The sequence below is a fragment of the Peromyscus leucopus genome, chromosome 2 (assembly GCF_004664715.2).
Source record: "Peromyscus leucopus breed LL Stock chromosome 2, UCI_PerLeu_2.1, whole genome shotgun sequence".
Classification (NCBI taxonomy): Eukaryota; Metazoa; Chordata; class Mammalia; order Rodentia; family Cricetidae; genus Peromyscus; species Peromyscus leucopus.
The window spans coordinates 125,239,682-125,521,254 of record NC_051064.1 but is presented as its reverse complement, the minus strand read 5'-3'; the positions used below and the strand labels follow the sequence as shown (position 1 = coordinate 125,521,254).

Sequence of the window (281,573 nt, the reverse complement as noted above, 5' to 3'; positions counted from 1 at the left end):
ACTCAAACTGCATTTGTAGTGTGTTCAGTTTCAGCAGAGGATGGGATGACGGGGGCGGGGGGAGGGGTGAGTAATGAAGACAGGCTGTGGGATCTCCTTAAGAGGAGGAGGGAGCCCTGACTGTTGAGCCAAGGGCACAGGGTCGCTGGTAGTGACGGGAGGTGGTGGTGGTGGCGGCGGCAAGGGTTGAAAGGCCCCTGGGGTGTTCCGATGGCCAGGGAGCAGCAGGGTAGCTAGCCAGAGGAAGTGAAGCTGCTGGCTATCCGATGCACAGTGTCTGGGCTCACGCTCAGAAGCCTCCCCAAGTCTGTAGGAGCTGGTCCAGGGCCCTCCAGCCCCCTCCAGAGGCCCTCCCCGCTCCGCTGCCCCAGCCTCTTCTGGGTCCGATCAGCCCTTGGCCACGCTCTGCACCTAATCAAACAGCCCTAAATGCCGAAAACGCACTGTTTATTTTATTTTATTTTTTTACACACTTGCATAACTCCCTGACCAGCCACGCCAGGCGTTGGGCTTTTGTTTGGTTTTATTTTGTTGCAGAGAGAGAGAGAGAGAGAGAGAGAGAGAGAGAGAGAGAGAGAGAGAGAGAGAGAGAGAGAGAGAGCCCTAGAAGGCGAAGCTGTCAGTGCTGGGCATCGGCTCAGGTTTCTCGCCTGAGGAAGTCTATGGGAGTTGAGCAGCTCTGTGGCTCAGGAATGGGTGAGAAAGGGGAAAGGCCTCTGGGCAGAGATAGGGGTTAGAGCAGGTGACCCAACGAGGCATAGGGAAGAACTTTTCCTGTACATTTAACATAGTCCAAGTGCTGATTTGCAAATGTACAGTCTATGGCTTAATTTCCCAACTACCTGACTCTCTTTTCTCTCCTCCCTTGCCCCTTCTTTACATTATCTATCTATCTATCTATCTATCTATCTATCTATCTATCTATCTAGTGTGTGGAGGGGATGCACACAGGCACATGGAGGTCAGAGGACAACTTGTGGAAGTGAGCTTTCATGGGGGACCTGGGGATTGAACTCAGGTAGTCAGGCTTGGTAGCAAGCCCCTTTACCTGCAGAGCCATCTTGCCGGCTCCTCCTGCCCCTTGCTTATTGGTGTGAATGCAGAGCCTCTGAGATAGCAGGTAAATTGCTCAGAGATGCAGAGCCTATAAAGCAACTGGCCTAGAAAGTGATTAGAGTTTCCCCCCACACACACAAGATTCTGCTGCCTCAACACTTACAGCTGTGGATTCTTCTGGACACCTCTTCCCCTACACTTCTCAGCTTCAAAATGTCAGTCACATATGAGGAACATCACCCATCCTGGTCGGCCCTTGGCTGGACCTGAGCTCCAAATGGATAGGGCTTGTATCTCACACATCCTTCAGACCCCAGCACCACGGACAGACTCAGTGGCTCTTTGCCGGCCAGGGTTGTCATGGTAGTCAGAATGGTCCATGCCTCTGTGGTTCTGCAGGCGTACTCAGGAGATGCTCGGGCTGTATGGCTCCTTCTTCAAGCTCAAGTCATTCTCATCAGAGTCTGTGGATTGCTACATATCAGCAAATGTCCCTGTGCTTCATGTCACTTTCCCCCTAGCAGGGACTTCCTCAGCACCTTCATTGACTCAAGGAGGCTTAGGAATAGAGAGATTTCTTATCTCTCCCATCAAGAAGAGCTGATGTAAAAATGGTTTAGAAGCTCAACAATGCTGTCTGTTCTTTTCTCTCTCCCTCAGCCTCCCTTGACAAAAGCCACTGTGGCCTCTCCTGGAGGCTCTGTGCCTCCATGAACACTTCTCCTCTGAGTCTCTACCTTTGCCAGCAGAGGCTGGAAAACCTATTCACTTTTCCTGCCCCAGGGTGTACCTCAGCTCTCCTTCCTGCCTCCCTCTCTTTGGTGACATTCCTGCATCCCCTGTCCTGCTCAGGGAACATGGAGACATCTTTCTGAAAGAGCTTTTTGTGGCAGGCTCAAGTATCCTCTTACCCACCCATCCTCCACTTTCTACCCCTTGACTCTTCGGGAACATTCTAGACAATGTGGACATAGTTGACCTTGCCTCTCTGCCTCCCTTCCCACAGCCATGGCCACCCCTCTTGGCCTCACTCAAAGGGTTCCTTTCCTGAACTCACAGACTGTGAGACCCTCTTCCCACCTCCTCTATTCTTAGTGCTCACATTGTCCTTGATTGATGGTTCTCTACCTTTGTTTTGGGGACTGGATCTCTCACTGAACCTGGAAGTCACCAGTTGGCTGGACTCTCTGGCCAGTGAGCCCCAAGGACCTGCTGTCTCCACTCTCCCAGAGCTGGGGTTACAGGCACCTACTATCACACCTAGCTTTTTAATGGGTGCTGGGGATCCAGGTCAGGTCATCATTCTTATACATAAAGCACATTGCCTACTGGGCTATCTTCCAGGTCTTCTTTTGGTTTCTTTTTGAGGCAGAGGCTCACTATCTATCTCAGGCTGGCCTTGAACTCATGGCTATCCTTCTGCCTCAGCTTCCCAAGTGCCGGGATGACAGAAATAGATGGTTTCACCTGCCTAATTCTCCTTACTCCTGGGTGCTGACTTCTATGTGGGCCTCATCTCCGCATCTCAGCTGCCTGCAGCCCCCAGCCAGCCTGAGCAGTGCTCACGGTGCTGAGGGGTGGAAGGATCCACCACAAGCTTCCCCTCTTGGGCCTCTCAACACTTGGGGCTCCTGGGGACAACAAGACAGGTCAGAGGCTCAGGGGCTGACACACAGTAGGTAAGGGCTCTACCACAGAGCTATTATCCATCTACCATCCAAACTACCAATAATTTTCCAGCCCATTTTAGAATCTTCCTGTGGTATTGTATTCCCCCAAATATTGTGCATGCTAATAAACTTATCTGGGGTCAGAGACAGAGCAGCCACAATATTAAACATAAAGGATAGGCAGTGGTAGCACACGCCTTTAATCCTAGCATTCCAGAGGCAGAAATCCATGTGTTCAAGGATACAGACAGGCATGGTGATTCATCACGCCTTTGATCCCAGAAAGCAAGCCTTTAATCCCAGGGAGTGGTGGTAGAAAGCAGAAAGGTATATAAGGCGTGAGGACCAGAAACTAGAAGCATTTGCCTGGTTAAGCATTCAGGCTTTTGAGCAGCAATTCAGCTGAGGCCCATTCTGGATGAGGACTCAGAGGCCTCCAGTCTGAGGAAACAGGATCAGCTTGTGGCTTGTTCTGATTCTCTGACCTTCCAGCATTCACCCCAATAACTGGCTCAGGTTTGATTTTGTTAATAAGAACTTCTAAGATTACTGCTACATCCTCCTGTCTCAGTCTCCAGAGTCATGGCATATGCCATCTCACCCAGCCTAGGTAGATCTGTTTTCCTGCTGTTTGCTGCTCACTAGAGGCTGCCTGCAGCCCTTGGCTTGTGGTCCCTTCCCTGCACCACTTCTGCCCTGGCTTCTGTCATCACACATCTTGTCTGAATGGGACGCTTGAGCCTTGGTTTTGTAAGAACTCCTGTGATGACTCGGGGCCCACCTGGACGATCTAAGACAAACTTCCCATCAGCGAGATCCTTGATGACAGCTATGAGATTCTCTTGCCATGTGAAGGAACACGCTTGCAGACTTTGGGGATTAGGACCGAGACGTCTGTGTAGCGCTGCCTCCCACAGCATGCTCAGATCCTTCCAGCTGATCTGGCTGCACTTGGAATTGAAGCCAAACTTCCCATGTGACTCACAAAACTTTGGGGCCTGCCCCTGCTTGCCCACCCTGTCCTCCCTGGCTATCCCTTGACCACACCAGAGCCAGTGCTGCCTCCTCTTCCTCCCTCTCCCCTTTCCTTTACAACATAGCCCAGGCTGGCCTGGAACGCTATGAAGCCAAAGATAACTTTGAGTTTCTGATCCTCCTGCCTCCACCTCCCGAGAACCCTGCTTCTGTCTGCTGGGAATGGATGTTCATGTGTGCTCAGCAACCACTCTACCAACTGAATCCTGTTCCCAGCCAATCAAGGCTTTCTTCTACTTTGAGGTTTCTCCCAAGTTTGTACACAGCCCACTCCTTAACATCTGGGTCTGTGACACCCACCCACCCCCATATTCCTCCATCTACAATAGCTCTTGTGGGTTGTTTTGTGTTCCTTTCCTGAGAGTACTTCATCTCAACCTGATATTCTCTGTTTTGTTTAGTTGGGCAACACTGGGGACCCTAGAGCTTTGCTACATGTTAAGCAAGCACTTGGCCACTGATGGACACGCTCTAGCATTTGCATTATGTTTTCTGAGTTGTCTGCCTCCCCTTTAAGAATGTGAGCATCGTCAGAGTGGAGCTGGCCTGAGAGAGACTCCAGCACTGGAACTCAGGGTTTGCTCCGTAAGTCAACATGTCAATGAGCCTTTGTCCAGTGGCTGTAACGCGATGCCCTCTGTCTCATAAGGTTACTTTGAGAACAGGGAGATAACAATGGCTGCAATTATTACCTACATAAAAGGAGTCCACTATTGTACCCGGAATTTTATCCTTAAGACGTGTTGCTCGTGTTTTGGTTCAAGGCCTTTGTGTGGCAAAGCACATACACACTCTGAGGCTAGGTCAAGGTGAAGGAAGTCTGTTGGAAGACTATGGTGGGTAAAGCACCCGAGGGGCTGCTGGGGCAGTGGTGGCCTGTGCCTTTAATTCCAGCACTTGGGAGGCAGAGGCAGGCAGATTTCTGTGAGTTTGAGGCCAGCCTGATCTACAAAGTGAGTTTCAGGGCAGCTAGGACTGCTACACAAAGAAACCCTATCATGAAAAACCCTCCCCCGCCAAACACCCGAGGTGGGTGAAGTATGGGGGGTGGCATATGCTTCCCTGCATCATAAAGCTGTTCACTCTCCATCTGTCCCCTAAAGGGGTGCACAGTCCCTAGTCCTCTTCTCTCCTTGCACCTGCTCTTTCTCTATGAAGACTGGCTCCTTCTATTTGCACATGGCCACTCAGAGCCCCCAAATAGCCTTGACACTCTATGACCAGGGGCAGGGCTACCTGAGATCTGCTGTCATAAGAGATCATAAGACTTATTCCAGAAAGGGAGTGATCCAGGCCCTAAGCGGCCTGTCCTGTTCATCTCTGATAAAATCACCTGGATCATAAGGTGTAGATGGCTATCTGGGCATAGTAATATCGACAATTCCAGAACGATGGAGCTAACAGTTCACCTAAGCACATTCTCTATCTCCTCCCCTAGGACTTCACTGTGCATGCGCTTCCCCCTCAGACACATTAGCATGTCTCTGGTGTGTTTTGTCTCACTGTCTAGCTCTGGCTGGCCTGGAACTCACTATAAGAACGACACCGGCCTTGAACACAGAGGTCCACCCACCTCTGTCTTTTGAGTGCTCGGATTAAAGGTGTGTGCCACCATGCCCAGTTTCAGTGTGGTTCTTATCGTCACAGTCAGAACTTCAGGTTGTATGCATGTATTTCTAAATGTGCACCTGGCATGTCTACAACTCAGTCTAGGAAAGCAGGATCAGCCAGGTGCAGGGCATTGCTTTCGAGCTGACAGAGAGAGCAAGCTCACGACATATTTTCCTCTGTGATCAAACTCTGTGGATGATTAGGCTCCAGCAGCGTCCCAGGAAAATATAGATGAGTAAGGCATAGCTCCTGGTTTTAAGAACCCAAATTTCCATGACAGGCCTGGGTCACTCCTTATAACAGACTTTCAAATAAATTATTAAATGATGCTAGGACCAGTGAGATGGCTCGGTGGTTAAGAACACTTGCCATGCCAGCACAGAGACCATATAAAAAGGCATGACTGTATACCTGTAACCCCCACACTGTGAGGGTGGAGACAGGAGGGGTTGCTGGCACCATTCTGCTGAAAACGGTGAGTTCCGGATTCACTGAGAGACCCTGTCTCAAGGGAATAAGGCAGGGACAGTGATGGAGCAGGACACTGACATCCTCTTTGGCCTCCACAGGCACATGGGTGTGGCCACCTGCACACATCTGTATGTATCATGCACATGTTCATATGTCATATACATATGTCATATACACATATGCACACATAAAATTATTATTATTTGTTGAGTGGATTTTCTTAAGGATCTCTTTTTTCTTTGTTTCTTTGTTTCTTTCTTTCTTTCTTTTTTGGTTTTTGTTTTTTTGAGATGGGATCTCACTTTGCAGTTCTGGCTGGCCTGTAACTTGCTATATAGACCAGGCTGGCCTCAAACTCAGAGATTCTCATGCTTCTGCCCCCTGATTACTGGAATTAAAGGTGTGTGCTGTCACACTCAGCTCAGAGGAGTCTATTTCTATTCACTCCAGATAGAGAAGACCACAGCAAACAAAAGAAAATTCCATCCAACTCCCTTACGGGGCATGGGTGACTCAGGCAGCTGTGTCGCTGGGAAGCCCACCCCAGCATGGGTGATGGAGGTTGCATCCCAGGAGTCCTCTGCACAGCTTGTAGGCGCATCCACCAGAGAAGCCTCCTCACCTTCAACAGTGTTTGCCGCTTATGGAGCCTAGGTGGTGGCAACTCTGGGTCTCTGAGTCTTGTGTGTTTTTAATGAGTTCCATGAGCCTCCTGTGTCTCCCTCTCCACGACAAATGCCTCAGTCTCGAGGAAACAGCTCGAAGACAATATTGTGATTGTACATTTATGGGATCCAATGTGATTATTTGATACGTATATAAAACATGTAAAGATCTCAATAACTTTTTAAAAAATCTCTTGCCTGGTAACTTCCCCTCTGGCAATACACAATTATAATTAATGGTTAATTATATCTTGTAACATTAACTACATTCTACACAATTATGTAATTATATGTAACTAGTTTCCAATTACAAGGGCAATTTATGAGTGTCTAGCAAACACAAAGGAGGGTTAGCATCCCCTTTGGCTCCCTGCTGTGGAAGAATCATCCCTCCTAGACCGGCTCTTGTCAGCAACCGTCGCACACCGGCGTGGTCTGTCTCCAATGCTATTTTACACGTGTTCCGCGATGCCATTTCAGATCCTCGGTTTGCAGTACCAATGGCTTTCCCGGGTGAGGTGCTGGAAGGTGTCGGTGTTGACACTTATTTCCAGGCTCCCCATTGGTAGAGGTGTGCGTGGCTTTTCCCCCAGGGAGGAACAGTGCCTGGAGAACATGGTGATTCAGAGCAGGCTGTATGGCACCTGCTTCAGCCCTGGCTTTTTATGCCAGCCCTTTCCCTTCTGCCCATGCTGACATTGCGGCCTGGTTATTATTCTCCTTATGTAGACAAGGAGACCCAGGAGATCAGCCCAGCAGCTCCCCTGAGGGGGCATGGTCCCCAATTACAGGCTTTGGGGACTTCTTGCATTGCAGCCACTTTTTTTTTTTTTTTTTTTTTTTTTTTTTTTTTTTTTTTTTTTTTTTTTTTGGCTTTATCAAGATAGGGTTTCTCTGTGTAGCTTTGCGCCTTTCCTGGGACTCACTTGGTAGCCCAGGCTGGCCTCGAACTCACAGAGATCCACCTGGCTCTGCCTCCCAAGTGCTGGATAATAAATGGGTGCCGTACACAGGAGCACATGGCACCGGCGTCAGCACTACCGACAGACTCAATCTTGAGAGGAGGTGTGTGCACAGGTGGCAGGTCACGATACAGACTACGTGCTATGGAGAATTTCAGATGTGGTATCTCATTAGAACCTGTGGTAGAAACAAGTGCTTTCCACTCATCATACAGCTGTGCAAAGCTGGCGAGCTGGGGGTGTGTGTGGGCTTGATAGGTGGCTGGATGCGTGAGTTTTTGATAAGTGGCTGAGCTAACCCCCGCATCATTCTTTTCGCTTCTCCTGTGGATTTTGTAATTAACCTACTGGGCTCTGTGAGGTTCTCCCGACTTAAGTGGTGTACCAGTGTTACAGGGAAAGAATGTTAATTATTTGCTGGGCATACTCATGTCTACTGGCTCCCCCACCTGTTATTTTCTGTGTGTCTCAGACTACATCATTTGCCCATTCATTGCCCTGGGTAACCGTGAGTCTCAGAGCAGGCAGATTTTTGCTGTCTTTCAGATCCCTGACAGGGACCCAAGCATGCATAGGTTTCCAGTTAATGTCTTTAGGGTCACACAACAGATAATGTGCTTCATATGTGCATTCTCTTCTTCCTTCTTAAAATAAGCTTATTTCATTTATTATTATCATGTATGTATCTGTATGCAGGGGCCGTGGAGTCAGACACTAACTCTGTGGAGCTGGTTCTCTCCTACTTTTATGTGGGCTTGGAGTCTGCAGGCTTGCCCAGCACGTTACCTGCCGAGCCTCCTTATCCAGTGTCTGCAGCTGGTATTTCCTCAGTCCGGCAGTGCTGGAAAGCTGTCTGTCTCTAACTCTTCTCACGGGGTTAGTCTCACAGCCTTGGCTGAACTGCACTCTTCCCTAGTGTCTGGGAGAGAGAGATAGACAGACAGACAGACACACGGAGAGAGAGAGAGAGAGAGGGAGAGAGAGAGAGAGAGAGAGAGAGAGAGAGAGAGACAGACAGACAGACACACGGAGGGAGGGAGGGAGGGAGAGAGAGGGAGGGAGAGAGAGAGAGAGAGAGAGATAGACAGACAGACACACGGAGGGAGGGAGGGAGGGAGGAGAGAGGGAGAGAGAGAGAGAGAGAGAGAGGGAGAGAGAGAGAGAGAGAGAGAGGAGAGAGGCAGAGAAGAGAGACAGAGACAGACTTGCACGGAGGTGGGAAGATAAAACAGGGAGGCAGGCAGGCGTGGGACTGACGGCACTGCTGAGGCCTTGTATGCCAAGCCAGAGAGTCAGACTCCATTCTGCAAAGGGAAGCACGTTTAGCTTCCCCACTGAATCTTTGTTCCTCTCAGGAACTAAGGACCAAGTGTTCTCACCTGTAAGGTTCATGACGAGGACACCAAGACTGTGGGCACAGGAAGTGGCTAAGATACAGGGACCTCTGGGAGCGCCCAGACCAGCTCTTGTTCACCTCTCAGAGAACCAGGCCGTAAGGCGAGCTGACTTTCCCACGGTTACATGCCACACAGCGCTGCAAACCCAGCACTGAGCAGCGTAGGGTGGTGTACTTCTGTAAGCCAGCATTGAAGAGGTGGAGGGAGGCAGGAGGATCAGGAGTTCAAGGTCATCCTCAACTATGTAGCAAAGTTGGATACCAGTCTGGGCTATATGGAGACCTTGTCTCAAAATATTTATATATAATAAAATATATAAATATAATATATAATTTATATACTAAAATATATTGTATAAAATACATTGTATATTAAATGCATTATTTATAATAAAAATATATATTTATATATAAAAATCCAAGCTCGTGTCCAGTTCTCCGCTGCAGCCCCCACCTCCTCATGGCCCCTTGTGACTATGATGAGCCCGGGCTAAAGCTGTCATTCATTTGCCCACTCCCATGACTTGTCCAATTGTGTTTTGTTCACTTATTTGTCCAACTCGTGTTTATTCAGTGATTGTCATGCTGTTGGCCCTCTGTAGTCATGAATTCTGTCCATCCACGGATTAAAGAAAATCACAGATTGTGTCTGTACTGATTCTGTATGTACTTTTTCCTTCTTCTAGTGCCTAAAAACTATAATATACATCATGTTTAGCATTATAAATAATCTGAAGGGTGGCGGCTGCTTCTTCTTCCCTCCCTACTCCTCCTCTTCTTCATTTTTAATTATTTATTTTTTTATACAAAGCCTTAGGTATTCAGGCTGGCTTAAACCTGCTGTGTAACAGAGGATGGTCTCGAACTCCTGACTCTCCCACCTCCACCTCCTAAGTGCTAGGATGATATACATATGTCACTATGCCTACCTGGTAGCCTAGAGATAACTTTTATTTTCTGAGACAGTCTAGTTATGTACTACAAGCTAGCTTCAAACTCAAAATTCTCCTGCACCAGCTTGCAGAGTGCAGGCTTACAGGCTTGAGCAACTGTACTTGATTTAAGGATCTGAAGTAGGTGGGACTGGGCTGGGGATGGAGTTCTGTTGCCAGAGAAGAGGAAATGTCTACCTAGCCTTCAAGAGGCCCTGGGTTCATCCCCAGCATCATATAAACTGGGTGTGGTGAGGCAAGAGGGTCAGAAGTCCAGGGTCATTCTCAGCTACATACTGAGTTTGAAGCCAGATGAGACCTTGTCTTTTCTAAAAAGGCTGTGCATGAGCAGTATGAAGTAGTTTCACCAGTAACTCCAGTACTTGAGGCTGAGACAGAAAGACTGCTAGCCAGCCTGAGATGCAGAGTGAGAGAGAAAGAAAAGCGGAAGGGAGGAGGGAGAGGGGAGGAAGCAAGGGAGAGAGAGGACATCCGCTGCTTACATATGCAATCTTACGTCTTGCTTTGTAAGGGGCTGCTGTATCTACAGATTTGGGGGTGTGATGTGCTGGAACCAGTCCCCATAAGTACAAAACTGTGTATCAGATTGAAAACTAGGGAGTGGGGAGATGGCTGAGTAAGAGGACTTGTGTTCAAACCCCAGCACCCACATAAAGGCACATACACCTGCAATCCCAGCAGGGCCTGACAGAGACAGGTAGATGCCAGGAGCTGGCTGGCCAACCAGACAAAGGGCATCAGGTTCAGTGAGAGATGCTGTCTTAAAAAATAAGGTGGAGAGCAATACCCCTCAATGATGCACGTCGACTCCACACGTAGGGTGGTGACCACTGTCTCTACCTCACGATGTCTCCGTCCTTTTCTCACTGTTCTCTCGATATGGGCAGATCTCGTCCTCTGATCATTCTCTCCTCTCTGAGCAGTCCGCGTCGATCTCATCACAGACGCATCGGGGAGCAGGGAGACGCACCACAACACACACATGCAGGCGACGCTGCATTATCCTCGACGACAACACACGAACAACTCTGTGCCGTACAGGCTGACACAAAGCAACACCAGCATACGAAGAGCTAAAACTAATGGCAGAGATTGGTCTCTGCTGGTGGCCCCCAGGGCACGGAGGCAAGTAGCAATTGGCAGCTGTAAACTGTGGTGAGGAGGATGTAACCCCATTTGGGGGAGGAATTTCGAATAAGGTACAGCCTGAGCCAGTGAGGTGGGCCAGGTTTACAAAACATTTTCCAGGAATGACTGTCGTCTGGACAAAGACATGAACCGAGGGCAGCGGGAAGGACAAGTGAGAGGACTGCAGTCTGGAGGCAAGACAGTAGTGGGAAGGAGTCCGGGAGCACAGAAAGTATCCAATGGAGACCCGCAAAGAAAAGCGACGAGAAGGAACACGAGGAAAGGATGAAGGGGCCGGCAGAGGGGGGCAGGGTGAGAAACGAGAGGGGGCAGGGAGAGAATAGGGGGAAGGAGAAGAAGTGGATGGGAGACCAGAGAAAAGACAGAGAAATGTGGAGTATTCGCCAAAAAAGTTGAGATGCGGGGGCGAGGGCAGCCCGAATAGAGTGATGTACAGAAAAGAACAGGTGGCCATAGGGGGCCATGGCAAGATAGCTTAGGGAGCGTCAGTTACCAATGCCCAGCCGGCCAGAGTCTTGGCATGGATGTGGATCTCTCTCTGAGAGGCACAGGTCCTTGTACTGTTTGGAAGGGCACGAGATGGCGCCTAGGGGACAAGTGATGACAGCATAACTTGCCAAGATGAAGTGATGTGGAGAACTGGTTCCGTCTTGCTGGAAGACAGCAACTCATAGCATGGGCTCAATGACTGGGGTGCTAGCCAGAAGGTCCGTGCTTTCATCTGCCAGCCTGGCCGCACCTCCTGGATCTCGCCCGTAGCGTGCTGCCCAGACTAGAAGATGTCAGACGGTGTGTGTGTGTGGAGGGCAAGGGGGGGGGGGGGGGTGGACAGTTAGAATGAGGATCTCAGGTTGCTAGTCCTCCAGGGGAATACTACAGTGCAGGAGAAATATTTAGGGGTGATAGGAAAGTAGAAGGTGATCCCCACACTCCACAGCCCGCGAGGCCGCAGGCGCAGGGAGCAGCGCTCGCGGCGCGGAGCAAGACCCCGGTCGCTGGTTTAGAGGGTCAGAATCTTTTTTCTTAGGGTAGCAGTGTCAGCGGAAGAGAGGTCAGGTTCAAAAGGACAGGTATGCGGGGATAGATGATAGGAGAAGGGTAGGCCTGCAGAGGTGGTAGGAGTCAGGAATGGGCCCAGGAGGAGACTTACAGCAGCAGCTCATATAACGTGTCTGTGTTTGCACTGTAATAGCATAGAGAGCTCATGTGGTTGGTAGGCTTAGCACATGCGTGCAATTGCTTGGTGTGCAGTGTGTGTGCGTGCGTGATGCGTGGTGCGTTAGGTGACGTGCGTGTGTGTGTGTGTGGTGTTGTGTGTGTGTGTGTTTGTGTGATCTCGTAGCGAAGTGCGGTGGTCGGAATAGAGTCAGCAGACACAGCTGTGAGTGGTGAACACACATGGACAGACGGGGGTCCAGGAAAGAGACAATCGCGTCTGCCTTTCGTGAATGGGACACGCTCTGATTTAGATTCCTCATTTAATGCTCTAGTATGCTGTACCAACCTCTTAAGGGCTAGGATTTGTTCTGAGACCTCGTAAGAACACTGACTCCAACGCAGTCAACGCGGTGGAACATCAGCACGCTCAGACTGTCCACATGTGAACCGCTTATTAAACTGGAGATCAGAGGAGCAATCATAACGCGGAGAGAAACCACCCACAAGTTGTTAACTGAATGTAGATGCATGCATCTAGTGTTTCTTTTTTGTTAACTTATTTTCAATGTAAGAATATACCATTGGGGAGGTCACCGATATATACACAGGCAGCGTTGGTGCTTTTAGGCGAAGATGGTGGCTTTATGGAAGTTCGTTGATTGTTGCAGGGACTTGAGATAAGGTGCAGTGAGAGGGGAGATGGAATAGGCTTAAAGGAGTAATTAGTCCATGACTGAGGACCAGTACAGGTATTGTCGATTATTCTTCCCGTGCCTTCCCGGGGCCTGGGGCTGTTTGGGTGGAAAGCGGCAGCCCGAGTTTGACAGCAAGAGCCGTGACCCGCACTGAGTTCATGTCCACACCACCGCAATGCAACTCTCCCTTGTTTTGTCACACTGCATTGAGCCTCATGGCACTCTTAAGACACCCCGGCGTAACTCGACAGTGCCTGTAGGCGTGTCACCACCGGGCGAGAAATGATGTTCACGCAGAGGGTGATGAAGCCCAGGGATACGGGGAAGGGTACTTGTGTGCGCCAATCCCCCCTAGTATGCACGATGGTTGCTAGTCAGCAGTCATGGGTCTTGCTGTGGGGCAGCCTCCCCACATACACGCCTCGGCGTTTCCATTGGTCTGATGCTGGCCCGAGTTGACTTACGCGCCTGTGGTTACAGCAAGTACGGAGCTAACGGGAGTGCGACTCATGGGGCTTTGTTCGGTACCGGGTACTGGCTGAGGCGGTTTGTTATATCGTGTGAAACCTGGAGGAGTACTCCTGAGAGTAGTTCGTATCACAGTTGCCCGGACCTGGAGTCCTGTTGTTGCATCTTTCCCATATACGCACTTGTTATGCTAGGGTTCGGGCTTGGATGGGGGTCCAGGACTTTGTTCAGACTGCCCTGTCCAGTCCCCCTCTTATGGTGGTGTGTCGCGTCAAAGTAGAGAACTTGAGAGTTTGGGCGGATCCAGGCGGAGACAAAGGGAGCTTCTAGAATTCATGACGTTCGTCTACGCGAGGAAGGTTTTATATTCGCGTGAGAGAGGAGAGAGCGTGAAAACTTAGAAATAATGAGGAGGCAGCACCTGACGAACCAACAGTCCAGGGAGGAATTGCCTGTGGGTGGTATCAATGTTTGGAATACGAGCAATAGTCAAAGGCCGGCGCCTACGCACACACGTGAATAGCGACCTGTAGGCTTCTGTCGCGCACACCACCCAGTATCAGGCTCCCTCAGGATGGACGACCATTAGAGAGAGGAGGAAGGATTACTACAGCAGCTCGCGCACGCTCATGTTATATTAGTAGTGGGCAACACAGCCGGCTGTACTGCCACTGCTAGGGGGGGAGCTTCCCGTGCGACACCTAGTCTAAATGGTTTTATCATATAAGCGTTATTTACTTCTACTCTCCACGGAACGCATGAAACGTATGAGAGAACACTTGCATATTCGCCATCTAGCCTCTACCATAATACCGCTCTCTCCGTACTACACATCACATCCAAGGTTTATGAATGGGTATATCACACCCTACACGCATCGGAGGACCCGACGCCAGTTCTCTCCATACGAGCAACTACAACACGACTCGACGTAAACCGTTGATCGGACTTCTGATTCTGTCGCACGAAGGGCACTAGCTCGACGAGCGAGAGGAGAGAGCGCATCATATAGGACAATATAAGACTCAGGACGCACGACCGATCTGAGCGCTCCAGCGAGGTGTCGTGTAGGATAGACACGGCGCTCTTCTTCTGCCACGAGTTGGTCGGAGGGAGAGCCAGCTATCAGCACACTCACCAGTCGCGCGTAAGAGCCGTCGAGGTCGATGACCGCCGATAAGCGCGACAAGAGCCTACCTGCGAGCCTGGCCCACGATAGAGACTGTACCGTCCCAGGGGCGGGCAGCTGGAGACACGCTTCTCCGGGAGCGCTTCCGCGCAGGACCCTTGACGTCAACAGCACGACGTCGTAGGTACACGTTACACACTATCCAGGGTCCCTCCCTGCTTCTTGGATGCAGGGCTTCCTCACTGTATCCGTAGCGTTGGCGCAACGGGCCAGAGCGTATATTGGTCCATAACGGATTTCTTAGTCTCGGTTAGGTGCGGCGCGCGCGCACGATCGTCTCGGGCTTCGGCCTCGAGGCTCGCTCACCGCACACTCTCCCTGGGGCGTGCATCTCAGAATTGTGAGAGGCTTCGGGACGTGCAGAGTAAGTGAAGAAGAGAGGTACGCTGCACAATTAGCCATGCGGTGACATCGCTGACAATCCACACGAGAGAGATATCATAGAGTAACGGCCCTTCGCGCTGCGAGCGCAAGTAAAGGAGGGAGAGAGAGCGGGACTTGTGCATGTCTGCCGCATGCCGTTAAACGCGGAAGCATGCGTAGAGTGGGCCAATAAAGTGACGTGGCGGGTGTGCACCTACGTGGGCAAGCTATTTGGGCCGGTCCTGGCAGGCGTTCGCACACGGGAAGGCCCTGGCAAGGATGTGCCGCACACGCTCACCGGCTACTACGCCTCTACAGAACGCTGGGAGGCCCCGGGCCAGGGGCTGCACTGCGCGGGCGTGGCCAGACATCTACCTACGGGGGTCCCACGCCTGCATGGCATGGGGGCGAGCCACATCACCATGTGCTGCGTACTTCCCCGGCTTAGGTATTGGGGTTGGGGCAGCCTCCAAGCCCGTGAGGAGCAAACAGCACGGCGTGAGATGCAGTCTGCTGCCTGCTTCAGAACGCAAGTTGGCATCTCTCACGCTATGACCCTGTGGCATGACTACACATAGCCTTAGTGTGGCCCAAGGCGACCGGTGTGAAGGACAGTTAGCTGAACGCACCTGGAGCCCCACTGCGTGGCAAAGGTCCTAACCGTGGGCATGAACTGCGCCCACTGTGGAATCTGCCTGTATTGTGGGCGGCAGGAGGTGGGGGTCATGCCTGAATGCTGCTGTATTTCCAACGCCTGTCCAGACAAATCTGACGACCGAGGGATTGGGTAACAAAGAAAAGTCACCAATCAAAAGTAAGAACTCTCTGGGGCAGTAGGAGTCACCTCCAACTCCCCCAGGGGCCTCTCCTTTTTGGCCCAGAGCTTGTTTAGGAGCCCATGTAAGCTTTCTTCAGATACGAGGGTGAAAGAATACAGACAGCCAGGTATTGCGATAACTGCAGCAAAGCTTGTCGCATCCTAGCCTGAGCTGCTGGAGCTTAGGGTGGTGAATGCATCTGGCTCCCTTCCATTCAGGGGGTCTGTGTTCCAGGGGCTGCACCTCTCGCAGGCTTTCAAAGCCAGGCCTTCCGTGCAAAGGTGTGGATAAGCAGATGGCACAGAGCAAACTGGTGTCAATGTGGCGTAAGTCGTGAGCACGTGGGGGGGGGGGGGAGGTGCTGCACCAAGAGTGCATGCTGTTGGGTGATGACGTTGCTCTCTGAGATGAGAGGCTATATCATGAGAGACATCAGGGGACCGATCTACATCAGACGTGTCGTAGTGTTCTGCGTACGGCGGGTGAAGTAAGCAATGTCCCAGGGCCTTTTACCTGGCATCATCCAGTCACGCTCCACAGATAAAGTGTAGCAAGATTGTTGATTGGTAGTGCATACTGTGTAACAGGTGATGAATGAAATGGAGCACAACCCTAGGAGTCGTCATGCTAGTGCTACAAGAAGCAGACAGGAGGCAGGACTAATTACCTACCAATGCGCACAACACCAGGTTTAAGTAGTGCCACCAGCTCCATGAAAGTAGTGAGGGTAGGTGAAGTGCCGTAGGCAGAGATTGTAGTGCCTAAGGTCTGAAATCTAGACACAAGATGGGCCAGACAGTAGTCGCTCAGTCACTAGGTAAGAACCCATTCTGTGACCTGGAGGGAGAGGAGGAGGAGAAGTTTTGGGAGTTCGTTCGATAGGAGTCTCGGGGGGGGGACAGATGTAGGGCTGCATGGACCTTTGGGGTGTGGGGTTTAAGAAGGACGATGATGAGGTTAGAGCCTCTGTGGGTGGGCTATAAAGAACACGGGAGTGGGTGTAGGTGGACTGGAACTGAGGGCACAGTGCGCCTGCAGTCCAATGAGGAAAGAGGGGGAGGGGGTGTTTAAGGAGTCGGTGCGATGTGGAGAGGCTGTGTGAAGGCAAGAGATTTTTTTCGGATGTGTATCTTTGTCATGACGTCAGCGAGGAACAGGGAGTGTGGCGAGGACGATTAGGGAGTGGTGAAGTGAAAGACCGAGAGTGTGGAGAACAATTGGAGAGGTGTGTAGGCTCTAAGCGGAGCTGCAAAGGTGAAATTGAAAAAAGAGGAAAGCGTATACTCATAGACATTCTCAACTGGTAAGGGGGGGTTGGTGCATGCTGGGGGGACAGGCCAGGGGAGATAAAACTGGACAGGTTTGGACGGGGGACAGGTAGGCGTGAGGATGGGGGGGTGAAGTGAAAGAATAAGAGAGCCAGGAAGACTGGGACCTTCGATGGTAGGAAGACAGAGTGGTTCCTGGCTTCTCCCAGCCAACACAGACCTCAGTTTTCCTGTCTGTGCAGTGGGCTTGGCACTCATCCGAGGTCTGAGACTGAACCCCTGAGGAAGAGGCAGTTTTTCACCTGACACAGTTTGCCAGACCATGGGACTCAGAATAAACCATGCCCCTGCCCCTGGGCCATGCCTCTTCCTGGGCCAGGCCTCAGCACTCCATGTAATGGTCTCCAGAGGTCTTAGCCCCTGGAGTTGACATGCATCAAGTTTTCTGAAGACAGGCACACTGTCCTTGCAGCTACGATGCTGGGTAGGTGGGAGCTGGTAGGGACCTGGAGACCGGAGTTCACCAGTGTGAACACGGGTGTCCTGGGAGCCTAGCCCCACATTTCATCCCTGCCTATCCCAGACACTCGGCAGCTGCCAATACACAAATGGCCAGCGGGGATCCAGAGACCTGGCAGCAGTCTGATACAGCGCCCAGGAGCCCTAAGAAGGAGGGGACGTGGAGCAGAGAACTCAGTGAGCTGAGTCTTCCATGACAGGCTCTCCAGAGGCTAGATGTGAGAGGTAATCACCCCCGTCCCAAAGACTCAGAAGGTCTTTCATAAATTTGGGGTGCAGAGATTTTTATCTCCCAGACTGCAGGAGCTGCACCTTGAAGGGTTAGAGTTCGGGAGGTCTGCCCCAGCCTACTGGCTCTGCCTGGGTCTTTGTTTGATGCAGAAAAGGCACAGTCCCCTGCTGGTCCCTGGAGCCTGAGAAGGGACAAAGATTCCTGTTTGCCACTGACCAATAGCTGTGTGACCTGGGTCACCTAAGCAAGCTGCTGTGGTTCAGTGGCTCTGAGAAATGGGTGTAGGTTGCCCACCCACCCTGGCCTCCCAACATTGCTACAAAGATGCCGTGTGTGTGTGTGTGTGTGTGTGTGTGTGTGTGTGTGTGTGTGTGTGTTGAGTAGCTGTCGGTAAAGTGCCTGCCATGGAAAGTGTGAAGACCTGGGTTAGTATTTCCAGAACCCACATAAAAGCCAGGCTCAGTAGCACAGATCTATAACCCTAGTGCTGAGAGGGTAGGGATGGAGGGTCCTTGGAAGTTACGGCCAGCTAGTCCAGCCAAAATGGCAGTTAGCTCCAGGTCAGTGAGAGATCCTGGTGCAAAAACTAAGAGATAGCAACTGAGGAAGATAATCAGCGTCAGTCTCTATATGCACACTCACTTACACACACACACACACACACACACACACACACGTTCACATGCACACACAGCAATGCCATGCCTGGGAGGGAATTCAAGTTGAACAGACTAGTAAGTAAGAAACACTTGATTCTACAGATGTAACCAAGACCTCAGTCGGCCCCACCCGGGCCTGACACTGAATCCATCCCAGGGGCCCCCAGGCCTCTGTCCTTGCTGTTCTTCTGGCTGGAATGTTCCCTTCCCCATCTTCACCTGGCTGTTCCTGCACACCCTCGGGTTCCTGTCTTCTGAGGCCCTGCCCTAAGCCACTGCCCAGGCTTGGATCCCCTGCTTGGGCTCCCCTAAACACCCCCAAGCCCTACCTTTCCCCCTTACAAAAGTCATCGCATGCTTTGGTGGCCACCCCATTGTGGATATAACACCCACTCCGCTGAAGGCTTCCAAGACTCTGAACTCGCTGAGGGCAGATGCGTCTTCCTCTTCTCTGGCCATGGCTGACACACCTGTCTCTGTCTGGTGTGGGCCTCTTACTCTTTTAAGCTAACATGTGGCATTTGTTTGTGCAAGGTGTGTTCTGTGAGCTTTACACTTCATAACTCAATCAGCTCTAACCACCATTCAAGGAAGAGCCTGTCAGCCATATTTGAAAAAGGATAAATAATGGCTGAATGAATGGCTGGATGGATGAATCTCACTGCCTAGCGAAGGTGATGACAGGTCTTTGTTACTGTGGAGACATGCTGCTCCTCAGCTGCCTCAGGAGCCGGAGAAAGCTCTGCTTTGGAAGGAATGAAGGGCAGGTTAATGGGGCCCTTGGAACCTAGAGCCAGGCCTCAGACTCCTGTAAAGGCAGGGCCTGTTCTCTTCATTTTCAGTTGATTGCTCTGGACCACAGGTTCTGGATCGGAGCCTCAGGACTGAGCCTCTCTCCTGCCGTCCGTCCCTTGATTCCCTCTTTCTTCTATCCTTCAAATCCCAGGACAGGCCCCATGCAGATGCCATTCTAGCCTAGAGGCTCAGATCAGCCTTTCTGGGGGTTCTTTGGACCCCTCTTTCTGCTGAGGGCATCATGGGGACAAAAGCACTTGGGCCCCATGTCTCACCTTCTTTTGTTTAAGCAAACAAATAGACCAAATGTTCCCGGCTTGGACGGGATGAGGTGTCCTCCGTATCCAAAGCAATGTGTCTCTCTGGCAAGAAGCCCCAGTGGCTCTCTTGACTCTCTCCACTCTCCACAGGCCATCTCATTGACAGGCCCAGGCTCCGGCGTTTGTCTTTGGAGTCCCAGTGGTGATGCCCAAAGATCAGATCCACAAGGTTCACCTGAGGGAGCCAGATGTCATGAGGGTTCATAGACTGGAGAACAGGTCCAGACTCCATCTGTTCAGGGAGATGAGTGATGTTCACAGCAGCTGTGGGGGTTGGGGGGGTAACAACAACCTTTAAGGTCCCTTTTTGGGAGTGAACTCCAAGGTTCTCCACGTGTGACCCTGCTCTGGAATGAGAACACACCAAAGACTGTCTGCAGCATGGTGGCTGGCCACCAGACAGGAATCAGTGTGTATGAGTGCACATATCAACTTGCAAAGGGTGCCTGTACCTGGTTTGTGCATATGTGTGCTCAACAGGAACATAGAAATCTGCATGTCTGGGGAAGTTTGTTTGTTTGTTTGTTGTTTGTTTGTTTAGAGACAAGGTATCGTGTAACCTAGGCTGGCCTTGCACTACTGATCCTCTTTACTCCTGAGAGCAGGGATTACAGGCTTGCACTACCGCACTCAGCTTGGGGGAGTACATTTGTGAGTGAGTGTGTGAGAGTGTGTGTGTGTGTGTGTGTGTGTGTGTGTGTGTGTGTGTGTAATCGATGCCAGGGGCTCACGTGGGTCTCTGTGTGTCCGCATAGCTATGGCAGGCATACTTGTGGGGAGCAGGAAGTGATGGGGAGCTCTCGAGACCTGACATTCACACCCTGACCAGCTTGGGCTGCCTCTGCCTCACGGGGAGGGGGGGGGAGCTGGCTGAGACTTTCAGAGAGGCTCTGAGAAGGCGGCATCCAGGCCCTTCGCAATCACCCAGACAGACCCACTGGGTGGGGAGGAAACTGGAGCTTTCGGAGGCTCCTGTGGACCTAACTCAGTTACATGCTCATTACGCAGCTTCTCTGCTGTGAGCCTGTGGCTGCTGGGTTGGGCGGGGTGCAGCCTGTGCCCCTCAACCCCAGGCTCTCAGTGCCTGTGGTTTTCTCCTGTTGGGTGTGTCCCATGCCGAGGCTCTCCGATCCCCAGGAGCCTCAAGTGTGAGCAAAGACTCACCCTGCCTTCAGGGAGTCCTCATCAGACAGAGGCACCCTGGGGAGTCTAAGAATAGGTAGTTGGTCTGTCCCGGGAAGCCGGTAAAGACAGCAGGGCCTGTGGCACACTGCGCTGCCCTTTCCTCTGCCGAACTGTCGCCGGAAGCCTGGTCCCTAAAGTTCCACTCGAAGCTGGCAGTGGATGAGGGCTGGGGGCACAGTCGCCCGCAGTGTGCCAAGAGCCACCCCGGGGAGGGGTTGGCTGATCTTCCCCCAGTGTGAGATGCGCAGTTACTCACCCCCCCCCATCCCAACTTCACAATTAGACTTGCGGTTTGCAAAATCCAACGCCAGTTTAATGAGAAGCATATTGTCTCCCAGGAGAAGCTGGAGGGGGGCAGAGGGCACCACGCCTCCCTAGGGAGGGGCTCTGAGCCCATTGGAGCCTGGGGAAGAAGGCCAGCAGCCCCTCTGCCCTCCCCACCCCCAGCCTCCCGGCTCCCTTCTCTACAACAGGGTCCCCAGGCTTTGCCTTCCCTCCTGGGAGGGGGGGGGTCATTTGGGAGCCAGATGTGGAACTCCAGCCTCTGGAAGGGAGGGGGGCTGAGGGAGAAAGAGGAAGAGTGGCCTTCGGAATCCAACAGATGGAGATACCGGAATGTGGGCTCTGCCATTTGCACTCAAATCTTGAGGTCTTGGACAAGTTACTGAACCTTTCTGGGCATCATCACCCCCACGCCCTAAGGTTCCCAGAGAAGTATGGTAGGGCACGCAGGCCAGCGCTGTGCATGGGAAGTACTCCACATGAGGAGGCTCTGGGATGCCATGAAAGGAAAATGCACTGGAGTTTCTGAGCTAATGTCAAGACGGGACAGCAGATACAGCATTGTCCCACAGCCCTAGCCAGAGCTGGCGCTGGGAGAAGGAAGCCCATGAGACTCAGTTTCCCCCCTCATGCTCCCTAAAACTCAGGACAGGCCATTGTAAAAGCATCCCCTTCTCTCCTCCTCTGAGGCCAAGTTCTGGGCTTCCCTCCTGACCCACGTTCCCTGGGTGTGAGCTCCACAGGCCAAACCTCCTGCATGCCCTCCTCATGCCCTTTGCAGGATCCGCAGAGGAGGTAACGATGGCTGGCAGCATTACAGTGTGAGCAGTCTATGGCTGCAAAACACTTCCAACTATGCCAGGCACGTGTATGGCCGCAAAGAAATTCTCCCTCCTCAATCTGTTTAAGATGGTCGGCTACTCACTAATCTTACCACTTTCACTTTGCATCATATTTAACCCGTTTACTGGCTTCGAGGAACCGAACTCGGGACCTTGTGCTTGCTAGGCGAGAGCGCCACCACTGAGCCACACATGCATCCCCTTATTTAAACCTTTAAGCACTGTGAGAACAACCCAAAGGTCCACTGGCTGGTGAAGAGCGTCACTTGGTGCATCTACCTAGTGGATCAAGACCACGGTGCTAAGGGTTGAGGTTTGCTGACCCTCCAGACATCACGCTTGGGGACAGAAGCCAGACCTAGATGAGTGAGTGGCAGCTACCTGGGATTATGGTGGGAATAGGGACTGATTGCCAATGGATGAAGGATATATTTCAGCCTTGACACTGAATGTTTCAAATCATACCATGATAATGGTGGTATACCTCTGCGGATTCACTAAAAACCAGTGACTTATACACACTGAGAGGTTTCATGAGTCAATTTTATTTCTTAAAAAAGCTATTCAAGCCAGGCATGGTGGCGCACACCTTTAATCTCGGCACCAGGGAGGCAGAGGCAGGTGGATCTCAGTGAATTTGATGCCAGCCTCATCTACATAGTGTTTCGGGCCAGCTAGGACTACATAGTGAGACCCGACTCTGTAACCCAAGCTGGCCTGGAACTCAAGGTGGTCCTCCTGCCTCAGCATCTCAGGTGCTGAGATTACAGGCATAAGCCACCATCACCCCCAGCCTACCCACACTTTAAAGATAAGAAACTACAGTGCAGAGCCATCCACAGAAGTGGTCTGTCTGTGGCTCGTTGGGGTTTGTGGCTGTTTGCTTTTCCCGACTCAGTTGTCAAGAACTGGTCCACAAAAGTGAGGTGATGAGAAAGGGAGCTGAGCCTTAGAAATAGTTATTCCACGAGACGGGGCCCTAACACCTTGTCCTGCCCCTGCTCAGGGCAAGTGGGCATCACCAGGGACCCCAAGTTCTCTTGCCCAGCATGTTTCCTGTCTCTCTCTGTGGCTGCCTGACTCCCAGGTGTATCATCTGGAGGTGTTTTGCATGTAACATCAACAAAGCCAAGCCTCAGCATCCATTCAGTGTCAACCTCGCACCCGGCACCAGTCCAAGGTTACTAACCACTGTGCTTCACAGTGGTACTACGAAAGAATCCGAGGCGATTCTGTTTTGTAGGTGACTGGTGCTCACATGGATGATGGGGGATGCCCAAGGCCATACTCCTTACCAGGTATGGCTTTCAAGGCAAGTTTCAAAGCTCCAGCCCTACCCCAGGCCGTCTGCTTCCTTCATGTCTCCACATCTGCCTCCTCTGGCCCCTTCTTCCCAGCTCCCTCTTCTGCCTTTCTTTGTATCCTTGCTTGCCTCTCTCTCTCCCTGTGTGTCTCTGTCTCTCTCATTTATTTTTAATAACCACAATAATGAGAAAAGCTCCTTCCAGACCCTCCTGGGGAGGGGAACAAAAGGAGGGGAGCTCAGGGACAAGGGGGAGGGATAACCTCCCCTCTAGCTCCTGAGAAATTTAATAAAGGGCCTGAGAAAGTGCTGGGCTCCAAGGCCGGCCAGTACCCTGGGAAAGGGGGCGGCCCCCTCCCCCACCACAGACAGGGCTCTGTGTGGGCCTAAGGTCAGGGGAGGGAATGTCTCGGTGCCGGGCCCCCCTTCTCCAGCTTCCAGCCTTTATCTCTCCCTTCCCTGCTGGTGGGAGCAATTCCCCTGGCTAATCCGCCCCTGAATATAGGCCCTGCAAACCCCTCCCCTTACCCAGACCTGAGGCTTTCCCAGGAGAGCAACTCTGAAGGGAGAATCAATCACGGGGACTGCAGCCTCTGGACTCACAAGAGGTCAGGGAGCGCTGCCCCCCTCCCCACTCCAGCTGTGTCCAAGCCAGTCCCCCAGGAGGCCCTTCATGGAGAAGGCTAGGCCCCGACCACCCCCATCCTGGCCCTCAGAGCACCTGTTGCTAAGGTGCTCCGTTGGTCCCTAGCAGAGAGAACCCAGCTCGTGCACAGAGCTTGACCGTCCCTGACACTGGCTCTTGGAGACTACAGGTTACGCAGCCTCTCTTGATAGTCTCCAGTTTCAGCTTCCAAAGGCGGCTCACTCAGAGAGTGAGGTAGGTCAGAGTGGAAGACCGCTCTGCTCCAACCCCCTCCCTCATGTGACTTTTGGGGGAAACCAAGGAGAGCAGAGCCACTAGTGAGAGATGGGGGCTCCCCCGGGCCAGGGCAAAGAAGTCCATTTGTCTGGAAACTCTACTCTGGCCACGCCCACAGCTCTCTCACCTGGTGAGGAGCAGGAGGGGCTGAGAGCTGGGTCTAGGACCGAGCATACACATACCTGCTCTGGGGCCTTTGGTGCTGAGTTCCAGGGATCGAGGGAGAGTAATTATAACAACTTATTGTTTGCAGAACTTGCCAAATTCTGGGTTAATGTATTATCTGCTAAGCCCTTGGAAGGATAGGACATGCTTCCTACACTTTAAAAGATATGAAACCTAGAAGATCAGAGAAGTTAGGCTGCCTGTCTGAGGTTGCCCAGACAATCTGTAAGATAGCACAGTCTAGTGGTATTGGATGGAGTGTCACTGACCCCTTGACTCAGAGAGAAACTCCCAGACAAGACAAAGGGAGGCAGGTTGAGGTCCTGGGGAGAGGGCAGGAAGAAAAATGGTAGCTAGAGACCAAGGGTTCCAGCGATGACCTGAGATAGGATTTAACACTTTCATGAGAAATGGGAATGCAGAAGGTGACCTCAGAGGGTGACCTTACAGGCAGCCTGACTGACCCCAGCACTGCCCAGGCTCTACTGGCTAACACAGAGGCCTCCCTACCTGCCCACCCAAGTCAGTGCTGTCCAGGGAGCAGCTGAAATGCCCCCCTACTCCGCACACCTGGACCTACCCTTCTTTGGGCCCCTTTTCTCTAGAGCTACAGGCAGATGAAGAAAGAGGGGGGCCAAAAGATGCAACAGGGAGGCAAACACCTTCTCAGCATCCCAGCACATTCTGCTAGATGCCAGGCCCTGCACCGGACACTGTCATAGCCACAGCCAGACAGCAGGGCCAATGGGCTGACATCTCGGACCTTCTCAGATAGCGGTGACTTATGCCAAGAGGAAGGCACTGTCGCCAGAGGGGAGGCAGGCTGGCCACTTCTGGCTGTAGAACGACACAGTGGAGGAAGGCCTAGCTAGCTACTTCCTTCTCTAGTTCTGCAGGGCAGATGGATACAGAGACCAGCAAAGTGAAGACCCCACTCCTCACTCCACTGGCAAAATACTCCGTGCCATTTATGACCCTTTCTTGTTCTCATAGATTATTTCAGTCCTCTAAACTCTTCAAGAAAAGAATAATAATGTCATTATTATTATTATTATTATTATTATTAATATTATTATTATATTATAGCACTCGAGACTCAGCATAGCAAAGGACTTTGCCTGAAGACACACAGGCAGGCAGAAGCAGCACAAAGCAGCCACATTTCCCAGCTTCTTTTACAGCACGTGGAGACCCCCAGATCCTGCCACAGTTGGCAAACTTTGGGATCTGAGCTGGTTCTGAGCCCCCTCCCACCAGTGGGGAGCTGCAAATGGATAGGCCACTCTTGCCTTGAGTGCAGCCCAGCCGAGTGGGGGCAAGGCGGGGGGCTCTTCAGGACACGTGTTTCCACTTTCATTGGAGTGGAGCACTAATAGCAGAAAAACCTGGGAAGCTGCTAATGGGATAATGGAGAAAGTATTTATTTATTTTTCAAAGGCGGCCTGTGAGGATCTGGGGGAGGCTGGAGGTCAGCTTGCTGTTAACAGGGATTAGGCTCCACAGTGGAATGAGGGGGTTTCCGGAGCAGAGGCTGGGGGCCAGGCTGGCCAGGTCTGGAAACCCTCCCCCCAACACGTTTGTTCCCCATGGAGAAAGCCAGGCTGGGCTTGAAGATTTGAGTCACCTCCAGGTAGGGGACTTCCTTCCTGGAGCATCTCTCCACCTCCAGGCAACCTTCCTCCTAAGGCAATACATGCTTCCAAAGACACTGTTCCTCAGGTGCTACTTACAGTGAGAGAAGTGACTCTTCGGACTCTTCCCGAGTAAGGTTCAGAAGGGACTTTTACCACAGTCACGCGAAGCCAGAACTTGACTTCAGTCTTCTCTCCTCTCCAGAGCAACCAGAGAGGCCACAAGGGCTCTCCAAGGGGGAAAAGAAGGGTTTGGACTGGTGTCCTCTGGTCACTTGGGAGGTGTTTCGTCTTTTGGGGACCAGTGTGAGATCCACATGGAAGAGGTAAACGGCCCTAGATTGGGGTGGGGTAGTGGGGACAGCAGTATCCCACCTGCAGTTGGGTCTGCCTTTGCCTGTGTGAGAGTCCTGCTTTCTGCCCTGCCCAGGGGCCAGTCCTAGGCCCCCATTCCAGGACCAAATCTGCCAGTGTGGCCAAGGTCTCCTCTCAAAGCCAGGAAGGTGGTGATTCGATCACACACACACACACACACACACACACACACACACACACACACACTCTGCATCTTCTACCACACCAGCAGATACGCCAGGATTCTGAATGGCTTACACCTGCACCCGGCAGCGGCCATGCTGGGGAGTCCTGGCTGCCTGTGGCTGGAGGACTCTATGATTCGGGTCAGATGCAGAACAGCCTGGCCAAGTTGGGCTCGCCACAACGACATTCCATTTCCTGAAGAACATGAGCCTGACATTCATCAGTTCCATTCCCACCTCACCCTCTGTGCTTCCCTGTTCTCGGCCCTCAAACAGCCTTTCCCTGGGGCAGTCTGTCTGTCTACCTCTATGCTGCCTGTCCTCACTCCTTGGACCTTGCCCACCTTCCAGACACTGACTCCAGAGCAAGCTACCCCAACTCCTCACCCACAACCACAACCACAAACCTCCTGTTCGACTGTTGAAGCCATTGGTCAGAAAGTTCTTCCCCATGGGGTGAGGTCCAAGGAGAAGTTAGGCACTTTTTTAGAGGCCCATTAATAAATAGCCTGGCCCCAGGCCCAAAGTCTATGGTTCACCTGTTTGAGACATATCTAGAGGGTTTTACTCTGTGCCCAGTGTCCTGTAGGTCCTGTGGGAGGGCAGGGAGCCATACAGACCCAGTGCCCATCCATTCTCAGTCACGAAAAAGGAAGTCCAACCCTCATAGCAGTAAGAAGAATCCCTTCAGGCCGCCTGACCCAGACCAGAGGGCAGTTGTTGAAGGCTTCCCGTCAGCTGACCTTGGAAAAAAGCAAGGAGATGGTGACCAGAGGAAGAGCCGGACTCTGAGGTTCTAGAACAAAGTATCAGCCAGGGTTTTTTGTCCCATTTGCATATACCCAGAAGCTCACCAGATGGCATCAACAAGACTTCGCTGGCATTTTTTTTTTTTTTTTTTTTTTTTGAGATAGAGTCTCTCTACTATGTCACTCTGGCTGCCCTGGAACTTGCTATGTAGATCAGATTGGCCTTAAAACTCATGGGAATTCACCTGCCTCTGCCTTCCAAGTGCTAAGATTAAAGGTGTTCACCACTATGCCTGGACATTGGCAAATTCTTAAAACAAAAAGCGTAGGTTAGCTAGGCATGGTGGCATACGCCTCTCATCCCAGCTACTCTTGGGGCTACATAAGGAAGATGGCAAGTTCAAGGCCAGCCTGAGTAACTTAGGCCTTGTCTCAAATTTTCAAGTGTTTTTTTTAATTGACTGGGTCTATAGTTTAATGGTAAAGCAATTGCCTAGCATGCCCTTAGTTCAATTCCCAGCAACACACACACACACACACACACACACACACACACACACACACACACACACACACACGATGATGAGCCAATGAAGAGAAAAATAAAGCCAACAGGACACATCAATGACCAGGAATGTAATAGGTATCCCTAACAGCTCTCCAGTTTTAGCCTATTGCCCAGCACAGAGTAGGACCTCAGTGTTCTGTCATATAAACCAGTGTTCACCGCAGGGCGGCCTGTCCTCCAGTAACACGTGCCTACTCCACTTAGTCCGCCCTATGGCCACGTGCGATGGGTACAGCCCTGAGCTCATCTGGCAGGAAACTGAAGCAGAGAGAAGCTGTGTTCCTCACCCAAGGGCACACAGCCCGACTGCAGGTGGCGGGGAGAGGCTCCTCCTGGGTACCTGTGGAGGTGTGGAGTGCAGCTGGGGCCTTCCATCTGTACATCAACAGAAGCCAAAGCGGGGACCACAGACCTCTCCGAAGTGAGACGATCCACCGCTCAGAGCGAAGCCGCTTGCCTGGCCTGGAAGCTGGCCCCTTGCACTTTAACTCCTAATACTACGCTCTCTCTCCCCTACACCTCATCAGTTCCCTGGAACCTTTCCTGGGCTGGGGTTCAGACAGCTGCCCCCTGGCAAGCTTTGGGAAGGAAGCAGTTCCAGGAGGAGAGCTGGCCCAGTGACTCCGCAGCAGGATTTATGTCCTGTCCAGGGCGGACAGTTTGGCTGCTGTTCTGAAAGGCTGAATAGGGTGCGAGGATGGAACTTATTCCCTGTGAATGACTTCAAATGTCAGGCAGCACAGCCCGGAGCTCTCTGCGCACGCACCCAGCTGCTGGAGGCCAGGCATCCATAGCGAGCATGCCCGCTGACCTCATGGCTACTCCAAATGCCATCAGAGCTTGTTAGGAGACAGAAGGTTCTGGCGAAGAGCTGGAGCAACATGCTCTGCAGGGAACGCAGGGGCCCCTCCCGCCTGAGATGGCACAGAGACAGAGGGTGTTGTTCTGATCTGAATAAGATCCACTCCAGTGCAGATGGAGCAAGAAATTACCTGCAGATGTGACTAGGCATCACCACTGTGACTCGCAGGGGCTGTCACGAAGGCCGGGGAGCCAGGGGCCTCTTAGAGAAGGCTTTATTCCACACAGCACTCCATACAAACCTCCAGGAAGCACCGACTTATGCCAGCCTGGGCCAAAGGATGACTGGGCCTGGCTTGTCCAGAGAGTCAACTGATGAATGAGTCTTCAGGGGTTCTGGCTTATGGCTTCAGGAAGGGCTTCTGCATGGGCACCCAGGAAGCAAGCTGTCACTGGTCCTCTGGGTACATGCCACACAGGGACCAAGTCTTCCAGGAGTGCTGCAGAGCCTTCCTTTGTGGGTTGTATACAACAAGACAGCATGCTCTTTAAAGTAGACAGTTACAGCGGTGGTTCACACATTGAAAATAAGGGACTGGGCTGGCAAGATGCTCAGTCATTAAGAGCACTGGCTGCTTTTCCAGAAGACCAGAGTTCTGTTCCCACATGGTGGCTCACAGTCATCTGTAACTCCAGTTCCAGGGGATTGGACACCCTCTTCTGGCCTCTGCAAGCACCAGGCACAAAAGTGGGACACAGATGTATGTGCAGGCAAAACATATAAAATAAACTAAAAATGCAAAAGAAAACAGGACTCTAGTGGATTGTGATGAAGGTATGGATGCTAGATGGATGGATGGGTCAATGGGCAGATTCATTAATTTACTCACTCTCATTAATTAATCCATTCCAGTGTCTAAAAGGCTCCAAACTCGGTTCCTGGCAGAGATACACAGAGAATCAAACCCAGATCCTGTCCTGAAGAAGTGTACATCAGGGAAAGGAGATGGATGTAAAGGTGGCCAGCTCCCACAAATTAGATAGGCTGTTATACGAGGTACATGGTAGAAGGGAAAACAGACGAGGACAGTGACTTGGCATGAGTTGTCATGGAAGACTATATAGAGAAGGCAATATAGAAACTGATCCATGAAAGGTGACCAGGGGGGTCAAGGGAATGTCACAGTCTATGAAGTACCTGCTTTGTAAACATGAGGACCATGGTTTGATTCCCAGAACACACATAAAAAACTCTGGGCTTGGTGGCATACATTCAGCACAGGGGAAACAAAGGTGAATCTTCGGGGCTTGCTGGCCAGCCAGCCTAACCCATTTGGTGGAGTCTGGACCAGTGAGAAATCCTGTCTCTAAAAAACAAGGTGGATGGCATTCCAAGCAGCAGACCCAAAGTGGGCTCTTACTTCCATAGGCATGTGCACACCCACAAACAGATGCACACACACACACACACACACACACACACACACACACACACACACACCCAACACACATACACCCAACACACATACAGATGCATCATACATACACCCCACACACATACACCCAACACACATACAGATGCATCACACACACACACACACACACACACACACACACACACACACCACAACCTCCCTGGATATTCCTCAGACCTCCTAACAGATGTTCTCTGGGACAAAGGTTAGAAGCAGAGGAGAGAGATTTGTGCCTGTCAAAAAAAGAGAGGACCTGAGACATGTCAGGAGATGAAGTGGAATCAGTGACCTGGGAGGGGCCTAGAATGCCATGCCAAGGACTTTTTGCAGTCCCTGGGACCTTTGGGAGACTTCAGAGATAAGAGCCCTGTGGGACTGTTGGAGTAGAGCCATCTACTTGGCCAAGAGTGAGTTGAGAAGACAAAGACTGGAGCCAGAGGCCAGTCACTGCCAGATAGCAAGTGTGGAATAAAAAGACACACTGGAGAGGCTGTAAGTACTGTCCTCTAGGGGACAAGTGTGCTTGGGAGAAGAAACTGCAGAAGAGCAAGCAGAACGAAGACAATAAGCCTGCATAGACAGAGAAAGAGAGGCAGCCTGTGTGGGCAAGGAAGGGAACAGCCTATGAAGGAATGGCCATCCAGCAGTCAGTCTAGGCTTAGTTCTGGCTGCCTTAAATCTCCAAATAGTCTCCTGTCAGTATCCATCCCACATGATGGTAGGATGCTCATCCCCTCCCACGCTTCCATGTGTATCTTCCCACTATGAGGAAGACACTGGGAATGGGGAGGAGGGCTCTTGAAACACTACTGAAGTCGGTGTGTTTGGTGTTTCCTGAATTCACAATAGAGAACAGAAAAGCCTCAAGCCCAGGCTTTCCTGGTGGCACCCTGTCATCCTGCTGGCCTTTCCTGGCGGCACCCTGTCATCCTGCTAGTCTTTTTGTTTCTCGTAGTCATTCTTCAAGCCTCTATGTTGTCCTGGTCTCTGAGCAAATGGCCTTGCCTCCAACCTCTCCTCCCCTGAACTTGCTGTAGCTGTCTGTCCTGCCTTCCTCTCTTTCTGAGCATCTGGACCACCAACCATCATTTCTCCCATCAGCAGTCTCTGGCTCCTCTGCCTCCAGGACATGTTCCTGACTTCTCCATCCTGAAATGCCACTTGTGTGTACTGTCACCTTCGTTTGGCTCTCGACGACTTTCCACACTCGTCCCTTTTACTTCTTCATCTCCGTCCGCCCTCAGCCCACTCCAGAGCAGCTTGCACTTCCCTGTGGAGATCACACCTGGACTCCAGACCCTCACCTCCTTCCTGAAACCCTCTCCTTCCCTGGCTCCCCACTGCCTTCTGCTTCCCCGGAACCTTTTCCCTGACTTTGGACCACACCTGAAAGCTCAGGCCCCTCATCAAGCTCCATGGCTGTCTTTTCTATCTGCACAACCTCTCTCCAAGTTCATTCTCACACTAGCCCTGACTTCTCTTGTGACCTCCAAACCCATGCATTCAGAAGCCAGCTGAATATCCTCTGCCTGGGACATGGCCAGGACTCATACTCCATCTCCTCCTACCTACCCTAAAGTTCATTATCTCCTGTGCTTCCGACCTTGACCCCAATAGATCCAGAGCCATTTTTTGTTACCCACCCTTCATGTACTGCATCACTGGGTCGGTGCATTGGACCTTCTAGAGAGTCAGCTGTCCCGATTCTCTACTGGCCTCATCCTGGGTGTCTCGTCTTATAGGCTGTCCAGCTATGAAATGAGTCTCTTCCTCCCTCCTATGCCCTCCCTAAGGGATTTTATCTCATTACTACTCTTAAATGCTTTTGTTATTGTTTGAGAGAATCTTCCTATGGAGCTCAGGTTAACCTGGAACTCCGGATCCTCCTGCCTCAGTTTCTCCAGTGCTATGATTAAAGATGTGTGCCACCCATGAACAACTGCTGCGTTTTGTTCGTTGTTTTTGACTTGTTTTAATGTGTGTGTATGGTGTGCATACTCACCAGAGTTGGTTCTCGCCCTCCACCTCTTTGAGACAAGGTCTCTTGTTTCTGCCATGCTTCTTATTCCTGCCTAGTTGCTCACAAGTTTCTAGGCGATTTCTTTGTCTCTACCTCCTATCCTGCCATAGGCACCGTGGGATTACAGACGTGGCCCACTACATCCAGATTTTTGTGGGTTCCAGGGAACTGAACTCAGTTTACCAAGCTGGTATGACCATCACTTTTACATGCTAAGCCATCTCTCTAACCCACTTCTGTGTTCTTTTTTTAATTTATTTATTTATTTATATTTATTTTTGTCTTTTTTTTTTTTTTTTCAGAGCTGAGGACCAAACCGAGGGCCTTGCGCTTGCTAGGCAAGTGCTCTACCACTGAGCTAAATCCCCAACCGTGAAAATTTATTTTATGTGCATTAGTATTTTGCCTACCTGTATGTATGTGCACCACCTTTGTGCCTGGCGCCCATGGAGGTCAGAAGAAGGTGTCAGATCCCCTGGAACTGGAGTTATGGATGGTTGCGAACCACCATGTGGATGCTGGGAACTGAACTTTGGTCCTCTGCAAGAACAACAAATTCTCTTAATCACTGAGCCATCTCTCCAGCCCCTGCTTCTGTGTTCTTTATCAAACTTATTACCCTCTGAAGGGAGCCTCCCCCACCTCCCCCACCTCCCCACCTCCACCCCTTGCTTATTTTCTCTCCTCTCACTAGAACCCAGGCTGTTCCCCAGCTGGACACAGTCCTGCCTCACGCTCCTGTTTCCTGCGCTCTGCCTCACCTGACTCCTCACCGCTGTGTTCTTTCCTCTTCACTTTCCTTCCTACTGATGAACCTACCCACCAAGTTGATGGTAGACCCTTCCAGGAGGCTCTCCTCTCAGGGGGGCTCTTTTTAATCTTGATTCCCTTACACTTTTTTAAAATTAATTTTTTTCTTTCCTCTTACATACCAACCCCTGTTCCGTCTTCCTTCCCTTCTCCTGCTCCGCCCCACCTATCCCCATCCCACCCCTATCCCCTCCTCATAGAGGGTAAGGCCTCCCTTGGGTAGTCAACACAGGCTGGCATACCAAGTTGGAGCTGAACCTAGCTCTCCTCCTTGCATGAAAGCTGACTAAGGCATTGTACCATAGGGAATGGGGCTCTAAAAAGCCAGTACTTGTACCCAGGATAAGTCCTGGTCCCATTGCCAGGGGACCCACAAACACATTCATTACACTCTTAAAAGCTGAATGCTCCAAAGAGTTTGTGTGTGTTCCTGTGGAAATCTTCACTCCTGTTTACAAAGTTTTGTAAAATACACAAGGGCATATCCCACAATGATGTCATCACATACCACAAGACATCGGAAAACTCTTGTATACTCATGAGACAACAAGAGTGGAAAAGGCAAGCGTGGTCTCTGTGTTACCAGAAGTTTCCCCTTGCAGGTCCCCTGACAGCATCTTGGAGAGCCCAGGCAACACTTGGATACCTCTGCTCCAGACAGCTGCACATCCCACTCACGCACTCCCTTCAGATCTCAGCACAAATGGTAGCCCTCGGAGAGCTTCCTGCTGCTTCTTCTGCCCTCCCGAATCATTCTACCCCATTACTACTGCCATGTTCCTTCTCTCTCTCTCTCTCTCTCTCTCTCTCTCTCTCTCTCTCTCTCTGTGTGTGTGTAATTTTTTTGTTTTTGTTTTTGAGACAGGGTTTCTCTGTGTAGCTCTGTAGACCCCAGGCTGGCCTCGAACTCACAAAGATCCTCCTGGCTCGGCCTTCCAAGTGCTGGGGTTAAAGGTGTGCGTGCCGCCGCGCCGCCGCCGCCGCCACCACCACCACCGCCACCTGGCTGTAATTTATTTATTTTTTTTTATTTTATGTGCATTGGTGTTTTGCCTGCATGTATGTCTGCCATGTGGGTTCTGGGATTTGAACCCTGGTCCTCTAGAAGAGCAGTTAGTGCTCTTAACTGCTGAGCCATCTCTCCAGGCCCTAGATAGGGTCCCCCCCTCCCAGGCTGGCCTCAGATTTGCTATGTAGGGGACAATGGCCTTGAACCTCTGATCCTTCCGTTTTTACTTCAAGTGTTGGGATTCACGGCGTGTGCCGCCACATCCAGCTCCTTCCATGTTTTATATCTCGCTTACCACCCTCTGACATAATTGGTTATTTTTTGAACTTTATTTTTCTCCACTACAACACAAGCTCCCTAAAGGCAAGCACTGAGACTCAGAATCTGGCGTGTATTCCCTGACTGACCCAGCAGACCCTCAGGAGGAATGGTTAGTGAGTGTATTCCACTAAGGCAGCTGTTCTCAGCCACGACTGCATTTCAAGTCACTTGCGGGGAGGGTCAAATTCCTGTACCCCAGCCTACTATACCAGAATCTTGAAGGTGAACTCGCATCTACTCAGTGTCAGCTTTATAAAGTCTCCCAGATGAGTCCAATGTGCAGCCAAAAACCAAAACCATCAGTCAGGGTTGTTCCAGTCTTTCTGATGGAGAGACTGTTTGTGTCTCACTGGGCCAGAGTTCCACAGGATACAGATGGCGCCTTTTGCCTGCCTCCTTTTGGACAAGACAGCAAGGCTGGAGGGCAGCTAGACACAGGAAGCCATTGGGCTGGCCTGGGTGGGAACAACCCTCCTGAGTCCTAGGCACAGTTCAAAGGTCAGGACTGGCAGCCGGCATGAGCAGTGATGGTTGCTATCATAGACTCGTCAGCAGGGCTTGTTGCCCTGGGGATACTTCTCTGTGCTGTGATGCCCAATTCAGGTGCCTTGGCAACTACTGAAGAATGATGACGATCTGTGTTCAGAGAAAAACTCTAGACCATCTCCAGGTGGTCCTGGGCAGAGGGGCGGCTCATGCTGCTAGGCTCACCTTGGGCACGTAGCCAGAAAATGACACATCTGTGTTCTTGCTTCCTAAATGAATAGTTCCCGAGAGCTTTTGCCTGCTGCAGACTCCTCTGGCCAGAGCTGGGAACGGAGAAGGCCAGAGCAAGCCACCGTCCAGCTCAGAGCTGCTTCTGAGGCTGGGGACCACCTAACAGAGGCTGATGGCTCTGAGCCAAGGAATGTGCTGGGCACTTCTTCATCCCAGTGATTCTCCAGGCAGTGGGGGAATGACTAAAGCATGGCTGACCCTCCCATCAGCATCCTTATCTCTAAGCTGGGGGAAATCATAGTGCTAGCAACGTTGCTGTATAAAGGCACACTAGGCACAAAGTATGAACCAGAGAAAACATGATAAATGGCAGATGTGGTCTTCTTCAAAGCTCCCAGATCTTTCTTCGAGCACACCCTACTGCTCCTCAGAAGAAAACCAGCGAGGACTGAAGTTGTTCAGTGCGTTGGCTCATTTCCTCTTTTGGAGCGGCCCATAATGGCAACACTTTTGCCTGCCTACCAGCCAGCCTCTTCGGGTTTGCTAGCCTTTTGGTGAAGAACCTGGGTCTGAGACGGTCTGGACCTGAGCTTCAGCTCCCACAAGGCTGACTGGCAGAACCAGGCCAGGAGCCCAGGACTTTCTCTACCACACAGCAGTGACCACAGAGGGCTATGGTCTAGCCAGCCTCAAGAGAAGTTCCACCTCTCTTCTCTGGGAAGAAGGGAAGCCAGTAAGCTTGAGGCAGGAGGGGTGCTGAGAGGAGGGTGGACTTAGTCCTTGATGTGGTAGCTGGGCCCAGTCAGGGTTGTAGCCACAGTGTTGGGGTTTGGTTGGGACAGCAGCCACCACTTCCTGTGGCAATGCTGGGTCGATCTGGGTCTGCCGGTGGGTGTGTGGGGTTGGTGTAGGGAGGATGCTCGGCGAAGCCTGGCAGGAGGCTCTTGGCTATGAAGATGAATGGAGATCCTCTGCTGCTATCTGTTTCATGTCTGTCATCCGGTCAGCCTCTAAGTCATAGGTAGCCAGGGACTATGTCCAAAGCTCAGCAGGTTGCTGAGAGGAGGAAGCAGGTCTCAGCCTCAGTCCTCCTCTAGGGAAAGATGAAATGTCTAATTAATTAAGAACCTATTGGGTGCTGGGTCTCACGCCCCTCCTCTGAATGCTTTAGCTCATTTGATTTTCATACTGACCTAATGAGTCAGGTGTTGCTATCCTGGTTTATAGATGGGAGGCAACGCTCAAGGCCACAGCCATGGGGAGGAGAGCTGAGAAAATATGGAAGCTCATGGTCCTCCCAGGACATGATTGTGTTCCTGGAGGTCACGGTAGCTGGCCAGCTTTGCCGAGGCCCACCTCCATCCCTACCAAGTAGAGCAAGGCCTCCTCACACCAGGCCACACAAGGGGCTCTGTGCCATTCCACCACTTGGTCCGATTCAAAGATGGGCTGAGCCCTTCAGTGAGCTGGTCAGGAAGTAAGGATACATAAGAGAAAAATAAAGTGAGAGAGAGCCGGAAGTGATGGGCTGACAAGAGTCACTTTGACCGGGAGAATAAGAAAGGTCATCGTGGTTCGGGTGGTATCTGAGCTGGGCTTGCACAGATAAGAAGGTGTTACCTTCCCATAGCAGGAAACAGTGTTGTAAAGTAGGAGGTAAGGGCTGTTTTCTGTAGGAGAGACCCCAGCTCCCTCATAGGAATAGAGAACAGCTTCCTCCAAGGAAAGTACGATGACTAGAAGACTTTTCTAGAAGGGGTAAGGAGAAGTTGATGATGGATTCTTGAGTTGGGACTGTCAGGTGCCTCTTTAGGGTCTATAGAGTTTATGGAGTCTGTTTTGGGTGTAGAGATTGCTGTAACCAGAGAAGTGGATAACAGGGGCTGTTGAGAGTGAGGTAGCAGCCTTCTGGCCCAGGAGTCTTTAAAAGGAAGAGAATCAATCCACAAACAGGAATGCCAGTAACTCGGAGGTCCAGGCTGGAGACCTAGTTCACATTTTCTAGATGGAGGTGTGCTCCGCAGGGGCACTGGTCAATGGCCTGGATGCCTGGCTCCTCCGAGAGCCCAGGTCTTACCTGGTTTGGGGAAAGAAAGGCATGTGAACTTCATCTCTGCACTGTGGGAACTCTGACTGCTGGGAAAGGATGTCGCACTTGGAGACCATCTGGAGGAGAGGCCTTCGGAGCTGTTCCTTTCTTTCACAGAACTGACAGGAAGGGGTAAGGGCCTCTGGCAAGTCCACAGGGTGATGGCCCAGAAAAGTATCCAAGTCATCGTGATGGGCTCCTTCAGCCCCGCCCTGGCTTCGTGTGGCTGGGAAGCCTGATGTCTCTTTTTCAGAAGTGAGATCCAAACCAGCTCTCAGAGCGACACAAGCCAGAGGAAATTTTTAGCGCAGATGTAACTGTCTCGCTCTTCCCTTCCTGCCCCTAATTTCTCAGTTGCCTTTAAAGAGGCCGCAGAGAGCTGAAAAACAAATCCGAGTTTAAAGAGACAAGTGCGAAAAATGCAAACTGGGCAAGAGGACAGAGCCTCCAGCTGGACAAAATGTGCCTGGGGAACGGCATCCCCTGCTTGGCAGGTGCCGGGGATTTATGGTTGAGTTTTGAAGACATTTCATCACATTACGAGCCAGCTCAGGAGACCCTCATAAAACTCTGCTTATATGAAAGAACAAACTAGCTGATAGAAGTCAGCTGCTGCCTATAAACTCACAGTGGGGATTGCAATTGAGTAGTGGATTTATTAGTCTGGGCTCTCTGAAAATGAAGAACTACCCTGCATGTTTGAACCAGGAGAGCTGGACCGCAGAGAGTCACGGCCCGCTTACAGCGCGGCACATGGACCATACTGCCCCTGGCCCCCGTGACTCACGCCACTGGAGACCAGAGGGTCTCACTCACTCACGATCTGATTTTGCATTCCCCGTACCCACCTCCCACAGAAAGAATCAGCCACTACCTCCACCCTCTGCACTCCCGCACATTCTGCACGACGGCCCTGCTCACATCGGACTTGCATGGATTTCTCTTATTTACCTTTGTACTGTGGTGAGCCGGGCAGGGCTGGGCCCATGGAGAGGTCTTGGGGTGGGGGCACGGGGATGTGGCTGACCTGTTGTTGTCACTGCCTCCTTCCCGACAACATGCATGCAGCTCGGGGAGCAGTCTGTTGGAATGGAGGACTAGCTGCAGCCCCGAAGCCTCATGGAGAGAAGAGCAGTGTGGATGTTAGAAAGCCCTACTTGGCTCTACTCTGCTCTGCCATCCCTGTCTACATCGCTGCTTTTCCTATATGGATCAAAGGGAGAAAAAGAACTGGGCACAGGAGCACACGCCTTTAATCCCAGCACTTGGAAGGCAGAGGCAGGTGGATCTCTGAGTTCCAGACCAACAGGGTCTATATACTGAGTTCTAGGCTAGCCAGAACTACATAGTGAGACCATGTCTCAGATGGGCGTGGGTGTGGGTGGCTGTACAACAGGATGAGGTTACTGTACGAAGGCACAGAGCAAGCCCCTCCCCACCATGTGGGTCCAGGCCTCTGGCCTTGTGGCTCTTGTTCACTCCGCCAGGCTCAGGAAAACTACTTTCCACTGACCTTTGCAGAAACTCAGAAGGAGCCTTCCAGGAATGATGGAGAGGAGGGTGAGTGCTTGGAAGGGTCATCCCGTTGTTCTTTAAGAATAACTGGCATTCCCTTCTCAGACTCTGGCATAAAGGGCAAACTATAAGGCTCTGGCAGACAGCTTTGGGACCCACTCCAACCCTTTTGGCTATGGAATCAGAAGGGAGGGCAGCTGGCAAGGTTTGAGTCACCCTGGAAGGGGTCAGGACACTCCATTGCTGTTGCCAGGTCTGTTCTGTTGGCTCTGTGCAGGGCAGGGCACTCAGCGACTAGGGGTTAGATATGCTCTCTCTGTGAAAGAAAGGGACAATGGACTGTGTAGGAAAGGCCCTTTCACCAGAGCCAAGATCCTATGTAAATGCTGCAGTGTCCCTGGCCACCTGTGGGGACTTAGGAAACTGTCTCCACAGCTCAGCCTCTTCATCTGTCCAATGGAGACAAGCATACCTTCATCAATGCTTGCAATAGCTTAAAAAATATTTTTAAATGTAAAATAAATCGTACGTGGCAGTGCAATCTGTAAATCCCAGCAAGGGGATTGCAATGAGTCTGAAGGCAGGCTGGGCTATAGAGGGAGATCTTGTCTCAAGATCCAAACCAGGTGATTAACATAGCAAGCCAGTGGTGCACATCTTTAGTCCCAGCACTCAGGAGGCAGAAGCAGAACAATCTTTGTGAATTCAAGGCAGCCTGGTCTACAGAGCTAGTTCCAGGACAGCCAGGGCCACACAGAGAAAGCCTGTCTCAAAACAAAAACAAAGAGCATCATGGACCTTTTTGATGAGCAGGTCATGAATCTCAAGGGCAAGTGTTGACAACTACCCCCAAATCTATCACAGAGCCTTTGCTTTCTTTTTTCTTTCTTTCTTTTTTTTAATTTCAAGATAGGCTTTCTCTTCATAACAGCTCTGGCTGTCCTAGAACTCACTTTATAGACCAGGCCCTGAGCTCAGAGACCCACCTGCTGCCTCTGCCTCCCAAGACCTGGGATTAAAGTTATGTACCACTACCACCCGGCTACATATCCTTTTCTTTCATGAACCTCATGACCCCATAAGGACATAGCATCCTCTCCATTATGCAAATGGGGCAACTGAGGCCCAGCTGGGGGAATCACTGGACAAGACCTCATGGCTAGCTAGGGGTTGTGCTAAGAACTGACCATCGGGCTAGGTGACAGGCTGTGCAGTACACGTTGTGACCTTCCTAGACAAAGCTGCTCTGGTGAATGTATGGCAATCCCCCTCCTCACAGGGCTGGTTGGGAAAGTACCTGGCTTCCTTCCTCTCGATGAATGTCAGGCACAGCAGTCACCATGAAGCCTGAACTCCACTCCCCCCAGGCAGGCAGAACTTCTCCTGAGAGCCCAGGCTTGGGACAACACTTACTTTGTCTGAGAGCAGAATCATTTTCCTTGTTTTTCAATGTCAGGGGTGAGTCTCACATGGTAGAAAATTCTTTACCTTGAGCCACATCTCCAGCCAGGAACGAATCTTTGTGTGTATGTGAGGTAAAGTATTAGGAGGTGTGTGTTTACGTGGTGTACCTATGCGCAGGTGAAGACCAGAGGTAGCTCTCCACTCTTAAGATTTTGTTTTGTTTGTTTGAGTCAGGGTCTCTTTATGTAGCCCTGGAACTCAGTTTGGAAATCAGGCTGGCCTGGAACTCAGAGAGATCCTCCAGCCTCTGCCTCTGGAGTGTTGGGATTAAAGATTAAAGGCCTATACCACCATGCCTGGCTCCACTAAGCTTATTTTGTTTTGTTTTTCTAGGCAGGGTTTCTCTGTGTAGCCTTGGCTGTACTAGATCTGTAGACCAGACTGGCCTTGAACTCACAGAGATCAGCCTGCCTCTGCCTCCTGAGTGCTGGGATAAGAGGTGTGTGCCACCACCTCTCGGCCTTTTGCTTTAAGTTTTGAGACAGTCTCTTACTGAATCTGGAGTTCAGTGATTGGCTCTCGATTGCCTGGCCACCGTAAGTCCAGGGTCCTCCTGTTTCCACCTCCCAGAGATAGGGTTATAGATGTGCCTGCCCAGCTGGGGATGAGAACTCAGGTCCTCAGACTTGACGGCGGGCACTTTCCCCACGGAGCCATCTCTCCAGCCCTGAGAGAATCTTCAGGCCAATTTCTGAATGTGGTGGAGTAGGACAGGAAAGCCAACTTTGTTTTACTGGAACAGACGTTGGCTCACAGTGGCAGGGAAGTGTGTGCCCAATGGATAGACGAGGAAAAGAACTTACTCCATCACCCAGCAGTGCCCCTAAATAGCGAGCTTTACTGGGGCTCCCACCTGGTGATTTTCCCTAAATTACTTTACATTTGATAATCCCAGTAAAAATATTAACAGACTTTTGTTTTTGTGGTAAGGCATAAGATTAGTTAAATAAAAAATTGGGGACTGGGGACGTAACTCAGTGGCAGAGTGCTTGCCTAGCATGTACCAGGCCATGGCTTTAATTCCCAATTGCTTCCCATCCAAAGTTTGGGGGAATATAGCACAATGAATAAACATGGAAGCTCAGAGAAAGCTGACTTTGGGAACAGCCTGAATGTCCATCAGTAAGAGGCAAGCAATAAATTGTAGCAACACAACACATTGAACTATGTAAGGGCATTCCATGCATGTGTTTGGATGTATGTCCACACATGTGCCTGAGGAGCCAGAGATCTGCTCAGATGTCCTCGACTGCCCCCACCTTGTTTTTTGAGACAGGGTCTCACTGTGACCCTGGAGCTTACCAATTCACTAAACTGATGTGTGCCGACATGCCTAGCTCTTGTGTGGGTGCCGGGGACCCAATCTCAGGCACACCCTCATGCTGTGCAGTGGCGCTCTTTACCAGCCGGGCCATCTCCCAGGCTCTCTGTTTTGAAATTTTTAAGGAAGTTATATATTTACACAGAAAGAATTCCAAGGTACAGTGGAAATATAGATATAAAATGTGGGTATGTGGCTGGGTGGGGTGGCACACACCTTAATCCCAGCACTCGGGAGGCAGAGCCAGGTGGATCTCTGAGTTCGAGGCCAGCCTGGTCTACAGAGCGAGATTCAGGACAGGCACCAACACTACATGGAGAAACCCTGTCTCAAAACACTCTCCCAACCCCCAAAAAAGTGGATATGTAATATGTCACTATAGTCACTAAAACAATGGAAAAAAACAAACAAACTCCCAACTGCTGTTTGTTTCCGGTGTCAGCTATCTGCTGCTGTGGGAGAAAAGCTCTCCCTGAAACCTACTGGTTTACATAATTTTTCCATTTACATGTACCAGAAATCCAAGCACGAGTCTGCTGGCATCTTTAGCTCAGGTCCTTGCGTGGTCCTATCTGAAGGTTCAACCAGTGGAGGGAGGATGCTCCCAAGCTCCCTCACAGGGTGCTGTCCAGCACAGACCTCTGAGTGTCTCTCTACAGGATGACCTCACAGCGTCTCAGCTGACTTCCCCAAAGGTGGGAGATACAAGACAGAGCAAGGGCAGCAGCCAAGAGAGGAGCAGTTTTCTTTTACTTTCTTTTTCCCTCGAGACAGGGTTTCTCTGTGTAGCTTTGTGCCTTTCCTGGAACTCACTCTGTAGACCAGGATGGCCTCGAACTCACAGAGATCTGCACTCTGCCTCCCGAGTGCTGGGATTAAAGGCTGTGCGCCACCACCGCCCCCGGCAGAAGCAGTTTTCTTGATGACCTATTCCCAGGAGTGACTCTCATATTCCACTTATTAGAAGCTGCACTTCCGAGCGGCACATCAAAGGGCAAGGAGTACACAGGGCATGAATATTAGAGGTGGGGTCACCAGGGCCACCTCAGAGAGGCCCACCGTACCAGAGACACCAGCAGCACTTAGCGTTGGCTGTCTGCAATGAGAAGGAGATGGGAGAGAAGTTTTCTCTGAATATATCCATGTACCTTTTACACTTTAGGTGATATGTACCTTATCCAACAAGTAAATCACATTTATTTTTAGATTTAAAATCTAAGATAATAATGAAAAGGTTGGCATTTCAGGGGCTGGAGAGCTGTCCCAGTGGTTTAGAGCACTTGCTGTTCTAGCAGAGGACCAAGCTCAGTTCCCAGCACCCCCATGGCAGTTTATAACCACCCATAACCTTAGTTCTAGGAGATCCAAAGCCCTCCTCTGGCCTCCACAGGCATCAGGAACTTAAAATGCATTCTTAGGAGAGAGAGAGAGAGAGAGAGAGAGAGAGAGAGAGAGAGAGAGAGAGAGAGAGAAACATTTTTAATAGAAATATCTAAGAGTGAAGAAAACAAAAACAATTCTATTTAAATAATTACCAAACACTATAAATATCTGTTTCAAGGAGAAAGACAGCTTTATTATGCAAACATAAAACATTTATAACTGGTAATTAATAAAGCAGATACATTCTAAGAGATGGACTTTAGTGATTCTGTTATATATTTCAACAAAAATGCCTAGGAGGTCACTAGCAATACTATGTTATGGGGCCACCCTCATAGGCTGGAGAGAGAAGTCAAGTGTCTACTTGTCTGGTCTCCACCCCCTTTGCTTTTGAGATAGGATCTCTCAATGAACCCGGAGCTCGCTCACTGTCCAGCAAGCCCCAGAGTCTGTCCTGGCTTTCCAGAACCGTGATTGTAAGTACCTCTCACTACACCTGGCTTTACCATGAGTGCTGAGAACACTCAGGTCTCTGCTTGTTCAGCCAGCACATACTGAAAGCCAACTCTCTCTCTAGCCCCTAAATACAAACTCTTAAGCAAAAACTCAGGATTCTACACAATCTGGCCCAAGCTGACCTCACAGATGGGGTCTTGTCATCCCATCCTACAAACTCCATTGTCGATGTTCTGAATCTTATTAACATACCAGGCCCTGGGAGTAAATGTAACAAGCATGGTGCCTGGCACACAACAGACTCGCAGCAACTCCACCCTCAAGCCAAGGCTGCTTTTGCCTGGACTGTCCTCAGGCCGGGCTGTCCTGCTCCCCTCTCCCTCATCCAGCCCCAAGTCCAATTCCCCCAAGGCTAACTCAGATGTCACTGTCACCATAAAGTAGTTCCCACAGCAGGCAGTGACTCTTTCCTCCCACAGTGCTTTTGACTTCAACTATAACCCTTCTGTTACTCTATCATACTCCGAATCTAATTCGCTACAACTCCTAGACCACCAGCGTTAACATCACCCGAGACCTCATCAGAACCTAAAGAGTGAGAGTTTATATTTTAACAAGATACTTGTCATTTATATGCACACTTAAGCTTGAGAAACACTGATTCAAAACCGTCTGGCCTGGGGCTGCAGAGGTTGGTCAGTGGTGGACAGGTAGCTGATCTCTAAGACCCACATTCATTTCACACGGTGGCTGACAAACCATCTGTAATCCCAGTCCCAGAGGATCTGATACCCTCTAGTGGCCCCAGGCCTAAACGATAGTACTTCCTATAGCTTTCTTCCATCTCTATGCCCAGGGCCCAGCGTAAGATTCAGTACTAATGGTGGACATGGTGGCACCCAGCTGTAGCCCTGGCATTTGAGGAGCTGAGGAAGATCACTAGGCATTGTGGCAAGCTTGTAATCCCAGTCCTGGGGAGACAGAGGAGGATCCTGGCTCACTGGCCCGCACACATAATTTAGTTGGTAAGTTCAAAGGCAATGAGAGACCATGTCTCAAAGGGAGAGGATGATGTTCCTGGGGATGACACCTAGTCATCCTCTGGTCTCCACACACACATACATGCACATACACCCCTGTAGATGTATCCAACCATCTTATTAAATAAGAAACACAGAACCAATGCAAAGAAGCCAAGAGATCAGAGCTAAGAGCCTTACCCGCCTGCTGCAGCTAGCCTCTTGAGCCAAGAGATCTCTCCGAAAAGGAACCTACTTCCTGTCTGTTTGTCTTTATATAGACTTTCTGTTCTGCCTTCTCATTGGTTGTAAAACCAACCACATGACTGCCTCGTCACTGTCTGTTGTACAGCCCTCCAGGTCTTCTATGGTACTGAGATTAAAGGCGTGTGTCTCCAATGATGGCTGTATCCTTGAATACACTGAGATCTACCTAGCTCTGCCTACCAAGTGCTGGGATTAAAGTCATGTGCCACAAACGCCCAGCTCTGCTATGGCTTGCTATTAGCTCTGACCCCCAGGCAACTTTATTTATTAACATACAAATAAAATCACATTTCGGTACAAATAAAATATCACCATACACACCCATACATGAACACGCATTCACAGACACAAACATGCATAAAGAACAAAAAGAAGTAATATATCCACAAAATGTCAGATCATCTATACAGTACAGTTTTGCTGGCTTATTTGCAGGTGTCCCACTATCCACAAAGGTAACAAGAACAAGTTTGTATCAATATTTTTGTTTTTAAATTTGTGAAGAACAGTGAAGGGACACAGATCAAAATATCTAGGGTGGGTTTGCATTATACTTTCCTGTTGTTTACATTTTTTTCTAGTTTCCGTTTAATTAAAAACAAAAAATGTAGTAAGAAAAACAACACCATGTTCTTTTTAAATGTATTCATCCTCTGTGTTAAGTCCTGTGCATGGCAGCATGTGGGAAACTGGGACCCCAAGGCAAGCGGCCTCTGCAGAGGCTGAGTGAGGCTCTGACTCAAGGCTGCCTCTCAGCTTATTTCCTGTTACTGTGTGTGATGGCTGATCTTGGCTGTCAACTTGACCACAGCTGGAATCAACTAAAACCCAAGCAGCTGGGCATGCCTGTGCGGGCTTTTCTTGACTAGATCATTAGGGTGGTAAGACCCACCCTAAATCTGGATCATTTGAGGTGGGAAGGCCCATCCCAAGTCTGAACCACACTTTCTGGTGGCAGTCCACATAAAAGCATGTGGAAGAAGAAAGCTCTCTGCTTTCGGCTTGCCTGCCCTCACTCTTGCCCTGATCTCTCTGGATATATATTCATTCATTCTATGCTCCTCTCGAGAACCTAAAACACGTGATACACACTGACCAGTACAACTGAGAAAGGGTTTATTAGAATCATGATTTGAGGGCACAGTCCATCACCGCAGGGAAGTCAGGGCGGCAAGCACTTGAAGCAGCTGGTCACATGACACCCACCATCAAGAGCAATGGATTAGTGCATGCCTGATGGTGTTTAGCCTGCTCTCTCTCTCATTTGATCTAGGGCCCAGCCGTGAAACGATGCCACCCACATTCAGAATGGTTCTTCTCACCTCAATGAAGAAAATCCTGCAGCCATGCCTGCAGGCCAGCCAAATCTAGAACATTCCTCATTGAATTTCCCTTCCTAGGAGACTTTACATGTTTCGAATGAACAATCCAAACTAACGATCATAGCTGGCATATTCTCCTACCTGGTCAGTCCCTCCAGACTCAGAAGAATGTAGTCAATGAGAGGTCACCTGAGTCTCAACCCTGGCAGCTGGAGGGTCTCACTATTCTCAGTTCACTTATTTCTTTCCTTTTCTTTGGCCTTGGTGTTTTTTTTTTTTTTTTTTTTTTTTTTTTTAAGACAGTCTCAGTATGTAGCCTTGGTTAGTCTGGAGCTATGTAGATCAGGGTGATTTCAAAATCAGAGATCACCTGTCTTTGCCTCTCCAGCAGTGGGTGGGCTCTTCCTGGCTCTCAGTTACTTTTAACAGCAACATGAGACCTCTCAAGGATAAAACATTCAGAACCGTTCACGCTACACCATCTCCCCCTGGTGGCTGGTTTTGGAAATGGAAATTGGTTTGAACTACTGTGAAGAGTATTTCAAATGCTTTCCTTCAGTCCCTCCCTTTTTAGGGTGTGCAAGGGATTGAATCTAGGGCTTCACGTGTGCCACACACACATTGCTACTGCCCTGCACTCCCAGACCCACTCATATCTTTAAATCATTAAGGACTCAGATATTGACACACACACACAACCTGAGCCAACCGGACGAAGGACTTCAGCTGACGCAGAGGACGCTGTGGCCCTCTACCTCCTGCCTTTCCTTCCCTGCCAGTCCAGCCTAACGATGGAGATGGACACTGCTCATCAGCACTGCCTTTCCTGTTCCCTCTGCCCCTATCCACCTGCCAGAGCCGCAGGGGCAACGGCCACAGACCCTGGGCCACAGGCCGGGGTGGAGAAGCCCTAGGGACCTCTACCGTAGGTTCCGGTGTCTCAGGGCGTCGGGCTGCACTGCCGATGCTCACTTAGAAACAGCAGAGGCAGCCACAGCCGTCCTCAGCTGCAGGGCTCCAGATCTCCAGACACTGCGCAGCTTCCTGGCTCCTCCAGGAAGAAGGAGACACTCACCAGGATATCTAGAACAGGAAGCAGGTACGAGACATCAGGTTTACCGAGGCCCAGAAGCACAGCAGCGGTGTCTCTAACACCTCCAAAGAGGCAAGCTGCGGGCAAAGGAAGGCAGATGGGGAACTAACGGAAACCAGTACCTGGCACGAGGGTCTGGCATTCATCTTCGGAAATCTGGTCCCAGGCCTTGGGCAGTGCTTGGATGCTGGCCAAGTCTCCCCAGTGGATGGAGGAGAGGAGGTACTTTCTCTTCAGGTACCTTCCCAGAAGTTAAGGACTGCTCAGAAAAGAAAAGAAAGAAAAGAAAAAAGAAAAAGGCAATCTGCTGGAGAGAAGCGTGGGAAGCTAAAAGTGGCAGCACAGCCATTGTACACCTTCCCAGGTAGGCAGGGCTCACCCGTGCCAAGAGGACTGAGGAGCACTTGGACTAGAACACGATGCTACCAGGAAAGAGGACTCAGACCTCACAGGCTCAGGATGGACCAGACAGAAAAGCAAAGTGACTTAAGAGACAGAACTCTGCGGCTGTTCTAGTCAGCTGTATCGGCCCATGCCTTTAACCCCAGCACTCAGGAGGCAGAGGCAGGTGGACCTCTGTGAGTTCGAGGCCAGCCTGGTCTACATAGTTCCAGGACAGCCAGGGCTAGGGAGAGAAACTAAAATGTAGCAAAAACAAAAAAAAAACAAAAGCCTCAGTGGCAGTTGAGGTGGACACACCACTGGAGAAACAGAGAAACAGAGGCACAGGACGGAGGAAGCCTGGAGTGGACTCGGCACGGCAGGCCTCCCGTGTCCTGACATGAGAGCTGAAAGATGGCTGCAGCCAGAATAATAAAGGCAGCAATGGAGGAAAGGCGGGGTTCTGAGCCTTAGCCCAGCAACAGAAGAGCTGACAACTCCCGGATGAACACAACCAGATCTGAGATGACAGTCTGTGGTCCTTCAGACAGCTCAAAGCAGACATCTGGAGACGGAGGAAAGCCTGCCAGGAGGGGATACGGGACTAAGTCCACGTCAGGGGCAGGCAAGACGGCTCACTGGGAAAGGTGCTTGCTGCCAAATCTGAACTTCATCCCGGGAGCCACATGGCGGAAGGAGAGAACGGATTCTGTCAAGTTCTCCTCTGACCTCTACATGGATGCTGTTAAGCATAGGCCTTGGCCACACTATTCTGCTTAAAGGCTTCTCAGAACTTTCATCTCAGAATAACAGCCAAAATTTTCAAGATCCTTCTCAAAAACTAAGGCCCCCTGACACCATGCCCTGCCCTCACCACATGGACCTCATGGCTATTTCCTAAATATACCAGGCATGCTCCCACCCAGGCCTTTTGCCTCGAAGTACCCTCTGCCCGGACCATTCTTCTCCCAAACATCCACGTGGCTCGTTCCTTCACTCTTTTAAATCTTTGCTCAAAGGTCATAACCATCACTGCCTCGTGGGTGCCTGCCTTGACACTATTAAAATCACAACTCCAAGCTGGGTGGTGGTGGCACACATCTTTAATCCTGGCACTCAGCAGGCAGTGACAGGCAGAGGCAGACAGATCTCCGAGACAGGCCAGGACAGCCAGGACTACACAGAGAAACCCTGTCTCCTGGGAAAAAAAAAAAAAAAAAAAGACCGCCCCACCTTCCTTCCTCCCCTTCCCGGATTTACTCTTAGCACTCAGCACAGGTGACACTATATATTCCCCTCTCCTCATGCCCGCCTCTCAGCGCTTACAGCAGTGCCCAGCAGGCAACCTGTAAGAAATGACTATAAAAAACAGATGCAGGCAGAATCCACAGTTGGGCTCTAAAGAGAACTGCAGCAAACTATACAGCCTGCTGATCTTGTGAGATCTGAGTCAGCAAAGGCTTCTAGGAGCAGCTCTGGGCGGCCTGGACATAAGCACTCAAGGATATGAGCTTCGATAGTGTCTGTCAATGTCTTGCAACCACTCCAACATGTCGGCCACAGAGGGGCTCACAACCGAGGGCCGCAGGACAGCATCCATGTCAAGCACAGCCGAATGCTGCTCGTAGGTCTGAAACACCTGCTCCACGTGCCTGCTGACGGTGTCGCGGACCTTGAGGAGGGTGGCTCTGTGGGAAAAGTGGAACGTTAGGCAGTATCATGGAAATGGGAGGAGGTAAGGCTTCTCTAACCACTACTGGCATTTGGAGGTTTTTTTAGAGGGCACGCAAACTCTCGGATACACTAGGAGAGTGGTCTACCACTGAGCTACACCCCAGTCCCACTTTGCAAATTCTTCTTAATTAATTAAGTATGGGGAGGGTGCACACACGCCACAGCACATGTGGGGAAGTCAGGGGACTACTTTGTGGTGTCCATTCTGTCCTCCCACCTTTCCATGGGTTCTGGGGATTGAACTCAGGTCAGCAGGCTTGCATAGCCAGTACCTTACCCAATGAGCCACCTTGACCGCCTTTGTATGGACAGTTCTGAACGACAGTGAGGGCCCAGGGCGCCTGGACTGCTAGGGAAAGCGAGTTGTTTCCCTGTGCATAAAGGCTCAGGACTACATATACAGCAAACACAGTCAGTGCATCAGTGAATGAATGGCCATTAGAGAGAGAACTACCACAATGTGGAGAAAGGGCTTCTGCACCGGTGGTGGTGGTGGAGGTGGTGGTGGTGGTGGCGGCGGCGGCAGCGGCGGCGGCAGTGGTTACACACAGAGAACCCTGTGTCATGGGGGTGGGGTGAGGGGGGTGATTTTGGCATTGCCTAGGTATTCTTCTTTTTCTCCCGCCTCCCACCCCCAGTCAGGGTGCTGGGACTAAAGGTATGGGCCACCTGCTGCCTAGTTATTACTCTAATGTAATAATGTAAGGAACCATCACCAAGAAAAGGGCTATAAGTTCCTAAGGACAAAGGATCCCCTAGCCCAGGACTCTGGTTCTAAAAAGCCCGACTACGACTTACAGTGTAAAAACAGGAAACAATTCCATAAGTCTATGAGTCTAGCTTATAGGCTGTGACCAACAGTAAAAACACAAACAGAAAACAAAGTATCAATGTAACACCTGGGTTATTGCTTAGCAGGCTATTTCAGCTATACATGTATCCACCTGTGTGTAGAACAAACTGTAACAAAAGTCTGACTCGTTTCCTTGCTTCCAGATGTGTGAACAGGGTTAAGCAGAAGTGTGTAAGGTAATGGCCTCAGTTCTGGCACAATGACAGAAGGAGGCTACACTTTCTCTCTCCGGTCCCCTTCTTTTCTGCTTTTGTAATTTCTTTTTGTTTATTTAGTTGGTTTGGGGTTATTTATATTTTTTATTCATTTATTTTTATTTATTTATTTTTGAGACAGGGCTTCTCTGAGTCCTGGCCTTGAACTCAGAGATCTGCCTGCCTCTGCCTCCTGACTGCTTAGATTAAAGACATGTGGCCACCACACTCGACCTGTTTTTTTTTTGTTGTTGTTGTTGTTGATATTTTTTTTTTTTTTTTGAGACAGGGTTCCTCTGTGTAGCTTTGGAGCCTCTCCTGGAACTCGTTCTGTAGACCAGGCTGGCCTTGAACTCACAGAGATCTGCCTGCCTCTGCCTCCCCAGTGCTGGGATTAAAGGCATGCACCACCACCACCACCACCACCACCACCACCACCACCACCACCACCACCTGGCTGTTTTTTTGTTTGTTTTTTCTTTTGAGACAAGGTCTTATAATGTAGCCCAAGCTGGCCTCAAACTCAGTGCCCTTCAACCTCAGTCCCCTGAATGACCACTCCCAGCTTGCTTTTGTAACTTTTGTACGCCCACCCTGACTGGGGCCGTGGAGCCTCTTACAGCCTCTCAGCGAGCTTGTCCAGGACAATGTCACCAGCCTCCAGCTGCTTGCGCCTCAGCCGCTCCTCTAAGTCCGGGAAGGGACGGAGTGCTGGCACATCCTCAAACCGCAGATTCTGTGCAGCCTGCAGCTGCTCAGCCAGGTTGCTGAGAGACGAGAGGAGGGGCGAGCAGTCCTGCAGAGTGCTCTGCCACAGGCCCTGCTGCTCCTCCACCACGGGGAAGCACTTCCTCAGGACCTCCTGCACAGCCACCAAAGGCTGGTCTTGAGCCATCTGCTGGGAAGACAAAACCAAGCGTCAGGGTACCAGAAGGGGAGGGCCTGGGACAAGGGTGAGTCGTTTCTCACCTCGTGAGGTGGCCAGCTTTTGGTCTTCAAATAGTCCTAAGGCAATATAGAAAGGTAGGGAGACTTTGGGGGGCGTGAAAAAGAACAGATGCTCTCATCCTGGAAACAGGTTGATGACTTTGGTCAGCAATGAAGTGAGAATTCCAACAGTACCATTTACCAGCTGCTTCAGGCCTTACTCCCTTCCCAGCTGTAAACCTTCAACCTTCTAGAAATCTCTTCAGAAATCCCATTTACATGGGAAGGACATGTACTACCCCTTGTACAACCATAGGAGCTCCTGGCTTCACTTTCTATAATACCATCCAAGGCATTTCAGAAGTCACCTCACTTACTTCTGTTATTAAACAAGAAGCAAGAGAAAGGAATAACATGTTTTTCTTAGAAACCCTCTTGAGATGCATCTTTTGCCCGCTGCCCAGGCCCCTTGGTTTTTCAAGTCAGGGCTTCTCTGTGTAGCTTTGGTGCCTGTCCTGAAACTTGCTTTGGAGACCAGGCTGACCTCGAATTCACAGAGATCTGCCTGCCTCTGCCTCCCGAGTGCTGGGATCAAACACTGCACCACCACCACCACCACCATCGCCCAGCCTTTGAGATGTATCTTGAAAGCCACACAATGTATCATGTAGTATACATGCCTAATGTTAAGACAATCAATTGCTGACTCTCCCTTGAGAAGCCCACACCCACTTGGCCATGTCTTACTTTCTGGGATTGTTTGAGCAGCCTGAAAGTGTCTTTTATTTTCTGCCTGGTGCCTCTCTCTTAATCCTTGTAGTTAAGCTTGTATTAAAAATAGCTTTGGGCCGGGCAGTGGTGGCGCACGCCTTTAATCCCAGCACTCGGGAGGCAGAGCCAGGCGGATCTCTGTGAGTTCCAGGCCAGCCTGGGCTACCAAGTGATTTCCAGGAAAGGCGTAAAGCTACACAGAGAAACCCTGTCTCGAAAAAAGCAGAATATATATATAGCTTTGGGCTGTGGTGTGCACCTTTAATCCTAGCACTGAGGAGACAAAAGACAGGCAGATCTCTTGAGTTTGAGGCAACCTAGTCTATATAGAGAGCTCCAGGCCACCCAATGTTATGTGGTGAGTACCTACTCTGTGTGTGTGTGTGTGTGTGTGTGTGTGTGTGTGTGTGTGTGTAACCGCTTCTTCTTCTTTTTTTTTTTTTTTTTTTGTTTTGTTTTGTTTTTCGAGACAGGGTTTTTTTCTGCGTAGTTTTGCGCCTTTCCTGGATGTCGCTCTGTAGACCAAGCTGGCCTCGAACTCACTCTGCTTCTTAAACTGGCTAGTCCTGAATTCTTTTCTTTCTTTCTTTCTTTTTTTTTTTTTAAAGATTTATTTATTTATTTTTTATGTATACAGAAGAAGACATCAGATCTCCTTACAGATGGTTGTGAGCCACCATGTGGGTGCTGGGAATTGAACTCAACACCTCTGGAAGAGCAGTCGGTGCTCTTAACCTCTAAGCCATCTCTCCAGCCCCTGAATTATTTTCAACGACAAAGCCACCAGCTGAGCTGAAGTCCCTTAAGCTTAGGGGAACTCCTCACGCTGCTCAGGGTGGCAGGGTAAAGCTGTCTGTCTATCTTGTCTTGTCGCCGCTGACACTCAAGAGTGGAGGTTCCGGCGGTCCTCTTACCAGCTCCCTCTGCAGAAGGACCCTTGCTTCTCACCTCAGGAAGCGGGTCCTGGAAGTCTTCAGAAGAGGTTTCTTCAGGACAGGGCAATCTCCTGCTTTAGATTGCAAGTCCCTGGGGCTTGTCTCTCCTCGATCCCCCGTTTCTGGAGCCAGAGTCTTGTCCGTTCTCTTTGAGATTGCCAGCCGTGTCCATAAACCAGCAGGAAAACGTAAATCCTGGGTAGTTAAAGCTAAGTGGACACCAAGAAGCTCACGGTGCTTGGCACTGTCCGCACACGCTCAAAAGCAAACTCGACAGTCTGGTTCCACTTAGCTCGACTCGGAAGTCGCGGAAAGAAGACGTAGGCCGCAATGACTTCTGGGCATTGAAGTCCTTCATGAGGATTGGTTGCGGGATGGAGAAGAAGCATTGTCGTGATTGGGCGTTGTGAGAACCGTCCTAAGACAGCGACTTGTTATTGGCTATCCTGTGTCCGTTAAGTTTGAATTGGGTGGCGGTTAGCGGAGGAGCAACCTGCCCGTCAGCCGGAGCTGCAGGGTTTCCTGCTTGTGTGTTCCGGAGCCTGCAGGTACGCGTCCGCAAACTTCGGGGTACCTAGACTCCAACGACTGAATTCCCGGTGCTCCGCCGTCGCTCACCCGCTCTTTCCCCGTCTCACCCGCTGCCCCGGCTGCTCGGTCCTTCGCTCGACGCAGCCCACACCCCGGCGCCATGGCTCCCAGGAAGGGCCGCACTCGCAGCACCAAGACCAACGCGCTGCGGAACCGCAAGCTCGCCTCCTTCCTGAAGGACTTCGACCGCGAGGGTAAGGGGCGGATTCGCGGGGGTCGTGAGTGTCGGGCGGGTTGGGGCGCGGGTGCGAGCCGTCGCACCCTTGTTGACACGGGATCCGTCGGCTTTCACCTCTTCGCAGTGCAAATTCGAACCAAGCAAATCGAATCCGACAGACAAAACCTCCTCAAGGAGGTGGAAAACCTGTACAACATCGAGATCCTTCGGCTCCCCAAGGCACTGCGCGAGATGAACTGGCTCGATTACTTTGGTAAGAGCTGCTAGCTTTTTTTCTAGTAGCCGACTAGGGCTTATCTTGAAAGCTTTGTGGAGGGACTCGATCTTAAGGAGGTCTAACATAACCACCCATGGGAAATTGCCGCCTGTCATAACTTAACGAAAGAATGGCAGGCCCATAGAAAGGAAACTGACATGAATTACCCCTCAGATGAGCATTAGGCCAGCGCGTCTCACGTTCACAGCTCAGTGGGAGAGCATTAACAGACATATACCAGAGGTAGGTAGCTTGATGGGGGCTTTAAGGAAGAGAGCACCCTCAGGTCCGGAGGACAAAGCAAGCTTCTGATTTTTGAAGGCTTTCAGGGGTGTGGAAGGGGTGTTCCACACTGACATGACCAAGCCTAAGCTAGCCTGCCTGCCGATAGGCAAGGTCGCGGGTACTAGGTAGGACTATAAAGTTGTCCCTGAGGCTTTACAGAGGAGGGAGAGAATTGCAAGGCCACACACAGCACACGTTCTCGTCATCTCTCTGTCCAAGGAGAGAGTTGAGGAGGCATATCCATATTTAAGGGAGAAAGAGAATGATTTGTGATCTAAATCCACCCTACTGCTCAGTCTCACCTGGGACTGTCATCCCCCTGGGTAGGCAGACTTTTTCTCTTAATAGGCCAGGAAACAAATATTTTAGATTTCTGGAACTGGATTTCTGGTATAGTTCCAAAAGAGCCATGATGAATTTCATTTCTGGGCACACTGAAATGTCAATTTCACATAATTTTCACATATCAGGAAATACTGTGTATACTCACTTTTAAAAATGAATGAGTAAATTAAGAAAAAAATGATTTGGCTTTGTCAGAGGTGAATTAGAACAGTATCCTCAAACAGATCTTTCTTGTGGAAATTGCCAGTTTAACAATGAGCAAGTCACTTATGAACTGCAAAGGCAGGAGTGTTTTTCTGACCAGAGAAAAATCCCAACCCATTTCCCACCACTTGTTAAACTTCAGTCCAACCTGGAGGCTCCTTTCTCTCCCATTAGGTGGCTTCCACTTTCTCTGTTTTCCTCGTCACTAGTAACTACCAGTGTGTATCTTTCTTCCTGGGTAGAAGTGCATGTGTTGCTCACAAGAGCCATGATTCTTCTGACATGCCTTATTAATCCATGTGTTCATTCATTTCTCCACAGTTGAGTGTCAGTCACTATGCTAGGTACTAGAGATGCAGTAAGGGGTAAAACAGGCATTGTCCCCTCACTCGAAGCTTATAGGCTAGTGGAGAAGGGTCATTTAAAAACTCATAGAAGCTGGGTGATGGTGACTCACGCCTTTAATCCCAGCACTCAGGAGGCAGAGGCAGATGGATCTCTGTGAGTTCAGGGCCAGCCTGGTCTACAGAGTGAATTCCAGGACAGCCAAGGCTACACAGAGAAATCCTGTGTTGAAAAAATGTTTTTCATATAGAATTAGAGTTTTAGATACTACAAAAAAGATAGGAGAAGTAGCCAGTAAGTACAGGTTAACCATGATAGTAAGCCAGTTCAGTTTTTGAGACAGGGTCCCTTCGTGGCCCTGGCTATCCTGAACTTCTCTTAGGTAGACCAAAATGGCCTTGAACTCACAGAGATCCACCTACCTCTGCCTCCCGAATCCTGGGATTAAAGGTGTGCGCCACCATGCCGAACAGTAGATCAATTTTAGAATGGCAAGATAAGGCTCAGAGATACTTTCCTCAGGCTCTCATATTATGGCAGAGTCTATTTGAGCCCCAGGCATTCTGTTTATAAGGCCCAAGATCTTAACTGTATACACAGGATTCCATGAGGATTTCTAACAAGAGGAGCTACCCTAAGTTTTCATTCTACAAAGACCTTTTTAGTCTGCACATTTACTATGCCAGGTTTTTACCAGGACCAAGAGAGATTATCTCTGGAATTCAGTTCAGGCAGGAGTAGACACCTAAGTAGCTTTAGTAGCTTTTGAGTAATTTGCTATATACTATTTATGTATGTATTTACAGTTTGAAGCAGTCATTATAATAGAAACATTAACAGTTTGAGTGTGGCGTTTGAGCTGAATTTTAAAGAACAAATAGAAATTTGTAGGGTAGGGAAGTGAACTGAGCAGAAGAAATACTAAGTATCAAAGCACTGAGTCATGGGGACAGCTGACTTGGGAAACAACAGGAACTTTGAGGACATAGAAAGTAGAGTAACTAGCTACACCAGGGAGGAGTCTAACCGAAAGATTGATTGTGAAAGGCAGTGCTAGACCAAAGGCTTCGTTGATTCAGTTTGAGAAAGATAATTGATAATTTGATTCATCATTCAAACCTCATAGTAACTAAATATGATGTTCTTTTTAAAGCCCTTGGCGGAAACAAGCAGGCCCTGGAAGAGGCAGCAACCGTAAGTGAACCCATCCTGTTTTTGAGTTGGTTGGTTTCTAAGTTTAATTCTGTCATAAAATCCTACTGTTGGTGTGTACTGTAGAAAAGGCTTCATCGGAGGACATTATCTGCGTCATGTGTGAAGTCCAAATAGATCTCAGTCCTTAAAAGGAGTGTGCTGTGTGACACTCCCCTTTCCTGTGAGTTCCTCATCTTGGGTTGCAAGCAACCATTCGTCAGAAATATTCAGAAAAGAATAGATTGCATTCACACTGCCTATGTACATACTTACTCTCTAAGTGCCATGCAGGAGGCTGTGGAAGTATACAGCAGGTGACAACTAGTATTTAACAGGTCAACCCACCAGGTGGGGAGCCCCACTTGGCAAAGCTGTGGAGTCACTGACTGTAAATGACCGGTTGCTCCTGTCTGTAATTTTTCTCATGTGCCACTTCCTTTCTTCCCTAATAACAGCTATGGTTATTTTCCCCACTGCTTGTGTGTTTATCTCATAAAAATATTCCATCTTTGGGCACACATGCTGCTGTGGATGGTCAGGAAGATGATTTCTACTTAAGCTGTATATTTCTAATAATATTAGAATATTTTTCGTAACTGATGCAGGAGAGAATAGTATTTTCAGTCACAAAGACAGCTAATTTTAGACTCCAGAACATACTCAAAGCAAACTGGCTGCTCCTGGAGACAAATACACAAGGATGAATTCCCAGGTGTTTATCCTGATTCAAGGTCAGATGTGAAGCAACTGTTTACTTTCTGTCTGAGAACCCTAACAATAAGCTAAGTGCTTGGCCAAGCGTTACTGGCTGGCCAGTTGATGTGACCTTCCTAGCCTGAGAGAAACTGTGTGATTCCTTAAGTGTATTAGTTTGGCTCTGTCTCTAATTGTTTACTCAAGAAATGCTTTGTGACCCTAAAAATGTAACCTATAATAGTCCAGAGTTTGACTGTGAGAGAGAGAAGGAATGAGAGAGCGTCAGAATGTGGGTGCGGTGTGCAGAGGGAAGCTGAGGGAAGAGAATGAGTAACTAGGTAGGATAAAGAGCAAGAGAGGTTTTCAGAAAGATTCTGAGATGTATGTATGTAAAGAGAGATACATAGCTGTATGTTAATGTGTGGAGACAGATTTCCAGAGAAAGATTTTTAAGATGAAGTAAAAGAGAAAGTTACCAGGTAGGTGGATCTCTGTGAGTTCAAGGCCAGCCTGGTCTACAGAGTAAGTTCCAGGATAGCCAGGACTGCTTCACAGAGAAACCCTGTCTCGAAACCACCACCACCACCCCCCTCCACCCCCCACCCCCGCCAAAAAAAAAAAAGAGAGAGAGAGAGAAAGTTACCATCAGAAAGTGTGTGTTTCCTTATTTACCTGTCAGATAGATGGAAACTTCTTTCTAAATACCCTCAGATTAAAAAAAAAAAAAAAAAGAGTTTGCCTAATGTTGGGCTACTCTGAGGTCTTCTATTCACAACCCTGGAGCAGTTCTGGGGAGCTGGCCTCCTCCAGACTGTGTTGTGTTTTGACTTGTTTAGAGAGAGTTTAAAATATATAGTAACACATGTTTACGTTATATGCAAATACTATTCCATTTTATTTACCTTTTGATTTCCCGAGACAGTCTCACCCAGGCTGGCCTAGAAGTTGTGGTCTTCCTGTTGACCTCTCCAGTCCCTTTTCTCTGCCCTCTTAGAATTTCCTGAGACTACAGAAATAAGATGATCTTAGATCAGAATATTTGGCCTTTTAACCTGTACAGCTCCATGGTCACAGTGGTGAGAGCCTTTGCTAGTCATAACAAGCATCTTTCCACCTTGCCCGATTGGTGTTAATGAAGTGACATGGAGAGTCCTCAGACAACACTGGATGGGGTCCTGTTGCCAGGGAACTCAACTGTACCCCCAGAGGATTGGAGCTAAGAGCACCTCCTCCTGTGGAAGGAAGGGCTAAACGTAAGCTGGTCACCAATGACCAACAATCAGTCATACCTGCACACTTCCATACACTCAAACAAACGGTTTGGGAGCTGCCAGGGTGGGGACGGGGGCACAGCAGAAGGGCATGGGAGTCCATGGCCTCTCCCAACACCTTGCCATGACGTGTGGTAGGGAAGTTTGTGTTTTTCCTTTCCCTCTGAGAGGTCTATGAAATAAACTGGTAATGGTCAGATTAGTTTATAAACATATCAATGTAGATCAACAAGGGAGCTCATGGGCAGTGGGGGTGGGGCTTAAAGTAAGGGCTTAAAAACAAGAACTTGAGCCAGGAGGCAGTGGCGCCCGCCTTTATTCCCCAGCACTTGGGAGGCAGAGGCAGGTAGATCTCTGTGAGTTCGAGGCCAGCCTGGTCTACAGAGTGATTTCCAGGACAGGCTCCAAAGCTACACAGAGAAACCCTGTCTCAAAAAAACAAGCAACAACAATAGGAACTTGAGACTGTTGGAGGGACAGAGGTGAATGCCAACTGTGAGAGGTTAGAAAAACATGACAAAGATTGTCCTATTACACAAGCAGTCTCCTAGAAAGCCATCTAGCCAACCTCTGGCTCGGCCAGGTGTTAGCCTTGCAGTCTCTGCCCATACAAAGATTTTCTTAGGCAGCTGGGGACCTCCGGTGGAAAGGCTCTGCCTGCCTCTGCTGTTTGCTAATGCAGAGTATAGAGTTGTTATCAACAAGGAAGGGCTTCTCAGAAGCAGCCTGTGTCCACCCATAGAGGTCTAGTAACCAATTCAGAATGTGCCAGAGAAGTGTATTTGGGAGGGGACGTTTTACTCCCCCACAGTCTCTTTCTCTATACCCTTTGTAATAATTTTTATCATAAACTGCCAAATGTAGGGCCGGCAAAATGGTTCAGCAGGTAAAGATACCTCAACTGACAACTTGGCTTAGATACTGGAGTCCACATGGTGGAAGGAGAGAATTGATCAAAGTTGTCCTCTGACCACATGAGGGCTTAGACACATGCACATACACATCAGTACATGAAGTATAATGTTTCTCTGGGTTGAGAGCAGCTCTAGGCTACACAGTTGTAGGGACCCCTATTTGTAGCCAATAGATCAGAATCATAGGTAGAGTAACGTAGGGCTGTTAGGTGGGTAGGAGGGCAAGTTTCCCAGGATCTGATGCTATTCTCGGATAGTATTGGAGTTGAATTAGTAGTGGCCATCCTAGGATCCTGGCTTGGTTTGGGAGAAAACCCACACAGTTGGTTACAGACATGTTCCATATTGTGCAGAGTATCATAGCAGAGGGTGGATTTTTTGATCTTAAATCATCACAGGGAGTCTGGTCCATTTTGACAGCTTCCTTGTCCTTTACCCTGAAGTTTGCAGGGGAGGTGGAGAGCCTAGAGCTTAAGTTCCTTTAACTCTTTTCGGCTCAGCTGATCATGGTGGCACATGCCCTCAATCCCAGCATTTGGGGGTAGAGGCAGGAGAATCTCTTGAGTTTGAGGCCAGCCTGGTCTACAGAGCAAGTTCTAGGACAGCCAGGGCTACACAGAGAAACCCTGTCTCGGAAAAACAAAAACAAAAAAAATCTATTAGGCTGTGACCTAGCCTAGGAAACTGGGAAACATAGAGATTGTTCATATGCCACACTGCTGAAGACTCAGTCACTTCCTGAAGACTCAGAAACCCAGTACACCATAGCCCTTTGCATATCTTTTCCTAGTATCACTCCCAAGACTGAAGGCAGCATGGTGGGAGGCAAAAAGGAAGGATTTATTTCTTCAGACACCAGCCACATCTGTGATGGCCAGCAGCCATGTTACTAGTAGCAACCATGTTGGACAGCACAGCAGTAGAATGTTTCTGTCATTGCAGAAAGTTCTGTTGGACACAGTTGGGAGCTAGTCCAGCATTGGCCTTCACAGAGTCCCTAGGCATGATAAAATCATGTATAAACAGTGCATGCACACACTCGCCTGTTTTCTTGGGGAGAAAGTTTATCATAATTTGTTTGAGTTCATCAAAATTGGAATCTTGGATTGAAAGTTTACAGTGACTTAAGGGTTCACAGTCTCCCTGAGTAGCTGGTGTTCATCAGCTTCAGAAGTTAAAGAGAACAGGAGCCAGTGTTGAAGGTTGATGGGTATGAGCTGCAGGAGGGTGGAGACAAGCAAGCAAACCAGAAGCCAGGACAGCAGTCTTAGTCCACGCTCTCTTGTTATAATAAGTTCCCGTGATTCATTTCACTCATCCCCTGCAGAAACCCAGATTTAATGTTTCAAAACATTCTAGCTGAATCATGCTCATTAGCTAATATGTCTCTCTCATTTTAAATTAGTCAGATATGTAGAACTGCAAATAAACCTTCTGATGTAATGTGGGAGATCCAACATTACCACACCAAATTGAAAGAATTCCAATTTAGCTTTGATTTGAAATCCAGGGAAGAAATGATACTTTGACCCCAAAGCTCCTAACTAGGTTTATTGGTGCTCCCAAGACCACTGTATAGCCAAGCTTCCCTTGAACATGTTGATCCTCCTGCCTCAGCCTCTCAGACACTGCAGTTACAGGTTTGGTGATTCCCTAAGACGACTCCCAGGACTTAGCATCTAGTCACACATGTGGCAGTGACCTATCACAAGAATACAAAGCAGGATGAGCAGGGTGAAGTAGTGCGTGCCTCAAAGTTCAGAGGAAGCCAAGGGTAGCGTGGTGGCTCACACTTTTAATCCAAGCACTCAGGACGCAGCGTAGGTGGATCTCTGGAGATTGGGGGCAGCCTAGTCTACATAGTGAATTCTAGGATAGTTGGGGCTACATAGAGTGACCCTGTCTTTACAAAACCAAACCAGAGGAAGCCAAGTCTAAGCTTCCAGGAGTCCCCTTCCAGTGGAGTCGCAGGACAAGCTTAATTCCATGTACGTGAACGTTTTCTTAGCAGAAAAGCTCACTCAAGACTCCATATAGATTTTTATGAGGGCATCCTCTGCCTAGAAAAGCAGGTGTTGATAACATGTAAACTATACTTATTTGCACTAAGTTTAAGCACAGAGAGCCATTGTTAGCAGGAATAAGGAATCCTGAAATCCTTGTCTCAGAAGCTAGCCAAGGTCCAACCTCACAGTTAGGCCTGTAGTGTTAACTGTTGCACTGTGTCCATAGCCTGCCACTAGTAGTGAGTTCAAAGTTGGCATGGTAGACATCACTAATCTGTTAGAGAACTGTGTCTTGCTGAGTGTAGACAGCCTCAGAATTCTCCTAATCCCTTTCTGCACTCCCTACCAACCCACCATCTTTCCTGTGCCAGTCATGCTTCATGGGACTTCAGTGTCCATGAAGAAAGGACTGACTACGAACCCAGTCTCCTCTTGGCTGTGAGGAAGACCCTGTCTCAAACAAACCAACATCACAAATATGCAAGCAAAACTGAAAAAGTGTTTTCTCACATTCTGAAAAAGTGTGTGTGTGTGTTTGTATACAAACATACATACATGTATATATGGACAGAACCAAATCAATAAGTTCTCTTTTTTTTTAATTTATTTAATTTAATTTTATTTGTATTTGTGTAAAGGTGTCAGATCTCCTAGAAATGGAGTTACAGACAGTTGTGAGCTGTCATGTAGTTGCTGGGAATTGAACCTGGGTCCTCTGGAAGAGCAGCCAGTGCTCCTAACCCCTGAGCCATCTCTCTAGCCCAAATAAACTCTCTTCTAAACAAATAAAGAAATAATCATGGTTTGCCTCTGAGGAATGACAGGAGAGGCAAAGAAACAGAACCAGGAAAGAACACATAGCCAGAAGCAAGTTATTGGCAAGGTCTTAGGTTTGAGTTGTGTGGTAGGTTTATAATTAGTTTGTACTTTGATTTACTGTTTCTATACACGCTGGACTAAGCCTGTGCTTTCTGGCTGTTTGTCACAGGCTGATATAGACATCACAGAAATAAACAAGTTAACAGCTGAAGCTATTCAGACACCTTTGAAATCTGTCAAAAGTGAGTACTTTTCTTTTGTCTAATTTTGCTTGTATGTGTATATGTTTATGGTATATGTGAGTATGTGTGGAGGCAGATGCTGACATTGGGTGTTAATGTCACTTTATTGACGTAGGGTCTCTTACTGAAGACAGAGCTTGCCTCTTCAGCCAGCTAGCCAGCTTACCACATGCCCTCTCTCTACCCCCTGAGGGCTGGGATTACAGATGGGATTTTCCTGGGTTCTGGGTGTCTAGACTCTATGCTTGTTTGCCTGGTTTCCATTGATCCATCTCCCAAGACCTTTAGTAATTTGAGTCAGAGTCTGTGTGCTATGCAAGAGAGCCTGGAACTGGCTATCCTCCTACTTCAGTGCTGGGATTAGAGGCATGCTGGTGTCAGCACGCCTGATGTGAGTGCATTCACAGCCCCTCGGGACAGAGCTGAGGTCCAGACCAGGCCTCATTGGCATGCCTCGCTCTGCTGAGACTATCTGGCCTGTGGTTTTGTGAGTATAAAAACTTCATTTGTGAAAGGAGGTTATTGGGAGGTGGTGGTGCATGCTTTTAATCCCAGCACTTGGGAGGCAGAGACAGGTAGTACACTGAAAAACTAACAAAAAAAAAAAAAAAAAGGGTGTGTGTGTGTGTGTGTGTGTGTGTGTGTGTGTGTGTGTGTGTGTGTGTGTGTACTGGAAACCAGGCCTCAGTGCCTGGTCTCTTTCTCCAGAAGTATTTCTCTCTGGCATCGTTAGCAGGACTGAAAAGAATCGCAAAGAAACACCTCGGCATTTAAGTTCAGTGATCTGTCTGTGCAGAATCATCTCACAGTCATACTCGGTACTGTGGGACTGTTGCTACATTTGTTTATTTGGGAATGGGCTGGTGTGTACTATAGCTTACAGTAATTGGTTTTCTTCTACTAGGGATTCAACTCAGGTCATGAGGCTTGGTGGCAGCACCCATTGAACCATCTTGCCAGCTCAGAAGCAGTTCTTTGGGAAGCCAAACTATAACTAATGAGCCTGGAATCAGGTTGGGTAGATTAAGGCATAGACCCTTTAAAAAAAGTAAAAAAGAACTGGACCACATGCCACTGTCGCTAATCCTGATGAGGGTTAGACCTTCCCATGGCCTGGATGTTGAGGCTGCTCTCCAGGGGGTGTTTGACAGTCACCTGAACCAGAACTGTTGTTAATTCTGACAGAGCTTCCACCACACCTGCCTTGTGGAGTGAAGAAAGCATGAGGTGTTTGTGCGAAGGGTGGAATTGGGCTAGAGTTCCTGGCCACAGCATGTTCAGTCTGTCAGGTCTTTATTTTTTCGTTTGTTGTTGTTTTTTTTGTTTTTAGATAGTTTGCTACACAGCCTTGCTATCTGATTTCTGTGTAATAGACCAGCTGACTGACTGACAGAGATCTGCGCTCTGCTAAGTGTGTTAGAAGTGTCACCACAAAAAAAAAAGTGTACCACTATGCCTCTACTATCATATGTTTAGATAATGTCACTTTTTCTTTGAGTTCCCTAAGTTTTGCTTACTTAATAGTTAGTGGGTGGAACTGAACACACCAGGCCCATCATCAATCAGCAATTAACAAGTGTTGTTTTGAACAGTTTCTCTGTGTAGCTTCGCCTTTCCTGGAACTCACTCTTAGCCAGCTGCCTGGAACTCACAGAGACCGCCTGCCTCCTCCCAGTGCTATAAAGCGTCGCCACCACCCCACAACAGTGTCTTATAACCAACCCTTTGACCTCTCAGCTTCAGCCAAAGGGAAGCTATTAAATGAAAAACAAACTGAGCAGTACTGGGGGAGAGGAGGCAGGTGAATCTATAATTCAAGGCCATCTTGGTCTACAGAGCAAGTTCCAGGACAGCTAGGGCTACTCAGAAAAACCCTGTCTTGGGAAACACACCACACACACACACACACACACACACACACACACACACACACACGCACCACACACACGCACGTGCACACACGCAGAGGAAGAGAAAAGAAAAAGAAAACCATCCATGGTGGCACATACCTATCATCCCAGTACTTGGGAGGTGGAGGCAGAGCTATCAGTAGTTCAAGCTCAGCCTCAGTAACAGAGTGAGTATGAGGCCAGCCTGGGTTACCTGAGACTTCTCAAAAAACACACATACACACACAATTATTTTATGTGTCAAGGTCATGGCTAATAAAAAGGGCTAGAGTGGTTTAGTCTGATCTCTCACACCACCATGACTAAATACCTGAATTTTCTCTGTAACCCCTGCTCAGGATTTTCTAGCTCCTAGCTTGTATTTATTTAGCAAATTTGTTTTGTTCTGTTGGTTTGGTTTGGTTTTTGGTTTTTTGAGACAGGGTTTCTCTGTGTAGTTTTGGTGCCTATCCTGGAACTCATTCTCTAGACCAGGCTGCCTCAAAGCACAGAGATCCGCCTGGCTCTGCCTCCCCAGTGCTGGGATTAAAGGCGTGTGCCACTGTCACCCAACTTTGGTGGTTTTTGTTGTTGTTGTTTTGTTTTTTGTTTTTAAAGATTTATTTATTTTGTGTGTTTGAGTGTTTTGTCTGCATGTATGTATGTGCATCACATGCATGCCTGGTGCCTGAGGAAGTCAGAAGGGGCATCAGCTGCTCTGGAACTGGAGTTGAGATCATAGTGAACCGCTACTTTAGTTCTGGGAACCGAATTTGAGTCCTATACAGGAACATCAAGTGCTTTTAAGCATTGAGCCATCTCTGTAGCACCCCAGGAAATCTTTTTTAAAAAGAGGTTTTAAACAAAGAAAACAATCAGAGTGGTTTAAAAAAAAAAAAGTAAAAAAAAGCCACTATGTAGTGCTACTGTAGGACCAGCCCAGCATTCTGATTAAGACAGATTTGGGCTAAGAGTGATGGCATGCACCTGTAATCCCAGCACTTGGGAGGTTAAAGCATGAGAATTCCAAGTTTGAGGCCAGCTTGGGTTATATAGTGAATATGAAACCTGCCTAGGTTCTGTAGCAAGACCCTATCTCAAAAACAAATGAGAAAACTACCAAAAAAACAATAATAACAACAAAACAACAGATGAGTATGAGACCTGGTGCCGCCACTTACTAGTCCAGATGGCCTTAATAAAGACTCACCAGTTGCCTTATCTATAACAGGGTGTCCCCACTTGACAAGGTTATAAGACTTGAAACAGGTACTCTGTATAAGAATGGGTGTGCAGGGTTGTTGCTTCTGTATCCACAAACCCTAGAATTGTGCCTGTAGTTGTTATCTGTGGAATGAATGAACATAAGGCCAACTGGACAGTATGAAATACAAGTTATAAAAACTACTAGTAATAGCCAGATGGTAGTGGCACACACCTTTAATCCCAGCACTTGGGAGGCAGAAGGCAGGTGGATCTCTGTGAGTCTGAGGCCAGCCTGGTCTACAGAGTGAGTTCCAGGACAGTCAAGACTACACAGAGAAAACCTGTCTCAAAAACAACTTCCACCACCCCAAAAAAACTACTAGTTATCACATTGCTATTTGTAAATAACATTATTATTATAATTACCTTAGGAAGAACAAGGAGTACAAGGGATGTTTAAGATGAATGATTCCAGCAGAAATAACAAATTCTCATATCTGAGGAGCTCTTACATGGAAGGCAGTGCTATGGACCCCCCCTGAGCTGAACAGGTTTCGACCGAAGTAACTCTTAAGACTGTTTGTTACAGAGCGGAAGGTAATCCAGGTGGATGAAGCGATAATGGAAGAAGAAGAAGAAAAGAACCATAAGACTCTTCGATCTGCAAGAGTAAGTAGGAATTTTGGGTTAGGGAGTTACCCAAAGATAGAAAGACTTGGGATAAGAGAGATGGTTCTGCACTTTCGAGAACTGGCTGCTCTTGAGGACCCTAGTTCAATTCCTAGTGCCCGTGGTGACTCACTGCTGTGTGTAACTCCAGTTTCAGGGGATCTGACACCTTCTTCTGGCCTCCATGGCTCCCAGGCACACTTGTGGCACACATACATACATGCAGGCAAAACACCTGAACAAATAAATTTTTTTTAAAGATTTATTTATTTATTATGGATACAGAAGAGGGGTGCCAGATCTCATTACAGATGGTTGTGAGCCACCATGTGGGTGCTGGGAATTGAACTCAGGACCTCTGGAAGAGCAGTCAGTGCTCTTAACCTCTGAGCCATCTCTCCAGCCCATAATTTTTTTTTTTTAATGTGGAATATAGTGTTGCTCTGGCAGAGTTCACAGACAGAGAAGATTGTACTTTATGTGTCAAATAGCACAAGTCACTGTAGATACAAGTGTCAAGTGTGTGGATCAGGAAGAGGAGGGAGGAGGAAGCTGTAGGACACGCCCAGCCCATCCTCTCAGAAGAAGCTTCACTGAGAAGAAAGGGACAAGAGTTCAGGACAGGTGAGGAGAGTCTGTCTGAGGAGCAGGACGTGGTTTGGTATGGCTGGGATAGAAGCTGTGAGAGTAATGGAGGAAAGGAGAGACCAGATAACGGATGCCCGTATACCAAGTTTGAGTTTCCATTCTGTCAGCGAGGCACTAGAAGAGCTGTATGAGCTGTCGTTATTTCAGAACTACTCAGAATGAATGGAAGAGGGAAAAGGAAGGCCAGGGGCATAGTTAGGATAACCTGAAGTGTAGTGCCTATTTAAAAAGAAGTAGGCATGTTTCTGGGGTGAGTGTTAGCAAGAAAAAGTGAGGTAACTGATCCAAGCTAGTGGGAGCTCATGGACTCTGGACTGACAGCTGGGGAGCCTGCATGCGACCACACTAGGCCCTCTAAGGTGGGTGACAGTTGCATTGCTTGATGTGTTTGTGGGTCCCCTGGCGTTGAGGCCAGGACTCATCCCAGGTACACGAACTGGCTCTTTACCCTATGGTGCAATGCGTTACTCAGCCGTGATGCAGGCGGGATGGGCTTGGGCTTGCCCAAACTTGGTGTGTCAGCCTGTGTTGACTCCCCAAGGGAGGCCTTACTGCCTATGAGGAGGGGATGGAGATGGGATGGGGGAGTGGGGGGTGAAGGGGAGGGAAGGGGAACAGGGGTTAGTATGTAAAATGAAAAAAAAAATGCAAATTTTTTTTTAATTTAAAAAAAAAAGCGAAAGAAAGAAAAGCTGGCCAGAAACAAGCCAAGCTAAGGCTGGGCATTTATAAGTTAAAAAGAAAAAAAGAAAGAAAGAAAAAAAGAAAAAGTGAGCTTGGTTGGCCTAAGAAAGGAGAAACCAGAGATGGTAAATGCTTTCTAGACTAGACAGTGGCCATCAGTGACTGTAGGCCCCCTGAAAAGGCAGAGCCTCTGGTTAAGGCTCCGGGGAGCACCTGCCAATTGCATGCCCTGCTGAGTTAAGTACTTTTCAGAATGTGTAGACAGGATTCCAGCCTAGAGCTCAGCAGGGTGGAGAGACTCTGGGACCCTGGGTCTTTATATGTTCATCCCAGGTGAGGAGACTGTGCTGGAGCAAGCAGGGGGAGCTGCTGCTGTGCACTAGAGGGGGTAGAAGTGAGATCCTCAGAAAACTCCTCCCACGGGTGGCGGGGAAGGGAGACAGTGGGGTCGGAAGGACAGTGGGAGACAAGCCAACCTGACCAGCCCATCAGTGAGCTCCAAGTTCAGTGAGAGGGCCTGTCTCACACAGTAAGGGGAGGAACACTAGGGGGAACACCCAGTATCCATCTCTGGACTCCCCGTGTACACTCATGTCAGAGTGCACACATATGCGCACGTGTATACACGCAAGATTTCCCTTCAGTCTTGGCCCGTGTCTTCTATCTCAAGTCCTCAAGTTGTACGTATTTTAATCACTGAATTCTCTGCAGTAACCCTTGTGTGTTTGGTCTCGTTTTTGAGACAGCCTCACTGTGTAGCCCAGGTTGGCCTTGAACTCACTGTCCTCCTGCCTCAGCCTCTCAGGTGCTGGGATTACCAGCATGTGCCACTGTGCTCAACTGTGATAAACCTTCCTGTGTTGAGTTTTACTTTTCCTTTCAAAAGCTGGTTCTCCTTCCCCTCTGTTTTTATCTTTCTCTTCTCCTTTGCTAGGCTCTGTGTGACTTCAGGTTTGTTTGATTGTACTTGTAGGTCAAAAGATGCCCTCCATCCAGGACGAGAACCCAGTCCGTACAAGGAAGAGGCAGGAGCAAAAGGTGGTGGTTTTCTGAGATAGATGTGCTGTTTTGTTTTTGGTGGGAAAATCCGTTCAGCATGGTAGAAACGGAAGCAGAGGGAGCCCTGGGGATGAGGCATAGCAGCTGGAACCACCTGATGTGGGCACTGGGAATGTGGGCCTCTGGACAGCAGGAAGTGCTCTTAGCCATAGAACCACCTCTCCAACCCCATAGTTTCTTGAAATGCCCTTCTGGTCCTGCTTAGACTCTCCATGGCCTCAAATGGATCATGCTGACTCTACTGTAAACCCTTTGAGGGGAAGGGAAACAACTTACGAAATTAGGCCCTAAACTGCCTGTCTCTGAAGGGCAGATCATGTGCTTAGAGAGAACCAGGCTCATGGTCCGCAGGCTCTTCCACCTGGCTGGGAAGTCCCATGCTGCCACAGGCTGCCGGGTTCAGCCTCTGCTCCTCACTACTGTGTGATCTCGGGGAAGTTCTTTACTATGATGACCATCTGTGGCTGTAAATGGATACAAATTGCTCCCTTCCCAGGCAACTCAGAGGGTTCCATAACGTGATGGGGGCAGGGCTGCATCTGGCATGACCATTGCCTCTGTAGCTGCTCCATCCTTGCACCTGTGACTTGACACCCCTCGTGGCTGTTTCTTCTCTGCAGGGTAAGCAATGATTTTGTGACACCAGCCATGAGCAGGCTGGAGCCATCTCTGGTGAAACCAACCCCAGGCGTGACACCTAGGTTTGATTCCAGGTAAGTACGAAAGCAGCCGGTGGATTGGGTGGAGCCCATCTGTGAACAATATAGGTAATGCTCCTGAATCTCTGGTGAGACACCTCAGAGCACAGTTGAGCTTCCTACCATTGGCCCTCCCCTGACACTGCTTTCAACTCCTTTCCTGATGAGAGGGAGAGAGCATTGGCCTGTGATGACTGGAAGGCCTGTGCTTTTTGCCTTCTCTGATTCTGGTCAGATGGTATTGGAAGCCGAGTAGTTGCTTATTCCTGTACCCTTGGAAAGAAGAAAATTGAGAGCACCTTTCCTGAAGCCAATATAACAAGACTGTTTACAGCAGAAGCTAATACCTGCCCTGGGGGCTGGCTGATGAGGCAGGAAACCTGTGTCTGCCACAGTTAAGGCAGAGTGATAGTAGTGTGCACTGGTAATCCCGGCCCTCAGGAATTGGAGGCAGGAAGATCAGTTCAAGGTCACCTTTGGCCACATAGCCAGTTTGAGGCCAACCTGGGCTACATGAGATGAAATGAGAATGGTGTGTGCTCCAAGGGAGGAGCCTCCCAGTCACAGCAGTTCTCCCAGGCTGCTTCCCAGATGTACTGCGGCTCCTGTTGCTCTTGGACATAGAGGAAAATAGGGAATTAAGACCAATAGCTGCAGCTGGGCGGTAGTGGCGCACGCCTTTAATCCCAGCACTCAGGAGTCAGAGGCAGGTGAATCTCTGTGAGTTCAAGGCCAGTTTGGTCTACAAAGTGAGTTCCAGGACAGGCTCCAAAAGCTACACAGAGAAGCCCTGTCTTGAAAAACCTAAATAAATAAGTAAATAAATAAATACTAATAGCTTCTAGGGAGTAGGACAGGAAAGGGCTATCTCGGATGAGGAAGACTTCCCACTTTTTTATTATTTTTGGTTTTTCAAGGCAGGGTTTCTGTAAAGCCCTGGCTGACCTAGAGCTAGCTCTATAGACCAGGCTGGCCTCGAAATCACAGAGAATCGCCTAGCGACTTTCCATTTCAATTCCTACTCCACTATTTGCGACATCTACTTACCTCCATTTTGGAGGAAATACATACTGAAGTTCTGTGTAGAGAAGGATGTCTTGGGGATTAGTGTGATGTTGTCTCGGAATCCCCCTCCCTTGACCCTGGAGAGGTCCTGGGGTGGAAGTACTGAGCTGCGTTTGGACGCATAGGAACCCGTGTGCTTCTGGTTCTGTGGATGAGTGGGAAATTACGGAGCTTTGGCCCTCGGTTTGCATGGGTGTGAGCTGACTTTTGCTGGATGTATGTTTGATAATTGCAGCCTCCTTTCTCCAGCTGTGTTTAGTCATTACAACTTGAAAAATGTTTTCCCTAAATTTAGAATTTGCCTTCTTAGAAGCGTGTGATTTGAAAACTACAGCTTGAGACCAGATGGGGTTGGAAGGGCTTGTTGTGAGGGTGTCATTATTCAGTCTGCCAAGCCGTCTTCACTGAGTTCTCCTCTTTTAGGGTTTTCAAGACCCCAGGCCTGCGCACTCCAGCAGCCAGGGAGCAGATTTACAACATCTCCATCAACGGCAGCCCTCTCGCTGACAGCAAAGAGATCTCCCTCACTGTGCCCGTGGGAGGTGGTGCGGTAAGTGGCATCCTGGGAAACCCGGCCCCGTGTGCTGCACAGCCCAGAAGCCTCTTTCCCCTGAGTGGCTCCCCACGCCTACGTCAGAGACCCTGAAGAGTCCCTTCAGTGGGTGGATCCTAGTCACCACACTGCCTCAGCACTCAGGACCTGGTGTTCTCTCCCAGGGTCGTGGCCCAGCTGGGAGGAGCCATGCCCAACTCTGGGTTCCGCTGCGTGTACAGTAATGGCTGTTAGAGGGAGCGCAGAGGAAGGCACACTGGGGTGGGGCCGTGTACTTCCAGAGTCTTGAGAGATTCTGAAACAGGCTGGCCTGGTTCTCAGTGCTGCAGAGTGCGTTACCAGCCTGCATGAGGGGAGGGCGTCTGATCTCACATTTGGTCTGTGTGGCATTGTACTGTGTGACCCAGCCAGGGGTCCACTGATAGCATTGATGGCCTCGTTGTCTCTTGAGGTCTAACATACTGGTACTATCCGCCTGCATTATCATCTCTCCATCCTAGCTGTCTTCTGTCACCACATGCAGAATATCAAGGGGACCCTGGGTTCACTGGCTGCTGCCAGAGGTTCCAATCTGGAAGGACATGCCATCTAACCCTTTCTCCCTCCATGCAGAGTTTGCGGTTATTGGCCAGTGACTTGCAGAAGGTTGATATTGCTCAGCTGAATCCAGAGGCCATAGGAAACATTAAGAAGCTCTCGGTGAGTCCTGGGTTCGTCTCCACATGGAGGAGCTTGCCCTTTGCACTGGCCTTTGTGGGGCTTTGCAGAGCACTGCCCAGCTCTTACTTTACTGTTCCCTGTCACACTGTTCCATTTTCTATCTTAGTTTCAGTTCTCAAGAGGAATAGCCCACCTACAGCCCAGTCAGCCCTGCTTGGGTGTGGGCGGGAGCTTGGGGTACAGGCATGGCTGCTAGAGGCCCATCCTTGTGTACATCAGGAAGGAGACAAGCCTTGAGCTGGCGTCCTAAATATGTACTAAGGTCTCATAGACATCTGTGACAGTCATCCCCCAGCATCAGTGTCTCTCTTAAATGACTCTCCAGTTAGTCTCTGATTAGTTTACAGTACAAATGAAGAACAAAAGGAAGAGTCCCTGAGACCTAGGCTTGGGAAGCTGGAGAGCCGCCTCAGTGATTAGGTGCGCTTGCTCTTGCAGAGGACCCAGGTTTAGCTCCCAGCAAACATGGCAGCCTGTAACTCCAGTTCCTGGGGATCCAGTGCCTCTTCTGGCCTCTGTAGACATTAGACACATTCACACAGAAAATAAAAATAAATCAGTCTTGCCGGGCTGTGGTGGCGCATGCCTTTATTCCCAGCAGAGGCAGGCGGATCTGTCAGTTCAAGACCAGCCTGGTCTACAGAGTGAGTTCCAGGACAGCCAGGGCTACACAGAGAAATCCTGTCTCACAAAACAAAACAAAACAAAAATCAGTCTTTAAAAACAGTCCTGTGCTTGGGTAGACTAAGCTGACTGGGCTGGCATGTCTTAAAATGACCTCTCCCCCTCTCTCCTCTCTAGAGCCGCCTTGCCCAGATCTGCAACAGCATACGGACCGGCAAATGAGAAGGCGGCAGTGGCGGCGGCCTCGGGGCAGCAGAGGTGCCGGCAGAGCGCACATCTGTCCTCTTCCCCCAGTCTGTGGGGCACTGGGTGGAGAGTTTCACTTGCTGACACGTGGGACGGTGCTTCTGTCTGTCTGTCTGTCAGAGAGCTCCGGTGTCTTACTGTACACCTCTAGTTGTTTGGATCGGGAACACAGGCCTTGTCAAGGGCTCTGTGTGCCTGGTGCAGAGTGACCGTGAGCCGTCTGTGGCTCGAGGTCCCCCAGCCTGTAGACTGCTTGGGCCTTGTCCTGGAGGGCTTTCGAGCAGTGCCGTGTGACTCGCGCTCTGCAGGGAGCGGTGGGGCCCTGTGCTCCTGCTGGTGCCACTGCACAGCTCTCTGGTAGTCAGTCTGTTGTTATTTCAGTCCTCTAGTTTTTCTACTGCTGAGGTTTTCATGCACGTTGTTTTCTGAGCAGTGGCATTTCGGCCGACTTGTCCTACTGCAAGATTGCTGTTTTCAATAAATTTTGGTTTGCTTTGGTTTTTACATCAGTCCTCAGCCTGCCTGTTGTCTCCAACTGTGATGCAATCACACCACAGCTCCTGGAGTGGGCATCCCTGGACAGCTGCCTTCTCAGGAGTGGGGAAACCTTTCCTATGGGCAAAAGCACTGACCTCCAAAAGGGACTCCAAGATCCAGGGCTGTGGTAACGCAGGCTAGCTGTGTTCTCCACACTTTGTCCCAGGAGCTAAGGAAGATGAACCGGAAGACATCAGAGTAAACCAGTGTGGGGCTTGGCCGAGAGGGACAGGGCACCGACCTAATGTTTCTTGCATTTCACAGTCCTGAGACTCACTTCACAGTCCTGGGACTCAGGCAGGGCTCTGCTTCCTCCAGCTCCCCACACTGATGGGCTGCATGGAATGCTGGTAGCAGAGGACTCGGGGAAAGAACTGGGGGCATTGCTGGGTGTGCCCTTTATAGAGAAGAAGCCTCTGGTCACTGGGCATTGCTGGGTGTGCCCTCTATAGAGAAGAAGCCTCTGGTTAGTGGTGGAATTTGGAAGAGAAGTGACAGCCTACAACTAACCACACCTGAGGCTTCCATCTCTGTTGAGCCTGCCCTCAGGGATCGGGTGGAATTCCACGCTACCCACAGCCAGGTCTACTGTGCTGCCTTCTGTAGCATGAATCTTAAAAGTTCTTATCAATAAAATCAAACCCGAGGCAAGTTATCGGGGTCCATGCTGGTAGATCAGAGAGACAAACAAGCCACAGCTATCTCACCTTGCAGTTGCTCAGCTGGTCCTGTTTCCTCAGACTAGAAGCTTCTGTGTCCTCATCCCAATGGCTCTCAGCTGAACTGCTGCTAGAAGCTTAACCAGCCACATGCTTAACCAGCCCAAAATGCCTCTAGTTTCTGGTCCTCACGCCTTATATATCTTTTTGTTTTCTACCACCACTCCCTGGGATTAAAGGCTGGCTTTCTGGATTAAAGGCGTGTCACCATGCTTGGCTATTTCCAATGTGGCCTTGAACTCACAGAGATCCAGAGGGATTTCTATCTCTGGGATGCTAGGATTAAAGGTGTGAGTGCCACCATTTTCTAGCCTTTGTATCTAGTGGCTGTCTGTTCTCTGACCCCAGATATTTTTATTAGAGTACACAATATTTTGGGGAACACAATACCCCCACATCTCCTCTCTTTTTGTCTAAAATTAAAAAAGCTTATAACTAATACAAGAAAAACTATCCAATAAGCATATACAATATATACAGCCAAAAATTACATTAATGATGTCTAGTCCATTAACATTTGACCGATTCAGATAAAAACTCCGTTATATAAATTAACAATGTCCAGTCCAGTAACATCTGATAAACTCAGACCAAAAAATTTTCATTACTTATCTTATTTAAAACAAGTAGTTCCTTTTTAAAAGTAGATTCCATAATCTCCCTTTCTATCTTATCATATCCATATTTTCTCTTTTTTCTTTTCATAATAGATTCAGTAGTCTACCTTTTGTCATTTTTATATCTTCCCCTTTTTCTTCAGTGTAGATTCAGTGATCTACCTATTTATCCTATTATTTCTTTATCTTTTTCCTCAGAGTAGATTCGATGATCTATCTCATATCTATTTTCTCTTTTTCTTTTTGCTTTCTAGGGGTGAAGATATCTTTAGGGAATCTTGAAAAGAAAATTTTGGGGTTAATCATCAAGTCCTGTATCATTTGTCCAGTTTCTGGATAATAAGAAAGTTCAGGGCTTGTTTCAAGTCCTTGTTTGAGTAGTCTGTCAGGCTGGATCATCTCAACTAGTCCTCTCGAAATTGTCCTGAACAGTTTGTAGTCCAAAGTCGATTTTTCCATGGTGTTAATTGGCTTAATGGCTTTATCATAGTCCATGTGGAATCATCGTTGTAGGATCCTGTCATCTTTTTGAAGATTTCAAAGTCACTGTTAGGCATGGTCATGGTTCCTGCAGACTTTTTTTTTTTTTTTTTTTTTTTTTTTTTTTTTTTTGTGCCTCCTCTGCGGTTTGGAGCAATCACAGTCTGATAAATGTCTGTCTCTCGGAACCATGAACATTCTTCCCTAGAACAGAAAATCTTCACAGCAATTTTTCCCCACCATTTGTCTTGCCAAACTTTTCCAAACTGACCTTTGCCGATGCTTTCTTGTAACACGATGGTCCTGGCAATTCTTCTCTGAATCAGCAGCAGTAAACCCTTCGTCCCAGGTAGCAGCATCACCGTAGTCACCAACACGATGAGAAGGAGCTGGCAATGTGGAGCAGTAGCCACTGCTTCCATGGTCCCACCACTGTTTGTGGTTCAGTCCGGGCCAAAGCTTCTCCCAAGCCTCCTAGGCCGGCCTCAAACTCGGGATCTTCCTGCCTCTGTCTCCTTCAGCAAATCCTACCGGCGTGCGCCACCACAACCACCTGAGTGTAGCTTGGGCCTGAGCTGGGGCTCACAAGGCCACAGGCAAACAGCTTTTTCATGAATTCGTAACACGAACGTTGGGCGCCAGATGTAGCATGAATCTTAAAAGTTCTTATCAATAAAATCAAACCCGAGGCAAGTTATCGGGGTCCATGCTGGTAGATCAGAGAGACAAACAAGCCACAGCTATCTCACCTTGCCAGTTGCTCAGCTGGTCCTGTTTCCTCAGACTAGAAGCTTCTGTGTCCTCATCCAATGGCTCTCAGCTGAACTGCTGCTAGAAGCTTAACCAGCCACATGCTTAACCAGCCCAAAATGCCTCTAGTTTCTGGTCCTCACGCCTTATATATCTTTTTGTTTTCTACCACCACTCCCTGGGATTAAAGGCTGGCTTTCTGGGATTAAAGGCGTGTCACCATGCTTGGCTATTTCCAATGTGGCCTTGAACTCACAGAGATCCAGAGGGATTTCTATCTCTGGGATGCTAGGATTAAAGGTGTGAGTGCCACCATTTTCTAGCCTTTGTATCTAGTGGCTGTCTGTTCTCTGACCCCAGATATTTTTATTAGAGTACACAATATTTTGGGGAACACAATACCCCCACAGCCTTCTGCTTCCAGCACTGGCAGCACAAACTCAGTTGAACAAGATGCACAGTGCATGCCGGGCGGTGGTGGCGCACACCTTTAATCCCAGTACTCGGGAGGCAGAGGCAGGCGGATGTCTGAGTTCGAGGCCAGCCTGGTCTACAAAGTGAGTTCCAGGAAAGACGCAAAGCTACACAGAGAAACCCTGTCTCAAAAAAAAAAAAAAAAAGATGCACAGTGCACAGTAGGTGTTCTGGCTACACTGTCCCTTCCTCCTAAAGAAGGGACTGGCTTGGAAGGTTGAGTTCCCCCATCCCAGTGTTTCAGAGAATGGGCTTGATAATGTCAAACAAAGTGCATCCTTGGTGTTTGGGTTAGTTTGGCAGTAATTTTTGCTTTTCTTTTGTATATGTCTGTACCACATGCATGCAGTGCCCTCAGATCCCCTGAGAGCAGAGTTACAGACAGTTGTGAGCTACCATGTGGGTGCTAGAAATTGAACCCCGGTCCTTTTGGAGAACAGCCAGTGCCCTTAATGACTGAGTCATCTCTCCAGTCCTTTGAATGACCCATTTTAAAAACAGGAAGATACCACAAAGAGTACTAGCCTCCAGAAGTAAAGCATGGTAGCCTAGACCAGTCAGCCAGCATGAGGTGTGGCTTCTAGTTCAAAGCCCCAGAGATGACATCTTCCTCTGACCTACTTCATCCCTCTGGACAATTTGTACCAGAGCTGCTGGGGTGGAAGGGCAGATGCACCGTGGCATCCTCCCTCAAGACCACGGGTACCAATAAAGAGCGGGTTCCTCCAAGTCCTCCAGGGGCCCTGGGATTTTGAGGAGCCCCTTACTGGATCCTACATGTCTTTCCTTGAGACTAGGCCACCCTGTGAAGTAGTTCATCAGTGAGAGAGTGGACACCAAGGCATTGTTCTTTGAAAGCCAGGCACAACCATTCTCTCAAGGTAATTAAAAGCCTATCTCCAAAAATAATAGGGAAATCCTATGTCACCACAGGGCTTCCATCTTCAGGGTGTTCCCAGGACCCCTGAAAAGCAAAGCAAATCTCTGTCACAATATACACCTAAATCTGCCTACCTTGTTACATGATGTGATGGTTGTTGGCCTACACCTAAAATTCAATGTAACACACACTCAAGGATTATAAGTAAGACAATTTACTAGGTGTGGTGGTACCAGAATGTGAGGATTGAAGGCAGGGGTATTAGGAGTTCAAGGTCATCCTCAGCTACATAGTGAATATGAGGCCATCCTAGACAAGGGAACCACCTTGGGGGGGGGGCTCAGTGAGGATAGTCACAATTGGGAAACAAGCTTGGTCTGGATTCTGGATTTTTCTTACATGAAACGGTCTTAGTCAAAACATTTCCCCTGCCCACACTTAACATGCTGTAGGCATCTTGAGGTCATCTATGAACCTAAATGGTTTCTGATTTCTCTCTGTTGCTCCATGAACTTCAGCTGGCAAAGGGGTACAGGCTGTGGTAGGCAGTGCAAAGGGGGAGAGGTCAGGAGGGGAGATGTGATCTGCAGAAATGCCAAGGTCAGGCCCTGCTTAACAAGTCAGTAAACTCACTTCTCTGTTTCCTCTGGGAGCATCTCCAGGCGGGTAGAGACTAGGCAAGGCACAGCCTCTGGAGCCCACAGTACCTAGAATTATGCCTCATTCTTTTTATATTTGGCTGTGCAGTAAGCAATGAGATCTTAGCTCCCAGTGCTGGCCGCTAGTAGGTATCTGGTACACACTGGCTGAACAGGAGGCTACTTCATAAAACCAGATCAGGCTTACTGCCCAGAGAAGACCGTTTCAACTCCCAGCCATATGCTGTATCTACTGGGGTATCACCTTGCCAGTAATAACCCTACATTGCAGGAGCACTTTGCTGCAATCTGTAAGATTCTTCAGCTCTGCCCCCCATCTTTCTCTTGTGACTTCACCCCTAAAATTAAGGTCATTGTTAGGAGCTGTATAATTCCCACTCAAACTCCTTTGTGGAAATCCTAACCCCAATGACTGAACGTGACTGTATTTGCAGATGACATCTTTGAAGAAATAATTAAGTTTAAATGAGGCTGTTGGGCTGGGCTGGTGTGGACCAGATGCAGAGAAACAGAAAATGGCCATGGTCAAACCCAGAGATGTTCCCCTCAGTCTGCAGAAGCAATGCAGACTTGATCTTGGCCTTGCAGCCCCAGAGCTGTGTGATAATAAGCATGTTATGTACAACACTCAGGGTGTAGCTCTTTGCTGTAGTGGCCTGGAGTAAGCATGTAGTCTAGTCACCAATGTCATCTCCCCTAACACCCCACCACTCAAAACTCGTACTTCCTGTGATGCCTGCATGCATGCCTGTGTGAGAGTGCCAGATCCCCTGGAACTGGAGTAACAGTTGTGAGCTGCCATGTGGGTGCTGGGAATTGAACTGGGTCATCTGGAAGAGTGGCCAGTGTTAGTGCTCTTAACCACCTAGCCTCTCCTTCCTAGTGCTCCTTGCAGTCTGGCTCCTGTGCCCCTCCATCCAAGCTGCCCTGTAATGCTGGATCTTCTCCAGGACTCCCCTCTACTCTCCGTGCTCCCTGGGTGGCCTCCCTCCCACGGTGGCTTCAACCTTCCTCGGTGTGGTTGCTGGTAGCCCTGTCGGGGGAACAGCAGGTGGCAATTGGGGCTCAGGGTGTCGGCCCACCTAAAGAAAAACTCTCTGATGAGTGTATCTTGTTTAAGCAAGGCTTACAAGGACACAGACCCCAGAATGAATGTCCTTGGCTTCTGTTGTGCCTTTACGTGCTGCTGCTACACTGCCTATATTGTAGTGTGTTTATCTCATGAATACATCCCCAGCTACTGGGCATTTATATCTGTGGATTGTCAGGAAGATGATCCCTCATTAAGATGTATAATTTTGATGAATAAAAATGAATACAAGGATATGCCACAGAGTCAGGGCCCATGAGTTCCCCATAAGGAGCTGCTTCTGATCACAGCTCAAATTAATGATTAACTGGGAGCCAGGATGGCTCAAATTCCTTTAATTTTATTGCTGAGCACCACTAGCTGATAGAAAGCTTCAAAATAGCTTTAAATTAGACCAGATGCCTTGCTAATGGTTTTTAAGATAAACATTCCCAGTAAAGCAATCTGTAAGGACATTACTGAGCTGTCTGGCTTAGGTCATAAAATAAAAAACAGCCCAATTATTACTAGCTGGCAAGTGATTAATTCCTTGCACCCATTCCTGACCTCAATTTGTGCAATTTTGACTAGTCAGGGCTACAGAAATTAATTTGACTCTGTAGCCTCAAAATAAGGGCTACAGGTTTTCTTGGATAGTCAGGAATCACACACGGGACAAAAAGTACATTTTAAGATTTAAGTAAGCGTCACAGTATCATGGAAAGTGCCAGCTAAGCTGATACTAAAAGAATGTGGTACCTGAGCATGAACTAGAGAATCTACGACACTCTTCGCTTCTCTTTGTCCAACACTCACCAGGCAAATTGGAAATTTAAAGAGAATTCAGAATTTATGATTCCTGATGACAGAATGTTAGTTAAAAAATGTTTACATGGTTGTGAGTTAGTTTAATTTGCCTACTTGAAAGAATGCAGGGGCAAACTGGGTGGTAGTGGCTCAGACCTCACGATCTCAGTGAGTTCAAGGCCAGTCTGGTCTACAGAGCAAGTTCCAGGACAGCTTCCAAAGCTGCACAGAGAAGCCCTGTCTCAGAAGAGAAAAAAAGAATGCAGAAGCAAAAGGGTGAAGCAGCTACACACTCACATTGGTCACAAGTACACAGTTTCCTCATTTTCTTGGACTCTTCAGCAGTTTAGGTTTATGATTCCTTTAACATTCCTTTTAAGATTACCTCTCAAGATAGATAATAAAGTAATTGATTCTTTCTTTGTAACTACAATTTACAGCCTGTCGATAAAAGGGTTGGCTGAGAAAATAAGCTCATTGCTTGCTCATGACAGGCTACGTAGATATGTTGCATGAGAGTTGTTGGGATGGCTCTGTTTTCAGCCATGTCTTTACCTATGGAATGCAACCTTCTGTGACTCTAACAGTGCCTGAAAGATTTTGTTGGGATATATAAGCAGTGTGGTAGAGGGGGGAGGGGAGAATAAAAAAAAAAGAAACCATCAAGAGAGTGTGTGAGTGTCCTCATTTTCCCTAACTCCTCAGAAGAGTTTTAGCTTCACTGACACTGTGGAACTCCCTTTGAGCTCTGTGTGCTGCCTTGCAGGCTGGACCGCCAAGGCCACATTAGTGAGGCGATGATGACCCCAGAGGTCAGTCTCTAGCTCACATCTATGCTCCAAGGTCCAGACCTAGATATCCACCCGTGTCTAAACAGTCTTCAGGCATCTCACACGAGCATCCCAAATCCAGCTGTTGGTCATTTCCTGTCCCCAGCTCCACATCTGCGCAGGTACCACATCCTCCAGCACACATAACTTCCTTGCTTGACTGGTTTTTGTGATACAGTCTCGTGTGACACCCAGTGTGTCCCATGTGCCCCTGGCCCTTGTCCAGTCCCATTTCCTGTGTCTCCACTCGACTGTGGCATTCTTCATAGCAGAAGGATCTCAGACGAATGCATACTCGGGGTCTGTATGCAGAATCTCCACCCACGACTGCTCAGTGGTTTAACAATGCCACACAGAAGGACCATAACACAGACAAGTTTTTATTACTTTGTACTGCATATAGAACCCAAGAAATATAAAAAGCATCTCCAGAGCTCCTCAAAGGAGCCTCCACCCACACCCAGCCCCTCCCTCCCCGGGTGGGTGCAGACAGCGCAATATGGGTTCCAGGCCACCTCTCTCTGTCCAGCAAACAAGCTCTATGTATAAAAATAGATCTGTGGAGGGTCCCCAGCGACCTAGCACCCTGTATCATGCTGGTGCCTGTGCAGGGCTGAGGCCTGGGACCTTCTCAGGATTCTAGGACCTCACTCCTCATCAGAGGGGAGGTCTACCCTGGACACCGAAGTCTTGCCAACACAACCAGGGACCCCTCTGCCGACAACTGGGGAGGGGAGGAGTTTGACCTTGAGAATGACTGATGTGGCTGGAGATGGGGACGAGGTTCTGATCACCCAAGCCAGGGCACTGGTCCCCAGGAGCCTGGGATGTTGGGCCAGTTTTCCCTGGAGGGGGAATGAAGGAAGAGCCTGTGGGGGGGCCTATCAGTTCCCCCAGGTCTGTCAAAGGTGGGTGCAGTAGCCCAGTCTACCCTAGCAGTCACTGAGCTCAGGCAGGTGTCCAGGGAGCAGAGAGCCAGAAATGGGGCAGGCTCTGACGAGAGAAGAGCTGCTGCTGGCAGATCAAGGCCAAAGGCACTGCTGAGAGTCACTGACCCCCCTATGGGGTACTCTCCAAAGATGCTGTGGCTTCCGGCCCCCAGACTCTCTGCTAGAGATCCTTGCTTGGATTCTGAGCCTGCTGGTAACTCCAACCACCCTACAGAGAGAACGCTCTGCCCCTCAAGACCTTATTCAGTTCTGACTTAGGCTAAGAAGCCTTCTGGACACCCCTTGACACATACATGTCAACAGTCCACCTGGCCATCCTCCCTGTCCCCCATCGGCTCCTAGTCTAATCCCTCCAATGGTACACTGTATTCTGTCTGCCTCTTTGCACTCCCACTTGCTGGCCCAGCCCATGCTGCCCCTCTTCCTTACCACAGCAGAAACAGAGCAGGGAGCCATCAGGAATGATGTAGAAAAATTTGTTCCTGTTCACATCCAGCAGCCTCTCTGCCCTCCCAAGATAGTCTTGGTCTCAAGTTCTCACAGCTGCCAGGGCCCTTGCAGATAGGTCAGGTAGCACCACACTCCTTCAAGGGCTCTGGACAGCACACACACACACACACACACACACACACACACACACACACACACTCCACAGAGGAAGCATGGCATGTGGGGGCAGAGCAGCCTGAAGGGACTCACCCAGCGAGGAGTCGCTGGGCTGCCCAGGGAACAGTGCTGGTGCCATGGGGAACGGCAAGCTCTCTCCAGAGTCAGCCTTCTCCTGGATTTCGGTCTGGCATCAAACCCTGGCTCTGAGATCATAAGCTCTGACTTCCCCATCTATAAGGTGCGGTTGAACCAGACTGTCAAAACCACTGCCTCCTCAGTCTCTTCCCTCCTCTCTCCACTCTCCAGAATGCAGAGCAACACCTTCCCCACTCCCCTGAGGCTCCTCTGACTCAGTTCCCAAACAAATGAGACAGCCAGGCCTGGGGGAGCCCCAGGACCTTGTGTGCCCTAGTAGGAACCTGGCCCTCACCCTGACCTGCTAACCCAAGGCAGGAAGCCATCAGCTCTGAAGTCTCCGCCTGGGGGGTCCAGTCCCTGAGCTCAGCACCACTTTCCTGCTTGGGCCTTGGGACCAGGGTTCAGACAGACCTAGCCAAGGCATAGGAATTAAGGGACACCATCCACTAGCCCAGGGTCCCATACTCAGGTGACCAGGCAGCTGTGGCCTCTGCTACAACCAGTGGGTCTCTCTCAGGGACCCTTACTGCCTGACAGGCTAAAAGCTCTCTGAGGAAATAAGATGCCCACTGATTAGGCCCAACCCCCAGTGAGCGTGGAAGACCAAGGGGCCTGAGGCAAGACAACTGAAATTGACTGTCTTCCCCCATCCAGCTTTGCCCTTGACACCCTAACCTTCTTCCTGCTGTTATCTCTGGGGTCCTCTCCAGGGATCTGAACCTCTTTTGTAGGACCACTAGGTCAGCAAGGCGTGGAGAGGAGATATGAAATGGGGGGGATAACGTGGTACCAACCCGCTCAGGGCCCACTAAGAGTAAGAGAGCGCTCGCTCCTCCCACCCACGGCGGGTGTAGCTTGCAGGTCCTTGGGCAGGATTGAGGTGCTCACACCTGTACCCCCTGGCCCTGGAGCTGCAGCACTCGAGTCTGCAGGGCGCTGATCCCACTCAGGAGGGCTTCTCGATGCTCGGCGGAAGAGATACCCAGGCTCCCCAGGTCTCTGCAATGAGGGACAGTCGTATGAGGCTGACTCGATCCCTCTCCTACTTCCCCGAGGGAGCCAACCCTCTCCTATCCCTTCTCTGGACAGGGAAAGGCCCAGAACCAGGACAGCTAGGGCCTTCCCATCTAGGTTAGAGCTCTCTTGGGTTCCCTGAACCCTGTCCTTGACCTTGGCTCCTTAGACTCACTGGGCGGTCATCTCAGCCACAGCCTCCAGGCTTCCGTAGCCAGCTGCAGAGAAGTTGTCCTTGTAGCGGCCCAGGTCCAGGGCCTCCAGCCAGGCACCCACAGAGCCGAAGGAGGGAAAGGTGGAGAAGGCACGGTCTGCCAGAGGGGTGGGAGATCTGGGGAGCAGAGAGGCCACAGTCAGTCGACAACCAGGGTGTGCCACCAGACCCAGTCACTCTCTTGAGAAGCAAGAAAGGACAAGGGAAGAGAGTAAGGTGACCACACCTAGGGCTTAGTGCGCCTCACATGGGCACACAAAAGGCCCTGGAGAAATGGGTCAGGACACTCAAGCAAGTAGGGAGCCAGCCAACTAAAAGGCAAAATCCAGGACATAACTGCCATGAAGTGAGATGTGCCTGAAGCAGGTGGGGATGTCAGATCTGTCTGGACAATGGACACTGGGAGAATACTGGCAGACAAGTGAGACTTTGGCCGACTGACCTGGCTTGGGGGTTGGTGAGGATGTACCTGAGGCAGGTGTTCGCGGCACACTTGGAGGGCTCTGGCTCCTGCCCCATCTTGCTCAGGATGCTGTGGATCTGGGAGAACCTGGGCCGCTCACCCGGGTCCTTCTGCCAGCAGTCAAGCATCAGCCGGTGCAGCGGGGAGGGACAGTTCCTGGGGGGTGGCAGCCGGAAGCCATCCTCCACAGCCTTGATCACCTGGACTCCAGGGGCGGGGAGGAGACAGGATACTTCAGACGGCCCAACACACACACACACACACACACACGCACACACACCACCACCACCACCACCACCACCACCACCACCACCACCACCATTATCATCATTCCAAGGAGGACTCTAGGCAGGATGGGAATAGAAGAGAGGTCTGGAGCTAAGAGGCCAAGGATCAATAGGCAGAGGTCAGGAAGCTGGAGCCGTGGGTCACTTACGTCTTGTCCAGACATGTCCCAGTAGGGCCGCTCCCCAAAGGCCATCACCTCCCACATGACAATGCCAAAGCTCCACACGTCACTAGCAGAGCTGAAGTGGCCAAACTGAAGCGTCTCAGGAGCTGCCCAGAGTGCTGGGCTCCGTCCACTCTATGGGTGGGTGAGCAAGGCAGGGCAGGAAAGCACTGAGTCACCAGCACCCACGTCCCAGTCCCACATGTCTTCCCCCACCCCTTTCACATCTGAGGAAGCAGGCCCAGCTGACATGGGGATGGTACCATCAAAGGGGAGGGACCGGGCAGGGAAGGACCACCAGCGTCAGGGAAGAAGGCAGAGCAGAGACATGGAGACCACGGGGCTGCTGGGTGTGGCCAGCAGGAGAAGCAGCAGGTGGAACCAGAGAAGGGAACCCCTTACCATGGTGGTGTAGACAGCTTCTGCTCGGTCCCGGGGACCCCGCCCGAAGCCTGAGATCTTACAGATGAGGCCACTGCTGACGAGCACCCGGCGGGCTGCCAGACCCCGGTGCACATAGCCCATCTCTGACAGATACTTCATGGCCGATGCCAGCCCCGGCAGCAGACCCATCAACTGCGCCGCCATCAGCTCCCCCTCGTGATGCTGTGGGATGGGTGAGGACTGAAGCCAGGGCCCCACACTCAGATCACCCAGGAAGCCACTAAGTCCCTCTGGGACTCAGGGTACCACGAGCAGCAGGTCAGCCTGCCCAGTGGGAACAATGCCAAATCCCAAGCCCCAAGAGAAAAGGGAGGAGACAAGAAAAATAGGACATTGGTACTCTCCCACCCAGGGCTCCAAGCACTCACCCTGAGGAAGTCATCAAGGGCCCCAAGGTTCATGTACTCCGTGACAATCATCAAGGGGTTTCCTGTGCCAGGGAGAGAGACACACAAAGTTGCTGGCTCTACCCATGCACACACTTCCTCCCACCAGCTCCACCTCAGCCAAGACAGCCAAAAGCAAAGCCAAGTTTTCTAATCTTGCCACCAGCCCATTAGTCCCACGTACTCAGCCCTACCACCCATTCTGGCGCTGAGGTACCAAAAAGTCAACTGAGCCGGGCGGTGGTGGCTCGCGCCTTTAATCCCAGCACTCGGGAGGCAGAGGCAGGCGGATCTCTGTGAGTTCAAGGCCAGCCTGGTCTACAGAGTGAGATCCAGGACAGACTCCAAAGCTACACAGAGAAACCCTGTCTCGAACACTCCGGTCCCTAAAACAAAAAGTCAACTGTCCATCATGGGACAGAGGCTCAAGTCAGAGCTGCAGGGAGTCAGCTGAGAAAAATCAGTCAAGGAGAAAGTGATCCACTCCCCAGACGTCACTGGCAAATTGGAAAGGTCATTCTGGGTCAGCATGGCCACTCCGAGGGAGGGGCCACTCTGAGGGAGGGGCCACTCTGAGTCACCGAAGAGAAAGGGAGCTAGTGAACTAAGGTTGTGTCTGAGCCCACTCCATAGCCTGGAAGGGGAGCCCACCCAGTACCCGGCTAAGTCGGGGATGTGCGGTGTCTGGCCTACCTCGGGTGACCACCCCTTCCAGCCGCACAATATGGCTGTGGTCAAACTGCCCCAGGGTGAGGGCCTCAGCCAGGAAGCTGAGCCTCTGGGAGTCGGAGCACCCATCCCTCAGAGTGTGGACGGCCACAGGCAGCTCCTGGCGACCGGGCAGCTGCAGGCAGCCACAGCACAGGTCCCCAAATCGCCCTGCGAAGAAACAGCACCTCAGCGGACTCCCGACAGCAAATGGGGGTAGGCTGAACCAAGGAGAAGGGGACTCTGGGTCGTGGGTCATCTCTAGCTCGCTGCGGGAAGTTCCAGAGTTCGAATCCTAGCGTCCTGAGTACCAGGAGTGTCACCTTGGGCTTCATCTCTTTCCTCTTGGCCCAGAGACACGTGCCTGCCCATCAAAGGTCTTTGAACCCCACAAAGTCAAGGGCCGATGACATGACGATGAGATCTATGATGAGATCTATTCTGCCCTACAGCTCCTTCCTGACTCCTGTTGTGAAGGTTCCAGGGCGAGGCCTGTTTCTTGGAGCAAAAGCAATTGACAGTTGTGAACCATCAAAAGGAGGTGGACGCTCAGAACCAGCAAGGCCCTGCCCTGAGCCTGCGGAGTTCCCACAGCAACCCACTGAGTAGCGGATACCACGCCCCTTTGGGGGGGGGTGAGAAACTGAGGCCCAGAGAGCAACTGAGGATGAGCCCCTAGTGGCTCAGCTAATCAGGTGTGTTTCTGACTCGCCCTTTCCCGCTGTCCCATAAAAGCCTGGGACTAAACTGAGAGGCTCTCTCTCTCGGGAGGCTGTCTGGGAAAGGTCCTGAAGGCAGGTGTCCCAGGGTGACCTAGGGAGCAGAGGAAAGAGGGCGCGGTACTTTCTGGGAAGGGGTACCCTCGATGCAGAGGCGGGGCTCCCGGCCATGGGGTGGGGACTGGAAGGGGGGAGGACACTGGCTGAAAAGAGGTGGGGCTAGCGGAGACGCAGGGCTTTCCCCAGTGGGTGTTGCCTGGTGGGTGGGGTTTATCCAGTGGGCGGAGCTCCCTGATGAATCCAGACTTCTAGGGTCCAGGGCTTGCCTGCTCCCAAGCTCTTCTCCAGGGTGACGCTTTTGGCATCAAGCTCCTTGGCGAACAGATGCACAGCCTGCAGCGGGTCCCCGCAGCTCTGGGGATCCAGAAACGTGCGGCGTGTCGGAACTTTGACTGAGAACACGGAGAGAGAAAGAGAGGTTGAGGAAAGGAGTCTCGTCGCGGCGGTAACAGGAAGTGGCGGCTGGGAAGGGGTCGAAGGCGGAGGAGTGGGCGGCACAGACAACTCACAGTGGAAATACAGTTCCTCCTCGTCGTGGGCGTCCCCGCTTCCTTTGCCATCGCAGGGCCTGTGGGGACGCAGAGGCATCCTTTCATCAGGCGACCCCAGCCCTTCCCACTTCACCAGCGCCCAGGACAGCACCTCTTGGTCCCTTCAGAAAGAAAAGCTCTGTGCCCCTTCTGGGGAGGGACTTCTCGTCCTGCTGGCTGGGGGGCTTCTTTCCGTTTTTTAAATTTATTTTCAGACTTATTCTTTTATTTATACAATATGTGTTGTGTCACTCGGAGGGCAGGTTGCAAAGGTTGGTTCTCTCCCTCCACCTTTGTGGCTGCTTGCCATCAGCTTCATGGCAAGTGGCCTTACCCACGAAGCCATCTTTTTGGTTTGGTTTGGTTTTTCAAGACAGGGTTTCTCTGTGTAGTTCCTGCTGTCCTGGAACTCGCTCGGTAGACCAGGCTGGCCTACAGAGATCCACCTGCCTCTGCCTCCTGAGTGCTGAGATTAAAGGTGTGAGCTGCCATGCCCAGCTCACTCAGCCAGCTTACAACCAGCTTTCTTTAAAAAAAATGTAATCTTTTAAAAATTGCTTCTCTCTCTCTCTCTCTCTCTCTCTCTCTCTCTCTCTCTCTCTCTCTCTGTGTGTGTGTGTGTGTGTGTGTGTGTGTGTGTGTGCACATACACATGCTATGATCGGCACTCCTGTGGAGATCAGAGGACAACTTGAGGGAATAGCTTCTCTCCTTCCATCATGTGGGTCCCAGGGATGGAACTCGGTCACCAGACTTCATGGCAGGCTATTACTCACTGAGCCACCCCCACGGAAGGTTCTCTTCTCTTCCTCCCTCCCTCCCCTTCTTTCTGCACCTTTTGCTGCCTCAGTTGCTTCTCTGTGGTTCGCTGTCCAACAGCCTCCTCCCCTCAGCAGCCTCCTCCCCTCAGCAGCCTCCTCCCCTCAGCAGCCTCCTCCCCTCAGCAGCCTCCTCCGCTCATCCCGAGGACAGCCCTAAGCCCAGAGCTCTGGCCTTTCAATTCCGTCACTATTCCTGCTGTGTCTGCTTTGAGACAAACTCCAGAGGTGTAAGAAATAAGAATGCTAGCCAGGCGGTGGTGGCGCACGCCTTTAATCCCAGCACTCGGGAGGCAGAGCCAGGCGGATCTCTGTAAGTTCGAGGCCAGCCTGGGCTACCAAGTGAGCTCCAAGAAAGGCGCAAAGCTACACAGAGAAACCCTGTCTCGAAAAACCAAAAAAAAAAAAAAAAAAAAAAAAAAATAAGAATGCTTATGAGGCAGGCGGGGTTTCTAGCCTTCTCCAGGGGACATTGAGGGGCCAGCGATGATGCTAGAGAGTAGGGCGGCAGACATGGCTGACAGAGTAAGTGACAAGTAGGCAGGCCCAAGTAGAACGGTGTTATGTACCTGATGGTACAGCATTCCCAAAGGGAATGGCGGAGGGCTGTGAGAGAGCAGAGGCAATGCTTGGCTGACCAGAATTAGCCATAGAGGTTTTGGAAGACCCAGCTAGGGGGGCACAGGAAGTAGTAGGGAGGGGCTTAAAAAGATGTAAGGTCTTTTCGATTTGGAAGTGTAGAGAGGCAGGGTCAACTGATTGTTCCTCCATTGTCTTCGGCTCTATCAGGGTTTAGCCCAATATCTGACTCCCAAGTTTTATCTAATAATAGAACAATACAAGTAATCATTTCAACTATGAAGCAAAGTCTATATGAAAATGTTAGAGTCAGGGCCGGGGAGACAGCTCAGTCCTCTTCCAGAGGACCAGTGTTCAGTTCCCAGGACCCACATTAGGTGGCTCACACTGCCTGTAGCTCCAAAGGATCTGATGTCCTCTTCTGATCTCGAAGGGCGTGTGCACACATATACCCGCGCCGCGCGCCGCGCGCGCGCGCGCACACACACACACACACACACACACACACACACACACGCCCGCGTGCGCCATCACTCTCACAATACACACAAATAAAAATAAGACTTTAAAAAGGAAACCTTGTAATTACGTTACTTAGTGTGGTAATCTGCTCCCTGGCTCTCCTCACTGAAGGACAGTTGGACATGGAGTCTGCAGCTGTCTCCCCGGCCTGGCTCAGTGCACGGTTTCTGTGCCTGCCTCCCCAGCCCCATAAAGCTGGGATGAGACGTCCCCTGTGTCTGCCCATCCCTGCTTTTCCAACAGGCCCAGAGCATGGACCTAAAGTTAAGCTCCATGAGGAAGGAGTCTCCTAAACTTGTCCTACCACTTTGTTTTTTTGTTTTGTTTTGTTTTTTTGAGACAGCCACTGTCCCTCTGGCTCACAGGTGGCTCAGACTATCGAGAAGTGGCCCCCCAGCCAGCCCACTTTTCCCCTGCACCCCACTCCAACCCACTAGCTCTGCCTACCACAGCCCCAGACTGCGGCTGCCAGGGGCCTCTGGGCATAGCAGGATGGCCCTGGGAAGGGCGGGGAATACACATGGCTGAAGCCTCTGCTTTGTCCAAAGGGAATGGAATTTTTTTTTTTTTTCAGCCAGACCCGACCAGGCTCCAGATCTGTCTCCCCTATGCTTTCTCTGCCTGCAAGCTTCTTTGCGGGGAGGGCCATGGCTCAGACTGATGAATTTCCCTCCCTGTCCCCCTCTCTCCCACCCACGTACTGACTTTCTCTTTGCTTGTGTTCAAGGGGCTCCAGATCCCTTGGGGGCCAGAGCTGGGGCCCTCCGAGCGCCTCGGGAGAATCCTAATCACACCGGAGCAGCTGGGGCTGGATTCCATCCTCAGTGATGCCTTCTGACATTTAATGAATTAAGGAGCTAAATCCCCTTCATCCCGGCACGGCTGAGCTAGCTCAGAGCCTGCAGCTGGTGCACGAGCAGCGTGTGGGGGAGGGGCCGTACCGGCCACACTAGTATCTTTTTTGAAGGCACAGGGAAGCAAGACGAAGGTCTCATGTAGCCCAGGCTGGCCTCAAATTCTGTATGTAGCTGCTGAAGTAGTTGAACCTCTGACCCTCCTGCTCCTTCCTCCTCCTGTGTGCTGGGGTTTCGGGTGCTTGTGCTCCCTGGCAGCACTGGGATCTGTGTAGCAGTGTGCTTGAGTCTGTAAACTTGCTGTGTGTGTGTGTGTGTGTGTGTGTGTGTGTGTTGTGTGTGTGTTGTGTGTGTGTGGTGCACTTATAGGTACTTCTGTGTACATATTTTATACACATGGGAACAGAACCCACCTGAGGTCACCAGGATGAAACCAACTACCTACCTCCTCCAGATGGCCAGCACACTCATCACAGAGCCCAGGACCAGGAGGGCGGAGATGGTCACAACAGTAACAACGACTGCGGGGCTCTGGTCTCTGGACCCCGAGGCAACTAGGGAAAAGCAAAACACAACAAAACAGGGGGCCTGAGGCAGGCAGAGGACTAGGCTCCGGAGCAAGCACCAAGAGAGACTTTTGTCACTAGGAGGATCCCTCAGCCCCTCGGCACACAGCAGCACCAATGCCCACGGTGGCAACCGGAAGGCCAAACACCTCTGTTTGCAGACATCACCTCTCTACTGCAGCCCAGCTCTGAGAGGAGGCAAGAGACTTCCAGAAGCTGTCTGGGGGCCCCAGCCTCTGTTGAGAGTTCCTTTCCCAACACAGAGTGTCTGCCAGCAGCAGTCCGTTAACCGCACACCCGTGTCTAAGACAGGCTGCTTGTGCCTGAACTCCATTGCCCCGTCTCACACGACAGTCCTGCCAGGGTTACTCTCCAGGTCAAGTGGAGGAGACAGGTTGAAGAGAGTCTCCTAAGTCGTCCAAAGTCACATAGATAGCTCCCAAGTGAAAAAGACAGGATTTTGTGGGCTTTTGCTTTGTTTTCGGAATGGGGTATCACGTAGCCTTGGCCGGCCTCCAACTCACGTAGCCAAAGATGACTTTGCTTTGAACTCCTGACCCTTCTGCCTCCACCTCCCAAGTGCTGGGATTAAAGTCATGTGCCGCCATACCCAGGTGAACCCAGGATTAGAACTGTCCCCCAAACCCTCTGCCTGATGCCAAAGCAGCTCTGAAACTAAATAAGTTAGTAAACAATACTTAATGAGAGAGAGAGAGAGAGAGAGAGAGAGAGAGAGAGAGAGAGAGAGAGAGAGAGAGAGAGAGAGAACAGCTCCAGCCTGGGGACCCGGGCGATGTGGTCAGGGATACAGGGCGTGATGAGGGCTTTGGCTCGGATGGCTTCCTCCATGCAAATACCTCCCCTACTCACTTCCACTGGTTCAAATAGACCCCAGCCTTAAGACACAGCTCTAATCTCATCTCGCCAGCACCTGCCCCGAGGCCAAGCACAGACATTCCAGCAGGGCATGCTGTCTACCTTCCCAGAAGCGGGCTCCCTCCGAATGTTATCTTCACCTCCCTTTGGGTTCCCAGCACTTCCTATCTTGGATTAGAGTCGTGTAGCAGGTTGGGAAGAATTCTTATCTTGACAGCTGGTGCCAGAATGCCTCTTAGGGGGAGCTGCCTTTGTTGGGGAAAACACTTCCCTGAACTGCGCAGGGTAGATAGAGGTGAGATCCTGAGGGCTGGGTTTGCAGCAGGCTGAGCAGTGAGGGGGAGCTGCTGTCCCTCACACTGACAGGGAATGGGGAGAGGAGGGGAGGGAAAGCAGGTGAGAGAGGAGGACACCAGGAAGCCAGGCCAATTCAAGATCAGCAAAAAGTTCAGCTTTTCTTTTGTTGTTAGAACTTCGAGATGTAATTTACACACCACTCACTTCTCTCCTGCTTCCTTCCTCTCCCTCCCTTCCTTCTTTCTTGTTCCTTGATTTCACATAGCCCAGGCTAGCCCCAAACTCTTGGTTTCCGATCCCCCCCCCAAGTGCTGGGATTATAAGTTTGCACCACCAGCTCAACTATTTATTTATGCCACCCAAGTTGACTTTGAATTCTTTGTAGAGGCTCTTGGCCTTGAACACCTTTTGATCTTCCTATCTCAGCCTTCCAAGTGCCCAGATTGCTGGCCTGTGTCGCCAAGCCCAGCATTTATTCCCTCCATTTAAAATGTGCAGAGCTCACTTGGATCCCTTCCAGGTCTCCTTCCCTTCAGGGAAGTTGGCTTCACAGGCTAAGCCTGGTGGGAGAAAGGGACGGTGCCCCAAGGTGGATCTTTGTCATGGCAGAGAGTAGAACAGCAGGAAGGACCCAGCAAGGCCCAGAAAGAAGTGGCCTTGAGAAGCCTAGGAAAGAGGCTGGGTCACTGGAGATGCATCCTCCAAGAAGGGGAGCATCAGCTCTCCCTGAGGCCTCTGCAGTGTGCTCCGGGGAAGATGCCCAGTGGATTACTGCAGGTGGATCTCAAATTGTTTAACTAAGTAGATGCAAAGCGGCTCTTCTGTGGCTCCCTTCCCGATACACTTGTCCCTACCTCCTGCCTGCATGCAGCGCCTCCACGTGCACACCACTTACCTTCCCCTGGGGTCTGCACTTCGATACTGGGGTTGAAGCTCTGGGCCTCCCATGATGGCCCTGGGGAGGCTGCCCGGATCTGAAAAACGTATCTGGTAGCAGGCTTCAGGTTGGTGACGGTGACAGCTGGTGCCCCTGTCTTCACTGTGGAGTAAGTCTGCTCACTCTGACCCTGGAGAGGATGGAGTAGTGAGGCCCAGACCCAGGAGGCTGAGAGGAGGGGAGCAGGGAGACAGGGGACTTCCCGTGAGTTGGTAGGGGAACCTGACCCCGATCATCTGGGGAGACAGCAGGGGTTTCTCCCATAGGAGTCTCAAGTACCTCTCTCCTCAAGACTCATCCCATAATAGGCCAGAGCCTCCTTTGCAGGGGTGCCCAGGTGGTAACTACCACTTGGGCAGTCCAGGGGTGAGGGAGGCCAGAGCCCAAGCAAGCCACACACTGCCACCTGCCCTCTCCTTGACACTCAGGAGGCTTTCTCATCCCTGTCATCCGATTTGCAAAGCAGAGTGAAGATTATCGTGTTGGCTTCGCTCATTGTTGTTTCACAGATGAGGAGTGTTAGTTTCTGCTGTGGCAGGAGCCTGCCTCTGCCGCCAAAGCAGTTCCGTCATCACCTGGCGCCAGGTGCCTTTCCACCATCAGCCAGCTATGCGACATGTGCACCCCTGAAAGGTGCCCGCCAGAGCACAGCTCGCTCTCTTGTCTCTCTTGCCTCTCCTTTCCTGCTTTTGTCTGTCTGTCTGTCTGTCTCTCTCATGTCCCCACTCTGACACAGGCTTTCACTCTTTCACTCTCCTCCCCTCCCCCAACAAACCACCTGCGCTAACTCTGTGTGTGTGTGGGGGGGGGTGGCATGTTTACTTAGTGGCATACCTTGGCAAGGCCCTCTGACAGGTACCCACTTCGCCTTTTTTATTTATCACCACAAGGAGCCTGGGCTCAAGGGGGTAAAGACTTGCTTAGCTGGAGACAGGGGAGAAGGCTGGCTGTGACTGGTGAGGGCCGACCGGCTGCCGGCCACTGTGCTGGCCCGCGCGCGCGCCCCTTACAGCCCTCCAGGGTCAACATTTCTCTCTCCTTGTTAAGGAGGGGGCACTTCTAAATCTTCAGGTCCGTCCTTTGCTGTACCCCAATACACCTGACACCCAAAAGTCCTCAGGAGGCTCCTCCTGTCATTTGTTCCTGGCACACCCACAGACTGGAAAGTCAAATGCCTGCCTGTAGCCTGTGGTCCTCATTTTTCTCAGACAATGACATTGATGGCCACAGGGCAGACTCTGACTCAGCGAGAACTCATCAGAATCTCCCTTGAACATCTGAACAGTCAAACAATCTTTGGTGTGATGGTTCATTTACGTGTGTGTGTGTGTGTGTGTGTGTGTGTGTGTGTGTGCACGCGCGCGCGCGCGCAAGTCTCTGGGTGTGTCTGTGAAGATGTATGTACAGACCTTCAACTGAGGAGAGAAGACCCACCTGGAATGCATGTGGCATCATCTCCAAGCACGTGGAACCAGTAAAAAGGAAAATGTGAGCTGAGCACCGCATTCATCTCTCTGCTTCCTGACTGCAGACATGTAACCAGGAGCCTCACATATTCCCACCGCCTTGCCTTCCCACCTTCAGACTGTGAGTGGAAAACAAGCCCTTCCTTTCTAGGGTTGTTTTCTCTGGCATTTCATCATATCAGTGTAACTAATTCAACTAGAAAGAAAACAGACTATGGCTGTAGGAGGTAAGGAGGGGGGGGTGCCACCTGAGCTAGGAGCAAGCCCTTCTCTGCAGGGGGCTGGGTTGAAGCGTAGAGGAGGTTGATGTGAAAGGCACTTTGGTGCCAGAGAAAAAGTCTCAGACATCTGTCTCTATCTGGAGACCAAGAATCAAGTCAAATACAGCCCCTTTGCTACTTGCTCTTCTTTTGGGGGCCTTTGTCCCCAGAATATTCACTCACAGTCATTAATCAAGGGCCTGAGGCATGTAGTAGCTCAGACAACTGAGTGCTGGCTTTGTGCATCTTTTCTTTTCAGATTTATTTATTATGTCTAGTGTTCTGTCTACATGTATCCTTGCATGCCAGAAGAGGGCACCAGATCTCATTACAGATGTTTGTGAGCCACCATGTGGTTGCTGGGAATTGAACTCAGGACCTCTGGAAGAGCAGCCAGTGCTCTTAACCGCTGAGCCATCTCTCCAGCCCTTATGTGTCTTTTCTAAACACCTGCTGTATACACTGCTCTCTCCCAATGGCCTCACCGCTGTCACCTAAACGCCAGGGCTCCTCCTGTCCTGGCCATCCTTCTCACAGACACCTCTCCTTTAGCTGCCATTTCTGTGTTCAAAGTTCTCCCCCAACCCTGTCTCTCCAGCCCACAGCTTTGATCTGAGCGTCAGACATACAGGAAGTCCACCTGGATGGCTGACAGCCTCATATAGAGCAAGACCGTACTCATCATTCAGCCCCTCTCTCTCCTCTGTGGTTCTCCACCTCAGCCAGCAGCTCCTCATCCTCTGGTCACCTGGGCCCATGCATTCAAAAGCGATTCAGTGACCCAGTTTTTTTTCCTGGGCACCCCAACTATCGCAGCTCTCAACAGACTTCTAGTAATCAAAAGCTATTATCTGATTCAGCAAAGCCCTACATGCTGCTGAGGGAGCGGAATTCTATCACGTGTGGGAAGAAGTTTCTCTTTAATGAATTAATTTGCATAAAAGTGAGGCACTGTTTCAGAGAAGATCACATCTCAGAGTTAAATGGATGGGGAAAGAGCTTGGATTGGGAAATAACTCCATTCATCACATCGTGGCTGAACTGTTAGCACAGGTTTAAAAACACACACAAGAAGAGGAAGGTGGGCGGGGGCACATGTCTGTAATCCCAGCACTTGGGAGGCAAGAGGCTAGCCTGGGCTACATAAGACCTGACCTCAAAATAAAAAAAAAACCACCAATGAAAGAGGGGGTAGACGAGGAGAAAAGAGGAGGATGTAAAGCTATTTGTGACGAGGGGCACTTGAGCCAGCCTGGGGTGGGTGGGATGGGGAGGAAAGCCAAGAAACTCAGCAAAAGGCTGGGTGTGGTGGCACACACCTTCAATCGCAGCACTCCAGAGGCAGAAGCAGGAGGAGCCACAGAGTTGGAGGCCAGCCAAGGCTGCATAGCAACACTCTGTCTCCAAAACAAAGAGAAAAAAAACATCAATGAAAGTATCTTATGAACATCAAAATCAGACAGTGTGGTGCACGAATACAATCCCAGATCTGGGGACACGAGGTTCGAGGGTCAAAGCAAATTCAAGGCCAGCCTGGGCTACATAGTGAATCTCAGACCAACTAAGGCTCAGCAGAGAGAACCTGTCCCCAAGCAAACAGAAAGGATCTTAGCCGGGACTGTTTGCTATACGGAAAGCTGGGAATGGTGGTCCAACCCTAGCACCCAAAAGGCTGAGGCAGGAGAACTGCTTGAATCCAAAGTCAGCCAGGGCTCCACAGCAAGACCCTATCTCAAAAGTAAAAATACCTCTATGGAGTTCACGATGAGTATGTTCTATTTGTTCGTGGTTTGGTTTTTTGAGACAGGGTCTCCCTATGCATCCCTGGCTGGCCTGGAACTCGCTCTGTAGACCACACTGGCCTCAAACTCTGAGATCCGTTTGCCTCTGCCTCCCAATTGCTGGGATTAAAGGCGTGTGCCGCCACGTCCAGCTGAGTATGTATGTATTTTAACATATGTAAGTGTGTATGAATTTCATAAGTGATTTATCACTCGCACCCTTTCATATAGTAAGTCACAGGAATACAGGTTCCCATTCTGGAACATACTCCAGCCTGGCAATGCGCTCCTGTGGTCACATGTAGATCTCTGTGTGCCTTTCCTTTACAACGTTTGTAGATGGTATCTGTAAACTCAGCCAGACAAAACAGACCTGCCGCACAGCGAGCTCTTCATCTCCGCTAAACCCTAAACCAAGGAGGTGAAACGGAGCTGTCCATGAGTGAGGAAGGAGAGAGAGGAGAAAGGAAGGGACGAAGGAAGGAAGGAAGGACCTCAGGAGGCTGCAGCTGTGTTTGGAATGACAGAGGAATAAGACTGAGGGAGGCAGGCAGGCCCGGATCCGGATGGCTTCCAGCCGAGACTCACCTTCTCATAGTAGCGGATCTCATACTCTGTGCCGTTGCCTCCGGGAGCTCCAGCAGGGACAGGCTCCCGCCACGACAGGGACACGCTCTGGGGCTCCACGCGGTCCCTGCGGATCTCATCCTCCTCCCAGGGTGCTGAAAGTAAGCAGAGGGGATGCTCCTCCTGGACCCACTGCCCCCCAGATCCAGGTGAAGACAGGGGGGCGGGGCACGCACTTGGGCGCATTGTTAGATGCGGGGCCCGCCCTGTGGGTGGAGATGGGAACTGTTGAGGGGGCCTGAGGGGCAGAGTCTGCGGGGGCCAGAAGCTTAAAAAAAGAGAGTCTCTGGCCAAGGCTTCTCAACTCCATTGTCTAGTGGCAGGGGAAGTCCTGCTTGCCTTCCCTCCACCCTGTTTCTCTCTTCCTGCTTGGTTCTAATCCTTCAGCCTTTCTGTGGTTTGAAGACATAATAGAGTGTGTAGCCGAGATTGGCTTGTTCACGGTGGTGTGGCCACAGGCAAGCGAATATTAGAAGAAAATCACTCCCAACATGATAAAAAAAAAAATGTGGGACGCCCACAGAGAATATCACACTCAAGAGTGAAAAGACTGGAAACTTTCTCTTTCCTGTCAGGAGAAAAACTGGGATGCCCACTTGCTCCACTTCGAGCCGCTATAGTGCTTAAAAACTCTAGCTAGAGCTACCAGACAAGAGAAACAAGTAAAAGACGCCCAAACTGGGAAGATGCAAAGGTATCTTTGCTCTGGAGTGACAAGATCTTCACATGGAAATCCCTATAAAGAGCTCCCAAAGGATTCTCAGAGAACCAACTTCACAACATGAAGAATTGTATATGAAGGGTTTGGAATAAGACTCATCACAGTCAAAGGCTTGGTCAAGTTCACCAGTCAGAGCGGCTGGTGACCAGCAATGTCCTGTACCGGCAAGAGGTCCCTGAAATGGTGCAAAAAGTAGGATGATTCAGGGATACTGGGGAGTTGGGAAAAACAGATATCAGATAACAAAGGGCAGAAGTTGGAGACGGCACACACACAGCCTGCCCTCTGACAAGGGCTTGAATATAGCTTCCGGTCTCATGCAGTACATGTGTCCAGCTGGTCCTCTCTGCTCCTAAATTCCAGTGATGACTATGGATACAGGAGCTGAAAACCCACATTTGACAGCTGATTGCTAGAATAGGGGACAGGGATGGAGTATCATATTTTTAACCTCTGTAAAGCCAGTGGGACTGAATGGACCCACATGGCTGTAGTGAACCCCGGGCTACGCTGCCCACAGTGCAGTACTGCCTCCTAGCCTAAAAATAACTTGAAAAATCCTTTAGTCTTTCCCTGGTGCCTGACCCTTTGAAAAAAGCGATGTCTTTGTGAGCTGGACAATGGCATCTTGTCACTCCACGGCACAGCTGCTTCTGAGGGAGTACTTCCCCTGCTCCCAGCAGTGCCTCAGGCTGAATTCACTGGTACCCGGCATAAAAGTGAAAGAACTCAAGAAGCTTCCTAGGAGGTGGAAAAGCCCTTTGTAGACCCAGATGGGGGTTAGAGACAGGGAGAGGCGAGAAATGTCATGTTTGAACTTCGTTAGTCAGGAGCATCAGATAGCCAGGGGATCCACAGTAGGACATGGTTCCATTTGGGCCCCTCCGAGATACATTAGATGAAAGGTTGACAGACCCCGAGAATGAAGGGCTGGGAAGATGGCTCAGTGGTTAAAGTGTTTGCCATACAAGTGTGGGAATCTGAGTTCAAATCCCCAGAAACCATATAACACTTTGGTCTTAGAAGCTCTCTGGACAGTTAGCCTGGCTTACAGAGATACACATTCTCAAACAAGGGAGGTGAGGATGGGCACTAGAGAGTATCCTCTGACCTCCACATGTCATACACACACACACACACACACACACACACACACACACACTCACACACACACACATACTCAACCATTATATATACACATGCCAAAAAAAAAAAAAAAATCTGCCAGGTGGTGGTGGCACATGCATTTAATCCCAGACAGGTGGATCTCTGAGTTTGAGGCCAGCCTGGTCTTCAGAGCAAGTTCCAGGACAGCCAGGGCTACTCAGAAAAACCGGTCTTCAAAAACCAAAAACCAAACACACACACACACACAAAGTATCAGAGTCATGGCAACTGACTTGTAATCACACCTGTAATCTCCTAGCACCTGAAGCAGGAGGATTGCTATGAATTTAAGTCAAGTCTGGACTGGGCTAGAGAGGTAGCTCAGAGGTTAAGAACACTGGCTGCTCTTCTAGAGGTCCCGAGTTCAATTCCCAGCACGCATATGGTGGCTCACAATCAACTATAGTAAGACCTGCTACCCTCTTCTGGCATGTAGGCACACATGCAGGCAGAACACTGTACATATAATAAATAAGTAAATCCAAAAAAAAAAAAAAAAAAAAAGACTAGCCTGGGCTAAAGAGTATGAATGACCTTGTTTCATTTTTTAAAGGGATGTGGTTGCTGGGGAAATTGCTCAGTGGTTAAGAGTACTTACTGCACCCACATCAGGTGTCTCACATATGATACAGTTCCGGCGGATCAGACACACTGTAGCCTTTGCAGGTCTCTGCATGCATATGCACATGATGTACATAAATTCATTCAGGCACACACACTTAAAATTAAATAAGTATTTTTTAAAGGACCAGCAATAATGGTACAAAACTGTAGTCCCAGCACTCAAGAGGCAGAGGCAGGTGGATTTCTGTGAGTTTGAGGCTAGCCTGATCTACATAGCAAATTCCAGGCCAGCCAGGACTACATAGTGAGACACAAAAGGGGGTGTGAGAGCTGGATGGGTCTCAATTGGGAGGATATTTGTCCAGCATGCAGGAAACACTAGTTTGTTCCTAGCACCACATAAACTGGGCCACCCCTAAAATTCCAATATTTGAGTGGTAGAGACAGAAACAACTCAAGATCATCCTTAATTATATATAGTGAATGTGAGGCCAGTCTTGGCTGCATAAGATTCTGCCTGGGGCTGGAGAGATGGTTCAGTGGTTAAGAGTACTGGCTGCTCTTCCAGAGGACCTGGATTCCATTCCCAGCACCCATATGACAGATTACAACTGTTTGTAACTCCAGTTCCAGGGGATCCAGTGCCGCCTTCTGGCCTCTGCTCCTACCAGGCCCAAACATACAGACACGCATGCAGACAAAACACCCATAAATATAAAATAATAAAAAAATAAAGACCCTGCATATATAATATATATTAAAGGGGTTTTATAGAGCAGGGTGACAGTGGTACACGCTTTTAATCCCAGCACTCGGGAGGCAGAGCCAGGTAGATCTCTATGAGTTCGAGGCCAGCCTGGTCTATGGAGCAAGATCCAAGACAGGCACCAAAACCACATGGAGAAATCCTGTCTTGAAAAACAACAAAAGGGGGGGAGGGTAATAGACATAGTCATGAATAGAAAAAATTATGACAATACATACTTTTTTTGGCTTTTTGAGACAAAGTCTCTCTATGTAACCCTGGCTGTTCTGGAACTTGCTGTGTAGACCAGGCTGGTCTCAAACTCACAGAGATTTGCCTGTCTACCTCCCACACGCTAGGATTAATGGCATGTGCCACCATGCCTGACCATACTTTATTCTTTGAGATAAAATCTCTTGTAACCCAGGCTGAGCTCAGATTCACTATGTAGCCGAGAATGACCTTGAACTCCTGATCCTCCTGCCTCCACTTCCTAGGTGCTGAGATTACAGGCATACCTTTCCTCCTTCCTTCCTTCCTTTCTTCTTTGGTACTGGTGATCAAACCCAGCGCCTCAAGCAAATGCTGCATCATCAAACTACTTTTTAGGCCTGGAGTTGTTAAAAATGTGAATGCAATAGCAAGGGTTAAATCTCAATAGAGATAATAAAGAAAAGAAGTGTCCCAGAAAACCAGGTAGATTGGAAAATCTCTCTCGAAAGTCCTAGGAAAGGGATTAAGAGCTAAAAATGATAAAGGAAGTGACAAGATGGGAGAATCAGAAAATGGATGTACAACCTAAGGCTTAGAGATCGTTTTAGGAGATACAGTGGGAGCTAGCTGTACGCAAAGCAGCTGCTGAAGAGAATTTTCCCAGCAATGAAAGAAGAAAGAGCTGATCAAAGGGCCTACTGTGCTCCAGTCAGACTGAGTGAAAATAAATCCATATTGGTTACATTTTCATTTTCATCAGCAGGATGAAATTATTCGAACACCCCTGTGTGTGCACATCTGTACCCCCAAGGTACTTACAAAAGAACGAAAATCATCCCAAGCCTTGCTGGAAACCCAAGTTACAGGGTAGGGTCACAGAAGACAGGGGAGGAGGGTCACACACCAATCAGACAGGGAAGACTCAGAAGCCACAGCGCGAGCTTATCCATCTTGCAAAGGGCACTCGAGGGATTACTTGAAAGTGTGCACCAGAGGAGAGACAAATCAGAAGTAAATGTCAAGGATGTGGAGGGTGTGGTATCAAAGGTGGTTTTCATCCCACTCGAGACTCAGAAACGGGTAAGGCGACCACTCTGTCGCCTGCGTTCTGACCTGGCCTGCTCCTTCAAGGACTGGGGACGCAGGTGGAGTCAGCAAAGGGATGGCAGGGAGAAGGGGGACACACGGGTGCCGCTTGGGGCGGAGGGTGTTGCGGTCACGTGGGTTCCCAAATGCCTTGGGATGCATGCGGGGAACTGCGGCGTGGGGCGTGGGGGGCGGTCTCCGCTGGGGCGCGCGGCCTTACCCCCGGGTCCGGTGGACACGGTGACCTGCGCGTAGGTGGCTCCCGCGGCGGCTGCCGGGCCTGAGACGCCGTTGAGCGCGGCCACGCGCACGGTGTAGCGCGCGCCCGGCCGCAGGTGCAGCAGCGTGGCGGCGCGTTCCCGCAGCCCGGCCTGGCGCGGGACGAAGGCCACACGTGGCCCGCAGGGTTGGCATGCGCCCGCCGGGCCGTCGCGGCCGCAGAGCAGGCACAGCAGCGAGTAGGTGACGTCGGAACGGCCGCCGGAGTCGGCAGGCGGCAGCCAGCGCAGCCGCAGCGCCAGGGGGGAGCGGCTCAGGCTGTACTGCAGGTCCCGTGGCGCGGACGGCGGCCCTGCGACATGGGGTGGCGCTGAGTGGGACCGGGAGGGGACGCAAGCGCGCGGGGCATGGGGACACGGGTGGTGGGGCGCAGGGGCGCGGGCACCCCTGCATGGGTAGCGGTATGGGAGCCGGTAGCCCTTGATGGGCACGTGGGGGTGAGGGGCGGGCAGCCAGGAACTGAGACGAGGACATGGGGACCATCGAGGGGATTAGGATCGGGACATGGTCACCGGGAACAGGGGGCAAGGAAGAGAGGAGGGACGTCCCAGCCAGGCTCAGGGAGAGGCGAGGGGAGTGGGGAGAGGGCCACTCACAGAGAATCTTGACCCCCATGTCCATCCTTCTGGGTTCCCCTAGTCCCAGGCCCGGGTGCCCAGACCCACCCCAAGCTTCCCTCTTTGCCCTGCCAGTCCAACTCCCCCAGCCCCGTCTCACCCCCACCCCACCGCCAGCCAGGAGGGGGCACTCACGGGTGCAGGAGGCTGAGGGCGGGTCAGTGGGCGAGCGAGCGTAGGTGTCCTGGCACACGCAGAATGTAGAGGCGTTCTCCAGAGCCAGGCTATGCTCCGGGCAGGGTGAGCAGAGGGGCCGCCTTGGGGATACCTTGAAAAACCCTGGGGGACAGGCTGTGGGAAGGGGCTGGTGAGGAGGCGTCCCCTCCCTGACCACGCCCCACCCTGCATCCCTGATTTTCCTGGATTGGGGGTGGGGAAAGTGGGGTGACAGCTCTTAGCCCAGTCTCACCTGGCCCTTGAGGAATGCAGTGTGTGCAGGGGACGGTGACATAATTCACTTCTGTTCGTAACATTTGACTTCATCCCCATGGTTAAAAAGAGGAGAGTGAGGCTGAGATGCCCCCACAGTCAGTGGGTTTCCCACCCCAGCCTGCCCCCTTTCAGAGCCCTGACAGTACTGCTCTAAGGTCAAAGGTGCAGACTTGATGTGAACAAGAGAAAAGAAGGGTGAGGTCTCCAAGGGCTGGTCCTGTTACTCAGGGACAGGCAGGCAGGCAGGCAGGTACACACACACACACACACACACACACACACACAGTCAAAATTCATTCTCCTACCACTGTGCATTGGGCTTAGTAATATCATAAACCTTTTCCAACTCACACGGTGGACTCCAGTTTGGAAGCAGAGCTGGGCAGGTGGAGGGGTGGAGCTGGCAGAATGCTCCAGTGGCTTCCTAGACTAGTCCTAATCTGACACTGCGCAGGAGCCTTGCTGTCCTTGCCTCCGCTCACCTAACCCAGAGCACAGCTCCTAAGAAGAGACGGACACCCAAGCGGTCCGCAGCTGAGCTGCATCGCTCACATATTTGCTATGTGGTCTTGGGCATGTCAGGTAATCTTCCTGAACCTTCTACAGACTACTGTTTTTCCCTCTCCGGCCCCAAGAGAGGACAAATGAGCACACACTGACTGATTGATGGAGGCTGGATCTCATACAACCCAGGCTAGCCCTTAACTGACAGTGTAGCTGAGGATTGATCTTGAATTTTTTTCTTCCCACCTCTCCTGAATGCTGGATTACAGGCATGACCGTGCTCTGAACACCTATTTTGTTTGTTTATTTTGTATGTGTATGGGGTGGGTGTACATGACCATTTGTGAACACGTAGAGACCAGAGGTCCACGTGTCAAACGTCTTTCTCTGTCACTGTGCCGCTTCCTTTTTGAGGGTCTCTCTGGGCATTGGAAGCTCATGGCCTCAGCTATTCTAGCTGGTCAGAAAGCCCCTGGGATTTGCTGCCCTCTTCCTGTGCTGGGGGGACAGACAAGCTCTGGCACGCCTGGCTTCTGTGTGGATGCTGGACATCTCACCTCAGGTCTTCAGAGTGCCACGGCAAGCATGTTTACCCACTGGGCCCTTGTCCTCAATGCCCATTTAAAAACGGTCTCAATCCGGGTTGGGGCAGTGGCTCCTGGCCCCTGCTCTCTGCTGTGCTTCGTCCCCACCCGACTCTCTGGCCCTTCCCTCCAGTCTAGAGTAGAGTAGAAGGCTAGACCCAAGAAGACAGAAGAACAGCAGGGAGGAAGGATAACCCCTGGGAAGCAGTCTCTTAAGCAGAGCTGAACCCTGGTACTGTTTGAAAGGCTTGGGCTTGGGAGAGTCCCATCTTGCCCAGAGTCCCCCATGGCGTAGCTGGGGAGAGGGGGCTCAGTGGCACCTTGCCTTTACCACAGTGGTTCTCAACCTATGGGTCGTGGCCCCTTAGGGGTCAAACTACCCTTTCACAGGGGCTGCCAGAGACCCTTGGAAAACAGATATTTACATTACAATTCATAGCCATGGCAAGATTACAGTTGTGAACAAAAATAACTTTATGGTTAGGGGTCACCCCAACAAAAGGAACTGTATCAAAAGGTTAGCACTAGGAAAGCTGAGAACCACTGCTTTAGCGCAAAGCACAGGGCCACTACCCCTGTGGACCTCGGGGTGTGGTCATGGTCAAAGCCAAGACTTGAAAGCCTGGTGAAGTATTAGCTTTGCCACTCTGGGTTGAGGAAAGCATCAGTCAGATGGGAACTGTGCTCACAGCCTGTTGACTGTGTGGTGAAATAGAGGGGTGAGGTCTGGACAGTGCCCACAGTGCCAGTCTCGGGGTACTGGGGAGAACGTAGAGGTGCCATGCTCTGAGAGGAAGAGGGTTACCATCCTAGCTGTGGTTATCACGGCCCCATCAGGCAACTGTGGTCCTCCCTATTTGGGAGAGGTGCTGTCTGGAAGAGTGGTGTGTTGAAAGACAGACTCAGGGAACTCCTTGACAGCCAGTACCTTCCTCTTTCTGTGTCAAAGTCAGAAATGGAGAGGTTGTCTAGTTCAACTCCCACTGGCCTTGCCCTGTAGAGACTTTTCACCAGCTTTGCTCATACACCTCACGATGGGGAGGTCTCCCCCTTCTCACCCCTTTGCTACCAGATAGACAGCTTTGCACAGGAGGAGCCCAAGTTGAGTGCTCCGTGTAGAGTCACTTCCGGCACCCCACCAGGGGTCCCAGCAACCTGTACCATCTCAGAGAGCAGGCAGATCCATAAGAGACTTGGTAATAAGTTACCTTACCAGCCTTGATGTGTTCCCTAAAGAGAAACTGAATTTCATGCATTCTTATGGTGGCTAGAACAGGAGCGAGAACAAAGGTCATTCTCGAAAGGAAAGAGTGCTGGCGGTGTGGTGGTGGCGCAGGCCTTTAATCCCAACACTGGGGGACAGAGGCAGGCGGATCTCCATGAGTTCGAGTCCAGCCTGGTCTACAAAGAAAGTTCCAGGACAGCCAGAGCTGTAACACAGAGAAACCTGTCTGAGAGAGAGAGAGAGAGAGAGAGAGAGAGAGAGAGAGAGAGAGAGAGAGAGAGAGAGAGAGAGAGGAAAGAGTGGGAGATCATAACTGTGTCTTCTCCTCTAGCTTTGGGAAGGTGTTCACTTAACTGTAAGAGACACTTGGACTGCCTGGAGATACCAGTGCAAGCCTAATCTTTCCTTTCCCCTTCCTAACTCTCTCCAGCAGCCCTCACTCTGCCCACTCTGAACATCACAGAGAGCTTCTGGCTCCTGACCCACGATGTCCCACACCCTCTGCCTCCTGAGTTCTCCAAAGTCCGATTCCAAAAGCACATCCCTTGGGAAGTTTGCCCTAGATTTTCCCCAGCTCCCCCACTGCCCTGGGCAGAGGTGACGCCATTACAAGTGACTTTCATCTGGTCTCAGCCCAAAGAGGGGGAGCATGACACAAACCAGAGATCTCTAGTCCCTAAGCACCCACAGTTTTATCATCTACCATAAGCCAGGTGTTCTCCTGGACTCTAAAAATGCAGCATGAAGTAGACCGGAATCTGACTGTCCCCACCCTGTCACAGACGGCTCCACACCTGGCAGAGCACAGAGAGGGGTCGTGAGTTGGTAATTCCCCCCAACATCTAGCTATGGAAACCACAAACACCTCTATCTCCTCTCCTACAGTCTGAAAGGTGGGGACAAGGCATCTCCACTCTGGACCCCTGCCTTTTACTCCCACCCCCCAAAGTCACATTCCATCTGTCACCTCCCCTACTGGTCTTTGCAACCCCCCTCTACCGCCTCTTTCCAGTGATGTCACTAGTGGGCGGAGCAGACAAGCAGTCCATTTCTATGCAGGCATAAGGGCTCTGACTATAGACTATTTTAAAACAATCCTAAAACTGACTAAAAGTTGTCCTGCTTTTTATTAGCAACATGCGTCAGCAATTTTAACCCGCGTCAGTAATAAAACACTCCTTCCTCTTGAACAGATTGCTCCCCACACACATTTGGTATGCCACTGGCTCCCCCCCTCCATAGCATATACACAAGTGTCTCTGGTCTGCAATAAAAGCCCTCTCTCTGTTCAAACAACACGTTCATACACAAAGATCCTACCAACCCACAGTCCTATTGAAGATGCTGTCTCTTTATTTCTCCCTTCAAATTCAGACTTGTAGAGTCTTTTCTAGTAACTGTGCATGCATCTCTCTCTCTCTCTCTCTCTCTCTCTCTCTCTCTCTCTCTCTCTCTCTCTCTCTGTGTGTGTGTGTGTGTGTGTGTGTGTGTGTGTGTGTGTGTGTGTGTAAGGGGGTCTCACATAGCTCAGGCTGTTCTCACACTCACCATGCAGCTAAGGATGACTCTGAACTTCTGATCCTCTTGCCTCCATCCCCTGAGTTGGGATAATAGGCATGTACCATCATGCCTGGTTTCTGTGGTACTGGGATGGAACTCGGGGCTTTGTGGATGCTAACTGAACCACATGGATGCTCTACCAGCTGAGCTATCTGGGATCACTAGACTTCAAGACTCTGGCTCCTCAGGGCTCTTTGTTCTTTAGCTGACCATAGCCTCTTCTTTCCGTTGCTCCACTGAAATTGTTCTTGCCAAATTCAAGTGAACACTGTCCAACTCTTGTCATGCCTGAGTGCTCACCACGCTGTAGGTTGCTGTTTCCTGAACACTCATCTCCCGGAACCACCATGTTACCGCCTTCTCCTTTCTACCTTTACCCTCTCAGCATGCCTCCTCCAAACTCTTTATTTTTAGACAGGGTCTATTATGTAGCCCTGACTGTCCTAGAACTCACTGTGTAGACCAGGCTGTCCTGGAACTCACGGATAGTTGCCTTCCTCTGCCACCCAAATGCGGGTCACAACCCACTTGGCAAACCTCTAGTTCCAAAAACATTTACATTACAGTACATAACAGTTTCAAAATTGCAGTTATGAAGTAGCAATGAGAATAATTTTATGGTTGGGGTCATGAGGAACTGTATGAAAGGATCAGAGGTTGAGAACCTCTGGATTAAATCTCTGGATTAAACTTTTAGAAAATTATTTTTGCTGGGCATAAGTTGCACAGCCAGTGTTTTCGCTTGCTGAGCCACCTTGCCTCTCTGGGGGGTTTTCTCTTTGTTTCTCTTTGAGATTGGGTCTCATGTAGCCTAGGCTAGCATTACATTCACTATGTAGCCGCGAATAGCCTTGAACCCTGTTCTTCCTGCCTCCACCTCCTGGGTGCTAAGATAACAGACATTCAGCATCACGCCCTGCCTCCCATCACATCCGTCCTCATCATTCAGGGACAGCTGCTGCCACGTCAGTTCACAGCTCGTGGTTTCTCGCCTGGACTATTGCGTGGCCTTCCTTCCTCCGTTCTGTCCTCCAAGGCTTCCGCCCTGATTCTTGCTTTGCTACTGGCAGCTGGAGTGGTCTTTTGAAAATATAAATCGGAAAGTGTTGGCTTCTCCCGGCCCCGTTGGTCTAAAGTGTAAAGTCTTTATTTCATCATTCGCTCATGGCCCTGCCCGGCTCCTAGCTCGTCACTTCTCACACTCCCACGTGCCCTCTGCAGTAGCCACACTGGATTACTGATTTAGTACCAACTACTATGTTCCTTTCTGTCGCCGTCATGCCTCTGCAGAATGTCTCAGCCACCAGGAAGGGAAACCTCCCTTCCTTTGGAAAACTCTCCCTATCCTCAGAACGCGTTCTCTGTGGATGTCACACACCCACGGTGTGATAGTTTTAGCATTGACTGTCAACTTGACATCTAGGAGACAGATTTCTAGGCACATCTGTAAGGGACTGCGCAGAATAAGGTTAGCCTCTGAGAATGTCTGTGAGGGATTGTCTTGAGTGAGTTGATTGAAGTAGAAAAACCTATCTTTGTTTTTTTCAGAAAGGGTCTGTTTACAAAGCCCTGGCTATCCTGAAACTCACTCTGTAGTCCAGGCTGCCCTTGAACTCACAGAGATCTGCCTGCCTCTCCCTATTGTAACTGTGGGTGGCGCCATTCCCTGAGCAGGTGTCTTGGACTGTATAGAATGGAGAGAGCCAGCAGAGCACTAGCAGGCATGGGTCAATTCATTGTTCTTTGCTTTTGACTGTGTATCTAATGTGACCACTTCTCTCAGGACCCTGCCTTGGTGGCTTCACGGTAACATAGAATTATAACAAAATAAACCCTTCCTTCCTGAAGTTGTTTTGGTCAGGCTATTTTATCATGGCAGCTGAAAGGAAACTAAGACATATGGTCACTCAATGCATTCCCACTGAGCACCTACCACATCCCATGGCCTGCAATGGACCCTGGGGGCTGCTGAGATTAATGCCTGAGCTCTGAAACACACCCATACACACATCTGTGTCAGCACACCACTGTAGCACAGGCACAGAGAACTCATTGGGAACTGGATGCTTGCCAGAGCTCGGGTTCTTGCTTCTCTCATATTAATCACACTTTCCCAGAGAATAGAAGGTTGCATTCATCCACACACATAATTTGAACTGCACAATACAGCTGGCCTCCTCAGCTCATCTGAATGGATTGGATGAGGAGAACAAGTGTCCTGCTTAGCTTTAACTGTCGATTTGACATACAGCCTAGCATCACATGGTTAGCTTTAACTGCCCGTTTGACAGAGCCTAGCATCACCTAAGTGTCAATTGAGGATTTCTCAGATCAGGTTGGCCTGTGGGGTGTCTGTGAGGGGTTGTCTTGATGTAGGAAGACCCAACCCACTGTGGGAGCACAATCCCTGGTCAGACTGTCCTAGGCTGTATAAAAAGCTAGCTAAACATTTGACCCTCCATGGCTTTTGCTTTGAGTTCCTTCCCTGACTTTGTTCAGTGGTGGACTGTGGCCTGTAAACTGAATTAAACCCTTTCTTTCCCTTGGGTTGTTTTTGGTCAGAGTGTTTTAATAATAGCAACAGGTAAAATGACAGCATCAAGCTTGGTCACTTCCTCTGTCACCTACCATTCTGCAGCACTGTTATAGCACAGATTACTTTCTTTTTAAATGTTTATTTTAACTTATATGTATGGGGTTTTGTCTGCATATCACATGTGTGCCTGGCATTAGAGGGTGTCAGATCCCCTGGCACTGGTGTTTTGGGTGGTTGTGAGCTATCATGTGGGTGCTGGGAATTGAAGTTGGGTCCTCTGTAAGAACAGCAAGCGCTCTTAACCCTGAGCTGTCTCTCCAGCCCCACATATCACTTTCTTATGACTTAAACACTAAATTGCTGCCCCTTTCCATCTAGATGTGAGCTTTTCAAGAGCTGGGACCGTGTCTGATTCTTATCTATTGTCCTGACACCCAGAAAAAAGGCCTGCTTTTGAAAGTGCATCCTTTGCTAATGAGATAGCTCAGCAGGAAAGGGCAGTTGGGGTCCAGCTTGACCACTTGAGTTCAATAGCAGAATCCATGGTGGAAAGATAGAGCTGATTCCCATTTCCCACGCTTTACCCTCTGACTGCCACTTGTACTCATGACATGCACATGCTCTCTCTCTCTCTCTCTCTCTGTCACACACACACATACATACACACACACACACACACACACACACACACACACACACACAGAGGAAACACATCCTTTGAACCTTCCGACCAAATGCACACACTTTGGATCCCACCCTATCCTGCTTCGAAGCCACAGACCCAGGGACCCAGGAAATACCCCCAGTGGCACAGCGATTCTACTTCAGAAAGCTGAGTGGGATTCTAGGAGCCATCTAGTGCAAGCTGCCACCCTTGAGCTCTGAGATGCCCCGAGAGCCTGACTTAAATGTGGTCAAAGGCGAAGTTCCTGGAATGCTATCCTGAGGTTTGGACTGCTGTGGAGTTTTTTCTTATGCATGGTGGAGCAATAGGTTCCCATAGCTGGGCAAACCTGGATTCTAGTCTTGACTGCCCATTTCTAACTTTGCAAGTGAGGTAGCCACTCATCTCTTTGGTAATGGGAATCTATCATATTGCCTGAAATACAGATCTCTACCTTTTTGTTTTTGTTTAGTTTGTTTGAGACAGCATCTTACTATGTAGCCGAGTCTGGCCTTGAATTCACATTCTTCCTGACTCAACATCTGAAGGTTGGGTTTTACAGGAACCGCTACCCCTGGTTCCTAATATATCTTTATATGGGATCAGATTCACCTCTTCCAGTAGGTCTTGGCTAAGCCCACTAGAAACCGCACAAAAGGTCTTGACCCCCAGCTCCTCCTATGGCTTCTCCACTTCCACTCACGCTTCTTCAGCGAGGGCACACTCTTTCCTGACACCTGAATGCTATGTCCCCATCCCATCCCTCCAGATGCCATAGATACCTTCACAGATGTCACCACGTTCCTGGAATCCTGCACTGCAGCTGCAGCGGCCCACCGGCACCAGCCACTCGCCGTCGGCGCCGCAATGCATGCGGGGAGGGCTGCCAGGTTCCCCTTCCGAGTGGGACACGCATGTTCCAGTCACTTCCACCAGCGTGGAGAAGGCACTCTCGGCTGCTGTGGCTGGGAAGGACGCCAGGCCCCGCACTGTGGCACGGCACTGCTTGTAGTAGACACGCACGGAGACCAGCGCCACGCATGCACCCACATCCTGGAAGGCCAGGTGGAAGCCTTGCCGGCTGAGGGGGCCGATCTCGCGCACCTCTGTGTTCAGCTTCATCTTGCGCTCCCCCAGGTCGCCCTGCGTGAAGCTCTCATCGGCTGCGATAGTGTCAATCTTGCGGGGCCGGTTGCCTCCTAGGCGGGGACGCCCACGGCCCAGGTCGGCCTCGGTTTCCAGGTAGTAAGCGTTGAAGGTTTCCTTGCAGGTGCCCGCGGCGCCAGGGATGCTGCTGCAGTCGCGCAGCGTGAACTGCAGTTCCACAAAGATGCGCTGCCCACGGCCGCGGCTGATCCAACCCGTCTGCAGCCAGTTGTCCTGGTTGGGCTCCAGCACGTTGCATACTTGGTACGTGCGGATGGGACGGTCATGTTCGTCCACGCCGCTAATCTCCTCCCACTGAGGCAAAAGTACAGAGGTGGACACCTTAGAGCCCGGAGCTTAAGCACTGGCCTTTGTCCACCTTTTTCACATCTGACTCCCTGCCTCCTATCGCACAAGCCCCTAAATATGACAAAATTCAGGAAGAGGAGACACTTTGGAAATGACCAAGTCAAATCCATTTTCTTCCCGGTACTGGGGTTTGAACCTAGATCCTTGGGCATACTGGGCAAGCACTCTACCACAGACCTCTTTCCTCTTTTTAATTTGATGTTGCTTCAGCTAAGTTGTCCAAGTTGGCTTTGAACTCACTCTGTCAATCAGACAGGGTGAAGTTACAGTCCTCCTGATTCAACTTCCCGAATAGCTAGGTTTACAGGCCTGTGGCATGAAGCCGTTCCAATCTATTCTATAGCCTGGGCTGGTCTTAAGCTCATTATATATCCCAGACTGGCCTCAAACTCACATCAGTTTTCCCCCCTCAGCCCCAGAGTGCTAGGATTACAGACAGGAGTTGTCACACCTGGCTTTCGCTTTTCTTTTTAAAATATGCAGCATTTTGTGGATTTGCATGTTGTTCTTGCAGGGCCTATACTGATCTTCCCTACATCATCCTAATTTAAAATGTGTGCTGAAAACCAAGCATTGAGACAGGATTTCTCTGTGTAGCCCTGACTGTGCTGGAACTCACTCTGTAGACCAGGCTGGCCTCAAACTCACAGAGATCCACCTGCCCCTGCCTTCCAAATGCTGGGATTAGAGGCGTGTGTCACCACCACCTGGCCACAACCTTTATTTTTGTGGATGAGGAAACTGAGCCGCTTGACTGGATGGTGCAGTGAGTCGATGGCAGAGCTAGGGAGGTACCTAGAGTCACCCAACTCTCTGCTCAGTGACCTTTCCTCCTCACCCCACCCCCAACTTGCTTACTCTGTCAATAACTGACAGCTACTTAGGGGGTCTACTGTGTATGAGGCAATGCCCAGCATTTGTCCCATCCAGCTTACATTTCTGTTCCTAGACACAGTTCTCTCATTTATTTATTTATTTATTTGACTGACTTACTGAAGACTTGGTATTTTCTAGTAAAGCCACTCTGGCTTGATACCAAGGGTTCTAGAGAATACAAACTCTATGGCATATCTTTAAAAATTCTTTCATAGGGCCAGACAGTGGTGGCACACATCTTTAGTCCCAGCACTCAGGAGGCAGAGACAGGCAGATCTCTGATTTCAAGGCCAGCCTGATCTACAGAGGGAGATCCAGGACAGCTAGGGCTACATAGAGAAACCCTGTGTCAAAAAACAAAACAAAACAAAAATACTTTCACGGGGCAGCTGAGATGCCTCAGTGGGTAAAGGCCATCAACCTGACCTGAGTTTGATCCCCAGGACCCACATGGTGTGTGAAGAATGGACTCTCACCCGTGGTCCTGATCTCCACTTGCACACATCATGGCACCAACACATATACACACATACATAAACACAATAAATAAATCAATGACTGAAATATTTTAAATTCCTTCACAATTTTATAATGTATAATGTACTTTAGCCACATCTCTCTATTATTCTCTCTTATCTCCCCCCCACCAAACTACTTCCCAGCAAGTCACCCTCCTACTTATGTATCTTTGTGTGTGTGTGTGGCCCAGTACATTTAACCAAGATTGCCTGCATGAGCGTGGGTGGGGACTTCCTGTGGTACATTTTGATCCTAGGTGAACACCGGATGCTAAAGGGACTGAACTAGAGGACCTTGGGATGGAGTGACAGTTTAACACCTACCCCATTGCTTGGCAGAGCAGTCCAACCCAGTTCAGCCTGGGAGGCTTTGGAGTCCAGGAGGATAACTAGGGAGAAGGGAGAACGTAGATGTCAGAAAGCCGCAGCATCAGAGTAGAAGGATGGGAGCCATTGCTGGGTTTACCAGATGGCTACAGGAGGGGATCGGGAACAAAGCAAAACCCCCGAGGGCCAGCGTAGCTCAGATCTAGAGAGGGGCAACCTCCGTGATTGATGAAGGCACCTGCATTCATTCCCCGAGGCTTGCGGCAAATGACCACAAACTTAATGGCTTATGTCCTCTCTCCCAGCTTCAGTGCCGGACTTCACCCTCTGCTTCCATGTCCATGTTGGCATCTCCTGTGGCTCTAGTCTTGCTGCCCTCAGGAGAGCCATTATGGTTGCATTGGAACCACTTATCCAATCCAGATTCATCCCTTCGTGTCAAAATCCGAATCACAGTGCTAATCCTTCTTTTTTAACCACTTATGGTGACATTAACAAGTTCTGGGGGTTAGAACCCCCCCTTCTGTTTTCATTGACGCGAGTGTTGTTCTCAGCCTTCCACAGAGTCCCTGGCAATACTCTAAGGTCAGCTTTTACATTAGGGATAGAAGTCAGTGACCCTCTTAACCCTCCCCACGTTCCCCCAAGTTATATTTAACTGTCAACTAGTGGGAGGAAACTGTCAACTAGCAGCAGATCTGGGAATTCTTGGTTGCACCCCAAATCCACCCAGATCCGAGGTTAGTTCACCAGTCATGGAGAGATGAGACCTTTCTCATTTGCCTTCTGGGCTTCTGGTGAAAATGAAGTAGAGAGACCACTTAGCAAGGGGAGACATCAGAATTCTTTGCTTCTCTGCCCAGGCCCTTTCCCAGGGGCTACCACCTCTACCGCCTTTGAAAGAGTGCCAGGGGCCCCTTTACACATAATCCATGACCCTCTCCACCCCCTCCCCACCAGAAAAGCTTGGAGTCACTTTTTTCCCTCAGGATGTGACAGGTCGGCAGCCTGCATCCTTCCATCGGTTGGTCTCAGAGAAGCCCGGGTCTGGATAGCAGAACCTTCTGCTTCAACACAGGAAGCCAGGCTATCCCAAATCTCAGAAAATTACTTCCCTAGAGTGGTAAGTAATCGGGTGGGCTTCCAAGGTGAGGTCCTCCAAGAGGGACTGGTTCTGGAGGCAGCCGCGATGGTGGGCAGGGCCGCCGCCGACAGTGTGCTGGGTTTTCATCACCAACAGTGCCTGAGAATTGCAGACTGGCAGGCATCTGCCATCCCGCGCCAGGACAGACCCTGCGGGCAGAGTCTGCTCCAGCATCTCAGGGTTCTGCACCTGGTTGTGATGCCTCTGGATTCAACTGAACATACAGCTCCCAGAGGTGTGGGAGCAGAGGCAAGACTCTGGCGCTAATGTCGCCGACAGCGGCCCCAAATCCTCCGCAACGCGGACCGCGCGTGGTGGACTCGATCCCAATTCAGCACTGCGGACAGTTCCACGGTCAGCACTTCGGGCAGCGCCCGGACTCGGCGCAGATGATCAGCATCCAGCCTCCGGCTGTCCACACCACGGTCCCCTAGGCCCCCGCTATTTGTCTTCATCCCGCCTCACGCTCGGGTCTCGCCGCATCCCCTCGGCTTCCCTGCTCCCTTCATCTCCCCGCCCCCACACCTCCCACCTCCAATCATTCAGCCTGTCCGGCTCAACGGCCCCTGACTGCTGCCTCGGGCTCCTGTGGTCCCCAGCCTCTTTCTTTCCCAGCCTCCTAGGTCTCCAGACCTAAAAGCTCCTCAATACCCCTCTCTTCTCTATCGCTTAGCCAACCTCCCCTCTTTCTCTAGTTCTTTCTCGCCCTGTTGCCCGCTTGCTTCAAGCCTCCAAACAGAGTAGTCAGTCTCTCCAACGACGCCTTCCTCCCAATCCCCTAGCCCCCCAACTCCCTAATTTTTTTGGCTCTCAGGCACAACCCACCTTACCTTCCTCGGCGGTCCCGGGCCGCCCGGGTCCCAGAAGCAAAGCGAGGCAGAGTGGCATCAGGCAGACGAACAGGCGCAGCGGGTGTGGACCGGCGCCAGTCTCCATGGTCCACAGACGGAGCTGTCAGTGCGGCGGCGGCGGCTCAAGCCTCGCCAGCCCAGCACCGCTGAGCAGTGCCCCCAGACCCCAGCGCCGGCTGGGGGCGGAGTCTCGCTGGTCACCATCATCCATGGGGACCAATCGCTAGGCATCGCCGTGGGAGACCCACCAATCCTGGCCAGCAGAGAATGAGGAGGTGGAGTTTCATAGGCCAGGGGCGGAACGCCCAGCTGGAGGGGGAAAGCAAGGGGTCCCGCAGATCTCCAAACCGTGGGGGTAGGGCAGCCCTGAGAGCTAGCGGGGCTGCTGGAGAGCGAGACAAGCTGGCGTCGGTGGACCAGAGACCCTTAAACCTTAGCTTTCTGCATCCTGAGAAGTAGGCGCTGTGGGCGTGGCTTACGGAGGGGCGGTCCGCGGGGAAGCGGCGACACATGCAGTCTCTTAGCTATTCTCGGGAGCACCCTTGTTCCCAGGACTTGCAGGGGATTTCCGAGACTGATATCCTGACCTCAAGCTCTAGGGAGCTCTGGTGTCTCCCAGCCCTTGGCCTCTTCCTGTGTCTGCGGCTCCCGGTGTTTCGTGGTTCGATCCCTCCTCCTTTCTCTCCCGCCCTCATCACACACACACACACACACACACACACACACACACACACACACACACACACACACACACACCAATCCTAGGATCTGCTTGGGAAAAGAGAGTCAAGCTGGAGACAGGGTCCCACCCTACCAGCATCGCTTCGGAGGCTGGGAAAGCATGTGGACGCTGAGATGGGGGCAGTGGTAGATTGTGCACGAACATCCGCTTCCCGGGTTCTTGCTTCTGCTGTCCATATACATAGCAGCACACCCCACAGCCTCTCTCCACAGTCTGTTCAAGTTGGGGTTCCTCTATGAGCAGCCCACTCTTCCCACCCAAGAAGAACGATGAGAAACGCAGCATCGGGAATCTGAGGTCCCTGTGAAAGAGGCGGAGCAGCCCTCGAAGAGTTCGGCCCGAGCTGAAGACGCCGCAAAGAAACGTGGGACACGACCTCTATTTAATGAAGGTCACTTGTGTACGAGCTGAAGGTTTAACCATTTGGCGGGGTGGGGAGGGCTGGGGGCCCCCCAAAACGAAGGAAGCAGCCACTGAGCTTCACCATTTGAACTGAACTTGAGGGGAGGAAGCTCTATCCACCTTGTGGCTTTTCAGGGAGGCCGGGGCCCCTCTCCCCTTAGGTGCTACAACAGCCAGAGAAGCCGGAGTGTGAGTGAGAGCCACACATGCACTTGGCTATGGGGTGCCAGCGCCTGCACATTTTGCTTTGATGAGTACTCCTCGCCCTCCAGCTAACACTTCCTGGGCACCGTACTCCGTGGAGAGGATATCTGGGTGAATCAGTCATCTCTGCCACATCCCATACCTCTGGGCACCGAATGTAAAGGGAATGCATGGCCTCATAGATCACTGGTCATTTTTATGTGCAAGTTCGTTCTCTCTCTCTCTCTCTCTCTCTCTCTCTCTCTCTCTCTCTCGTGTGTGTGTGTGTGTGTGTGTGTGTGTGTGTGTGTGTGTGTGTTCATGCAAAAGAACTTGCTTACTACAGATACAGTTGCTGGACAGTAGTAATGGGTGGGGGCATTGGTTCCTTTGCTTCTAGGAAGAAAGGTTTATCAAGAAGGGCTAGGCTGAGAAGCTGGGCGACTCAAGCCCTCTAAGGAAGCAAGAGGAGGCGTGGCCTCTGTCTAGTTCCTAGAGATAGGTGGGGTCCCTGAAATAATACCCACCTGAAGAAAGGCTCTCGTATCCCCCACCTCCCTCCTATCTTCATTCTCCTCACGCTCAGTTGCCCCTCCCCCTCCCCCCAGCGCTGGGAGATGGTATTTTTAGAAGCTGCTTAGAGACCCAGGACTCCTTTCATTTCAAAATGAGTCCTCACTCCACCAGCCCTCCCCCCTCCCCCTGCTTCAAAGCCAGGTCCTGTCCCCTTGGCAGTCAGTAAGGCATCAGGCATGGCTTCTTACCACAGCTCCAGAGACTTCAGCCCAAAGCTTTTGACCCTGGGTACACAAATGAAATTCTGGCTCCCTCTGAGCCACACAGGAATCTTTCAGGAGCCGAACAGATGGATGAGATTAACTGAGTAAAGCTACACAGGATGCCCACAAGATACCCTGGCTCTTGGGAGACTTCGTTGCATGCACGTGGGGGAAATTCCCCGACAGAAACCTTAGGAATGGGGGGAAGCAAGAAGAGTGAATTAATCCTTCTCATTCTTCCTGTGAGCAATTCATTTATATATAATACAATCAGAGCAGAGAAGCCCTTGTGTTTGCAGATATATGCAAATCAGCCAGACCTTAATAGGAGTTGCTCCAAGGCAGACCACACTCTTCCAGGAGGCTGCAGAGCAGGTAACCTCTGGTGAAGAGATCCTGCAGAGTTTCTTATGACTCTGCACCCCCACGTCCTTCCTGAGAGCAAGGCTTGGTCCTGAGTTTCCTTGTGCAATGTTAGTATTCTCCGTGGAGGAGATGACCTTCTCTGTCCAGTGAGATATGCCCCAAATCTATAAAACCAGAATGTCCACATTTAGGAATCCCTTAAGTAATGTGGAGATGGAAGTTGTGATAAAGTTGGATCTGCATCATAAAAGACCACTTGAAATTATTTTCGGTGGTGAATCAGGCTTCACAGTCTATCAAGGTCTCATGCTGTGGCCTCGGAGGAAGGCCTCCCTCCCCGCCTCTCATCCTTCTTCAGAATGAGACTCCTCTTAACCAAACCATTGTTTATCATAGCCTTTCAGGTGTTAGGAGCCAGTAAACCTACAGCCAAGGTTAGGTCCTTCTCCGAAGTAGCTCTGAGAGATGGGGGGGGGGACCTCAAAAAGGGAAGGGGAGCCCTGGCCATGGTGCCGGGCCCTCAGCCCGCAGGATCTCCTTGGCGGTGTTTCTGTCCATGGTTCTGAACCTACCCGATCTGGACGCTTCATCTTTGGTTTGCCCTGGAACTTCTCTGCGGCTGCATCTTGATCATCAGGCCAGAATTCACTTTTCCACTCCTGTCTGTAACCAGGACTCCGTGACAGGTATCTTTAGGAGCCAGCAGCCTCATTTCCTGGAGTAAGAAATGAGGGGCCCAGGACACACCTGGAAACAGCTGTGTTTCTTTTCTCTTAGGGAAGAAGGGGGGCTGCCTCCTCCTCTTCACTGTTTTCTAAGACCAGAGCATGAAACCTTGATGGACTGTGAGACACAGTTCAACGCCAAAAATAATTTCAAGTGGTCTTCCAGGATGCAGATCTCAACTTTTTTTTTTTTTTAAAGAGGTTGGTATTAGGACCTCAGTTTATTTATTTTGAATTACTTCATTATTTTATAATGTGTATGAGTGTTTTTGCTGCATATATGTCTGTGCATCACATGTATGCCTGGTGCCCTTGGAGGTAAGAAGAGGATGTTGGATTTCTTGGGACTGAAGTTATAGACAGTTGTGAGCTGCCATGTGGGTACTGGGAATTGAACTTGGGTCCTCTGTAGGAGCAGCCAGCACTCTTAACTGCTGAGCCATCTCTCTAGCCATGAGGATCCAAACTTTATCATAATTTCCATCTCCACATTACCAAAAGCATTTCTAAATGTGGAAATTCTGGTTTCACAGATGTGGGGCGTATTTCACTGGACAGAGAAGGTCATCTCCACAGAGAACACTAACATTGCACAAGAAAACTCAGGACCAAGTCTACTGTTAGGAAGGACATGGGGGTGCCAAGCAGTAAGGAGCTTTATTCCACAAAAGGACATTTTCATTTGTTGCTCTCCTTGCCCATTCCATATCTCCTTCACCAGCATAATAAAGAAATTAACATTTCCAGGATGGATTCTTTCCTGAGGTAATTGATTCACAAGTAAAAATGAAATGTAGTTATAAACAGAAAGAAACTTTAGACAGGGTCTTGTATAGACCAGACTAGCCTCCAGTTCCCTACGTAGCTGAGGACAACCCTAAGCTCCTGATGGTCCTGTTTCTATCTCCCAAGTAGACAGTTCATGTATGTGCTATTACTCCCAGCTTTAGGATCTAAGATTAGCATATGGCCCACCACAGTACTTGGCACATGGGCTCTGGTACAGTATTATTCAACTCCACTGTTAACTAAAGTCAAAATAGGGGAGGAAAGAAGGGATGGGAAAAGGTCAAGTGATGAGCCGAGATGAAAGACAGAATTAGGTAAAGAGTGACGGGAGAAAAGACAGTGGGGGACAGACGGAAGCACAGCTGGTTGAGAGGGGAGGTTAGAAAGCAAAGAAGTCTGGAGGAAAGGAACGGACTTGAAGAGGAGGGGATGTCATCAGGACTCGTTGCCTGGCCAGCTGCCAAGTGGTATCAGAAGTGACATTTACCTTGGTGAATTCATCATGGTCCAGGCTTACACACTCGACATAACAGCATTAAGAAGGAATCTATGCGTCGGGAAGCTGGGTGATGGCCACACTCGATTGGCATCCATCCCGCTGTCTGCGATTAGAAGGAGTACATTGATTTTTGGTGAGGAGTGAAACTGCCCAGGGGGTCAGAGTTGCGTAACAATGTGCCTGCCATACACTTTTCTGTAGGGGGGATGTGCACAGGGAGCCACTCTACTTGGAAGCAGCTGTGTGAATGTGAGGAAGGGGCTGGAGGCTTCTAGGATTGGATGGCATCAGATTCTGATAGCCCCAGGTCTCCACATCCCTTGGCTGACCGCTAGTACAAAGAATAGGATGTAACATGTTTCTCTGAATAGCTGTTTTTGTTTGTTTGTTAAAAAAAACTTTATCTATTTAAAAAAAACAAAAAACAAAAACAAAAGCCAGGCGGTGGTGGCACACGCCTTTACTCCCAGCACTCGGGAGGCAGAGCCAGGCAGATCTCTGTAAGTTCGAGGCCAGCCTGGGCTACCAAGTGAGTTCCAGGAAAGGCGCAAAGCTACACAGAGAAACTCTGTCTCGAAAAACCAAAAAAAAAAAAAAAAAAAAAAAAAAAAAAAAAAAAAAAAACTTTATCTATTTTTATTTTATGTGCATTGGTGTTTTGCCTGCATGTATGTGTGAGGGCGCCAGATTCTATGGAACTGGAGTTACAGACAGTTGTGAGCCGCTGTGTGGGTACTGGGAATTGAACCCAGGTCCTCTGGAAGAGCAGTCAGTGCTCTTAATTGCTGAGCCATCTCTACAGCCCCTGTTTGTTTGTTTTTATTTCAAACTCTACTTTACAGTGCCCCCATTTAACAGAGTTAAATTAACAGCATCAAAACTACACAGAGAAACCCAGTCTCAAAAAAACAAAAAAAACAAAACAAAAAAAAAAGTCATAATTCCTGAATCAACAAGGTGGCTCAGCCAGTAAAGGCACCGGTGTTAACCCTGATGACCTGATTTTGATCTCAGGACCCCACATGGTAGAAGGAGAGAGCCAACTCTCATTAGATGTCCTCTGACCTCCACACATAAACCATGACATGACTGTGCCACCACTCACACATCCATACATCAGACATACTAACCCACTCTTAGCTAGGCTTTCTATTGCTATGAAGAGATACCATGACCACCGCAACTCTTATAAGGAAACATTTAACTGGGGCTAGCTCACAGTTCAGAGGTTTAGTCCATCATATGATGAGAAGCATGGTGGCGTGCAGACAGGCATGGTGCTGGAGAAGGACCCTAGAGTTCTACATCCAGATCCTCAAGCAGCAGGAAGAGAGAGCGACACTGGGCCTGGCTTGAGCATCTGAAACCTCAAAGCCCATCCCCAGCGACATACTTTCTCCAAAAAGGCCACAGATCCCAATAGTGTCACTCCATATGAGCCTATGGGGGTCACTTTCATTCAAACCACCACAAGTAGATATATACCAAAAACGTTCTAGGTCTAGCCTTGGGTACCTCCCCTCCTGTGCTCCTGTCAGTCATAACAGTGTATTCCTTTCTAACCTCTACTACCACTCCACTATAAATAAAGTTTATCTGTTATATGGCAGATAAACAAGCGAATAAATGAATGAATGAGTGAATAGTATTAAGTCAGGGCTGGGGGTGTAGCTCAGTTGGTAGAGCCCTTGCCTAGATTTGATTCCCAGCACCACAGAAGCTGAGTGTAGTGCTATACTCTTGCAGTGGTAGCAGTGGGGAGATAGAGATGTGGGGGTCAGACGTTCAAGTCGTTCTTAGAGACACAGTGAGCTGGGGTCAATCTCAGCGATATGGAACCTCGCCTCACCAATGTTTATCTAAGTGCAGACGCCCTATTGTTACATCTCAGACAATTCACTTTATACTTTAAGTCACCCCCACCCCACCTTGCCTCGAGTACAATGTCTCGTGATGCTGATGCAGCCCCGGGCTTATGTGGTTGTTCTTGTTCTAATCCTCTGCTCAGAGAAAATGACTTCTCTGCAATTTCCAAGATCAATAAGGATTATGATTGGCTAATCGTTTTCATTCTGGCACGTGCTACATCCCTGACCTTCTGAATTGAGGGTCAGAGAAAATAAGTTCCCATCTGAAATGAGATGCGTAGTCAGGAGTGGTGACGACAAATACCTGTAATTCCAGCATATGCGAAACGGACACAGGAGGATTATGAGTTCAAGGCCAACCTGGAGTAGTTAGTGAAACCTTCCTTCAAAAAAAAAAAAAAAAAAAAAAAAAAAACAAGCTTGCTGGGGGATATCTTTCTGTATGCTGTGAATATGTATTGCTATGATTGGTTAATAAAGAAGCTGCTCTGGCCTATGGCAAATCAGCTTATAGCCACAATCCAAGAGAGATAGAGGGAGCAGGAAGGCAGAGTCAGGGAGAAGCCAGCCTGCCGCCCAAGGAGCAACATGCCAACAGACTGGTAACACCACAGCCATGTGGCAAAACATAGATTAATAGAAATGGGTTAGTTTAAGATGATAGAGCTAGCTAGCAAGAAACTTAAGCCATTGGCCATACAGTTTGTAAATAATATTAAGCCTCTGAATTATTATTTTATTAGCGGCTGAGGGACCGTGGGCCCGGGGGAAATGGAGAAACTCAGGACTTGAGAAAACTTATAGCTACAAAAGCTGGGCACGGTGGCACACACCTTTAATTGAGGCACTCAGGAGCCCGAAGCAGGCAGATCTCAGTTACAACCTTGTCTATAGAATGCGTTTCAGGACAACCAGGGCTACACAGAGAAACCCTGTTTTGAAAAACCAAAACCAGGGACTGGAGAGATGGCTCAGAGGTTAAAAGCACCAACTGCTCTTCCAGAGGTCCCGAGTTCAATTCCCAGCAACCACATGGTGGCTCACAACCATCTGTAATGAGATCTGGCACCCTCTGGCCTACAACCTTTAAAGTCTCCCTGCTTTCGTTTGTGGGTGCGGCTTCTCCCACCTCCATCTCTGGGACTGGAGAACCTGTCAGGTAGTTGCTTTGCTCAAATAAACCTGTTGTTACAGTTTTTCAATTTGGTTTGATCTGGCTTGCTGCATCGGTGGAGAAACCTATTATTGGGGGTAGGGGGCAGAAAATCTATTAGTTTCAATGACATTCGGTACCAGGAGCTGCTGCAGCTGTCATGGGGAAAGGTGGCATGGGAACACTAGCTGTGAGCATTTGTCAGCTGGATGAAACAGGAAACATCCTGAGCTGACACTGGCTCAGGCAGAAGAGAGATGTCACAGAATGGAGTGCATCTGTGTCGAACATCAAGATTCTGTACTGGGGCAGTACAATGGCAACCAATCACCAAACCACATTCAATAAAGGAAAGCTTCCTCTGCACCACACCCAAAAAGAAATGCACCAAAAGAAAAACTAAAATAATAAAAAGGAAGGTATGGCTTAGGGGCAGAACTCAGTGGTGGAGCTCTGGTGTGATAATTGTCACTTGAGGCTTCGTCCCTCACAATGAAAGAAAAAAAAAAGAATACAATTTAAATCCTACAACTGGAAAACCAAATGTCTAAGTTCAGTGGAATAGACGAGTCTAAAGCAGCAAACAATGCCTAGCTGATTTGAGAGTTAATGTGTTGCGAGAGAGTTTCAGTATAAAATATCAGACTGGCCCAGAGAGATGGCCCCACAGCACTTGATGCTTTTCCACAGGACCTGAGATCAGTTTCCAGTATTCACAGCAGGCTTTTCATAACACCGTTAACTTCAGCTTCCAGGGATCTGATGCCCTCTTCTGGCCTCTGTAGCCACTGCACACATGGTACACATTCATACAAACACACACACACACACACACACACACACACACACACACTTAAAAATAGTAAATCTTTAAATAATATCTGGGTAGGGGGAGCTGAGATGACTCAGTGGTTAAGAGCACTTGTTGTTTTTGCAGAGAACCTGGATTTAGTTCCCAGCACACATATGATGGCTCACAACTGTCCTTAATTCCTGTCCCAGGGGATCAGATGCCCTCTTCTGACTTCTATGGGCACCACACACACGGTACACATACATACATGCAGGAAAACATTCATACATGTAAAATAAAAGTAAATATATTCTTTAAAAAAACAACTATGGGAAGTTGGGTCTTGTCATCTCAGCACTCCAGAAGTGGAGGCAGGAGGATCGCACACATAATATGTAAGAAAGTAAATATATTCTTTTTTCTTTTTCTTTTTCTTTCTTTCTTTCTTTCTTTTTTTTTTTTTTTTTTTGAGACAGGGTTTCTCTGTGTAGTTTTGGTGCCTGTCCTGGAACTCGCTCTATAGACCAGACTGGCCTCAAACTCACAGAGATTTGCCTGGCTCTGCCTCCCAAGTGCTGGGATTAAAGGCATGTGCCACCACCGCACGGCAAAATGTGTCTTTTTGGGGTGGGGTGGGGGAATATATTCTTAAAAAGAAAGCAACCTGGGAAGTGCTGTGGAACAATCTTTGTACATTATAAATATGTATTACTCTAATTGGTTAATAAAAAGCTGATTGGCCAATGGCTAGGCAGGATTTTCTGAGCAGAGAGAGTGCTGGGGAGAAGGGCAGAATCAGAGGAGATGCCATGAGGGGCCCAGAGCTAACAGGATTACATGAGGTAAACGAGCCTGGGGCAGCACATAGATTAATAGAAATTGATTAAGTTATAAGAGCTAGCTAAAACCAAGCTGTAATATCAGCAAGCATTTATAATTAATAGTAAGTCTCTGTGTGGTTATTTGGGGAGAGAAAAGTCTGCCTACAGGGAAGTCTTGGGTGTAGCTGTGGTTTTGTAATCTCAGCACTGCAGAGGTGGAGGCAGGAGAATTAGGGCATCAATCAAGATCATCTCTGCTACATAGAAAGTTTGAGGCCAGACTGGGCTACATGAGACAAAATAGTGTGCAGGATGACAGTGAAGTCCAAGAAAATCATGGCTGAGCTAAGACCAGACCCGAGCAGTTCCAGCTAAAAACCTCAGGTCTGTGTGTTTAGTGACAGGACGGCAAAGGCAACTACTTTTCTAGTATTGTGTATCACAGGACCACAAAGTCGGCAGCTTGAACTGCTCTGCCCTTACTGTAGTAGAGGCCCATCGGTCCTCCTGCCTCCGTCTTCCAAGTCCGGGGGTATCGAGGACTATGGGGGCCCAGGCCCTCCATAGTCCCCTCCCAGGGTCCGGGAAGAATCTACAACCAGCTGATAATTAATCTTTGATATAAAGAAATGAATCTATGTACACGAAACTCCTTATTCCATATACTTTATTATTCTGTATCAGTTACAAGCTTATATTCTGCTCTCATATTTAGCTCTTTTCTTGCCTGATTTCTCCCTGCATTTATCTGCGGTCCCCTCTAGGTTCTATCTTAATTCCTTCATCTTAGTTCTGCCCCTTCTAGGTTCTCTCTCATCCATCTAGTTCTTTCCTATATCATCTCCTCTCCCATCTCTCCTTCTCAGTTTATTCCTCTCAAGTTCTAACCCATCTAGTTCCTCCATTCTCTTTACTCTTCTCCGTCCCCTAGTGCCCTGGAGGTCCCTGGTATATATACACTTACAAGCAGTAATCCCTTAGCAAGTAAAGCCAGGCTTCCAGGGTCAAACGGAGGGGTGATAAGAATCAAAGAGAGACGATAACCATTAATTATCATTTGCAACCCCAAAGGGAAGTGACCAATGGGGAAATGAATTAACTAAAGGCTAAATTTGGTTAATATCTAAGAAGAGGGATCTTATGTGCTCAACTATAGTCTTAAACGTGATTGGTAGAAAATGTTAAGAGTCCCTAAGTTGCTAGGTCAATGGGAGAAAGTAAAACTGCCTTCTTTTTTCCTGTGGCTCCTATCTGTCCGAGCTATCTGTTGTTTTTTCTGCAGGGTGGGGGAAAGTGTGCTCAGTCGCTAGGCAACCTGTGCACAGCTAGATGCCTCTGGTGATAGTTAAAGGGAGATCTGGAACTGGACGTAAGGTTTGGGAAAAGAGGAAGTAAGGCTTAATTGGCACATCTGTCAGGGCTTCTCAAACAGGTAGCCTGGATGCTTAAATCTGTTCTTAGAGAGTACAGAGGTAACTCTGATAAGGTACTTTCCTCCATCTGGGGATGGACCTGGCCGGATGCTGCCAATGATGATAATTACAGGGAGGCCTGAACTGGGGTTCTGGCTGAGTATAGCTGTCAGCGCAGAAAGTTATCTAAATATTCCTAGAAGTGGTTAGGTAAGGAGTTAAAGGTCTATAAAGTTAGTAAGGATGTAAGAAAGGAGGGTCCGAGCTAAATTGTGCAAAGCTATTACTTAAGGTCCACCTGACCTAGGTGGTGTCTCCTTGTGGAATTTATCTTAAATCAGGAGACTTGTTATTACTGTTAGTCCTTGAGAGTGAGTGGCTAAGGGAGATATCTGATTCCAGAGAAAGCCTTTCCTGAGGCTTTTCTCCAAATACCTGGAATGTGTATGTCCAGAGAGTGATCAGTCCACACTGTTAGCCCTTCTTAGGGAAAAGTCAATTGGAAAAACTATGAAGGCACACATGATTTTCATGACAGAAGACAGCTGATATATAACAAGCCAAGTAACACCAAAAGCTCCTTGGAATTTGGCATCCTCTGGAGGAAATCCTTGATCCCTCCAGTAGTGACTTTGCCATAACCAGCTGAGTTCTTATGATATATTCCTGCGGCCGCAGCACTGGGGTTACAGGCCTGTGCCACTAAGTTCAATTTATGCAGTATGGAGATTGAACCAAGGGCTTCCTGAACTCCGGGCCAGCGTTCTACCAACTGAGCCACATACATCTCCATCTCCCTTTCCCCTTTGGTTCCTTTTATAGTTTGTTGAATCAGGATCTCTATGTAGCTTAGACCAGCCTTGAACGCAAGAGCCTCCTGTCAGCCTCTGGAACGTCGGGAGAACATGTCTGTGTCATTACATATATATTGCTTCTTTCTCTCTTTTCTTTTGCCTTTTCCTATGTCTCCCTCTCTCTCTTCTCCCTTCCTTTCTCCTTTCCTACCTCTCTCCTCTCTCTCTTTTTTCATCTCAGCAAGGCCTTGTACATGCTGAGCAAGTATTTTACCACTGTACTCTACCCTGACCCATCTTTTATTATTATTATTATTATTATTATTTATCATTACTAGTTATTATTATTATTATTATTATTGTGTATGTGTATATATCTTCATATAAGTGTGGAGAACAAAAGGGTGTTAGATCCCCTAGAGAGCTAGAGTTACAGGCAGCTGTGAGCTGCCTGATGTGGGTGCTGGGAATAGAATTGGACCTTTGCAAAAGCAATATGTGCTCTTAACCACTGCATGGGTTGCATTCTTGTATGGGAACTCACCTTCAGAACTTAACTCGCTTCCAAGTTCCTTCAGACTGTGGGCAGATACCTGCAAGTTCCTGCTAGCAAGAATCCCAACGAAGCTGCTCCTTCCTTCCTTCCTTCCATCCATCCATCCTTTCTCCCATCCATCCATCTATCCAATCATCCATCCATCCATTCTTCCTTCCTTCTTTCCTGCCTGCCTGCTTGCCTTCTTTTCTCTTTCATTTCTTTAACTGCATCTCATTATGTAGCCAAGGATGACCTTGAACTCCTGATCCTCCTGCCTCCACCTCGAAAATGTTGGGCTTGCAGGGATGTGCCATCACACCTAGCTGAGAATTCTTATTTCATGAAGCCTACCATAGACTCCCTTTCTAGTCTCTTTTCGGGATTTTTTTTTATTATTAAGTCAGGACTATCTCTATCTTAATTAACTTGGACTGACCTGATTTAAGAACCTAATTATGCCTCCAACATTCCTCATCACAGCCAGATTCTACTGGCTAGAAGCTTGTCACAGATCCTGTCCATGCTCAAGGAAAGGGACTACAGACTGTCAGGAACATCAGGAATGGGAGCAATGGAGTTCACTCAGGTCTGTCTATCACAGACAGAAATATCCAGACCAGTGTCTCTCTACATAGCCTTGGCTGTCCTGGAACTCACTGTGTAGACCAGGCTGGCCTGTAACTCACAGAGATCCACCCGCCTCTGTTTCCCAAGTGCTGGGATTCAAGGTGGGTGCCACCACACCCTGTAATAAAAATAAAATATTTTAGAAGAAGGAACTGGATAGCCCAGTAGGCAGGGATGGTTTGGGAGTGGTCTGGAAGTTGATGAGGATGGTGAGATAGTCTGTCTCCCTCTCCCTCCCACCCCACCCCCATCCTGGGATGAAACCTAGGGCCCCTCAAGCATGCTAAGCACAGTCTACATCTCCAGCCCCTAATTTTTAGGTCACCCATCTGAGATCAGTAACCAAGATGGGTCACTTGGTACAAGCATGGGCACTAACCAGTTAGTGCCCAATCACATCTTCCCCTTCATCCCAGTGTATCACACAGGACAGCTGTAAAGAGTGTCATTGACCTTGTTCAGAGTCGTTGGTCTGCCTAAGTAGCTGCACTACCCTGTGCCATTATCTGTGATCTCCATGGAGATCCGAAGCTTGCTTTTTTTAGTTCTGTACCAGGCTTTTTCTTTGGAGCCACCAACCAGCTCCCAAATCATGACAGGGAGACTTCGTATTAGTTTTGAATGCTCTGCCTAGCTTAGGCTCATGTCTGGCTAGCTCTTTTAACTTAACTTAACCTGTTTCTCTTCATCTACCTTTTGCCTCAGGGCTTTTTACCTTTCTTTCTGTATGTCCTACTTTTCCTGCTTCTTCCTTGTCTGTCTGGCGGCTGCCTGGCTGCCTGGCCCTGGGCATGTTCCTCTCTCTCCCTGTACTCTTCTTCTCTCCCCTAGATTTCTCCCCCTCCTTATTCTCTCTGCCCAGCAGCCCCACCTATCCCTCTCCTGCCTAGCTATTGGCCATTCAGATTTTTATTAGACCAACCAGGTGCTTTAGACAGACAACACATCTTCTCATAATTAAACAAATGTAGCATAAACAAATGTAACACACCTTTATACAGTTAAAGAAATATTTCACAGCATAAATAAATGTAATACATCTTTGCCCAATTAAAATAATATTCCACAACAGGGCACTTGCTAGCATGTATGAGGCTCTGGCTTCAAATCCTGGCAGTGTAAATAAAAAAAAAAGCACAGATGTTCATTGACTTCAAAAGTGGGACTTCAGTACTCCAATTCCTTCCAAATACCCAGCTTTGCATGGTGATATGTGCCCATGATAGGAATTCAGGAGGCAGAGGCAGGAGTAATGTGAGTTCAAGGCCAGCTCGGACTACATAGTGACCTTGCTCCCCAAAGCCAAAACGAGGACCTTGAGAGAAATCTCAGCACATAAAGGCACTTGTCATCAAGCCTGACAACCTGAGTTCAATCCCCAAGTCCCACGTGGAAGGTGAGAACTGACTCTCACAATTATCCTCTGACTTCTACATGTACTTCATGGTACAGGTGTACACACACACACACACACACACACACACACACACACACACACACGAGAATGTAAAAGTAATTCTTGAGTCTGACCCAATACAAACATGTATGAACAGACTTATTCTGTGTAAACCTTACCATAAACCTGTGAGACATCGATTTTCCTATATTCCTTTCTACTACATCCACAATCTTAGAAGATTCACTGTTCAGTTTGTTTAAATTCACTCTCATTTTTCATCAAATATTGTACATTGTATTAAAAGTCAAACCATATTGCAGGTCCTGTAATAAAGATGTAATCCCCCATCTTCCTCTTCCATTCCCGAGTCTCATTCCCTAGGGCCAACCGCTCTGGGCTGCCTCTTCTGTGTCTGTTCACACTTTCTGAGCATGGTTCTGAACTAAGTGGAGCCTTTCTATCCCAATACTGCTCTGTAAACCTCAGGGTAGGAGAGGACGAGATCACATCTGAAGCCGGTCAAGAGCAGCTCTGTTAGTGTTTCTATGGGACACATCCAGGGACAGGAGACACTTATGTGAAGAGTCAGGGCAGATATTATTCCAGCTCAGCTCAGCCTCTTCCTGAGGGTCTGCAGTAGGACAGGCCCACAGGGTCGAGGAAATTGGCTCAAACCAGTTGCCAAGGCATGCACATAATGTACTTCCTTATGAGTCAACCTGGAGTCTGCCTGAGGGCCTAGCAACAGGTGCTGTCCAGAGTTACTGATCATGTGGAGTCTAACTGAGGGCCTAGCAACAGGTACTGTCAGAGCTCCTGATCGTGCCCAGCCAATGAGGGACAACCACGCAATGTCACTAGATCGGTATACAACCTGAATGCTGGGAAGAGGGTATATAAGGCTTTCCCTGGGGCTGGAGAGATGGCTCAGAGGTTAAGAGCACTGGCTACTCTTCCAGAGGTCCTGAGTTCAATTCCCAGCAACCACATGGTGGCTCACAACCATCTATAATTCAATCTGGTGCCCTCTGAATACATAATAAATAAATTTAAAAAAAAGAAAGATTTAAAAAAAAAATAAGGCTTTTCCCTGTTACTGAATAAAGGAGTCTGCTGTTTGTCTTTCACCTGACTCCTGGGGTCTGTGTCATTGACTCCACACCTTCTCACCCCCTCCCCCAAGGGAGCCATTAGGGCCCAAGTCTTTGTTTTGTCCTCTATAAAATGAAGAAGAGACAAAGATATCAGCAAGCATCCTTGGAGGTGAGATTCAGATGGAGACCATGGACGGAAGATGGCTTGAAGCATGGATGAAATGATGTGAACAGGAAGTATAGATTTAAAGGTAGAATTAACATAGTATGTTTAAGAAGCAATTAAAGAGCCAGGCAGTGAGGGAGAGGCAGGCAGATCTCTGTGAGTTCAAGGCCAGCCTGGTCTACAAAGTGAGTTCCAGGACAGCCATCACTGTCACACAGAGAAACCCTGTCTTGTCTCAAAAAAAAAAACCAAATGACAACAAAACAAAACAACCTCCCAAAATCTTCCACCTTAATACTTTTTATTTTATTTTTGAATGGTCAACCATTCTGGCCCTCCTTTTGTTTGTCCCCTCAATTTGATGTATGGTGTCTTTGGTCTCCCTGGGAGTAGGCTGAGATGTTGAGGCAGCCGGGGCTTGCCAGTACATACTTGAGACCAGTTTAATACAAGTGTACATCTTACAAACAAACAAACAAACAAACAAACAAACAAACCTATTTTAATGCCAGTATGGTGGTACAAGCCTTTAATTTCATCACCCAGGAGACATAGGCAGGTGGATCTCTTTGAGTTCAAGGCCAGCCTGATCTACATAGTGAGTTCCAGGTCAGCTAGGGCTACAAAGTGAGACCCTATCCCAAGAGACAAGGTCTTTGTGTCCAGGTTGGCTTCAAATTTGAAATGTTGCAACAGATGACCTAGAACTTCTGACCCTCCAGCCTCCAGCTCCTGAGTCCTGGCATAATAGTGAGATTACGTGCAAGTACTACCCATGCCTGTTTTTTTTTTTTTTTTTTTTTTGGTTTTTCGAGACAGGGTTTCTCTGTGTAGCTTTGCGCCTTTCCTGGAGCTCACTTGGTAACCCAGGCTGGCCTCGAATTCACAGAGATCCACCTGGCTCTGCCTCCCGAGTGCTGGGATTAAAGGCGTGCGCCACCAACGCCCGGCTTCATGCCTGTTTTTTTCAGTGCTGGGGATCAAACTCAGGGCCTTTGTGTGTACAAGGCAAACACTCTAACCACAGAGCTACATCTCCCACTCTAGGTTTGTTTTAGATGTTGATGTAGGGTCAGCAGCTTAAGAAATCCTAGCCGGAGAGGACAGAATCAGTGGGTCAGCCCTTGTGAATTGCAGGGAAAGGAGAACCAGATTGGAGGAGGGGAAGCCCCCCCCCCCATTGTGGTCAGGTTTTGTCTGGTTCTCTGCAAACCTCGCTGAGAAGCTGCAGGGAAATAAGAGAATGTGGGCCCAGTATGACCAGCATCAATACAAGGTTACAGCTGGTCTTCATGACCTTTTAGCCAGGGCGATCTGCAATCGAAAAAATAATTTCTTTTAGATTTATTTATGTCTGTGACTGTTTTGTCTGCATTTATGTGTGTACATCATGTTTGTGCTCGTGGAGTGCAGAAGAGTGTGTCAGATCCACTGACACTAGAGTTAGGGATGGATGGGTTGTGAGGCATCATGGAGATCCTGGAAACCCAACTCAGGTCCTGTGCAAGAGCAGCAAGTGATCTTAACGGTTGAGCCATCTCTCCTGGCCCTATAACGTCTTTTTTCAACTTTTATTTTAAGATGTGTGTGTTGGCAGGGGGCCATAGGAACCATGTGTGATGAAATCAGAGGGCCATGCTGAGCCAGCTCCTCCTCTCGCCTGACGGGAGGCCCCAGTGACTAGGACTGACCAGTTCAGCAATCACCCAGGCTCACAGCGAGGCCTTGGGTTGGCCCAAGCTAACATCTAACCCATCTAGGACCTGCTGGAGCTCGCGTAGGAACTGGTCCTGTGGAACGATACCTGGAGGATCTCCATGACTGGGGTGGCCTGGGGGAGGGTATTTGAGAGGAGTTTCGGTGAGGATCCAGTGATGATGGTTTACCAGAAACCAGAGGCCTTGAGCCAGACCAATGACTCACTACAATGAACACTTACAAGTAAAGCTGAGTGGACAAGCTATGGGACACAAGGCAGCTCCCAAGGCCACTAGGATGAATGAAGAGGCGTTGGAGAGGCGGGGAAGATGGAGGAGCAAAGAGGGTTGTTTTTGTTTGTTTGTTTGTTTTGTTTTGTTTTTGCTGTTGTTGTTTTTTGTTGGTTTGTTTGCTTGCTTCTTTTGTTTGGTTTGAATTAAAATTTTTAAGAAAAAATTTCTTGGGGGGACTCTGCAGTGGTGAGGGGCAGATATGGGGGGACTGGGAGGTAAGCAGAACTGGGGTACATGATGTGAAATCCCCAAAGAATCAATAAAGAAATTATGTTAAATAAACAAACCAAAAAAAGTGTGTGTGTGTGTGTGTGTGTCTGTCTGTGTGTCTGTTTGTCTGTCACAAGCATGCCCATGCATGTGGAGGTAATAGGAGAGCTTTGGGAGTTGTTTCTCTCTTTCCACAGTGGGTTCTAGGGATTGAAGTCAGGTCTTTAGAATTGGCAGCATGAGCTTTTACTATCTTACAAGCCCTGTCTGTAATTTTTAGCCTTATGTAGTCGATACTGTAACATAATGTAGAAAAAGAATCCAACTCCAGTTCCAGGGGATCCAACGCCCTCTTCTGGGCTCGTTGAGCACTGCATGCACATAATAGGCAGGCAAGACACATAAAATAAAAATAAATAGATCTTTACATTTTTTAATTGGGTTCTGTTGTTTTCAGTTTCCAAGAGATACTTCTTACAGTCTGATAAACATTTTTCCTCATTTATATAGTAACCTGTTCTTGTTTTAAAAAATATAAAATCTTTGGGGCAGCTGGACGTGGTGCGAATGCCTTTAATTCCAGCACTTGGGAGGCAGAGGCAGGTGGATCTCTGTGACTTCCGGGCCAGCCTGATCTACAGAGAGAGTTCCAGGACAGCCAGGGCTGTTACACAGAGAAACCCTGTCTCAAAAAAACAAAACAAAACAAACAAAACAAAACAAAATAATCTTTGAGGCATTAGACAATATTTTCAAAAAAATGTATGTGTATAGGTGTTTTACCTGTATGTGTGTCTGAGCATCATGTACTTGCTTGGTGTCTGAGAAGACCAGAAGAAGAAGTTGTATCTCTTAGAACTGGAGATACAGACAGTTGTGAGCTGTCATGTAAACCAGGGTCCTCTGGAAGAGCAAGTAGTGCTCCTAACTGACCATGTCTCCAGCCTGTAGACCAGTGATTCTCAACCTTCCTAACCCTAAGACCCTTTAATTAATACAGTCCCTCATGTTGTGGTGACCCCCAAGCATAAAATTATTTCATTACTACTTCATAACTGTAATTTTGGCCACTGTTATGAATCGTAATGTAAATATCTGATGTGCAATCCTCAAAGGGGTCGAAAGACACAGGTTAAGAACCACTGCTATCTCTTTAGCCTGACCGGAAGTGGGTGCAGGCAGCTTGGGGTGGCCGCTGCTTGGGATCTTTGCGCGTGTGCGCTCGTTGCTGCTTTCGGGTGGAAAGATGCCAAAGATGCCGGGTCTGGCCGCCGCCAGCCCTGCCCCACCTGAGGCTCAGGAGAAGAAGCTGCTGAAGCCTTGCTGCGTCTGTCCAGAGACCAAAAAGGCACGCGATGTGTGCATCATTGAGAAAGGAGAGAACTCTGTGGACACTTCATCGAGGTCCAGAAGGAATGCATGAGAGCCCTGGGGTTTAATATATGACAGGGTGGCCTACTTTGTGAATGAATAATCCCTGAAGAATGAAGAAGATGGAATATTTTGGAAGTTCTTTGATGAACTTTGACAAGTAGATAAAGTATTTATAATTTACTAAAAAACAAAAAGAAAGAAAGAAAAAAAAAGAACCACTACTATCGATACTAATATTTTATTGTTTGGTTTGTTTTGATGTTTAAAACTTGCTCTTACTGGGCATCTCAGGCTGGCCTTAAACTCAAACTTCCTGTCTTAGCCTCCTGTGTGCTGGGACCACAGCTGCATACAACCACATCTAGCCAGTAGTTCATCCGTAAGCAACAGTGCGTCCATGTCCTTTCATGGACTCTCTTCTGTTGGCTGAATTTTTAAAAATTACATTTATTTACTCATGTGTGTGTCATGGGGGTGGGGTGTGCATGCACAGTGACATGAATGTGGAGTCAAGGATACCTGTGGAACTCAGTCCACTGCTTCCACCATGTGGGTCCCTTATCGGGGACTATGGGGTCCAGCCCCTTGATAGTCTCCTCCCAGGGTCTGGGAAGAATCTACAACCAGCTGATAATTAATCTTTAATGAGAAGAAATGAATCTATGTACACGAAACTCCTTGGTTCATACACTTTATTATTCTGTGATAGTTCCCTCTCTACACAGCTTCTATTCTGCTCTCATGTTTAGCTCCTTTCTTGCCTAATTTCTCTATATTTATCTACTGTCCCCTCTAGGTTCTATCTTAATTCCTTCATCTAGTTCTGTCCCTTCTAGGTTCTCATCTATCTAGTTCTTTCCCCTATCAGCTCCTCTCCCGTCTCCTTCTCTCTCATCTGGCTCTTCCTCATCTTGTTCTTCCCATCTGGCTCTTCCTCATCTTCCATCTCTTTCCTCTAGTCCTCTCTTTTAGCCCTTCAATCTAGTTCTTCCTCATCTCGGCTCGTTCCTCTCAAGTTCTTACCCATCTAGTTCTTCCATTCTCTTTTTTTCTCCTCTCTCTGTCCTCTGCTTTACAGTTATATATCTCCCCAAAATCACAATCCTCCCCTTCACCCAGAACACTCAGCCTGAACTTCCTCAGGCAGTGATTGTCCGCTATCAGGATCAAATGGAGGGTTGATAAGAATTACAAAGAGGGGCACTAGTTGTTAATTACCATTTGCGACCCAAAGGGGAAGTGACTAATGAATTAACTAAAGGCTAAATACTGGTAATATCTAAGAAGAGGGATCTTATGTGCACAACTATAATCTTAAATGTGTTTGGTAAAAGATGTTAAAAATCTATAAGTTGCTAGGTCAATGGGAGAAAATAAAACTGTCTTCTTTTTTCCTGTGGCTCCTATCTGTCCAGGCTGTCTGCCGTTTTTCTGCAGGGTGGGGGAAAGTGTGCTCAGTCTCTAGGCAACCTGTCTACAGGTAGATGCCTCTGGTGATAGTTAAAGGGAGATCTGGAACTGGAGGTAAGATTTGGGAAAGGAGAAGTTAAGCTTAATTAGCACATCCACCAGGCCTTCTCAAACAGGTAGCCTGGAAGCTTAAGTCTGTTCTTAGAGAGTACAGAGGTATCTCTGATAAGGTACTTTCCTCCATCTGGGGATGCACCTGGCTGGATGCTGCCAAAGATGATAATTACAGGGAGGCTTGAACTGGGAGTTCTGGCTGAGCATAGCTGTTAGCACAGAATTTATCTAAATATTCCTAGAAGTGGTTAGGTAAGTAGTTAGAGGTCTATAAAGTTAGTAAGGCTGTAAGAAAGGGGTCTGGGCTAAATTGTGTAAAGCTATTACTTAATGTCTACCTGACCTAGGCGGTGTCCCCTTGTGGAATTTACCTTAAGTCAGGAGACTCGCCTGTGGGTTGTTATCACTGTTAGTCCTCGGAAATTGGGTGACCACCTGGGTGATGTCTCCTTTAGTCCTTGAAAGTGGCTAGGGGAGATATCTGATTCCAGAGAAAGCCTTTCCTAAGGCTGTTCTCCAAATGCCTGGAATGTGTATGTCTAGAGAGTGATCAGTCCACATTGTTAGCCCTTCTTAGGGAAAAATCAATTGGGAAAACTATGAAGGCACACATGATTTTCATAACAGAATACAGCTGATATATAACAAGCCAAGTAACACCAAAAACTCCTTGGGATTTGGCTTCCTCTGGAGGAATTCCCTGATTCCTCCAGGTAGTGACTTTGCCATAACCAGCTGAGTTCTTATGATATTCCTGCGGCCCGCAGCAGTCTCTGAATTCAAACTCAGATCATCAGGCTTGGCAGCAAGCACCTCTACCCACTGAATCACCTCAATCGCCTATTCTTGTTTTCAGCTTCCCTTGGTATCTGAAAGCAAGGGACTGCTTTGATAACTCCTGTTTCACCGTGGTGGGAGCAGGCTTTCAGAAAATACGGGCTTCCTCCAAGGACCTCAATGTGATGTCAGACCGTATAAGCCTTTTCTTGAAGGCTTTTCTTCTCCTCCGTGGGAGTTATTTGGACTTCTTTCTGCCTAGAGATGAACTGACCACCAACTTTCTTTGGGTTGGGTGACCTAAACCCAGACTTCCGGCTGATTATTTATGTATATTCGCAGTGTGTCGGCCACCTCTGCCTCTGCTGTTGACTTGGACTCCTGGGTCAGAAGGTTGACTTGTTCCTACCTTCTCCACGGTAAGAGAAGGTAAATCTACCTGCCCTGCTGGGCCTCTTCAGAACTCCAGCTCTGCAAAGGTAAGGTGACACCACAAACACCCAAGGCCATTTTCTCGAGTCCTTTGGATTTTGTTCGCATTTCTGATTGGTCTTGGCAATGGATTGGCTTCAACGTGAACGTGATCAACTTATGTTAGTGAGACGTGATAGGAGTTCTGCCGAAACCTTCTGAAAAGCCAGGCATGGTGATGCATGCCTGTAATACCAGCAGTCTGGAGCCAAAGGCAAAAATATCCTGAGTTCAAGACTAGCCAGGGCCATATAGAAGATTTCAGGCCAGCCTCAGCTACTCTGTGAGATTTTGTTTTAGAAAACAATAAACAACCCAAGAGTACTGGCTCACACCTGCCACCTCAGCACTGGGAGGCTGAGGTAGAAAGAAGGATCCATGGTTCAAACTCAAGGTCTGCTTGGGTTACAGACCGAGTCCAAGGTCAGCCTGCGGAACTTAGTCTCAAAATACAGAGTAGCAAAGAGGAACTGTTGCCAAGCCTGAGTGTAAGGCCCTGGCTACAATCTCAGTGCGGGGGGTGGGGGTGGGGGTGGGGGGCTGGGGAGGGCGGGTTGCTGCCTGCCTACTGGAAGCAGAGTTGAGGAGGAATGGGGGACCGTGCATAGATGGCCAAGACAAGTCAGTACTACTGCGCAGGGAGCCCAGGAGAGCCAAGTCTGGCCCTGGAGTTAGGCCCCAGGGCATGCTGTGGTCCTCCACTAGGTTCCTGGCTCCAGCTAGAGTTTGCAGGGTGGCCCACAACGCCTCTCTCTCTTCCGTACTGGGCATCTGGAGCGAACTGGGGTGATGGTGATAGAGCTCAGTGGAAGGAAGGTTCGGTAAGAGGCCGAAAGACCCTCGGTTCCCACTCTTCGGAAAGGTCCGGTCCTGCAACCCACCCGGACCCCAAGTGCACTCGCCCCGGGACTCTGCACTGGCGCCAGGCTGGGTTCGCACTCCTCTGCCTGGTCCCCCCCTCCACTCGCTCTCATTTGGTCGGCGCCACTGCATCTTGTGTGTGCCGGGCCCGCCCGCACTGCGGGGAACAGGCGCGGAGCCGCCCTGGGCGCGCAGCGCTTGCCGGCCGTGGCCTGGGACGCGCGGGCGGGCGGGATGGCGCGGCTCCGGGGCCGGTAGCGCGGCAGCCGGCACCGGGGGAAAGCCATGGCCCGGCGGCGACGCCGCGCCTGCATCGCCCTCTTCCTGGTGCTGCTCTTCGCCTTCGGCACGCTGATGGGGCTGCGCACGCTCAAGGCACCGGACGGGCTGCCCGCACTGGGCCCGGGCCCGGAGCTAGCGCCCTTCGAGCGGCGTCCGGAAGGGAATCCCGCGCCCGCCCGCGCCCCGGCCGCCCCCGCCGCCCCTCCGCCGCCGCCTCCGCCGCGCACAGCCGCCCCCCGCGCCTCGCTGGGCCCAGCCGAGGCCGATCCCGCGCCCCGGCAGAGCCTGCGCGTCTACTCCGACCTGCACGCCTTCTATTACTCATGGTACGGCAGTCCGCGGCGCGAGGGCCACTACATTCACTGGGACCACGTCATGGTGCCGCACTGGGACCCCAAGATCTCGGCCAGCTACCCGCGTGGCCGCCACAGCCCTCCAGACGACTTGGGCTCCAGCTTCTACCCGGAGCTGGGGCCCTACAGCTCACGGGACCCCGATGTGCTACGAGAGCACATGACCCAGCTTAAAGAAGCCGCCATCGGTGAGTCCCCCTAGCCAGACTGTCCCCCAGCCTCACCCTTCCTTCCTGAACCTCAGCTCTTCATGTCCCTCCACAGGGGCCCTGGTCCCACTCTCCCGGCCAACCAGACCTCTCACTCTTATCCCGGGGCCTACTGCACACCACTGCCCCTTCCTTCTAATTTCCACTGTACCTTCTGGGCCTGTCTTACCCCAACAACCCTAGGGGTCTACCACAGGGTAAAGCTGGTGTCAGTAAGAAGAGCAGCTTTAAGTATGTTGCCCTTCCAGGTTTCAGGAGAGCGGGGATCCTGGTCCCTCAAGCCCGGGGTTCAAAGGAGAGCCTAGGGAGGCCTCTGCTTTCCCAGCAGGTTCAGGGGAGTGCAGCAGCTGTATGGTTGATCTAGCAGGCTTGAGGGTGGGCACACACATGACAAGGCGGGAGCTTTCATCAAGTGCCCAGCCGGGGGTCCTGGAGAACCTTCTGCATTCTGCTGGCACGGGAGGCTCACCCAGCTTAGATTTTTGTCACTGAATTCTGCTAGCTTTTAATGATACATCTTGTTATACCTCAAGATGGGTTGAGGGAGAGCTGCAAGGTCCAGATCCAGGCTTAGTGTCGAATGCCATAATCCTAGCACTTGGGAGGGTGAGGCAGAAAGATTCCCAGTTTGAAGCCAGCCAGGGTTACAGAGTGGGACGGTATCTCCAAAATAAAAAATGAATGAATGAATGAACAGATAAGGAGGGACTGGGACACACAAAGATAATTGGGGTGCAGGCTAGTCTGTCCAGGCTTGCTTTCTAGACGGGCAGTCCGTCAAGGCAAGTGCTCTCTCCCATGGGAAGCACGACGCTAGAACTTCTTCACAAGGCTTTTCTTCAGGTAGGACCCAAGAGGTAGGATTGTGGCTTCCAGGTGAGTGGGCACGGCCACCCTTTAAGCCTTCCTTTTGCTACCCGATGATGTGCTCACTTCTCAGCGGGTCCCCTTGGCTGCAGAACTTCAGCACTGCTGGCGTGGACAGCTCCGAGGCCAGCTAAGCTCTGGGCCCCAGGTCTGTCCCCAAGAACCTAGCAGAATCCTGGCTCAGGGTTTTCAGGAATCATGCAGGTGGAGATGATTTCTGAGAAGAAAATATCTGCTGATGGGGGCGGGGGGGGGGGGGACGGGGCACACTGTGTACCACTGAAGGGGCTTCTGTATTGTTTAGGAGTCTTGGTTCTTTCCTGGTACCCACCTGGCATGGCTGATGATAACGGGGAGCCCTCAGATGATCTGGTCCCTGCCATTCTGGACACTGCCCATCAGTACAACATCCAGGTGAGTTCAAAAGGTCACACAGGTGCTCATTCTGGAGAATGCCCCTTCTCTGCCATCCAGTTAGTGCTGGGTGGCTGAGGCTGACAGGAACGTAAGTGTGGTATTGGGAGAGGGTCTAGCAGGCTGCACTGTGTTAACTGTTACCATTTTTAATTTTGAGAAAACTAAATAGGGGACAAATGGAAGACTACAAATATCTTTTTTTATATTTACTTGTATTTTTAAAGTTTTGTATGTGTGTGTGGATATGCACAGGTGTGTGCAGATGCCTGCGGAGGCCAGGGGCATTGGATCCCCATGGAGTTAGTTGTGAGTCACGCGACATGGGTGCCGGGAACCCAGGTCCTTTGGAAGAGTAGCCAGTGCTCTTAACTGAGGAGGCATCATCTCTCCATTTCTTAAGTAACATAGGTTAGGTTGGAGACACTTGGTCCTGGATCCTGGGCAGGCAAGAACCAAATGGACCTGCAGACGGAATTCTAGACTGCACTCTGTAGTGGAGGATGGTGCTAGGCCTCAGCAAGCAGGTTCCCCTTCGGAGTGGAAGGCTATGTGTGTGGCCATTCTTCTCAAACACCTCAATAGAGGAAGTCAGTTCCTACATCCGGTAAAAGAAGAAAAATGACAGAGAATCCCCCTTGCCTTCCCGAGGTCACCGCTGGCAGGTTTAACAGATGGTGGCACATTTTCCATTGGCAGAGAATAGGCACATGACTCATGGTGTTCATGACTGGAGCTGACCGAGGTAGAAAACTGAGCACCATCCTGCGGTGACCCCAGAATGATTCTTGGATGCCCTGTTGTGGGACACAGACAAACTCTCACCCTTCATTTTGACCTGAAGGGCAGTGGCAGCCTTCCTTGTGCCCATCCTTGCCAGGCTTTCTCGAACTCGGCCCCTCCCTACAAGCCATGGCTGGGGGCATTAAGCTCTCTGTGTTGTGCTTCTCCTGAATAGTCACCTGATCTGCAACTCCTCTGTTTGACAGGTGGCCTTCCATATCCAACCTTACAAGGGCCGGGATGACATCACTGTCCATGACAACATCAAGTACATCATTGACACGTAAGATGGGACTCTAGATGGAAGTAGAGATAGAAGGGACGGAGGGCCAGGTCAGGCAAGACAGGGTGGAATATATGAATTCCCAGCAGTTGTTGAGGGTCCTGGGAACTGAGTTTCAGGTCCAGTTCTGGGGCCCTGAGTCTTGTTTTAGTACGCAGGTGCTTCATACATACTTGCAGTCACTGAAAAACTGTTCAGTGCCGACGCATACAGCTATTATCTTTAGCAAAGTTTCTACTTTATACTTATAGTCTAATGGTTGATGGTGCAGCAGAGCTCCCGAACCAAGAAGTGAGAAACCACAGCAATCTATAGTATGAAAAAAAACCAATAAAAAGCAAAGTGAAGTTTTGTGTTAAGGATGTGCCCAAGAAGTTTTTGTTTTTCCTTTTTATGGTTCTGGAGATCAAACCCAGGGTCCTTTGTATGGGAAGCTTGAGCATGAGCAGGTATCTTATGTCCCAGCTCTCATGGAATTCTTTAGACTGGTGGTGACATGTACTTCCCCTAGAGGACTTGTCCTGTGTGCTGACATCTAGAGGCTGACTCTTGCTTTCCATGTGTGCATAAAGTTAGTGGCCACCTGTCAGCTGAGAGAGCTCTCACCAAGAACCAAACTTGTTAGGCACTTTGATTGTGGACGCCACAGTTCCCAGAACTGAGATATGAATATGGTTGTTAAGCTAAAAGGAATGAGTGAGCCTAGAATTCTGTTGTTTTTGAGGCAGGGTCTCATATAGTTTAGACTGGCCTTGAGCTCTTATGAAGCTGCCCTGAACTCCTTCCTAGTCTTCTGTCCTTAGCATCTCAAGTGCTGAGGCCACATGCATGCACCATCATGTCTGAGGCTCTGGATTCAATCCCCAACAAGGTTTTTTTATTCTTTTATTTATATGTATGTATGTGTCTGTATGTACCCAGAGGCCACAAGAGGAAGCTGGAGTTACAGGCATGTTACAAGTTGCCTAATGAAAGTGCTGGGAACAGAACTCTCCAGCACAATAGTTCTTTTAAAAAGTATATTTAAAAGTAATTTTAAATATCATATTCACTCTTTCTACTCTTCTCCCTAACTCCCCCCAGATCCATCATGCATCCCTGTCTCCATACTGTTTTTTAAAATAAGTCAGCTCAAGGCTAACAGGTCTACTTACTGAGCTCCAGGCCACATAGTGAGACCCTGTCTCAAATAGTAAAACAATAATGGTAAGTTAGTTCTGCAAAGATCTGGAGAAAAGGAGAAGATTCTCGGCAGAGAGAGAATTGGCAGATGGAATGTCCTAAGATGGGGCAAGTACACATAAAGGTTGGTAGAAAGGTCAGGGAGTAGTCTGGTGAGTAGTGGCAGGAATGAAAATAGGTAAGTTCAGATCACACAGGGGCATCCTTACAGGTCACAGTAAGGAGTGGTCAGATCAGATTCTATAGGAAGGCACCAATTAGGAGATTGCTGCCCCAATCCAGACGAAGATGTGGTGGCCTGGCTCGGGAGAAGAGGCTTAGAGATGGATGACAGGTCAAAGAGGGCTGGGAAGGGAGGCAGGTTAATACTTGAAGGTGTAAGTTCAACAAGTAACCTGCTGAATCCTAGACTGTGAGCACAGGAAAAAAGATCTCCCCCATGGCTGATCTTTCGACTGTGCTGGCTTCTCACAACCAACTCAAGCCTCTCCCTCCTGCTCCTCAGGTACGGCTCCCATGGTGCATTTTACCGTTATAAGAACAGCATGGGCAAGAGCCTCCCACTCTTTTATGTCTACGACTCCTATCTGACATCCCCTGAGGCCTGGGCCCACCTCCTGACACAAAACGGGCCCCACTCGATCCGCAACACTCCCTATGACGGGGTCTTTATAGCGCTGCTGGTGGAGGAGGGCCACACCCATGATATCCTTGCAGCAGGATTCGATGGAATGTACACCTACTTTGCCTCCAATGGCTTCTCCTTTGGCTCCTCCCATCAGAACTGGAAAGCTGTGAAGAACTTCTGTGATACCAACAACCTGATGTTCATCCCTAGTGTGGGGCCTGGGTACATTGACACCAGCATCCGGCCCTGGAACAACCACAATACTCGGAACAGGGTCAACGGCAAGTACTATGAGACAGCCCTGCAGGCGGCCCTGACTGTGAGGCCTGAGATCGTCTCCATTACCTCTTTCAATGAGTGGCATGAGGGCACGCAGATCGAGAAGGCTGTTCCCAAGAAGACGCCAACTCGCCTCTATTTGGACTACTTGCCTCACCAGCCCGGCCTGTATCTAGAGCTGACCCGCCGCTGGGCAGAGCACTTCGTCAAGGAAAAGGAGCAGTGGCTGATGTGAGGGGCAGTACTCAAACCTCATTAGGTCACCAAGCTGGTTCAGCTGAGGATATAGGCACACACTAGTCCCAAGTAGCAACTGGGTGCTTGTGGGTGGGCCAACTAACTCATGTAGAACAGAGCCTGGCCCTTGGACTGGTGGTGCTGGGGTGATGAAGCAAGGCTTGATGGAGGAGGCTGGCAGGAGGCTGCACACGGCTCAGGGCAGCTCCACATCCTTTAGCTTGCAGCTGCGGCAGGCTATGTAGTGGAGTTGCCAGCCACTGTGCTTAAAAGGGTCTCAGGGTTCTGAGCTAGCATGCACCTTACTTCCTTTGGACAGCCTACAAATCCTCAGGCACCTTCCCACATCTTCTTGCTGAATACAGGGAACTGTATTCGGCACTTCTACAAGGGGACTTTGTTTAAGGTCCTTCCAGGAGATGCCTGCCCCATTATCAGGAAATACTGCGCATCCACACTCTTACTAAGCACCTTCCTTACTGTCGGGTACTGGGGCATGTGGTCAAGGCTCCTCCTGAGGCTTACGGGATCTTGCTTTGGTGTAGCCATGGAGCTGGCACCTTGGCTGTTCTGCCCTTCTTTGCAGCTACACCCAGGCCTGGTGTTCAGCTATTTTCCTCCAAGAAAATACCTCTGTGCTCCAGAGCCTTTCCCAGATGAACAGAGCTGCAGAGGACCAGGTCACTCCCCCTTCAGCTGTCTAGGCTGGGGAGGCCACCCACTAGGGCCACTTTCAGGGCTACTGTGATTTGTATTAAATAGAAGTATTTGCCAGTACACATTCCTCTTGCAGCCCTCATAACTGCTGACCTCTAGGTCAGTCTGTGACAAATTAGTGTATGGCTGGGCTGGCTACTTTTAGCACAATGGAGATGGGTTTGCTTAAATGATGATGGGTTTGCTTTATGTAAGATTTCTAGAGGGACGTTAACAAGCCAGTACTTATTTATAAACAAACTAATGCTAATTGCAAGGATCCTTGTTAAAGTAAGACCAATGGAACATTTTTCAGCAAGATTCTCAAAACACACTTGAAAATGTTCACCGGAACCACTACTGGTTTACAGGCTAAGGCTGAGCCACGACTCTGGAAAATGGTAGCAAGTGGGGGAGGATGAGGTGGAATACAAGTCATTTCAAGGACAACCAGCCCACTGACCGACTAAACCCTGCCTGACAGATGAGCAGGGCTGGCCACCCAGCCTGTAGCTTAGTTGGGAGGGCTGGATCTAAGCAGCGCTAATTTCATCTCCTGCACACAGAGCTTGGATGCAGCAAGGCCAACAGGAAGGAACAGGCATCCTCAAAGAGACTTGACTCAGCTCTTCTGAAGGCTAATCTACATCAACAGCCATAATGCACATATACACCTTGACCTAAAATCCTACCCTAAGGAAATAGCTCAAAAGAAAAATAAACCATTGACAACTGTTTGCAGCAGCATTTTTTAATAATAAAGAAAAATACAGCTTAAATACTCAAAAATAATTATGTAGACTACTTGGCACACCTATGAACAAAGAGAAAAGGCTTCTGAGGAAACAGTGAAGCTAAATAGATTACACAAAGAACTATATGATTTAATTTATCAATAAATAAGAAAGTCACTGGCCGAAAACAGTCAAGATTTTCTTTTCCAGTATTATTTCACATGGGACCCCCTAGGATAACTTCCCTAAAATGACCCCTCTCTGGTACCCAGGAAAGCTGTCTTGGGCTCCTTGACTTTCCTGCATTGGTCCTGAGACTTCTAGACTGCACTAGTGCTTCTAGCTGGCCTGACACGAAGTGCCACTGTCTCCAGAAACAACTCTTAGTACAGTCTAGTTCTGCACTCAATTTACTGTCAACTTAGAAAGTGAGGCCTTAAAATAATAAGGTTGCTCTAAGAATGTTCATACCTTCGTTCAATTTTTGGTTGATATATGATTCTACAAGGCTCAACCTGCAGCTTCTGGCCTACAGTGTTCGGAGAGATGTTCCCTAAAAAGCCAGGCTACCGGTGTAGCTCCAGGAGCCTCTGCCAATGAGGCCTTGCCAACCAGTTAGCAGACACATAGTATCCAGCATGGTCCTTGGGTCCTCCCAAGTTTCATGAACAGGACCCCTGAGAAGGAAGCAGCCCATATTTCTGTTGGAGGATGGCTGTAGTGGTTTCCAGGGCACTGAGGAAGACACAGAAGGCAGTTACAGTCTGCCCACTAACGATTACTATCCCATGCTCTGTTCATCAAACTTGATGAATCCTAAAAAATCAGCCATCTCAGCAAATTTAGTCCCAGCCCACTGCCCACCTCCATATGGTGGCCCTCAGTGCCCCCAACCAAGGCAAGATGGGAATGAACTCTGCCCATCAAAGCTTCCGTTTCTCCAACCTCCTTCACATATCCCAGTGGCACAGGAAAGAACCTTACCAGCCCGGGCGAATAATGGCAAACTTTCCAGGCTCAGATAAGTCAACCACAGTAGAGCCGAGGCGGCACTCAGGGCTCTGACTATCCCCAATTGGCCCGCCATCAATGACCAAGGACAAGTGAGGCCAGAGGTCTTGGAACTCCTGAAAAGAGGGAAAAGAAGGGTATGGCCATATTGTCACCCTGCACACATGGCTCACATTTAAATCCAGGCATTTCCTCTAAGCAGAAGAGAAACCTCTTAGTTATGCTCAGCTGTGTCAAAGGAACAATTAATACCCAGTCTGCAGCTGGCTTAGGTAGGCACTCCAAGTTACATCGGTCATAAAGAAAACCTTAATGTACCAAAAGGAAATCCTAATACTACAGGGGCTGTGGAGGCCTAGGTCCAATAAGTGGCACACTGGGGTATGAGCCCAGAGATGGGCTTTAACCCTGGACTTTCTATCATATCTATGTGATGCATGAAACTGCTTCATCTAAGTTCCTAAAGGGAGAGGGCCAGCCGAGGTGACTAAGAGTCTTTCCAGCTCTAGCAGCCAGATCCTAGAACTCAATGGAAGTCAAGAGGGTGGACTTTGCAAACACACCACCCGCAGTACTCAGTCCTTGGGTTGTACTGTTAAATGAGCTAGTCTTTCTGTCCTCAGTGAAGAGTCTCCAGTGCATTTAAGCCAGGGTCTTGGTGACAGGGGAATCATAAATACCGGTTACCAATAAAACAATGACTGTGCTGGCCCAGGGTTGTTAACAAGGTAAGAACTTACCCCTCTCCTCTGGTAACACCCCCACCCTGCTCCATACTGGTACAGCTACCAAGAGCAAATAAAGCAGGCACTACATTTCCAAGGCCCCTTCACTTAACTGTAACTAATTTAAATAGAACAACAGACAGTAAAGTTTCTTTATGCTCATTTGTTCTAAACCACATAGCCAAGACAGGATTATGATGATTTTATCTCAGGCCTACCTGGCAAGCAGAGATAAGACAATAAGGTCAGGAGTCAAAAATTGGGTGAAGCCAGGTGGGCTGTTATAGATCCAAAAATGGGGAGGCCTGAAGACCCTGAGTTCAAGAGCACCTTGAGTTACAGTATTAAGACCCTGCCGTGAGCCTTTAATTCCAGCACTCAGGAAGCAGAAGCAGTTCAAAGCCAGTCTGTTCTATATAAGGAGTTCCAGGGCTACATAGTTAAGACCCTATCTCAACCTCCCACCACCCAGTCCCTGCCACACACACATATAAAAGAACTGGCAAAAAGTTGGGACTGTCACTTAATGGTTTTGTGACAGAAAAGTGAACTAATGTTTTAGTATCCCAAGTTCTCAGCACTGTTATCAAGTCTCTGACAGCTACAGCTACTCCCTTCACAAGGCTGTCTTTACTTTCTATAATCCTTTCTTTCTTTTTTAAAGATAGGGTCATTCTAAGAAGTTCTAGAACTCGCTCTGTAGACCAGGCTGGCCTCGAACTCACAAGAGATTGGCCTGCCTCTGCCCCCGAAGTGCTGGGATTAAAGGTGTGAGCCCCCCCCCCCAGCATCTCTTTAATCTATTATTATATATACAAAGAATACACCTGTTCTTCCCTGGCTTCTCAAGATAAAACATTCCAACACTTAAAAAAAAGTTTCTGGGGGCTGGAGAGATGGCTCAGCAGTTAAGAGAACTGGTTGCTGTTCCAGAGGACCAAGGTTCAATTCCCAGCACCCACAAGGCAGCTCACAACTGTCTGTAACTCCAGTTTTAATCTGACACCCTCACATAGACATACATACAGGTAAAACACCAATGCACATAAAATAAAATAAAAAAAAATCGTTAAAGAAAAAAAAAAAAGAAAGCCAGAGGCAGGCAGATTTCTATGAGTTCGAGATCAACCTGGTCTACAGAGTGAGTTCCAGAACAGCCAGGGCTACACAGAGAAACCCGTCTTGAAAAAACAAACACACAAACAAACCCCAGATTTTCTTGTCTTGGCCTCCTAGTGCTGGCATTACAAGTATGCCCTACCTGCCCCCTTCAAGACTCCTTCACTTGGATGCCCTCCTCTAAACCATGCCAAATAGGTAGTAGCTTTCTCACTGCTGAACCAAAGGCCCAAATTTCTGCCAGGCAATTCCAGGGCAGCGTCAGCCTTACTGGTTCTGAGGAAACAGTTGTTTAGCCTGCTGGGGCCAATTCTCACCTCAACACTCAGGGAGCTGGCCTGGGAGCTGAGATTGGCACTGGTGAGTGCAAGTGGTCCCCCAAACATTTGGGCCAAGTCCTGCATGAAGGCATGGTTGGGAATCCGGATGCCAACAAGCTGTGAAGGAAGAGGAAAAGGGAATGAATGGGAGGAAGGTTTCAAGGGCTGAAGAAGTCTGATTCAGACCACAGGGAAAACCGAGTGACTCACAGGAGTAAAGGGGTTCAGGTCTTTGTTGAGCTCCTCGGAGCGCTGCATCACCAGGGTCACTGGTCCTGGCAACAGGTCCTCCAGGAGCTCCTTGGGTACGCTCACCTGGCAGTACCTGGCGGCAAAAGAGCACAAATCCAAGCCCTATCACCCTGGTGGACCTTTCCTGGACTGCAGGCAGATGCATGAAAGGGGTCCTTTGGGTGGACTCCCAACCTCCTCTTCCTCAGAGCTCGGGCACAAGGCAGGACTCCAGAGAAGGACCCCGGGCTTAAAGTCCACACGCCTGTCTTGGAGACAATCACCACAGGTTGGGACAACACAACCTCCAACCGTTTTATCATCTGGAAGACACTCTTTCTAAATCGTCACTGTGATGCCTTCTTCCCCGCGGGCTTCCCCGCCGCACATCACCACGGCACCCAGAGAACAGTGCCACGCTGGCCTAATTCGGCGCTGCGACCAATGAGTGGCACTGTCGATCGGGGAGCCTGGCACGCGTTAAGCGCTCCCGACATATTTCCAGTTCCGGATTCCTCGGTGAGCCAGGACAAGCCCCTCCCGCCCTCGGCGCCTCAGTCTCCCAAGCCTGTCACCGGAAACCCCTCCCGCGGTGCCGCCCCCAGCGGGGCCGGGTCGGGGCGGCCTCACCTGTAGACGTCGGCCACGCGGCCCAGGCACACGGCCAGCGGCTTGGCCTCACTGCGGCCCTTGAGGCGATACACGCAGCCCAGGGCCGCCGAGCAGCTCGCCGAGCAGGCCAGACCATACAGCGTGTCGGTCGGGACCGCCACCACGGCGCCGGCGCGCAGCTCGGCCACGGCGGCCCGCAGCGCCTCGGTCCAACCGGAGCGCTCGGGGCTTGCGGCCTGCACGGCCCCGCTCCCCGGAAGCCGCAACAGCCGGGCCCCCGGGACTGCCGGAGCGGGCGCGGGCGGACGTAGAAGGAGGCAGCTGCGGCCAGAGCCCGCCGGCCCGTCGCTCAGCCCCATGCCGGCCGCCACCGCGGCCCTCAGCCCCGCACACGGACGCGCAGTAGACATCCGCCCAGACCCGCTTCCGGGAGGAAGTGACGCACGCGATCAGCTTCCGGCCCCCGAGGCTCGGCCCCGCCTCCGCGCCGGGCAGCTTAAAGGGAACGCGACCCCCAGGCGACTTGAAGGAGACCGGTGGGGACGGGGCGGGGCGCAGCTTAGCGGAGCCCTCGCGCGGCGCCGGGGCGGGGGCGGCCGGCAGGGGGGGTGGTGGTCGGGCGGCGATGGAGTGGGGCCCGGGCGCAGGCTGGTCACGGGGGTGAGAGCGGGCCCGCGGGGCGGGGGGCTGGGGCCGCGACCTCGCGTCGCCCAGCGCCGGCCCTGACGCCGTCTCTCTCCCCGGCAGGGAGGCTGCCGGCGTGGACCGTGGGAAGGCGGGGCTGGGGCTCGGCGGGAGGCCACCCCCGCAGCCGCCCCGGGATGAGCGCGCCCAGCAGCTGCTGGACGCCGTGGAGCAGCGGCAGCGGCAGCTCCTGGACACCATCGCCGCCTGCGAGGAGATGCTGCGGCAGCTTGGCCGCCGGCGTCCGGAGCCGGCTGGTGGCGGGGTCAGTGCCCACTCCGGGCTGGGCCTGGGGAGGTGGGGTGTGCCCACTGACTACACTGGCCAAACTCGCCCCCGCCCCAGAAGGGGGGTGGAAGAGCACCCCCCACCGCTCTACACTTAACCTTCTTTGATCTGGGGGAGGTTTTGAAAAAGTATGGTATTGTCGAGATGCCAAGTGGACTTAACCTTGCAGGGCCTAACTAAGGCCTTTCCTCCCAGACTCATCTCCCTCCACCCCCCCACCCCTTCTGTTCCAACTAGAACGGTTCAGCCAAGTCCGGAGCGCCGCCCCAGCCCGCTGTATCTGCCAGAGGTGGCCTTCCAAAGGATGCTGGCGATGGAGCTGCGGAGCCTTGACCATTTCCTAGCCGGGCACCCTGACTTCTGTCCCTTTCCAGGGCCGGTGGCTGGACTCTGACCAACTCCCCTCACTAAAGGGGCCAGTCTTCACTGGCAGTTGCTGGTACTTGGCCCTCAGCCTGGGATGGCAACTTTGCAAGCAGCTGGGTTCACTCCCACATCGGTCCTGGCTGAAGGCAGTACTGTGTTTGGAAATGTAGCCAACGAATACCCAGTCTTGAGTACTCGGATTCGGGCAGGCCAGCAGTGCTGGCCAGAGTGGTCTGGCCTGCTTTGGGGGTTCCAGGTGGTATTACTTGTTCATTTCATGCTTTGGGGGCTATCAGCCCCACAAAACACTTCAGCAGAGTCTTGATTAAAAGGAAACCTGTAGACAACTGGTGATGGACCTTTCCTTTCTGTCCCCCCTCCAAGACTTGATGGCTGGGGAGTGGGGAGTTGGGAGAGAATGTCAACCAGGAACAAGGATGGGAAGTAATGCACAGGTACTACCAGATTTAAATAAGCATTTAATTAAGATTTCATTAGTATTTAATATTGCTTTTTCAATTCCAAAAAGTTAAATTTTCACTTCATAGCAGATATTTTAAAGTACAATATTAAGTTTATACAAAATGAGCAATTAAGCAAACACCATTATTTCACATTCTTCAAAAATACAAATTCGTATTCTTTTTTGGGTTTGGAAGTTTCTTCCTTTGGAAGTACTGAACCTGTAACGTTTTCATATCGCTCAGTGGAAGTCCGTTGTTCCCATGTTTTACATTTAAAATAAATTTGATACTTTTACATAATCCAAATAAAAGTATTTGGGACTTAAAAACTTGTCACCAAGACCACTGGCCAATGATTAGTGTGTGTTAGAAAAGAGAATTTGTGGCCTTTTCTGGCTAGGTCTGAGCCAGATAGCCAGAAAAGCCTGTGTCCAGCTACCCTCCCCAACTGGAACTAGGGGTAAGTTCACAGGAAAAGGGAACAGTTGCCTAGAACTCCAACCTCAGTGACATTCTCTCCAAAGCACAACAGAAGACGCAGACTGTTGAGTCCAACAGCCCTCGGGAGGCCTGAGAACACAGAGGCCAGGACGGACAAGCCCTGACTTGGCACCACGAGGGCAATAAGGATATTGCAAAAACACCTAGGTTTTGGTGGAAAAAAGTGTTACGAAAAAATTGCCTGTAAAAAAAAAATTAGAAACTGCATTGAGTTGAGAAAGTGACATGACATGATCACTTATTTTTGGCCCAGTAGGCCACCACCAAGGGAGCAGTGCATGGTTTTTAAATCCCACTTCTAGAAAAAGCTTGAACTATAATATACCTTGACAGATCCAATAACTTGCATTTTTAGTGCAGATTGAGATGCCCTCTTGCCACCAGGAGTAACAGTGAGAAATGCCCAGGCTAAAGATCATCCTCCCTACGAGCAGGGGCATAAGAGATGAGACCTTTTTATCTTTGCCCCAAGAATATGCCAGAAACAGGCCAAACAGATTGACCAATCAGAAATATGAATCATCTGGCTTTGTGGCCAAACCTCTTCCACCTCAAATAAGAGATGGACAGTTTCCCATCTATGTCGCAGCGGAACCACTTGCAAACTGCATCTGTGGAAATCTTGCTCTGGCTGAAGTGTATTTAAAATGTCTCTAGTCTGCAGCTGGGTTTTCAGATTAGGTGGGAGCCCGTGAGGGAGGTTATTAGCGTCTTTATTACTGGATTTGGTGAGGCCCGGCAGTCTGCTTCGAACCAACACAGGATGTGCAGAGGGCAGTACAGAAATGGTTTGTATTGCCCACTCCTTTTTTCCAACGTATTTCTGATTTGGGGTGTTAAAAGGAAAAAAAAAAAAAAAGCTGTAAAACGAGCAATCGTGGTGCAATTCTACAAATGAATAGTTTCAGCGACACTGGAGAAGCCGTTACCGTCAATGGATGGGATTACAAATATGAAAGTCTAGAAGGTGCCAGGTTTTTACCTGGAACAGCCTGTCCCTTCCGGGAATCATTTTGTCATGGTGAAGAGGGGAAAGAGCAGGGGGACAGAGAAGTGGCAGAAGGGGACTCAACAGTCAGAAGAAAACGGCTGCAGCAGCTCCTCGGAGGGCCTGAGAGGGCGCCCGGGACACACAGGGAAGGTTGCATAGATGAGCAGCTGCTGAGATGCACGATAGTGTTTCCCTATGGACAGCTTCAGCACGGGGCTGAGGGAGCAGAAAAACAGGCCGGGCCAGGGCCACATGGGATAGCGACTGTCAAGCTACACATATATTGCACCGAAGTAAGTGCTTTTCTTTTCACACCTCAACTTTATTCTGAGCAAAAAATAAAACTTTGTGGAAAGTATATATATGTATATATATATATACACACACAACAGAAATTGCAGCAATTGGGTTAAAGATAAAGTAACCTAAAGTGCTTTTTATTTTATTATTTCTTTAATATACCAATATGAGGTTCTGCAAATTTGTCCCTCTGGACACATTCAGCATCATACAAAGCCTCAGAAAAACCTCATCTACCTCCATTACCCATCAGTCCACTGCCCTGGTTTGGAAAACTACCTTTTCCCATGTACTGACTCTCTGGAAGGGAAGGGAAGCCCCGTTGCCTTCTACCTAGAGAGGTCCCCACATCGCTAAGGCCTCTCCTTGGCATTGCACCATGATCTTCTAAACTGGAGTAAGAGTCAATGAACAACACTACTCCAGTCTCCAAACTGGTGCTGCCCCATGAGCTTGGCCAGACCCTGTCAAGGAGACTGAGCCACCTTCCTTCAGACTTGCCCTCCTGTCTGGGAAGGGCCACATTTATAAGGCAGTTTGGTGGGACCAAGATTGCCTGGCCACCTCCAGGACCACCAGCTCCACTCTCCAGTCTTGTCGTGAACCAGCCTCTTGGAAGGGGCTAACCTGGAGAAATGCCAGTGCTGGCCCAAGTGTGGTCTACAGAGTCACAATAGTGAAGGCTGCCATGGGAGGCAGAAAAGGCTTAAATCCACCTGCCAGAAGTCTCTCTTCTTAGTCTTACCCTAAGTTCATTCCCCTGAGAAACCACTCTCCATGAAGGTCTTTCTGGCTCTGGTTTAGCCAGGGGGCTCCCTCTTCTCTGAGGTCCTTGGCATTAGAGGCTGGGCTTGCAGGAGGATGAGGGAGAGCTGGAACAGCATGGAAGGAAAGCCTGTCTACCCTGTGGAGTATACCCGGCCCCGCACAACTCCTGATTTTAAACATATTCCTCAATTCCGAAAGCTAGTTAGAGCTGAGTCTTGTGTTCTACAGTCACACAAAGACAAATACTTAACTCCTTCACCTGGAAACACGTCAGCCTCAACACTGCTTAAATGCTTCTTCTACACCCTCAACTGTGGAGAGTGAAAAGCCAATGACCCAGGAAGGGACCATTAAGAGCACAGCCCTAGCTAACCAGGAAGCCATATTTAAGCCATTCAGACCTTTCACACATCCCCCCCATGGCTCCTGTTTCCTATGTCAGCTCCCAGCAAACCAGAACCCCAGCCATCACCTTAGGGTACCATTCACTGCTCTCCTCAGAAGTTAGAAAGAAAACAGCAAGGGCCTGAGTGCAAAGCTTCCTGTGGGTGCAAACCTAGAGACGGCCGAAGCCAACCTGCACCCAAGCAGCTGGTTCCCGAAGGAGGTCTAACCACTGTGCTAACAAAGGACTCTTCCTATCTTACGGATTTCTGCCGAGGCCTACGGTACCCAAACCTACCAGCCATTTGGGAAGAGGGCACGTAGAGTATCAGTAAGAAATTCATACTCTCAGTCAACTCCTGGAACGGGAAGTCAGCTGTACCCATTTCTCCCATTACTGCTGCCACGACTCTCTTGGTCAACTGTCCCTAAATATCTTGCCTTTAGACAAGAGCCTTCTAAAAGGCACCATCCTGGCTGGCTCTGAGGGAAGGCCCAGGCAGCGGGAGGGTAACCCATGCAGCTCTCTTGTCTTGTTTGGACACTGGACCTTGCTCCTTGCAGGAGACAGAGGCCTCCTTCAGACGCTGGGCCCAGCTAGCCACTGAGCTTCCCAAGCACCAATGGCCACATTAGACAGCCGAAGGACAGCAACTCCCATTCTCCTATGGATTGTACTTACATCTGAAGAGGCAGTAACCTGGAACCAAAGGCAGGCAGATGGATATAATTCTATACACTAATAAAAAAAATCCTATAACACAACTTAATGAAACATTCCAAATGAGGTAACTGACTGCAAGCTTCAGGCTTTTTGGTGGAAGGGGAATTTTTTGTTTTACCCTGAGTAGAAGATCATCGTTTTAGTTTTTTATTCCTTTTTGTTTAGAAATCACATCCTTGTTTGCACTGTACGAGGCTATATGCAAAATCTAGAGATGTGAGGGATGGAGATGGGAGGGAATAACCAAAAGCCTGGCTAGAACTGGGCACCACCGGCCGCTTCATCCAACTCCCTTAGATCTGTACCTGCTCTGGAGAAGCAGCCCTCCTGCTCTGAGAAGAAAACACCAGCAATGGCAGCCAGACCCCGGCGGCCACTGGCCAGAAGCCACTGGCCTATTCACTTCAGGATAAAATAGGCGCTTCCTCAGGACAGATGCACTCCAAGCTTCCAGCCCTGACTGGAAGCACTGAGCAATGGAAAGAGCCAGGAAGGCAAAGACTGGGGCCTTGCTAGAGCCAGCTCTAGCACATTATCGACAGAGCTATCAACAACTGCCTCCGGGCCCTGCACACCCACTCATCACTATGGCCAGGGGGCTGGAAGCTGCCCGTTTGGACTGAGCAGGACCCAGGGCAGGCCCCTCTGCACCTACCACTCCAAGCTCCACAGAAACAAAGCGCCAACAGCCAAACAATCCCCCTGTCTAGCTCACACCTCACACCTGCCCTTGCCACTACCGCTTCCACAGAGGCGGTGGTCTGGCCCTCCAGACAGGTGTGTCGCCTCAGATTAAAAAAGCCGGAGGAGCAACACCAGCACACTGAACTCTCCTGCCCAATCCACAATGACCCCAGTGCAAATGATGGGCAGTACCAAAGTGATGGAAACCACACCCTTTCATTTAGAACTTTTATGCATACCAGTAACCTTAATTTCCAAGTTCACATAACAATAAGCAAAAGTGACATACAGTGCAGCCAGACAGTTCACTTATAACTTAGCTTTTTTTTTTCTTTTTTCTTTTTTGTTTTCCTCCAAAGATCAGTTCCTTAAAATGGATGTTCCTGGGATATGAGTAAAGAAAATATGTCTGAAAGGTGAGGCTTTCAGATGGCAGATTTCTTCATCCTTCCAATTTCTGACCCCATGACGGCAGCCTCACACCCGATACTTCCTGCTCACCCTGTTCCTGGAGGGGCGCGCACACAGGCCCGTCCCCTGGCGACGCTGCCGGCCAGGCGCATCTTCTCTACCCCTGCAGTAGCGCTTCACTGTGAACTGGATTGGACGGGTGTCCAGGCTCTGAAAGGACAGGAACTTTGACACATCCATGGCACTTAACATTTCAGAGGGTCTGAGGAGCCTCAGCCTGTCTGCTTTGCTCACAGGAAGAGGGTCCGGTGGAGGAGGATGAGGGGGCCGGGGGGAGGGAGAAGTCTAGGGCGGTAACTGAAGGCTGGGCCCATCAGGAGGCTGGGGGTTCAGCTCTGGAGGGGGTGGGGAGGCACAGCCTTTCCTCCGGCTGGCCGCCCGCTCCTTCGCAGAGTCCCGGCAAGCGCACTGGCACTGGCAGGCCTCCTCTTGCTTGATGATGATGACAGGGACACTGAGGCCGATCTGCTGGACAGAGCTCCCTGTGAGAGAGGAGGCGAGAGAGACTGCTCTTCAGATTGCCAGGGGAGCAGGGACGAGGGAGAAACGACTGCTGAGGAGCCAGGCGGGATAGGTGGGAAGGATGCCATGCTTACACTGGCCCAGGTTCCTTCTCAGGGAGAAAGCCTGCCAGGTGTCCCCCATCCCTCCCTTCTTAGAAGAGCCACCCACACACTCTAGATGCACCCAGTCCATCTCTGCTGCCCATCTGTGCAGGCCACAGCGAATGCCTTTCTTCCCGTCTTCAGACAGTGCTGCTCTTTGGAAGAACTACTCTCCACTTTCAAGGTCCAGCTGACTCTCTCTGCTCTCTTCCTGGCCCAGGCGGTGTTCTCTGCAGGCTGTGCAAACGACGACCCAGTGGCCACCAGCCTCAGCAGCAGGCAAGTGCACACGGCACCAGGCAAGTGCACACGGCACTGCTGCTGGCTTCTGCACCCTCTCCACACTGCCCAGGACCTGCTTTCTAAGGACCCCCAGCTCCTCGGGACCCTGTCTGACCTACGGGAGATGTCAGCTGGTCTCTGACACAGCCAGCCTGGTCTGTGCACACATTCATATCCATCCTCCTTTCACGTTCGTGTGTATCATGTACACATATGGTCTGGACTTAGCCAGGTTCTGTGTACAACAGAGCTGAAGGCTAGTGAGAGGACACAGGGTGGGAACGAGGCGGTCAGAGCTCTCTTACAGGTTTATGTACAATCTTGGGGGAGTCAATGAGTCTCCTTGGGCCCCAATTTTTTTTATTTGTTTTTGTTTCTTGAAACATTTTCTCTGTGTAGCCCTGGCTGTCCTGGAACTCTCTCTGTAGACCAGGCTGTCCTGGAACTCACAGAGATCTACCTGCCTCTGCCTCTCGAGTGCTGGGATTAAAGACATGTGTCACCACTGCCTGGCTAGGTCCCAGTTTTTCTCTCTCCTTCCATTTACCTTTATTTCACCCACTTAATTGTTTCAGTCAGCCTGCCACTGCAGGATTTTTATCAGCCTGGCCTAGAATTCACTACAGAGCCCAGGCTAACCCGGAGCTGAATTCTCTCACTCCTGCCTTAGCCCACAGTGCCGGCAGCACAGGCATGCACCCCCATGCCTAGTTCTCGGTTTAATACATAAAAAGAAAAAGTTTCAAATGAAAGGTCTGGCTAGGGGATATAGCTCAGTGGTAGGAAGTTTGACTAACATGCATGAGCATCTGGGTTCAAGCCTTAATACCAGGAAAAGAAGAAAAAAGAAAAAGAAAACAGCACTCCAATGAAAGGACCTTTCAGCTCTGCGAGTCTGACCCAGATGCTGCTGCTGCTGCTGCTTACTGTAATTAGAAAAGAGCCCCGTGAATTAACAACTGCCCTCTTTAGCATTAACTGTGATTTAACCTGGTTTCCCCTGGTTCCGTGTCCAAGCTCCGTCAAGGGGAAGCACTTAGACAGTAAAGAATGGAGCTGCATTTTCACCAGCAGCAGCAGCACACCAGCTTCTGGTCGCCACGAGAACACAGGCACCAGGCAAGTGCACACGGCACTGCTGCTGGCTTCTGCACCCTCTCCACACTGCCCAGGACCTGCTTTCTAAGGACCCCCAGTAAACAATGGAAGGTCAACGTCACTGAGGCTGTCTCATGATTTTAAAAACACCTAAAACCTGAAGCAGGGACAGAGAGCGGCGGACTTTCTTTGAAAGCTGACGTGGAATTACGTACCTGTGCTACTGGCCACTGGGACCGCAGTGGTGAAGTAGACCTGCTCGACTTTCGATGCTTGCTGCTAAGGGAAACAACAACACAACACAATGGTCACAATGACGGCCACCCAGTGCGGCAGCCATCCAAGGCTCCAAAGCCTCCCCGGTTGTCGTGGTCACCCAAGAAGACAGAAAACCCTCAGTGTTCCGGCATTTCTGTACTGAAGGGTGTTTTGTTTGGGCGCTGATATGAGGTCACTGCACTGTTTGACATTCCATGCTGACATTATAGCCAGCTTTGTCCCCGTTACTTGGCCGTCTCCCAGCTGCCTGTCCAGTGGATTGTATTTGTCCAAAGACCCCTCCGAGGCTGCTTTTCTCAAGCGACGGCCTTCTTAGAGGGAGTCCTGGGCTAGCTTTGTCCATCCCAATTCTCTGTGAGAGCTGCAAAGTTCCTTTTGACCCCTCAGGGTCTAGACTGACCCCCCAGGGCAGGCTAAGGCTATCTATCTACCCTGAGCATGCAGTACTCCAAGGGCTCAGGAGAGTCCCGCTCTGGGTCTTGGATTTGGCTACACCAGATTCATGTCCAGGCTCGGTCACCTGTCAGGCAAGTGAATGGACTTTTTCATTTGTTTTTGTTTTGTCTTATGAAACAAGCTCTAACTATGTAGCCCAGGCTGGCCACGAACTTGTGATCCCCCTGCCTCCACCTCTCATGCTGACACTGTAGCCAAGTGACTTAAGTCACTAGAGCCTCAGTTTCCTATTAAGGCTGAGATGGTAACTGAAGGGCCGCCCACAGGCCTCTCAAGATGAATGAGGTGGTACATGAGAACACAGTCAGGACACATCAGCCTTTGTATTGTTCCTATGAAGACCATACATTGTGCAGAGGCACACAGCACTCAGGCTAGAAGGTCAGGAGCCTTGGCTGCATAGTGAGTTTGAGACCAGACCTAATGTAAGATACCCTCCCCTCAAAAACTAAAACAAGCAAAAAACCTGTCTGTACTAGAGCCGGGCGGTGGTGCCACACACCTTTAATCTCAGCACTCGGAAGGCAGAGCCAGGCGGATCTCTGTGAGTTCGAGGCCAGCCTGGTCTACTGAGTGAGATCCAGGAAAGGCTCAAAGCTACACAGAGAAACCCTGTCTCGGAGAAGAAAAAAAAAAAAAAAAACAAACCTGTACTAAAATTTCACTTTACTTCCTATTACATTAAAGGGTTTCTGGGGTTGGAGAGACGGCTCAGCATCTGAGAGTAACTGGTTGCTCTTCCAGAGGACCAGAGTTCCGTTCCCAGTATCTATACAGTAGCACAAAGTGGTATATCTACCTGGCAGTCTCTATCTCTAGTTCCAGGGGACCCAGTGCCCTCTTCTGGCCTCCACAGGCACTGCACACATGTGGTACACAGACATACATGCAAGCAAAATATCCATACACATAAGAGCACAAAAACTGTTCTTATCTTAAAGGGGCTTTTTTTTTTTTTTTAAATCCTAATTTTTTTTTTTTTTTCGAGACAGGGTTTCTCTGTGTAGCTTTGCGCCTTTCCTGGAACTCACTTGGTAGCCCAGGCTGGCCTCGAACTCACAGAGATCTGCCTGCCTCTGCCTCCCAATTTTAATTCTAATTTAAAACACAACAAAATGTGCTTCGGCATGAGTCTGGGAAGAATTTTGATTTCTGGCTAAGATACAGACAGAACTATAAAACGAATGATAGACAGCTGAGGAATGAGTTCAGCGGGAGAGCACTTGCATAGGTTTAGTCCCCGACACAGGGGATAAAAGAGAAAAGATGGGAGAAAGGAGTGTCCGGTCTTCCCCCACCACCCCTTTTTTCTTTACGTTTTATGGTGTGTGTGTGTGTGTGTGTGTGTGTGTGTGTGTGTGTGTGTGTGTGTGTGTAGATACAGGATCTGGCTTTATAGCCCGGGCTGGACTTAAACTTAGTTCTCTAGCCCCCACACACAGGTAAGAGACCACATGTAAATCTATGTAAATGATTCCCAGGGAAAGAATGGCATTTGTTTTAACAGCTCCGCAAGGGCAGATTCAGGAACAATAGACTCTAGGCAGGCAGACTGGAAGAGAATACTGCAAAGGCCATTCCAAGGACTGACCATCTCACTCACAGGTGGCTGCCAGGCCATTTCTACAGTTTTTCCAGTTTGTTTACATCCTGCTACTTTCCACCCAGTCCCTAGCCATGGCTCAAGGCCCACTTGATCTGTGTGCCGGTGCGCGCCTCTGAGTGCCTGTTTTCAAGACTCCACTTTGCCTTGGATGGACCGGTCACTCTATGGCTTCTGAGGACATCAGGCTAGCACGTGGTGGACAGACGTACAGACAACACATTCATACACAAAAATTAAAAATAAAACTGGAGAAAAAAAAAAACCTAAGAGAGGGTTGGCAAGATAGCGGAGCCTGGCGTGGTGGCCCAGGCCTGTAATCCCAGCACTCGGGAGGCAGAGGCAGGCGGATCTCTGTGAGTTTAATGAGTTTCTGGACAATCAGGGCTGTAGAGACCCAGTTTAAAAACACACACACAAACAAAAAATACAAAAAAACTTAGTGGGTAGAGACACCTGCCACCAAGAAATGTCTCCCACAAATTGGCCTCTGACTTCTACACACTTGTCGTGCACACGTGTGCCCTCTCAACAATAAGTAAACATCCTAAAAGAGTGCACAGTCAAGCCAGGTGGTGGCGGAGCACGCCTTTACTCCCAGCATTCGGGAGGCAGAGGCAGGCGGATCTCTGTGAGTTCGAGGCCAGCCTGGTCTACAGAGTGAGATCCAGGACAGCCAGAGCTACACAGAGAAACCCTGTCTTGAAAAAAAAAAAAACAAAAAACCAAAAAACAAACAACAAAACAAAAAGAGTGCACAGTCACCCCATTCACGTAAGAGCCCATCGAAAGGGCTCCTTTACTTTGTTTTGCTTCACTGCTGGTAATATCGGGCTCTTTGCCCATTGGTAATATTAATATTTTAGTCTCTTTCCTTGAATGTACATCTTAAAATAAATCATGCTTTTCATTTCTCTGTATCCTCCAGCATAGAATCTGGCAAATACTAGGCTCTCAAAACACACTGACATGGCAGCCAAGTGGTTTCCAGAGTCAAGACCAAATTCTTAGAAAGGTCCTCTGGCCTGGGGTGTGCTCAGTGGTGGATTATTAGCCCAGCATGTGTATGGCAATGGGTCTGACCCCTTGCACTGCAAAAAGAAAAGAAGAAAGTGAACAGATCTGCTTCCCTGACACATTCCTGGGCCTCTAGGGTCTGTTGACTGCTCTCCTGCACACGAGAGTCCAACCTTTGGATGTTACATACAAGTTGATGATGTGGTCTGCCAATGCTGAGCCAAACCACTGCCATCCTGGGACACATGCAGCCAGCCCATAGGCCACAGGCTGGGAGTGTCTGTGTGGCACTAGACGATGTGATTAACTTTAGAAGGAATGTTCGTTCAGGTGTGTTGTTTGTCTTCGTCTTTAACTTAGATACCAATCCACTCCTGTGGATCTGCAACACCTTACTGGGAGAAACAGCTACATGGATTCATGTTTCAAGGTAGACAAGCTAGCCACTTCCCCTTTGAAACAACAGACTGAAGGCTGCTGCACTCCGTGGTAGAGCACTGTCTAGCACGTGGGAAGGTTCAATCCCCATTACCACTAGAAAGAAGAAAGGAAGGAGGGAAGGGACATGTCCTTTGTAGACACTGCACGCGCGCACGCACACACACACACACACACACACACACACACACACACACACACACACCCGAGTGTGATTCGGAGTAATACTTACAATTGGGTCCTGGTTTTGGGGTGAACTGGTGGCACCGTTCAATAACCACTGTAAGTTCTGCTCTCCCATGACTAGGCTGGACTGCAGGATGGCCGTGTTGGGAGTTGGGGTGATGGTTATGGTGGGATTATTAGTTAGGACTGAGTTGGCACCCAAGGGCAGAGTCTGGACCATAGCAGGCAGGGGCTCAGTAGTACTTTGTGGTGGGGCTGGTGCTGCCACGCCCGATGCCACTGCTGCTGCTGATGCAGGAGCCCCAGCAACAACAGAAAGTCCTGGTACGATGGTCTGGGGTGGCGCCTGGGGGTGCGGCAGGAACTCTTGATGATTAGCAGCAAACTGTGTGCTGTGGGGAACAGGCACTTCTGGAGGTTGTAAGAGGGCAGGGGGGCTGCCAAACGCAGCTGCCTGGGAGCCAGGTCCTAGGGAGGGGGCCGGTGGAGGAGCGGACGGAGCCGAGGCTGGGAGCAAGGGCTGGGGAGGCTCAGAGAGGCCAGGCTGCAGCACGAGCGGAAGAGATAAAGACGCTGCATTCCCCGAAGGTGGTGGAACATCACTGACTGACTCTGCGTCACCGTTCAAACTCTCAATCAAGGCAGCTGGCAAGGCAAAGAAGAAGAAACGTGTATCCACATCCCGAGTTTCATGGGCACCGCAAAAACAGTCTTTATGGGCCAATCACTTCACTGCTAGCTGGCCTGGCTTCCTGATCAAGCACACTTTATAAAGACGAGTACTAAAGGAAATTAACTAGCACAAAAGTATCCTGTGCTGCTTCTGCAAAGAGAAGAGGCAAGCTTTCTGGCGTGACTCGTCAGAAGACATCTGGCAGCGGGAAGCTGTACTGACAGGCCTTCCACTCTAGCAGTGTTACCTACACGTCAGAAGCCTCATTTGTGGGTCCCACCCACTCATGAACAGAGCAGCACAAGGAAGGAAAACCGTCCACAGCTCCTGCTGTTCTTTTAAATCCAACAAGAGTTTGCAAAGGAGACCTTCCCTATGCATCCAAGGGAGTTGGGGAAAGATGGACTGAAACGTGAAAACATACCTGTCTGCAGAGGATCATCTTGAATTGCAGGGTCATCTGAATTCTGGAACATGGATTCAAAGATGATTGCTGGTGAAATTGTGCTGAGGTCCTGGTCCTGTGCCTGACGGGGAGAAAGGTGAAATTCGTCATCCTGAGAAAGTCTTCCCCTTGACTAACATAAACAAAGCAGGGCACCTAGAATGACCTTTTGATGGGATTCCTGTTCCTTTCTCCCTTTTGTAGGTACTGGAGACTGAACACAGGGCCCAGCACACCTCAGGCAAGCATTCCACTCCCAGCTACCTCCCCAGTACTCATATTTTTTTGTTCTGAGACAGGGTCTCACTAAATGGCTCAAGCTGGTACTGATCTACTGCCGTGATCCTTAAGCACCAGGATCACAGGTGTGGACCATCACAGCCAGCATTCAGCTCCACCTCCTCACAGGACATGTGTTTCCCTGACACTGAGCCACGAGGAATCAGCAGCTCTGACCTGCAAGTTTTTGTACAAAGTTTCACTGGAATGTAGGCACTCACACAGGAAGGCTGTTTTCACAATATATCAGCAGAGGCAAGGAGCTGGGACACACTATGGGTTCCACAAAGCCTGAAATGTTTACTCTAGCATGTTTAAGTACAGGGGGCTTGGGGATGGGATGGGGTATACCCTGGACCCATATGGTGCTAACAATCATCTGTAACTCTAGTTCAAGGAGTTTCAACACCCTTTTCCAGCTTCCATGGGCAACAGTCATGCAGTGTGCAAGCAAAACACTCATGTACATAAAAATAAATCTAAATCTTCTAAACCCTGTTTAAAAAAAACCAAATCCTACATACAAATGAGATCGTAGTCTGAATATTACTGCTATAATATGCCTCATGGAAACTCACGTTAATTGAGCCAAAAGGATTCCTTTTTTAAAAAGAGAAAGAAACTCATGCTAGGGCTTAATTCCATAAAGCTTAGGGAGTCGGGATCAGGTAAGGTCACTGGGGTGAGGTCTAACACTCAGTGCTACTGGCTTCATAAAAAGGGAAAAGGCCAGGCCTGGCAGCACAAGCCTTTATCTAAGCAATTGGGAAGCAGAGATGGGTGAGTCTTCGTCAGTTCCACACTAGCCTGGTCTACACAGTGAGATCCAGGATAGCCGGTCTAAAAAAAAGAAAGAGACCAGGGCATACACACTGAACCTTCCTGCCAAAAAGGCCACCACTAAAGCCAGGTGTGGCACACACCTGCCGTCCCAGTATACCAGAGTCCAAGGCCAGCCCAAGTTCAAGGCTAGCCTGAGCTACATGTGGAGACTCCTGTCCCCCAAATAATGGAGGTGGGTTAAGGGCTCAGTCTGTGATGTGTTTGTCAATGGATGCCTAGCACCCACACCCCCACAAAATAAATGAATCAATATAAGCATGACAATAACAAAAGGCAGATACAGTGGTGCATGTCTGTGACCCCAGCACTGGGCAGGCAGAGTCAGGATGATTCTGGAGCCTGCTGACCAGCCAATCCAGCCACAGTGGTGAACTCCAGGTTCAGTAAGAGACCTTGTCCCCAAAACTAAAGTGGGAGTGACAGAGGGGGACACCTGACGATGACCTCTGGCCTCCACCAGCATGAGCATGACTGTACACCTGCACACACACACACCCTGCCCATCATGACTGTACACCTGCACACACAGGAATACACACACACACACACACACACACCCTGCCCATCACAAGTGTACACCTGCACACACAGGAATACACACACACACACCCTGCCCATCACAACTGTATACCTGCACACACAGGAATACACACACACACACCCTGCCCATCATGACTGTACACCTGCACACACACCCTGCCCATCACAAGTGTACACCTACACACACACACACACACACACACACCCTGCCCATCACAAGTGTACACCTGCACACACACACACACACACACCCTGCCCATCACAACTGTACACCTGCACACACACACCCTGCCCATCACAACTGTACACCTGCACACACACACCCTGCCCATCACAACTGTACACCTGCACACACACACCCTGCCCATCACAACTGTACACCTGCACACACACACCCTGCCCATCACAACTGTACACCTGCACACACACACCCTGCCCATCACAACTGTACACCTGCACACACAGGAACACACACACTCAGCTCATAATGACTGTATACCTGCACACACAGGAACACACACACTCAGCTCATAATGACTGTACACCTGCACACACAGGAACACACATGCATCCACCCATCAACTTTGGGCTTCCAGAACATGAGTCAAAGTAAATATCTTTTCTGTAAAACTTCGTCTGTGGTATTGTGTTATCAGCAATAGAACACAGACTGAAATAATTCCCTGCAGTTTGCCCCGTTTCTGTAGTAGTGACATAATCTTTCAAGGTCATTACAGAGTATCTATGACATTCTAACATGTGCCACAGTAAGAAATCAAACCAACCTAAGAACCTCAGTGAAAAAAACAGAGAAAGTCTTATACTTAACAAAATGCCAGAGGTCAAAGGCATTTAAAAACTAAAAGGTGGCGCTGCAGAGATGGTTCAGTGGTTAAGGACACATTGCTCTTGCAGAGCTCAGTTCCCAGTACCCATGTCTCACAACCACCTGGAACTCAAACTCCAGAGGAATCTGTGCTTCTGGCCTCCGTGGGTACCTGCACATACCTTGCCCATACAGACAAGATTTAACAAAATGAAAGGAAGCTACAATTCTGCCCACTGTCCACTTCCATTTCAGAGTTCTATATGAAAGTCCAGGAAAGCAGGGTGGCAGTAGGGCAGGACCGGAATGCTCTGACATCCTGGAGCAGATGCACCTGAGTCATCTAGACCGGTAAATCCTGGAACAGTGCAAGCCAGGGACCTCCAAAGTTTAAGTCAGGGTTAGAATACAGGTTTTATGTGAACTGCAAATAAAAGCAATCCATGGTGGCTCTTGCCTAAAACCGCAGGGTCCTGGAGACTGAGGATGAGCAGTATGTTAAAGCTGGCCTGGACTCCAGGGTAAGGTATTGTCTCAAAAGAACAAATTTAAAAATGAGGGGAAAACTGGGAAGGAGCAAGACAAAGAGGGACCTTGGGGATGGGTCAGGGGATAAAGGGTAAAGGTGTTTGCCACACAAGTGTGAAGACCTGAGTTTGAATACCCAGAAGACACAGAAAAGCTAGACAGAGCAGCATGAGCCTATGCGGTCCCAGCATTCCACAGCCAAAGAAATGGGAGACAGAATGCCCAGCTGAGAGCCCAGTGAGCCTGAGGGAAAAACAGCAGAGACTCTGCAGCCTCAAAGGAACAGGGAAGGTGAGGACCAACATCTGAGGTTATGCTGACTTGTGCACAGTGTTTTCAATAACATGTGGAGGGGGGGGAGGGAGGGAGGGAGGGAGGGAGGAGGGAGGGAGGGTGTGCACTCTGTATAAGAAGGGTTTTATGGCTCATGCTTATAATTCCAGATAGAGACAGGAGGACTGCTGTGAGTTTGAGGCCAGCATTGACTGACTATACAGCCAGATCCTATTTCAAAAGAAGACACTGTACTATAAATCAAAGTAAAACCTATCTTTGGGTGGGACTCTGTCCCAGCTGCCAGCTTATCATCTTCCAGGCACTCTGCAACAACTCTGCTCATGGGACAGAGAGCTCAAGGGCTGCCTTGCTGCTGGGCAGAACGTGTGACTGGGGCTGTCCCCCAGGGTGGGGGTCCTCAGTTACGGAACTGCTTCAGAGGCAATCACCCTACTCTGATTCCATCTGCTGCGAGAACCAAGGGGGAGCCAGGGGGGTGGTGCAGGCCCTTAATCCCAGCACATGGGAAGAGAGACAGGGGGATCTCTGTGAGTTCAAAGCCAAAACAAAACCAACCAACCAACCAAAAAGAAGTAAGGGGGAAGTGCAGTCACTGACTAACTGTATGAAGGAGAATGGCGGCAGCCTCTGCAGCAGCAGCAGCTCCAGCTCCCTACCCAGCTGTGTTAGGACTAGGGCCAAGGCTGGGACTTTCAGATTCTGCACTGTGTCCTGAAAAGTCAATCTCTCTCTCTCTCTCTCTCTCTCTCTCCACACACACAGAGAGAGAGAGACAGAGAGACAGAGAGACAGAGAGAGACAGAGAGAGAGAAAAGTAAAGAGGAAGGGAGGGAGAGAGTGAGAGAGAGGGGGAGGAAGGGGGGAGGGAGGGAGGAGGAAGGAAGGAAGGAGGAAGGAAGGGAGGGAGGGAGGAAGGGAGGGAGGGAGGAAGGAGGCAGGCTAGCATTGCTGCTTGAGCACATATAATCCCAGAGCTGTAGGAGGCCAAGACAAGAGAATCCCTCCAGCCCTAGTTCCAGAGCAAGGTACCTGCCATCCTCCTTTGACCTCATCTGTACACACATGTGCACACACCACACATACAAAAGAGAAAAGGAAGCAATGTGACTCTAGAGAGGCCTTCCTTGTGCAGCCCTAGCTGGCCACTGTGTAAATCAACCTCAGACTTGTAGCAGTTCTGCCTCTGCCTCCCAAGGGCTGGGATTACAGGTGTGCAACACCACACAGGGCTACAACTAATTTCTCTTTTCTTTTTTTGGCTTTTTTTTTTTTTTTGATTTTTCGAGACAGGGTTTCTCTGTGTAGCTTTGCGCCTTTCCTGGAACTCACTTGGTAGCCCAGGCTGGCCTCGAACTCACAGAGATCCGCCTGCCTCTGCCTCCCGAGTGCTGGGATTAAAGGCGTGCGCCACCACCGCCCGGCTCTTTTTTTGGCTTTTTGAGACAGGATTTCTCTATATAATAACTCTGTCTGTCCTGGAACTCACTTTGTAGACTAGACTGGCCTTGAACTCACAGAAATCCATTTGCCTCTGCCTCCCAAGGGCTGGGATAAAGGTGTGCACCACCACTGCTCAGCTACAGGGTGGATGTTGAAGCCCCCACCAGGCTTCAGAGCAAAAACCCCTGGTTGCAGAATTCGACTCTCCAAAGTAGAGGTCAGGACGGGCTGAGCTCTGGGTCAGAGCAGGAAAAACAGCAAGATCTGTCAAGGTCCAGATGACCTCAGAGCTCAGCAACCAAAGGCCCAGAGGCCATTCCCTGGTAGATCCAGCCCCTTCTCAAAAGGTTGGAGCAAACCAAGTTCATTTCTAGGACACCTATACACAGACACCCTTAAGATGACAATCTCATAAAAATTTACCACTTGATTCTACCAAGTCCCAATTGTTAAGAAACATCACATTAGCCTGACTGCTTTAAGGAACTGTGACCTTGGTTTGAAAGACTAAAAAAACTCTTTCCAAATCTGGGCTAACCTCTGGGTGCCAGGAGCATAGACAGACTCTCTCTCGACACAAGTAACCGTGATGGAAATGGCTTCACTTTTCACAAACTTCATACGGTTCTCATTTATCAGGTGTCTTTCCTGGTGGCCTCGCAGCTCTCCAAAGCTTCCAAGTCTTATGTCACAGTCCTGGCCAGCATGGACTTCTCAGCTATGTACTACAGTTCAATGTTGGGCTTCCAAATGGCTCTGTGTGTAAAGACTGCCCTTGCAAGTCTGATGTCCTTGGTTCAATCCCCAGGACCTAAAAGTTGTCGCCTGACCTCTGGATGTGTGCTGTGGCATGTATTCATACACGCAAGTGCAACATTTGTGCACATACATGGACTGATAAATAAGTGGTAAAGGAACACTGTACCCAGAAAGTCTTCGGCTGGGTAACTCAGAAGGCATCCTAGACATCTTGAGTATAAACTTTAGAAAATTTGTTCTGTGATATGAACGACAATCATATGGAATACTCAGTGTTTCCACCTTTGTTCTCCAGATGAAGCTATCTCCAACATAACAAGTGATTCTCTCCTCTTTCTTCATTGTGAAGTCTAATCTAAGAATCTCTTCATGTGGTTTCTTTGCATTCATTCAAGTGCACACGTGCACAGGAGCATGACACAGCATGGAGAGCAGAGAACAGCTCAGTGAAGCCAGTCTCTAGGCCTCTGGAGACGCCGGTGACTGGGCTTAGCTCACCAGGCCTGGCCAGTGCTTCCTCCACTGAACGATCGGGACAGACCCTGGTTTTGAATTATCTGACTTAATTTTCAGTTCTAAATGTTCTGTTTTTTTGTAGCATAGCTCCTTGAAGCGACAACCCTGCTGCCTGTACCTTACAAGTGTTAGGATGACAGGTGCTCACTTTAATGTCCATATATCAAGCTCAGCTTGGTTTCCTCTATTTATTGGGAAAAGGTCTCACTTATGTAATACAGGCTGACCACCAATTACTGGCAATCTTCCTGCCTCAGCTTCCCAAGTACTAGGATTAGAGGCATGCCCCACCACACCCAGTTTCGTTTTTAAATAGTTTCTATTTCTCCACTGAGACTTCCTATTTGCATAAACATATTCATTTATGCCCATGAGCCAATGTTAGCTATGAAAATTTTCTATCTGGGCTGAGGAATTAGTTCAGGGGTAGAATATTTGCCTAGCATGCAGCATGCATTAGGCCCTACATTAAAGTCCCCAGCACAACATGCATATATGCACTTGTGCGCGCACGCACGCACGCACGCACGCACGCACGCCCGGCCGGTGTAAAGTGAGGTGGAATTCAGGGCATTGTGCTTGCCTAAATCCCCAGCCCCCAAACACACTTTTTAATATCACTCTCAGCAATGCTGATTCTGTGGTTGTAAGGAGAGCCCAAGAGCACACACTTTACTATTTTCTTCTTGTTTAGGGACAGGTCTCATTGATACTCAGAATGGTCTCAAACTGCTAGGCTCCAGTGGTCCTCCTGCCTCAGTCTCCTATCAGTGACACTCAGTCAACTATCAGTGTGACGTACAGTCACACTCAGGTGAGAACCTACATCCTCATAGGTGCTACCTCTTGACTCTGTTAACTCGCACACTTTTAGAAAAGGTTTTCCAGTTCCGTATGGTGGCTCACACCGGTAGTCCCAGCATGTGGACGGATGAAGAATCAGCCTGCCTGGACTGTCCTGAGCTTGAGACCAGCATGGACTACAATGAATGAGCCTGTCTCAAAATACAAGACAATTGAGAAAAGGAAGCATCTTCCCACAACATTTCTAAGTCGTTCAGTCTATGTTTAAACACATCCAATTACATTATTTAGTATGAAGAGTGACAGAAAACTAGCCTGAGCACCAACGCCGAAACTGGTGTAGAGAAAACAGGACAACAGATGGACTGCATGAGCTCAGACTCCATGCAGTGGTCTGTCGGCACACAGTGAAAAGCACAGTGACGAGAAGACAGAGTGGGCTCTTCCCTGAGCAGAGGCCTGCCTGGCAAGGCCCTTCAAATGCCCACTAAGGTGAGCTGGGAGAAGGAAACAGGTGAGACGCAGGGTTGAGACAAGTCCAGGAACTCTGAAACTCTGGTACATCTAACTAGACTTCAAGTTCCTGGAGGCCAAGCCACACCTTCCTGGTCGCACAGTGGGCTGCACATGGCGGCTGCAACATTACTCAATGAATAGCTGCCTAAATTAGTAAACAAGAAATATTTTGGGACCAAAAGACCATCAAATGAATGATCTACGCCGGCAGTGGTGGTGCACGCCTTTAATCCCAGCACTCGGGAGGCAGAGACCGGTGGATCTCTGTGAGTTTGAGGCCAGTCTGGGCTACCAAGTGAGTCCCAGGAAAGGCGCAAAGCTACACAGAGAAACCCTGTCTTGAAAAACAAAAACAAAAACAAAAAAAAAAAAAGAATGATCCAGGCCAAAGGCATTCCCAGAGTAGAAAAAGAATCCTCCACATCAGCGACTGCACACAATTACATCTCGGGGAGTTCAGACTGGCCTCCAGCACCCCTCCTCAGGAATACTTACGGTACTGGAATTTTCTTGCAGTTCAGAATCCGTGGACAGAAGGCCCAACTCACTCAGATAAAGTGAGTGATTTGTATCCTGTGAAAGAAAAAATTGCAATTAAGCAAAAAATACAATAAATGAAAATTAGAGTGGTACATTACATACTAACATACTCGATCACCAAGTCCTGAAGGTTCCAAATGTCTCTACGTGTCACTTACGAAAGGTCAGACACATCCAGAGCAGGGGCTAAGTAGATAGCTCATTAAAAAGAAAACAAACACACACTGACACCCACACCCTCCATACTCCCATCAGAACGAACATCTCCGCTCCACCTCCAGTTCTTCTGAGGCAGGGTGTCACAGAACCCAGCATGGCTTCCAATTCTCTACACAGCCAAAGACGACCTTGAACTTATGACCGACCATCCTGCCTCCACCTCCCAAGGGCTGGGATTGCAGGTATGAGACATCGTGCTCAATTGTTTCTTAAAGCGGTTAGGAGTTGTTTGTTGTTGTCTGAAGTCTAGTTTAATTTTATGTGTGTTTTGCCTGCATGCATGTCTGTGTACTATGTGTGTGCTTGGTGTTCAAGGAGGTCAAAGAGAGCTTTGGATCACTTGAGACTTGAGCTACACACTGAAGTGAACCTCCATGTGGGTGCTAGGAATTGAACCCAGGTCCTCTGAAAGAGCAGTCAGTGCTCTGAGCCATCTCTCTAGCCAGTGGCTAATAGTTTTTAAATTATCTTTTGACTCAATTGAAAAAAAAAAGCATGAAATTACTAATATTTGTATAATTTCTCTCATCATTTATAAAGTGATTTCACATTACTCATTTGCTATTCAAGTAAACTGGAGAAGTATTATCTAATACTCTTATTTGAAATACGAGGGAGCTGACCCTATGACAAGGGCGTGATGTGCCCCGATATATATATATGTAATGAACAGAAGAGAAGCGTGTGCTTCTGACTGAGCAGTCAATTCTTCCATTAGGGGTCTCCATTCGGGCTCCCCAGGTTCCTCCTCAGAACGGTGCTCCGAGTTAACTACTCAAATCCTGCTACTCAGGCAATTCTGAACTCTGGATTCCTGAACATGAGCCACAATCCTTACCCCATAGTGGGATCCTGCGTATATTCAAGTGGGTCAGACCCTCCCACCCATGTATACATTCAACACATACAGACGACCCTCACCTCTCCACAGCCTGCCTTTCAGTTCCAGGTATCCATGGTCAACGATGAGTCAAAACTAAATCACAGAAATAAACCACCCTGAGTCTCAGACCGCATACCACTGAGGCGTATGATGCCATCGCGGGCCCTCCTATCCCTATCTCCCATACAGCCACAGTCCTACTCACACCAGTTACTCAGCAGCTGTCTTAGGGAATCAGATCACTTGTCTTGGTGTTGCTGGCTTATGTTCAAGCAATCTTTCTTTTTCTTTTCAAAAAAGATTTATTTCTTTTTATGTTTCAGAGTATTTTGTTTGTATGTATGTAAGTCCTGGGTGCCGTCAGAGGCCAGAAAGAAGAGAGCTCCAGATCCCTTGGAACTAGTATTGTGAGCTGCCATTTAGGCGCTGGGAATTGAACCTGGGTCCTCTGCAAAAGGACCTTTTTAACTTCTGTTCTTGACTGCTGAGCCACAACTTGAGCCATAGCAACACTTATTGTCTTTAACAATGGCCAAAGCACACGAGTGTTGCAGCAACTGAGCGTTGCGCACCGTCCCAGGCCAGGAACACTGATAAACAAGACAGTCTCCACACCTATCTGGCTTCCATTCTAGTGAAACCTAAAACAAACAAAACAAAACAAAAAACCACAGCACAGGAGATGAGTGCTCTGTGAAAAACAAGGAACAGCTTTTATGCTTTATGCTCTGGCCTTCTGGTCTCAGCTTGAGGGGCATCTGCAGCACAGAGGACAAGTTTCAGAAAACTGGTTCTCTACTTCCATCAAGTGGGGTTGTGGGAGCTGAACTCAGGCTGGCAGGCTTGGCAGCAATCACCTTTACCCACTGAGCCAGCCCATCAGCATAGGAATTACTCTTGTTTTAGATGGTTAGGGAAAGCCTTTCATATAAAAGGTATCTGAGTAGAAACTAAAGCAGGAGTGGAGCATGTGTGTCCGGCAGAGCGCGCAGCAAGTTTAAACACCTGGAGGGAAGAGTAGGCTTCTCTTAGTTTACCACAAAGAGGGTGATATGATGGAAGGAGAGGACAGGAAGTGGATGATGTCAGAGAAGTGACCAGGCCTTGAGGGTTACTGACAGGATTTGACCTCTCCTCTAATGACAGAAGCCGCCGAGCAGTTATACGAACAGACCTTGTCTGTATTATTGTTCAGACAGAAAGGGCTCTGGCTGATGGAGACCCATCATAGCCTGTGGAGCCCGGCTTAATACACAGGGGTACTGGGCAGGTAACTCCACAATCCAGGCAATCCTGGAACACACCATAAGCAGACTGAAGATACCAGGAAAATGATCGGATTCTAGACAGGGTTTCTGTTCTGTCTCACAGAGCCCAGTCAGGCTCTGAACTCTTGATCCTCCCGCTTTTAACCCCTAAACGCTGGGATTACAGGCAGACCCATCACACCCGGCTAGACTCTAGACATACTCTCCTGGTAGAGATGACCGACTGTTAGGGGCTATGGGATGTAAGTTGAAAAGGAAGGGTCCCCAAGACTTGCTTGGCCCTCCACCACTAGAGAAACTTAGCTGCCTCTGCTAATGTGTGAATGCTGTGAGAAGCAGGTTTGGACTGGTCAGGCTGGAGAAGATCAGTATTATCTGGGTGAAGATGTCAGCGGGAGGCTGGACAGACCCAGGCTGGCACTGTTAGTGTTAAGCTCAGGTCACTGCAGATGGCCCCTGAAGCCTCAGACCAGGAGTCATCCTTCTGCTGGACAGAGGGATGCAGGGATTCGCCCTTACAAGACTGAACCCTGGCACACCCAAGGCTCAGTGTGATGGCTCTTCTGTTTGTCAACTTGACCACATCTGGAATTAACTAAAACCCCTCAAAAAGGGATGGACATACCTGTGAGGGATTTTTTGTTTTTTGGTATAACTTGGATCATTTGAAGTGGGAAGACTCATTTCTAATCAGGATCTTTGAGGTGGGAAGACCCACCTTTAATCTAGATCAGTGGCTCTCAAGCTCTTTGTGGGGTGAACCAATCCTTTCACAGGGACCATTGGAGAACACAGATATTTACATTACAATTCACAACAGTAGCAAAGTTACAGTTATGAAGTTGTAACAAAAATCATTTTATGGTTGGGGGGTCCCCACAAATGAGGCACTGTGATAAAGGGAGGGCTGCAGCGGAGCTGGAGAGGTGGCTCAGGCCTGGCACCACTGATCTTTCAGGATGGGAGATCCGCCACGAATCTGGGCCACACCCTCTGCTGGAAGCCTACAGAAAGGACTAGGGAGACGAAGCTCTCCTTTGCCCGCTTCCTCCTGCCCCGGCTACCAAGTCCATTTCTTCACCGGCATAGAGCCTACTTCTTCAGGATTGTGTGTGTGTGTGTGTGTGTGTGTGTGTGTGTGTGTGTGTAGGAAGAGTGAGAGAATGAGAGAGAGATTCATTTTTTGTTACTCTCTCTAGAGAACCCTGGTTATTACACTCAGTGTTGTTTGCACAGCTACAAAACAAGGAACTGATTCTGATATGGCCTAGGGAGAGCTGGTTCTGCCTGGTTTTATCAGGTGAAGAACCTGAGGTGCCCAGCAGGGATCTGCCTAAGGCTATGCGGTTAGTGACAGAAGAATGGTCACAACTGGGGATGCTGAGCACCAGAGGCCACCCTCCTCACAACTGATGTCCCCTCGTCTCTAACAATGCAGGCCTTAAGAGGCTGGCTCTGGAGTCGCACTCATGACAAGCTGCTATTTAATTTCTCCTTGCTCCAAGGCTCTTTGGTTTTGGGGTTTGGTCTTGTTTTGTTTTGTTTTGTTTTCGAGACAGGGTTTCTCTGTGTAGCCCTGGCCGTCCTGGAACTCACAGAGATCCGCCTGCCTCCGCCTCCCAAGCGCTGGCATTAAAGGCGTGCGCCACTGCGGCCGGCCCTCCAAGATTCTTACTCAGTAGTGTGCGAATGGTGACAATCCGAGGTCGTGATGAGGCAGCACCGGGACCAGACTCGGGCACGCATTAACATTCAACAAATATTAGTTATCAAATTATTACCGAGGGCTCAGAGTCCTTTCACTGTCTATTGTGTGTGTCGGTGGGGCCACAGCACACACGTGGAGGTCAGAGAACAACTTGCAGGAGTTGGTCCTCTACATTCACCATGGTTCAGGGATCAAACACAGGCCATCGGGCTTGGGGCGATCACCTTTACCCACTGAGCCTTGAACCAGCACTGAGAGGGCTTTACAAAAGATCCTTGTGTAAAAACTAGAAACCACAGACTTCTGAGTGTGCTGTCTCTCCACAAGTATAAACCTTATTTCATACTTTCTGAATCTCATTACTCCAAAGGGGACCAATGACTAAGTCAGCCTGGAGCTGGGGAGAGATCCAGGCTGGAGGGCTAAAAGCCGGAGAGGCCAGGCCAGAGCAGATGAGGCGCAGTCTGGGGAGGGAGGAGAAAAGGTGCTAAAAACCACTGGTCACTCACTGCAAAGACTCAGACAAAACCAGAAGCGGACTCAACGGCGTAAATCCAGACCAGATACAGTCTCAAGGCAGAGCGCACAGACTCCTCTCCCAGCTTCCATTCTTCCCCCACAAGACAGTAAGATAATGGTAGGACTCTCTTTCTCGGATGAACAGATTTAGGTCACCGATTCCTACCAAACTAGAAGGAGCAAGAGGGCTGGCAAGATGGCTCAGTAGGCAAAGGCTTCTGTGCCAAGGCTGAGGACCTGAGCTCAATCCTTGTGACCCACACGGTGGGAGGGGAGAACCAACTTCCATGACTGTGTACTCGAGTGCACACAATTAACAAAATGTAAAAAAAAAGGGGGAGGGGAGCACAAACATCCCAAGATCTCTCTAAAATGGAGCTGTAGGAGAGCAAGATGGACAGACTTACAAGAATAACAAATGAAGCCAGGTGGTGGTGGTGGCGCACACCTTTAATCCTAGCACTTGGGAGGCAGAGGCAGGCAGATCTCTGAGTTCAAGGCCAGCCTGGTCTATAGAGTGAGTTCTAGGACAGCCAGGGCTACAGGGCTACCCAGAGAAACCCTGTGTCAAAAAACTAAAAAAAAAAAAAAAGAAAGAATAACAAATGAGGAAGCTCAGAGTTTGAGGGAGAGCTGGCTCGGTGGTTAAGAGCACTCGCTGCTCTTGCAGAGGACCCAGGTTCAGTTCCCAGCCCCGACACAGTGGCTCTCAACCAGCTGTACCTCCAGTTCCAGGGGATCCAATGCCCTCTTCTGGCCTCCAAGAGTACCAGGTACACAGGTGGTGTATATACACAAGTTCATGGAGGTAAACACCCATCCACATAAAATAAAAAGAACAACAGACCAAATCTCCTAAAACTCACAGAGACCTCCCCTGCAGCTCAGTGTCCTCAGGCAGGCGCTCTCAAACCTTTTATTCTTCAGACAATCAAAGGGGCAAGGGAACCCTCTAGACTAAGCCTGGCTCTCTGATGTTGACAGACGTGTGAGGCAACATTAGTTTCCATTCCAAAGGCAGGACACTTATCACCTACCGCACTCACGAATGGGACAATGACACTATCTTAAGAGTTCCACGCCAGGCGAGAGGCCCCGTGCCCATAATACCAGCACATGAAAGACTGAGATAGGAGAATTATGTGGCTTGGGTGAGATTTTTGTCTCAAAACAAAACAGAGCTCCAAACCACTGGGCTGGAATGACAGCTCAGTCCATAGATTTCAAGACTCTAAACCTATGGGGTTTTTTGTTTTGTTTTGTTTTTTAAAGCTGGGGTGTGGAACACACTTGTAATCCATACACTGGGAAGACATGAGACAAGATCCCAAAGCTCTCTGGATGGTCAGCCTAGTCTACTTAGCGAGTTCCATGCCAATGTGAGAACCTATCTCCAAAGGATAAAAGGAGAGCGAGACAGCAGCTGAGGAGCAACATTTAAGGACATCCTCTGATCTCCAGCAGGTGCACACGAGGGCCGTATTGCCCAGTATGTACCCTTACATACATGAACACACATGGGGACTGGTAAGAGAGAGACTGCCCAGGCTCTGGAAAGCCAGTCAATGGCACCTTCTCCCCCACGCCTGCTGGAAGGCAACACAGCAGAGCTAAGCAGATGAACGGGGAGGCTGGTGACATTTCCGGCTCCCACCATCCCATGGCAGAGGCACACAGATCCCGACCCATCTTTTCCCCTCTAGGTAACCGAGGACTCAACAGCTGTAAACAACCGCTGCCCTGCAGGCCCCAGCGTAGCGCAGCAGACAAGACCATACCTCTGATCCATTGTGTTGTGGAAGTGCACTGTAGGCCGTTCCTTTGTTATCGTGACCTTTCATGTGACTTTTGAGACTGTACTGAGTGCTAAATGTCTTCTCACAACCGTTGCTGGGGCAGAAGAAGGGTCTTTCGCCTGCAGGAATGCAGGAACCATGTTAGTTTCACCACGAGGCAAGCTCTCCCTTCTAACAACGCGAGGAGGGTCTGAGCAAGAGCTCTTCAAAACTGAACCAACTGAGCAGCCTTTCTCAGTCTTGAAACCCAGTGCTGACCAAAGCAGCAGCGGTGGCCCGCCTCCCAGCTCGTGGCCCGCCTCCCAGCTCTTCCGAAGGGTTATGTCTGGTTTCATGGCTTAAGGCTGAGTTCTTGACTCTGTCCTTAGATTCTTCATGAAAGAAAACAGGCACTGTAGGCGAAGGCCACGCTGACTGTGCTCGCTCTCTTCCTAGTTCTACAGGTCTCAAGAGAAACCTGGATAGGTCTGCTGAAGGGTTAAAGGAAAAATGGAGAGTACGCCAGGCTAAGTCGGTGACCTTTAATCTGGGCACTGATGAGGCAGAGGCAAGTGGATCTCTCTAGTTCTAGGCTAACCTGGTCTACTGAGGCAGTTCCAGGACAGCCAGGGCTACATGGAGAGACCCTGTCTCAAAAAACAGCAATAACGCTGGACCCCAACCCCCCCCCCCAAAAAAAAAAAAAACAGAAAGAAAGAAAGAGAGAAAAAAGGAAAAGAACGGTAGCCAGCCTCAACTCACCAGTGTGCGTCCGGACGTGAGTTTTGAGGTGGTGGCTTGCCGCAAACGCTTTCCCACAGCCATCGTGGTCACACCTAAACAAGTTGTTTACACAGACAGACAAGTCATTCCACAACAGAACTCGATCCTGAAGAGCTCGTGCGTGCACACCAGAGCAAATGTTTGGAACGCTAGGATCTGATCAGTCACAGTGGTTTTAGAGGCGGGAATGAGAGGACTTGGGAAAAAGACAAAAAATCAGGGGTAGGTTCGCAAGACGGCTAGGCCAGGTAGAAGGACTTGCCACAAAGCCTGATGTTCTGGGTTCGGATCCCTGGAGCCCACATAATAGGGCAGAAATAACTCTATCAAGTCGTCCTCTGACTGCCACATGTGTACTGTGATATACAAACACACACACACACACACACACACACAGACACACACACACACACTAAATGAATGAATAAATAATAAATAAATGTAACAAAAAGGGAAGGAAAAGGAGGCACATCTGGAATCATCAGGAGCCGAGAGTCCTGTAGGTAAGGCAAGTGTTTAGCATCCTAGCAATAAAAACCTGGCTGATTACTGGACAGAACTGTGCTGACAGTGACAATCTCTGTGGAAAATCTATGGCCACTGAATTATTATGCATATCAAGGGTGGTAAAGAGAGCTGGGCCTATAGACATACATCTGCAATCATAGTACCCAAGAGGCCGAGGCAGGAGGAGGCTCACAAATTCACAGATAGCTTGGCCTACAGAGCGAACCTTGTTTCAAAATGGGGGAGAAAAAAAAAAGAAAGTGGTATGCATGGAGCTGGAAATACAGCATAAAAACACAAACCAAATGCAAAGCACTGGTGTGGCTGTAGTCAAGAACTAGCCACAATCCTCAGTACTTAGCTGACCCCCTCCCCATCTCAGACAAGGTCTCATGAATCAAAGGCTGGCTTTGAACTTTGAACTCTGTAGCTAGGATTACAGGCACGCACCACTATACCAGCTTATGCAGTGCAAAAGCTTAGGACCAGGGCATCATGAATGCTAGGTGAGCTATACTTCTAGTCCCCACATACTCTCTTGATAATCAAAGCCAGGAATAACCTTCATCTCCTCAGGATTACTAAGGCATTCATCACATGCTTCCTTTATGGCATCTCTTATTTCCAATCTTATTTCATCTCTGTGTGCATTGGGGCGAGGGTGTTTGTCTGAGGCAGGGTCTCACTATGTATCCCTGGCTGGTCTGGAGCTCACAGAGATCTCCCTGCCTCTCTATCCCCAGTGCTGAGATTAAAGGTGTATGCCACCAAGCCAGATGTGTGCATATTTTTTAATCTGCTTTCTCAAAGGCAGGGTTTGTGTAGTTCTTCACATTGCTTTAGTTGTTACATAGCAAGAATTTATTATTTACATATATGACCAAAGAGATTTTTTTATATATCTAAACATCTTATTTATTTAAACAGAAAGTTTCTTTAAAGCCTTTTGATCTTTAATCACATACAATCATCATTGTATATATCTAGGTCTCCTCTAATATTCAAGACAAAACTGTTTTAATCATCACAAAAATAAATGCATGTACCTATACAAAAACAGGAGTCCCCCCAGCAACCTGGTGGAGGTGGATAAGCCTCTGCAGAATAACCAACTGGACTTTAACCTCCTGTTTTTAAAGGGGCTGAGACTCAGGAATGTATCTGTAATTTAAAACCTCATTTCATTTCATTGGTATCTGAGAGCTAGCTGGTCCTAAAGATTTTTCAACTGCCTCCCAGTGAGCTAAGGAGGATGAATGACTTGAAAAAGGAAGGGTGGCATATTTGATGCCATAACTTTAAGCAGTAGCCCCTGTCAGAATTCACTGACATTGTTTATGGGAAATCTCCAACAAGACTTAAATCACAGTTATGGGGATCCTTACAAACTGATTACCTTATGAAAAGTCATATAGTCATCTGAGGCTGCTTCTGAACACTTACTGAAGGCCTGGAACCATGCCACGTGTTACATGCAATCAGAGGAAAAAGAGGATGGTACAAGCCACCTCACGCTTACAGACTTTTCTATTGTGGATGAGGAGGCTGGGGAGACGGCTCAGGAGTCAAGAGCCTTTACTGTCCTCATAGAGGACCCAAATTTAGTTCCAGCTCCAGGGGATCTGACACTCTCCTCTAGCCTCCATGAGTACCAGCACACACATGACATGTACTCACACAGATACACATACTTAGAAATAAAAATAAATTTTAAAAATAGGATTTTGATGTATCCACATAAAAAGCATGTGGTTCTATATGTATACAAACATGAGATATTAAAAGCAACAGCAAATACGTAACAGAGTAGAGCATGCAGACCACATTAAGCTAAGCCTCTTCCTCTCACCTTCCCTCATGAGCATGCTCAGAAACAATTTAAGTCTCCTTTCTTAGGTAGGTCTCCCTTCTCCACGCTCAAGCCACTTTGGCTGATTCAGACACTGCCTACAACTCTGTTCCTCCGTCCCACTCAACTAAGGATGTTTAGTTTTGTTTCGGGGAAGGGGTGTTGACACATGGTCTTATCTGTAGCCCAGGCTACATCCCCCACCCTTGACTAAGGATCTCAGTACTTCCCTAGTACAGAGAAAAGTATCTACCATATAAACAGCTTTTAAATAATGCAGGAATAAAGGAGGCAGAATGGCCGGCCATCACCCAGGGAAAGATGCTTTTGAGCCCGCTTGCCCTCCTCCCACCCACGGAAGGTGATCACCCTGTGGGAAGCTAACACCACTGAGGACGGAAAAGGGTAAGGGAGTTTTTTTCCTACTTTGAAAACTTCCTATCGAGATGCCCGCTGAGACTGGTCAGTGAAAACAGAAAACAGCAAGGCCTACCGAAATGGCTTTTCTCCTGTATGGGTTCGAATGTGCTTCCGCAGGTCACTGAGTGTGGTGAAGTACTTGCTGCAGCCTTGAGATTCACAGTTAAACGTTTTCCCTGTGTGAAGCCTCTGATGTGCTTTCAACCTGCAAAATGTCCCAGAGAAATGTCCCATGCAGAAGGTACCACACACAGAGCCCCCCAGTGCCAGCCTGACACACTCTGGGACGAGCGCACAAGAAGGCTACACCAGAGCACATTAGCAGCCGAAACTCACCCAAAGAGAAATGCAGAGATGCAATGGCACAGGGGTGTGAGCATTAATTCCTCAGAGACAGACCCCTTTGGGCTCAAGTCCTGGCTCTGAACTGCTAGCCAGGGACCCTGCAGAACTGCTCTGTACTTCTGTTTACTCAGTGGCTCTTCTGGGGACCAGCACTTAGAATTGTGCCTTGCACAGTGCACCCATCAGTGTCAGCCATTATTACTTCCCCCACCAAGTACTAACCAGGACCAACCCTGCTTAGCTCCTAGGATCAAACAAGACCAGGCACTTTCAGAATGGTATGGTCTATTATTTTGTTATTTTATGCCTAATACTGAAGATCTGTGTATGTCTCCTGACACAAACATGGAAAAAGAAATAGACATCAAGTGGCCAACTCCCCACCTCTCAGGATAGAAGAAAGTTGTCTCCAAGGCTTTGTGCCAACTTAGCCTTGTGCCAATGGGAAGACTACTCTATGCCAACTACTAAAATCCCAAGGCCACGCTCTCACTCTTTGAGATGCAAACCTACACACAGGTGTGCCAACATTTCCCCAGCCCGTGGTACATCTATTTTTAAGTAGTAGGTTCTGATAATTCATTTTAAATAGGTGAGCACAGCTATGCTCGCCAAAGTCCCCAAAGCTGTCATAGGCAGGGAGAAAGCGTTCTGCGGTCCCAAGCTCAGCGTCAGGAGGCTGGCAGAGCCATGGGGAGGCTGACCTGTACAGTGTGTTGAATGCCTTCTCACAGCCCTGCACATCACACTCAAATGGCTTCTCCTTTGTGTGCACTCGCACATGGATCCTGAGGCTGTAGGAGGTGAGGAAGGCCTTGCCACAGCCCTCCTGGTTACAGACGAAGGTGTACTCTCCTCGGTGAGTCTTCTGGTGGGTGCGGAGGTTGCCTGCTGTGCTGTAGGTGCGGGGGCATCCCTCAAAGGTGCACTGGTACCGCTTTACCTGACAGAGGACATGGAACACCGTATCAGTAGGGCAAACAGCCGCCCAGATCTCACGTCTCCACCCTGGGATAGGGTCTCATCAAGCACAAGCTGACGGCAAACTTGTAGCCCTTAAACTTCTGATTCCCCACCATTTCCTCCAGAGAGCTTACATGCATGTGTCAGCATACCAGATCTGTATACGGTGCTGGGGACTGAACACTGGGCTTTGTGTATGGTGGCAAGCACTTGACCAACTGAGCTACAACCCAAGCCCTAAGTCTATCTTTTTAAAAGCTTTTGTAGGTAGACGGAGAGCTGGCTCAGCAGTTAAGAGCATGCACTGCTTATAGAGGACCTGAGTTCTCTGAATCCACATCAGGCAGCTCACAACTGCCTATGACTCCAGCTACAGGGGGATCTGTCATCTATGCCTCCATGGGCACATACACTTGCCCTGCAAACATCCACACACACAGTCATAAACACACATGTAACTAAAAATTATATATACATATATGTTTTTCAAGACAGGGTTTCTCTGGCTGTCCTTGCCTCTGCCTACCTCTGCCTCCCAATGCTGGGATTAAAGTCATGGCCACCACTGCTTGGCATAAACTTTTTTTTTTTTTTTTTGGTTTTTCGAGACAGGGTTTCTCTGTGTAGCTTTGCGCCTTTCCTGGAATTCACTTGGTAGCCCAGGCTGGCCTCGAACTCACAGAGATCCGCCTGGCTCTGCCTCCCGAGTGCTGGGATTAAAGGCGTGCGCCACCACCGCCCAGCTTTGGCATAAACTTTTAAAAATAAATAAAATAAAAGTTGTTTAAGGATTAAGAAAAAAAATTTTGGGTGGTGGTGGCACACACCTTTAACCCCAGAACTCAGGAGGTGGAAGCAGATAGATCTCTGTAAATTCATGGCCAGCCAGTATACAGAGGAAACCCTGTCTCAAAAACAAAAACAAAACAAACAAACAAACAAACAAAAAAAAGCAACAACAATAATAAAAGGATTAGGAATAATTTGTGTAAGGTATTTTAATACAGTAACTGACACATAAAGTATCCTATAATATAGCTCATACCACAGAACAAAGGATAGATGGGGGAGAGCAGGCAGCATTTACCGCTACCATACTAACCAGTGAAAAGACTTGGTTGGCCAAAGCAGCATTTACCGCTACTATACTAACCAGTAAAAGACTTGGTTGGCCAGTGGAGAAAAGCTAGAGCAAGGGAAGTCACAGCAGCTAAAAGAAAAAGGGTCTCATGGGAAAAAAAAAAAAAAAAAAAAAAAAAAAAAAAAAAAAAAAAAAACGACTAAAATGATAAACGTCAGAGTAAACAAAGTAAGGGCCAGGGAAAACCACCAGACCCTCCACCACACCCTCCAACACACACACACACACACACACACACACACACACACACACACACACACACACAAAGATTCCCTAATGAATTAGCCAGACCCTACAGTGCCGGGGTGGGAGTCTGGATGGTGGTGAAGTAGAGTGAGCAGCGCAGGACCAGTACTTCGGGGCTGAGCTGAGGGCTTATTTCTAGAGGGGAGAAAGTCCTAGAAGAGCTAGGATGGTGGTGCATACCTGTGATCCTAGCACCCGGGAGACTGAAGCAGGGGGATTCTGTGAGTTTGAGGCCAGCCAAGGCTGCATTACAAGACTCTGTCTTAATGTCTGAGCTATTGTTACAACCCCTACGTCCCAACAAAAGGAAAATTCTGGAGGAAAGTGAATGAAGGCCTCAAAAGGAGCACACACAAGAGAAAGACAGTCTTTAAAAGCCCCATGGAGTTGGGGTACAGTTAGTGATAGAGTGCTTGCTCTTGGTGGGAGGTATCCGGTGGAGCACAACTTTAATCCCAGCATTTGAGTGGGAGAGGTAGGTGGATATCCGAGTTCAAGGCCAGCCTGGTCTATAAAGCAAACTCCAGGACAGCCAGGGCTACACAGAGAAACCCTGTTCTGGTTAAAAAAAAAAAAAAAAAAAGGAACACATGGTGGGAACCTTGGGTTTGATTGGCACAGAGATGACAAAGTAAAGCCTGAGTGGAGGGCCAGAGCCTCAGGGAGGAGAGAGCAGCACTTTCAGAAAGTGTTTCTTCAGAAAGGGTGGCTGGGCCAAGGATGGGTGTAAGCAGGGCGGACAGTTTTCTGTCAAGTATCAGAGAGAACCCATGCTGAACTTGACGGTCTGTCACTACACAACCCCTGCCCTGCACGTTAAAAGTAGCCACGGACAACTGAACACTGCCATGTTTCAAAACCATTTATGGACACTGCAGTTTGAATTTCATATACTGTTCATGCATTCTGAGCTATCATCTTGATCTGGAAAAGAACACTAGAGCCAGGAGAACTGGGACAGGCACAGCTGAGGGGCAGGGTGCTTCCCCAACGCGTGCTCAGCAGCCCTGGGTGCTGCTCCCAACAGGACACTAGGTGTGCCAGCAACCTTAGCATGTAGGATCAAAAGTTCAGGGTTGGCCAGGTGTGGTGGCCTTGATCCTTGATCCCAGGGCTTGGGAGGTAGAGACAGATTGGTTTCTGTGAGCTTGGTGTCATTCTGGTTCACATAGTTTTCCAGGCCAGTCAGGGCTCTACAGTGAGATTCTGCCTCAAAAATAAAATAATAAATTCAAGGTCATTCAGTTATCCTTAGCTTTACAGAAAATCTGAGGCAAGACTGGGCTACCTGAGAGCTTTACTTTAAAAATAAAGTAAAAGGACGAGCTGTCCAATGATGGTGCCCACCAGCAGTTTGATCACTACCTCAAGGAACTGATTCTGCCTATCATGTGGGCTGTGCCAAGAAAGGGGAGCCAGAGTGCCACACTGCTATGCTGGCAGATGAGGATTCTGTGGACTGGGATGAAGACCACCCCCCACCCACGGGCGAAGAGTATTCCTAAGTTCTTTACAGCTCCAAGCTCTACAGATTCTTCAAGTATATCGAGAATTGAGATATTACTAAAACAATGTTAAAAAGAAAACAAAAAACGGGGCTGTGAAGGGGCCCAAAAATGCAGAACCAAAGAGGTATTGTATAAGATCATAATCTGGTTGTACTCAAAGATCAGAACTACAGAGCCTTAAAAATGGCAATAGATACAGATGTCACTGCCCTAGAAAAATCTGTTAGCTAATGGTTCTTAGGACAGGTAGGACTCATAATTGAGTCCTATCATTGGTACTTGTGAAGGGGGGAATGTGAAGGGGCCCCAACATAGCTTGACCACACAGCAGCCATGACAAGTTTAGGGGCCTAGACACAGCTCCTGTGACAGGATTTCTGGCAGGCAACACCCAGATCCAGGAAAAAGCCTTAAACTGATACACCCAGGGATCCTCCACCCAGAGGTGAGGAAGTACCTGACATCCCAAACATTCCAACCATTAGATGAGGTGTCCCTGAGTCTAGCACACACCTATTTTTTGTTTTACAGATACCCCTAGACAACTGTCAGCCAATCAGGGTCCTGAACCCTGGAAATCCCCTCACCCTAACCTCTGCTATGATAAAATTCCCACCCTGCCTGGGCTCAGGGCTCTTTGCTCTCACCACTGCGTCAGACAGACAGAGGGACCAAGCCCAGGAGCTTGAATAAAGGCTCTTTGCTTTTACATACGGGGAAAATAAATAAATAAATAAGTAAAAGAAAAACAAAAACTGAGGCCAGAGTTGTGGCTCAGTTAGTGTTTGTCTGGCATGCTTGAGGTTCTGGGTTCAAGCCTCACAAAAACAACAAATGGAAACCACTGTCAGGAGCTGAGAAGATGCTTCATGGGTAAGAGTACACACTGCTCTTGCAGAGGACCTGAGCTCAGTTCCCAACACTCATGGACTCTGAAGACTCTGCCTTTCAAATACACTAACAAAACTAAAAACTTAAAAAATAAAAGACACATTAGCTTTAGAGCCATGGTTCTCAGCCTTCCTAACGCTGCGACCCTTTAATACAGTTCCTCACGCTGTGGTGACCCCAACCACAAAATTATTTTTATTGCTACTTCATAATTGTAATTTTGCTACTGTTATGAATCATAATGTAAACATCTGTGGTTTCCAACAGTCTTAGGTGACCCTTTGGAAAGGGTTGGTTGCGTGACCTACATGTTTTGAAGCGGTACTCTAGAGCTATAAAACCAACCATTAGGTTTAGGGTTAAAGGGATTCAGCCTGTCAGCCAGTTTGCTCGATAGGGAAGGAGGGGCACTGACTCCCTCCTACCCCGCCCCCTCTTCTCTCCAGCTTCTACGACCTTGCACAAGCACTCACTCACCTACTAATGGGCTACCCTACCCTTCCACTGCCACACAGGCTGTGCACTGCCTGCCCTGAACTGAATCCCTCAGACGATGTCTCAGTGCTCCACAAGGCCTCTCACTGGAAAGTCCCAGAGTCTAGGCAGGATAGTCAAGGGTATTCCCAGGGCCTTTCGACACTTTCTGCTGTGTGACTCAGGAACCAGGCAAGCAGAAGGGTCAGCCTAGGCCTAAGGCACAGCACACTATCCTCAGTGACTCTCAGTCCCCGCCCCTTTCCTGTGCTCTTTTCTCCCTTTCCTGGAAATGTCTAGTTCCTTTCTTTGCTCTCCTGAGCCTCTCTCTTCCCTTAATTCAAGTCTCCATCCCTCCAAGGTCCCCCATGATCCTCCATGTCTACCCAACAGTGACCTTCTCTAAATGCCAGGACTATGGAACTACCATCCAGCTGACACTCACTTACACTAGTCATCCTCTCATGTCAAAACTATCACAGAAGGGTAGGAAGGAGGGAGGATCCTGTCTGCAGCCTAAGGCCCATCACAGAGGTGAGAGAGAAGAACAGAACTTCATTCTTGAGTTGCCATGGCAACTGACAACTTTGTAAGTGACTTTGTAAGAGGGCAGGCAATGGCCTCTCACTCCCTAGCCTGCTCCCATCTCAATTCTTGTACTTGGCCAACTCCTTCCGCTACTGGATGTTTCTTCCTCAAGGCCTCTCCCTGACTGGCCCTTAGCCCCAGTTCTGAATGTGACAGGCTCTCACAGCTTCCCGGGCCACCAGCCCTTGGAATCTGGGGATCTGCATTCATGGATTCAGCCAATTACAGACTGAAAATGTTCAGAATTAAAAAAAACAACAACAACACAGTGCCTGGGCTGAACATGTGCAGAACCACCTATCATTCCCTAAACAACAGTTTCTAGAGCATCTCTTTGGTATTAAACGTGTCATAAGTAGGCTAAGCTAATTTAAAGTATACAGGAGGAGGCCACAGCGGCCAGATGGCTCAGTGAATGAAGATGCTCGCTGGTGAGATCAATCCTTGGGACGCATGTGACGACGGATTGGAGAGAAGTTGTCCTCTGACCTCCACATGTGCCTACACGCAAATAAATCTCTTCAATATTTAAAATATACAGGAGAATGTACACAGGCTACATGCAAACACTGCGATCCTTTACATAAGAAGCCTGAGTATCCACGGATGCCTGAGAAAAAGCTGTGTTTCCAAAATAATCCCCAGTGGAGAGACACCACCTTTTCCTTAAAGTGCAAGATATATAATTAAGATTAACCAATTATATAATTAAACAATTTCCATTATCACCTTTAGTTGCAAGGCAAGCAGGACCTGGAAAACAGGCACTAAGTAAACCCTCACTGAACTGAATGAACGGCTGCTTCTCATCTGAACTGTGAACTGCAGGAGAGCAGGGCTAGCGCTCTCTTGCTCACTGACAACAACCTCAGAGACTAGACTTGTGCAGAAGTGCCACTCACTCCACTTATATTGTGAATGAAACAGACCCGGCAAGACTTAATGATAAAACCCACATAAAAGCCTCTCGGCCATGAGGGTCACCATACTCTCAGGACTCTGGAGACTGAGACAGGACTGCCAGGGCACGACAGCTAGCTAGGCAAGCTGGAATTGGTGAGTTCCAGGTTCAGCGAGAAATACTGCCTCAGTATATAAAGTGGAGAGTGATCAGGAAGACCCTGGACATCAATTCAGCTTCCATGTACACACACATGCACTAACATATGTGAATATACCTGTACAGCATACCCCCCACACATACACATACAAACAACAACAAACCCCAAGACAATCAGGTGGGAAGGGAAGTTTTGAGCAGGATGTCAGCCAGGTCAAATGTAGCAAAGACCACTGATTGATAAGACCAGCACCAGCGTTAAACTATGGGGCAGTGGCCAGAACATGAGCAGTCAGCCAATGATGCTTCCAGAAAAATTTGGCAGAGTAGAAAGGGAGAGAGACCCAGGACAGAAAGGTAGGAAAGCACTGAGATCAGGAAAGGTACTGAAAGACAGGACAGAAATTGGTTATAGTGGCACTCAGGAGGGCTGACCCAAGATCAAGTCCAGGCTGGGCTACATATACATCAATAAAGACCCTAGCTCAGCCAGTGGTGGTGCACACCTTTAATCCCAGCTCTTGGGAGGCAGAGGCAGGTGGATCTGTGAGTTTGAGGCCAGCCTGGGCTACAGAGCGAGTTCCAGGATAGCCAGGGCTACTCAGAGAAACCCTGCCTCAAGAAAAAAAAAAAAAAGTAAAATAAGTGGTGTTGTAGACTAGATGTCTTTTCTCCCAATAATAAACTGAATAAATGATCTCATTTCATCTGGAGACAGTAAGTGGCCATCACTGTTTAGTATCTTTCAGAATTATTTTAAAATAGCAACAAATTTCACAAAAAGGGAAACCCGAACCACCTCAAACAGGATCAGAACAGGAAACTGAAAAAAAAAATGAAGTGTGCCATGCTACAAAGAGATATTACAACATCATATACCTTTAAATAAGACTAAAATTCAGCATTTGTAGATTTGAAGAACTGTGTTCTAGAATTATACTGTGCTTAGTGTCAAGAACAACAACCTTGCTCCCAAGAAGTTCAAAACAAAAAGGAGGACTAGACAGGCCAGGCAAGAACACCGTCCGAGACGCGGCACCGAGAACAGACACTGAGCACACTAAGGCAATATACAGAGGACTTAAGACCCAGGCTAAGGAGAGCTTATCTACAAAGTAGACACATACCAGATGAACCCAGAGACTTCAGGGAAGGGTCACACATAAGTAGCCTGCTTGTCAAAATGAATGACAGTATCTTGTGAGAGGAACATATTGTCACTGGAGACTCCACTGGACATCAAGAAAACTTGTTTTTCAAAGAACCTTAAGACGTCTATGCCTGACTTTAATTTTCCCACATGGCCTCAGACAGCTGCTAAAGAGACACCCGGGTGAGTTCACTAAACATGGAGTGTGATGGTGTGACTGTCCAGAAGGTATGAGGCTCAGAGGTTTACAGAATGTTCTGAACGGTTCTAAACCAGGAACATTTAGCAAAGATGATCATAGCACTCAGGCGACAGAAGCAGAGAACAACAGGTGCAGGAGATAAGCATGAGCAGAATAAAGAAGCAGCAGAATTTCAGGAGACAAAATTCTTCAAAGTTAGAAAAAGAAAAAGGAAAAAAAAAAAAAAGCCTGGGCTTCTGTTGGAAGAAAAAGGGAGATGGAGAGAACTCAACTCTACACACTGCAATAAAGAAAGGGAGTCCCTGGTTCTGAGCCCAGGAGACCAACACTCATAAATAAACGACTGGCTGCTGTTTCAGCTACAGAACTCACTTTCCAGACTGAGTGTGCCGGTGCGAGCCTTTGATCCCAGCACTCGGCAGGCAGAGGCAGAAGGAGGAGGACTGCCCAACTTTGAAGCTAGACTGAACTAGATAGCAAGTTACAGGCTACCAACGGCTATACACAGCAAGACTCTGTCTCAAAAACTGAAAAGCAAAAAGACAACAACAACAACAACAACAACCAACCAACCAAAACCCTGGGGGAGATTTGAACTCTGCCCTTTCTTCGCCGTCACTAGTGACTTCCTGTCCCCTTTCCCCATACCCAAACTGCTCCCCATACTAGCACTGGTTTCTTCTATTCCAAATATAATCAAAACGCTTGAATCACAAATCTAAGTGCTCTGAACTGGTGCCATTTCTTCAATGCCTAGCAGAGCTGAATTCACGCCTCCATCACTCTCCAGAGCTGTGTCCACACCTCATCCCTCTACCCATTGGGAACTAAGGACACCCACTTGTCCTTTCATTTCTCAGTCCTGTTAGCAGCCAACAGGCCTGTGTCTTGACTATGACCTTTGTAAACGGGTACGTTATCATAAAAAGCATTAACTTTGGCATCCAGACAATCCTCAGTTCAAGTCTCAAATTCTCCACTTGAGAACTGAATGTTTCTATTTGCAGACGTGTGTGCTCGTGGAGTAGGTGTGTATGAGGGTGTGTGCACTTGTGTGTGTCAGCATGCACAAGACAGAGGTTGACATCAGGTATGGTCTTCTATCTTGCTCTACCTTATTTATTTATAGACAAGGTCTCACTATGTATCCCAGGCTGGCCTCAAACTCACAAAGGTTTACCTGCTTCTGCCTCCTAAGTGCTCCGACTAAAGGCATGGGCCACCACACCAGGCCTCCACATCATTTTCTGAGACAGGGTCTCTCACTGAATCTGGAGCTCTCGGACTCTACAGCCAGAGAACCCTTAGGACCCTCCTGTCTCTGCCTCCTGGCACTGGGATTGTGACAGCTAGATGTTTCTATGCTTTAACTTTTTCATCTGTAAAATAGGGGCTAACAGTGTCTATTCTATGATTGTTAAAACAGCAAAACCCCAGATCATATTAAAGCCTTCACTTGTAGCTGTAGGGTGTTGGTGCCCCATATCTCCACCATTGTGGTGATAAATTGCGTACCCTAATAAACTCGCCTGGGGGTCAGAGGACAGAGCCAGCCACTAGATCAGACAGAGAGGCCAGACAGTGGTGGCACGCACCCTTAATCCTATCATGGGGAGGCAGAGATCCGGCTGGATCTCTGTGAGTTCAAGGCCACACTGGAAACAGAGCCAGGCAGCGGTAGCACACACCTTTAATCCCAGTACTGGGAAGCACACACGACTTTAATCCCAGGAAGTGATGTCTGGGCAGAGAAAGGTATATAAGGCATGAGGAAACAGGAACTCACTCTCTTTAGACTGACAATTTCGTAGAGGTAAGAACTAGTGGCTGGTTGCTCTGCTTCTTTGATCTCAGCTTTCACCCTGATATCTGGCTCTGGTTTTTTTTTTTTTTAATTAAAAGATCATCTAATATTCGAACAACACACCAAGGAAGTAATTTTTCAAAGGCCTAGTACCAAGGAAATTACGAGATGCCGAAAATGAAGACAAGAGATTTACCAGTGACAAGGATTGGTGTTCACCAACCTCTGCTTGGGGACCACAAATATCCTCATTTTATAGCATAGTTAAAAGCATGGTCTGGTGGCTCAGGTCTATGATCTCAGCTACCCAGAAAGATATGGAAAGGGAATCAATCCCAGTACAATGTTCCCTACACTACAGACTGAGTTCAAAGCCACCCTGAACAGCTTAGGGAGAACTTATTTCAAATTAAAAGTTTTTTTTAAAAAGAGGAGCTAGAGAGATGGTTAATGGTTAGGAGGACTGACTGCTCTTCCAGAGGACCCAGGTTCAATTCCCAGCACCTACACAGTGGTTTTCAACAAGCTGTACTTCCAGTTGCAGGGGATCAAGTGTCTTCTGTCTCTATAGGTACCGGGCACACATGTGGGGCACAGACATACATGCAGGCAAAATACTCATATAAATAAATAAATTAAAAAACAAACAAAGATGACTGGATATATCTCAGTGGTAAAACACTGGCCTGGCATCATCTGGCCCTGGGCTCAATCCCAGCTCCTCAAAAAATAAAATAAAATAAAATAAACAATGCACAACAACTCATCCCAGTTACAGTCATGTTCATAGGAAAGTTCAGCTACGTAAGCTGGGACCAAGTTTTCTGTGGGCTCTCTTGGAACCCAATCACATTTCTCCAACTTTTTAAGACAGTCTCTAACTAGCCTTGAACTATGTAGACCAGACTGGCCTTGACATTTACAGATCTGCCTGCCTCAGCCTCCTCAGCACGCACTAACACTTCTGTCTCCAACCACAATTTACAGAAAACATGCTTCCCAAACCAGTTCCTAACAAAGAAGCCTTGATATTTTTAACCTTTCTAAAACTAGAGATGACCTCTGAACCTTTTGGAACAGGGGTCTGTGAGAAAGAAAAAACAAGAGAACGTGTGACTGAACAACGGCTGAACCAGACCTGGTGCCTGACATCTGAGACATCATATACTGATGTACACTTCATATTACATAAATCTCACTGCATCTTCACAGAATGCAGTGGGAGATTTTTATTTCCATTTTACAAAAGAGGACAGAGAGCAGCTGGCCAGGGCCGCACAGCTAGTATACACTAGAACAAAAAGAGGAGACCAAGGTTGAAATCATCTTTCGAAGAAGAGTTTTTGGAATAAGCTGGATTTAAATAAGGGGAGAGCACCAAATTTCAAGCACTGTCGCCCACTCTTACAAGAACAAAATGTCAGCAAAACCTAATACAGTCCATAGAAAATATCAACTGAAGACCCAGAGTTCCTTCAGTACCAACTTTAAAAACCAGGGTGTACAGAAAACCAGCCAGGCTCCTCTGCCAGGCCAGAGGGCCTCAGTGATAAGACGAGGACAGGGACCACACATGCTGACGTGGAGGAGACACCTGACAAGGCAGCTTCACCTGGTGGCACGTGGAAAGCACATTCTGCTCCGGACCCCAGCAGAGCCACGAGGAGCCCCCAGCTTTGCCCTATCGCTCTCCGATACCTGACAAAAGTCAGTGAAGCCAGACCTCGGAGGCAAAGGGGCGAGTCCTTAACACTACACTCTCAAGCAGTGACAGGCTCATCTGTCCTAGTTCTGAATGGCAATCCCGTGGGAGTGGAACAGGGATCTGTGAAGAAATGTAATCGTGGTGGGCAGAGTGGAAGGTGGGTGTGTCTGAGCGCATGGCTCCACTCCCTGAGGATTCCCACTGAGGAACAGTCTGGAATCAGTCTTCCTAAAACAAAGGACAAACTGTAAAGGGCTCTGAACACTGGAGTCAAATTCCCCCTTACTCTCGTTGTGCCCCTTTGGTTTTCTTGATTCAGGATTGCTCACTGTAACCCAGGCTGGCCAGGAAAGCACCATGTAGCCCAGCCTTGCCCCAAACTCATGGCAAGCTTCTGCTTTAGCCTCCCAAGGTGCTGGCAGCACAGGCACAAGCCATCCCACTTCCAACCCCTTTATTACTTAAAGTCTGTCAGGCTAAATAAACTCAGCTAGGTGTGGTGGCACACACCCAATACCAGTACCTGGGAGGCAGAGGCAAGGAGGATCTTTGTGAGTTGGAGGCCAACCTGGTCTACATAGCGAGATCCAGGACAGCCAGGACTACACAGAGACCCTGCCTTAAAAAATTAATTAATTAATTAAAATAAAAAACAACAACAAATTTTTAAATCTAAAATAAAATTTTAAAAAAGGAGGAATAGGAAAGAGAAAGAACTTCCCCCTCCTTTTAGAATGCCACTGAGAGTAATCCAATTACTGTGCAATACACTAGGAGCAGAATGCAAAGAACACTGCACCTGCTTCTTGCAAGAAAGGCCATTCTTTCCCAATCAATGGTCTGGAATATTCAGGACATCATGAACACATCTTTGGCTTACGGGCCCTGGGTTTCTTCTTATCTGCCAACTATTTAGCATAAAGATGGGAAGAAGGTTGGCATTATGTTCGCCACTGTGGTGCTGACAGAGGAGGTGAGCAGGCAACTGAAGACTCCCTGGCAGGGTCTCTGGAAGAACAGAGATGCAAGAAAAGTTTGGGGAACCACGGGCCACACGAACCCACCTGAGGAACAGCCGCTCAGCACCCTGGAGAGGAAAGCATTTGAGCACAGCAGACGCGAAGGACAGTGTGCTCTCAAAGCTGCAGTCCACAGGGAGAAAGCAGTGAACAGTTAGCACGAGAACCTGAAATGTGAATTAAGGGTTAGGATGCCCAGAGGTAGGTCCTGTGGTAGGGTGAGACAGTATGTGTGGCAAGGTTCTGGTTGGCTTGTTTTTGCGTAAGACAAGCATGATGAAAAAAATAATAATAATAAAGCAATCAGTAAGCCAACTGCACACCAAAGGAAACAAAGGTACAATCAGGGGTAAACAGGAAAATCAGGCTAACATCTGACTCAGAAACTAAGCTGCTTAGGAAGCCAAGAAGACTGAGTAGTTATCAAAAGATTCCATTTCTCAAGAGCAGTACCTGTGAATGCCATGCAGAATGAAGGGGAAAAAAAAAGAGCCAAGTTTAAAACAGGTTCCCGGGACAAGGGTGGTTAAAGATCATGCAGCTGTTATCATCTGTAAACACCGGCATCCTCAGGCCAACTAAGTGGATTTGAAAGCCAAAATAAAATCACTGTCAATCAATGACTGAGGTAAGAGTGTGCTTCTGGAAGGCAAGCCTCCTGAATGTCTGGCCTCTGAAGACCAGGGCTGCGGCTACTTCTTCCTGATCTCCATCAAAGCTCCAAACCTTACTGAGCCTAATACCAATTTAAGACCAGGGCAGTGGCTCCCATCTCTAATCTTGGACCTCAAGAGACTGCTGTGAGTCTGAGGCCAGCCTAGGCTACAGTTAAAAACCAGTTCAAAAAAAAAAAACAAAAAAAAGAGTCTAGCTTATAGAATCTTCTACATAAACCTTATGTATAGGATGGAGGGAGAAACTGAGGAGGAAGGGAAGAGCCTAGAATGAGTCAACCCCCTGGACACTGGACAAAGATGTCACAGCATCCTTGACCCTATCCTGGTCACCATTAAATGGCCTGAAGAAAGGAATGGGGCGAGCCCGGCTTGCAAGCAGCAGCAGCGGCGGCGGCTAAGGAGCACAGAGCAGGACAGCGGCAGCTACCATCAGCTTGCATGACCCCCCTCCCATCTTCTCTTCTGCCTAGGTCAGCATCTCCTAAAACGTGCTCTACTCATCCCTGCAAAATGGTTTCTAGCAGAAGTCTGTAGCATTTATTAAATTCCGATTCTTTTTCTTTCTTAAGTTATTAGCAAGTCAGAGGTCCTGCCTGATAAGTTCTGAAGTAGTTTGATTTTACTTAGTATTTCTCAAACATTTGCTCATGAACACTCATACAGTAATCATTAACTGAGGGTGGCCTAAAGCTAGGTCCTAAACCACGTCAAAACTTTTGAGGCTTTAATTAACTAATTTAGAAATAGGGTCTCACTATGTAGCCCCTAGCTGGCCTGGAACTCCATCCATCGGCTCTGCACACCCAGCTCAAACTTTCTTAAAAGTTTCAATGCCCCCGAGCTACTGCTACCTCAATTTTCTTCCAAGTCTCAAATTTTCAAAACAAAACACAACTTCACACATCCTGTTCTCTCATCCCAGCTTACCTCTGCCCCACTCATACGCTCTGTGCCCCGGGCTCAACTGACGGCCCTTTCAAACTGTGAGCAACAGCTGAACAAGAGACAGAGCTGCTGTTTTCTCCAGCTCCTCGGTCCCTCTTCCAGGTCACACAGGAAGTCAGCCTTCCTGACCCAGAGTTCAGAACAGCACATTCCAGCCTCTCTTGACTCCTGTCTTCTTCTCTGGCTCCCCTTCTCTCTCTAGTCCCTAGCTTCTTTCGTGTTCATAAAGCCACCCGAAAGGTTCTAGCACCCATGTCATTTCCTTGACCTCAGACCCACATTTCCAGTGGGTTTCAACTTGTGCTCCTTACTCCCAAGGACTACACGTTCAGTACACACCAACCAAAGTTACTCATTCCCCCACCAAACTTTCCTCTTGCCCCAATTCTTGTTAACAGACTTACCATTTAGAGTGGGAGGTAGCGGGCAGAAGGCAGAGCTAGCCACTTTTGTCTTCAGCACGCAGCCTGAACATGACTGAATTATCCATCATCATAGACGCTCAACTACTAAAATCTTTACCCACTCATCAACCAGCAGCAATTCAACACATTGAAAAAAAAAAATCTTTTGTTTTGAGAAAGGATCTTACTGTGTAGCCCTAGCTGGCCTTGAACTCAGAGATCCACTTGCCTCTGCCTCCTGAGTGCTGACATGAAAGGTGTGCAACCGCTATGCCCAGTCTTAGACAAATCTTTTCTTCCTTTCCTTTTTTTGGGGGGAAGGGAGAGGGCGGGCTTCAAGACAGGGTTTCTCTGTGTAGCCCTGGATGTCCTGGAACTCGCTCTGTAGACCAGGCTGGTCTCTAACTCACAGAGATCTGCCTGCCTCTGCCTCCTGACTGCTGGGATTAAAGGCATGCATCATCACGGCCTGGCTTAGACAAATCTTTTCAATGGACATGATTAAAAATCTTTGACTCACATTCAACTCAGGGCTCATTATGCAAATTCCAACAGCATACAAAGTTCCTTGGGTCTTAGATTCTTTCCTTCATCAGTTACATGAAACTCAAGTGTCTTCTAGCAGGCCATTAAATCCTTTCTTCTCTTTGTCTCCTAGTCACCTGGTGCTGTCAGAAGACCCCTTCTAAAACGTTCCTCCTTTGCTTTTTTAAGACAGGATCTCACTATATAGTTCTAGCTGTCCTAGAACTATGTAGACCAGGCTGGCCTCAAACTCATAGAGATCCACCTGCCTCTGCCTCCCAAGTGCTGGGATCAAAGGTGTGCACCACTATACCCAGCTCTAAAATGCTCCTCCAGTCACATTACTCCTGGCTCCCAAATCCACAAGTCTGTCACTGCTTCTAACACAGCACAAACCCTGAGCAAGCTATCACTGCTGTCTAGGTTTGGATCTTTGCTGTCTATCCCTATCCCTTGCTACTCCCTGATTCTAGTCCAAGGACTGACACACTCACTACGGCCAGAAAGTCAATTCTGGCCAGCATGCTCGTTTACATGTTATCTTTTTCCTTTCCTGTGGTGCCAGGAATTGAACCCAGGACCTTGTGGCATGTGATCGAGACTGAGCTCCACCCCCAGCCCACCTACACACTGTCTATGAGTGATTTTGTGTTACAACTGAAGGGCTGACTGGTTGTAACAGAGACCACATAGTCTGCAAGGACAAGAACATTTACTGTTTAGCCCTTTACAGAAAAATGTACTGGCCACGTGTGGTATATGCCTGTACTCCCAGCCCTAGAGAGGTAGGAGGATCACCACTTTGAGAAAAGCTTGAGCTGCACAACAAGACTCTGTTTCAAAAAAGAAAACACACACACACACACACACACAAACACACTCTCTCTCTCTCTCTCTCTAACTCTGTTTTAGGGGGATAGCTGGCCACTCCTTAAAGAGGGGAAGGGGCCTCTGCTTTCTACCTCCCTCTCTTTGTTCACACTGTCCCCATCTCTCAGAAATACTCATGCCCTGCTTTTCTCATAAACTGACCACATTTTTACGGCCACCTTGAAGGCTGGCCTAAGCGCACAGGTGAGCAAGTTTCTGTGTACCCTTCACACTGACCACTTCATCCCTAACGCTCACACCACTGCCCTCAGGTATTTCTACCTCTGCTGCAAATCGCCATCTGCAGTCACAGCACCTTGCTTGACAAATGTTGGTGAGGCCAGGTGCACGCCTGTTATCTTAGCACTGGAAAGGGGAAGGCAAGAGATCTGGAGTTCAAGGTCAACCGTAACTACATAGCAAGTTGGAGGCCAGCTTGGGTTACATGAGACATCTCAAAAAGAACACCAGCAACAACAAATAATAGAGTCTGTTGAAGGCACATGAACCCCTATACAAGCTCACATACTGGGTTAAAACCAACAAGAAAATTTCAGTATGGAGACACTCCAAAGGCTTCTAAGCATGTCTACCTTCACCAGCACAAAACTTGACAGCTGCGCCCATGATAATGCAGAACAGGGCTCTTCCATCCAAGCCCTGAACACATCTGGGTAATTATTTGTTGCCAGAGGCTGTCCTGTACATTATAAAATATCTAACAGCATCCTTAGCCCCTACCTACAAGATTCCAGTTAGCACTTCCCCAGTGTGACAACCAAACGTCTCCTGGGGGGCAAAACTACCCCTGGTCGAGAACCACTATTCTAGAGGTTTCCAAGTACAAGCCAACAGTGAGAGGTCACTGACAAAACCCAGATGACACAGTCACTGTAGTCCAGTGTCCAGATGAGAGACAAATAAGAGCCACTTGCCTGGCACAGCTGACTCACTCCCGTGAGATTATGCTCAACTCTGGATTTTAAAAGAACTTTGGAAAACTGGAATTCCTTCAATTAAAGGATACCAGATTGATGACAGACTAGGGGAAAAATGCCATCAGAAAGATATTTGAGTGTAGGTGGCTAGCTTGTACCAAAGAACATGACGGGACCTTTAAAAATGTGCAGGCTGCCCCGTGGAAGAAGTTATTAGGAATACAGAACTGGAGGCTGGGAACAGCACTACACGAAGACAGACTTTAGTCCTTCCTATACAAGCCAAAGCTTCCGTCCGAGCAATCAGAGCAGGCCAGCAAATGTACCGGCCTGAGCTATGCTAGAAGTGTGCAAGCACAGACCAAAGAACAGATGTCAGAGATGCTGCAAAGATGACTGTGTCCACGGGGAGGTAGGGAAGGATGGTCTCGCTAAGGTATTTGCAGCTCTAAGATACCCATTTATTTATTTATTTATTCATTCGTTTATTTGCAGTACTAGAGACCAGGCCCTCATGTATGCTAGGCAGGCGTTCCACCCTTAAAGGAAAAGCCAAATGTCACGAATAAGTCATTTGTACTTATGTATGTCATTTCAAACACTCACTACATCAAAAAGGAAAAATATTTCAAGAAATGAAGCCATTTCTGCTTGGCGGTACCTGACATTGAGCCCTCAGCACAGGAACGGGCAGTGACCTGTTGTTTGTTTTCAAATGAACTTGCACTAGTTCCTGAGCAGTGCTCACCACTCACTAAGTGAGTTAAGCCGTACCATTTACTTCATTCAAATTCACCACTACAATTTGAAAAATGCGTTACAGTTTCCAAGATAGCCTGAAAGGCATTACTTCATCCTCGTTATCTGAATATAAATGTGACAACTTTTAGATGACCTGGTCTCATTTGTGGTCTCCTGCCTGAATTATAAAAACTACCAGTTACTATCCATTAAATATTCACTAAATTAATAAAGCACACTCCCACAGGCATCTCCAAAAAACAAAACAAAACAAATCATTTATAGCCAGTTCTCGTTACTCCACACAAATCTAGTCACTCTGCTATCAGAGGAGCCACGCTGTTACTTTCGCAGTATAAACATGAATTCACTTTGGTGAAACTTCTACTTTATTTATGATTTGGAGAGGAAAATCTGAGATATTACAATGCAGTACTCCTCAATTACAATGGACCATACAATCCAACAGTTCTAGAAAGCAGTCACAACAAAACAGGAAGCAGATGCGTTGCAGACAGGCGAGGCTACCGCAGGCTCTAGGCCCAGGAGCTCCTTTAACCCCAGTTAAAGCTGCCAGCAGCACGCTGCCGCTGCGTAAGGGCCGCCCCACAGCCACACTGGGCCCTCGGCTGCCGCTTTACTTACTTCTTTCCGCTTTGTTTCTGGACATTCCGACTGCAGAGTAAGGGTCGCACCTTCGATGTTTCTTGGCATGGGCGTGGAACCGGGGTTTATAGTCAAATGAATCTGATCGGGTGAGATAATGTGTTGTACATAACCCTGGGACATTGCTTCCTGGTCTATCAGGAAGCCCTCTTCACCTTCCACGAGAAAAGGCAAGTGTTCTCCACACTGTCCATCGTCATCTTCGTCCTCCAAAGTGCCTGGGTCCTGTTCTATAAGAACAGTGGTCCTATCATAAACAGTTCCAGATGAGGAAGGCACCAGTCCGTTGTCATCCACAAACCTGAGCATCTTGTCATCCGGGGTTAGGTCATCTTCCTCTCCCTTAAAGAAGATGATATTGTCGTCTGGACTGTGTTCCCCCATGGTTCAGTTGTGCTCAGCCCAATTGTGAGAAATGGAAAAGTAATGGCCTTTCTGCAACAGACAACACCAGAGTTAGAGCATACACAGCACGAGACTCAACTACCTCCTAGCCACCTCAGGGATCTTCTCCCTTGTTCTAAAAAGCAAACCAAAGCTTTAGCACCAGACCTTGGGAGGCAGAGGCAGGCAGACCTCTGTGAGTTCAAGGCCAGCATGGTCTTCACATTGAGTTCTAGGCCAACCACACACACACTTACATGGTAAAACCCTGTCTCAAAACAAACAAAAAAGACAGCAATCCAGGCTAGGCATGGTGGTGAGCCAGGAATGCACAGAGAGAATCTCAACGAGGAAAAAAAAAAAAAAAAAAAAAAGCAAACCAAACCAAACAAACAAACAAAAATATCACCTTCCTTGGAAATATATTTGAAATTTGGCAAAATCAGTCACTCTTAAGGGCAAGCAATATATATCTTTTCTTTTTTTTTTTTCAAAAATTAGCAGTTTACAAAACCTTCTAAGTAATTTATTGTCACACACTTTAAAGATGGATATGCATGCATCTGATGAGGAGAAAAGAGCAATCAGGTCGCTGCCTCAAGGAACAGTGGCTATAAACCTTAAGGGAGGCACTCCCATTCAAACACCCTCCCCTTCAATCACTCCGGGAGGCAGTATACAGCCTCATGTAGTTGATGGTGCAGAAACAATGCTTTGAACATAATCACCTACAAATCCTGGTCTTGCCCTTTACCGCTTGGCCAACCTGTTTGTGCCTTGTCTTTCTACAGTGGGACTCATAGTTCCTGTCTCATAAGGAGTGAAAGAGAAACTACATGTAAAGCACGATCCTGTCAAACAGTAGAAACAGGATTGCTTCCTTCGGTCGTTTCCAGAACACATGGAGTGGCGGGGTTAATTCCCAATAAAGCATTGGCTAATGCAAATCATTTTAAATAGTTATATCCTAAAACATGACATGGACCAGAGAGTATGCCTGTACAGTGTGACTAGGCTTTCTGCTCTGAAAAGCTGTCCTTAGCACAGCATACTGACACAAGGAACTCAGGAAATATCAACAAAATGAAGGACAGACAAGCAGATAAAGTCTTTTTTTTTTTTTTTCGAAGATACAGTCTGTTGTGGAAATTACCAAATTTGAAGCTTTCATGGTCTGGAATGGTGATTCTTCCTTCCCCCGAAAACACACAGGTTCTACAATTGTGGGCTTGGCAGACACAAAAGGAGAATTTAAAATAATCAGCACATCCCTTGGCTTTCAGCCTGGTTCTGCACTTTCTCTTCTGCTCAGGGTTAGCAAGTGAACCTTCACAAGCCAGAGTGACAAGGTGAGGCAGTTACAAGACACAGGTCAAGGGATCTAATCTGAGAGGAACCAGCCCGAACCTTTGCTTACGCAACCCTAGAAATGCACGTTTCTCTGTATCTGAGAGGAGAGATAAGAATACCGAGAGCTCCCGGTGGGCTGCCCCGGCACCTTCGGCGGCAACGCGGAGACCAACTTTCCGTAACAAACAAGACCAGGAGGTGTGAGTGTGGCCGAGGAGTGCGAACCGCGCACCCCTGAAAGACTGGCAGAAGGAACCTGACCGGGAAAGCACCCCCAGTCCAGGGCTAACATAGAAAAACCCCGAGGCAGGCTGGGGGCTACGAGCTGGGCGAAGAGGGGCAGGGTCCGGGTCTCCATGGAAACAGAGAAGGGGGGCTGGATACCCATCCCCATGGAAACGGAGGAGGGGTGGGGTCCCTCCAGTGAGTGGCATGAAGTCTCTCCCGGGAACGGCTTCGGCAGGGAGCCCAAGTCCCGCGCCCCCCGGGGAGTCCCAGCCCCAGCCGAGTCCAGCTTCTGCTTTTACCTCTGCGGCTCCCGGCAACGGCGGCAGCGGCAGCTTCTCCCCTCCCCAGCGGCACCATGATTGCCCCCACCTGTCCCTGGCGTCACTTCCGCTTCCGCTTTCCGGAGGAAGGAGAGGCCGGCGGGTCCCTGCGCCCGCTGCTGCTTCTGATTGGCGCTTGCTGTCCAAGGGTTGAGACCGCGCCTCCAGCCGGCCGGCGGGCCGTGGGCGGGGTAGCGGCGTCAGGAACTGCCGTGCGGCCCGGGGAAGCTGACCGTAGGGAGCGGCGGTCTCCGGCGCGGGAGAGCACGCGACATTAGCCATGAACCCGGGGTGTCCTCAGCCCGGGCTGCGCCCTTAGCTGCAGCGGGAAGGGCGCAGTAAGGAAGGACGCAGTCAGCTGCTGCTTCCCAGACGCGCGGGCCAGCCCGCAGCATCCCTCTTCTCCCTCCACTGCGCCCTCGTCACGCAGCGTAGTTCACCTGGCTGAGGCCCCAGGACCCGAAAGCAGAGCAGAGTGCTCCAAACGCTTCCAGTTCTCACGCCCAGCCGCCCGCCGGAGCTGGCAGTCCCAACTTTCCTGTCCCAGGGAGGGTCCTTGCGCTCGGGAGGCTCAGCGCCACCTACTGGCCCGTCCCCGTTTCAGCTGTTACCACTCCTACAGACCCTTGAAGCCGGTACCTGGTAGCAGTATTCCAAATCCAAATAAGCCATTTTGCGCGTACTTGTACTATAGTACTGTAAATATCACTATTAGAGCCTCGCATCATTGCTTATTTTCCTCAAGAGCGACTTCTCTAGACTGTTTAGGTTGGTTCAATGCCCTTATATGCTAGATCAGGGTTCAGGCCCAAACTACTGTGCCACCCTCTGCTTGGGTAATACTGAATAGTGACTCTCACACACCAGACTGCCGCCACACATGTCTCTTTGGCCCCTGACCAGCTGCTTCTGTGCTTAAGCCACAAAGGCCCAGCTCTCAAGAACTACCATATTTTGAGAGAGGGGAATGAGGGTAGAAGACTCAAAAGTTAAGGCCACCTACTGCTCTTGAAGACCTGAGTTCGATTCCCAGAACCCACACTGGGTGGCTCACAGCCACCTGTAATTCCAGGTTCACAAGGATCTCTGACCTCTCCTGACACTAGCATTCACACATGAATATACCACCACCACCACCACACACACACACACACACACAGAACTAAAGAAATAAGAGGGAAAAAAAACCATACAATCATGACTGTTAAAAATACATTTATCATTAAAATATATTACACATATGAGAGGGGATGCATTATATACAGTTGGGAGGACAGGCTGGCCTACAAAATCCCACGTGTTTCACCACAGCCTCCTTTCTTCTGTGCTTTTAGGGGCGACTGAGAGGCCTTGGAGCTGAGCAGAACCGGGACAGAGTCGCCCTGTGTATATACATGTCCTCAGTTTGGACAGTGGAAGCATCTGGAATGGCTAAAACTTGTTTATCCAGAACATCTAACCAAATTCCTGCTGTCCAACTCATTCTCCTTCAAGGACTCCAGTTAGTCCAAATATCTAATTATGAGTCTGGGATGCAGGAAACTCACTGACATACATACATGTCCTGGAGGCAGGTTGAGTAAGGCAAAGTACAGTTACTTAAAAAAATTTTAAAAATATAAATTTATAGAGATCTACTTGTGTTAAATAACTGAAGTTGAATACTGAACGTCAGTTCTATTATTGTGTGGCTTCCCCCATGTCTTCACAAGTCAGCAAGGGTGTGCCAGCCAATGGCATGGGTACGGGCAGGCTGCTCTAGGCTCAAGACACACACAGCTGCCGTTCTTGCTCCCAGCTGGCCTCAGTGCACCTTAGGACAGCTCTTGAGCTGGAACAGGTGGGGCTGACGGTTGTGGCTGCCTTGGGTAAAACAGGAGTACTGAGGTTCAGACTGGGCTGCAGAGGAATTGGTGAATAAACTCTTGGGCCTTCTTCTTCTCCGCCATGTCAAGCTTTTGGTGATGAGCTGGGTTTCGGAGCAGTAAGCTGCCAAATATACTAGCTGGGCATGACAGAAACAGAAAACCTTTAGCAACAAGGACACTAGAGTGGCTAGGAGGGAGGATGAGCTACATTTTTTTTTTTTTTAAGTCAGGCCCTGGCTGCCTCAAACTCAAGAGATCCACCTGCCTCTGCCTCCCGAGTCTTGGGATTAAAGATGTGCACCAATATGCCCAGGTATTTTCTTCTTGGAAAAAAACAGACAGCTAGGTGTGGTGGTACATGTCTGTATTCCCACCCGTCTTCAGTTTCAGGCTAGCCTTAGCTATACAGTGGGACTCTGCCTCAAAAAATAAATAGGGGCTGGGGAGATGGCCCAGTGAGTAAAGTGCCTGCCATGCAGACATCAGAGAAGACCTGAGTGCAGATCCCCAGCACCCACGTAAAAGCCAGGCACACTGACATACACCTGTAACCCCAGTGATGTGGATGTGCAGAGAGGTGGATCCTGGGGACTTGCCAGCCAGCTAGTCTAGCCAAAACAGGGAGCTCCAGGGCCTTGCACACGCTGGGCAAGTGTTCTACCACTAAGTCATGCTTCCAGCCTCAAACAAACTATTTGCATGTAAACTTGGTCCAGAATAGGGCATGGTGGCACATAGGCAGCATTCAGGAGACCAAGGCAAGAGCATCCTGAGTCCAAGGCCAGTATGAGCTACATGGTGAGTTTGAGGCCAGCTCTGACAACAGACATAACTTGACCCTGTCTTTTAAAAATTTAAAAAAGCCTCGGGAGGCAGAGGCAGGGGCAGGCGGGTCATGTATGAGTTCAAAAGAGTCAGGGCTGCTACATAGAGAACCCTGTTTTTAAAAAAAAAAAAAAAAAAAAAAAAAAAAAAAACAAAAAAAGTAAAGGCAAATACTTTCCTCAGAGCTTGTAGGGAAAAGGGAGGAAAAGAGGAAGTGAATGTAGAAAAGAAATTACATTTTAATTCCACCTCCTTGCTCAGTGACTCTGTAGAGAGGCTTGCTCTAGACACTTGGCTACTTACCCAGAATATTTTCATCCAAATGATTTTTTGCTGAATTTTTCAGCAACTCTTGCAAAAACGCCATCAAGTAGTTGAAGACATTTTTGTGGAATGTAGGGAGAGTAGAAATGACCTGAAAGAGGGGAGGGGGGGTGTTTGCAGCTTCACTCACACAGTTACTTGACCAACTGCCTGCTATATTCCAGGAACTGAGGACACGACTTACAAACGTGAGTAAGAATGCACACAGCGCGAATCACTCACCACTAGGCATAAGTGCCAAACCCGCACAAAGGTCAAATCCTGCATGAATTTAGAGGTCAGACTTCTAATTCTGAGAACGTCTATATTCTCGGACAACTTAAGGGAATTAATACATTTTAGTTGGGTCTTGAACAGAAAATATTAGACGTGTAGCAGTGAGGGCTGGGGTATTGGGGGCACAGAAAGCAAGATGACAAGCAGGGATAACTGGATACATCAATGTTGGCAGGCATATCCTGGCTGCACAGGCCCTAAGCCTGGAAGGGTTATCCAGGCAGGAATCTAGTGAATAGCCCACATATCTGCACAGCAGAATCAACCAGGGAGCTGGAGGAAAAGATAGGTTCCAGAAGATACTCAGACTCAATGGTTCTGGAACCTGTTCTGTTGGCAACTATTATACATTATTCTATCAATTAAGTTGGGTGTGGTGACACACACCTGTGAGCCCAGCACTTGGAAAGCTGAGGCAGAAGGATAGTGAATATGAGGTCAATCTGGACCACACTGAATTCCAGGCCAGACAGAGTCACAGGAGACCCTGTCTCACAGAGCAGGGGGTGGGGGTGGGGGGGGTGGTCATTAACTAACAGTGAACAAAGAGGTAAGTATGGCTTTGTCCAATAGGACGGCACCATTAAGTTCACGATCTAACTGTAGCATGCAAAATGGAGAACAGAGGGAGCGCATTAACACAGAGCACAGGACCACGTAAGCAGAGTGACGAAGGGAGAGTAGAAAAGTGACAGATCAATGGGACTGGGCACGTGGGAGGCCAGGAGAGGGAGGAAGCAGAAATGACTCAGGTTTCGGGGTTGAGTCACTGGAATTAAGGGTGATGCTATTAAAAGCAAAAGGGACATGAGAGGAAGAGCAGGCTTGAGAAAGAAAGATGGTAATCTTCCAGGCCACTGCAGGAGAAGGGAAGATATTCATTTTCCAAGCCACTGCACTGGAGGGGCTGTTCGACTGTTCTGACAAGCTTCACCTGCTCAGGGCTAGCTACGATGTACGCTGATGCTCGGTGCTTCCCCTCACCTGTCTGCTGGCTGTGTAATTGCCAGAACACTCCAAGCAGCTATGGTAGGCGCTGTAACAGATGACAGGCTCTGGCAGGCTCTCTAGGAAAAGCAGCAAGGCTTCAGCTACGGAGTGGTTGTTAGCGCCTTTGGCCCATTGTTAAGGAGCAGGTGATGGTGTTGCCCAGGGATAGGGAAGGCCCAGGGACAAGCATGTGCCAGAAGGGCTGCCTGCTCAGTCAGGCTCTCCTCAGTGCTAGGATGCCAGCCCAGTCTCGAAGGCACCATGCCGTTTGTCAGGTGAGTCAGGTTCTCCTCAGTTCCGGCCACCCTGACTGCTTAAAGCCCTAATGTCCTCTCTGAGCAGGGTCTTATGAGGTAGAGCCTGTTAGTGGAGGTCACAGTTTCAGACTCCGGGCTTTGAGATAGGCTTCTTCCTCTTTTAAAAGCTCTCATATTCTCTCTCTCTCTCTCTCTCTCTCTCTCTCTCTCTCTCTCTCTCTCTCTCCCTCTCTCTCTCTCTCTCTCACACACACACACACACACACACACACACACACACACACACTTCTGAAGGATACAGAGGTTGTCAATCATCCCAGTGTCCAAACAGTCCCTTATATGCTCAAAATCCGGCCTCAGGCCTGGCTGCTGAAACAGATCTTCCTGCAAGAGGGAAGAAAGCCACAAAACAGTTATTTCCCCAGAAAACTGGCAGTGATTTCCTGCCTTATCCACCCATATTACCAGAGTGCAAACTGCAGCTGTGCAGTGAGAACTCCCAATCACCCCCGGGGACAATGTGACTTAGGCTGATGTGACTAATTCATCTTCAGGCCCTGTTAGGCATGGCTTCACTGGAGGTCACTAGGCATGCATGCATTATAAAGCTGTGGGTAGGCCCCGCTCCACAAGACAAGATCCAGGGTAAGTGAAAAGTCACACAGAGTATGTGTCCTGCAGTGTTACGAGAGACATGCCATGTGTAAGACTGGAAAGCTACTTTGATCCTCAACCAAAACAAACAACAACAACAACAAAAAGAGATGGGGGGCAAAAAGACCCCTCAGACCTTATGCAAATAAAAATATGTCAGTAAACATCATTCCATTAGTCTCAAGATACTTTGGATTCATTTGTTTCATAAAGCAACTCAACATAATGTAACTATTAATAATAAAAATATTACATATATTGCTTACAAGTTACATTTGAAAGATCTACAGAGAAGACAGACCTCTTATAAAAGTGAATTCTGAGGCCTGGGAATGAGCTCAGTGGTAGAGGGCTAAGACCCAGGGTTCCAACAATAGCATGGCCAAAATAATAATAATAATAATAATAATAATAATAATAATAATAATAATAATGTATACATATACATATGACATATGTATATTTAAAAATTCAGTTTTTAAAAAGAAAGCCCACTATTGTGTATTAATCAGCTTGGGAATAAGTTATTCACCTTTCAGGGCATCTGTGTCCTCCAAAAGTTGCTGTGAGAGTTAAATAAAGAAATGGGATAAACAGAACACAACTTGGTATACAGCAACACCAGTGTGAGTGGGAAAATGAAAAAAAGCCAGACATGATGGAGTCCCAGTCCCAGCATACTGAAGGCTGAGGCAAGAGGATCATGAGCTCAAAACTAGTCTGGGGCTGTGAGTTTGCCATTGGCCTGGGCTATACAGTGAACTACTATCTCAAAAACTAAACAGCTGGAATGCAGTTCAGTTGTTAGAGCTCCTGCCTAACTAATATGCATGAGGCCTTAGTATAGTCCCTGCACTAGAGGATAGGGTAAGGAAGAAGGGAGAGGGAGGGGAGGGGGAGAAGGGAGGGGGGAGGAGAATAAGGGGAAAGAGACAGGGAGAGAGGAAAGGAGAATATGAATAGATTTTGCTGCAAGATGAAAATTTCTATAAACATGGCTTTGAGGTCAGAGGCAAGAGCCTTTGCCTTTCCCAGCCTGCCTCTGTGCCTCCCTCTGTCCAGCCTGTGTGGGGCCCTGTGTGTGATGGCCTGTGCCCGGGTGCCTGTCAGTGTCAGCCTGACTAGTGACCTGTGCGATGCTGAATAAAATGTATCTTAATTGTCTATAATTCCTCACATTCTCCTCCAGTCACCAGCCTCCTGTGACCCTCTTCCGCGCCTGGCTTTGGAGCCTGGACCTCACAAAATGTATAGCCAAGTCAATCAAACTGACCAACGAATCCCAGAAAGCCTGACTCAATCTCTCCAGAAATCAACCCTCCCAATTCACAACCTGGGGGTTTCCCCTGTCCTCTGCCTGAAATGTCAACAAGGGAGCCCCACCCCCACCCTCCCATTCCCAGAAGCAGGTGAGAGCTCCTGTGAAAGACATCAAAGTGACCTCCCAGGTGGCATTCAGAAGTCCGTCTCTGGGGAGACTGAGAGGCCAGAAGAAACACAGAGCTGGCAAGTCTGCTCTGCCTCCCAGTGGGGAGCCAAGGTCAAGTACCAAACATGCACTCCCTCCCTGGGGGCAGAACAATTCTCCACAGATTCCCTGGGACAAAAGGTTTCCACACAAAAGTTATCTCTCCGACTGCCTTAACTCCAACCTACCTGCTGGAGAGCATTTCTATACAAGTAATCGACCATCATCCAGAGTTCTTTGGGGATTTCCATGGGGTTCTCCAACTGGTTCCTGTCATCTGCAGACTGCATTGGCATCAAGGTCTCCAAAGAAAGAAAAATCATGACAAGTCATGACTAGGTGGAACTTCAAGAAAATGCACGATGTGGGGACAGCAAACTACAAAGGGAAGCTTCTTCCATGCCACTAAACCAGGCATTCCAGAGGCCAGAAATAAAAATAAATAAGATCAGGTGGTACACCTGGGTGACAAAAGGTGGTCTCTAAGGATGGGAAGAGTGCTTAGAGCAAGCAGTTTCAATGAATGGGGTAGGATATGCCCTAACTTCACAGAAGAAAGTTCTTCCAGCATCCCACTGTTAGAACCAGAGAGGCTGTGTGATCCAGTGAGGAAAGAGCACACACCTGTGAGCCCAAGCTCCAGGGCCACTGCCACTCACCATGTGACCTGTGACAAATCGCTTTCCTTCACTGGGTTTGTTTTCATCTACGTCAAATAATAGAGTCCCTAACTGAAAATATGTGTTCTAAGAAAAAAGTGCACAAATTACCTAAACCTGTGCCAAACTTGTTCCCTTGTGTTAGGATGGTCGCCATAGGAGCCTGTTGGTTCTTAGCAAACTTATTTTAGGATAACCTGCCAGATGGTCATTATTTATTTATTTGTCTGTTTGGTTTGTGTGTGGGTGTGGATGGATGTACAAACATGTGGTGGTGGCCAGAGGTCAACAGTGAGTGTCTTCTTTAGTTGATTTCCACTTGTTCTTTGAGACAGGGATCTCTCACTGAACCTGGAACTTTCCAATTAGTCTAGAACGCCTAGCCAATGGGTTCCCAGGGTCACCTATCTCCATCTCCCAGAGCTGGGATCACAGACATGTCCCTTTTTTTTTTTTTCTTTTGGTTTTTTTCAAGACAGGGTTTCTCTGTGTAGCCCGGGCTGTCCTGGAACTCACTCTCTAGACCAGGCTGGCCTTGAACTCACACAGATCCACCTGCCTCTGCCTCCTGAGTGCTGGGATTAAAGGGGTGCGCCACCACCTCCTGGCGGACATGTACCTTTTATGTGGGTTCTGGGGAACTGAACTCAAGGTCTCATACTGACATGGAAAGCACTTCGTCAACTGAGCGATCTCTCAGCCCCCAGATGGCAGTCATGGCTAAGTTTCTCTACTGCACTGCTTGCTAGACACTGAATGTTTATGCCATGTGTCTCCTCCATCCTACCCAGATTACCATAACGAATCTCAGTCACCAATGTGATGGTATCTGGAAGTGGGGCCTTTGGGAGGTAGTTGGTCTTGAGGGCTGTGTGGACACAAATGGGATTGGGGTGCAGTAAGAAAACCAAGAGTCTCCCGCTCCTAACATATGAGGACACCGAGACGGCCATCTAGGAACCAAGAGGGCCCTCATCAAACAAGTCATCGGTGATCTTTACTGTATACTTCAGCCTCTCTAACTGTGAATACAACACTTCTTTTCTTCATAAAGCGCCGTCTATGGAGTTTTGTTACCGTCGCTTGCTGCTCTAATACATGCACAGAAGTGAAATCAAGACTGGAGAGTGTGGCCATCTTCTGCAGCTGTCCACAGCAGGAGGTGGAGTCTCTCTATGCTGGGACCTGGGCTGGCTTCACAACTTGCTCCAAACCACACAGCAAGGCAGAAGTGGGGCCCTCGGCTTCACCAGCCATGCCATGGAAGGCCTGAGCTTTCCTCTTGTTCTTGCCTCTGCCTGCAGAAGCTTGAGCTCACTTCCTGAGAGCTGAGGGCTGTGTGCAGAGGCCAGAGGGCAACCAAGACTGAGGCAGGCAGGAGAGGCTACCTTCAACATGGTGACCAACACAGTTGTGGCCTGATTCCATTAGCACTAATGAGCCTTGGACCAGCAGAAAAAAGCAAGAGTCATGAGAGACAGCTCACTGTCATTCTGGGGGTGGGAGGGGCTTGTTACACTGATACTAAGCAAGCTCTAGGAGGCTGCAAAAACCTTACATCCTGGGAGGTAGATACAGAAACAAAGTGTCTGCCCTGAGCTGACGACTACTGGATGTTTCTTCGTCAGGGTCTGTTACTCACCAGCTTGCTAACAGTATCCAGTGGTAGGTCTAAGATTGGCTCCCTCATGTAGCACAATGTATGAAGGGGAGACCCGAAACAGCTGGGCAGGTAGTTCCCAGACACAGACAAAAAGTAATCCTTTCCCCGGACCAAGTGCAAAACCAGGATGTCTTCAATTTTGTCTTCGCCTGAGTTGAGTTTTGTGGCGGTAGCCTTGTTTACAAAGAGCTCCAATTCAATCTCAACGTGAGAATCTACAGAAAAAGTTTAAAAGTAACGTCAGCGAGGGAGCAGTCGAGAGAAAGAGGAAAAGGCAGGAGGGAAGAGAGGAAGGCCGAAAGGCTAGGAAAGGAAACAGAAGGTATCCATCGGCAAGAACCTGTGAGCTCGCACCATGGAAGCACACAGTGCACAGTCCAGCCTGGAAATGCCCAGACAACACAGGCAAGCCAGAGACAGATGCCTAGAAACTCAAGTAGCAGACCCTAAACTAGGAGAACAATCTGGGAAGAAGGCATGGATCACAGGACCAGCCCTGGACCAGGTAAGATGAAAACGTGTGCCCCCTCGAAGATCCAGGGAGGATCACCTGGGAACTAGCCAGGAAACACTCTGAATTCTCTAGCTGCAGATTTGTTTTGTTTTGTTTTGTTTTTCGAGACAGGGTTTCTCTGTGTAGCTTTATGCCTTTCCTGGATCTCACTCTGTAGACCAGGCTAACCTCGAACTCACAGAGATCCGCCTGCCTCTGCCTCCCGAGTGCTGGAATTAAAGCCGCCACCCCCCACCCCACCCCCGCCCTGGCTTCCAGCTGCAGAATGGGGATGTTACATTCTGGGGGCCTGTTACCATTTCTAGATTACTACCCATTAATCTAGATACTGTTAAGTTGCAGACCCTGGGACAAATGGCTGAGGTGCCTATTTAAGATACCAAAGCGAACCTGACCACCAGATTCTCCCAGCATCCCTCAGTCCCTACCTGTTACAGGGGATAGCTGGTATACCCCACCCTCTACCCTGAACTCTCCAGCCCAGGGGCTGGGCTGCCCTTCCCCCAGAGGCTCTTCCCTATGTAATCCAGACATTCTGGTTACCCACCTCTTTTGTGCCTCTGGCCTCCTGGCTGCTGTACCTGGTTCCCCTCTCTTCCCTTTTCTCCCCCTCTCCCCACATGGTCCAGCTCAGTCTGGTCATGTCCACTCTGGATTCTCCCAGATGTCACTACCTCTACATACGCTCTCCCTTTTATTTATAATAAACTTTCTGCTCCATCATACCTAGGAACAGTCATGTCCTTTCCTACCCTTCTTAATTTTTTTCCTCCAGATACCTGGGCACTGATTACAATAAGACAGGCAGTGGAGATGGCCCCGAAAGTAGCAGCACCTGCCATAATCCCACAACTCTGTGACTAAAATGTTCTTGAAACAGAACACACGCTCCTCAGCACTTTACATTTTATATATGGCTGAGTTCGGCTACAGGAGTTTGGGGAAAAAAGCTTAGACCCAGCAGAGGCCGGCAGATCTCTGTGAGGCCACCTTGGCCTACACAGTGAGTTCCAGGACAGCCATGGCTACATAAATGGAGAGACTCTATCTCAAAACAAAAACAAAACAAGACAAAGCAAAACAAGAAAAGTTTCTGGCTAGGAATAAGGCATTCAGAAGCAAAAAAGCCTATGTAGGAAAATGAAAAGACCAGGCAGGGCATAGAAGGCAGAGCCTAGGAAGAGCCGAGTTACCTGGCAGGAGGAAGCCTTTGCTGGGTTTGGCAGTCAGCCACTGCTTACAGTAGGATTCTTCACCAGGCTTGTTGATGAATTCAAACTGACAGGGCACTTGGCCATTATGGATCGTGAAGGACTCGGTTTGCAACTGCATGTACTTCACATTCTCAAAACAGAACTGGGGACAGACAAGGGACAGTCAGAGCCAGCGTTCTCTGCTCCAGCTGCTACCCACCCGACTGGAAAAACTACTGGTCTTGGGAAGAAAATGAACAACCATCTCTCTGAAATGTATTTAGCTGAGAGGGCACAGTTGCTGCTTAAGACCACTGGCCTATGCAAGCCAAAGCCCAAGATGTTTTTATAAGTAAGTTTCCTAAAGTGAACAAAGCTTCCGTCTTTGTTCTTCCAAAACACCATGCTCAAGTTGGCCCCTGAACCTGAAGGTCAAGTTCACTCTGCCAAGGGGCTAGACATCTCCAGCTTAAGTATCTTCCCTTGAACTCCATTTGTTTTTTCAGACAGTCTCACTAGGTAGCCCTGGCTGGCCTAGAATTCCTGGAATTTGCTATAGACCAGACTAGCCTGAATTCAGAGATCCATCTGCCTCTGCCTCCCAAATTCTGAGAATAAAGGACCATGCCACCACACCCAACACAATGCCCAATGCCCACCACCACCCTGCTGCGGGATAACTTTCTTTATGCTGTAAATATGTGTTGCTCTGATTGGTTGATAAATAAAGCTGCGTTGGCCTATGGCAAGGCAACTTAGAGGCAGGCAGAAATCCAAGCAGATAGACAGGAAGAGAAAGGAGAGGCAGAGAAACCCCAGCCTGCCGCCCAAGGAACAATATGCCAGCAGACCGGTAAGCTACGGAACATGTGGCAAAAACACAGATTAATAGAAATGGGTTAATTTAAGTTATAAGAGCTAGCTAGCAAGAAGCCTGCCATATGCCATGCAAATGGTAATTAATAGAAGCCTCTGAGTAATTATTTTACAAGCAGCTGTGGGACTGCGGGCTGGGCAGGACCAGAGAAACCTTCCGACTACACCATCCCAACATGGGTTCTGGGGCTTAATTCAGGTCCTACCAACTGAGCCAACTCCCCAACCCTGATGCTAATATTCCTAATGGGTCTGGGTCTTTCCTACCTCCCGTTTGGAGAGTGACACAGAAGGAATGTTGGCATTTTCCATCTTATCCAGGGAGCGGACAATTTCCTCCAGCGTCTTTCGGTAGAGTTCTTCATTCACAACCCTCACCTGGGAGGGAAACGGTAAAGACTGAGTGCGGAGCCTTCTGCCCACGCTTCTTTCTTGGTGTTGAAGGTTGGGGCATCAGGAAACAGCAGCTGCTAGCATTTCAGGAAGTGACAGCGATGTAGATTTAGTTCATTGACAAATAACCCGCAGGGTGGTGGTGGTGCACGCTTTAATCCCAGCACTCGGGAGGCGGATCTCTGTGAGTTTGAGGCCAGCCTGGGCTACAGAGCGAGATCCAGGAAAGGCGCCAAAGCTACACAGAGAAACCCTGTCTCAAAAAACCAATAATAATAATAATAATAATAATAATAATAACCCAATTAATGACAGACTCAGAAGGATCCCCAAGCTATTGTAAGCCGTCTGATTCCTGATCAGCAGGAGGACACTGAAATGTCCTGGCTGCTCCTCCTGTTGGGTCACAGGTCTTGGCCAAAAGACGCTTTCTATCTCTGTCCTGCTAGCTGCCGCCCAAAAGCCAGCAAGGGGATATTTTTTTCTATGATTTTGATACAAAGATGTATTTCTTGTTTCTTGGGTTGTTTTTTTTTTTTTTTTTTTAACACAAACTCATCAGCAAGGAAGAATAGGTCAGGCTCTCCTTTCTGTGTTTTTATATATAAATACTTTTTCATTTCTCAACAATAAAATATTCATTGCAACATTACTTAGTGACCCCCACTTCTCAGAGACTATTTCACTATGTAGAATAGGTGGGCCTCCAACTCACAGCTTACAGGCAAGAGCCACCACACCCAGCCTTAGGCTCTTCTCCAATTTCAGATTCCGGCCTGCGTCTACTCTGCTCCACCTGCATGAACCGTTAGTAGGAACAACACAGAGGCCGCTGGTGACAAATGCAGAGGACTGAAGGGTCTGCCTTCACTAGGAACCGGGCAGCTGCAACAGAAAACGATGGCTTCTCCCTCCTCTCACTGTAGTGACTAAAAAATTTCAAAAAATTATTGGCGGGGCTGGAGAGATGGCTCAGTGGTTAACAGCACCAGCTACTCTTCCAGAGGACCCAAGTTCAATTCCCAGCACCCACATAGTAGCTCAAAACCTGTCTGTAACTCCAGTTCCAGGGAATCTGACACCCTCACACAGATACACATGCAGACAAAACACCAATACACATTAACTAAAAATAAAATAAAATTTGAAAAAATATTGGCAAAGTTCCGGGAAAATAAGCTCATATGTAGTTAGTGGAAACATAAAATGTTAAGAACTGGGGCTGGAGAGATGGCTTAGCAGTTAAGAGCAGAGGCTGCTCTTGACGAGGACCCGGCTTGCCTCACCCATATGGTGCCTCACGACCATCTATAACTCTAGTTCCAGAGGATTCATGCCCTCTCCTGGTCTCTGGAAGCATCAAGCATGCAGGCAGTGCATATCCATGTATGCAGGCAAAACATGCATACACATAAAATAAAAATAAATTTTTCCTGGCATGGTAGTATATACTTTTAATCCAAATCTCTGAGTATCAGGCCAGCCTGGTCTACATAGTGAGCCCCTGTCACAAAAATAAATAAATAAATAAATAAATAAATAAATAAATAAGTCTTTTTTTAAAATAATAAGAGTTGTTGGGAGTAGACACTAATAAATGAGTAGGCACTGACCGTTAGGTCTTAGGCAGTCCATACATCTAGAAATGAGCTCAAAGCTGGACTATAGAGGATTTCTGGTGGTCAGATAAAAGCACTACTCAAAAACTTGTGAAACCAGTTCCCATCTACCAAAAGTAGTCATTTCCCTTACCTCTGGCAGAAGGGACACATGGCTGTCTGTGGAGCCTCTCAGCATATCAAAACCCACACTGGCCTCCAGACCCCCTCAGTGTCACAAGTACTGGTTACGTGTTCCAAAACCCACAATAGTCTGTTGGCCTTTCCCTCCCCCAGTTACTTCCTATGTAACCCACTGTTCTCTACTATTCCCCCGTCTGTCTGTCTGTCTGTCTCTCTTCCCCACCATATCTAGCTCTGGCTATCCTCTTGCTCTCTTGCTGTGCTGTATTCTCTGTCCTTCTGATCTCACTATCTCCATTTCTCTCTCCTACTTCCCTAGCCCAGGCCATTCTGTCTACTTTCTCTCTGCTCTGGATTACTCCAGATGCCTCCGGATTATTTTCTCTCTCTTATTCACATTAAAATAATGAAGAAGTCCTGCAGGCAGTTTCTTTACTGTGTCCCTTCACATACATTACTGCACCCCCTCTCATAAACTAATAAATTTAAAATACACACACACACACAATAAGTAAAGGCAAAAAAAAAACCACCAAAATAACGAGGAAGAAACTGTACTGAAATTTTACTGTCATGAAAAATCCCCTAAAACAAACTCTCTTTTGGAGTATTAGTGGGGGAAGAACAGTCTCGACTGTCCCCTGTGTAGCCAAGGATGACCCTGGACCCCTGATCTTCCCATCTCTGCCTTCTGTGTGCTGGGGTTACAAGTCAGTGTTGCCATATCTGGTTTGTGTAGTTCTGGGAATTGAATACAGCACCTCATGCAAACTAGGCAAGTTCTATACCAACTGAGCTACATTTCCCAGACCTAAAACATTTTCAATGAAGGCAAAAGATGGTCTCAGAATGCGTATAATGTGAGCTCTTTTTAAGGAAAAAAAGGGGGGAGAGGAATCTGTGTGTTGTATGCAGAATACTGACACACTCAGCTGCAAATGCATAAACAAAGTCCAAGATGCAAAAGGGAAAGTCCACGTATGTGGACGTATTTAGATGTATATAAAAGCAAGTAGTAATTAACTTTACGCCTAAAAAAATTAACTATAGGTTTTAAAAAATGTATTTATTTTTATTTTGTGTATAATGGGTGTGTGCTGGCTAGTTTTATGTCAACTTGACACAAGCTAATGTCATCTGAGAGGAAGGAACATCAATTAAAAAAATGCCTCCATAAGATGGAGTTGTAGGCAAGCCTGTGGGACATTTTCTTAACTAGTGATTGATGGGGGAGGGCCCAGCCCATTGGGGGTGGGGACACCTGAGCTGGTGGTTCTGGGTTCTATTAGAAAGCAGGCTGAGTAAGCCATGAGGAACAAGCCAGCAAGCAGCACCCCTCCATGGCCTCTGCATCAGCTCTTGCCTCCAGGTTCCTGTCCTGCTTGAGTTCCTGTCCTGACTTCCTTCCATGATGAACATAAGCCAAATAAACCCTTTCTGTTCTAGTTGCTTTGGTCATGGTGTTTCATCACAGCAATAGTAACCCTGACTAAGACAGTGTTTCGCCTGCATGTATGTCTGTGTACCACATGTGTGCAATGCCTGCAGAGGTGACTGGATCCCCTGGAACCGGATCCACCTGCTCAGGTGGTCCCGAGCAGCTCAACATGAGTGCTAGGAACCAAATTTGGATCCTCTCAAAGAGCTGCAAAGGCCTTTAATATCTGAGCCATCTCTCCAGGACCTTAAACAAAATTTAAAAAGAGCTTCCTCACACTCAAGGCTGAGAGCAGGAGGTCGGAAGGACAAAGAGCAACCCTGGTATAAAAACAAGCTGCCCACCTACCCCGATGTCAAACACTGAGCTGACGGGCTTGTGGTCACTGGTCTTCAAGGCCATGTGGCTCTGGTAACTCAGCTGAGAGATGTTCTTTCCTTTCCAGAGGACTCGGTCACACCAGGCAGGAGCACGACACTTCTCACTGAAATACAAAGTCCATGCCGGTAGGCTCACAGAAACAGCTGGACCCACTGCTTAGTGTGTGCCATGGCTCAGGCAGGAGCAATGAGGCAGAGCCTCTGTGTCCATGCAGCCAGAGGATCGAGGATGGCGGATGATTAGGCCCATGGAGGAACAAGGTGTCCCTGTGGGTATCGTCTACAGCAACTATGAAAGTGACAGCAGAAAACTGTTCCAGCTAAGTCCCTGCTCTATAGCATCGTGTGGGAATGGAGAGAAAGTGAAAAAGCAACAGGAGAACAAGCACTTTACAGTCCTTAAAAGAAAGTGGTTAAGCTGGGCCAGCGGTGGCGCACGCCTTTAATCCCAGCACTCGGGAGGCAGAGACAGGCAGATCTCTGTGAGTTCGAGCCCAGCCTGGGCTACAGAGTGAGTTCCAGGAAAGGCGCAAAGCTACACAGAGAAACCCTGTCTTGAAGGAAAAAAAAAAAAAAAAGATTTGCTTTACTGGGTTGGGGATTTAGCTCAGTGGTAGTAGCACTTGCCTAGCAAGCACGAGGCTCTGGGTTCGGTCCTCAGCTCCAAAAAAGAAAGTGGTTAAAGGCACAGGCTGTGACTTCCTGCTGCCCAAGTTCAAATCCTGTTTCTACCACTTGCAGGTTTGGGAGGCTGTTGGACTACCTCAGTCCCCAGTCTCATAATAAACCGTATCTACCTCAACAGTTCTTTTTTTTTTTTTTTTTTTTTTTTTTTTTTTTTCACAGGTTTCTCTGTTCTTTGCCCTTTCTAACTCACTGTATCAGCTGCTCGAATCAAAGTCGCTGCTCTGTCCGATGTGGGATTAAAGCGTGCGCACACGCCTTTTTTTTTTTTTTTTTTTTTTTTTGGTTTTTTCGAGACGGTTTCTCTTTGCTTTGCCTTTCTGAGCTCATTGGTACCGCTGCCTCGCTCACAGAGATCCCGCCTCTGCCTCCGGTGCTGGATTAAGGCGTGCCCACCCCCCCTCTTTTTTTTTTTTTTATATATATATTTTTTTTTTTTTTATGTGCATTGGTGTTTTTGCCATGGGTGTGGGTCCCCTGAAACTGGAGTTATAGACAGGTATGAGCTGTCATGTGGGTGCTGGGAATTGAACCCAGGTCCTCTAGAAGAGCATTCAGTACTCTTAACTGCTAAGCCATCTCTCCAGCCCCTTCAACAAGTTCTTAACAGGTTAAAATGATATATACAAATCAAATACTTCCAGGAGTCTGTGGCATACAGTGAGCACTATTAAGAAATATTAACTAGTATGCTAAGACCAAGCACAAGTTTAGCTGGAATCATCAAATGACCTTGAACACAGCTCAAAGTCAACTGGTGGGCTGCAGAGATGGCTCGGCAGTTAAGAAAGAGTGCTTGCGGTTTTTGCAGAAGACCTGGGCTTGGTTCTTAGCACCCCCATGGTGGCTTACAACCAGCTGGAGTTGTAACTCCAGTTCCATGGTATCTGGTGCCCTCTTCTGGCTTCTGCAGGCATAGGCCAGCATGCAGTGCACATACACATATATAGACAAAACCACTCATACACATAAAATAAAAATAAATACATCTTTTTAAAAGGAAAAGATAGCTGGGTGGTGGTGGCACACACCTTTAATCCCAGCACTCGGGAGGCAAAGGTGGGCAGATCACTGTGAGTTCGAGGTCAGCCTGGTGAACAGAGTAAGTTCCAGGATAGCTGAGGCTATTCAGAGAAACCTTGTCTTAAACTAACAAACAAACAGGAAAAGAAAAGAAAAGCCATTCAGTGTCAAGACCCATGACGGATCAATGCCTAAGTCAGAAAGAAATAATATGAAAAGGCAGTAGGATTAGAGAGCAGATACCAAGAGGAAATGTTTGGCCACAGTGGGAAACATGGAGAGTCACAAGACCTTATCCTCTTCGGGTCCACAAGGGCTAGCGCTTCCCAGGACTCCTGGGTTTCTAGCTCCTTAACCCCCGAGGTGAGCTCTGACCGACCCACCTGGTATCCCAGTCGTCGGAGCCGGTGTCGTACTTGTAAGTGGGCTGGAAGGTAAGCTCTCCCTCCGTGAAGCCTTCAAAGACGCTCTTGGCAGCCACCTGGGTTTTCAGCTACGCAAAAGAGTGGGAGAGAAAAAGCCCTCAGAATGAAAGGTCAAACCTGGAATTAGTGGAGACCATGACATCAATCCACATCCCAAGCCCTACCTCAAAGGGAAAGGACTCATGAGAAAACTATTCCTATTCCATGAGTCAATAAAGAAATGATTTCATGAAGAGAGCCAGCAAAGTTAAGATTCTTCTCCTTCAACTATTGTGTGCTGGGAAAGAGAAGGAGAATCGAAGGATTCAGACCTAGTGATTGCAAGGTTGTCAAGAAGCAGAGGAGAGCTCAGGCGGACAAGAAAGAGGGCTTCAGCATCCTGGACAGTTCTGAACACCTAAGAAGTCTCAAGTCCACTGAGGAGAGCAGCAGAGCAAGTCAGGCGCAGGCTTCCGGCAGCCTGTGAAGAGGCTGTGGCTCTCAGAAAGACATGCTACGTCAAAGAATGGTGGGAAACCACAGGCCGCAGCACTGACTCCAGCAGAGTGAAGAGAAGAGCTGAGAAAGTTCGCTCACCCTGGAGAAAACTGGTGAGGAGGAGGAGGAGGCAGGAGCAGGGGACTCATTACTAAAGAGAATTAGTAAGTCACCTCAAATACACCAAGCAGTTTCCTTACTGAAGGCAGAAACAAAAACAGTAACGTAAAGCCCTTCGGCCTAACTCCAGGGTCTCTTGAGTGGATGACAAAGACCGTGTTCTTACTGCAAGGGACACACGTGCTTCCAGGACAGAGCCAAGAGAGAGGAATGCAGATGGAATGCAGACACGAGTGGACAACACTGGTCCTTAGGGAAGCCTCCCAAGCTGGGGAAGGAGAAACTGGGCTCTGGGCTCCCACAGCAGAGGAGCAGCTACCTGAGGAAGACAGGGTGCCCATCTGTACCTGGTCGTATGCATACAGGGTTTGAAAGGCCTTCTCTTCGATGAGCAGTTTCACCTTTTCCACATCCAGCTCTTCTATTCTGTAGTTGAGATCCCCCAGCCACAAGATCACACTGTGAGGACAGAGCACAAAGGCGCAGGGTTTAGGAGAGGCTTTAACCCTTCCTGTCCAGGGCGCATCAGACAGAAGCCCCGGCGTGGGACAGAGACCTGGCTGGGACGGAATCTTCCTCCTCACCCACTTACTAACACATCAATTGTCTTGACCCATGCTCACCACAAACGGCCTGGAGCTCTTGACGGTTTTATTCAGGTAAGGCTGAAGAGACAGATCTAAAAGCAATGCCTGTTTGCTGGTGTCACGACACATGCCTGTAATCCCAGTCCTCACGAGCTAATACAGGAGCATAGCCAGTTAAAAAGTAGCTTGGCCCTATAGTGGACCCTGACTCAAACAAACAAAACAAAAAAAGGATGTCTAGAAGCAAGATAAGGTGTCTATTGAACAGCAGGAAGTGGTTTGAAAAAAATTAAAAAGTATAAATCCTGCCGGTCACCCAGGCACCCGGGTTACACTCTAGCCCACAAACACACTCTTGACATTTTTCAAGGGAGAACTGTCTGAGACAAAGCTCACATCAACAGTAAGGCCTGGATTTGCCCACCACATCACTGGTGTACTCTGCGCTCCCAGGAAGAGCTGTGCCACACGGTTCATTACACCTGCTGCTGCTCCCTGATGACATCAGATATGCCATGAAGCCAACATCCATGTCACTAAATAATCCGCCTCGCAGCATGCCCCCTCCCCCAACAAATGCATGCTCAGGCTAAAAGCAGGCAAAGGCCGTGCCAGCTGCAGCCTCACAGAGGAAGAGACACGCTCCCTACGAGGGACCCTGGAGAAGAACAGCCATCCAGTCTTCCAGAATACCAACAAGCCAGAGACAGCTTCCACAGCCTCAGAGAGGACCTCAGCAGCTCCCTCCTCTTTCTAAAAGAGGATCCATAAATTTCAGTTGTAACCATAAAGTCTGAAATTCCAAGGCTTTGAAGTCAGACAAAACAGCGAGTTTTAGAGATAAATGAAATCCAGAGAATGACCAAAAACTAGCACAATATGCAGTTGCAACTATGGTTTTGACAAGCAGAATCAAGGAATGAGCAAGCGCGGGCAACAAGCACAGGTCCAACTCTCAACTGCACGTGCTCTGAAAGAGCGGATGTGGGAACCTAAAACCGTACTCCAAACTGCATGGGACGCAAGCTCTCTGGCTGCGCGCAATCAAGACAGACTTCTAGATAAACCCCATGCCTCTCCAGGGACAAGGGATGCTTGACAAGGTTCTAGGGGTCTTCCAGATGGTAAGTTAGAAAGCCAAGAATTTCCAAGAGACAAAGAAGAGCGGGCAGATACCCAGCCTCCAGCATTCCCCTCCCCAGCACGATGAAGGACCCAGAGCCTAGCAGTTACACGAGGGGACTGAGGAGGGACTCACTCGTGCTTGCTAATGGTGAGAGGCGGGAGGCTCGGGTCCACCTGAGAGAACTGCATCCGGGAACAGATGTCTTTGTAGTCTTGGTTCCTCCTCTCGTACTCCTCTGTGTGGGCTGCCAAGTGGGAATTCACAACGCAGATGCTCGTGTTGTGCAGCTGGAAGCGGATCGCTACTCCTCCTTTGTTACCCTAGGGAAAGGCCCCTTCAGCCATTGAAACCTTCAGACTTCCACCCGTTTTGTGTCTTCAGCTGGGCCTTACGGAGCTACTGTCTATATCTTACAGATAAGAACACAAACCCCCAGCAAAGTGACTGGCCATTTACAGAAAGCTGGGGCCAGTGTCCGCCTCTGTATCACTGGTGTGCCAGCCACATGTCCAACTCGGCTCCTGCCGGGGAATCTAAGGGCAGGACTCCAGGAGCCTCAAGAAGAGGAAACTGCAAACCTACAGGCCTCTGTTTCCCTAGGCGGCCCAAACAGGTTCTGTACTGTGTCAACAGGGCTCCAGCCCTGACTACTACCAGGATGGAGAAATGCACCGGCTGGATTTCTAAATCTCAGTCCAGCCCTGTTTGTGGGTACAGCTCGTCCTGCAAGAGCAACATCTCAGATGGGTTTGTATGGTTCCTGCACCCTGAGAGGCCAAGTCAAAACCTTAGGGGTCAAGGTCCTCAATGTGCAAAACATTACCAGGGACTCACCATCCTCCCCATGATTCCTGTCCCCACGGTCTCGGCTTCCACTTCTGAGATATACGCTGCGTGCTCCTGTTTGACGTACAACAGCAACATAATCCCAACCAGCCGGATGAGCTTCACCTGGAACACAGAGCCCAATTCTCAAGTGACGGCTGCCGCGGACAGAAGCTGGAAACCAGAATGTCCCGAGGGAAATGTGGTGTGGGAGCTAGCTGATTACTAACACACCTCCTCCTCCAGGCCAGGACACAAGGTGGTCTGTCCCGCTCACTGAGCATGCTACACGGAACCCTAAACCACTTACAGGCGCCGGCATTCTGCACCTTTCCACTCAGACAGGCCCTCTGGAGGAATCTGAGGCTGCCTAGGAATGGCTTCTACCGAAGGGTCACCAAAAAGTGACAAAGTCCCCGCCCGCCGGGCTCCTCGCTCACCTTTGCGTACTTGGCACCTGGGTGAAGACTCTCTGACACGGCCTTAAACCACTCTTCCTCCTTTGGGGTGTCGTGAAAGAAAAAGGCTTCTTTACTCAGATCAAGCTCCTGGAACCTATGTGGAGAGGCAAGAGTGAACCAGAGAGAAAGGAATACCACATGCAGGAATACACCCCAAGTCTGCTCGGGTGCTCCGGGCCCAGCTTTCCATCTGAACTGTGGGGCCCTCCGGAGGGGCTAAAAACAAACAGACTTCCCAGGTGCTCCTCTGAACATGAGTTCGCTTCCTCTCGACAACCTAGCCACTGAACTGGCTGGAGGCACCTCCTGCCCCCCAGTTTTACATCTAGAATCGTTAGGTCAGTAAGGATTAAGTTTCAAATTGGAGTTCCAATTCAGATCTATTTTTTGGTTTTGTTTTGTTTGGTCTATAGAAACCCCAAGTTCTAGCTCTTTCCAATACATCATTCGGGCTTCTTTAACTGGCCCTCCCACTAACTGTACCCTGGACTGTGATGAGAGGAGAGTGTGGAGACATTAATGCTTGAGCTGAGTGTGGGGCTCAGTAGGAAAGCACTTGCCTCGCACATTTTAATGCCCTGGATTCAATCCACTGCATTGCAAAAGCAAAACAAAATAAAACCAAGCCAGGCGTCATGGTGCACACCTATAAAGCCAGCACTTGTATAGCAGAGGCAGGAGGGTTGCTACAAGTTCGAGGTCAGCCTGGTCCACACAGCAAGTTCTAAACTGGCCAGCGCTACATAGTCAAATCCTCTCTCAAAGCTAAAAAACAAGGGGCGAGGATGAAGACTCGGTCAGTAAAGTGTTTGCCCTTCACGCACAAGGACCTGAATCCCCAGAATTCATGTTAAAAAAGCCAAACAGAGGGCCAGGCATGGTAGCTCACACCACTACTATCAATACTCCAAAGGAAGGCAGAAGCATGCAGAGCTTTGTGAGTTCAAGGCCAACCTGGTCTACATAGCAACTTCTAGGCCAGCCAAAGTTACATAGTGAGACCCTGTCTCAAAAATAAAAACAAAAAACAAAGAAAATGAAGGCCAAGCATGGTGATCCACATCCAGTGCTGAGAGGCAGAAACAAGCAGACTTGTGGGGCTTTCTGGTGAGCCAGTCTAACCCAAATGAACCCCCCAAACTAGAGAGAGACCCTGTCTATCTGTCTGTCTGTCTGTCTTGCACACACACACACACACACACACACACACACACACACACCCCTGAGGAATGACAGACTGTCCTCTGGTTCCCATACCCAAGCATGCACACACACCCATGCACACACATACACAAAATCAACTAACTGATGAGACTTTAGGGAACCTTCCTTTTCTGGCAAAAAATATTTTTTGCTTTGTGACCAAAAATGCGCTGAATGTCAAGTAATGACACACCAATTTTTAACAGAAGGTTATACTAAATTAATACTAGCATTTAAATATCAAGCACAGTACGTGGCCAGACCTCTGTTTATCAGGAAGAACATCAAACAGAGAAGCAGCTGTCCCTGAGCTCAGCTCATGTTTCCATTCCTTCGCTGCTATGAAGACTCAGCTCAAGTCATGTCCCCATTCCTTCAGCGTGGCTCTCTATTCTCAAGAACTGGTAACAAGGGGTTGGAGAGATGGTTCAGGGGTTAGGGGATTAGGAGCACTGGCTGCTCTTCCAGAGGACCCGGGGTTCAATTCTCAGCACCCACATGGCAGCTCACAACTGTCTGTGACTCCGTTTCAGGGGACCTGACACCTTTACACCAATGCACATAACACTAAATAATATATATATGTATATATGTGTGTGTGTGTGTGTGTGTGTGTGTGTGTGTGTGTGTGTGTATAAGAACTGGTAACAAGAGAAGAGGAGCACTCACCCTACACAGTACACATCTGGGGCCTGGGTGCTGTGGCTCAGCCAGGGCCGGAGGCACTCTTTGGGGGACTGTCCATTCACATTGTAAGTACCCACAAAAAACCTGTCACCAAAGAGACTCAATCAGTGATCTGGAAACAGTAAGTCTGGAGTTCAGTCTCTGTGGAATGGTATTTGAAGACATAAGAAAAGGTTGGGTAGTGGTGGCACACATCTTTAATCCCAGCACTCGGTAGGCAGAGGCAGGTGGATTTCTGTGAGTTCTAGGTCAGCCTGGTCTACAGAGCTAGTTCTAGGACAGCCAAAAATATATAGAGAAACCCTGTCTCAAAAAAAAAAAAAAAAAAAAAGTATTAAAAAAAAAAAGAAAAGAAAACACATAAGAAATGTCCTATTTAACCTAGACCGATAATTGTGGCACCAATGGGTGGCTAGCAGCCTGCCTTTGTGATAACTGCAAACAATATAGATCTCCTCTGAACCAGGTGTGGTAGCACATGCTCATAATCCCAGCACTTGAGACAGTGAGGAAGGACTGCAGTGAGTTCGAGACCAGGTTGGGCTGCATACTGAGTTTACAGCCACAACAGCTACTATCTCAAATAAATAAATAAACAAACAAATAAATAAATAAGCACGCAGCCCAGCCGGCTCTGAACATTCCTCCTTCCCTTAAATAGCCATTGGGAGTCATAAGCCACAAAATGACGCTGCCCTGTGGGTACTACTGAAAGGAAAAAGATGGTAAGTGCTTAGTAATTCCTTTCGGCAAGCAAGTGGCGGCAATGGGCAGAGGGTATGTATTCTCCATATGCCTAGAAACAATGTTATTTTACCTTACAGTCCCAGTGCAGTGATGTTTAAAGCTCCAGCAGAACTCTGAAAGCTTAATTCACTTAATGTTCAGTGAGGTCAGCTAACAGGATTACTGAACATCAACGAATTTCATTTTCAATGATTTTCTCCAAAGGCCAGGAGTGAGCATGGGAATAGAAAACCTCAGGCAGGTGCTGAGACTCGGGATACTGCTCTTTGTTCTGTGTTCGTTTATCCCTGTAAATACTCTGCAGCCACCTGCACGCTGTGCCAATCACTTCAGCCCATCACCCACAGAGCCTGCCCAGAGCACACACAGCATGTTCAGACACCTGCCCACGAAGAGCAACTAGAGTGGGCACAGCAGCACATATCTGTAACCCAGCATTTGTACAGCTGAGGCAGGAGGATGACTTGATCCTTTAAGTGCCAAGCTGGATAACATAGGGGGACATTATGCCCTACCCCACACCCCGCCAAAAAAGTAAACACAATGATACTTTTTGAAAAGGAAAAACACCAAACAGAATAATTTGCTTCCAAATCCAAGGTATGTGTGGCAGATGCTTAAATTCTAGAGAGCAGAATGGTCATTTTGCCTTGAAAAACCATTAACACACACCTTAAATCCCAGCATTCCATAAGCAGAGGTAGGCAGCCTCTGTGAGTTTGAAACCACCCTGGTCTACATGACAAGTTCCAGGCCAGCCAGGACTACACTGTGACACTCTGTCACAAGAAAAATAAACTGTGGAGAACCTGGTTAACTACCTGAAGTTCTGGATGTAGGTATAATCCTCTTCCTTCTGCAAGAGATGTGATTTCACAATTGTGTCTCTCAGCCCAAACTTCTGCATGGATAAAATGTGAGCCTTGTCTGATACCGTGATTGTGGAGGAGCGAACCATGTCAGTAATATCAGGCTTAGATTTAGTCTGTCTGGAAAAATAAAAGCATTTTAGTCATATTTTAAGTCTGGCATGGAAAATAAATATAAAGCTAGATATTCCCACACATTAGCACCTTATCACAGAAGAATAAAGGGGTCCAGGTTAAAGTAGATAAGGCTCTTGGAGCCATGCCCAGCACTGACTAAATGATACATGAGGCTCATATACTTGATGTTTAGATACCAGGGAATGGCACTATATAGAAGGATTAGAAGGATTAGGAGATGTGGCTTTGTTGGAGTAGGTGTGGTCCTGTTGGAGGAAGTTAACACTGGAGGTGGGCTTTGAGATTTCAAAAGCCCAGGCTGGCCCAGGCTCTCTTCCTGCTGCTGCTGGATCAGGATGTAACTAACTCTCAGCTACTGCTCCAGCTCCATGCTCCCCACCATGATGATAGTGGAGTAAACCTGTGAACCTGTACGCAAGCCTCAATTAATGCTTTCTTTTCTAGCAGCTGCTGTGGTCACGGCACTAGATCACTGACTAAGACACCACATAGGTATTTGTAGCACCACTGTTGCTTATGTATCAGTCAAGGTTAGATTAAGACTATGCAGCTTGGTGGTTGATACACGTTAATCTCAGCGCTAGGAAGCCAGAGCAGGCAGACCCCGGAGTTCCATCCTCATCTATACATCAAGCTCTAGACTAGCCAGAGCTACATAATGAGACCCTGTCTCAAGAAAAATAAGGGTAGGGATATGACGGGGGAGAGGGCTCAGTGGTTCAGAGTTGCTCTTGTGGAGAGACCAAGTTCAGTTGGTGGCTCCCACCCATCCGTAACTCCAGTTCCAGACATTGGTGCTCTCTTCTGACCTGAGGGCATCAGATACATGTGCTACACATACACACAGGCAAAACACTCATTTACATAAAATAAATCCTTAAAAAAATTTTAAAGCCAGGTTTGGTGGCACACACCTTTAATCCCAGCACTCAAGAGGCATAGGCAGGCAGATCTCTGTGAGTTCAAGGCCAGCTTAGTCTACAAAGGGAGTTCCAGGATAGCCAGGGCTACATAGAGAAACCTTGTTTCAAAAAATATAATAATAATAAGAAGAAGAATATATAACATAGATACCAAAATGATTTGAGAATGGTGGATTCCTGAATGCATTCAAATTTGGTGACTGCTCATTGTTGCTTAAGGTGTGACTAAAATATTGATCAAAAGGTAAGTATTTTATCTTGCCCATGTGATTCTACTTATCATCAGTGGGAAGCACTAGAAAACACACTAAATATAATGTGTATAATGAGAGAGGGGTAAAGAAAAAATAAGTGTTTTCCAAGTCAGAAAAGTATAAAAAGAATATGGGGGGGGGTAATCAAACATCTTCAGTTTCTTGTATTTTTGCTTGTTTTTTTTAAAATAGAATTTTGCTGTGTAGAGTAATGGCCTGGATCTCACTCTGTAGACCAGGCTGGCCTCGAACTCACAGAGATCCACCTGCCTATGCCTTCCCTAGTGCTGGGGTTAAAGAAGTGCGCCACCTTTGCCAGGCTACTACAAATTTTTTAAAATCATCCATTTGTTTGTATGCACACACTGGCCAGAAGAGGGCGCTGGATCTCCTCCTCCCTCACTGTCTAGTCCTTCAGGCAGGCTGGAACAGCTTTCTCCCTGAACCTGGGGCTCCTGTTTGCTAAGCTAGGGTGGAAGTCAGCAAGTCCCAATGACCCTCCTGTTTCCATGCCTCATCCTCCTGTCCTGGGACCTGGATTACAAACATGTGTTCACTGAACAGTGGTTTGTTACTCAGGTGTTCGGATCTGGACTCTGGCTCTTACAATTGCACAGAAAGTGCTCTAAACTGCCGAAGTATCTCTCTACAGGAGATGTAGAGTGCTCACAAGTTCAAGTTTGAGTGCTTTATTTAAAAAAAAAAAAAATTAACACAGATTCTAGGAATCTGAACTCAGGTCCTCAAGTTAGTGAGACAAGGCTTTATCTCCTGAGCCATCTTCTCTACCCAACCTATGAACTCTCTCTCCTCTTTCTTCTTCTTTTCTTCTTCTTCTTCTTCTTCTTCTTCTTCTTCTTCTTCTTCTTCTTCTTCTTCTTCTTCTTCTTCTTCTTCTTCTTCTTCTTCTTCTCCTTCTCCTCGCTCTCGCTCTCGCTCTCGCTCTCTCTTTGGCTTTTCGAGACAGGGTTTCTCTGTGTAGTTTTGTACCTTCCCTGGATCTCGCTCTATAGACCAGGCTGGCCTCAAACTCACAGAGATCTGCCTGCCTCTGCCTCCCAAGTGCTGGGATTAAAGGCGTGCGCCACCACCGCCCGGCCTCTTCTCTTTTTTAATGGTTTTTCGAGACAGGGTTTCTCTGTGTTGCCCTGGCTCTCCTGAAACTCACAGAGATCCACCTGCCTCTGCATGAATGCTGGAATTAAAGGTGTGAGCCACCACCACTTGGCATCTCTTTTTTTAAGATTTGTTTTATTATTTTTAAGTATGTGTGTGTCTTCACAAGGTTATGTACAGATGAGCACAACTCCCAGAAGAGAGCATCAGATCCCTGGAGCCATGCAGTTGCTGGGAATCAAACCTGGGTTCTCCGTAAAATCAGCCAATGCTCTTAACTGCTGAGCATCTCTCCACCCACTAACGTAATTTCTTATCACCTGAGTCTCCTTAGCTCTAAAACAGTACAGTACAGAACTCTGATGTAAACAACAGTCCCTGTAAGAGGATGCAGCCTGGCGCACACAGTGAGAGAGCTGTGTCACGCACATTAGGAACATTTCTCAGGCTTCAGCTACTTGGAACAACTTACGTTATACACAGTGGGGGTAATTCTCTGGTGAATACAAACGAAGGGAGGGGTGTTACCTTGTGAGGGAGTTTTCTGGTTTCTCCAGACACCTGGCCCCAGAGCTTTGGTCCATAAGCAGGCCTCTCCCATTTGGTCTTGAGCTGTCCGGGTTAGAGCCACCTAAGGAGGAAAAGGAATTAAAGCATGCATACACGTGTGCTTGAGTGCACAGACCACAGCTTCTCAGATGGTAGCCGCGGAACCACTGGCAGTCTACACCCTGCCGGGAAACTGCAAAGGCCACGCTGGCCCACAAGTGCAGTCGCACAGGCCATGGACAGAGGCGGAAAGGTAGCTCACCCGGATGGCTTTGCTGCTGAAGATAAAGCTGTTCTAGTCACTCCATCCCCTTTCCAGGAACGGAAGTTATAGAAAAAGTAACACGAAACTCAGAAATCTGTTTTGCCAAGGACTTCATTTTCTTCTTTTTGGTTTCTCCCCCGCCCCTTTTTTTTAACTGTGTTTAGGGGGTTGGAGGGATGCCAGAAGATAACAAGCCTTCTTTAACTGGCACATTTTTTTCTCAGGCCTGGAGCCCCCCCACACACACACACACACACCGAGCTAGGCTGGCTGGCCAGCAAGTGCCACAGATCCGCTTGTCTCTGCCTCCCCATTCCTGGGATACAAGAGCACACCACCTGACCCGGCTGTTAAATGGGTTCTGAGGATTGAACTCAGGTCTTTGCTCCAGTACAGCAATTTAGTGGTGGAAGCATCTCCCCAGCACTCCTTTTTGTTGTCATTTGTTGTGGAATAATCTTTTGCACACTGTGATGATGTGTCTTTGACAAACAAGGCGCCTTCTGATTGGTTTAATAAAAATCTAACCGCCCACTAGCTAGGCAGGAGGTATAGGTGGGACAGCCAGCCAGGGAGAACCCTGGGAAGAAGGGCACCAGTGGACAAGAAGAAATAGACAAGCAAGAAAAGAGGTAAAAGCCACAAGTCACATGGTAACACGTAGATGAACAGAAATGGGTTAAGTTATAAGAGCTAGTTAGAAACAAGTCTAAGCTATCAGCCACACTTTTTTTTTTTTTTGGTTTTTCCAGACAGGGTTTCTCTGTGTAGCTTTGCGCCTTACCTGGAACTCACTTGGTAGCCCAGGCTGGCCTCAAACTCACAGAGATCTGCCTGCCTCTGCCTCCTGAGTGCTGGGATTAAAGGCATGTGCCACCACCACCCGGCTGAGCCACACTTTCATAATTAATAAGAAGTCTCTGTGCATTTATTTGGGAGCAGGCTGGCAGGACAGAAATATCCACCTGTTGTTTTTGAGATGGGATCTTAGGATCTCAGGCTGGCCTCAAACTCACTACATGCCAAGGCTGGCTTTGAACTCCTGATCCTCCTGCTTCTACCTCCCAAATACTAGGACTACAGACATGCAGTCTACAGGCGTGCCCAACAACGCTTGCTTATTTGTTTTGAGACAAGGTATTACAATGAAGCTTGTCCTCAAACTCATGGCACTCCTCCTGCCTCATACATCTAAATGCTGGGGCGACAGACGGTCTTTTATTATCTGCTGACTCTGACAAGCCATCTAACCTCTCTTTTTTGTGTGTTTTGTTTTCTTCTTCTTGTCTTCTTTTCAAGACAGGGTTTCTGTATAGCTCTGGCTGTCCTGGAACTAGCTCTATAAACCAGGCTGGCCTCGAACTCACAGAGATCTGCCTGCCTTTGCCTCGCAAGTGCTGGGATTAAAGGCACGCGCCACCACCACCCAGCCATCCAACCTCTCTTGATCTCAGTAATCAGTCCTGTCCTGCCTTCTGTGCCGGTTTACTGTAGAGATCAAATGGGCTGACGAGTGTGCAAACGATTTAATAACCACACAACACATTAAAAGGTAGAAGATTGTGATCCTAGTGTGTTTTGCTGGTAAGACTGAAGCTCCAAATAGGAGAACGACAAGGATCTGAGATCTACGGCTGGAAAAGGTCAAAGTGCTCTGAAATGACAAGTACTGCTCATCATTAACAAACAGCTTCAAAAACCAAAGGGTAAGAAGAAATATTTGGAAGGGACTTGTTAAAGCAAGAAAAATGTAAAAAGAAAAATTAGCCAGGTGGTAGTGGCACACACCTTTAATCCTAGCACTCGGGAGGCAGAGGCAGGCAGATCTCTGATCTTGAGGCCAGCCTGGTCTGCAGAGTGAACGATTTCCAGGACAGCCAGGGCTGCCCAGAGAAACCCTGTCTCAAAAAACAAAATAAGCCAACCAACCAAACCAAAAAGGAAAGAAAGAAAGAAAGAAAGAAAGAAAGAAAGAAAGAAAGAAAGAAAGAAAGAAAGAAAGAAAGAAAGAAAGAAAAGAAAAGAAAAGAAAAGAAAAGAAAAGAAAAGAAAAGAAAAGAAAAGAAAAGAAAAGAAAAAAAATTAGGGGTTGAAGAGATGGTTCAGCAGTTAAAAGTACATACTGTTCTAACATAGGACCAGACTTGAGTTCCCAGCACCCACAAGGTGGTTCACAATCCCAGCTGTAACTGTAACTCCAGCTCCAGGGGGTCCTAAGTCTCTGGCCTCAGAGAGCAAGGACACTCACCTGTACATGTCTGTACTCAAAATACACAACTGTTGCACAATTAAAAATACAAAGATAAATCTTTGACAAGAAAGAAAATTGGCTGGGCATAGTAGTGCACAACTTTAATCCTAGCATTCAGGAGGCAGTGGCAGGTGAATCTTGGTGAGTTCAAGGCCAGCCTAGTCTATCTAGAGAGTTCCAGGCCTGACAAGGCAATATAGTGAGATCTTGTGTTAAACAAACAAGCAAATAAACAAAAAACTAAGGTGGAGGACTGGGCAGGTGACTCGGTGTGTAACAACACTGTTGTAGGTAACCTTTTTGTACACTATGAAGATGTGCTCTGTCAGGGCACTTCTGATTGGTTTAATAAAGAGCTGAATGGCCAATAGCTAAGCAGGAGAGGACAGGTGGGACTTCTGGGAAAAAGAGAGGAACTTGGGGGGGTGGTGGAGAATCAGAGGCAGAGATGCACCAGTGAGACTCAGAGGAAGTCAGACATAGAGGAGAGGTAACAAGCCACACAGCAGAACATGGATTAATACACATGGGTTAATTTAAGTTTTGAGAGCGGGTTGGGAACAAGCCTAAGCTAAGGCCAAGCTTTCATAATTAATAAAAAGTCTCTGTGTCATTACTCGGGAGATGGTGGTCTGAAAAAAGACCAGCTGCTACACAACACTTGCTCTGCAAGCATGAAAACCTGGGACACTCTGCCACCCAAACAACTGAATGGACCAGCCAGGCATAGTGACACATGCCTGGGGACACTGATGTAGTAGGATTGCAAGTTAAAGGCCGATCATCTACGTATCAGGACCTTGTCTCACTCAAAACAAACAAGATATAGGACCTGGACCAGTGAGATGGCTCAGTGGGTAAAGGTACCTGCTGCCCAGCCTGACAACAGAGTTCAGTCCTCAGAATCCACATGATAAGAGGAGAGAAGCCATTCCTACAAATTGCTGACCTCTACACACATGCTAGGCACACACAACCACCTGTAACACCAATTCCAGCTATGCTGCTGGCATCCCAGGGCACCTACAAACATGTCATATACTCACACATACACACATAGACACATGATTGACATTTAAATAAAGAAAGAAAAGAATATTCCCATAGGGTCGGTGATGTAGCTCAGTTAGGAGAGTGCTTGTCTAGCATGCATGGAGCCCTGGGTTCAATCCCCAGCACCATATACGCTGCGGATGGTAATTTAAAACAATCCTGAGTGGAGGCTAGAGGGTCAGAAGTTCAAACTCACCCTCAACTACACAGTGAGTCTAGGATACGTGAGAACCTTTCTCAAAGAAAAAGAAAAAGGGACTGGAGAGATGGCTCAGTGGTTAAGAGCAGCGGTAGCTGCTCTTCCAGAGGACCCAGGTTCAATTCCCAACACCCACATGGCCGATTACAACTGTCTGTAATCCAGCTCAAAGTGATTTGACACCCTTATACAGACATAAATGCAGGCAAAACACCAATGCACAAAATAAAAAAAAAAAAAAAAAAAAAAAAGAAAAAAAACCTGCCACCCACTCCACATACACATATTCCTTTGCTGTCATCTGAGAAGCAAGAACATATCAAGAGCAATAAGCACACTTGATGTGAGACCTTAGCTTCTAACACTATTTTCCAATACGAGGCTCCTGAGAAGTCTGGTTATTTGGGGGCTGAGAAAGGAAATACACAAAATGGGCCTGAAATACCCAACAGCGCTAGAAAGTAGGAGAGTGCTAAAAATATGTAAATAAATAATAAATAACCACTGGGATGATAAAACAAACGAGAAGACATAACTCTCCCCAGGAGAATTCCAAATAACTCACATAGCAGCTCCCGCTTCTGAGAGGAAGTTAACTCCATCCTCCTCAAGGTGGGCAGAGTGACTTCCTTCCAAACGATGAAGCATACAAAGGAGGAGAATCAAAGCTTTGTGAGCAGAAATGTGCCAGGCACTTCCTCAGCCAGGTGGACAAGGTTCAGCTGTGATAAGTCACGTTGATCACCTATACCCTTGACACATAGACTGTTCCCTCCCTCGACAGGGGCCTAGGCTAAGGAGAAAGGGAGTGCTCCTAAGAGCTGTCAAAGTCATCAAAAACAAAGCAAGACTGAGAAACTGTCACACATCAGAGGAAACTAAGGGGACACGTGACAGTTCAATGTCAGGGGGTCCTGAATGGAACTATGGGCAGTTAAAGTCATGAGGTAAAAATCCAAGGAAATCTGAGTATGGACTTTGGTTAATAATAACTGTCAATGCCAGGCAGTGGTAGTACACACCTTTAGTCCCAGCACTTGGGAGGTAGAGGCAGGCAGATCTCTGAATTCAAGGCCAGACTGGTCTGTAGGAGTTCCATGACAGCCAGAGCTACACAGAGAAACCTTGCCTTGAAAAACAAAACAAACAAACAAAGAGACAAGAACCCCAAACAAATGTGCCGTCACTAGTGCAGGATGGTGGCACAGGGGGCTGGTGTCAGTAAGGTTAGGAAGTCTCTGTACTGTTTTCAAAGAAAAATAAAGCTGTTCTGACAAACGTGGTCGCTCATACTTTGATCCCAGCACTCAGGAGGCAGAGGCAGGAGGATCTCTGAGTTTCAGTACGGCCTGGACTACAGAGAAACCCCATCGGAAAGAAAACAAAGTAAAGTTCTAAAATGTAAAAGTTAGCAGTGGGAGCTGAGACGAAAACCCTGTGGAAGGCTCATCTCTATCCAGCCTCTGCTCTTGTCTTTTCAACCTTCTGCGGTCCAGCCTTGTCTCAGCCCTCTGTGGTCCAGCCTTGTCTCTAATCTCCCATTACCCGCTGCTCACGGTAACGGACAAGCCTGTGGCCCAGTCTGCAGCTGTGTCCACTTCCACCTCCTTGAAGTAAGTCCTGATGGATGCCACTGCTTCCTTTGGGAACTAGTCCTTGGGGGTTCCTCCCTGTAACACCCAGGCCCTAAGCAAGGCATCTCTTCCCTCGCTGTTCTCTTACTCAGACCCTAACCACATTGGCCTCAGGGTTTCATTTTTTATTTCTTTTCAATGTGAGTGCTGGAGATTCTGCACACTTTTACCTACTGAGACATCTCTCCAGCTCTAGTCTCAGGATTTAACCCCCTCCCCCCCCTCGATTGTTTTATTGCCTACATGTATGTATGTGCACCACCTGTGTGCCTGATGCCCAAGGAGGTCAGAAGATAGCATAGAATCTCCTGGAACCAGAGTTACAGATGGTTGTGAGGCACCATGTGGGTGCTGGGAACTGAACCTGGGTCCTCTGCAAGAGCTGCCAGTGCTTTAACCTCTGGGCCTTCCCTCCAGCCCCTCCACAGGGGTCTCTTGCCACATAAATGCAAATGAGCACAACAGAGCAAACGAGGAGTGAGGCTCCATGGACCACTTTAGGAACATGGGGACTGTCAGCTTTGCTAAGAGCTCGATAAGGAAAATGGAGACACACCATTCAGTGAGGAGACTCAGTGGGTATTGAGTGCCTGACACCAAGTTTAATCCTCAGGACCCACGTGATGAAAGAGAGAACTAACTCCCCCTAACTGTCCTCCAAATGGCCTCAAACTCATTAAGATCCACTTGCCTCTGCCTCCCAAGTGCTAGGAACAAAAAGAACATGTCAACAAGCAGGGGGTGGTGGTGGTGGTGGCACACACTTTTGATCTCAGCACTCAGGAGGCAGAGGCAGGAGGATCTCTGATTTCCAGGCCAGCCTGGTCTACAGAGTGAGATCCAGGACAACCATAGCTACACAGAGAAACCCTGTCTCAAAAACAAAAACAAACAAACAAAAAGAGGCAGGCAAATCTCTGTGAGTTTAAGGCCTGCCAGGTCAATACAGTGAGTTCCAGGACAGCCAGAGCTGTGGCTATGTAAAGAGACCCTGCCTCAAAGACAGATTAAAATAGAAAAATAAAACATGTGGGAGAATGTCCCCCCACCAAGGAGACTACAGAGCAGGAAAAGCAGAGTGAAGTTTTCTCAATACCTTAAGAGTCTCCATCTACATCATCTGAAACCCCTGGAGGAAAAGCCACAAATAATAAAGTACACTGTGAACCCAGGGACTCTGCATGATCCATTGACCTGTGGGTCTCAGGAGCCCAGTCAGACTGCTCCAGTTTGCCCTGGGATACTACGGAACACTGTAGGATTAATGAAAATAAAATTTGCCTCACGGCATACAAATAAACCAACAACTAAACAAATTCTCAGCTTTGCATTTCTGCTCTCCACCTTCCACCTGATTTCCAGTTCCTACACTCACATCCTGGTCTCACCTTCACATTCCAGTAAAAACGGCCCCAGCACTCAACCAGCCGATCAGAGCATAAAGCTCACTCTCCCTGGGCTCGGCAGCACATGCCTGTGATCCCAGCACTGGGGGGCCCGAGGAAGGCCGGCCTCGAGTTTGAGAGCGGCCTCGGCTACAGCAAAACTGTGTCTTGACAAAACAGGAAAACAAGAGAATGTAGGGCTCCCACTAGCAGGGTGGGACACACCTATAAGCTCAGCACTTGGGAGACCACTGCTGCTCAAGGAGGGCAGCAAGAGTGAGCTACTTCGAGAGAACTGACCTAAAACAAGCAAACAAACACCCCAAGGCCTTATCTTGACTCTGCCTTTTCCACACTCACATGTACACTCAATTCATTGGCAACTGAAGCCAAGCGAGTTCTGCCTTCGAAACCATGTCAGTTCTCTCATCAAGACTACAGCAGCAGCTTCCTGTGTGTGCCTCCTTACGTAAAGCCTATTGTTAGTTTTCCACAGAGCAGCCACAGCAAACCTTAAAGTGCACAAGAGTATTAGATGACGTCAGTTCTCTGCTTACAATTTTCAAACTGCTTCCCATCACACTGAAAATAAAAGCCACCCGCAGAAGGCCCTGCCCTGAGTCTCTGATGCCTCTGGGACCCCACACATTCTAACCCAGCCCTGTTTCCTTCCTCACTGTTCCCAGAACATGTCAAGTTCATTGCCATAGCAGGGGCTTTCCTCTCGTTGGTCCCTCTGTCTGGGATTCACTTCCTCCTGACACACACATTGCTCACTCCTCGGCCATCCAGATGTTAGAAGCTCACACTGACACTCTGTAGGAGCCCCCCACCCTCCGCATATCCCTTTATCTGTTCTCTAGAAGCTCCTAAATCTCCTCAGTTCGTAGCACCCTACTGTCAAAACACATATTTATTTATTGGGGGGGGGGCACACATGCTTGTGGGGGTCAGAGACAACTTGAAGGAGTTGGTTTCTCCTTCTACCATGCGGGTCCCGGATGAAACTCAGGTGGTCAGGCTTGGAGGTAAGCATCATCACCCACTGAGCCCTGTCTTTTCACGTCAAAAAAAAAAATACTCACCAGTGAGTTCCAGGCTAGCCTGGTCTACAGAGTGAATCCAGGCCAGTCTGGTCTACATAGTAAATCCCAGGACAGCTAGAGCTACATAATAGAGAGACCTTGTCTCAAAAACCAAACACAACAACAAAAAATACCCAGCAGTTCTAGCTATGAGTGGTGGCATACACTCAAAATTACAGCATGTGGTGGCGCACGCCTTTAATCCCAGCACTCGGGAGGCAGAGGCAGGTGGATCTCTGTGAGTTCGAGGCCAGCCTCGTCTCCAAAGCGAGTTCCAGGAAAGGCGCAAAGCTACACAGAGAAACCCTGTCTCGAAAAACCAAAATTACAGCATCTGGAGAATGAAGAGGGAGGATTATCCTGAATTCAAGGTTAACCTGAGCTACGGAATAAGTTCCTGTTTAAAACAAAACAAAACAAACAAAAAATAGATAAAAGGGCTGAAGATATATAACTTGGTGGTAGGGCCCTTGCCTAGCATATATGAGGCCCTAGGTTCAATTCCCCAGGAACAAAATACACACACACACACACACACACACACACACACACACACACACACACACTCATACATACACACATGCTTGGATTAAAGGCTAATCTTACTTTTAATCATGTTTGTATGTAGGTCTATGTTAGAGTATGTGTACCTGAGTGTGAGTGTCCATGAAGGCCAGAAGAGAGCATTGGGTCCAATGTGCACCCAACACTGAGGCCAAGAACCAAACTCTGCCCTCTGCAAGAGTAGTAAGCATTTGATCTCTGAGCCATCTCCCCTTCATCCCCCTCCCTTTTTGTCTTTTGAGACAGAATCTTGCTATTTAGCTCAGGCTGACCTTAAACTTCCAGCAATTTCCCACCCTCAGCTTCCCAGGTCCTGGGATTGCAAGCCTGTGCCACCATGCCCAGTTTAAAAAAAAATTTTTTTTTTGTTGTTGGTTTTTCGAGACAGGGTTTTTCTGTGGAACAGTCCCGGCCATCCTGGAACTCACTCTGTAGATCAGGCTGTCCTTGACCTCACAGAGATCTGCCTACTTCTGTGTCTCGAGTGCTGGGACTAAAGGCGTACGCCGCCACCACCACCCCATCAGTTTCAATTTTTTTGAGTGCCAGCCCGATGCTCAAAATTGGAAAATTCCACACCACGAAACATGATTTCATGCATGCACCTGCACTCAAACACAAGCATGTACACACACTCACACACAAACATGTACCTTTGGGCAGCATCTCCGTGAGAAATCTTATTATGTATAAGCAATTCTAAAAAAAAAAAAAAAAAAAACAATTCCACACCCCCCAACCCTTGAGGCCCCAACATTTTGATAAGGGGATGCTTACTCACCCTACTTACTTGTTCTTAATCACAAAACCATCACACCCACGAGAAGAATCGCATCACAAGGAACACAGCACCATCTCCTGTTGAAACTGCCAACTTCCCTGAGCTGCAAGTCACCTGGTGTTTACAGACCTGGGTTCTCATCGAAAATCGTGCACTCCCACCATGTCCCTGTGTCAACACTTAGTCCCGGGGGCTTCAGGAAAGTGCGGGAAGCACATCTGACATCTAAAAGACTTTCCTCTTGGCACTGGCGAATGGCTCAGTCAGTAAAGGGCAGCCAAGCAAGCATGGGGACCTGAGTTCAGACCCCAGCACACACACAAGTTCGGCACTGGGGTACACTCCTCTGAAACCCTAACACGAGCATGGGGAGTGGATGGGAGACAAAGACAGGCGGATCCCTAGAGTTAGAGTTCATCACCACCAGTTAGTGCAACTGATGAGCTCCAGGCTTAGTGAGACCCTATTTCAAAGAACGGGCAGAGGGGGCAGTGAGATGGTTCCGCTTGCAGCTGGAAAATGTTCCTGAGTTCTATCCCTGCTCCCAAGTGAAGATGGAAGCAGAGAACTAACTCCACAAAGTCATTCTGACATCCACACACATGCCAGGGTGTGCACACGTGTGTGTGTGTGTGTGTGTGCGCACACACACACTAATAATAAACACAATTTTAAAAATATGAGAGCTGGATGCTGGGCAGTGGTGGCGCACACCTTTAATCCCAGCACTCTGGAGGCAGAGGCAGGTGGATCTCTGTGAGTTCAAGGCCAGCCTGAACTACAGAATGAGTTCCAGAATAACCAGAGCCACACAGTGAGACCCTATCTCAAAAAGCCTAAATAAATAAGTGAAAAGAAATAAAAGTAAGATAGACAGCAGTTGATAGAGGTACCCTATTTTGACCTCTGGCTTCCATATGCAAATGTGTGTGCACACACCTATATACCACAGCCACACACACACCCTAAATCAACTAAAAGGGTTTCCCTATTAGAACTACCATCATTTGATATCAAGTCATCTTACTCACACACCATCAGGTGTTATATAGCTTGGCCGACAGCTTGTACTCAGGTCCCACCCCAGCACTTCATGAAACTGCATGATGGTGCACACTGGCAGAAGTTCAAGGTCAGTCTATGCTACCCGAGATGCTCTCATAAAAACAACAAAAGATTTGTAATCACTCCTTTATACCAGACACCGGGTGTCACTCGTTGGGAGGCAGGGCTGGCTCCCCCTGGGCTGCTCCCTGAGCTGGTGTGGAGCAGGAATGAAAGCACCAGGGAACTGAAGTGGAAGGCCTGCTCCACCACCAACTTCCTGTGTAAATGACAGGTCACTTCCTCCTCTGGGTCTTCCTTTCTTGACCTATAACATAGGGACATTCACATGACCAGCTGGAAAATGTCAGGATGGAGCTCTGTTACAGGCAGGGGCACCGGAGCTTCTCAGCCTAAGGAGCTGTGACTACGATGTCTGTGCACCCCAAGGCCCCTTAGTGTGCTCTGCCCTGAGGTGGGGTAGTGTGCTGTGGAAGCTGCCTTGCACCGCCTCTCCGTGGGACAGAGCATCCTCATGCTGACGATGAAGCACCCTTTGGGGGATTTCCAGCCGTGAGCAGTACTCGGAACCTTTTCTCCCCAGGACCGTGGCATGGACGCTGGTTGTCAACTGCACTTACCTCTCCACAACACCACTCTTCCTCTCTGGCCACGGCTTCCCCATTTCCTCTCTGCCCCTCTCCAGCCTCAGCCCTCCAATCCTTTGTCACCCAGTCCAAAAGGTGACAAGATTTTTCCTTCCTTCTTGTGGTAAGTTACTAGGTCTAGGAATATTATCCTATTGACTTATTTATTTAGAAATAGGAGCTTACTATGTAATCCTGGATGTCCTGGAACTTCCTATGTAGACCAGGCTGACCCCAAATTCAGACATCCACCAGCCTCTGCCTCTGGAGTGTTAGGATTAAAGGCATGCGCAGCATCAGGCTCCCTTGAAGATTTTTATATTAACCCTCTTCTTCATCCCCTGGCCATGCCTTAGCTTCAGCCTTGATTTCTGCAAAGCTCACACTTGCATTCACCACCTCCAACCCATTGAATCGACAGTCAGTCAGAAGAAAGCATCATTCTCAGCAGGTCATTTATGTGTAAAGTCCCTCAACAACTTGGTCATCTTTGAAATAAAACCTGAACATCTGTGTATTTAGCACATGCAAAGTCCTCTATAAACAACCCAGACTGCCTCTCTAAGACCTCAATCCACTATTTACCTTTTTGCCATACCCCTGACCCTGTGTATATCTAAACCCACCCTCCAATTCCATCAACATCAGATAAGCCACACCCACCTGCCAATTCCATCAACAGGTAAGCCACACCCACCTGCCAATTCCATCAACATCGGGTAAGCCACACCCACCCGCCAATTCCATCAACATCAGATAAGCCACACACCCCCACCTGCCAATTCCATCACATCGGGTAAGCTACACCCACCCTTCAGCTCCACTGTCCAACTCAGAACCATCACCTCCATAAAACAACGTCTGGTCCTCTCCTTCTACCCTCTTATTCCACTTACTTCTCCTCCTCCACACACCCCTCCCTTAGGTCTTTTCTTTCCCCTTTATTACTGGGAGGAAGTCAGAGGACAACTCTGTAGAGATGGTTCTTTCCTCCCACCTTCTGTGGGTCCTGGGGATAAAATTCAGGTTCCTAGCACTTGCACAGTATCTGCTGAGCCGGCTTGTCAGCACTTCTTGTTGTGTTTTATATGTATGTGTACAGTCTTGTTTCGTGTGTGTTGTGTGTGTTGTTTTTTTTTTTTTTTTTTTGTTTTGTTTGTTGTTTTTTGTGTGTTGTTGTGTGTATGTGTGTGTATGTATGTGTGTGTGTGTGTGTGTGTGTAGTGTGTATGTATGTGTGTGTGTGTATGCAGGTCAGAGGATGACTTTTGGGAGTTGGTTATCTCCTCTGTCGCTTGGGTCTCAGGGACTGAACTCAGGTCGTCAGGCATGGCAACAAGTGCCTTTATCTGCTGAGCCACCTCTGCAGCCTAACTTGAGGGTTTTTTTTTTAAGATGTATATTTTATTTATTTATTTATTTATCCACTATTTATTTATTTTCAAGGCAGGGTCTTTCTATGTAGCCCTGACTGTGCAAAAGTGCACAATGTATAGTAGGCCGGCCTTGAACTCCCAAAGATCTGCCTGCCTCTACCTCCCAAGCGCTGAGACTAAAGGCATGTGCCACCACAACCAAACTTAAAGATTTCCTCCTGTAATTTTTAAAAATTATTTTATATATATGAGTGTTTGTCAGTACCATATGTATGCCTGGTGCCTGCCGAGGCCAAAAGGGGCATCAGGTCCCCTAGAACTGGGGTACAAATGACTGGAGATATTACTGGCTGCTGGGAGATGAAGCCAGGTCCTCCATAGCCAGTACTCTTAATGGCTGAGCATCTCTCTAGCCCCAAGATTTTATTTTATTTTCAGGTGTGTGTGTGTGTGTGTGTGTGTGTGTGTGTGTGTGTGTGTATGTGTGTGTGTGTGAGAGAGAGAGAGAGAGAGGGAGGGAGGGAGGGAGGGAGGGAGGGAGGGAGGGAGGGAGGGAGGGAGGGAGGGAGGGAGGGAGAATGAGAATATGTACATGTGAGTACAGGTGCCTGAGGAGCCCAGAAGAGGGCATCGATCCCCAGGAGCCAGAGTTATAGGTGGTAATGAGCTGTCTGTGGGTGCCAGGAACTGAACTTGGGGCACCCCTCCAGCACCCCTATGTCTTCTGAGACAGGGACTTGCTGTATAGCCCAGGCTGGCCTCACACTTACCAAACCTGCTGCCTCTGCCTTCCAGTGTCTGGGATCCCAGCACTCCCAGCTCACCTAGCACATCCTGCAGAGCCCTCCCTGGCTCAGGGGGCTTAGATGCCTCGCCTCGCCAGCCGGAAGGACCACAGGCATCTCAGGAGAGGACCCGAGATTCTTTTCCTGCCGTCCCTGGCTTGCCACAACAAGTGCTGCTGCATACTTGGCAGTTGATAATGAATACTGAACAAAGCAGTCTCAGTCTTCTCCTCATTGGGGCCATCTCTCAGGGGTGATCTCTGAATGCATTCCTGATGACTACCTGTCATGCCTACACTCGGAGTCATTTCCCATTGACAGCCTGCCTAAATTGGTCAGTCTAACAACTGCATGCAGCTTGATCTGGGTGTGGAGAAGTATAGAATGTTTTTTTCTTTTTTTTAAATTCTGACTCTGAATTCACATCTTAAAAGAAAAAAAAAAAAATCGGGCTGGAGAAATGGCTTAGAGGTTAAGAGCACTGACTGCTCTTCCAGAGGTCCTGAGTTCAATTCCAGCAACCACATGGTGGCTCACAACTATCTGTAATGAGATCTGGTGCCCTCTTCTGATCATACATGCTGTATACATAATAAATAAATAAATCTTTAAAAAAAAAGAAAGAAAGAAAAAAAATCAACATCTTCTCACACAAGCCAGGCTTAACAGATAATGTTGCCTTTTAGAGCTTCTTCTTAGCCCAAATAGCAGTATAGCCAAACACAGACCCACAGAACCTGGCTTCAAAACCTCCAAGCCCAGCGTATATTGGAACTCAGAATTTGGGGCACTCTAGGATGATAGGACATTACCCACACCATTGTGGTAAAAATCCCAGTAGAAGCTGAGACGCAGTACAACTTATGAATAGCAACACTTGGGTAAATAAAGTCTATAAATAGACTCATATCGGTAAAAGGAAGTTTCACTGCCAAATCTAGCTGGAGCCAAACAAAACTTCTTTACAGCCCTCAAAGCTTTGGGGAGTTAGAAGCGCTGATGAAACACTTGATGATGGCGGTGATGAGTGTGGCCGGCTACATCACCGTGTGCTAGAAAGGACTCTGAATCCATGTTCCCATATACGGCATAACCAACACCCATCTGCACACAACACGTGCATATCGCTATGTTTGGATGCAGCTTGTCCACAAGGCTTCTCTGGAAGGTTAGCCTTCATTTAGCAAAGCTGAGTGGTAGTGGAACTTCTTCTTCTTTTTTTTTTGGTTTTTTCCAGACAAGGTTTCTCTGCGTTGCTTTGCACCTTTCCTGGAACTCGCTTTGGAGACCAGGCTGGCCTCGAACTCACAGAGATCCGCCTACCTCTGCCTCCCGAGTGCTGGGATTAAAGGCGTGCGCCACCACCGCCCAGCCTGGTAGTGGAACTTCTAAAAGCTGAGGCTCTGAGGTGATCTGGTCCACTGGGGATGCTAGTCTCAAGAGGGATTAAGGTTGTTCCTGTGGGACACCAGTTAGTCACCTCAATAGCTAGTCCTTACAGAAAGAACAACCCTCCAGGCAGTGGTGGCACATGCCTTTAATCCCAGCACTGGGGGGGGGGGGGAGGATTCGGGGGTCTCTGTGAGTTCAAGGACAGTCTGATCTACAAAGAGAGTTCCAGGACAGCCAGGGCTGCACAGAGAAACCCCACCTCAGGGGGAAAAAAAAAAAACAAAAAAACACTAGTTCTTAAACCCTTCTGGCTTCACGGTGTGGCCTCTTCTACACACACACTTCCACACACTGTGAACAAACTTGGACCTTTAGCCTCAAAAACTGTAAGAAGAAACGTCTTCTAAAAATAATTTTAACTAAAAAATATAATTATACCATTTCCCCTATCCCTTTCCTCTCTCCAAACCTTCCCACACAACCCCTTTTCCTTTTCTCTTTCAAACTCATAACCCATTTTTAAAATTTTTCTTTATACATTATGCAGCTTCAGGGTTTTTCGGGTTTGTTGTTGTTATTGTTTTCTGAGACAGGGTTTCTCTATGTAGCCCTGTCTGGTCTGGAGCTCAGTAAATAGACCAGGCTAGCCTCAAACTTACATATCTACCTGCCTCTACCTCCTGAGCGAGTGCTGGGATTAAAGATGTGCATCATCACAGCCAGCCAGGAATTGTTTAAAGTATCAGAAAATAAAGATCTATAAACGTAAAGAAAATCTGGGGGCTGAAGAGATGACTCAGTGGTTGGCCGTTCTTCCAAAGGACCCAGGTTCAATTCCCAGCACCCACATGGCAGCTCACAACTGTCTATAACCCCAGTTTCAGGGATCTGACATCCTCACACAAACATACATGCAGACAAAACCCCAATGTACATTTAAAAAAAAAATACATAAATCTTAAAAAAAAAAAAAGAGGCACCCTTATATAGGCGAAACACCAATTCACATAAAATAATTACTAAATTAATTTAAAAAAGAAAACCAAAAGAAAAAAAGAAAGAAAGAAAATCTGGAAGGGGTACACAGCAAATATCTAATAATGGTCATTTCATTGTGCTGATGTTTCTCTTTTCCTTATTTCTGCTTTCTTTTTCATTTTGTTTTGGTTTTATTTTTGCAGTGGGCCTCATGTAGTCTAGGCTAGTCCTAAACTCACTACGTAGAAGAGAATGACTTCTGAACTTCTGATCATCTTGCCTTCGCCTACTGAGAGCTGTGGCTACAGGTGTGTGCCACTATGGCCAGTGAGTTGATACAGGGCTGTGGGTCAAACCTCCGGCTTTGTGCACAGGAGGCAAGCTCCCCACCGATTGCGCCACATCTCCAGCCCTAATCTGTGGTTTCTCTTCTTACATAAAGACACAGGCTTTAGAGTCAGAGACTTAGGTTCAACTGCCTCTGACTGTGTGTGACCTAGAACAAGCTATCTAACCTGCAGCCTCTGTTTCCTCGGCTGGAGAAAAATCAACCACGTCTTCCTCCTATGGTTATGTCTTTTTCCATGGTTAACTTGAAGCCATCCTTCACTCAGTAGCCCAGGTGCTCTAGACGTCAAATGAGGCCTGGAGAAGGCCCAAAACTACAAAATGATGATGACAGATGAGGCCTCGAGGCCTGTTTCAAACACTTGATGCCAGGTCTACCACTCATGTGGCTTTCATAGGAAAGTAAATTCATGTAAACTTTTTTTTTTTTTTTTTGGTTTTTCAAGACAGGGTTTCTCTATGTAGCTTTGTGCCTTTCCTGGAACTCACTTGGTAGCCCAGGCTGACCTCGAAACTCAGAGATCCACCTGCCTCTGCCTCCCAAGTGCTGGGATTAAAGGCGTGCGGAATTCATGTAAACTTAAACCTGAATCAAAATACCCTATTCTGGGCTTGTCAGATGGCTCAGATGGGTAAAGCACTCACCATACAAGCCTGATGACCTGAGTTCAATCCCTGGGACCCATATACAGGTAGAAGGAGAGAACTGACTCCATAATGTTGTCCTCTGACCTCTACAGGCGCACTGACACACCATACCCCCCCACCCCCACACACACACATAAATTAATATTTTAAAAAAACAGAAACAAATTGAACATGCTGATATATACCATTAATCCTAGGACTTGGGAAGCAAAGGTGGGTAGATCTTTGAGTTTAAGGCCAGCCAGGTCTACATAGTGAGCTCCAGTCTAGCCAGGGCTATATAGTAAGACCCTGTCTCAGGGTAAAAAAAAAAAAAAAAAAAAAATACTTTTGAGGACAGAGTGTTTTATACCATAGATGCCCTGACCAATCGTGTGGCCATTAACTACACTAAACACCTAAAATGTGACTACAGCAAATGAGAAACTCAGTTTTAAATTTCACTTTATAGGCTGGAGAGATGGCTCAGAGGTTAAGAGCACCGACTGCTCTTCCAGAAGTTCTGAGTACAATTCCCAGCACCCACATGGTGGCTCACAACCATCTGTAATGAGATCTGGTGCCCTTCTGATACATAAAAATAAATAAATCTAAAAAAAAAAAAAAAAAACAATTTGAAAAAAAAAATTCACTTTATATAAGCTACCAGCACATACAGCTGGTAGCTATCAGAACTATTGGCTCAGATTTGGGCCTGGCCCCTCCCCTGGGGACAGCCAGACATCAGGGTTCACTGTCAGCAGGGGCCATCCGGCTCAGCCCTCCTGTCTCTTTAGAGTCCCCGCAGGATGCTCTACACTTGGGTGGGTCCCGGGTCAAACTGTGGTCCCACTCTCTCTGAGCTCTCCCTGCAGTGGCAGCCGCTCTGACCTCAGCTCTGCAATCCTGCCATCCACTCACCCTTCTTGTGGGGCCTCCGGAGGGAGTTGGCCAAGTGTCTCTTCATTCTCACAGCTGCTGCTCTGCAGCCAGGCTATCACCTCTTCATTTGCTGCCACAAGAGCCCAAGAGGTCCTCCCATTTCTCCCTTGCCCAATGGAGTCTCTGGTCTTGGCCACATGAAACTCTGATTTCATCTTTCTGTTCCAAAACTTTCAGGGTTAGATGATGCCTGCAGGTTAAGGCCAAAACTGGTTCAACTGGCACCCAAAGCCCTTTGCATACTGGCTTTACTCTCCCTCATTAATTCACCACCAGACATCTCAATCTACCAGGACAGGTTCCCACCCACACCCCCTCACTCCTACTTCCACCACGAAGCCTCTCCTACTTTCTGGCCACGTCGTCGCCTGTAGAACCCAGCCTCAATTCCTGCCTCCCCTTTCACGAAGCCCTGCTCACCCCCAGAGTCTTCAATAGGTGTCTCTGTAAGTTCAGAGGGCCTTGTTTGGCACTTTTAGAGACAGGACTTCAGGGAAAACCTTAGGTTTTGAAATAAAAACAGCTGGATATTTTCCTGGCTCCATCCATTACATCATATAAAACCTCAAGCACTAAATTTGTTTCCTCATTTGCAAAATGGTACTAGAGTGACCATATTTACAACGAAGCCGAATGATCAGCAAATGCACAGCCATGATGCCTCATACCTGTAACCACAGTACATAGGAGGCTGTGGCAGGGACTCTTCAAAGCCAGCCCTGGAGTCACAGTGTGTCCCAGACCAGAAAAGGCTACAGAGTAAGAGCACAATGCCTGGTACACAGCAGAAGTTTGGCTCTGCTCTTTTCCCCCTCCATTACTACTAACCCCCACACTGCTTGATGGATGTCCTGTCACAATAAAGTATTGGACTATATGCCTTACGGGCTGGAGATGGCTCAGTGGCCAAGAGTCCTTGCTGCTCTTGCAGAGAACCTCAGTTTACTCACCTACATCAGGCTCTTGTAGAGGATCAAGGTAAAGATGCAGCTCACAACCACCTACAACTCTATCTCCAACAGATCAGACACCCTCTTCTGGCATAGGGTGCATATTGCCCCAGGCCCTTTCCATCTCTCCTTCACCCCCTCCGCTGCTCCCTGGATGCCAGGGAGTGAGCAGCTTTCTTTGACCATGTTCTTCCAGTGAGATGCTTTTGCTTTATCAGAAGTCTAAAGCAAATAGAATTATGGAAAAAGAACAAAGGGAGAGGAGATAAAGTGAGGAGGGGACTGGAGCAATGACTGTTCTTCCAGGGGTCCTGAGTTCAATTCCCAACACCCACATGGTAGCTCACAATAACAGGATCTGCTGCCCTTTTCTGGTGTGTAGGCAGACACGCAGACAAAGCACCCATATCTGTTACATACATCTTTTTAAAAAAAAAAAAAAAAGCAATGGAGACAGATGACTGTGAACTGAAATCTCTGAAACCATGAGCCAAGATAAATCCGTGTGTGTGTGTGTGTGTGTGTGTGTGTGTGTGTGTGTGTGTGTCTGTGTGTGTGCGCGCGCGCGCGCGCGTGCATGTATGTAGGTGCACGTGTGTGAGCATCCTCAGTGGTCAGAAGAATGCATTGAGTCCCCTGGAACAGGAGTTATGGCTGGTTGTGAACTGCCAACATGAGTGCTGGGAACTGAACTCAGGTCCTCTACAAGAGCAGCAAGTACTCTTAACACTGAGCCATCTCCTGGACCACTTGAAGTTATTTTCCTCTGAGATTTTGTTGTGTTGATTAAAAAGAAACAAACACAAGACTTGACATACTCCCAAAATTCTTCTTCTTGTTGTGTGAGATGGGGGCTCATGGTGGATGGGAGACTGGCCTCAAACTCAAGAACTCACTACATAGCTGAGGATGGCCTTGAACTCCTGAGTCTCCAGCCTCCACCTCACAAGTATGCACACCACACCTGTCTCCTAGAACTTTTACAGCACAGTATTAGGGTCCATAGATCACAGCACTTGCTTAATAAATTACAACTGCAAATAAGAACTGTGACACATTCTGAGCCAAATGTTAAGACTTTGAACGCCACACAAACCTTGGACCTCCCTTTTTTCTTCTTCTTTAGAGGATAAGAGGACATTTTTTAATTAATTATTTTATTATATTATTCTGGGTTACATAAGACCATCTCCAGGAAAGTATAGGATGCACTTTGAGCACACACACCCCAATGCCCACTCCCTTCCTTCCTCCCCCTCCCTCCCCATTCGTCCTCTCCCATCCCTAGATGGTTTCATGGCTACTTGCAGATCATCTATACACATAGGATTTTATAGCTCCATGTAAACCTAGGAAGCACAAACGAGGAAAAAAACCATGTAATACTTCATGTGTGTATGATGCTCATGTGTGTGCTTTTTGAGATAGGGTCTCTCAATGACCTGGAGCCTGTGGATTAGGCCAGATTGGCTAGTGAGCCCCCGAGATCCTCTGCCTCTGTCTCCCCAACACTGGAATTACAAGGGCATACCAGCAACCCAGATCTATGTGGGTGCCCGAGATCCAACTTGTGCTCATGCAGCAAGCTCTTTAAGTACTGAGCTATGCCCCAGCCCCCAACATTGGTTTGCCTCAGAATGACATAATTCCACTTAATACGATTATTTCTAGGTGCAGGTTGGCCCTGAACTCCCAATTCTTCTGCCACCATGCCAGGCTTTGAGTCTTATTCTTACACAGTGGAAAACTAAGTGTTTACATAGTACCCAGCACACAGGCAAAGAGTTCTTGAGTGGACTTTATAAGTAGGGCACCTCACATTACAAAGAGTGGAAAGAACCCTTTGTTACCTTTGAGCCTGGCCATTAATCCAAACCGTTATGGGCTTTGTTTGTTTGTGTTTCGTTTTGTCTTTTTTGAGTCAGGATCTATGTATCCCCAAGCTGTCTTAGAACTCCAGGATAGACCAGGCTAGTCTCAAACTCACAGAGATCCCCCTGCCTCTGCCCCAAGTGCTGGGATTAAAGGTGTTGCCACCATGAGCGGCTTAGGTGTTTGCAGCTTTCCTCAGGCAGGGTAGGTGCCCAGGTCTGCACTCAGCCTTCCTGCAAGTCCTCCTATGCTGTCCTAAGTCAAATAACTATGCTTCAATCATTTGGTTTTGTCCACTTTGTTAATATTTACCAGTATATTGTGTCCTTAAAAAAAAGTACCACAAAACCAGGTCTGGTGGTACATGCCAGTAATCTCAGCACTTGGGAGATGGACACAAGGAAATCAAGATTAAAATGTTGAAGAAGTCAGGGACCGGCTAGGGAGTAGGGACTCAAGTCTAAAAACCACATTTTGCACCCTGAGTCTCGAATTCAAAACCTGGTTTGTACCCTGTACAAATTTAATTAGGTAAAGAAGGACAAAAACAACCAGCCAAGCTTTTAAAGAGAAACTCCGGTACAACCCCTTGACAAGAGCAGGTCAGTGGTGATGGGCTATTAGAGGTGGCTTGACTGTGCCTCCCAGCTCTCTTCAGCAGGCTTCTGTGAACTGTCTGTGGTCTGGTGATAAAGCTGAAAGAGAAGTGGGAAGAACAAGCCAGGAAGCGGGGAAGGAGGCGCAGAGCGGTTCACAGAAGGCGGGGGCGCATGCTGCCTGCGAAGACTACAATTTGTACACTTTCCTCCGCTCAACCAAAGGCGGATTGTTCCCCCTTTGAGAAGTGGCCTCCAGTAGCCCAGGTGGACTTCTTCCTGCCTCCACTTCCCGAGTGCTACAATCACAGGCACAAGCCACACCTAGCTGGCTCACAGAGACTTTCTTTTGAGCGCCTACTGATGAAAAATGCCAAGACCGGCAAGTTCAAGTTTATAAAAACGGAGCCAGGGCTGGAGAGATGGCTCTTGTTGCTGGGCCTGCTGATCTGAGTCTAATCCCAGGATCTGAATGGTGGAAGGAGAGAACCAAATTGTCCTCTGACCTCCAGACTTGCCCCACGTGTGTGTGTGTGTGTGTGTGTGTGTGTGTGTGTGTGTGTGTGTGGTGCGTGTGCGTGCGCACGCGCACACAGACACACACAAATAAATTTTTCAAAAATGCAGCCTCACACCAAGTTGTGTTGGCACACACCTTTAATCCCAGCACTCGGGAGACAGAGGCAGGAGGATCTCTGAGTTCGAGGCCAGCCTGGGCTACAGAGTCAGTTCCAGGACAGCTGAGGCTACACAGAGAAACCCTGTCTTGAAAAACAAACAAACAAAAATTGCAGCTTAGCTGGTCATGGTAAAACATGCCTTTAATCGAAGCACTGGGAGGTAAAAGAGGCAGGTGGATCTCTGTAACTTCAAGGACAGCCAGAGCTACATAGTGAAGACCCTGTCTCAAAAAAAAAAAAAAAAAAAAAAAAAAAAAAAAAATGTCAAGTCAATGAAGAGGTAAAAAAGTACAGGACTTTACCAAAAAACAATAAACAACATTTGAGGTGAATAAAGGTTGAGTCATGGTGCAGATGAGACTCGAGAGGCCAGCTGTGGTGAAGCTGAGTAGGACCTGAATGCCACACGAAGGGACCTGAACTTTATTCCATAGGCACTGCGGTGTGGAGCAATATTCTCAGACACAGAGTGGGATGTGATGCGAAGTGTGCTTTAAGGAGATCCCGGAAGGAGAGAGAAATTTAAGTACAGGTAGAAGGGCTTGGGGGCTGGGGGTGTGGCTCAGTGGGAGAACAACTGTCTAGCATGAGCAAGGTACTAGAGGTTTGATGCCCAGAACAGAAAGGGGGGGGAGGACGGAGGAGGGAGGGGGGAGGGAGAAGAAGGAAGGAAGTAGGTAGGGGAAGACTAATAAGGGGCACTTCAATTGTCTAGGTAAGAATGAACTCAAAGCCGGGCGGTGGTGGCGCACGCCTTTAATCCCAGCACTCAGGAGGCAGAGGCAGGCGGATCTCTGAGTTTTAGGCCAGCCTGGTCTGTGGAGAGAATTCCAGGACAGCCAGGGCTACACTGAGAAATGCTGTCTCAAAAAACGGGGGGGGGAATGCTCTTGCACTGTGGGGATTTTGACATGTGAGTAGACAGAGGCAGCGCTGCACTCAAAAAAAAAAAAAAAAAAAAATTTGTTTAACAGATGTGAAGGGTGACCACAGGATACAGGACATAGTAGCCCAGCATGCTGGAAGCCGAGGCAAATTTGCCATGAGTTCAAAGCCAGCCTATGCTACATAGTGAGTTAGGGGTCAGCCTGGGCTATAATGTGAGATTTCTGTCTGATAAAGAAAAACACAACAATAAACTAAAATGGCCGTGGCCTTCAGCGGCTGCACTGAAAGAAAAGAAACAGGAGAAGAGTGAGGAGGAGAGACTGTGACAGCAGGCAGGACGACAACGCCTGCCACTCCAGCATGTGGGAGGTACAAGCAAGAGAATCGGGAGTTCACAGACACCCTCAGGAGCTCAAGGCTAGCCTGGGCTAAAAGGAAGGAGAGAGAGGAGTGGACAGAAACTTAGCTGAGTCAGCAGTTCACTACCTCACTTGCAATCCATGACTTGGAAGGCTACGGCAGAAAGGATGTGCAGTTCTCACTAGAAGAAACCACTCCTGGATAGGCTCAAGACACCGCCGGGGTCTAAGCTCTTGTGGATAGGCATATGCAGTATCTGTTTCCCAAGCAAAAGGACCCAAGTAAGTAAGCATTCCTCCTTCCAGGAAGCAAGTTTACAGATGTAAGAATGGCAGTCACGGGGCTGGGGAGGAAACGGCTCGGTAGGTAAGAGCACTCACTGGACAAACCGGGGACAAACGTGAGGACCTGAGTTCAGATCCTCACTCCCCAGAAAAAGACATACAAAGCATGGCTGTGTGTGCTGTAAGCCCAGCATTGGCAAGAAGGGTCTGGGGGCACAAGAAGACGGCTGGGACTCAACGGCCACCAGCCCAGCAGGAAACAGTGAAGCGCCAGGGTCACTGAGAGCTCTTGACTCAGGGAATGAGGCAGAAAGCGATGGAGAAGGGCACCTCACTCCCTCTTCCATCTACAAAGGCATCTGTAAACCCACACACACATATATACACAGGCATACACCACACACACACACACACACACACACACGCACACACGCGCGCGCACGCACGCACGCTCGCACGCCAAGGAAAAAGAAAGAAAAGGACAATTAAGACAGGTTACTAGTGTTGTGCCAAGAAGCAATAGTTTTTCATTTTTAAAATATCCAGGACATTGGGACACATACTTTGCTTAAATCCTTATCAAAATACCAAGAATGAAAGCCTCTTCCCTGTTACATATGCTAGCTTCAGTTCATATATGGATCATGTGTAAAGTCTACAAAATTATGAAAAGTATTTTTCACTCTTTTTTCTAGTACGGAAGATTCAGGACCTTGCACATACTGGCAAGCTAGGAACTATGTAGCCTCTCTAGTGCTGAGATTACAGAGGCATGTGCTACCATGCCCAGCTATTTTTGTTCTTATTGGGATTTTTGTTGTTGTTGTTTTAAGACAGGGTTTCTCTGTGTAACAGCCCTGACTATCCTGGAACTCTCTCTGTAGACCACGCTGGCTGCGAACTCACAGAGATCCACTGCCTCTGCCTCCTGAGTGCTGGGATTAAAGGTATGCGCCACCACCACTCCGTTATTTTTCTTCTTTGTGTTTTTGTTGTTGTTACTGTGTGTTTGAAGCAACAACAACAACAACAACACACACACACATCAGTTTCTCTGCCTCAACACTGTCCTTCCTCTAATAAATATTGATGCTTCCCTCTTCCTGAACTGTCAGGCCCTGAGGATGTCTGTAAAGATCTACTCCTAATTGAGTGGGTCACCTCTCTTGTTCCAGACAAGACATTGCAGAGTTCCAAAACCAACTCTTTTCTTTTTTTTTTTTTAATTTATTTTTATTTTATGTGCATTAGTGTTTCTGCCATGGGTGTAGGGTCCTGTGGAACTGGAATCACAGACAGCCTTGAGCTGCCATGTGGGTGCTAGGAGTTGAACCTGGGTCCTCTGGAAGAACAGCCAGTGCTCCCAACCACTGAGCCATCCCTCTAGCCCCCCAACTATTTTCTTAAGAAAAGAGTTATTAAGGAGGGTTGCCTGTTGTAGAAACAAGAGGTTGAATGGGACAAGGAAGAAAATGGAGACAGAAACAACAAAAGGAAGAAAGGTGAGTACCGTTTTGTTTAAAGAAACAAGTGACTCAAAATAAATCAATTTGCTTAGGAGCCTGAAGAACTTCCTATGCAACGGACACGATGGGCAGTATTTCCACCTCAAAGATAAACAAAAGGCAAATTCATCTGCTCCACAATGAAAGGATATATTGGTCACACAGGTTTTACTTATTAATACAGACAAAGCCAGATGAAAGACACAGAAAAGCAACCCACAGGCTATTTTTCTTACCACTCTCTCTGGCTCTGACTCTGGTAATCTAGGTTACCCTTTACGCTACCCTGAGATATAAATAGCAGTCACTTCCTTTCACAGGCCAGGCAGAGTTTAGTGCTTTGCTTCCTGGGTCCAGGGGAAAATATTCATAACACACTTCAGTGAGAATTTGGTTACAGAGCTACAGAGCTAGAGAAAGAGCTCAGGCAATAGGTGTTTGCTGTAGAAGCATAGGGACCCAAGTTTGACCCCCAGCAGCCAGGCATGATGGCTTTCACCTGTAATCCCAGGCTAGGGAGGCAGAGACAGGAGGATCCCTGGGACTTTTTAACCAGCCAGCCTAGGCTAATCAGAACTCCAGATCAAGGAGAGACCCTGTCTTCAAAAAAATGAGATGAATGGATGGCTCTTGGGAAACAACTGAGGTGAACTATGGCCTCCACACACACACACACACACACACACACACACACACACACAACACACAGCTACTACAAAGCTGCCTAACTTCGATTTGAATCAGCTAGAAGAAAAGAACTTGCTTCAAAACACCAAAATTGGTTATTACCACATTGTTGATTTTTAAAATTACAACTGTTCCTTTATTTGTTATGAATTTGTGTGTGGGTACAGGTGTGTGATGTGAGTGGGCACATGCATGCCATGGTGCAGGTATGGCAGGCAGAGGGCAATTCGTGGGAGTCAGTTCTCTCCTTCTACCATATAAATTCCAGGGGTCAAACTCAGGTCATCAGGCTTGGCGGCAAGTGCCTTTACCTCATGTGCCATTTTGCTGGACCCCAGCTCCTGTTCTTGTTGAATTACCCCCCGGGACTTCAGCCATCTCCTTTCCCATGTATAGCTCTGAATCCTCCAGAATACAAGTCCACGACTCTGCCACGAACCCAGACTGAAATGCTAGTGAACTTTTTACAAAGTGACTCAGATGGTACTGAGCCCCAAACGGTATCCCCAGTGGAGCTGTATGAGTTAAGAGGCCCTTGGTTGCCAGAGAGCAATAACGAGGCATTTCTCCCAAGCCACACTCTTCTTATTAAGGAAGGAAAGAGCATCCCAAAGTTAAGAGCAATAAAATAAGCAATGAAGCAGAACAGCTACTGTCTGATGAAAGAGGGACCAGTCTAAAGTCAAAACAAGATCATAATGCTCTGGAAACCAAGAGCATTGGCCACTGTGATTCCATGCCACAGCCCAGCACCTAGACACCTGTGACATACTGAAGACACAGACCTAATCAGAAACTAGCTCCATCTCTTTTTCCTGCTACAGCCCCACCAAGTCGCCCTGGAACTCTCTTGTTTAAATCTCTGTGTGGTGAGTTTGCATGTGTATATGCAATCCTCACCTTCCACCTTGTTTGGGACAAAGTCCCTCCTTCATCTGTGAATACAGTAGGGTCAGTGACCTTGGAGCTCCCAGAGAGTCTCCTGTCTCCACCTCCCCATCTCACCACAGGAACCCTGGAATTACAGATGCCCCCGATATGGTACCTGGCTCTACACAGGACCCAGGGATATGAACTCAGGTCCTTGCACTTGCAAGGTGAGCACTTTACTCACTGAACCATCCCCCCAGCCTCAACTTGGCACTCGAATTCAGCTGAGACAAATCAAAGAAAGGAGTTTTTTTTTTTTTTTTTTGGGGGGGGGGCCACTAAAGTGAGATCTTCTTCTAACAAGGCCAAGGGATGGAATGAAAATTAGATCCGTTTTGTCCCCCAAACACCTAGACCTCCAAGGTGCCCTTGTTTACCCTACAAGGACCATCCTGCTGCTAGGTTGACCCTTTGCCCACCCAGCTCTTTGTATACACTAGACCTTTCTCCAACAGAATGTCAGCTCCTGAAATATAGCTGGTTTTGTTGTTGTTTTAATAGTAGGATGGTGTCTCCTTCCAGGGAGCCCATCTGACCACTGGCCTTGAGCTCACCAATATACCTAAGACGACTCTAAACTCCTAGGCCTGCTTCCACCTGTCAAGAGCTGGGGTCCCAGGCATCTGCTACCACACCTGGCTGCAAACAGCACTGGGAGGCAGCATTTCGCCTTGGGTTAGTTCCCCAGGTTTTGGGGAAGTGGGTATTTTGATGGTCTACAGATGGGAAGAATCAAAATCCACTACTTGTTTCCACTGAGGCTGAATCTACTGGTGCATCCAGAGATGGCCCAAAGGGTTCCTGCCATCTCTTAAAAGAAACAACTCTCTGTTCAAGGCCAGAGCAACTCTGGAATCAGAGATGGCCCAAACAGAAATGCAGGCTTGGTTGGGTACCATTCTTTCCAATTTCAACAGCAGCAACCTAGCAACTACTCACGTAATCTCACATACTGTTGGGTATTCTGATGGGGATGAATCTTCTGAATTAAAAGTCAAAGCAAAATCTTGACAGTAAGTCCTCTCCATCATGTGGCCGGTTTTTCCCTTTGTGAAGAGAAATGAATGCTTCTGCCACCGGTGCACATTTCTCACCCTGAGGCAGATAACTCTTTTCAGAGCTGGCTGGCCTGATTTCTCATGCTCTGTATCTCTCTCCTGGAAGCCCAAAGAACTCCCAATAGCCCAGCTCCAGCATGTGGGCAGAAGCCAGGACCCACCTCTTTGTGCGGCCACCGGGCCTGTTCTCCACTTAACTGCGTTTCTGGCAGCCTCTTGTGAAGGACGAGAAGAGGATGTTAATCTTAAACACGCACCGGTCCCAGTACCACAGACCAGAAGGTCATGGAAACCGAATCGACAGCTGCACAAGTGAACTTTGAGATAAGCCCAAGAAAGACGCACACTATCTGTGCCATCAGGGGCTTCGTGGGCATCTTGTGGTGGTTTCGAGGAAGGAAGGACTGAGGAAGTCCTCTGCCGCCTAGTTTCCTCTCGTTTTACAAACACTTGCCCAACGTGTCACCTCGCCCCACTCTTCATACTTTCCAAGCCTTGTAATTGCAAACGTCCCGGCCCATACTTGACAAGGCTACTTGACAGACTTTCATGGCTAGCAAAGGACCGACAGGAGTGGTAGAAATGGGCATTGGGGATTGCGCCAAGCCCTCAGGAGCCTGCTGCTTCATGGACAACACCTTGGGAAAAACAAACACCAGAGAGCCCCAAATCACAGGGCTGACCCAAATCTCAGCCCCGGGCCTCTCTCTGCCTCTGCAAAGGACAATATCGTGTTCAACAATCAGCCTTTGTGCCGTACATGATCCACCAAGGGACAAATGGCAAAAGCCTAGCTGGGTTCACCTGTAACCTCATCCCTGAGGGCCTCCAGTCTCACAGCAGCCAGGGCTCTCCTGCGCTCCAGCTACGTGCACCGGCCACTCTGTCCCAGCGGCAGCGGAGCACAGAGAGCGCCAGCAGGGACCACATCTCCTTCGGAGACAGCTCTGTCACAGTCGCGCACACCCCCACAGACACTCGCCACCCTCCCGAGGCCGGGACGGAGGAACTACCTCGGCTGGAGAAACCGAAACGCCGAGAGAGGTAACAAGCAGCCGGAGGTCACGCACCCGGCCACCAACAGGACTTCCCTAACCCCTCGGCCTCAGGATTCCCAGGTACCCGCGGATCACCGGCCTGTCGCCCCCACGCCGGGCGGAGAGTAACTTCCCAGCAGAACTGGAGCCTCAGCATCCCCGCCTCGCCGGCGGCCAAGACCTTGACCTTCGCCCCACACGGCCATCGGCCGACCCGCCAGTCCTCCCGAAGACCCGACACCGCAGCCCCGCTCCGCAGCGACCGCCCGACCTGCACAGTCGCGTTCCCGAGAGCCGCCGCCCGCCGACATTTCCCAGTCTGCTTCCTCAAGCGCTTCATCCCGCCGCCCGCCGCGCGCTCTCCGTCCTCCCTCAGGCCCGCCCCCCTGCGCCTCCTCCGCCAATAGAAATTCTGACTCCTCCGTGGCTCCGCCCCCAAAGCAGAATGTAGCAAGGGCCCCTGAAGCAAGACATCCTCCAATCCTCGCCGTGCATTCCCAGACTGATACCTGCCTCCTCCAATGGGCGTGAACCCGCTCTGGGTACCCGGGTCCGAGTTCCACTCGCGCGGTTTCGGCGACTGGACATCTGCCCCTGCACACCTGTGTCTAGCCAGCCACCGGAACTCGGGATCCCGCGTCTCAGGGTCAAAACCTGTGGCAGGAACAATGGAGCACAGAGTGAGGCACGGGTTTGAAAAGCCCGCTGCACTTCTGTAAGACTGTGTGTAGTGGAGACTCTCCAAGCCCGCTTTCCTCTTTGCCCAGCGTGGATCTGAAATCCAAATGCAATTAATAGAAGTGAAGACGAAAGTGCTCTGCCAAAGCAGCAGTGCGTCATTATCCAACAAACTTTATTAGGTAGGGAACTATTATCCTAATTTTATAGAGGAGGCAACTAAGTTCAGAAAGGCTAGATGCAAGGTCACAAAGTGAGTGGTAAATTCTGGAGACTTAACCGGATGCCTGCACTAGAAAATGGATTGGGGGACTTAACTACCTCCATCCTCCACCTGCAACTTACTGGCCTCTTCTGATAACCCAGAAGTAAGTTGTATATCATATGTAATGAAATATGCTATTAAGACAAGCTCTCTGGCTGGATGCCGGTGGCGCACGCCTTTAATCCCAGCACTAGGGAGGCAGAGCCAGGTGGATCTCTGAGTTCAAGGCCAGCTTGGTCTACAGAGCGAGATGCAGGACAGGCACCAAAACTACACAGAGAGACCCTGTTTCAGGGGAAAAAAAAAAAAAGCCCTCTGTAGGTTCTGGCGATGTAGCTGGGTAGACTGTCTAGCATGCACCAAGCTGTGGGTTCAATACCCAGCACCACATAAAACTGGTGGTGGTGGGGACATATCTGTAATCCCAGAACTCAGAACATAGTAGTGGAAGGATCGGAAGTTAAGGACCAGCCTGGACTACACTCATGTAATCTCAGCACTTAGGAAGCTGAGTCAGGAAGATTGTGAATTCCAGGCCAGCCTGGGCAATATGGTGAAATCTTGTCTACAGAAATACCAAGGCAACCTTCTGATACTCCTAACTCTTTTGGCACCCTCCTCTCCAGAAGTTCCTGAGCAACTGTTGCCTCTGACTCAAACCCAGGTCTCACTCCCAAGCCCTGGCATCAACCCCTCTTGCTAAACCCTTCTTGTTGTCCTGCCTGCTCAACTTGTAGAACTGCATGAGCCAGATCCATCTGAAATGGGTTTGCAAGGACATCATACTGAGGAGCCCTCAGCTCGAGTCTTGGGCTGTGGCATGGCCGGACACTGCTTTCAAATTATTTCCAGTGGTACTTAGTACCAACCCCTATCCAGCCTCAACTGACTCTCACAACACCCCTAGATTATAAGATAAGGGAAGTTTATCTCTCCCTTTCCTTCGAACAGACCATAAAACGAATGCCTGAAGAAGTGAAAGAGCCACCCACATTCACATACAGGAAGTGCCGAGCTGGGGTCTGAACTGAAGTTGTGGCATTCTGCGGGCTTTAGTGTCCAAAGCTGCCTTGTTACTTCAGCTCATGAATGGTCTCAGGTTAAGTTTTTTTACATGTTCTGTGTCAGCTTTTACACGACTTTTAAAAAAAGCATTTTTAAGATGTGTTTTACTTTGCTGAAACAGGGACTCACTATACAGCTCTAGCTGTCCTGGAACTGGCTATGTAAACCAGGCTGGCCTTGAACTCACAGAGGTCCACCTGCTTCTGCCTCCTGAGTGCTGGGATTAAAGGTGTGTACCACCATACCTGGCCATTACTAGTCTCTTTAATTGCAAAATTGGGGTCAGTGGGCAAGACTAGACTATTGGGGTTACCAGATCTGGGGTTTTTGTCCTAAAATTTGGGTCATCAATAAAATGGGACATCTACTCCTTACTACTATTGCTCCACAGATGGAAAAAGATAATCATGGTTTGTTTTGCATTAGCTAGATAGCTAGAAAAATGTCTAGCCTACAGTAGGTACTCAGTTAACATGAGCTCATTCCTTTCTTTACCTGTTGTTTCTTGGCCAAGACACTGCCTTACCCAGAGAGGATTAATGAGGACAGCCTGGTTCCTTCACTTGGAGCCTCATCCTGGACCCTAATCACTTCATATGTAAAGCTCAAGTGTTGGCTGGTGGACAGCCAAAGGTCTGTCCCTGTCACCTAGGTTCCTTCCTAAGGAAGCACTGTCGTAATGGTCAGAGAAACAAGAGTTAGTACATAACTTCCCTGCTGGTTACCCCAGCCACGGTGTGGACCCCCAAGGAAAGAACAAGTAAGAGAGTAAGAGATCTGCAGGGAAGACACTCAAGCCTAAAGTAACATATCCTTAATCAATCAGTCGGTGGTGACGCACACCTTTAATTCCAGCACTCAGGAGGCAGAGGCAGGTGGATCTCTGTGAGTTTGAGGCCAGCCTCGGCTACAGAGTGAGATCCAGGACAGGTTCCAAAGCTACACAGGGAAACCCTGTCTCAAAAAAAAAAAAAAAAAAAAAAAAAAAAAAAAAAAAAAATCAGTCTCTCACTCTCTGTGTCTGTCTCTATCTGACTGTCTGTCTCTCTCATACACACACACACACACACACACACACACACACACACACACTTGTAATAATTCATTTGGCTTCCTAATTCCTTCATTTGCACATACCACGCACACACACACACACACACACACCTCTATGAAAAATGCACCTAGCAACCTCAGAACCACCTAAACCTCCTACCTGTATGGACTACACATACTCCCACCTCTGAACAACAGTGTTAGTTTCTCCACCTCTGGTAGCAATCAAATTTAGACAGTTTTTTATTCCATCCTCTTCCCAATGGATCTGTGTATGACGAATAGAAGGCCTGACCCAGCCTGACTTACTTTGGGTGCATCAACAGTAAGGCAAAATTGTGTCCTTTAGTAAGCTTTTAGAGAAAATTCTCTATTTACCATCTTATGCCTATGAATAATTGGGAATGCATATGATTAAAATCAGAGGCATTATGGGGAGAGGTACACACAGTAAAAAAAATGAATGTATGACAACCCACCAATCAAAATAGAGGACCACCAAACTACACCCCTTGGTAGCAAATTCCTTCGTACACTAGGCTGTAGCCCAGGACCCTTGAGCACCCTCACTCAGCAGCAGCCCGTCAGTCTTGGCAGTGTCTTCCTCTGTAACTTCCACTACACCTTTGCTTTGCTGAAGTTAGCTTGCTTCTTTTGCAAATCTGTGTGAGCCCTTCATTTCAATTCTTTGGATAAGAGGCCAAGAACCTGGAAACAGGCAGCCCAGACTCTGACCACAGGTAATAATACCACACTCTCTTCATCTACTCAGCAAATATTTATTTCATGTCTAAGTACGGGCACTGTTCTAATCAGTTGGGATAAAGTTGTCAACACAATCCAAACTCATGGCCCCAAGGTACCTTTGATCTCATCTGAATGATTTCCTCACTCTCTCTCTCTCTCTCTCTCTCTCTTCTCTTTCTTCCCCAGTCCCATGGCCATGTCCCTGGTCCAAGCCTCATTTTAAAAAATCAATTTATTTTATGTGAATGAATGTTTTGCCTGCATCTGTACATGTGTACTATGCAAATGCTGGTACCCAAGGAGGCCAGAAGAGGGCGTCAGGTCCCCTAGAACTGGAGTTTAAGCTGCCTTGTGGGTAGTGGGAATCATACCCAGGGCCTCTGCCAGAGCAGCCAGTGCTCTGAACCGCTGAGCCCCCTCTCCTGGCCCTAAGCCTCTTCCTCATGCCTGAACCATGGTGGCACATACCTGCTTGTTGTTTGTTCTACTGCTTCTCCTGCTGCAGGTTCCTGCTGCCTTCCATACCTGTTGCCGGAGGAGCTTCTCAAGCTTGCAAATCTTACTGGGAACGTTTGGAAACTAAGGCCTCTCCACCAGCTACAGGGCAGAGTCCAAGCTCCTCTGAACTTTGTTACTCTACATGAGCTGCCCTTTGCTGGCTTCTCCTGGCTCAGCTCTCTCCACACCTGTCCAAGTGCAGTCCCACAATTGCTCCTCCCCGAGTCCCACTGCTCTTTCCCTTCCTTTTGTCTGACTGTGGTGGGGGGTGCTTGCTCTTTCTTATAGTCTGGCAGTCAACATCACCTCCTCCAGGAAGCTTTTCTCTCAACACTTTACATGGAAAGGAAGGCACAGGCCAAGGAAGCCCTGGAGCACAGCCTCAGGATCCAGGGACATTTAGCCAGTCCTGGTCTCACCTAGAATGCACTCACTGTTTACTACCTTGCTAGCCATATAGGCAGTCAGGGCACTTGCCCTCACTAAGCCTAAGTTCCTTCATCTATATAATAGACTTGCTGATAATACCGTAATATATGATCATAACCTTGTAAGGTTATAATAAGGATTAACTGTTTTAGAAAAGAGTCTAAGCCAGGTGGTGGTGAACATGCCTGTAATCCCAGCACTTGGGAGGTGGAAGCAGGAAGATCTCTTTGAGTTCAAGGCCAGCCTGGTCTACAGAATGAGTTCCGAGACAGCGAGGGCTGTTACACAGAGAAAGCCTGTCTTAAAAAACTTTAGACATGTATAGAGAAGGGACTGTGTACTAGCCATTTTCACAGATGTTATTTCTTTTTATCCCCCCCCCCCCTGGGGGGGCGTGAGAAAGATACAGTAGACTACAAAAACAAGCCTGGAGTGGTAGCACACATTTTTAATCCCAAAACTGGGGAGTCAGAGGCAGGAATATCTCTATGACTTTGATGCCAGCCTGGTCTATAGAGAGCCACTCTGTTTCAAACCTCCCTCAAAGAGGAAGGGGAGGAGGAAGGAAGGATGGAGGGAGGGAGGGAAGGAAGGAGAAGGAGAGGAAGAGAAGAAGGAGGAGGAGGAAGGAGGATTTAGAGATGTGAGAGAGCTTGCACACAGTGAAGGACTGGTCAGACTCAAGGGCTGCTTTCTGCCTTAAGAGATTGACTTTCTCTTACTCCACTTCCTTGGGACAAGAAGGGATTCAGAAGTCAGATGCTGGGGCTGGAGAGATGGCTCAGAGGTTAAGAGCACTGACTGCTCTTCCAGAGGTCCTGAGTTCAATTCCCAGCAACCACGTGGAGGCTCACAACCATCTGTAATGAGATCTGGTTCCCTCTTCTGGCCTGCAGTCATACCTGCTGTATACATAATAAATAAATCTAAAAAAAAGAAGGAAAGAAAGAAACCCCTCTATAGCAGAATTCAGATGCTGGGCTATTTGGGACATGCTGATACCCTTAGAAAGGGAATCCAAGTCTAAATGCAAAATTCATGCATACCTCATGTATACCTTACACACATAGATTGAGGTGACTATATTCAATATTTAATAATTTTGGCCTAAGACAGAATTTCATGATGTAGTATTTTCCATTTGCAGTACAATGTTGGCAATCTAAAAATTCTGGATTTTTAGTGGCACATGCCTTTAGTCCCAACACTCAGCCAGCAGAGGCAGGTGGATCTCTGAGTTTAAGGCCAGCCTGGTCTACGGAACAACTTCCAGAACAGCCAGGGCTGTTACACAGAGAAACATTGTCTCTTGGAAAAACAACAACAAAAAAGTAACAATGAAATGGATGGAACTGAATTTCAGGAGAGTACTACTGTAGCCTGCATGAGGCCGGTTTTGATCCCCAGCACCATGAATCCAGGCACCTGTAACCCTAGCACTCGAGAGGTAGAGATATGAGGATCAGGAGTTCAAGGTCATCCTTGGTTACACAGTGAGTTCAAAGCTGGTCTATGTGAGACCCCGTCTAAAGAAAACTAAGTAAGTTTGGGCCTGTATGCTTAGCATCTGAGAGGTAGAGGCAGAAGAATCAGGGTTCAATGTCATCCTCAGCTGTACAGCAGGTTTGAGACAGCCTGGGCTACATAAGATCCTCTCTTTAAAAAAAAAAGTTTGGGCCAGTCATAGTGGTGCACACCAGCACTCAGGAGGCAGAGGCAGGTAGATCTCTGTGAGTTCGAGGCCAGCCTGGTCTACAGAGCAGTCCAGGACAGCCAGGGCTACACAGAAAAACCCTGTCTCAAAAAACAAAGCAAACAAACAAAAAAATTCAGATTTTGGGGGATTTCCAGTTTGGTATTTCCATGTTAGGGATGTCCAACCTGAATTATTTTTTTAAAGATTTATTTATTTATTATGTCATGCATGTTTGCCTACCCGTCAGAAGAAGGCACCAGATTTTATTATAGACGGTTGTGAGCCACCATGTGGGTGCTGGGAATTGAACTCAGGACCTCTGGAAGAGCAGCCAATGCTCCTAACCTCTGAGCTATCTCTCCAGCCCCCAACCTGAATTATTATTATTACCCCTGCCTACAACCACTACTAACATTCATAAATTAATTATCTTTATTATTTTACGATTTAGAGGTCAAGTTTCCCTGCTTATAGAATAACACTTAAACTCCTTAACCAACTCAAGGCTCCATAATTCTTGACCTGATTTCCTTTTACCCCACAGCCAATTTGCCTCCAAAGCCAGTCCCCTTCCTGACACATCTAGTGAGATGCTTGGAGCCAGGGCAAGCCCTAGAGGCAGTTCTAACAGGAGACAAAGCCTCCACACAGGTGCAGGGGCAGAGACAAGATGGTAGCTTTAAAGGAACTCCTCCCCAATGGTAATGGCACTGGGCGAGTCCCTGAGCCCCAGCACCTGGCAGCATAAATTTGCATATTCTGTCACTGGGCCTCTGCTCTGTATACAAACTGTCTTCCGCTTGCCTGGCTGACCTCTCATCTAAACAAATTCTGTCAAATGGCCACTAACTTCTCTCTGCTGGCCCAAAGCTAGACTTTTTTTTTCAGCTGCAGTGGGGAACAGAGAAGGGTTTAAGGACAGAATACATTTGACAGACTTCCTTTGGTTGTAGCTTTGGATATAGAGACTTGGGCCTCCCAGCTAACTTGGAAGAAGCCCCATATCCTCAGAGTCACAGCCCAGTTAATGCTTAGGTTCAGAAACCCTAAACAGCAAAACACATGCCAGCCAGGTGTGATGACACACGCCTGTAATCATAACATTCAGGATGGGGGCTGAGGCAGGACCAGGACTTGGAAGCAAGACCCCCATCACTAAAAGGAAAAGCAAATACAATAGTTGGCTGGCAGCCCTGGACACTGTGACCCCACGCCAGCAGCCTTGAGATGGCGCAGCGATTGTGGTGGGATTGGAAAGTCAGCTATGGAGAGGGTAGGTCAGTACCTCCAGCCACCACAGCCTTCCCTGGAAACCTGGCTCTTACCTACCTGGACAGGCTCTGGCAACTTCCTGGAGGAACAGTCTGGTGTGTGAGCCAAAAGGTAGTTGGAATACAAGCCTGAGCTCAGCTGTGTCCAGTTGTACTGTCACATCGGAGCCTGTAGAGAGGAGGCAAGAAATGAGGCGACCAGGAGCTGAGTACTGAAATGTGCTTTAAAGAGGGGAATCTCAGCCCAGTGGTGGTGGGGCACGCCTTCAATTCCAGCACTTGGGAGGCAGAGGCAGGCGGATCTCTGTGAGTTCAAGGCCTGGTCTACAGAGCAAGTTTTATGACTGCTAGGACTACAAAGAGAAACCTTGTCTGGGAATTAAAAAAAAAAAAAAAGTGGCATCTGCAAAATGGCAAATCAGAAAAGCTGGCCTCCCAATGCTCCTTCAGCCTTAGGCTGATGGCACAGTAAAGGAACCCTGTGTGCCTCCTCATACAAACAAGCATCCTCCCCATGTTGTGGAGAGAGAGTCAGCTCTGGATGTCACTCGGCCGCACCACCGCTGTACCAGATGGAACTGACAGGGACAGGCTCTCCGGACTTGTGTGCTCCTTGCCCTGTGAGATAAGAGCATGCAGAAGTGGACTGGCGTGCCTGTCCATCGGTCCACAGTAGTGCCAGGCACCAACAATGACATGTGAAGAGAAAAGATCGAGCATAGGAGAGGGCCAAGCTGAAAGGCGTGAAGCTTACAAGATGAGGGGACTCCGGGGCCATTGCAGATGATGGCTCATCAGGCAAAGGTGTTCGCTGCCAAGCCTGAACAAGTTGTTCTTTGACCTTCACACAGAACCATGCCATTCAGGTCAACACACACACACACACACACACACACACACACACACACACACACACACTGGATAGTGTGATTTTTTTCCTTTGGTTTTTTCAAGAGAGAGTTTATCTGTGTAGCCCTGGCTGTCCTGGAACTTGATCTGTAGACCAGACTGGCCTTAAACTCACAGAGATCCCCCTTTCTCTGTCTCCCAAGTGCTGGTATTAAAGGCCTGTGCCACCATCGCCCATCTAGTGAGGCATTTTTATGGTGGCCATTAAAAAGCTTTTTCCAATTACGATAATATCTGTGTCATTTTAGTGTTAGTGTCTATAATTTGTTTTTGTTTTTCAGAAGATACAAGGCTTCTCTGTGTATCCCTGGCTGTCCTGGAACTCACTCTGTAGACCAGGCTGGCCTCAAACTCAGAGATCTGCTTACCTCTGCCTCCTGAGTGCTGGGATTAAAGGCGTGCGCCACCATTGCCTGTGTGATAATTTTTTTAAGAAGAGAGAACTCACTGGGCAGTGGTAATGCATACCTTTAATCCCAGCACTTGGGAGGCAGAAGCAGGTGGATTTCTGAGTTCAAGGCCAGCCTGGTCTACAGAATGAATTCCAGGACAACCAGAGCTATTACACAGAGAAACCCTGTCTTGAAAAACAAAAATGAAGAAGAGGAGGAGGAGGAAGAGAGAACTCTGCTCTGACAACCTGTGCTGTCTGAGGTGATGGAAAGCACCTGGAGGACTTAACTTCGTGACAAGGGGGTGAGGGATGGAAAACAGCTGGTAGTGGGGGCAGGGTCTGATTCTTCGGGGTCTTATTTACCATAGTGTGGGTATCAGGAAAGTCTTTTTTATTACATTTATTCATTTATTTATTTGTGTATGTGTGCTCGTGTGTGTACACATGCGTGCCTGCGTGCCACAGCTAGCGTACAACCTCCAGGAGCTGCTTCTCTCATTCTGCCGTGTGGGTTCGGGGCTCAAACTGGGGTAGTTAGGCTTGGCAGCAGGCATCTTTCTCCACTAGCCGTCCCACCAACCCAAGAGTTTTCTCTTTTGTTTGTTGTATTTTGAAACGTAGTCTCAGTCTATAGCTCTGGCTGGCCTAGAACTCACCCCATGGTCCAGGCAAGGCAATCCTCCACCTCAGCCTTCTACATGCTAGGAATGCTGGTACATAGCAGCCCACCCACCCAGGGATGTTCTCATTCACGCCTTTCTCTCTGTCTTAGGATCCTGTCCCACTGCCCCAACAGGAACCCGGATTGAAAAGACTACTTACCAAGGATGTAGAGTTCACCGTCTGGGGACACTGAGGAAGGGAAATGAGAATGCCTTTAGCAACTGTACATCCCTGTCTTACATCATCCTCCATCCCCACCCACCCCTACAGTAAGGACAGAGATGACTGGGGGCGGGGGGAGGGCAGAGGAGAGTAATTCATACCACCCAGCCCGACTAGCACCTTCTTCCAGCATAAAATCTCTTGAGAGTGGCACTATCTGGTCCAGAGATACATCGTCTCCTGTGATGGCCATCCTCCGGTGTGTATACAGGAAGAGGCTGAGGGCAGAAAGCAGAAGAGGGTACACTTGGAGTGCTGGGATAATCTTTTTATATGTAAAGATGTGTCTCTTCCTCACCTGCCTAAGCTGGTCTCATAAAGAGCTGAACGGTCAACAGCTAGGCAGGAAGAGGATAGGTGGGATCCCCAGGTAGAGATAGGAACCCTGGGAAAGAATCTGAGGTGGGAGATTCACCAGCCAGATGCAGAAGAAGTTGGATGTATGGTACTGAGGAGAGGTAACAAGCCACGTGATAAAATGTAGATTAATATAAACGGGTTAACTTAAGTTTTAAGAACTAGTTGGAAACAAGCCTAAGCTAAGGCCAAGCTTTCATACTTAAAATAAGAAGTCTTCGTGTCATTATTCGGGAGCTGGCAGTCCAAAGAAAAGCCTGCAACGTTGGCGCGCTTGTAGCTGAAGGGGCTCTGGCAGGCCTTGCCCTTCCCCCATCCCCTCTGCCTTGCTAAGCCCTTAGATTACATTCTGAAAGCTAGCCACCATGGTCTTCTCTCTCTCTCTCTCTCAATCTCTCTCTCTCTCTCTGAAGATTTATTTATTTATTTATTTATTTATTTATTTATTTATTTGTTATGTATACAGTGTTCTGCCTATATGCATGCCTGCAGACCAGAAGAGGGCACCAGATCTTATTACGGATAGTTGTGAGCCACCATGTGGTTGCTGGGAATTGAACTCAGGACCTCTCGGATGAGCAGCCAGTGCTCTTAACTGCTGAGCCATCTCTCCAGCCGACTCCCCACTTTTTGTCTGTTCTCTTATTTAGCCACTTCCTCCCCCGAGGCTGACCACCAACGTCCAGCTATCAACAATCAAAAGCCCCATTTTGACTAACATGCCCAATCAAAATTAAACACTTCATCCTAATATGAGGTCTCCTTCTTTCCTTTATAAACTGCCATTTGCCTATGGTTCACATCTGTCTCCTCTCTACCCAGAGGCAGTCCTTTGTCCCTCTGGGGCAAATACCCCTTCCCGCTCTCCCTTGTTCCTGTCCTCTTCTCCCTCATCCTCTGTTTTCTGTCTTTGTCTCTTATTCCCTGATCTTTGTCCCTCTGGGGCAAATACATCTCCTCTGTGCTGAGACCTTGGTCTTGGGGCGTCTTGTGCCAATACCAGTTCTTTTAGTGGCAGCCTAGGTCCCTAGTGCTTGGCTGGCAGTGCCCTAGCCACACTCATGCCTCAAGCCTTTTCCGTCCACGGTGCCCAGGAAAGCTGTAATTTATGGATGAGGTCATCAAAGCATAACTCCCCATAGTTGGAAGAAAAACCAATTTGGTGCCATCTAGCACGTGAGTGACAGGAATAGCGTGTCCTTACGAAGCCCCTTCATCGCCCTGTTCTTCAGTTTCCCCATCTACCAAGCTGTCTAAAGGCCCCTCCCTCTGGCTCTGAGACCCTGAGGTTCACTTACAAGCTACGAGACCTTTGCAGGTATTATTTCCTCCCTCTGCTCTGGACTGTGCAGTGTTGCCAGGCAACACTGAATGAACACTTTTTTTTTTTTTTCAAGACAGGCTCTCTCTACATAGCTCTGGCTGTCTTGGAACTCATTATGTAAACCAGGCTGGCCTCAAATTCACAGAGATCTGTCAGCCTCTGCCTCCCAAGTGCTAGGATTAAATTCTGCACCACCACTCCCAGCCATTAATCGCTCTCTTTTTTCATTTTTAAATTTTTATTGTGTGTGGCATATGTGCTTGTTAGTGTGGGTATGTACACACATAGACATGTGTGGTCATATTTGTATGCATATACATGTGGAGACCACAGGGTGACCCTCAGAGGTCTTTCCTCAATCACTCTCCACTTTTTAAAATTGCTTTTTAGATTTATTTTTTTTTATTTCATGTGTATGGGTGTTTTGCCTCCATGAGTGTGTATGTGTTATCATATGCATGCCTGCCTGGTGTTGGCAGAGGTCAGAAGAGGGTGTCAGAGTCTCTGGAACTGGAGTTATTGATGGTTGTGAATCACCATGTAGGTGCTAGGGAATCAAACCAAGGTTCTCTGTGAGAGCAACACATGCTCTTAACCTCTAAGCCATCTCTCCAGCCCCTACACTTTTATTTTTGAGACAGAGTCTCTCAGTGAACCTGAAATTCGTGATTCAGCTAGACTAGCTAGCCAATGAGCTTCAGGGATCTGCCCGTCTCTCTACCTCCCCTAACTTCTTTAAGATTTATTTTCAGTTATGAATAGGTGTGTGTGTGTGTGTGTGTGTGTGTGTGTGTGTGTGTATGCATGCCTCAAGTGTGCAGATGCCCATGGAGACCAGAAGAGGGCATCTGAACCCCTGGAGCTTGAGTTACAGGTAGCTGTGAGCTGCCCGATGTAGGTGCTGGGAACCAAATTTAGGCCCTCTACAAAAACAAGTGTTCTTATATTTTTGGTTGTGAGCCTAGCCTTTAACGGCTGAGCTATCCCTGAGTTCGAGGCCAGCCTGGCCTACCAAGTGAGTTCCAGGAAAGGCGCAAAACTACACAGAGAAACCCTGTCTCGAAAAACCAAAAAAAAAAAAAAAAAAAAAAAAAAAAAACAAGTGTTCTTAACCACTTAACCATCTCTCACACCCCACACCCCAGCTTTTGGTATGGGTTCTGGAGATCCAAATTCAAGTCCTCATGCTTGTGTGGCACGCACTTCAATAACTGAACCCATCTCCAGCTCTCTCTCTTTAAACATTTATTTTATTTTTTAACTCTGTCTCTGTCTCTCTGTCTCTCTGTCTCTCTGTCTCTCTGTCTGTCTGTCTCTCTGTCTCTCTGTCTGTCTCTCTCTCTCTCTCTCTCTCTGTGTGTGTGTGTGTGTGTGTGTGTGTATGCACACTGGTGAGTGCAAGTGCCCACAGAGTCCAGAAGAGGGTTCAGATCTGCTGGATTGGAGTCATAGGGGTTGTGAGCCACTGGATGTGGGTGTGGGTACTGGGAACCAGATTTGGATCCTCTGCAAGAGCAGTACACACACATTCTAACCACTGAACAACTCTTCAGTCCCGTCTCCCCTCTTTTTGAGATAGGGTCTCACTCTGTTAGCTCAGGATGGTCTGGAACTTGTGACAGTCCTGCCTCAGCTTCCTGAGTGCTGGGATCACTGGTGCCAGCTCCCATTTCCAGTTCAGCCTTCTAATCTTTACTCAGGATCAACGAAGCTATGAAGAACATTTTGCTTAGAATCACAGCGTCTGGATCTGAACTCAGGCACTCACACAAGCTCAAAATCTAGCCGGGTGTGATACTAACTGCCTATTCTCTAGAAGCTTCCATGTCACATCTTGCTGATTATAAAGGGCTTAGCACATGGCGTTCCAAGAATACTATCGTTATGTTAATGATTCTAGGAGACTCAGACGGGATGACTAGAGTCGAGTTGGAGGATAACGAAGAACAACCCTTGACCCACACAGGTAGAGTCTGAGCCCCACTTACGCATGCTCCTGAGCGTCATTTTCCAGCCGGTACCGCACCAGCCCCAGCAGACGGCTCTGCCTGCTGTCTCCGGTACATAGCACACCTTGTACAGCCTGCTGCTCCGAGTGAAGGGAAACTGAAAGCCAAGAACAAGCCTCCCCATCCGACCCACTCCACCCCTGCGGCCCTTCTCCCTCCTGCTCACTGTGTGACCTCAGGCCAATTACTTCACCTCTCTGAGGTTTCCTCATCTGCAAAATGGGTATAATAGTCCCCAACTTCGCAGCTTGTTGGGAGAATATCTGAATATTTAAATCACCCAGTAGAGAAACCAGAGCCAAGTGAATTCTTAGTAAATACTGGTTTACCTATTACCACATGGCTTAGAGAGAAAGAGGAGAGAAATTTCCACACCCTCCATCCCACTTCCCAAGGCCAAGGTGGGCATGAGCTGGGAAGGATATGATGGTGCAGTATTCCCCCTCAGCCAGCGTCTCCTGAATCGCCACAGACTGGTCCATAATGAGCCGTCAAAGTCTGGTGTAGGGCAGGTGGGAACCTCCCATGCTGTAATAGAGCTGCTTCAGGGGGCTGTGGGGATGGAAGGAGGGGTCTTTTAGAGGGAAAAGAGCGGGCCTAATCATCCCGCTTCTCCTCCGGGTCCTCCTCTCTTTCCTACAATGGGCCTCTCTACGTTTCCAGGGAATGGGTTTCCGCTCCTTTGCCCCTGGCTGGATCTCCCTTCGAGAGGGAAACCAGATGTTCCCAGTGGGGTCCAGTATAATTGCTGCCCCCCTTGCTTCTGAGCATAGTTCTGACTCCCTCTTCAGGGAGCAGTTGTGGTCCATCTGGCGCTTCCCTGGTTAAGACTGGTAGCATGTCCACCTAGGGATGGGAGACAGACTTCTCCTTATTCTCAGCTAGGAGGGTCTTGTACTGGAGAAATAACCCAGTCCCGCTCCTTTTTCCTTGGAGCATGGAAAAGTGTCCCATTGCTCCTTGCCCCCGCCCCACCCGGCAGGCCCCGTTGCATCAGCTGCAGGCCGGGGGTGTCCATTCTGGCACCCACAGGATAGGAGCCCCAGCAGCCAGTTTGCAAGCCCCCTCCAACTCTACACCTATTTCGGACCCTTGTCATTGCTGCCTACCTCCCGAGCTGTCACCGCTGGGCCCACGGGACACCGATGTCCCGGACCAGGCCAGGGACTACATTTCCCAGCAGCCCTGGCGTCACAAGATGGTCAGCCAGCCTGCAAGTCCCAGCATGCCCAAGTCAATCATGGGCAAGTGGGTGGGTCTCCCCGCCCCTATGAGGCTCTAGAATCTCGAGTCTGGCGTCCTAGCATACTCTAGTGTCCCAGTTCTGGAAAGGCTGTCTGAGGAACGCCTTTCTCAGCCCACCAAATCAAAGGGCCTGGGCTTCTGCCCTAGGCGGAAGGAAGATGGTCACGTTACCCTAACGGAAAGAATGTTTTAACTTTTATTTTCGAGTTAATTCCATCCTCAGCTCTTCACGTGTTTTAATATTCTCCCGAAACTCTTCCAAATAACTAGCCTGCCTTGGCTTAATGCGATAAGATTATGAAAAACACCTTTTCTGCTCTCCAGACGGAGAAACAAGCAGACAGAGAAGTGAAGCTGTTTAACAGAGCCTGCGGCCAACAAGTGCAGGGGGCTCAGAGGAAAGTCTGGCTCCAATTCCTGTGTCATTTCCCAGCTGGCAACTGCCAAGTGTCCTTCAGGCCATCTAGCTTTTCTGTCCACCGATGGAACATGAAGTGTGTGGCGGTGATGACTATCACCGGGCGAATTGGAGGACACTATTCCTAGGGCGAAGGAGGATGTGGCCCTCTTGGCTCTTTATTATTATTATTATTATTATTATTTTAAGATTTGTTCAGTTATTTTTTTTTAATTTATGTGTATGTGTGTGTGCTTGCATGAGTTTATGTACACCGTGTGTGTGTGTGTGTGTGTGTGTGTGTGTGTGTGTGTGTGTGTGTGCAGGCGCCCAAGGAGTCCAGAGATCTTCAGATCCTCAGAGCTGGTTACAGGAGATTGTGAGCCACCTGACGTGTGTGTAGGGAATTGTACCTGGTCCTCCGGAAGAGCAGTAAGTGCCCTTAAGTACAGAGCCATCTCATACCTGCCAGTCACCCAGGTCTTTAGACAGCCCTAGCTAGGTTTTGTTCTCAAGCCCCTTTCCCACATTCTATTGGCTTCTACGGGACCATTCTCCTCCGGGCTTCATTGTTCTCATTTAGGTTAAGAATATAGCTCAATGCCAGGCAGTGGTGGTACACGCCTTTAATTCCAGCACTCAGGAGGCAGAGGCAAATGGATCTCAGAGTTCGAGGCCAGCCTGGTCTACAGAGCAAGTTCCAGGACAGCCAGAGCTACATAGAGAAACCCTGTCTCAAAAAATAAAACAAAAAAAAAAAAAAAAAAAAAAGATTATAGCTCAAGACAGAGGACAAAAGAAACTAGCTCAGATGGAAGATTCTAGAATGGTTTTGTCTCAGCTGTTGGCTATTTCAGTAAGCTGGATGTTCCCTGAGGACCAGGCTGAGTCTTGCCCTCACTGCTCCCGGGCAGTTTCTGGCATAGCGGCTCTTAGAATTTTATTTATTTATTTTGAGCAGTACTGAGGGTGGAACCTGGGAACCAGGCATTAAATACTCTACCACTGAGCCACATCTCCAGCCCAGAACATACGCACTGAATGAATTACTCAATAAATTAGCTTACTGAATACACTGCATTTCAACTTTGCCCCATAGGAAAGGACAGCGGCAGGTGGGCTGGTGCTGGGGAAGGAATGGCCGCTGTGACTTTTCGCTGCTGTTGTTTTGAGACAGGGCCTCACTATTTAGTCCAGGCTGGTCTAGAGTTTGCCTCAAACTCTTAATTCTCCTGTTTCAGGTTTCTGGTATTACAATGGGTGTCCGTTGTAATTTTTAAAAATAATTTTTTATTTTGTACACATATTTACTGTTTGTATACACACACACACACACACACACACACACACACACACACACACACACACACCGTACCATGTGTGTTGTTTGTGGAGGTCAGAGAACAACTTGTAAGAGTTGGTTCTTTTTTTTTTGTTTGTTTGTTTTTTGAGACAGGGTTTCTCTGTGTAGCTTTGCGCCTTTCCTGGAACTCACTTGTAGCCCAGGCTGGCCTCCAACTCACAGAGATCCACTGCCCTTTTCTCCCAAGTGCTAGGATTAAAGGCGTGTGCCCCACCACCTGGCTGAGAGTTGGTTCTTTCCACCATGTGAATGATCAAATTCAGGTCCTCAGGCTCAGCACATGCTCTTATCTACTAAACCATCTTGCTGACCCCCACTTTTAACTACCACTCTCCTTTTTGTTCTGAATTGCATTCTGATAACCAGTTCAACCCGAATGTGAAAACCCCCTTCCAGAAGCGGGTATGTCTTCCTGGTTGTCTCTTCCTAGAAATGTCCAAGTTTATTGGACTACAGTTTATTGGAGTTCAAGTTTATTGGTCTACAGTTTCAAAGTCCCATGGGGGATGAGGGGAAAGGGAACTGGTCAGAGATCAAGGGGGTGGAGGTTGATAAAGGAAAACAGGGAACCCCCTTAATGCTGATGGTTGGAGGGTCTGGGGAAATGAGATGGGGCTAAGCAGTTTCTTAGATGAAGGAACTCTCCCTGCAGGATTTTGGGGTCTTCCCATGGTATGTGGGTCATGTAGGTGTATCCCTCTCCAGTAAAGCTCAGGATTCTCTTTGGGATCAGGGATAAGGACCTGCCACCTTGGAGGGCCCATGTTCAGGCCTGTGAGTGGGAAGGAAAGAACCTGGACTGGCATCCTCACACAGACATACATGCAGGCAAAACACCAGTGCACATAAAATAAAAATAAATTTTTAAAAAAGGAGTGCACAGGCACTTGTATGTGCATGCATATGAAAACCAGAGGGCATTCATATGCTATTAGGTGCTTGACAAGTCTTGCTCACTAAAGATACAGTTCCAGGATTTGGAACAGGGAGATGTGGAGGCTTGCAGGGCCCACATAGTCTTCTCAAACGCTGCTCTCTGATTCTGCTGAACTCAAGTTGTGCACTGGGGACAGGAGCAGAGAATGTGGAGGAGCAGCCATGTAGCAACAATCAGGGCAGAGGGCTCCTGGTGACTCCTCAAGTGGCCTTGTTGAAGTGAAAAGTCCCATCCAGCTGGAGGCAGCTGCCTGAGGCCTAGGCTGACAGTACTCCAGGTAGCAGGGCCAACATCTGCTTCCTCACACCTGGGTGCATCCACCATGTAGGCCTGGCTGCAGCCTGAGCTGGACCATTTGAGCTACAAGAACAGACAGGAACATTCACGTTAGGGGTTGGGGATTTAGCTCAGTGGTAGGGTGCTTGGCCCTGGGTTCAGTCCTCAGTTCCGGGGTGCTGGGGGAGACAAAATAACCATTCATGTTACCCTTGCCCTTCCCCCAGCTCATGAAGGCAAGACACCTCAATGAAACTAGAACTGAGCTGAGCTTCCCCATGAGGTCAGGTGGTCAGTTCCCAGAAAACCAGTAGATCAGAAACAAGGGGCCCCATTCTAGAGCCTTGGAAAATTCCACCTGATGGCCTGCGTTATGTAAAGCCGAGAGGGTCAAGCTTGCTCAACTCCAGACAGGCTGGCTCTCTACAAATGTAGCTCCCTTTAGACTCCACTGTTGAGCTACTCCAGGCCTACAGTTCTGTGAGAAGACAGTTACTTAATTCTGGAAGCATTGAAGGCCCACCTCACAGAAGTTCAAGCCCTTGGGACACATGGCTGGAGTGTCCTGCTCTTTGAAGCAGGCATCCCCTTGGCAGGAAATGGAGGTACAGGTTTTTTCCTGGAAGAAAATGAGAGGTTTGAAGGGCTAATGCTGGACCGAGAGGTGAGGTGGGAGCCTGCCTGTGCCTGTGCCATGACCTCCTCCACTTCAGCAGTCAGCTGAGTGCAAGATAGTCAGTCTCTCTGGGGAGTGGACGTGGTGGTGATCGCTCGGGTGGCATGAGGAGCTGCTTGTCCTCCGGGATACTCAGAGGCCCCGCTTGTATAAAATTGCACTCTGCCTGGGGAAGTGATGTGACACCCTAGGGTGGGAGGCGAGCGAGCACCTTTGCAAAGCTGCAGCCCTACCTCGCCCCTCCAGGATGTACGGCAGCTCACAACCCAGCACCTCTCTCAGCTACCACCCTGGAAAGGACAGGTGGTCTCTCCATGTCCCTTTGGAGCTTGCAGGAGAGAGGGAAGAGGACTGGGCTGGGCTAAGGGAGGAACATGTTAGCAAAGGCAGCCTGGGAGAGAGCAAGAAAGCCAGCTTTGGGGGAGTTGATGAAGACCTCAAAGGCAGGGGCCAGGCAGAAGGATTTAAAGGCCAGGACGTTGATGGAGATTAGGGGGCTGGTGAAAACTGAGCTGAGATTTGAAGATCTATCAAAGGGCAGGGTGGGTCAGTGGCAATGGAAGTCAGAGTTGGGGGCAGGAGCTGCAGGGTGTCAAGGGTGGGGCTCCCACCAGAGACTGAAGACGTATTGAGCACTAGGTAGGGTGATCCTCCACTCTAGCACTGCAGCATGCAGGGGCCAGGACTGGACACTGAGTCCTTTGACAGCAGGGAAGAGCTGGGACCCACTTCCTCCCTCACCCTGCCACTGAAGCTGCACCGGGCCGTGTAGTGGGAAGCATTAAGTTGAACCAGCTGAGTGAGAAAGGGCAGGCACACGCAGGAGCGTGTGGCTATTGCCAGTCTTAGGCCCTCTCTCAGCTTCTCCCAGCATCCTAAAAGGGACTCTTCTCCCTCCCACTTCTGAATCTCTGTCCCCAGCCCTTCAAAGGGCCCCCTCCTCTCCTTCATCTTAGAGTGGTGTTCCTTCTGGGTCCCATCATGCCCTGCCTCCTACCTTGCAGTGTTGTCCCCAGACTGGCCTTCTGCTGCTCGGTGGGAGAACGTCACCCCCTGGGCGGACATGGCTCCAAAGCAGGGGAAGCTATGGCAGATGGGTTTGAGTGCTGTGGCCCCATTTCAAGTGGAGGGCATCAGTCGGGAAAGGCCTGTGTCCCACACATGCTGCGTATCTGGACTGGAGGAGCGGAGGTCAGCTGATCTCTTGTCAGAGTCTAGGCTCCCAGAAGACCAGCAGCAGAACTGCCTGGAGGAAGAGAAGAGGATGACACAGCAGGAAGTCACCAGATCAAAGGTCACAGGTCAAGGAAAGGTTATGTGGAGGTTAAGTGGAAGAGGTGTGCAGGAACAGAGAAGCAGGAACATCTGGATCAGCAACAAGCCTGAGGCTAGGATTGGTCCCAGGGTCCAGGAAAGGATAGGATCTCAGAGCTGAGGACACACACCTTTGAGCAAAGTAGCCCTGTGGCAACCACTGGCCACAGACATCTTGAATGGAAGAGTGGAGGACCAGCCCTGAGCAGCCCAGGGGAGGCTGCAAAGATTCCTGTAATTGCATTATATAGACAAATGGACTGAGGCTGGGGGGCAGATGAGACTACCTACAGGGAATAAGAGGTCCCAGGAAGTCTCTTTCCTCCTTGGAAGTCATACTGTCAGAGGGACAGTATGAGACAAGCATAAAAGGACCTGCATTCTAGCATCAATCCCTCGGAGAATATATGTTGGCATGGCAACAGCAACATCTTAAGCCTGGGAGAGACAGCACTGGAGCAGGTGCAGGGACATGAAGGACATGTCGGGTGCCTCTGATCTGGCCTCATTTACCTCCAACACCCGAAGCTGTGGGGAGGATGGCAGAGGTGGGGAATGGAGCGCAGGCCAGGGGAACTCTGGGTCACAAAGGGGCTCAGAAGGCTCTATCCCAAGATTCAAGAGTTTTCGGGATGGAGACTCTTCCCCCTCACTAAGGTAGACAGATCCCAGTGAGCCAAGGGCAGAGCTATCTCTGATCCTCAGTTCAGGGATCCCGGCCTCTGTGGGATCTGACCTGGAAGGGTCTGTTAAACAGGCGCTTGGCATCTTCCTGTAGGGTAGAAAGTGCTCGAGACAGGTATGGGAACACTATTCTCATTATGCCCAAGCCTGCAAAGCTGAGCATAGCCTAGTGCCCGCCACTCCCAGAACCAACAAGGGTTCCTATTTCCCAGTCATGGTTACTGCCTCTGTCAAGCATTCAGATCTGTCTGCTGGGGACATCTTCCAGGATGATGGGATACAGCCTCACGGAGGTCCCTCTGCTTACTGCATGGATGAGGCCATGCTTGGGATGTAAACAGTGCTAAGAGGAAGTGTGGAGAGTGGGGGTTCCTCTCTTCACGGTCACCCCTCACCCCGCAGCACCCCCCCCCACACACACACACTGTTCTTTTCTTCTGCCACTCGACGAACAGTTCGTAGCCGAGAGTGGTGACGCACATTTGTAATTTCAGCACTTTGGAGGTAGAGTCAGAAGGTTAGGAGTTCAAGGCCAGCCTTGGTTACATGAGACCCTGTCTCAAAAAACGAGTTATTATGTGGTATCTCTCCAAGGAGACATCAGACTTCAAAGACTAAAGGGGTCAGGCCAGGGCCTTTGGTTCCTGTGAAAAGAAAAGCCCAGAAGATGGTCCCATGCTGTAAGGATTTAAAGTCTGGATTTTGAATAGAAGGACCCAGAATTCCAGATAAAGTCCTTTCCTGCCTCTCTGGTTTGAACAGGCAGGGCTGGAGAGACAGCTCAGGAGTGTGGGTGGATTCTTAGGAGAATCAGACATGGTCAGTGACGACCTGGTAATCCCCTGGAGTGTCCATAGAGCTTCCTACCAACCTGTGCACTTTTCCGTGGATGGAGGGAATATTCTTAGCATTCCCTGTGCCTGTCCCATCCCAGCGGAAGACCTACCTGCACCTGAAGGTGCAGAGGGCATTGAGTATCTAAGCACGAGTCGGAGAGGCTCAAATGCGGCCACTGGAAGCTGCCCAGGGCCCTTCCTTCCCTCCAACCATTTGTCAGTTTAGGGAATCTGTCTGATGTGGCCGTCCCTGGGGACCCACAGAAGCCACATGCAAAATCAGGAACTGCAGCGGAAGTCTACACTGCAGTCGGGAGAAAATAAAGTCTCCTGGCAGTTCTGGCAGATCAGAGGACCACTATCCCAGGGTCCCACTGGAATGGGAAGGTGTGTAGCACGAACCTAAAAAGGCCTTATTAATAAAAACAAACCCGGAGCCAGGTACTGGGGCGAACGCTGAAAGATCGAGGACAGTATCCAGGGTCCACTGGAATGGAAGGTATGTAGCACGAACCTAAAAAGGCCTTATTAATAAAAACAAACCTGGAGCCAGGTACTGGGGTGAACGCTGAAAGATCGGAGGACCAGTATCCCAGGGTCCCACTGGAATGGGAAGGTGTCTTATTTGACTCCACTGGAAACCCAACAGCTGGGGAGGACTCTCAGAAGAGAGCATAAAGGTTAGTCAGGATCCTCTCAGAGCTCATACACTGATGATGGCATCTAAGGGATGAGGAAGAGTTAGTTATCACAGCAAGTACAAGAAAAATGTAGAGAAGGGGGGTGGAATCTTAAGAAATCTGTCTAGGTTAGAGATGCAGCTTAAAGGTAGAGCGATCACCTAGCATTCAGAAGGCCCAACTTGGTCAGGGAGCTCAGCTGAAATTCTCTATTTCTACAGCAGATTCCATTAAGTCCAGACTTCAGCGGGACACCTCCCAGGACTCCTGCAATTTCTGCCTGGCCTTAGCTAACAGCTGTGTGTCTCCTAGGGGTAAAAAGAATCAGCCATACAGGTTATTCCCCAACTCCCTGTGGAGATTGCATCTGAGCTTCCTTACCTGGGGCTTCTGCTCTTACTATCCCACCTCCATGTAATTCAAGCTCTGCAAATCTAATTGTTCCTGGCACACAGACAACACTAATTTTTAAAAAGAATTTTGGGCCGGGCAGTGGTGGCGCAAGCCTTTAATCCCAGCACTCGGGAGGCAGAGCCAGGCGGATCTCTGTGAGTTCGAGTTCGAGGCCAGCCTGGGCTAGCTACACATTGAAACCCTGTCTCGAAAAACCAAAAAAAAAAGAGAATTTTGGAAGCTGGGCTGGTGATGGCACATGCCTTTAATCCCAGCACTCGGGAGGCAGAGGCAGAAGGATCTCTTTGAGTTCCAGGCCAGCCTGGTCTACAGAGTGAGTTGTAGGACAGTCAAGGCTACCCGGATTGCAAAATCTTTAACTATGCAAAGATGTGTTGCATTTGTTTAAATATCTAAAGATGTGTGGCTGTTTACCTTGCCTGTCTAAGGCACTTGATTGGTCTAATAAAAAGCTGAGTGGCCGGCTGGACGGCGATGGCACATGCCTTTAATCGCAGCACTTGGGAGGCAGAGGCAGAAGGATCTCTGTGAGTTTGAGGCCAGCCTGCTTCTAGAGAGCGAGTTCTAGGACAGGCTCCAAAGCTACAGAGAAACTGTCTCAAAAAACAAAAACAAACAAACAAAAAAAGCTGAATGGCCGATAGTGAGGAAGGAGGTATAGGTGGGAATTCTGGGAAGGAAGAGTAAGGAAGAGGAGGAATTTAGGCTGGGGAAAGAAAGAAAAAGAGACACGAGGGAGGTCAGACAGGCAGAAAAGAGAGGAAGCAGGAAAATAGAACATACCAAATGAAAGAAAGGTAAAAAACTCTGAGGTAAAACACAGATTATTAGAAACAGGTTAAATTAAGTTAAAAGAGCTAGTGGGACAAGCCTAAGTGAAGGCTGAACATTCATAATTAATAAGAAGTCTCTGTGTCTTTATTTGGGAGCAGGTTGGTGGCCCAAAGAAAATGCCAACTACTTTTTTTTTTTTTTAACAGGGTTCTCTGTGTAGCCCTGGCTGTCCTAGAACTCACTCTGTACCAGCACCACCTGGCTCACTTTGTTCTTTTAAAAAAGATTTATTTTATGAGTGTTTTGCCTGCATGCATGTATGTGCATCCCTCAATGCTCAGAAGAAGGCTTTGGATGTCCTAGGACTGGAGTTATGGATGGTTGTCAGCCACCATGTAGGTGCTGGGAATTGAACCAGGTCCTCTGCAAGAGCAACAAGCACTCTAAACCAGTGCTCACACTCTGTCCTTCTCCACTAGTCTCCTCCATTCCTTCCCTTCTTTGCCTTCAAAAATCCCTTTTACTCTCATACTTCTCCCTCACTCACAATCCCCTACTTTTATATATATATACACACACGCACATATACTTAAATATATATGCACACACATATTTAAATCTATGTTCTGCATGAGAGAAAACATGCAAACTTTGAGTCTAGCTTTTTGTGGGGGAGGGAAGATAGGGTTTCACTGTGTAGCTCTGGCTGTCCTGGATTCTCTATTTGGACACATTGACCTCAAACTCAGAGATCTACCTGCCTCTGCCTCCAAGAGGCAGATTAAAGGCATGTGCCACTACACCCAGCTCAAGCTTGCCTTTAACTCCTGAATCATCTTATTGGCCACTGAATGCCATTTTGTTCTTTTACAGCTGAATAAAATTCCACTGTGCATTCAGAATACATTCTCTCTATTGTCTTTTACCAGACATCCAGATTGATTCCCTATCTTAGCAATGAATGTACAAGTAACCTCTGTGGTGTGCCGACTTAGGAGTCCTCTGGGTATACTCAGGAGTGTATAGCTGGGTCATACAATAGTTACATTTTAGTAAAAAAATAATAATTGAATGTACTAGGCATGATGGTGCACCCCTTTAATCCCAACACTCAGGAGGCAGAGGCAGGCAGATCTCTATGAGGCCAGCCTGGTCTACAGAGTGAGATCCAGGACAGCTAGGGATGTTACACAGAGAAATCCTGTCCAAAAAAAAAATTGAATGTGTGAAATATAAACAATGAAAAATAAAAGCAGACTTTGCTGCAACAGGTGAGCCCAGGTTCCTGGCAAGGTCTTCATACCATAACAAATGCTGGAGTCTCAGGTACCTACTCTGAGGGATGTGACAGCTAGAGAGCAGTGGAACATTCCTTGACAGCCCAGTATGGCTACTGTTTCAGCCAGAGGGCTTCCTCCATGTTCCATTGCAAGGCTTTGCTTCTCTCTCTCCCCACTTGGCAATGTCTCCTTTCACCTTGGCCTAGTTTTCAGTAATCAGTTCCTAATTGACTCAATTAGATGTGACTATGGGCTCCGAACCCACTGCTGTACAAGCCCCGGGGAGGCGGCTCATCGGGCCTGTAAGGACTGGCAGAACCAAGGCACAACATGTCACACAAGGAATGGGTTGACCAGAGTGATGTAATGCTCAGTAGGGGTGGTGAGACCTTTGCGGCCATGGGCATGTCAGGACACAGGTATATGGAGGAAGATGGCCAGCCACAGCTTGTGAAGCATTTGCTTATATTGTTCCATTACTAAATAAAACTTAGGAGTCCGATATCAGGGTAAAAACCTGATTGATCAGAGAAGAGGCAGAAAAGCAACCAGTGACCTCTTCTCTCTCTCCATCTCCCCAATCCAAAGGGCCCACAAACCTTTCTAAACCCCTCCCTACTACACTCTCTGTCTCTCTCTATATGTATCATGGGTCAACCAAAACCTTTATCACTAATTCTGATCACCCAGTTGCTCCCTGGGTTCAAGATTAAACTTTATTGTCAGTCTTGGAGTGTCAGTGCAAACAAACAGCCCACAACATTCCCCACTTTTTGTCTAAATAAAAAAGAGAGGTTTCAACTCTAACACAGTAAACCTATATACAATAAGAACAATTGTCAGGTAAGAATTACATTTATGGGCTGGAGAGATAGCTCAGAGGTCAATTGAACTCAGAGAGGTCCTGAGTTCAATTCCCAGCAACTACATGGTGGCTCACAACCATCTAATGAGATCTGGTGCCCTCTTCTGGCATGCAGGCATACATGCAGATAGAATACTGTACATATAATAAATAAATAAATCTTTAAAAAAAAAAAAGAATT

The 281,573-nt window shown here is 48.8% G+C and overlaps 8 protein-coding genes and 1 pseudogene across 9 annotated transcripts; 4 read left to right on the top strand and 5 right to left on the bottom strand.

Annotated features, from left to right (window-relative positions):
- Positions 1-45,894: 45,894 nt before the first annotated feature.
- On the bottom strand, positions 45,895-52,830 carry C2H1orf109 (chromosome 2 C1orf109 homolog). Its single transcript, XM_028885460.2, has 5 exons — positions 52,529-52,830; positions 50,503-50,777; positions 48,610-48,789; positions 46,843-46,961; positions 45,895-46,710 (listed from the first exon to the last, which is right to left on the bottom strand). The coding sequence occupies exons 2-5, from the start codon at positions 50,775-50,777 to the stop codon at positions 46,631-46,633; spliced, it is 654 nt and encodes a 217-aa protein (XP_028741293.1). The 5' UTR covers positions 52,529-52,830; the 3' UTR covers positions 45,895-46,630.
- A 134-nt stretch (positions 52,831-52,964) lies between these two features.
- On the top strand, positions 52,965-72,426 carry Cdca8 (cell division cycle associated 8). Its single transcript, XM_028885464.2, has 10 exons — positions 52,965-53,300; positions 53,409-53,537; positions 55,873-55,913; positions 61,789-61,861; positions 65,546-65,625; positions 67,931-67,995; positions 68,637-68,729; positions 70,203-70,329; positions 70,945-71,031; positions 71,854-72,426. Exons 1-10 carry the CDS (start codon positions 53,207-53,209, stop codon positions 71,896-71,898), a joined length of 834 nt encoding a protein of 277 aa, XP_028741297.1. The 5' UTR covers positions 52,965-53,206; the 3' UTR covers positions 71,899-72,426.
- Positions 72,427-80,102: 7,676 nt separating this feature from the next.
- On the bottom strand, positions 80,103-114,841 carry Epha10 (EPH receptor A10). Its single transcript, XM_028885465.2, has 17 exons — positions 114,121-114,841; positions 112,144-112,208; positions 109,693-110,371; positions 101,541-101,696; positions 100,730-101,080; positions 95,975-96,108; positions 91,838-92,009; positions 89,649-89,757; positions 86,410-86,468; positions 86,167-86,292; positions 85,107-85,292; positions 84,396-84,457; positions 83,986-84,189; positions 83,569-83,718; positions 83,139-83,332; positions 82,631-82,786; positions 80,103-82,440 (listed from the first exon to the last, which is right to left on the bottom strand). The coding sequence occupies exons 1-17, from the start codon at positions 114,224-114,226 to the stop codon at positions 82,326-82,328; spliced, it is 3,024 nt and encodes a 1,007-aa protein (XP_028741298.1). The 5' UTR covers positions 114,227-114,841; the 3' UTR covers positions 80,103-82,325.
- A 17,782-nt stretch (positions 114,842-132,623) lies between these two features.
- LOC114704317 lies at positions 132,624-133,032 on the top strand (annotated as a pseudogene).
- A 3,662-nt stretch (positions 133,033-136,694) lies between these two features.
- Positions 136,695-143,449, top strand: Maneal (mannosidase endo-alpha like). 2 transcript variants are annotated; one of them, XM_028885468.2, is made up of 4 exons: positions 136,695-137,322; positions 138,515-138,624; positions 139,614-139,690; positions 141,378-143,449. In XM_028885468.2, the coding sequence occupies exons 1-4, from the start codon at positions 136,785-136,787 to the stop codon at positions 142,012-142,014; spliced, it is 1,362 nt and encodes a 453-aa protein (XP_028741301.1). In that variant the 5' UTR covers positions 136,695-136,784; the 3' UTR covers positions 142,015-143,449. The 2 variants fall into 2 exon arrangements, with proteins under 2 accessions (XP_028741301.1, XP_028741302.1); XM_028885469.2 differs by lacking the exons at positions 136,695-137,322; positions 139,614-139,690 and having other exon boundaries at positions 138,554-138,624.
- Positions 143,448-147,896, bottom strand: Yrdc (yrdC N6-threonylcarbamoyltransferase domain containing). Its single transcript, XM_028885470.2, has 5 exons — positions 147,483-147,896; positions 146,832-146,946; positions 146,619-146,738; positions 144,431-144,573; positions 143,448-144,181 (listed from the first exon to the last, which is right to left on the bottom strand). The coding sequence occupies exons 1-5, from the start codon at positions 147,872-147,874 to the stop codon at positions 144,109-144,111; spliced, it is 843 nt and encodes a 280-aa protein (XP_028741303.1). The 5' UTR covers positions 147,875-147,896; the 3' UTR covers positions 143,448-144,108.
- Positions 147,486-149,150, top strand: C2H1orf122 (chromosome 2 C1orf122 homolog). Its single transcript, XM_028885471.2, has 3 exons — positions 147,486-148,124; positions 148,212-148,413; positions 148,674-149,150. Exons 1-3 carry the CDS (start codon positions 148,090-148,092, stop codon positions 148,767-148,769), a joined length of 333 nt encoding a protein of 110 aa, XP_028741304.1. The 5' UTR covers positions 147,486-148,089; the 3' UTR covers positions 148,770-149,150.
- Positions 149,151-149,261: 111 nt separating this feature from the next.
- On the bottom strand, positions 149,262-200,840 carry Mtf1 (metal regulatory transcription factor 1). Its single transcript, XM_037202922.1, is given in 14 exon segments — positions 149,262-154,230; positions 154,233-154,291; positions 154,293-154,377; positions 154,380-154,571; positions 156,290-156,353; positions 160,100-160,698; positions 161,151-161,253; positions 169,015-169,092; positions 175,435-175,571; positions 176,194-176,267; positions 179,064-179,195; positions 180,040-180,278; positions 197,832-198,287; positions 200,114-200,840. Coding segments are annotated over 13 exon segments (2,211 nt in total). The 5' UTR covers positions 198,237-198,287; positions 200,114-200,840; the 3' UTR covers positions 149,262-154,186.
- A 492-nt stretch (positions 200,841-201,332) lies between these two features.
- Positions 201,333-270,846, bottom strand: Inpp5b (inositol polyphosphate-5-phosphatase B). The gene is given in 26 exon segments (XM_037202921.1): positions 201,333-202,139; positions 203,131-203,242; positions 204,412-204,539; positions 204,974-205,058; positions 206,985-207,098; positions 209,098-209,333; positions 210,826-210,988; positions 211,969-212,079; positions 215,623-215,758; positions 217,745-217,854; positions 218,731-218,842; positions 220,229-220,416; positions 220,931-221,047; positions 221,362-221,476; positions 223,255-223,356; positions 224,841-225,008; positions 227,848-227,950; positions 256,343-256,505; positions 256,507-256,533; positions 256,535-256,725; positions 263,832-263,942; positions 265,899-265,928; positions 266,082-266,179; positions 269,631-269,725; positions 270,077-270,203; positions 270,761-270,846. Coding segments are annotated over 25 exon segments (2,988 nt in total). The 5' UTR covers positions 270,134-270,203; positions 270,761-270,846; the 3' UTR covers positions 201,333-202,023.
- Between the last annotated feature and the right edge of the window lie 10,727 nt (positions 270,847-281,573).

What these genes read in the sequence shown, in the direction of transcription:
- Yrdc (XM_028885470.2), bottom strand. Translation starts at nt 147,874, where the DNA reads ATGTCTACTGCGCGTCCGTGTGCGGGGCTGAGGGCCGCGGTGGCGGCC. An exon ending in ACCTGAACCCCTTTACTCCT is followed by an intron (nt 146,739 to 146,831) that starts GTGAGTCACTCG and finishes CTTCCTTCACAG; the next exon opens with CTTGTTGGCATCCGGATTCC. An exon ending in GCCATTATTCGCCCGGGCTG is followed by an intron (nt 144,182 to 144,430) that starts GTAAGGTTCTTT and finishes TGTCTTCCTCAG; the next exon opens with TGCCCTGGAAACCACTACAG.
- C2H1orf122 (XM_028885471.2), top strand. Translation starts at nt 148,090, where the DNA reads ATGGAGTGGGGCCCGGGCGCAGGCTGGTCACGGGG. An exon ending in GGCGCAGGCTGGTCACGGGG is followed by an intron (nt 148,125 to 148,211) that starts GTGAGAGCGGGC and finishes TCTCCCCGGCAG; the next exon opens with GGAGGCTGCCGGCGTGGACC. An exon ending in CGGAGCCGGCTGGTGGCGGG is followed by an intron (nt 148,414 to 148,673) that starts GTCAGTGCCCAC and finishes TGTTCCAACTAG; the next exon opens with AACGGTTCAGCCAAGTCCGG.
- Cdca8 (XM_028885464.2), top strand. Translation starts at nt 53,207, where the DNA reads ATGGCTCCCAGGAAGGGCCGCACTCGCAGCACCAAGACCAACGCGCTG. An exon ending in GGAAGAGGCAGGAGCAAAAG is followed by an intron (nt 67,996 to 68,636) that starts GTGGTGGTTTTC and finishes TCTTCTCTGCAG; the next exon opens with GGTAAGCAATGATTTTGTGA. An exon ending in ACACCTAGGTTTGATTCCAG is followed by an intron (nt 68,730 to 70,202) that starts GTAAGTACGAAA and finishes CTCCTCTTTTAG; the next exon opens with GGTTTTCAAGACCCCAGGCC.
- Epha10 (XM_028885465.2), bottom strand. Translation starts at nt 114,226, where the DNA reads ATGGAGACTGGCGCCGGTCCACACCCGCTGCGCCTGTTCGTCTGCCTG. An exon ending in GCCCTCAGCCTCCTGCACCC is followed by an intron (nt 101,081 to 101,540) that starts GTGAGTGCCCCC and finishes CCCATGTCGCAG; the next exon opens with GGCCGCCGTCCGCGCCACGG. An exon ending in GTGCTGGCCATCTGGAGGAG is followed by an intron (nt 86,469 to 89,648) that starts GTAGGTAGTTGG and finishes GCGTCCCCACAG; the next exon opens with GCCCTGCGATGGCAAAGGAA.
- Maneal (XM_028885468.2), top strand. Translation starts at nt 136,785, where the DNA reads ATGGCCCGGCGGCGACGCCGCGCCTGCATCGCCCTCTTCCTGGTGCTG. An exon ending in GCTTAAAGAAGCCGCCATCG is followed by an intron (nt 137,323 to 138,514) that starts GTGAGTCCCCCT and finishes TGTATTGTTTAG; the next exon opens with GAGTCTTGGTTCTTTCCTGG. An exon ending in ATCAAGTACATCATTGACAC is followed by an intron (nt 139,691 to 141,377) that starts GTAAGATGGGAC and finishes CCTGCTCCTCAG; the next exon opens with GTACGGCTCCCATGGTGCAT.
- C2H1orf109 (XM_028885460.2), bottom strand. Translation starts at nt 50,777, where the DNA reads ATGGCTCAAGACCAGCCTTTGGTGGCTGTGCAGGAGGTCCTGAGGAAG. An exon ending in GACAGACACTATCGAAGCTC is followed by an intron (nt 46,962 to 48,609) that starts ATATCCTTGAGT and finishes ACTTCTGGGAAG; the next exon opens with GTACCTGAAGAGAAAGTACC. An exon ending in ATGCCAGACCCTCGTGCCAG is followed by an intron (nt 46,711 to 46,842) that starts GTACTGGTTTCC and finishes TTCCTGTTCTAG; the next exon opens with ATATCCTGGTGAGTGTCTCC.